Source organism: Phyllobates terribilis, unplaced genomic scaffold, assembly GCF_046119375.1.
Source record: "Phyllobates terribilis strain yellow unplaced genomic scaffold, ASM4611937v1 Scaffold_5__5_contigs__length_657084704, whole genome shotgun sequence".
Lineage (NCBI taxonomy): Eukaryota > Metazoa > Chordata > Amphibia > Anura > Dendrobatidae > Phyllobates > Phyllobates terribilis.
The window spans coordinates 567,290,854-567,534,646 of NW_027362765.1; the positions used below are offsets into that span (position 1 = coordinate 567,290,854).

The window sequence follows — 243,793 nt, forward strand, 5'->3', positions numbered from 1 at the left end:
TTACATCAGTTCCTATCAGTTTTTGCCAGGCAGGTCTGTGCCAGTGCTGTGCAAGTTTTTTTCACAGCATTTGGCTGAATCTAGCAAAGCTAATCCTTTTTGGCCTATTGCAGAGTGTGTTAGTCAGTGGAGTAGCCTATCTGTGTTGCAAGATATACCACCTGTGTATAGAATACCAATTTTTTTACTGCACCTAGTGAAGTAAAATCTTTTGGGCATAGCATCATTCTATTAGTCCATCTATACTGACCTCCATCAGGTTGCAAATTGAATATGATTTTTTTCTGCATCTAGCTCTGAAAAAATATTTGGCCTTCTAGCAGTGTGTGGGACTTGTTCTATTAGTCCATCTATACTGACCTCCATCAGGTTGCAAACTGAATATAATTTTTTTCTGCATCTAGCTCTGAAAAAATATTTGGCCTTCTAGCAGTGTGTGGGACTTTCTCTATTAGTCCATCTATACTGACCTCCATCAGGTTGCAAATTAAAAATAATTTTTATCTGCATCTAGATCTGAAAAAATATTTGGCCTTCTAGCAGTGTGTGGGACTTTCTCTATTAGTCCATCTATACTGACCTCCATCAGGTTGCAAATTAAAAATAATTTTTATCTGCATCTACCTCTGAAAAAATATTTGGGCTTCTAGCTGTGTGTGGGACTTGTTCTATTAGTCCATCTATACTGACCTCCATCAGGTTGCAAACTGAATATAATTTTTTTCTGCATCTAGCTCTGAAAAAATATTTGGCCTTCTAGCAGTGTGTGGGACTTTCTCTATTAGTCCATCTATACTGACCTCCATCAGGTTGCAAACTGAATATATTTTTTTCTGCATCTACCTCTGAAAAAATATTGGGCTTCTAGCTGTGTGTGGGACTTGTTCTATTAATCCATCTATACAGACCTCCATCAAGTTGCAAACTGAATATATTTTTTTTCTGCATCTACCTCTGAAAAAATATTGGGCTTCTAGCTGTGTGTGGGACTTGTTCTATTAATCCATCTATACAGACCTCCATCAGGTTGCAAACTGAATATAATTTTTTTCTGCATCTAGCTCTGAAAAAATAGTTGGCCTTCTAGCAGTGTGTGGGACTTTCTCTATTAGTCCATCTATACTGACCTCCATCAGGTTGCAAATTAAAAATAATTTTTATCTGCATCTAGCTCTGAAAAAATATTTGGCCTTCTAGCAGTGTGTGGGACTTTCTCTATTAGTCCATCTATACTGACCTCCATCAGGTTGCAAATTAAAAATAATTTTTATCTGCATCTACCTCTGAAAAAATATTTGGGCTTCTAGCTGTGTGTGGGACTTGTTCTATTTGTCCATCTATACTGACCTCCATCAGGTTGCAAACTGAATATAATTTTTTTCTGCATGCAGCTCTGAAAAAATATTTGGCCTTCTAGTAGTGTGTGGGACTTTCTCTATTAGTCCATCTATACTGACCTCCATCAGGTTGCAAATTAAAAATAATTTTTATCTGCATCTAGCTCTGAAAAAATATTTGGCCTTCTAGCAGTGTGTGGGACTTTCTCTATTAGTCCATCTATACTGACCTCCATCAGGTTGCAAATTAAAAATAATTTTTATCTGCATCTACCTCTGAAAAAATATTTGGGCTTCTAGCTGTGTGTGGGACTTGTTCTATTAGTCCATCTATACTGACCTCCATCAGGTTGCAAACTGAATATAATTTTTTTCTGCATCTAGCTCTGAAAAAATATTTGGCCTTCTAGCAGTGTGTGGGACTTTCTCTATTAGTCCATCTATACTGACCTCCATCAGGTTGCAAATTAAAAATAATTTTTATCTGCATCTAGCTCTGAAAAAATATTTGGCCTTCTAGCAGTGTGTGGGACTTTCTCTATTAGTCCATCTATACTGACCTCCATCAGGTTGCAAATTAAAAATAATTTTTATCTGCATCTAGCTCTGAAAAAATATTTGGCCTTCTAGCAGTGTGTGGGACTTTCTCTATTAGTCCATCTATACTGACCTCCATCAGGTTGCAAATTAAAAATAATATTTATCTGCATCTACCTCTGAAAAAATATTTGGGCTTCTAGCTGTGTGTGGGACTTGTTCTATTAGTCCATCTATACTGACCTCCATCAGGTTGCAAACTGAATATAATTTTTTTCTGCATCTAGCTCTGAAAAAATATTTGGCCTTCTAGCAGTGTGTGGGACTTTCTCTATTAGTCCATCTATACTGACCTCCATCAGGTTGCAAATTAAAAATAATTTTTTTTCTGCATCTACCTCTGAAAAAATATTGGGCTTCTAGCTGTGTGTGGGACTTGTTCTATTAATCCATCTATACAGACCTCCATCAGGTTGCAAACTGAATATAATTTTTTTATGCATCTACCTCTGAAAAAATATTTTGGCTTCTAGCTGTGTGTGGGACTTGTTCTATTAGTCCATCTATACTGACCTCCATCAGGTTGCAAACTGAATATAATTTTTTTCTGCATCTAGCTCTGAAAAAATATTTGGCCTTCTAGCAGTGTGTGGGACTTGTTCTATTAGTCCACCTATACTGACCTCCATCAGGTTGCAAATTCAAAATAATTTTTTGTCTGCATCTAGCTCTGAAAAAATATTTGGCCTTCTAGCAGTGTGTGGGACTTTCTCTATTAGTCCATCTATACTGACCTCCATCAGGTTGCAAATTAAAAATAATTTTTTTTCTGCATCTACCTCTGAAAAAATATTGAGCTTCTAGCTGTGTGTGGGACTTGTTCTATTAATCCATCTATACAGACCTCCATCAGGTTGCAAACTGAATATAATTTTTTTCTGCATCTACCTCTGAAAAAATATTTGGGCTTCTAGCTGTGTGTGGGACTTGTTCTATTAGTCCATCTATACTGACCTCCATCAGGTTGCAAACTGAATATAATTTTTTTCTGCATCTAGCTCTGAAAAAATATTTGGCCTTCTAGCAGTGTGTGGGACCTGTTCTATTAGTCCACCTATACTGACCTCCATCAGGTTGCAAATTCAAAACAATTGTTTGTCTGCATCTAGCTCTGAAAAAATATTTGGCCTTCTAGTAGTGTGTGGGACTTTCTCTATTAGTCCATCTATACTGACCTCCATCAGGTTGCAAACTGAATATATTTTTTTTCTGCATCTACCTCTGAAAAAATATTTGGGCTTCTAGCTGTGTGTGGGACTTGTTCTATTAGTCCAACTATACTGACCTCCATCAGGTTGCAAATCGAATATAATTTTTTTCTCCATCTAACACAGCCAATAGTTTTGGCCTAATACCACAGTTTGGCCACTCAGCTCTGCTCGGTTCCCATCCATTGTTTTTTTGTGCAAACAACTCCAGAGTTGTGAATTAGTTAACCACCAAAATGAGTGGAAAAAGGCCTGCTGCTGGTGGAAAGGGTAATAGGCGTGTTGGGAAGGGGAAAAAAGGTTGTGTCCGTGGGGTAGGTGTTATAGCAACAGTAACATCTGCAGAATAAAGACCATCTTCCAGCCAAACTAAAATGTCTACTTCTTTTAGCGGACAATGTGATAAGATCCCTTTCTTACGGCCACGCCAATCGCTACAAATTCCAGATGAGGCACAAAAACAGCAGGTGCTTCAACGGATATCAAGTGCTCCTTTAAGTGGGCTCTCCTCCACATCAACTTCAACATCACAAATACTCCACTCCTCAAAGGTGTCACCCCAATCGCACTTGCTTCCTCACAGCTCCCAAATCTCCAGCTGCCCGTCTGAGTATGAGGTAGAACAGATGGTTGAGTCTGCAGAGCTGTTTACTCATACTATAGCCTGGGAATCAGAGGTCGACTCCAGCGCTTCTGTGAATCCAGACGAGGAAATGATCTGCACTGATGCCCAGAATCTTTATGAGTCGGATCCAGGACCAGACGCAGAAGGTTCTGACCATAATGTAGACCCTCATTCCCAAACTGTAACTCCTGTTGGTGGAGACAATGAGGAAGACGATGATGAGACTCAAATACCTGATTGGAGCGACAACTTTAGTTTTTTGTCAGGGCAGGAACAGGTTGGCTCTGAGGAAGACGGGTGTGATAACGCACAGGGTGATGATGATGAGGTTGGAGATCCCACTTACTGTCAACCCACAGTCAGCCAAGAGATGAGGTCAGCAGAGGAGGTGGAGGAAGATGCTAGTGACGACGAGGTCAGGTTGCGCCTTCCTGGACAGAGACGTAGTACTGGAAGCACGTCAACAACTGCATCCTCAAACACAACTCTGCCTCTCACCACAAGTCGTGGTGGCTCTTCAGGTCGCATGGGTGCTAAGCCTTGCATAGCCTGGGCATTTTTTCAGATCGATAAAGATGACCCAACTCGTGTTATCTGTAACATTTGTCAGCAAAAGCTAAGTAGAGGCCAAAAAATACATAGTTTGAGTACTTCATGCATGAACCGGCACATGGACATGAAGCATAAGTTGCAGTGGGAAGCTCAGTGTGCTACAATGCGGCCTAGCCGGCCGGGCCAACCACCGTCTGCCATATCTTGTGCATCCGCGGCCTCTTCATCCTCTGTGACTGGGGGGACAGCAGTCACACCTGTTTTGGGGCGCAGACCTGCCACCTCTTTACCCGCAACAGCCAGCGTGATTGGCAGGTCATCATTTTCTTTGGAGGTGGTAACACCAGCTGGTGTTGAGCGCTGTCCGACATCGATAGCACCACCTTTGGATCAAGGCAACCTAACATGTCCGCCTGTATCTTCCTCACAGACCGGCAGTTTGCCGGGGACACCCTTATCAACCCCGTCTAAGCACAATAGCCAGCCCTCGGTCCCTCAGATGTGGACAAGTAAAAGACCATTTCCTCCTAGGCATGAGAAAACTAAGAGGTTGAATTTCACCATCTGCAAGCTCTTGGCTACAGAAATGCTGCCTTTCCGCCTGGTGGACACAGAGGATTTTCGAGACCTTATGTCCGTCGCAGTGCTCCAGTACCAGATGCCCAGTCGGCACTACTTCTCAAAGAAAGGTGTGCCTGCGCTCCACCAGCATGTCGCACACAACATCACCGCTTCTTTGAGAAACTCTGTGTGTGACAGGGTGCATTTCACCACAGACACTTGGACGAGTAGGCATGGACAGGGGCGTTACATGTCGCTGACTGGGCACTGGGTAACTATGGTGACAGCAGGACAAGGGGCTGCTGTCCAAGTCTTGCCGTCCCCACGAGTTGTGTGTCAATCCTCTTTATGTCAAAGTTCCTCCACTGCTTCTGCCTCCTCAACCTCCTCTCGGTCTTCCACCTGCACCCAAAGCCTGTCTGGTCATGCCACAAGCTTTCTAACTGCGCAGAAGGGATCCTGCACACCTCCTTACTATGCTGGCAGTAGGGCTCAACGTCATCAGGCGGTTTTTACTTTGAAATGTCTGGGAAATGTGAGTCACACAGCTGAGGAGTTGTGGTCAGCTCTGGAGAACCAATTTCATGAATGGTTGTCTCCACTGGACCTGAAACCAGGGAAGGCCGTGTGCAACAATGCTGCAAACCTGGGTGCGGCCCTTCGCCGGGGCAATGTCACACACGTGCCTTGTATGGCTCACGTGTTGAACCTGGTTGTCCAGCAATTTTTAGCCCACTATCCCAGACTAGATGGCCTTCTGCAGAGGGCACGGTCGCTGTGTGCTCACTTCCTCCGTTCGCATCCCGCAGCTCAGCGACTTACATCTCACAGAAGTCGTTGGGCCTGCCACTTCACCGGCTAAAATGGGATGTGCCTACCCGGTGGAATTCAACTCTGCACATGTTGCAGCGACTGTGGCAGCACCGACAAGCCCTGGTGCAATACGTTCTGACGTATAGCCTGGGCCAACGAGATCCAGAGGTGGGGCAAATCACGCTGGAGGAGTGGTCTCAGATCAGGGACCTATGCACCCTTCTGCACAGTTTTGAAATGGCGACGAAGATGTTTAGTGCTGACGATGCCATTATCAGCATGACTATTCCGGTGATTTACATGCTGGAGCACATGTTAAACAGAATTCGGAGTCAGGTGGTGGCACAAGAGGAGGTGGAGGAAGTAGAGGAGGAGGAGTTGTATGCGGAAGGGCTAACATCTGCAAGGTCCAGACGGTCGGCAGCACCAAGGCGGCAGGCATGTGAGGGTGGGGGAGATGGTTTTACCAGGGCGCATGGTAGCAGCCAAACTAGTGAGGAAGGTGCAGGAGCCCAGGAAGAAGTGGAGGACGAACTGATGGAAGACTCATCAGATGAGGGAGACCTTGATCACATTTCTGTTGTGCGAGGTTGGGGGGAGAGGACAGAGGAAGGAAGCATGATTGTTACCTCGCCACCAACACAACAGGGACTTGGTGCTCCTGGATGCGCAACACACATGAGTGCCTTCTTGCTGCACTACTTGCAACATGACCCTCGAATTGTGAGAATTAGAAATAATCCTGACTACTGGGTTGCCACACTGTTAGATCCCCGGTACAAAAGTAAATTTGCAGAAATTATTCCTGCCATAGAAAGGGATGCACGCATGCAGGAGTATCAGCAGAGACTGTTGCAGAATCTTACATGTGCTTTTCCACAAAACACCAGTGGTGCACGTAGTGAATCTCACAGTTCCAACTTGCCAACCGTGGGACCGTCAAGTGTTCAGCACTCAAACCGTAACAGAACCACAGTATCTGCTGGTAACATCAATTTTGCGGAATCATTTCACCACTTTTTTAGCCCATCCTTTGCAAGGCCACAGGAGACAAGAAGTCTGACACATAGTCAACGCCTAGAGACGATGGTACAGGAGTATCTCCAAGTAAACATTGAAGCCATGACTGTGTCACTGGACCCTTGCTCTTTTTGGGCTTCCAATCTGGATAAATGGCCGGAGCTAGCCACTTACGCCTTGGAGATCTTGTCATGCCCCGCAGCCAGCGTTCTGTCTGAACGTGTGTTCAGCGCTGCTGGTGGTGTGCTGACAGATAAGCGCACGCGGCTCTCCACTGATAATGTAGACAGACTCACGTTCATAAAGATGAACAAATCATGGATCCGAAACGACTTTTCTACCCCTGTGTCATCCTGGGGAGAGTAAAAGCTTGATGATTGGTTAATATCACCCTACCAACCGTTTTAAGCTTTCAAATTACTAATCATGTTTATCTGTATCTTGGCTGGAAAATAATTTGGGCTTTGTAGCAGTGTGCAGCACTGATTCTATTAGGTCATCTATAATATGCTCCACCAGATTTAAAATTACTAATCATGTTTATCTGTATCTTGACTGGAAAATAATTTGGGCTTTGTAGCAGTGTGCAGCACTGATCCTATTAGGCCATCTATACTAAGCTCCACCAGATTTAAAATTAATAATAATTTTTAGCTGCATCTAGCCCGGAAAATAATTTTGGGGCTCCGAGATGCGCAAGACACATAAGTGCCTTCTTGCTGCACTACCTGCAACATGACCCTCATATTGTCAGAATTCGAAGTAATCATGACTACTGGGTTGCCACACTCTTAGATCCCCCAAACTTTTCGATCAACCTTTTCATTTTAATAAAGACCAAAAAAATGGTCATTTTTGAAATTATAAGCATTAGCAGGTTATTAGAAACTGAAATCAAACAGTTTTCAACTCAAAACTTTATTCTAGGTGATGTTACATTTTCACATAGGACCCCTTGTTCGAAAGGAGCTTCTGAACTCTCTCGTCCATTGAATTTGTCAGGTTTTGGATGGTTTCTGCTTCAATTGTTTTGCATGAGGACAGAATACCGTCCCAGAGCTGTTGCTTAGATGTGAACTGCCTCCCGCCATCATAGACACTCCTTTTGATGATGCTCCAGAGGTTCTGAATGGGGTAGAGGTCAGGGGAGCATGGGGGTCACACCATAAGTTTGTCCCCTTTTATGCCCATATCAGCCAGAGATGCAGATGTTTTATGTGCAGCATGAGATGGTGCATTATCATGCAAAAAAATGATCTTGCTGTGAAATACACGGTTCTTCTTCTTGAACCATGGCAGGAAGTGCTGTTTGAGAAAATCCACATACATTATGGAGTTCATCTTTAGCACCTTCAGGGATCCTAAAGGGGCCGACAATCTCTCTCCCCATGATTCCAGCCCAAAACATTACTCCACCTCCTCCTTGTTGGCGCTGTAGCCGTGTTTGCGTGGGGTGTCCATCAACCAGCCATCCTCCACTCCATCCATCTGGACCATCGAGCGCTGCACGGCACTCATCCGTGAACAAAACAGTTTTGAAATCAGTCTTCATGTAATGTTTGGCCCACTGGAGCCGTTTCTGCTTGTGTGAAGTGGATAGAGGAGGTCGACAGGATGGCGTATGCACAGCTGCAAACCTCTGAAGGACCCTGCATCTTGTTGTTCGGGGGACGTTGGAGGCACCAGCAGCTTCAAAAACTTGTCTGCTGCTATGACAAGGCTTTCTTGCCGCTGCTCTTTTAACCTCACGTAATTGCCTGTAGGAAAGAGTCCTCAATTTGCCCTTATCAGCACGCACACGTGTGTACTGTGAATCAGCTACATACTTCTTGATTGCCAAGACACTTCATCCTGATCATCGCACAATGTTGATTGTAGTCATGCCTTGACCTAAACACTCCACAATTTGTTGCTTCTCAGCAGCCGACACATCCTTTTTCTTTCCCATTTTGGCAGAAAATGTAGGCTGCTTAATAATGTGAGACAGCCTTCTTAAGTAGTCTTGCCTTTCATTGGACACACCTGCCAAACTAATTAGCACAGGTGTCTACAATTGCTTACAGTGATATAAAGAGCCCTGACACACATCACCATCAATGAGTTTAACTGACAAACAAACAAATTCTTCCCTTATCACTCCTAAACACATTTTGCATAATAATTTGGAACACAGTGTACATGTGCTTTTCCACAAAACACCAGTGGTTCACGTAGTGAATCTTACAGTTCTAACTTGCCAACCGTGGTCTGTATGGAGTTGTTCAATAAAGGGCCCAAAATTAAGATAACATAGATGGGAGAGGTCTCTATGAATAGGAATTCCTAAGTATTTGATACCCTGTGAGGGCCAGGCAAAGGGAAAGTTGGACTGGATGGAATCCTATATGGATTTGGGGAGGGAGACATCGAGGGCCTCAGACTTCGCTGCATTGATTTTAAAATTTGACCATGTAACAAAGTGATCTATTTCAGCCATAACAGCATGGATGGATATATGTGATTGAGTGATATATACTAGGACATCATCAGCAAATAGAGAGCACTTGTACTCGATGCCTCCCACCTCAATCCACCTAATATTGGGGTTATGGCGAATTGATGAGAGCAGGTGCTCCGTCACTAGGATGTATAAGAGAGGGGACAGAGGACATCCCTGCCTTGTCCCATTGGTGATTGTGAAAGGTGATGAAAATGTTCTGATGCACCCCCTGGGCCTTGGGACACCTGGAGCCGGACCCTTTTTGGTGGATGTTGGTGGTTGTAGTCTTCGTGGCGGCGACCCGGTTCCGTGGCTCAGGGTGGTCAAACCAGTGGCGGAACTATTTATGTTGTTTTGATGTTTAAATGTCCGACTACGCCACCCGTGGATTGCGGTCAGAGTGAACCGCCGCTGCAGGGCAGACCGCTGAGGCTGGTGTTGTGGGTGCAGCAGAGCGTAGCATAACTCCCCACGGGAGGAGTATAGCCTCAGGGCAGTGTATGCGGAGGATGGGGGTGATGGTGCAGGGCAGCAGCAGTAACGACACGGAGTCAATGATGCAGTCCAGGGCCTTTACTCACAGTTCTTATTATCCAGACCACGTCTGCAGGTAACGGCTGCCCACGTCGTACTGTGCTCACCAGGTGAGGGGCTCAGACAACTCCCAGATAACTTTGGAGCGCTTCACAGGACCCCCTTTGTGTGTCCTTTGTCTGGCCTTTCTTACCAACCCTCCTGTCCGGCTGCCTCGGGCCTCCTCTTGGTAAACTTGGCGCCAGTTTCCCTGACCCTATGTGGTGCCTTCCTAGCGGGTGTAGCGAGGGGCTGCGCCACATAAAATGTCAGAGCCTCCGGTTTCTAGCTGAGGGTCATTTCCTGCCTCCACTAGTTTCGAGGACCGGTCTCCCCCTTTGGCCTGACCCCTCCACGCAGGTGGATTCGGGCGTGCGGTGGCGACTCGCCCGTCCGCACCCCTGGGATCCCTTCATTCCTCGTTCCTGGAGCCTTCTCCGCTCCTCTTCCTTCCTTCTCCCTCTTCCAGGCCTGGGCCTCTGTTACTAGGCCCGCCTCCGGAGCAGAGCTCATGCAGAGCCCCTGCTCCCTGCCACTTCTGCTCAGACTTCTCTGCACTGAACTAAGATGGTGCCCACCTTTTATACTCCCTTCTCAATGCACCCAGGAACTGCTTCCTCCCTGCTCCTGCACTACAGGGTTCCCCTTCCTCAGTGTTCCCTCCCCCCCACTCCAGCCAGGGACAGGGACTGTCGTGCCCATCTCAGAGGCATATTGGTCGCCCTGCCCCACGGCAATGTGGTGTAATGCATGCAGGTGTCGGGTCCTGATCCACACTCCATCCTTACCTGAGAGTGAGATATCACACCTCTGGGTGAGGTGCAATACCTCTGTAGCAACCGAGCCCTCAGGGTGCTACAGTTCCATTTATCTTCAGCCTAGGTGACGTATTGTGATACAGGGCCGTGATTTTGGCTATAAAAGGGTCCCCTAGACCCCTACCCCAAGCTTTTTAAGAGAATCATATATGGCGTGCCAGGAGACTCTATGGAATGCTTTCTCAGCATCCAACGAGAGTATCTAATTACAAATTTTTAACTGCATCTAGCCCAGGAAATACTTTGTGCCTAGTAGCAGTGTCTGCTAGTCAGCGGATTATCCCGGCTGTTAAGCAAGCTATACCACCTGTAGTTTGGACACTTAATTTTTTCAAAGGAAATGCTTCGGGACCACGGGATACTCAGTGAAGAGCATCAGGAGGCACCCCAAGGCATAGGGGCTGGGACTGGCAGTAGGATGCCTTGCGGTGGACAGCCGAGCTCGATCCTTATAAAAGCTTTTTAACTGCAGCAGCTTTAGTGGACGCTACTGGAGCTGGAATTACGCGGCTGCTGGCATGAGACTTGCCCTCCAATAGATCCTTGTAAATGGATTTAAAGTGTATTCATTCAAATTAGAGAGACAATTTAAATTAAAAAGCTTAGAGCTGCCTCCACCACAGGGGGGCTCGCTCGACCCACCAGCGGACAGGCACCAGTATTGGGAGAGGGGGGCTGGCCGTCAGGGTTCACCGCGGCTCTGGCACAAACCCGGCGACACGGAGGTGGCACGGGCAGGAGCGGACTGAACGTGTCGGCTTCTCACTTTTTGGATTTTAGAAGGGCATGACATGCCTATATTTGTGTCTCCCCCTCCTTTTACTCCTCCACCTCTTTTCTTTTCGCATGACTATATGTACTTGTCACTTTTCCATGTGTTAGTTGTGTCTTCTGAGCAGTTTGTCAGCTTTTGGACACCTTTGAAGGTGTTTTCTATGTTTTTCTATGTGTTTTTGTTTGCCTGCCATTGGTTTTAACGGTATTCGAAGGTGTTCGACGAACAGTTCGACGAACAGTTCGGCGAACACACGGGTGTTCAACGAACCGAACCGAACTCGAACACTACGGGGGTGGCTCAACACTACTTGTAACCTTGAGATTGTTGATATTCAACAATTTTGGTTCTCAAGCCTTCAGACAGTTCTACATGCTTGGTGTGGCACACACTGACACACAATGCAAAGATTGAATCAACTTTTCCCCTTTTTATCTGGTTTCAGGTGTGATTTTCATATTGTCTTGACACAGGTGAGTTTGTACGAGCATCACATGCTTGAAACAAATTTGTTTACCCACATTTTTGGAAAGATGCCTACAATTTTGTCCATCGCATTTTTGGTTTGCCAAATGCCAGAATAATGAGAGGGAGAATGGTTTAAGGCATTTGTATTACTTACTGCAAAGTCAAAAGTTTACATACACTAAGATTACTATGCCTTTCAACAATTCTGGACTGCCCATATGATGCCATGTGTTTGGAAGCTTCTGACAGGTTTTTTGGCAACATCTGGGTTAATTAGAGACACAACTGTGGATGTATTTTGCACACCAGAAACACACTGCTTCTTTGTGTAGCATCATGGGAAAGTCTAAAGAAATCAGCCAAGATATTAGGAAGAGAATTATGGACTTGCACAAGTCTGGCTCATCCTTGGGTACAAATTCAAGATACCTAAAGGTGCCTCTTTCATCTGTACAAACAATTATGCGCAAGTACTAACAAGATGGGAATGTCCAGCCATCATACCGCTCAGGAAGGAGATGGGTTCTGTGTCCCAGAGAGGAACATGCTTTGGTCTGACATGTGCATATCAACCCAAGGACAAAAGCAAAAGACCTTGTGAAGATGATGGTGGAAGCTGGTAAGATTGTGTCAATATCCATAGTGAAACGAGTACTGTATCAACATGGGCTGAAAGGCCACTCTTCCAGGAAGAATCCATTACTCCAAAAGAAACATAAAAAAGCCAGATTAATGTTTGGATATGCACACAGGAACAATGACCTTAATTTTTGGAGACATGTCCTGTGGTCTGATGAAACTAAAATTGAACTTTTTGGGCATAATGACCATTGTTATGTTTGGAGGAAAAAGGGAGAAGCTTGGAAGCCAACTGTGAAACACGAGGGTGGCAGCATCATGTTGTGGGGTTGTTTTGCTGCAGGAGGGACTGGTGACTTCCCAAAATAGATGGCATCATGAGAAAAGAAGTTTATGTGGCAATACTGAAGCAACATCTCAAGACATCAGCCGGGAAGTTAAAGTTAGGGCGGAAATGGGTCTTCCAAATTGACAATGACCCGAAGCATACTGCCAAAATGGTAACAAAGTGACTTAAGGATAACAAAGTCAATGTATTGGAGTGGCCATCACAAAGCCCTGATCTCAATCCTATTGAAAATGTATGGGCAAAGCTGAAAAGGCAGGTTTGAGCAAGACGACCTACAAACCTGGATCCGTTACACCAGTTTTGCCTTAAAACTGCCTTAAAACATTTTCTCTCTCTCATTATTCTGTCATTTGGCAAATATTTAAAATTGTGTTAATCCTAATTGACCTAAAACGGGAAAGGTTTATTCTGATTTCATGTCAGCTATTGAGAAAAACATGCATATGTGTATTTTTATATAGTGTATGTAAACTTCTGGTTTCAACTGTATATATATAGAGAGATAGCTATATATTGCAGGCTATCAACTCCCGACATCTGACTTTAAACCATTTTGATGCTAATACTCAGCATTGGTAATCTTAATTTGCTGAGATGAAGAAGAACGTATACCTGTAGTATCTGTGAGTGGGTGAATACAACTAAAGTACTGTATGAATGAGTCCAGGCATGGAGTGAGCATGTGCGGACAGTACATGCTCTTATATTTAAAGGGAGGATGAATCTCTGCCTTCCAGCAGCACATGAAAACAGCTATCTGCAGCTGCACAGATAAGCACTTCACATCTAAGCTTCGGACAAAGCTAAAAATAATTTAGACTTGTAAACTCAGTGGAGCCCAGCAGACCCCAGCAATTATCTTGATCCAAGTATGAATTATTTGCCAATTCAAAAGGGCATCACTTGCTCACCTCAAGATTCCAACTGCACCAAGATTATGGAGTCTATGAGCATCTGGAATGATTCCGAAGCCAGTTCTTACAAACTGGTAGAAATGACACGAATAGTGACCACGGTAAGTTTCTTCATACTTGTAACTGATTATTTTAAAGTCTTTATTACTTAATCACTTTTTTGTCTTTTGGGGTTTAACATACTTTTACTTCAGCTTCCTACACGTCAAACTCATTTAAAAATCCAATTTTAATAATTTTTTGTTAATGGAAAAAAATATAGCATTTAAAAAATACTTAATTGATACATAATTTCATAAGAATTTACTTCACTGTCCGCTAAAACAAAAGAATAGAGTGTATACGTATATACTATCAGAATGTTACACTTCTGTTTGTACAAATATAGCTATAGGGAAATATTAAAATGAAACAACACTACAGCAATAAAGCAGATAGTTGCAGAGGGACTAAGGTTTTGTAGCTGTAAATGTGATTTGCTTCAAGCTAATATGTGTAGATTGAAACCTGGGAATACCAGAATTTGTGCTAAGTGGTCAAAGCTGCAAATCCTAAGGGAGAGGGATGTAGGTCAGTGATACACTGGAGCATCCTACACCAGCTCGTCAGGTTTCTATACATTATGTGTATGTAGTGTACTATAAGTGTTAATGGAATCAGGGGCTTCACTGGTGCAGAAATGATAGCATATCTTGTAAGTTATATTCTAACTGGTCACCAGATCTAGCCTACAAGTCACCAATAAATCATTTTATTTATTTTAAATAACAGTTTTAGGGAACAAGTAGCGGCACCTGTATATTATTACTTCTACATATTTTTTCATTTTGAATGATATTAATTCTTTATTGGGATTATCATATATGTTAAAAAGATTAAGTGAAGTGAAAAAAAAAATCCTTTTGGTGAACATATTATAAAAGTTTGTATATAGACAATTGTAGTTTACAACAAAATAGTTACATTTGGTTTGTCAGAAAACACAAAGAGAATGAATTATTTTGGTGGCAAGGTGTTACAGAGATCACAGGGATCTAACTGAATGGAAGGAAAGCTAAAACAGTGAATGACCAAAAATCCCAATAAAATGAAATTAAAATAGAGGGCTGTAGTAAGAAATCACTCCCTTGGCAAAATTTGAAAACATTGTGCTCATGGTGATACATTCTGCGTTTAGAAGACTGAATTCATGGCATAGAGTGTTTCTGGCTGTTATATTGAATGGATCACTTTCATGAACTAAAGAGGAATACAACTTTTCCAGGAGTTAGGAATTACCCTATTTGGTTATAAACATACAGTAACTATTTAGACTTTTTTTTACCATGCAAACTAGATTGTTGGTCAAAAATAATGACTATGGTTGAAACTGAGGATTTTGACTGTCTTGTCCTGTTTTCTGACATAAATTGGTCACAATATATCATCAACAGACAAATTATTGCTCAAAATACTATTAATATTGTGATCCTCATTGTGATTTCTTAGATGGTGTGCTGTTTACAAGCTGGCAAAAAACTTTAGATAGTAGTTTCTGTAGCAGTATTGGGCAATCCGACAAAAAAACTACGAAGAAACATGATGATTATGTGGAAGATTTCTTAGTACTGCCAAAGTGTGCAACGGTGGACAAATGCATGTCTCCCATCCAAGTAGAAAAGCAACAAGGATGATCAAATATATGTCGCACTTAGTAAGACTGAAGCAATCTCCTTATTAAAGTGATGCTAAGCTAGTTGCCAAGGACTGTGCAAATAGCCTGATAACTGGTTCTGGGGTTTATCTGGATGAGAATGGATTTATATATCAGCACAGTAAAATAAATTGTAATAAACTTCTAACTTTATCCTGTCTTTTGGTCCATTTGATAGCATGGAGTGAGGTTTACTGTGTTTTTTAATAAGTAGATATGGTGTAGGGGAGACCTATATTGGATACATGCCACTCTTCATATATTGGACAGCTTCTGTAGGATTATTGTTAGTCATCAAAGGTCTGGTACGTCTCCAGCTACTTGTAGGACAAGACAATATTGTTTTCTCTCTCCCTTGTTCTTTTCCATTGAAATTGAGCCTTTGCTATTTTTACTAGGGAAAGACCACTGGCGGACACAGACAGAAAAGGGCCCCTGTAAAAGAGCTAGTAAAAATGCAAAATTGCATCTACTTTTGAGGTAGAAATGGGCCCCCTTACCTCTTGTGCCACTGTGCGGCCGCACAGGTTGCACCAATGATATGTCCATTCCTGGGAAAGACCCTGTGCTTTGGGAGTATGGAGGAGAGAGGACAACTTAATAATATGTTGTTATTGACTGAATACTCAAGTCAATAATTTGGGGTATGTAATGTCAAAAATTCAGGAATTTTTTTCAGGGCTATCAGTACACGGGTTAAATTTACTTTCTTTTACAAATCGGTGAGGGTTAAACAAAAGTATTTATGTCTCCCAAAAAAAAAAGTGAAATAGGTTTCCCAGATCTGAGAATGTATTTTCAGGCTTCACAATTGTAGTACCCTGTTGGTTAGCAAAAGGGGGGATTTCATCACTATTTAGTAAAACTGCCAATTCCTAAAACTGTTTAAGAGGGGTTGACCACTACTTTAATACTGATGATCTATCTTTAAGATAAATCCTCAATATCAGACTGGTGGAGGTCCAATATCAGACACCCCCACTTGTCAGCCGACAATAGAGTACAAAGATAAACAGAATGCTCTGTACATTGTTTATCAGCAGTTACTGAGAATCCCAACTGATCTGAAATTGATGCCCTATCCTAAGGATGTTATACAGAAATGGGTAGGAAGGGGGTCATCCATTAGCCAAACTATGGATCACTCTAATACATTTTTTCTAGATCAGAATCTAGAAGAGAGGGGATTAGAAAAATTGTGTGTGTTATAGAGATTGAAGAGATGAAAGAACAAAGTGAACTTAATTAGAATATGATCCTGGAGATATTCATGAACTTGCATACTATCAACTGAAAAATGCAAATCAAAAGACTTACTCAAAATATATATTCAAGATGTCCCCTAAAGTTATGTGCAAACTGGTTAATGAGAGAAAAAATGAATGAGAAAGATCTTCCATGCTTGTATGGTGAGTTAGTAAATTAAAACTGTGACAAATTGAAATGTAAAAGTCACTAAAATTGAGAAAAGGATTTAGAGAAGATGTAGAAAGCTAGGTGGGGAAAGATATACGTAAGAAATTAACCAAAAAATTCTGGGATAGGTTTTTAACAAACCTTTATCCAATTCATGAACTATCTCTTATTTAATATCCCTTTATTAACATCCATTTTCTCTAAAATTAGTAATCCTGGGGGATGATTTAGCGAGGAATGAAACGTCGTCTAAATTTTAGTTTTGATAAATTTATTTTCGTTTCCTGCCAAATCAATGGAAGAAGGATAGAAGGGTGTTTAGGATGTACAGAACCATTATTGTGATGAAAAGCTTTTAAATCTTAATAGATATAAGCTGTTTTATAAAGAAGAAAAACTATGGAAAAAAACGAGGCATATGGGTTCAGGTCTCCACTGTTCTTTACATTTGTCAAAATATCTGCCTTATTCTCATTAGTGTTATGGAAAAGTTGATTAGTTTGTCAGTCATTATCATGATTCTTCAATTTTTCTCTATCACCAGCATGGCTTTTCTTTCTTCACCTCTCAACATAGTCTCCCTTCTTATAATGCCTGAAATAGCTAACATAGCTTCTCATCTTATTATACACATCATAGCCATCTTATTGTCTCCATGTGATGGCTATTTCCTCAAAAAGTAGTGACAGGATAAGCTGTCTGTAGGATCAACTTTCCTAAAATGTCTACATGTGCATGCAGGTCATTCAAAGTTGAGTAAAATGATACCTTGATATTTGTGATCCAATGTCTTATTCAAGAGAAATCTATATTTTTCTTAATATGTAAATGATCTGTTAAGATCTATGGGCTGGGTGTTGATCTGCATGAGAATTTGCCTCTAGAACTTATTTTAAATTAAAGAGGGCTCTGCGGTGAGATCAGGAGAGCAGACTGTCAGTCATTATATGTCTTACAGAGCTTCACCACCAATCAGGACCTAAGACAGCATGAACTACACAGACAAGCAAGCTGTCACACTTCTGTTGTCAAGTATCCCGGGGCTCCTACCCTGTTCCTAACACTAGAGGTGCCATAGCTGGTCCTGTTCCCAGGATTACTTCTGAAGGTGAAGATGCCGGCGCCACGTACATTGTCTGAGCTCCTCAATCCGCCCTCACTCTGTTCCCTTCCCCCACCTAGGGAAGATGGGAATAGTAGTGTATGACAGTACACCAACCAGACTAACAAGTTAATACAAACAGGGCTAATGGAAAATACCAATCATACAAATATATGCACACAAACAACAGAGGTTAACACCGGGGAGTGGAGGATGGGGAACATACCAAAATAGGAGACGAATCGGATTAACACACAACTAAACCACACAACAGTCTTAGCTTAAATCCACCAAATGCCTTCTCAAACAACAATTCTCTGCCACACTCCTAAAACCATGCAGCATGAAACTAGCTCTGGCAATAACAGCTTGCAAAAGCCCGTAATATATAGGAGTGGGGAGTGGCTAACAGTGAACAGTTGAGAGCCTAAATGAAGATAAGCTTCCATGAGCTCACAATTGAGCAGATTAACCCCTGCACTGATAAAAGAAACCTGCACCATTTAATATGAAGGTGAAAGGCTTCTAATGAGCGCAGGAGTGGGGGGAATCAGACGCTGTGGTCTTCTGGCTCCTCTCTGGTGCAGTAAACGTGTTACACTAACACTTTCTGCATGGAGTTAAAGATAGAAAGGAGCAAAATAATGTAATGGAGTATACTACAAAGATTCATAACTTTAAAATGGCTCATCAATAATTATACAGAAAAGGAGGGAGGTAAATCCAGCATCCGAATCTTCGTATGAAATCGGTATTTTAGTCAAAATCATTTAAAAGCACACAAATGTGTCAGATAATATCCAAAAAATATAGTCACAAAAAAAGTGTTGCAATGATTAAAAACTTCCGTTAGAAACGTGTTTGCCAATGAATAACTCCCCTTTTGCATGTTTTTTGTGACTGGATTTTCCTCCCTCCTTTTCTGCATTTACCTGTCCTGCGGCACTGCAGGTTTCCGTGCATCGGACTCCGTTATCATGGGTGAGCTGACTCTTTTTTCTATTATCAGTAATTATATGTATAAAAAAGTTCAATTGCTCTTTAAGTCACATAGATGCTGTAGTTTAGATATAGAAATATTGTAGTCCAATATATGATTTTGATCTGTTTACCTTAAAGTTACATTACACTTTATTACTATTGTATCTAACAGTTACCATGCAGCACACCAGTATCAGTTCTTCACTGCTGGAGCTAAAATATAATAGGAAAGAAAAGTAAATCAAGTTAATGCAAAGCTCAAAGAGTTGTCTGCAAATTAAATGCCAGACTCAAAATGACTTTATCATATTATATCCACCTGGAGCTCCACCAAGTAGCTAAAACCTCTTTTGCTTTCAGTTGATTTGTCTACAATAGAAAATTACAAGAAATGTCAATGTCACAAGTGTTGGTGGCTTCCTGATAAAAACAATAACCTGTTTAGGTGGAATATGTAAAAATATCCCCTTTTAGTTTCTGTGGTCAATAAATAATAACAGAAAAAAAGTTGATTCCTGACTGTATTAAAAGGAACCTGACAGCTGATACATGCTGACTGATCCATGAGAAGTGACGCGCCCCCTGGGCCTGTGTTGTGCAGGGAATACCCGGAGCCGGATCGCTGGGGGTTGTAGTCTCCGTGGCGCTGACCCGGTCCGTGCCCAGGGGTGGTCAACTCAGTGGCAGTTTTAGTATTGTGATAATTGTCCGACTACGCCACCCGTGGATTGCGGTCAGTGGGGACCGCCGCTGCAAGGCAGACCGCTGAGGCCGGTGTTATGTGTGCAGCTAAGAATGGGATGACTCCCCACGGGAGGAGTACAGCCTCAGGGCAGTTAGCGTGGATGATGGGAGTGATGGTGGAGATAGTCCCAATATCAATAGTGCCGGAGGAGCAAGAAGTCACAGACAACGTGTTGCAATCCAATGTCCTTTACTCACAGTTTGTATTCTCCAGGTCACTCTCGCGAAGCAGTGACCACCCAAGCCGTGCTGCGTCCACCAGGCAAGGGACTCGGTCAACTCCCAGGTCTTTCTGGAGTATGTCTCAAAGCTCCCTTCCGTCCTTTCTCTGGCTCGTGCCCCACCAGTGACCAAGCTTATGTCCAGCTTCCGCGGGCCTTGTCTTGGGAGGGCTACGTGCCCACGTCCCTGACCCTCTATGGTATGCCTTCCTAGCAAGGTGTAGCGAGGGGTCGCACCAAGGGCTGGTCACAACCTCCGGTTCTTGGCTGAAGATGATTTGCTTCCACCAATTTGGGATCCGGTACCCTGTTCTGCCAACCCGTCACCCGCAATCTCCTGGGTCCTTAGGGTTCTCTCTTCCTTCTCGTTCCTGAGCCTTTCTGTTTCACTTGTTACTTCTGTTCTGGTCTTGTTCCCTTTTCCTTTCCACTGTTCCTTCTCCTCTCTCTCTCTCTCTCTCTCTCTGGCCCCGGCCTCTGTGCGAGGCCTGCCCAGGGAGCAGAGCCCATGCAGCAGCCCTGCTCCCTGCCTTCTCCACTTCTCCTCACAGACTGAACTTCTTCTTCTTTCTCCTTCAGTTCTGGCTGGGCCTCACAGGCTAGGCCTGCCTCCGGAGCAGAGCTCCACGGAGGCCCTGCTCTGTCACTTCCTCTCCCAGACTGAACACTGTTCTAAGATGGTGTCCACCTTTTATACCTCCCTCTGACCATGAGCCCAGGTAACTAGCAACCAATGGGCTCCTTCCTATGCTCAGGACCCAACCCCTATCTGCCCCTACAGCACTGGGTATTCCACCCCCCTCCCCACTCCAGCCAGGGACAGATGCTGTCGTGCCTGCACTTCTGTCTAGTGGGAGCACCGTTGAGCTGTCCCTCGGAAATGGGGTGTATGTGCTGTATGCAGCTAACTGAGCCTTGATCCATACTCCATCCTTACCCGGGAGTGGGATATCACACCTCTGGTTGGAGGTGCAATACCCCTGTAGCAGCCGAGCCCTCGGGGTGCTACAGAATCAAGTAGCAGATAGTAATTGAACAATTCCAGCCATATTTGTTTAACTCTAAAACACTTCAGTGTTTCAAAGAAAAGCAGACTTTACAAGCCGTGTGTGTGTATAGGCAGAGACCTGTCAATCATGGGTAGTTGGGCAAGGGGAAGCTGCCAGTGAGCTGCCTGTCTGACTAGTCTCCAGCTACACTCAGTCCCTGGCAGCTCTTAAAGTATGTTTTTCTCTGAAATGTTGCTGTTATGATCTGCAACATGTACTAAGGAAAGAAAGGGGAAAGCTGTCCCTACAGTAAGACTAAGCTGAATCCCTACGATGTAGCGGGCTGCCTGTTCCTTGCGAACGGACCCACCTAAGTCCTCGGCTTGTCTGAACGAAGACCTATAGAATAAAAGTAGGAGTCCCTAAAAGAACTAAGGACTGGAACAAAAATGGGACACCTCCTGACAGAGAAAGTTGTTGCAGAACACAAAAAGACAAATAGACAAAAAGGTACTAGAGGTTCCAGAAGGACCAAGTGAATTGACAGAGATAGGCACCGAAGCACCTGGCTAGCAAAACAGTCAAACAACACTGAAGTCCAGCACAGCCAAAAGGGCAGAGCTGGAATATAAAGGCAGATGGTCACGTGACCGCAAAACACAAGATGGAAAAAACAAACAGGAGGGTTCTAACAGTACCCCCTCTTTTATGAGGATCCTCCGGATCCTCCAGGCCCAGGCCTACCCGGAAACCTCTTGTGGGAAGCTCTAACAAGCCTAGGAGCAGAGACATCATCCGCCCTTACCCAGGAGTTATCTTCGGGACTGAAACCCTTCCAGGAGACAAGATACTGTAATCTCCCTTTATGCCATCTAGAATTCAAGATACGAGAAATTTCATATTCGCCGTCTTCCACCACAGTAGGAACTGTGACAGTGGCATCCCTATCTGATACATCAGCCTTTTTCAACAAGGAAGCATGAAACACAGGATTAATCTTCCAGGAAGTAGGGACATCCAACCTAACCGCAGATGGGTTAACAACCTGAAGCACTTTAAATGGACCCACAAACTTAGGACCCAGTTTATTAGAGGGAATCCTGAACGGCAGGTTCTTTGAGGACAACCAAACCATGTCACCCACAGTAAACAAAACCTCCTTACGTTTCCTGTCAAAATACTTCTTGGACTTCTTGTTGGCCTCTTGAAGGTTGCAACGTACATTAGTCCAAACTCTCTCCAAATCACCGGAAAAATTCTCCTCCTCCGGCACCGCCGACCCCAATTTGGAGAACAAACCAAAATAGGGATGTCTCCCAGTACAACAAAAAAAGGAGAACACCCAGCAGAGGAGGATGTATGATTGTTAAGAGCAGAAACTCAGACCACACCTCTTGATTGTCCGCCACAAAACAACGCAAAAACTGTTCTACATCCTGGTTCTTTCTTTCAGTCTGTCCATTAGACTCAGGATGATACCCAGACGAAAATGACAAATGGACTCCCAACCTGTCACAAAAAGCACGCCAAAAGCGAGCCACAAACTGAGGTCCTCTATCAGAAACAATATCCGTGGGAACGCCACGAAGCTTGACAATTTCCTTAACAAATGCCTTAGCGAGTGTCTTGGCGCAGGGCAACTTAATGAATGGAACCAAATGACACATCTTATTAAAACGGTCCACGACCACCCAGATGACAGTAAAACCCTCGGACACAGGCAGATCAGTAATAAAATCCATTGTGAGATGCGTCCAAGGCGCACTATGAACCTCCAGAGGGCAAAGCAAACCCGCAGCAGGGGTATGTGAAGCCTTTGACCTAGCACACACCGTACATTGACGCACCCACTTGATGACTTCTTTCTGCCATCCAGGCCACCAAAACTGCGACTGATAAGTCTCTTGGTCTCAGAAATTCCTGGATGACCTGCCAACCGAGACTCATGACACTCCACAAACAAATCTCTCCTAAAGGTTCTAGGCACGAACAACCTCCCAAGGGGAGTGTTAGATGGAGCATCATCTTGAGCTTTCAGAATTCCATTCTCCAAAACGGAGTCCAATGCTGCCACCACAACTACTTTCTGTAAAATGCTCTCCTCCTCCTCGGCACCGACCGCAGGAGAGAAGCTGCGAGATAAAGCATCGGCTTTAACATTCTTAGTACCAGGGATATAGGTAACAAAAAAATGAAACCGAGAAAAAAAAAGTGCCCACCTAGCTTGACGAGCATTCAAGTGCTTGGCAGCATCCAGATAGATCAAATTCTTATGATCTGTGAAAACCTGAATAGGAAATCTAGCGCCTTCCAAAAAATGACGCCAATGTTCAAACGCGAGTTTAATAACCAGCAACTCTCGATTTCCAACATCATAATTCAGTTCGGTTTCTGAAATTTTTCTTTCGAAAAGAAGGCACAAGGATGTACTCCATCCCTGCCCTCCTGAGACAAAACTGCTCCGACCCCCACTGACCAAGCATCGACCTCGACCAAAAAAGACTTGGTCTCATCAGGCTGCATAAGGATAGGGGCAGAACTGAACATCTCTTTGAGATACTTAAACGCTTCAATGGCCTCAGTAGTCCACTAGACCGTATTCGCACCTTTCCTGGTGATATCAGTTAGAGGCTTAACAATTACAGAAAAATTATTAATGAATTTCCTGTAATAATTGGCAAAACCCAAAAATCTCTGTATAGATTTCAAATCAATAGGCCTAGGCCATTCCTGCACAGCCTGAACCTTCACCGGGTCCATCTCAAAGCCCTCGCTGGAGACAATGTAGCCCAAAAAACTAATTTTCTGCCCAGCGAACTCATATTTCTCCAGCTTAGCAAAGAGTGAATTATCACTCAATAACTGCAAAACTTCACGTACACTCTGCCAATGGGACTCTAGATCTGGTGAATAAATCAAAATGTCATCCAAATACACAACCACATTCTTACCAATCAGAGGTCTCAGGATGTCATTAATAAGGTTCTGAAAAAATGCAGGTGCATTGGTAAGACCAAAAGGCATCACCAGATTCTCAAAATGACCTACCGGAGTATTAAAAGCAGTTTTCCATTCATCACCCTCCTTCACTGGTAACAAATTGTATGCCCCCCGGAGATCAATTTTAGAGAACCACTTGACCCCCACTAACTGGTTAAACAAGTCAGGAATTAACGACAATGGGCAGGAATTGCGTACGGTAAACCCCCGTCCTTTTTTTTAACAAAAAAAAATCCAACTGCCACAGGCGACTTAGAAGGTTTAATGTGACCAGCAGCCAGGCTAATCTGTATGTACTCCTCCAAGGCCTTTCTTTCAGGGATAGTGAGATTAAACAAACGACTCTTGGGAAGAGTAGCTCAATGGCGCAATCATAATCCCTATGAGAAGGTAAAACTTGCGACTCCTCCTCCGAAAAAACCCTCCAAAAATCTTGAATAGGTACAAGTAATTCCCCTTTTTTCCACAGCCGCAATGCAACCATTACAACATTTATCATAGCACTTCGGACTCCAAGACTTAATCATATTAGTAGACCAGTCCAGCAAAGGATTGTGCAGTTTTAACTAATGCAATCCTAGAACGACCGGAGAGGATAAATTATCTAATACAACCAAGTCCAAAATTTCTTGGTGAAGTCCATTGATAGTGAGGGGAAATGCAGCAACCTTGTGAGTAATACATTTCAAGGGAGTGTTATCAATTGCAATCACAGAAATAGGTGATGACAAAGGTTTGGATTTCAATTTAAGGTTTTCCATTAACCCTTTGTCAATCACAGTAAGTGTTGAACCACAATCCACAAATACCTGAATTTCAATAAAATTTTCCTGCAAAGTAGTACACCCTAAAAGAAATACTCCTGCAGAGCGTAAACAAGCAATACTGGTGTACCTGACCTCTTTTTTTTTCTTTAAACGACGCTCACAATACTTAATCAAATGGTCAGCTTTACCACAACAAAGACACAATCTCTCGGTGAACCTCCGGTTTCTTTCCTGAGAGCGGAGTGACATCGCCCCAACCTCCATCTGTTCTCCGCCGTCTGAGCAGATTTTCTGGGGACTAGGACCTGGCATTACAGGAGTCATTACCTCATTCTGCCTGGACCTCAGCCTCCTATCCACACGAACAGCTAATTGCATGGCATCCTGCAGAGTCTCAGGTGTGGGGAATGCAATTAGCAAATCCTTAACTCTTTCACTCATGCCAGCAAGAAATAGACATTTCAGAGCAGGATCATTCCATTTTACTTCAGAAGCCCATCTTCTAAAGTGTGAGCAATAATTTTCAACATCACCTGACTCCTGAATCAAACGCCTGAGTTCTGCCTCAGCAGATGAGATTCGATCAGGATCGTCATATAATAGCCCCATAGCAGAAAAAAATTCTTCTACCGACCTTAAGCATGAATCATTAGGTTGGAGAGAAAAGGCCCACCCCTGTGGTTCTTTGCGCAAAAGTGACATAATAAAACCAATGCGCTGTGATTCATTCCCAGAGGACATGGTTCTCAAACGAAAATATAACAAACAAGCATTTTTAAAGGAAAAAAAATCTTGCTGTTTACCATAAAAAACATCAGGCAGTCCTACCTTGGGTTCCACAAAATGCGCTCCAGAACAGCTACCCACGTGTTGCTGGAGCTCGGCCACCTCCAGAGACAATCCCTGCAAGCGTTGAGCCAAATCCTGGACGGAAACCATACTGATCCCCAAATTTCTTTCCTTTTAGTTTTTTGGGCTGGACTTACCATTTTGATCTGCAACATGTAGGAAAGAAAGGGGGAAGCTGTCCCTACAGTAAGGCTAAGCTGAATCCCTACGATGTAGCGGGCTGCCTGTTCCTTGCGAACGGACCCGCCTAAGTCCTCGGCTAGTCTGAACGAAGACCTAAAGAATAAAGGAAAGAGTCCCTAAAAGAACTAAGGACTGGTACAAAAATGGGACACCTCCTGAGCAGAGAAAGTTGTTGCAGAACACAAAAAGACAAACAGACAAAAAGGTACTAGACGTCCCAGAAGGACCAAGCGAACTGACAGAGATAGGCACCGAAGCACCTGGCTAGCAAAACAGTCAAACAACACTGAAGTCCAGCACAGCCAAAAGGGCAGAGTTGGAATATAAAGGCAGATGGTCATGTGACCGCAAAACACAAGATGGAAAAAACAAACAGGAGGGTTCTAACAGTTGCAGTGTTTCAGTGTCAAACATACCTGGATGAGATCATACAACTAGTGCCTTTTACATGCTGCCAGTGGATCGGGCAGCATGTATCAGTTGTCAGGTTCCCTTTAAGCAGCACTAGGTAGATAGTGCTACTTCAAAGCTGGCCATACTCATTAGATAGTAGTCCATTGAACTGACTTAAAGAAGTTGTCCGACCACAAAATCTAAATTTATTTTAAGCTAATCTGTGCTGTATTGTAATATACAACACCCCTATAATACACCCCTATAAAAAAAATTTCTGCCTTTCGTTCTTCCTGAATTTCACTTAATTCCCTGCACCCACTTTCCTTAGCTGTGGCTCTACCAAACTTGACAGCTCCCTGTGCTGTATTATCGAACCTTACAGCCAGAGCTGGCACCGCCTGGCCTCAGTGTCCAGCATCACCCTCTGCCCACCCACTGCACACTCATTGGCTGGCAGCATCCATGCAGCATTGCCCTCTGCCCGCCTAATGCACACTCACTCCAGTATTTGAAAGAACAGAACAGTGTCCTGTGTCCTCATGTGTATAAAGCAGCACAATCACTGCACTCCACATATATACATATATACCACATAATACATTTCAGCTGCTGCAGAACCTCAGTCTATAGTGATGTGTATACTTACAGTACAGACCAAAAGTTTGGACACACCTTCTCATTTAAAGATTTTTCTGTATTTTCATAACAACTGAAAATATATCTTATATTCTAGGTTCTTCAAAGTAGCCACCCTTTGCTTTGATGACTGCTTTGCACACTCTTGGCATTCTCGTGATGAGCTTCAAGAGGTAGTCACCGGAAATGGTTTTCACTTCACAGGTGTGCCCTGTCAGGTTTAATAAGTGGGATTTCTTGCCTTAAAAATGGGGTTGGGACCATCAGTTGTGTTGTACAGAAGTCTGGTGGATACACAGCTGATAGTTCTACTGAATAGACTGTTAGAATTTGCATTATGGCAAGAAAAAAGCAGCTAAGTAAAGAAAAACGAGTGGCCATCATTACTTTAAGAAATGAAGGTCAGTCAGTGCGAAAAATTGGGAAAACTTTGAAAGTGTCCCCAAGTGCAGTTGCAAAAACCATCAAGCGCTACAAAGAAACTGGCTCACATGAGGCCCGCCCCAGGAAAGGAAGACCAAGAGTCACCTCTGCTTCTGAGGATAAGTTTATCCGAGTCACCAGCCTCAGAAATCGCAGGTTAACAGCAGCTCAGATTAGAGACCAGGTCAATGCCACACAGAGTTCTAGCAACAGACACATCTCTTCAACAACTGTTAAGAGGAGACTTTGTGCAGCAGGCCTTCATGGTAAAATAGCTGCTAGGAAACCACTGCTAAGGACAGGCAACAAGCAAAAGACACTTGTTTGGGCTAAAGAACACAAGGAATGGACATTAGACCAGTGGAAATCTGTGCTTTGGTCTGATGAGTCTAAATTTGAGATCTTTGGTTCCAACCACCGTGTCTTTGTGCAACGCAGAAAAGGTGAACGGATGGACTCTACATGCCTGATTCCCACCGTGAAGCATGGAGGAGGAGGTGTGATGGTGTGGGGGTGCTTTGCTGGTGACACTGTTGGGGATTTATTCAAAATTGAAGGCATACTGAACCAGCATGGCTACCACAGCATCTTGCAGCAGCATGCTATTCCATCCGGTTTGCGTTTAGTTGGACCATCATTTATTTTTCAACAGGACAATGACCCCAAACACACCTCCAGGCTGTGTAAGGTGTAATGCACACGCCCGGGCTGAGCGGCGTGTGCGTGTGATTCCACTGGACCATGCCGCAGAGTGAATGCCTGGAGGGGCGTAACTAGGTATTCACCCGATCCGACCAGGGTCGCACGACGGCATACGACGCCAGTGCACCAAGGAGGAACCGAGCAGAGGGACCAGGTGCTACTCCAGGACAGACCCTGGACACGGCTGTTGACCCACACAGGGGAATACAGGAACAGACAGGTTAGGCTGGCACACAGACTGGTGGGTATAGGCAGGCACGACTGGTATGCAGGCAGGCGGGTATGCAGGCAGGGGGGTACAGGCAAGCACGGCTAGAGTGCAGACAGGGAGGCACTAGCAGGTTGGAACACAGATGGGATAGGACCCAGTACACACTGGGACTCAGGAACAGAATCACAGATGTGGTGGACAAACACAGCAGAGTGAGGACGCCCAGAGAGGTGAGCGAGAGCAGGGCAAGATGAGACCGCCTAGAGCGGTGAGTGAGAGTAGAGCAGGGCGAGGCCGCCAGGAGCGGTGAGCAAGAGTAGAGCAGGACGAGGCCGTCTGGAGCGGTGAGCAAGAGTAGAGCAGGACGAGGCCGCCTGGAGCGGTGAACAAGAGTAGAGCAGGACGAGGCCGCCTGGAGCGGTGAGCAAGAGTAGAGCAGGACGAGGCTGCCAGGAGCGGTGAGCAAGAGTAGAGCAGGACGAGGCCGCCTGGAGTGGTGAGCAACAGTAGAGCAGGACGAGGCCGCCTGGAGCTGTGAGCAAAAGTAGAGCAGGACGAGGCCGCCTGGAGCGGTGAGCAAGAGTAGAGCAGGACGAGGCCGCCTGGAGTGGTGAGCAAGAGTAGAGCAGGACCAGGCCGCCTGGAGCGGTGAGCAAGAGTAGAGCAGGACGGGGCTGCCTGGAGCGGTGAGCCAAGGGTCAGAGCGGAGCGAGACTGCCGGAGCAGTGAGCAAAGGGTCAGAGCGGAGCGAGACTGCCGGAGCAGTGAGCAAAGGGTCAGAGCGGAGCGAGACTGCCGGAGCAGTGAGCAAAGGGTCAGAGCAGAGCGAGACTGCCGGAGCAGTGAGCAAAGGGTCAGAGCGGAGCGAGACTGCCGGAGCAGTGAGCAAAGGGTCAGAGCGGAGCGAGACTGCCGGAGCAGTGAGCAAGGCAGAGCAGGCTAGAACCGCCAGAGCGGTGAGCAAGGCAGAGCAGGCTAGAACCGCCGGAGCGGTGAGCAAGGCAGAGCAGGCTAGAACCGCCGGAGTGGTGAGCAAGGCAGAGCAGGCTAGAACCGCCGGAGCGATGAGCAAGGCAGAGCGGGGGGGACAGGGCTCTGTACACACGGAACAGGCAGGAAGGGAAAGGCAGAACCAGATACCCACAGGGTACTTGCAGTGAAGTGGCGAATGGACCACAAACTCACAAACGGAAGTACAGGGACAACGAGCAGGAGTTAGGTACGAGTTCAGACTCTGCAGAAAAAGGAAAGGTACGGACATAGAGAAACACAGGAAACAGGCTAGAAGAGTATACAGACAAGAACAGACACAGTAGCAAGATACAGGAGCGGGTCTAGGTATGCAGCCCCTAGAAGGCGGGAGGAACAGGCTAGGAGCGTGTTCAGACAGGACAGACAAGATACAGGAGCGGGTCTAGGTATGCGGCCCCTAGAAGGCGGAACGAACAGGCTAGGAGCATGTTCAGACAGGCCTGGAAATACAGCCTCCAGGAAAGGCAGGCAAGCAAACACAGAAAGGGACCTGGCACATTCAGAGTGAAAGAGCACACTGAATGAAACACAATGCTCAGGCAGGGATTCATTGGAGCAGCTGGGTTAAATACCAGGTGACAGACAGCAATAGGCTGAGGACGCACAAGGGGTGTGCCCGCAGCAGGTGCAAGAAACAGGAAGTGATCGGGCGCCGCCCTTAAGCAGCAGACACAGAGGCAAGCAGACAGCATGGAGGGAAGCCAGGCTAGCAGACTGGACTGGAGATCAAGTGCGCGCTCTTGCACAGTGGGAGATGGACCACTATGCAAGGACGCCGCCAGGTATGTTACATAAGGGCTATTTGACCAAGAAGGAGAGTGATGGGGTGCTACGCCAGATGACCTGGCCTCCACAGTCACCAGACCTGAACCCAATCGAGATGGTTTGGGGTGAGCTGGACCGCAGAGTGAAGGCAAAAGGGCCAACAAGTGCTAAGTATCTCTGGGAACTCCTTCAAGATTGTTGGAAGACCATTTCCGGTGACTACCTCTTGAAGCTCATCAAGAGTATGCCAAGAGTGTGCAAAGCAGTCATTAAAGCAAAAGGTGGCTACTTTGAAGAACCTAGAATATAAGACATATTTTCAGTTGTTTCACACTTTTTTGTTAACTATATAATTCCACGTGTTAATTCATAGTTTTGATGCCTTCAGTGTGAATGTACAATTTTCATAGTCATGAAAATACCGAAAAATCTTTAAATGAGAAGGTGTGTCCAGACTTTTGGTCTGTACTGTATATGCCACATAACACACATCAGCTGCTCAGATTCTCAGTCTATGGTGATGTATATACATATATACCACATAATACTTTTCAGCTGCTGCAGAACCTCAGTCTATAGTGATGTGTATATGGATGGATGGATGAAGAAGGGATGGATGGATGAGGAAGGGACAGATGGATGAGGGATGGATGAGGGAGGGGTGGATAGATGAGGGAGGGACTGATGGATGAGAGAGGGTTGGATGAGTAAGGGAGGGATGGATGGATGAGAGAGAGATGGATGAGGGAGGGATGGATGAGGGATGGATTGATGAGGGAGGGAGGGATGGATGGATGGATGAGAGAGGGATAGATGAGGGATGGATGGATAGATGAGGGGGGGAGGGATGGACGGATGAGAGAGGGATGGATGCACACAGCACATTATAATCACCTATGTAGAAGCCTTTTCCTTCCTGGTTCGTATGATCAACTGAGTCATTCCCTTGCTGTGAGCTGCAGCGGAGGCTGGAGCAGGAGAAAGGGGGAGGGTCTGGCAGAGACTGGGGGTGGTGTCTGTTGTGACATCACTGACCAGTCTCTGCCAGACAGGAAAACTCTAGTCAGGGAGTGAGTAGCTCCTCCAGAATCAGGAGAGAGTTGCTCACATGATCTATCTAGGACACCATGCAGAATGCTGACAGTGAGTATATTACAAATTGTCAGCATTCTGCAGCCTAGATACACACACAAATTATACAGAAAGCCCAGACAACTCCTTTAAGGTCCTTATTTTAATAAGACCCATTTACTAATAATATCCATTTTTATTGTTTTTTTTTCAAATGGTTTACATTTTGAATATAACAAAGCAATAAAAAAAACACATGAAACAAAACAATATTCAACCCTCTCCCCTGTAGAAACAAGACTGAATAAGTATTCATAAAATAGAAGCAAACTTGAATCCATGAACGTCCAGAGTAGAGATGAGCGTTGTTCTACTCGAACTGTTCGCCAATCTCAAATTCGAGCTGTTTTGGGCGGTGTTCGAGCCGGTCGGCGAACACGAACAATTTGAGAAAAATTCGGCTGTTCGAGGTTATGTTCGATAACTGTTCGTGCACCAAAATCATAACTGGATTTTTTCTCAGTAATGATGAAAATTAATGTTAATACGCAGTTTGAGTGTACAGCGGGGCGGGGGGAGGGGCAGGGGATGGATCTCTGCAGGAACAATGAAGATCTCCATTTTTTTTTCTCTTTCCCGCATTTGCAGTGGGGAGGTGCAATCTGTCAGCCTATCAGCAGCGCACACACGGAGCGAAGTGCTTTTTTTCACACAAGCAAGGGCATGTGTGATTGGCAGTGTATGTCACATGTCCTTGCCCTATAAGACCAAGCCATTTTCCCCGTCGCCACCATTTTCTCACTGCTGCAGCTGCGTGTTAGACGGCACCGCTGTTGCTGTGTGCGCTATACCTTGTTAATTTCAAGCCAATTTTCGCACAAATATACAGATAGCTTGGGAGTAGGGAATAGTTGTGATTGCAGTCCTTTTAAGGACTAGGTTACAGCATTTCCTACGACTTTTATCAGGCAGGTCTGTGCTCTTAAATAGATAGATTGTGGGAGTAAAGACTAATTGTAATTGGAGTCCTTTTCAGGACTAGGTTACATCAGTTCCTATCAGTTTTTGCCAGGCAGGTCTGTGCCAGTGCTGTGCAAGTTTTTTTCACAGCATTTGGCTGAATCTAGCAAAGCTAATCCTTTTTGGCCTATTGCAGAGTGTGTTAGTCAGTGGAGTAGCCTATCTGTGTTGCAAGATATACCACCTGTGTATAGAATACCAATTTTTTTACTGCACCTAGTGAAGTAAAATCTTTTGGGCATAGCATCATTCTATTAGTCCATCTATACTGACCTCCATCAGGTTGCAAACTGAATATAATTTTTTTCTGCATCTAGCTCTGAAAAAATATTTGGGCTTCTAGCAGTGTGTGGGACTTGGTCTATTAGTCCATCTATACTGACCTCCATCAGGTTGCAAATTAAAAATAATTTTTTTCTTCATTTAGCTCTGAAAAAATATTTGGGCTTCTAGCAGTGTGTGGGACTTGTTCTATTAGTCCTTCTATACTGACCTCCAGCAGGTTGCAAATTGAATATAATTTTTTTCTGCATCTAGCTCTGAAAAAATAGTTGGGCTTCTAGCGGTGTGTGGGACTTGGTCTATTAGTCCATCTATACTGACCTCCATCAGGTTGCAAATTAAAAATAATTTTTTTCTGCATCTAGCTCTGAAAAAATATTTGGGCTTCTAGCAGTGTGTGTGACTTGGTCTATTAGTCCATCTATACTGACCTCCATCAGGTTGCAAATTAAAAATAATTTTTTTCTGCATCTAGCTCTGAAAAAATATTTGGGCTTCTAGCAGTGTGTGGGACTTGGTCTATTAGTCCATCTATACTGACCTCCATCAGGTTGCAAATTAAAAATAATTTTTTTCTGCATCTAGCTCTGAAAAAATATTTGGGCTTCTAGCAGTGTGTGGGACTTGGTCTATTAGTCCATCTATACTGACCTCCATCAGGTTGCAAATTGAATAAAAAAATTTTCTGCATCTAGCTCTGAAAAAATATTTGGGCTTCTAGCGGTGTGTGGGACTTGGTCTATTAGTCCATCTATACTGACCTCCATCAGGTTGCAAATTAAAAATAATTTTTTTCTGCATCTAACCCAGCCAATAGTTTTGGCCTAATATCACAGTTTGGCCACTCAGCTCTGCTCGGTTACCATCCATTGTTTTTTTGTGCAAACAACTCCAGAGTTGTGAATTAGTTAACCACCAAAATGAGTGGAAAAAGGCCTGCTGCTGGTGGAAAGGGGAATAGGCGTGTTGGGAAGGGGAAAAAAGGTTGTGTCCGTGGGGTAGGTGCAGAAGAAAGACCATCTTCCAGCCAAACTAAAATGTCTACTTCTTTTAGCGGACAATGTGATAAGATCCCTTTCTTACGGCCACGCCAATCGCTACAAATTCCAGATGAGGCACAAAAACAGCAGGTGCTTCAACGGATATCAAGTGCTCCTTTAAGTGGGCTCTCCTCCACATCAACTTCAACATCACAAATACTCCAGTCCTCAAAGGTGTCACCCAAATCGCACTTGCTTCCTCACAGCTCCCAAATCTCCAGCTGCCCGTCTTAGTATGAGATAGAACAGATGGTTGAGTCTGCAGAGCTGTTTACTCATACTATAGCCTGGGAATCAGAGGTCGACTCCAGCGCTTCTGTGAATCCAGACGAGGAAATGATCTGCACTGATGCCCAGAATCTTTATGAGTCGGATCCAGGACCAGACGCAGAAGGTTCTGACCATAATGTAGACCCTCATTCCCAAACTGTAACTCCTGTTGGTGGAGACAATGAGGAAGACGATGATAAGACTCAAATACCTGATTGGAGCGACAACTTTAGTTTTTTGTCAGGGCAGGAACAGGTTGGCTCTGAGGACGACGGGTGTGATAACGCACAGGGTGATGATGATGAGGTCGGAGATCCCACTTACTGTCAACCCACAGTCAGCCAAGAGATGAGGTCAGCAGAGGAGGTGGAGGAAGATGCTAGTGACGACGAGGTCAGGTTGCGCCTTCCTGGACAGAGACATAGTACTGGAAGCACGTCAACAACTGCATCCTCAAACACAACTCTGCCTCTCCCCACAAGTCGTGGTGGCTCTTCAGGTCACATGGGTGCTAAGCCTTGCATAGCCTGGGCATTTTTTCAGATCGATAAAGATGACCCAACTCGTGTTATCTGTAACATTTGTCAGCAAAAGCTAAGTAGAGGCCAAAAAATACATAGTTTGAGTACTTCATGCATGAACCGGCACATGGACATGAAGCATAAGTTGCAGTGGGAAGCTCAGTGTGCTACAATGCGGTCTAGCCGGCCGGGCCAACCACCGTCTGCCATATCTTGTGCATCCGCGGCCTCTTCATCCTCTGTGACTGGGGGGACAGCAGTCACACCTGTTTTGGGGCGCAGACCTGCCACCTCTTTACCCGCAACAGCCAGCGTGATTGGCAGGTCATCATTTTCTTTGGAGGTGGTAACACCAGCTGGTGTTGAGCGCTGTCCGACATCGATAGCACCACCTTTGGATCAAGGCAACCTAACATGTCCGCCTGCATCTTCCTCACAGACCGGCAGTTTGCCGGGGACACCCTTATCAACCCCGTCTAAGCACAATAGCCAGCCCTCGGTCCCTCAGATGTGGACAAGTAAAAGACCATTTCCTCCTAGCCATGAGAAAGCTAAGAGGTTGAATTTCACCATCTGCAAGCTCTTGGCTACAGAAATGCTGCCTTTCCGCCTGGTGGACACAGAGGATTTTCGAGACCTTATGTCCGTCGCAGTGCCCCAGTACCAGATGCCCAGTCGGCACTACTTCTCAAAGAAAGGTGTGCCTGCGCTCCACCAGCATGTCGCACACAACATCACCGCTTCTTTGAGAAACTCTGTGTGTGACAGGGTGCATTTCACCACAGACACTTGAACGAGTAGGCATGGACAGGGGCGTTACATGTCGCTGACTGGGCACTGGGTAACTATGGTGACAGCAGGACAAGGGGCTGCTGTCCAAGTCTTGCCGTCCCCACGAGTTGTGCGTCAATCCTCTTTATGTCATTTTTCCTCCACTGCTTCTGCCTCCTCAACCTCCTCTCGGTCTTCCACCTGCACCCAAAGCCTGTCTGGTCATGCCACAAGCTTTCTAACTGCGCAGAAGGGATCCTGCACACCTCCTTACTATGCTGGCAGTAGGGCTCAACGTCATCAGGCGGTTTTTACATTGAAATGTCTGGGAAATGTGAGTCACACAGCTGAGGAGTTGTGATCAGCTCTGGAGAACCAATTTCATGAATGGTTGTCTCCACTGGACCTGAAACCAGGGAAGGCCGTGTGCGACAATGCTGCAAACCTGGGTGCGGCCCTTCGCCGGGGCAATGTCACACACGTGCCTTGTATGGCTCACGTGTTGAACCTGGTTGTCCAGCAATTTTTAGCCCACTATCCCAGACTAGATGGCCTTCTGCAGAGGGCACGGTCGCTGTGTGCTCACTTCCGCCGTTCGCATCCCGCAGCTCAGCGACTTACATCTCTACAGAAGTCGTTGGGCCTGCCACTTCACCGGCTAAAATGCGATGTGCCTACCCGGTGGAATTCAACTCTGCACATGTTGCAGCGACTGTGGCAGCACCGACAAGCCCTGGTGCAATACGTTCTGACGTATAGCCTGGGCCAACGAGATTCAGAGGTGGGGCAAATCACGCTGGAGGAGTGGTCTCAGATCAGGGACCTATGCACCCTTCTGCACAGTTTTGAAATGGCGACGAAGATGTTTAGTGCTGACGATGCCATTATCAGCATGACTATTCCGGTGATTTACATGCTGGAGCACATGTTAAACAGAATTCGGAGTCAGGTGGTGGCACAAGAGGAGGTGGAGGAAGTAGAGGAGGAGGAGTTGTATGCGGAAGGGCTAACATCTGCAAGGTCCAGACGGTCGGCAGCACCAAGGCGGCAGGCATGTGAGGGTGGGGGAGATGATTTTACCAGGGCGCATGGTAGCAGCCAAACTAGTGAGGAAGGTGCAGGAGCCCAGGAAGAAGTGGAGGACGAACTGATGGAAGACTCATCAGATGAGGGAGACCTTGATCACATTTCTGTTGTGCGAGGTTGGGGGGAGAGGACAGAGGAAGGAAGCATGATTGCTACCTCACCACCAACACAACAGGGACTTGGTGCTCCTGGATGCGCAACACACATGAGTGCCTTCTTGCTGCACTACCTGCAACATGACCCTCGAATTGTGAGAATTAGAAATAATCCTGACTACTGGGTTGCCACACTGTTAGATCCCCGGTACAAAAGTAAATTTGCAGAAATTATTCCTGCCATAGAAAGGGATGCACGCATGCAGGAGTATCAGCAGAGACTGTTGCAGAATCTTACATGTGCTTTTCCACAAAATACCAGTGGTGCACGTAGTGAATCTCACAGTTCCAACTTGCCAACCGTGGGACCGTCAAGTGTTCAGCACTCAAACCGTAACAGAACCACAGTATCTGCTGGTAACATCAATTTTGCGGAATCATTTCACCACTTTTTTAGCCCATCCTTTGCAAGGCCACAGGAGACAAGAAGTCTGACACATAGTCAACGCCTAGAGACGATGGTACAGGAGTATCTCCAAGTAAACATTGAAGCCACGACTGTGTCACTGGACCCTTGCTCTTTTTGGGCTTCCAATCTGGATAAATGGCCGGAGCTAGCCACTTACGCCTTGGAGATCTTGTCATGCCCCGCAGCCAGCGTTCTGTCTGAACGTGTGTTCAGCGCTGCTGGTGGTGTGCTGACAGATAAGCGCACGCGGCTCTCCACTGATAATGTAGACAGACTCACGTTCATAAAGATGAACAAATCATGGATCCGAAACGACTTTTCTACCCCTGTGTCATCCTGGGGAGAGTAAAAGCTTGATGATTGGTTAAAATCACCCTACCAACCGTTTTAAGCTTTCAAATTACTAATCATGTTTATCTGTATCTTGACTGGAAAATAATTTGGGCTTTGTAGCAGTGTGCAGCACTGATCCTATTAGGCCATCTATAATAAGCTTCACCAGATTTAAAATTAAAAATAATTTTTAGCTGCATCTAGCCCGGAAAATAATTTTGGGGCTCCGAGATGCGCAAGACACATAAGTGCCTTCTTGCTGCACTACCTGCAGCATGACCCTCATATTGTCAGAATTCGAAGTAATCATGACTACTGGGTTGCCACACTCTTAGATCCCCCAAACTTTTCGATCAACCTTTTCATTTTAATAAAGACCAAAAAAATGGTAATTTTTGAAATTATAAGCATTAGCAGGTTGTTAGAAACTGAAATCAAACAGTTTTCAACTCAAAACTTTATTCTAGGTGATGTTACATTTTCACATAGGACCCCTTGTTCGAAAGGAGCTTCTGAACTCTCTCGTCCATTGAATTTGTCAGGTTTTGGATGGTTTCTGCTTCAATTGTTTTGCATGAGGACAGAATACCCTCCCAGAGCTGTTGCTTAGATGTGAACTGCCTCCCGCCATCATAGACACTCCTTTTAATGATGCTCCAAAGGTTCTGAATGGGGTAGAGGTCAGGGGAGCATGGGGGTCACACCATAAGTTTGTCCCCTTTTATGCCCATATCAGCCAGAGATGCAGATGTTTTATGTGCAGCATGAGATGGTGCATTATCATGCAGAAAAATGATCTTGCTGTGAAATACACGGTTCTTCTTCTTGAACCATGGCAGGAAGTGCTGTTTGAGAAAATCCACATACATTATGGAGTTCATCTTTAGCGCCTTCAGGGATCCTAAAGGGGCCGACAATCTCTCTCCCCATGATTCCAGCCCAAAACATTACTCCACCTCCTCCTTGTTGGCGCTGTAGCCGTGTTTGCGTGGGGTGTCCATCAACCAGCCATCCTCCACTCCATTCATCTGGACCATCGAGCGCTGCACGGCACTCATCCGTGAACAAAACAGTTTTGAAATCAGTCTTCATGTAATGTTTGGCCCACTGGAGCCGTTTCTGCTTGTGTGAAGTGGATAGAGGAGGTCGACAGGATGGCATATGCACAGCTGCAAACCTCTGAAGGACCCTGCATCTTGTTGTTCGGGGGACGTTGGAGGCACAAGCAGCTTCAAAAACTTGTCTGCTGCTATGACAAGGCTTTTTTGCCGCTGCTGTTTCAACCTGACGTAATTGCCTGTAGGAAAGAGTCCTCAATTTGCCCTTATCAGCACGCACACATGTGTACTGTGAATCAGCTACATACTTCTTGATTGCCAAGACACTTCATCCTGATCATCGCACAATGTTGATTGTAGTCATGCCTTGACCGAAACACTCCACAATTTGTTGCTTCTCAGCAGCCGACACATCCTTTTTCTTTCCCATTTTGGCAGAAAATGTAGGCTGCTTAATAATGTGAGAGAGCCTTCTTAAGTAGTCTTGCCTTTCATTGGACACACCTGCCAAACTAATTAGCACAGGTGTCTGCAATTGCTTACAGTGATATAAAGAGCCCTGACACACATCACCATCAATGAGTTTAACTGACAAACAAACAAATTCTTCCCTTATCACTCCTAAACACTTTTTGCATAATAATTTGGAACGCGGTGTACATGTGCTTTTCCACAAAACACCAGTGGTTCACGTAGTGAATCTTACAGTTCTAACTTGCCAACCGTGGTCTGTATGGAATTGTTCAATAAAGGGCCCAAAATTAAGATAACATAGATGGGAGAGGTCTCTATGAATAGGAATTCCTAAGTATTTGATACCCTGTGAGGGCCAGGCAAAGGGAAAGTTGGACTGGATGGAATCCTATATGGATTTAGGGAGGGAGACATCGAGGGCCTCAGACTTCGCTGCATTGATTTTAAAATTTTACCATGTAACAAAGTGATCTATTTCAGCCATAACAGCAGGGATGGATATATGTGATTGAGTGATATATACTAGGACATCATCAGCAAATAGAGAGCACTTGTACTCGGTGCCTCCCACCTCAATCCACCTAATATTGGGGTTATGGCGAATTGATGAGAGCAGGTGCTCCGTCACTAGGATGTATAAGAGAGGGGACAGAGGACATCCCTGCCTTGTCCCATTGATGATTGTGAAAGGTGATGAAAATGTTCTGACGCACCCCCTGGGCCTTGGGACACCCGGAGCCGGACCCTTTTTGGTGGATGCTGGTGGTTGTAGTCTTCGTGGCGGCGATCCGGTTCCGTGGCTCAGGGCGGTCAAACCAGTGGCGGAACTATTTATGTGGTTTTGATGTTTAAATGTCCGACTACGCCACCCGTGGATTGCGGTCAGAGTGAACCGCCGCTACAGGGCAGACCGCTAAGGCTGGTGTTGTGGGTGCAGCAGAGCGTAGCATAACTCCCCACGGGAGGAGTATAGCCTCAGGGCAGTGTATGCGGAGGATGGGGGTGATGGTGCAGGGCAGCAGCAGTAACGACACGGAGTCAGTGATGCAGTTCAGGGCCTTTACTCACAGTTCTTATTATCCAGACCACGTCTGCAGGTAACGGCTGCCCACGTCGTACTGTGCTTACCAGGTGAGGGGCTCAGACAACTCCCAGATAACTTTGGAGTGCTTCACAGGACCCCCTTTGTGTGTCCTTTGTCTGGCCTTTCTTACCAACACTTCTGTCCGGCTGCCTCGGGCCTCCTCTTGGTAAACTTGGCGCCAGTTTCCCTGACCCTATGTGGTGCCTTCCTAGCGGGTGGAGCAAGGGGCTGCGCCACATAAAATGTCAGAGCCTCCGGTTTCTAGCTGAGGGTCGTTTCCTGCCTCCACTAGTTCGGGGACCGGTCTCCCCCTTTGGCCTGACCCCTCCACGCAGGTGGATTCGGGCGTGCGGTGGCGACTCGCCCGTCCGCACCCCTGGGATCCCTTCATTCCTCGTTCCTGGAGCCTTCTCCGCTCCTCTTCCTTCCTTCTCCCTCTTGCAGGCCTGGGCCTCTGTTACTAGGCCCGCCTCCGGAGCAGAGCTCATGCAGAGCCCCTGCTCCCTGCCACTTCTGCTCAGACTTCTCTGCACTGAACTAAGATGGTGCCCACCTTTTATACTCCCTTCTCAATGCACCCAGGAACTGCTTCCTCCCTGCTCCTGCACTGCAGGGTTCCCCTTCCTCAGTGTTCCCTCCCCCCACTCCAGCCAGGGTCAGGGACTGTCGTGCCCATCTCAGGGGCATATTGGTCGCCCTGCCCCACGGCAATGTGGTGTAATGCATGCAGGTGTCGGGTCCTGATCCACACTCCATCCTTATCTGAGAGTGAGATATCACACCTCTGGGTGAGGTGCAATACGTCTGTAGCAACCGAGCCCTCGGTGCTACAGTTCCATTTATCTTCAGCCTAGGTGACGTATTGTGATACAGGGCCGTGATTTTGGCTATAAAAGGGTCCCCTAGACCCCTACCCCAAGCTTTTTAAGAGAATCATATATGGCGTGCCAGGAGACTCTATGGAATGCTTTCTCAGCATCCAACGAGAGTATCTACTTAGAAATTTTTAACTGCATCTAGCCCAGGAAATACTTTGTGCCTAGTAGCAGTGTCTGCTAGTCAGCGGATTATCCCGGCTGTTAAGCAAGCTACACCACCTGTAGTTTGGACACTTAATTTTTTCAAAGGAAATGCTTCGGGACCACGGGATACTTAGTGAAGAGCATCAGGAGGCACCCCAAGGCATAGGGGCTGGGACTGGCACTAGGATGCCTTGCGGTGGACAGCCGAGCTCGATCCTTATAAAAGCTTTTTAACTGCAGCAGCTTTAGTGGACGCTACTGGAGCTGGAATTACGCGGCTGCTGGCATGAGACTTGCCCTCCAATAGATCCTTGTAAATGGATTTAAAGTGTATTCATTCAAATTAGAGGGACAATTTAAATTAAAAAGCTTAGAGCTGCCTCCACCACAGGGGGGCTCTCTCGACCCACCAGCGGACAGGCACCAGTATTGGGAGAGGGGGGCTGGCCGTCAGGGTTCACCGCGGCTCTGGCACAAACCCGGCGACACGGAGGTGGCACGGGCAGGAGCGGACTGGCCGTCTCGGCTTCTCACTTTTTGGATTTTAGAAGGGCATGACATGCCTATATCTGTGTCTCCCCCTCCTTTTACTCCTCCACCTCTTTTCTTTTCGCATGACTATATGTACTTGTCACTTTTCCATGTGTTAGTTGTGTCTTCTGAGCAGTTTGTCAGCTTTTGGACACCTTTGAAGGTGTTTTCTATGTGTTTCTATGTGTTTTTGTTTGCCTGCCATTGGTTTTAACGGTGTTCGAAGGTGTTCGACGAACAGTTCGGCGAACACACGGGTGTTCGACGAACCGAACCGAACTCGAACACTACGGGGGTGGCTCAACACTAGTCCAGAGGCTCCTTCATTCTACACACTGACGGCAATCACTCCTTAGTCTGATGGGCATCAATGTTTTATCCCACAGCAAGAACTAACATGCCAAAATAAGCATAAAACATATTGTCTCTTAGCATACTATTTGGAGGCAAACGAGGTGTGTTTATCCCCTGGCTCCAGACTTTTTAGAACTTTATTGATACATTTTTATTGTTAAAAACATTATTTTTATACTTGCATTATTATATTAACTAAATATTACAAATTCAGTTATAGTTAACTGAATCCAGTGGGAGGCTATACATTTTTAGCAGTATAGAGAATACAGGATTTTCCTACTGTATATTGATTAAGTCCTCCTCCAGTAAGTCACCTAATGATCCCAATAGACAACATTTGGGATTTCATATGAAATGACATATACAGTGCCTACAAGTAGTATTCAACCCCCTGCAGATTTAGCTGGTTGACACATGCGGAATTAACTTGGCATTGTGACATTTGTACTGTAGATCAGCCTGGAAGTGGGAAATGCACTGCAGCAATTTTTTTTTTTTTTATTTTTTTTTAAAAACGTTAAAAGTTAATTCAGAGTGTCATTTATTATTCAACCCCTCAAACCACAAGAATTCTGTTTGGTCCCCCAAAAGTATTAAGAAGTAGTTCAGGCACCAAGAATAATGAGCTTCACATGTGTGGATTAAAGATCTCTTTTGCCAGCCTTTTCTGACTATTTAAGACCCTCCCCAAACTTGTGAACAGCACTCAGACATGGTCAACATGGGAAAGACAAAGGAGCATTCCAAGGCCATCAGAGACAAGATCGTGGAGGGTCACAAGGCTGGCAAGGGGTACAAAACCCTTTCCAAGGAGTTGGGCCTACCTGTCTCCACTGTTGGGAGCATCATCCGTAAGTGGAAGGCTTATGGAACTACTGTTAGCCTTCCACGGCCAGGACAGCCTTTGAAGTGTCCTCCCGTGCCGAGGCCAGGCTTGTCCGAAGAGTCAAGGCTAACCCAAGGACAACAAGGAAGGAGCTCCGGGAAGATCTCATGGCAGTGGGGACATTGGTTTCAGTCAATACCATAAGTAACGTACTCCACCGCAATGGTCTCCGTTCCAGACGAGCCCGTAAGGTACCTTTACTTTCAAAGCGTCATGTCAAGGCTCGTCTACAGTTTGCTCATGATCACTTGGAGGACTCTGAGACAGACTGGTTCAAGGTTCTATGGTCTGATGAGACCAAGATCGAGATCTTTGGTGCCAACCACACACGTGACGTTTGGAGACTGGATGGCACTACATACGACCCCAAGAATACCATCCCTACAGTCAAGCATGGTGGTGGCAGCATCATGCTGTGGGGCTGTTTCTCTGCCAAGGGGCCTGGCCATCTGGTCCGCATCCATGGGAAGATGGATAGCACGGCCTACCTGGAGATTTTGGCCAAGAACCTCTGCTCCTCCATCAAGGATCTTAAGATGGGTCGTAATTTCATCTTCCAACAAGACAACGACCCAAAGCACACAGCCAAGAAAACCAAGGCCTGGTTCAAGAGGGAAAAAGTTAAGGTGTTGGAGTGGCCTAGTCAGTCTCCTGACCTTAACCCAATTGAAAACTTGTGGAAGGAGCTCAAGAATAAAGTCCACATGAGACACCCAAAGAACCTAGATAACTTGGAGAAGATCTGATCAGGTCTTATAAAAGACGATTATTAGCTGTAATTGCAAACAAGGGTTATTCCACAAAATATTAAACATAGGGGTTGTATAATAATTGACCCACACTTTTATGTTTAAAATTTAATAAAATTCAACTGAGCAACATAACTTTTTGGTTTGTAAGATTTATGCTTCTGTTCATAAAACCTTCTCTCGTTTGCAGTTTGAAGGCTCTAACTTATTTGCATCTTATCAAACCAGCTAAATCTGCAGGGGGTTGAATACTACTTGTAGGCACTGTACCTTAGTAATGATGGTGTAAAAATAGTCCTTCTGTGTTACACTAGTCTTGTCCTTGAAAATATAAAGTGGTTGCAAGTAGAGAGAACAACACTCACACACAGGAGTCATATGTGAGTATAAAGGGCTCTTCCAACTTTATTGAGTTGCACTATCTTATATAGCAAAGAAGTCTTGTAGATAATTTCATAACACACAAACACAAAAAAATCAACTTTAATTGGTGAATCTACAATTTTAGCTACACTATTTAGGTAGTGCTACACAAGCATATCTCTACAGAGATTTGAATTAGTTCCTGGAATTATGATTATGAATATAGCCTTGAAGTTTCAGCAGTTTCTCAGAAGATATCAGTCTGGGCCATAGGGCCCGCTCACACGACCGTATAACATGGCTGAGTGCTATCCGATGTTTTATTGGATTGCACTCGGTCCAATGTTATACTACGGGGAAGTGCATATACTGTATGTTATTTTTTTGCTCATGCCAATTTTTTTGCTCATGCAGCATTCTGCGAGTGCATTCAATATTCGGACCATGGAAAGAGACCCAGCAAGACTGGCATCAAACCAGCAAAGGCGCAGCCGCAGACACACTTGACACAAGCTGCCAAGCTAGGCGAGCCCGTGCCTTTAAATCAGAGAGATATGTCACATAAAATAGTTAATAAATAACATTTCCCACATGTCTAGTTTACATCAGCACATTTTGGAACCAACATTTTTTTTTGTTAGGAAGTTATAAGGTTTAAAAGTTGACCAGCGATTTCTCATTTTTCCAAAAAAAGTTTACAAAACCATTTTTTAGGGACCACATCACATTTGAAGTGACTTTGAGGGGGACAGAAAGTATATGACAGAAAATACCCAAAAGTGACACCATTCTAAAAACTGCACCCCTCAAGGTGCTCAAAACCACATTCAAGAACTTTATTAGAAGTGCTTCACTAGAAAAGTAGAAGAAAACAATGAACATTTAACTTTTTTCACAAAAATGTTACTTTAAACCCAATTTTTTTTATTTTCGCAACTGTAACAGGAAAAAATGGACCATAAAATTAGTTTTACAATTTCTCCTGAGCATGCCAATACCCCATATGTGGGGGATAACCACTGTTTGGGCACATGGCAGGGTTCGGAAGGAAAGAAGCGCCATTTGACTTTTTGAATATAAAATTTGCTTGAATAATTAGCAGACGCCATGTTGCTTTTGGGATGCCCCTGATGTGCCTAAACAGTGGAAACTTCCTACAAGTGACACCATTTTGGAAACTAAACCCCTCAGAGAACTTATCTAGATGTGTGGTGAGCACCTTGAAACCCCAGGTGCTTCACAGAAATTTATAACATTGAGCCGTAAAAATTTGCACATTTTTCCCACAAAAATGTTTTTCAGCCCCCAACTTTGCATTTTCATAAGGGTAACAGGAGAAATTGCACCATGCAATTTGTTGTACAATTTCTCCTGAGTAAGCCGATACCCCATATGTGTAAGAAAAACACTGTTTGGGCACACATCAGGGTTTGGAAGGGAAGGAGCGCCATTTGACTTTTTGAATGTAAAATTTACTTGAGTAATTAGCGGACGCCATGTTGCTTTTGGAGAGCCCCTGATGTGCCTAAACAGTGGCAACCCCCACAAGGGACACCATTTTTGAAACTAGACCCCTCAAGGAACTTATCTAGATTTGTGGTGAGCACCCTGAACCCCCAGGTGCTTCACAGAAGTTTATTACGTAGAGGCATGAAAATAAAAAAATCGAACTTTTTCTACAAAAATGATCTTTTAGCCCCAAATTTTTTATTTTCACAACGGTAAGAGGAGAAAATGGACCTCAAAAACTGTTGTGCAATTTCTCCTGAGGACACAGATGCCCCATATGTGGGGAAAAAACACTGATTGGGCGTATGGCAGTGTTCAGAAGGGAATGAGCACTGTGTGACTTTTTGAACGCAAAATTGGCTGGAATCGAGATCGGACACCATGTTGTGTTTGGAGAGCCCCTGATGCGCCTAAACAGTGTAAACTGTCACAAGTGAACCCATTTTGGAAACTAGACCCTTCAAGGATTTTATCAAGTGGTATAGTGAACATTTTGAACCCAGAGGTACGACATACAATTTGATAATATTAGGTCATCATATTGAATATGTTGTCATTAGTCTTGTGCGCAAGTGCTCGCTACTTGAGTTTGCATTGGGTACTCGCGTATGCACCGTATTGTGGGTGCTTGAGTGACATACTCGAGTCCCCGCCCCGCATGTTTCACGGTTGTTAGACACCCAAAAAAAACATGCGTGGATTGCCCGTGCATGGCGGGCAATTCCCGCATGTTTTTATTGGCTGTATAACAGCCGCAAAACATATGGGGCGGAGACTCGAGTATATCACTCGAGCACCTGCGATACTCGGTGCATACCCGAGCACCCGACACAAACTCAAGTAGCGAGCACTTGCGCTCAACACTAGTTGCCATATCGTCATCATTTTTTTTTCTTTACTTTTGAAAAAATCCTAACACAACCCTAACCCCAAACCTAATACAACCTAACCCTAACACTAACCCTAACCGTAATCCTAGCACAACCATAACCCTAGCACAACCCTAACCCTAACACAACCATAAACCTAGAGTCTATTTTTTACGCCGTTCCTCATGTGGTATAAGTTATTAGAAGACTTTGTTCTTTGGGTCGGTGCGATTACAGCGATACCAGATTCATATCGGGTTTTTTTGTTTGCCAGCTGTCACATACTAAAAGATAGGTTTTTTTGCAAAGACTAGATTTTGCAATCATTTTTCCATATTTCGGCCGACAGAGTCATGTAAGGACAAGTTGACGCTTTTATTAGTACCATTTTCGGGCATATGACTTTTTTTATCGCTTTCTATTCCGATATTTGGGAGGTGTGTGGTAAAATTGATAAGGCAGCTTTATTTTTCTGGTCAGTATATTTACAGTAATACTATATTGATATCTTTTTTATGTTTTGGCGCTTTTACACAATAAAAACTATTTTATAGAAAAAATAATTTTTTTTGCATCGTTTTATTCTGAGAGCTATAACTTTTTTGGCTGATGGAGCTGTATGGTGAAGTTTTTTTTGCGGGACAAGATGACATTTTCAGTGGTACCATTTTTATTTACCTTTGTCTTTTTGATCGCGTTTTATTCTATTTTTTGTTTGGCGGTATGATGATGAAGCATCGTTTTTTACTTTTTTTTTTTTTTTTTTTTTTTACTGTGTTCACTAAAGGGGTTAACTAGTGAGACAGATTTATAAGTATGGTCGTTCTGGACATGGCGATACCAAATATTTGTACTTTTATTGCTGTTGTTTTTTTTCATAATAATATTTATTTATGGGTACAGTATATATATTTTTGGGGGGATTATTTTTCATATTTTTTTTTATATTTGTACAATTTTTTTTTCACTTTCTGACACTTTTTTTCACTTTTACACTTTGTCCCACTATGGAACTTTCATTTTCTGCAGGTTGAATGCTTGCATAGCACAGAGATGCATGCAGGCTGTCAGCTCTGCACAAGTTACATAGATCGTGCACTGAGCATGATCTATCTAACTTCCTGATGCCTGGTGACCAGGATGTCGTCATGACGACATCGGGTCACCATAGCAACGCTCGTGACCCCACACACATAGCGCGGGGTCTCCAATCCAAGGTAAGAGGGGCGCTCTTACCTCTGCTTGCCCCAGAAATGCTGTGATCGACTTCGATTGCAGCATTTTGGGGTTAATGTGCTGGGAGCAGTGCGAAACAGCTCCTGGCACATAGTACCGGATGTCAGCGGTTAGAATCAGCTGACGCCAGGCAGCGATTGAGCCCGCACAGCCTCTGTGCGGGCGCGATAGTCCAGGCGTAATAATACGTACCTGGTCCATAAGGCCCAGGGTGCAGGTACGTATTATTATGCCCTGTGTAAGAAAGGGGTTAAGAGTTGAAATCAAAACCAAAATATGAAACTTATGCATACCATACATATGCTGGGGGAGGGTTATACAGACTCAACATTCATAGAATTGATAGATCTGCAGCAGATAAAACAGTGATTTTATCAAATTGGCACGTAGCCCAGTAAGTGACACATCTCTGTAATCAGGGTCTCTGAACCTATGTCAAGCTGCTACCATATGTGGTATCAGAGCCCTGGTGACACTCAGATTCCCTTTAAGAAGTGTATCATGGCGCCTATGTTTTTCAGTGAAATTAGTTACAATATGTGAACTATTTAGCCAATTAAAATGATGCTCGTGAAGTATTGTTGGTTAGATCTGGAGTCCTATGACCAACCAGATTAAAATCTAATCTCCTCTGAGCTGCCCATTTTAACTTTTTTCATAATATAATTTACTTTAACTTGGAATAGTTACCATAAAGTCACATGGAAATGAAATCAACAATCTTTTGTATTACAACCCTATGCATGATACATATTTCATGTATTATATCGACAGTCTGTGTCTAAATGTGAAATTTTCAGGAAAAGAGAATAGGAGTCCCCCCACTCTTAATGTTACACTCACCTCTTCTTCAAAAACCTATGGTAGAAATTACTCTCAGAACATTACTAAGAAGAAAACTATTTAAAGATTTCATGTCGTTTCCACTCATTATCTGAATAGGTAGCTGTGGTTGAGAACTCATTTGGTCCCTGCCATTTGGAAGATCTGTGGTGGTCTTCATACAAATAAGTATAACTTTGGGGGTGGGGGAATGACTTCTCTCTATGCAGAAATATAATTTTCTTAATTTTTCTTGGAATGTCAAGTGTTAAAAACGTAACTCTATATTTAATTTTATGCAGTTTTTTTCAAACTATATCTGCCAATATTTTGTGCATAGAAATGGAACAAAATGATCACATTTATCTTTCTCAAAGCTTAACTGTATTGTATTTCCTTCCAGAGATTTAAGATGCCAAACAAGTATATTTTGTTACAAATTAACTGTGACTGCTCTGTACTTGTATGCTCTTTACACATGTGCATGTGTTTTTTGTAAAAACAAATACTCACATGTTTATTTTAGTTAGACTCAGTTCACATTTATACTTTGTAGTGATGGGTGAGCACTAACATGCTCGGGTGCTCGATGCTCGAGTCGAGCAAATTGGAATGCTCGAGTGCTCGACCAGAGCAACGAGCCCAATGTAAGGCTATGTGCGCACGATGCAGAAATGCTCCGGATTTTTCCTGAGCATTTCTGCATCTCCCCTTGCAGAAAAAATGCATGCGGATTGTACATGCGTTTTTCCTGCCAGGGACATGCGGATGTGAAGCGTTTGTAGCACCCTGAGGATTCGGTTGCTACAGGGGTATTGCACCTCAACCCAGAGGTGTGGTATTCCACTCCCGGGTAAGGATGGAGTATGGAACTGAGCTAGTAGGCTGCATGCACTACATACATCCCATTTCCGGGGGACAGATCAACGGTACTCCCACCAAGTAAATGTGCAGGTACGACAGCGTCTGTCCCTGGCTGGAGTGGGAGGGGGGTGGAACATCCCAGTAGTGTAGGGGCAGATAGGGGGAGCAGCCTGGGTAAAGCTAGGAGCTCATTGGGTGCTGGTCACCTGAGCTCACACATAGAGGGAGTATATAAGGTGGGCACCATCTTAGATCAGGGTCAGTCAGTCAGTCAGCCTGTGAGTCAGTCAGACAGTCTGTCTGAGAGCCTGAGAAGCAGAGCAGAGGAGAAGGAAGAGAGACCCAAAGGCGCAGGACGAGAGGGGACCCCAAGATCCCAGAATAAGGACAAAAGGGTGAAGGGTCGGCAGAGGGGTACCGGATCCCAAGCTGGCGGAGGCTACAGCACACCTTAGCCAGGAACCGGAGGTCGTGGGCAGGATCTGCCACGACCCTCACCAAATCCACTAGAAAGGCATACCAAGCATAGGGTCAGGGAGCCCAGAGGAGGCTTGACCACCAAGAGACCCCAGGGAGCCGGCCAAAAGTGGATCCCTGGTGGGAACGGCTAGAAGAAGGGAGAGTCAGAAAGGAGCTCAGGACCATACTCAGGAATTGCCCGGGAGTTGACCGAGTCCAGGACCTGGTGGACGCAGCACGGCTTGGGTGGTCACTGCTGTACACAGTGACCCGAGCAACACCAGTAAGTAAAACCCTGGAACTGCATTTTATGCCTCTGAGTCTCCTTGCTGCACCTTCACAACCACCATCCTCCACGTCTGACCCCCTGAGGCTATACCCCTCCCGTTGGGGGTTATACTACCACAGCTGCACACACACCACCAGCCTCAGCGGACCATCCTGCAGCGGCGGCCTTTTGACCGCAAATCAACGGGTGGCGTAGTCGACACTAAAACATCTACAAGGACTGCCGCACACTGAGTTTGACACCCTGGGCACGGACCGGGTCACAGCCACTCGGAGACTACAACCCCCATCTGATCCGGCTCCGGGTATCCCTAACAACATGGCCCAGGGGGCGCGTCAACTTTGGCGTAGTCGGCAGGATCTCGTGCCCGCAACCACCGGGTACTGCGTGCCTGAAGAAAAGTTCGCATTTACCTCAAAAAGAAGTCTCCCGCCGATTCCGGAGGGTCCCCGCCATCGGACGCCATCTCGGATCAGTTCCCGCCATTTGCCCGTCATCTGCAGTCTTTTCCCGCCATCCACAGAGTTTCCCGCCACTGGGAAGCGATTCCCGCCATCAGAGAAGATTTCCCGCCTTGGCAGAGCGGACGCCATTATGGGCGTGCCAAAGGATGGCAAGAGGCCACCTCCCATCGTGGGCCAGGACCGAAAATGGCGCCAAAAGTGGAAACCGCCCCCACCAGCAGAGACTGTGATGATTGATATGTCCATCAGCGTGAGAGAACTGCCCCTGGGACTGGCAATCACAAAGTTGCCCGAGGACCGCCCTCAGGATGGGCGTAGACAGAACAAAAGAAAGAAGATGGGAGCAGCTTGGGGGAGTCTGGAGGAGAGTCCAGAGAGAACACACCCAGAGATGGAGGGAGAGGCAGGCAGCACCGACCCTGTGGTCAGGAGCCTGTTGCAGGTCGCCACTCCAGAAGGCCTGCTGGAGATCCTGGCGCAGCTCCCCGGAGATCGGGAGCGTGCACAGACCGCGCTGGAGGGCCTAGCACGAAGGATGGCCCGGGTGCAGCAAGAAACACTGGCGGAGTGGAGCAGAGAGATGGCCCAGCAGGCTGGAGCCCGCCAGCGAAGCATGCCACCCGCAGCGAGGAGCAAGTCCACCTCTGAGGACGGCGAAGGAAGGACGACGGCCGGAGACGACGCCGCGGAGGGAGCCGAAGAGATGAAGGCAGGTAATGGGGACGACCGCATCCCGTGCCCAGAAGCCGTAAACCTGCCCCAGCTCCCCGTCGCAGAGCCCGAAGCCCCACTCACCGTTCCCGTAACCGCTGCGTCATCGCTCCAAGCTAGGCCTCAAGCGGCCGGAGCCGCGTCCGCGCTCCCTGTGACGTCATGCGCCTCGACTCAGAGCGTGGCCAAGCAAGAAGCGCCACCGGCCTGGTCGCAAGGCCGAGTGCCCCCGGGCGCCGCAGTACCAACAGCGCCCTCTACCTCTGCCGAGCCACCGGCCTGGTCGCAAGGCCAGGAACACCCGGGCGCCGCCGTCTTCACGGTGCCCTTCACCTTCAGGGTGCCCCAAGCCTGGTCGCAAGGCCTGGTAAACCTGGGCGCCGCTACCACCTCCGCGCCCTCAACGTCCACAGCGCCACACCTGGGTGAAGACCTATTTGCCCAGCACACTTGCCCGGATGGGCAGCCCTTTGTGTGGCCACCGGAGTACCACCATCCCCGACTCCGGAAAGAAAGACCCCTGGATGAGCCCCTGATACCGCCTCCGGCGCCTGTCAAGATGACCCCGCTCTCGTTGGAGGAGGCGCAGTTTGAGTGGGACCCCACTGGAGGAGACCTCATGGGGTTCACCCAAGAAACACGGGCGGCCGCAGCTGAGCGTGCAGAGTGCTGCCGGCAGCAGCTGGAGGTCTTTGACAGGGAAAGGAGAGAGAGGCGGGTCCGTGAGCAGCGGCTGCAAATACAGAGCGCTGAACAGAAGAGCCGGACCCGGAGGAACCCCCGTGCAGCTCATTGTCCCCGTGCCACTGGGACTGTGATTAAATTCCAACTGCAGCACGGTTGGGGTTTCATCAGGGATCATCAGACCCCCGGCGACGTCTTTGTCACCCGCAGAGACGTTGAAAGTCATCTGCCGGAGGGACACAGAGGACGTGACCTATATGTAGGGGACGAGGTCACATTCACCCGGCACAAATGTGCCAAAGGACCGTACGCCCTTCATGTACACCGGCTGACGGAGGAGGAGCTGCGGTGTGAGGAGGAGCAAGAGGACCCGGACGGGTCTGAAGTTTGCCCGCGAGAAGGAACAGGAGGACGCCGTCATTAGAGTACGGTATCGTGAAACTGTAAAATAGTTACCCATCAGGGTACAAGAACAGTTAATAGTTTAAAATATAGTCCCCGTTGGGACCAGTGAACTGTACCCGTGTGTCCCTATCCCCCAACAGGCTGAGGACTGTGAACAGCCATTCCTCTTCCCCATTGGCCGAGGACTGAGAGCGGCCATATTCCCCTTGTACATAGTTGCGCTTTCTAAGGCGCCCCCTACCGGTTTTATAGGAAACTGTTTTTCTTCCAGAAGAGACTGTGGCACTTACCCGGTCACAATTTGCACAGTGGCCGGAGGAACAAGAATGTTTAAATATGAAAAGTTTTATATGAAAAGTTTTATGATATATATAATGTTCTATATGTTTATGTTTTGAAAAAAAAAAAAATTGTATGTTTTTGGATGTTTATTCTTTTACAGCCCGAGGACGTGCTGTGATTTACCAGGGGGGAATGTAGCACCCTGAGGATTCGGTTGCTACAGGGGTATTGCACCTCAACCCAGAGGTGTGGTATTCCACTCCCGGGTAAGGATGGAGTATGGAACTGAGCTAGTAGGCTGCATGCACTACATACATCCCATTTCCGGGGGACAGATCAACGGTACTCCCACCAAGTAAATGTGCAGGTACGACAGCGTCTGTCCCTGGCTGGAGTGGGAGGGGGGTGGAACATCCCAGTAGTGTAGGGGCAGATAGGGGGAGCAGCCTGGGTAAAGCTAGGAGCTCATTGGGTGCTGGTCACCTGAGCTCACACATAGAGGGAGTATATAAGGTGGGCACCATCTTAGATCAGGGTCAGTCAGTCAGTCAGCCTGTGAGTCAGTCAGACAGTCTGTCTGAGAGCCTGAGAAGCAGAGCAGAGGAGAAGGAAGAGAGACCCAGAGGCGCAGGACGAGAGGGGACCCCAAGATCCCAGAATAAGGACAAAAGGGTGAAGGGTCGGCAGAGGGGTACCGGATCCCAAGCTGGCGGAGGCTACAGCACACCTTAGCCAGGAACCGGAGGTCGTGGGCAGGATCTGCCACGACCCTCACCAAATCCACTAGAAAGGCATACCAAGCATAGGGTCAGGGAGCCCAGAGGAGGCTTGACCACCAAGAGACCCGAGGGAGCCGGCCAAAAGTGGATCCCTGGTGGGAACGGCTAGAAGAAGGGAGAGTCAGATAGGAGCTCAGGACCATACTCAGGAATTGCCCGGGAGTTGACCGAGTCCAGGACCTGGTGGACGCAGCACGGCTTGGGTGGTCACTGCTGTACACAGTGACCCGAGCAACACCAGTAAGTAAAACCCTGGAACTGCATTTTTTGCCTCTGAGTCTCCTTGCTGCACCTTCACAACCACCATCCTCCACGTCTGACCCCCTGAGGCTATACCCCTCCCGTTGGGGGTTATACTACCACAGCTGCACACACACCACCAGCCTCAGCGGACCATCCTGCAGCGGCGGCCTTTTGACCGCAAATCAACGGGTGGCGTAGTCGACACTAAAACATCTACAAGGACTGCCGCACACTGAGTTTGACACCCTGGGCACGGACCGGGTCACAGCCACTCGGAGACTACAACCCCCATCTGATCCGGCTCCGGGTATCCCTAACAACATGGCCCAGGGGGCGCGTCACGTTCTTCACATGCATTTCCGCTTGCGGGTTGACAAGCGCTTTCCAAGCGATTTTAGCATCACTTGGAAAGTGCTTGTCAACTTGGTCACACTATATAAATCCATGCAAACGGCATGGATTTATATAATATGACCTTAAAGAATGTTTAAAAATAAAAAAATAAATCTATACTTACCTTCCGATGGCCCCCGGTGTCTTGCTTCCCTCCGTTCTCCCTTGCCGGCAGATCGCGGTACACTGAAGGACCTGCCGACGTCAGTGTCGCGTGACCCGTCACATGACTATGACGTCAGCGCAGGTCCTTCAGTCCATCGCGAGCTGCCGGCAAGTGAAGACAAGGAGAGCGGGGGGCCGTCAGAAGGTAAATAGAACATTTCTTTTTTATTTTATTCTTTTTTTCACAGTTCTATAGTATCTGGGTCCGAAGGAGAGTCTCCTGTCCTCCACACCCGGGTACCATCCGCACATTGGAACGCATGGAATGCGCATATACATATACAGTGATGCGGAATCCATGCGTTCCAATGCAAGTCAATGGCGGCAAAAACGAGGCACTTCCGCAAAATAATTGGTAGTGCTGCGTTTTTTTCCGCAATGATAATCCGCAGCGGAAATTTCTGCAGCATGTGCACAGCACATGCGGATTAGCATTGGGGACCATGGCAGGCCTTCTACCATGCATTTTTTAAGCGGAAACGCTTAAAAAACGCATCGTGGGCACATAGCCTAAGTCTATGGGAAACTCGAGCATTTTTCAGGCGGCCTCCCCCGGCTTTCTGCAGAGGGCCTAAAAATTGCCCAAATCGATGGGAACTGTGCTCAAATGATATAGGAACAGCATGGGGAAGACCCCTGGAAGCATTTCTGACTCTCAGGTCACTGCTGTCAACAACGTGGTCAGAGTATTACGCCACTTTTACAGACTCACAATAAAACATACAAAAACGAAACCAAAATGGATTTTCCTGGGAAATATGTTAAGGAACATCCTTTCCAGGGTAATGACTTGTATATAGGGCAAAATAAATAACCAAAAACAAAAATGCTCCTCCACACCTTGGGCTATGTTCACATGTAGCGTTTATGATGCATTTTTGCACTTTTGCATTGCTTTCAATAAAGACAAATGCATTCACCAGGAAATGTGGCCATGTGGTGTGTGACACATCATCAGACACATTCTGTTTCATTTATGATGGAGGGACTCTGAAAGTCACAAAGCCTATTTTTATAGGGCCATCAGGCGGCCCTTACTATTCTTAAAGGGCCAGCAGTCGGCCCTCGCTATTGTTAGAGAGCCATCAGCCGGGTATGCTTTGTTGTTCCCATTATTAACAAGTGGATCTCCCATACTGTTATTGCCTATGCAGTGACTCCCATGGCTGCCAAAAATTCGGACGCAACCCAATACCCATTTAAAGAAACATAGAGGAGGGTCTCAGTAAAAAAAAAAATTCTCATTATAAAGGAGCGAGTCTCCTATAGTGGTAATGCCCATACTGTGACTGCAAGGGCTGCCAAAATTTGGGAAAAACCCCACTAACAATTTAAAGACACACAGAGCAGGGCCACAGTAATGACATGTTTCTGCTACAAAGGAGCAGGTGTGCTATAGAATTATAGGGTATACAGTGAGTCCAATGGCTGACAAAATTTAGGAAAAACCCACTAACAATTTAAAGACACACAGAGCAGGGCCACAGTAACGACAAATTCCCATTAGAAAGGAGAGGGTCTTCCATACTGTGTGCCTATGCAGTGAAGCAATGGCTGCCAAAAATTTGGAGGAACTCCAATGCCCCTTGCAAGAGATGTAGAGGTCAGAGAGCCTCCTAAAAACAAAGTTCCCATTATTAGGAAGTGGGTCTCCCATAGTGTTGGCCTATGCAGTGAATGCAAGGGCTGCCAAAAATTGAGAGGCACTCCAATGTCCCTTGGAAGAGACGTGGAGGAGGGCCTCATAAATAAATGTTCCCATTAGAAAGGGGCAGGTCTCCTATACTTGTAATGCTTATGCACTAAGTGTATGGGCTGACAAACATTTACCCCCTGGGGGGTATACATGAACATACTGAATAAATTTTTTTTTACAGGCATAATAAACACCCTATAAAAAAATTATGTGGGTGTTGCATCACGGACCACGGTCACCCTGGTTATATGGTGATGGAGGATGAGGATGAGGAAAAGGAGGAGGACAAGAGCAAATAGCCAAAATCAGGAAGCGTATACCCATGTGTGGGTGTGAAAAGGTGCATGGGAATACACCTCCCCAAAAAAGACACTGGATTTGAGTTTATGTTACGCTGCTATCATTCGGTGGTGTTGAGAAGTCTGGCCCAATCCAGCCCTTCATTTTTATAAGAGTCAGCCTGTCAGCATTTTCAGTTAACAGGCGGATGCGCTTATCATTATTAATTATAATTCCACCAGCGGCACTAAAAACCTACTCTGATAAAACGCTAGCGGCAGGGCAGGCCAGGACCTCCAAGGCGTAGAGAGCCAGTTCATTCCACGTATCCAGCTTGGATACCCAATAATTACAAGCCACAGAGGAATCGCGGAGGACGTTGGTACGGTCGGCAAGGTACTCCCTCAGCATCTTACCAAACTTTGCACTCCTTGTGAGAGTACCCCGCACCTCAGGGCCTGTGTGATGGGAGGGGTTGAGAAAATTCTCCCATAACTTTGACAGTGTTCCCCTGCCTCTGCTGGATTGGAGTTGTGTCTCTCTCACCTGTAGTCCTTGGTTTTCCAACGAACTGTGACCTCAGCCGCCAGCGTTTTCAGATGGGAATTTTTTTAATTGTTCCGCATCAAGGGCCTTCTAGTACTGCCCCATTTTTGTAGACCTGTCCACCTCAGGAATAAGAGATATAAAGTGCTCCGTGTAGCATGGTCTAGAAGTGTCACGAATCAGTAATTCCTGTCACCCAAAATTTTGAGAATGCGAGGGTCATGGGAAAGGCAGCGTAACATAAACTCAGCCATGTGTGCCAGACTGCTAATAGGCAACACTTCCGTATCCTCACCAAGAGGACGAGTGACCATGCTCTCCTCCTCCTCCTCTCTGTCCTCAGGCCATCCACGCTGAACAGACGGTATGACAGTTGTGCAGGTAGTACCGTCTATAGCGCATAAAACTAGCTCCTGTTCTTCCTCCTTCTCCTCTTCCTCATTGTCACCCAATCCACATTGGGATGAGATAAGGCTGGGCTGTGTGTAATCACCCTGCATGGTTCCTTGCTCCATCTCATTGTGCTCCGCCTGCAATGTATCCTCTTTGATTGTGAGCAGAGAGCATTTCAGAAGACAGAGAAGCGGGATGGTGAAGCTAATTATGGCATCATCGCCGCTCACCATCTTGGTGGAGTCTTCAACGTTTTGGAGGATGGTACATATGTCTGACATCCATGTCCACTCCTGAGGTCTTATGTGTGGAGTCTGAACTGAATACCTACGGCCTTGTTGATGCTGGTACTCAGCAACTGCCCTCTTCTGCTCACAAATCCTTCCCAACATCTGCAGTGAAGAGTTACAATGCGTGGGGACATCACACACCAGTCTGCGAGCCGGAAGCTGCAAACGCTGCTGAAACACGGCAAGGGCAACGGAAGCTTTAGGTGACTTTCTAAAATGGGCACACAGGCAGCGTACTTTAACAAGCAGATCCGGCAGCTCCGGGTAGGATTTGAGAAACCACTGAACCATGAGGATAAGCACATTGGCCAAGCAGGGTACGTGTGTGAGCTCACCTCGCCTCAGAGCCGCCACCAGGTTCCGGCCATTGTCACACACGACCATGCCTGACTGTAGGTTCAGCGGTGTGAGCCACAGATCTGCCTGCTCTTTTAGAGCTGTCCACAACTCTTCAGCATTGTGCGGTTTGTCACCTAAGCATATTAGCTTCAGCACAGCCTGTTGCCGCTCGGCTGAGGCAGTGCTACAGTGCTTCCAGTTTGTGACTGATGTGGTTATTTCGGAAATGGAGGCTGAAGTGGAGGAAGAGGCTGAGGAGGATGAGGTGCAGGAGCTGTAGACTGTGGGGCTACCCTGATTGACCTAGGGCCCGCAATCCTTGGCGTCGGGAGGAGTTGCTCCGTCCCAAGGTCCGACTGAGTCCCAGCTTCCACTATGTTAACCCATTGTCCCATCAGCGAGATGTACCGTTCCTGCCCGCAAGCACGTGTCCGTGGTTAGGTGGACTTTCCCGGTAACTGTGTTGTTGAGGGCACGGCTAATGTTTTGGGACACGTGCTTGTGTAATGCGGGGAGAAATAGTGGCGGCTGGGTACAGAGGGACGGTAGCCGCCATCAGGTTGCGGAATGCTTCCGTCTCCACGAGCCTAAAAGGCAACATTTCGCGTGCAAGCAGTCGCAAAATGTGGGAATTTAGTAGTGTGGCCTGTGGGGCATTGGCTGCATATTTGCGCTTGCGTTCACAGGACTGGGGTATGGACAACTGAACGCGGCGCTGGGACAAGGACATGGACGTGCTTCCTGATGCTGCTACTTGAGAGTGTGCAATGACAGGTGCAGGGCAGGAGGCATCTTCACATGCACCATGGACAGGGGATTGGCTTCCATGCACAACAGCGGAAGAAGCAATGGTGCCACCCGCAGACACTGTTCCTGGACCCTGGGGTTCGGCCCACAAAGTCGGGTGCTTTGCTGCCATGTGCTTGATCATGCTGGTGGTGGTCAGGCTGGTAGTTTTGCCACCCCTGCTTTAAAAAACAACCAAACTCGGAAAGACCTAACAGTTGTACAGGCAACTTCCTTCGTGTTGGTGTTACGGGGAATGGTTGCCTGCCTTCTGTCTGCGGCCACCACACTGCTTCTTCAAGCCTGTTGGGGTGCTCTGCTTCCCTCCCCCTGTGTGCTGCTGTCCACGCTCTGCATTTCCTCCTGCCAGGTTGGTTCAGTTACTATATCATCCACCACCTCTTCTTCCACTTTCGCACCCTTGTCCTCCTCCTGACTTTCAGGCAATTGTGTCTCATCATCGTCCACCTCTTGTGACACTTTCCCACCGTCGCCTTCGTGTGACCGTGGCTGCTCAAATATTTGGGCATCGTTACATGCGATCTCCTCTTGCCCCGTTTCAAGTGGACCGGGCCAGAGGCCTGAATCTATAAATGGAAAAGTGAACAGCTCTTCGGAGTGTCCAGTTGTGGGATCAGTTATCTCTGGGCACTCGGCATGGTGGGAGGAAGGAGGATTAGGGTGAGGAATACGCGGTCCAGACTCAAAGCTGACCGTGTGGAAGACAGAGTGGTGGTGGCTATGTGACTGGAAGCCTTATCTGCTATACAACCAATAACCTTTTCACACTGCTCTGTGTTGAATAGTGGTGTTCTGCCGTTCCCTATTAATTGGGAAAGGAAGGTCGAGCGAGAAGATGTGGATGTTTGTTTTGGCATAATTTCAGCTTGCCCTCGGCCTCGGCCTCTGCATTCTCCATCACCATCACCATCACGTCCAGTTCCCCATACCTTGCCACTTGCCTTGCCCATTTTAAATGGAAGACAATATCTTCTATGCTCACTACAAATGGGTGAATTTGGAGCGAACTTATATGTGATCCGTGTGATGGACAAACCACAGTTTTAAACACCTGGCCTGTAGGTAACTATTTTGAACAGCAAACCGGTGTCAAAAAATTTGTCGACACACTGAAACAAATTTTTAATGGAGGCCAGAAATGGCAGTATTTTCTGAAAACCTATGTGTGATCCGTGTGACGGAGAAAACACAGTTTTAAATAGCCGGCCTGTAAGTAACTATTTTGAACAGCAAACTGGTGTCAATGGCTTCACTGACACACTGAAACAAATTTTTAATGGAGGCCAGAAATGGCAGTATTTTCTGAAAACGTATATGTGATCCGTGTGACGGACAAAACACAGTTTTAAACACCTGGCCTGAAGGTAACTGTTTTGAACAGCAAACTGGTGTCAATAGCTTCACTGACACACTGAAACAAATTTTTAATGGAGTCCAGAAATGGCAGTATTTTCTGAAAACGTATATGTGATCCGTGTGAAGGAGAAAACACAGTTTTAAACAGCTGGCCTGTAGGTAACTATTTTGAACAGCAAACTGGTGTCAATTGCTTCACTGACACACTGAAACAAATTTTTAATGGAGGCCAGAAATGGCAGTATTTTCTGAAAACGTATATGTGATCCGTGTGATGAAGAAAACACAGTTTTAAATAGCTGGCCTGAAGGTAACTATTTTGAACAGCAAACTGTTGTCAATAGCTTCACTGACACACTGAAACAAATTTTTAATGGAGGCCTGAAATGGCAATATTTTCAGCACAATTATATGTGATCCGTGTGACAGACAAACCACAGTTTTAAATAGCTGGATTTTTAGCGCTGTAATATGAAAAGGTCCTGGCTGTATTCTGCAGTGCCAACAAGCAAATGGAGCACAAAAACTGTTCTCTCGATTGCTTTTTAAGCAAATAATGAGGATTAAGAACCGAAAAAAAATTATTCCTGGTCCCTGAGATCTGGGCCTATATCTAGAAATATCTAACAGCAGCAGCAGCTGCAGACACAACTCGAATGGAGCCTCTTGTGCTATATGCACTGCAGTCTGCTATATACACTGCCTGCCTATATACACTGCCTGCCTGATATCTCTGCAGATTGATCAGTCCTCAGAAGGACTGTTTGTAGAGATGGATATGTGTAATATACATCTGTTCTACCTACACTACCTAATAAACAAGCAAATCTCTCCCTAGCTCAGCAGCACCTCTCCCTACACTGTCTGATTCTGGAGTGACTGTGACGAGCACGGCGGCGCCAGGTCTGATATAGACCTGATGTCGCTGTGCAGCCAGCCAGTCACTTTAATGCCACAACTAACATAGCTGCGGCATTACAGTGAGTGGCAGACAATCCCTGCATGTTCATTGGCTCTGTAAAGAGCGCCAAACATGCAGGGAGGGGACCCGAGCTCCCGCCGAGCAACCCTGGAAATACTTGCCGAGCTTGTCGAGCAAAGTGATGTTCGGGCGAGTATCGAGTAGTGGCGAGCACGTTCGCTCATCACTACTGAGGATTAGAAAGCTTACTCCATGTTTAAGTTGAGGGACTGTTTGCTTTCTTCCTCTAAATGTATCTGGATCCTTTGACTGCGGTGCCCAGTAGATCTCACTATAAGGACTCATACTCATCTGCATGAAACATTGATGAGTGCAATCCAATAAAAAATCAGAAAGCACTCTGACTAATGTTATTCAATAATTCCCCGCTAGTCTGCGATTTTTTTCTCAGATCAGATTGGACTGCATATATCGGACGAGAGTTGCCAGTGCAAGTCAATGGGTGCGAGAAAAAAATTGCATGGCACATGGACCATGCGTGTACTGTCCGATTTTTACACACTCATATCCTAGAAAACCTGACATTTCATCAGCCGCGTACAGTAATATCACAGCATGACAAGTCAGAATAAAATAGATAGAATAGATATATACATAGGATAGATACTGTAGATAGAATTATGTCAGTGATATATATAATTAGTGCAGTGCATGTGTAGTTTAATGTTCATGTATTTAGATAATAATTCAATAAATTAAAGAAAAAAATGGCATGGGGTCCCCCGAAATTTTAGTAACCAGCTGAGGGAAAGCTGACAGCGGGGCTGATGTTTATAACCTGGGAAGGGGGTAATAAGCATGGAGGTTCCCAGGCTATTGATACTGTATCATTTCCCGGCTGTATACTTAGCCTTTATTGGTTATTAAAATGAGGGCCCCCCCCCAAATAAAACTAACATGGGGTCCCCCCTATAATTAATAAACAGCAAAGGCTAGGCAGACAGCTGCTCATGGCGCTAGCGCTGACGTCAGTGAGGTGAATGGAGTTTATCAGCTATGAACTCCGCTCACCTTGTTTACGTCACCATGAGGCACTGATGCTGCACTTTCACGTACAGCTCAGTGTCTCTTCTAGATGCCAAGCTGAACCGTCGCATCATGCCACTGTTCAGCAAGACATCTACATGTAGCAGAGTCGGACTCGTCGATTGACAAATGGATTATCTTCTTGTCGGACAGGTGAGGAATATGGTGGTTTATTATTTTTTATTTTTCAATAATACATGGGTAAAAGAGGGGGGAGTGTTTATTTCAAATAAAGTTGCCAGTTTCTTTCTTTAAATAAAGGGACTTTATTCTGGCTGTGTATTTTTTACAATTTGACTATGGGGTTAGTAATGGGGGCGTCTTATAGATGCCTCTCCATTACTAACCCCTGGGCTTGATGTCAGCTGCCAATACAAAGCTGATATCAACCCCAATAGTATTACCTCATTTGCCACCACACCTGGACAAGAGGGAAGAGTGGAGGCTAAGCGCCAGAATTGGTTCATCTTATGGATGCACCATTTCTGGAGTGGCTGAGAGTTAATGTTCATAATCTGGGGAGGGGGGGCTAACCTTTCCTAGCCTATTAATATCAGCCTGCAGCTTTCTGCCTAGCCTTTTCTGGTTATTAATTATAGGAGGACCACATGTCATTTTATTAGTCCCTCATTTTAAGAACCAGTAAAGGCTAAGTATACAGCTGGGAGCTGATATTAATAGCCTGGGAAGCTCTATGTTTATTACCCCCTTCCCAGGCTATAAACAACAGCCCCCAGCTGTCGGCTTTCCCTCAGCTGGTTAATAAAAATTATGGAGGCACCACACCATTTTTTTCATTAATTTATTTATTTATGACTTAAATACATGTACAGTAAGCTACACGCGCAAAACATTGATTATATATTTCACTCACATATTTCTAACTATCTATCGTATCTATATGTATTGAAGAATATTTACTTAGAAAACTATCTTTAAATGACAGAGAATTACTCTATGTAAAAGCTAATGTTAAAATCGCATTGCACACAGATTGTGTACGCATGTCATATGGATGCTAGGTGAGAAAAATCGCATGACACTCGCATGACACTCAACTGACTTTTCAGGAACAACATCAGACCGATTTTATTAATGCAGATGGGTGGGTATGAGCCCTTAGGCCGGAGTCACACTACCATATAACACGTTCGAGTGCTATGGGATAAAACATTGCATAGAACTCAGCCCAGTGTTATTCTATGGCCCAGCTCAGATCACCGTTTAATTTCTTCGGCGTATTCGGCATGCTTGCAAAATCCTAACATGCTGCGATTGTATGTGTATATCAAGCAAGACTCGCCAATGCAAGCCTATGGGTGCGAGGAAAAATCGGACGACACACGGAGCATACGTATAGCGTGCGACAAATACGCACACAACTCCCTGAAGCCAGGAAATTGCATCAGCTAAGAACAGGAAGCTTGTCATCAAATTGACCTGGCAACCTATAAAAAACCCTGAACACGCCTCCACGGATACCAGCAACATGGCCAGACATATCAATGTGGAAATGTTGATTGTCCTGGTGCAGGAGAGGCCAGAAATCTGGGACCCTTGCTGACCGCAATAAAAAGGATGCAGCTTGGAGACGCATATGCTGCCAGATGTATCCCAATTTTGAGGAAAGTACACGAGAGGTCTAGCAGGAAATTAATAAGTGCAAAACATTTAGATACTGCATTTGTGTCTGTAGATGTACCGGGTGGGCCATTTATATGGATACACCTAAATAAAATGGGAATGGTTGGTGATATCAACTTCCTGTTTGTGGCACATTAGTATATGGGAGGGGAAAAACTTTTCCAGATGGGTGGTGACCATGGCGGCCAATTTGAAGTCGGCAATTTTGGATCCAACTTTATTTTTTTCAATGGGAAGAGGGTCATGTGACACATCAAACTTATTGAGAATTTCATAAGAAAAACAATGGTGTGCTTGGTTTTAACATAACATTATTCTTTCATAAGTTATTTACAAGTTTTTCTTTGTTTTCAGCCATTGACATGTCGCAGAGGTTAACACGTGAGGAGCGGATAGAAATTGTGTTGATGTTTGGTGAACACAGTACCTGGGTCATTGCAGCAGATTTCAATGCAAGACACCCTACGAGACCACCCATCTCCCATGCTACAGTTAGCAAACTGCTTGCCAAATTTCGTGAAACAGGTTCAGTGTTGGATTTGCCAAAATGTGGACGCAAGAAAACTGTCACTAATGAAGAAACATCAGTGGCTGTCCTAGCTTCGTTCAGCAAGAGCCCACACCGTAGCACTCACCGCATGTCACTGGAGAGTGGCATCAGTCGAACATCCCTTCAGTGGATATTAGCTACTCACAAAAGGCACCCTTACAAAATCCAGCTGCTGCAGCATCTCAACGAGGATGACCCAGATCGGCGCACTGAATTTGCAGAATGGGCAAAACAAAAATTGGAACAGGACCCTCAGTTTACACAGAACATTATGTTCAGTGATGAGGCAAACTTTTTTGTGAATAGTGAAGTTAACAAACAAAACCACTGCTATTGGTCTGACACTAACCCACAGTGGATAGATCCCTCCAAGACTGTTGGAACACAAAAATTGATGGTATGGTGTGGTATATGGGGTACAAAGATAGTGGGACCATTCTTCATCAATGGAAACCTCAATGCCACTAGATATCTGAAATTGCTACATGATGATGTGTTACCCTCTTTATGCACTGAAGATGGCACGTTCCCTGAGTTTTTCCAACAAGATGGTGCACCACCACATTATGGGTGTCAGATCCGAGCATTCCTACATTAACAGTTTCTTGGAAAGTGGATTGGTCATCGTGGCCAGTTGAATGGCCACCAAGGTCTCCCGATCTGACCCCCTTAGACTTTTATCTTTGGGGGTCATCTGAAGGCAATTGTCTATGCTGTGAAGATATGAGATGTGCAGAATCTGAAACAACGGATACTGGAAGCCTGTGCTAGCATTTCTTCTGCGGTATTGCTATCAGTGTGTCAAGAATGGGAGAAGAGGGTTGCATTGACAATGCAACACAATGGGCAGCACTTTGAACACATTTTATAACTGGTCATAAACTTGTAAATAACTCATGAAAGAATAAAATTACTTTAAAACCGAGCACACCATTGTTATTCTTATGAAATTCTCAAAAAGTTTGATGTGTCACATGACCTTCTTCCCATTGAAAAAATAAAGTTTGATCCAAAATGGCCGACTTCAAAATGGCCACCATGGTCACCATTCATCTGGAAAAGTTTTTCCCGTCCCATATACTAATGTGCCACAAACAGGAAGTTGATATCACCAACCATTCCCATTTTATTTAGGTGTATCCATATAAATGGCCCATCCTGTACATAAATCATTTGTGAACAGGATGTTTGCTAATCCACTTGCCAAACTGTGCACATGTTGACAATGTAATCTAGCAATCAACACCCAAGCAAGGTTTTCAAATTTTTGGGGGTTTTCAGTGGCAGATGTGACAAGAAGGTGGCGCAGCTGCCGTGATCAATTCCACCATTAGTGGCAGCATTGTGCCAGGAGTGGTGCAGCAGCATCGTGCCAGGAGTGGTGCAGCAGCCTCAAGAAAGCGTAAATACATTTATTTCGACCCCTTGAATTTCCTAGCTCCCATTCTGGAACTCCGACAGTAAGTGCATGATTGTCTTGGCTCTTTAAATGTGTAGATAATAATGTATTATTTTTTTTAAACAACAACAGAACTGAATCCAACCTACGAGAAAGGGAGACAGCATCGGATTCTGAGGCGATATTGGACCCTGTTGGAGAAGTCAGTGAGAAGGCCGGACCTTCTTCTGCCCCGTCAGCGCCAGGAAGACCACCACCACCACCTTCGGCAGGACATGAGGCCAACCCAGATGATAATGACCCTGAACGTAGCAGTAGTCCTACGTTTGCCCTGGATACCTCACTACAGGATGCAGCCATCCCACGTAGTGGCCGGTGCAGGAAGGAGCTCCCCACCACCGGTAACAGGCGCCAAGTGGACATTGGTGTTTTGCAATACCTAGCATGCACTGTTAATAATGATGAATATGGAGGAGGCCTATGCACGGAGCCTTGCATTGTATTTGTGCCCAATTTCCTGAGAGGTGAGGCTGCGTGCCAGATGTGCATTGCAGATTGTAATTGATTCCTGCACAGCACCTAACAATCCAAGACTCGTTTTCAACTACTTCGAGAGATGGCAGATGTCCATTAACAATCACCTACACATGCCTGAAAGTGTGGATGAAGAGCCTATAGTCCTTCCAGAATCACCTCCACCACGGATCCGATCCCCTCAACCATAACAAAGACCTTACCAACAGTTCCAAACCCAACCACCACAACCTTATGTTCAAAATCCAGCTGCACCTTCCCAATATGGCCATTTGAACATACCCACTGTAGGAGAGTGGTCTCAACTTGGGTATGGTCGACATGGCCATTCTGGGGGGTTTAGCCAAATGGCAAACCAAAATCAGCATGATTTTGGCTACCATTATCCAAGTGGCCAATACCATGTCCCACAACAGGGCCCACAAATAATTCCTCCCTTGACCTGTAATCCTGCCTCATCCACCTCCCAGGGGCAAAATAATCCACCAGCCCAAACTCAACAAACAAGTCATGCTATCCCTCCGCCATCATCACCACCTTCATACCAAAATTTGTAAGAAATAGTGTATTCAGGACTATTATCCTTTTTTGTCTTTATATTAATTTTTGTTTAGGCAAATTTGGCATATGATTGAAATATGACTCTTAGGAGAAAAATAAATCTTGTTTGTAATAAAGTTATTTGCTTTACTTATATGAGTTTTGTCATTTTTAATACAGTATATACTGTATGCCTCAGATATAGAAGGTATACTTTGTGACATATACAGACATCATACATTTTTGACAAAAACATTTTATTTTAATACAAAAAAAACCCCAGGATATTATAACATAGCCACAGCATAGTCTTGCCAAGGATTAGATCCCTGTGGTGAGACAAAATAATTTGTAAATATGTACCAAACTTTGAGAGCAGAGGGCTGATGACGTGAATTGGCAACATGTCTTGTAGGCCTGCCAATATTGCGCAACTCACCAGCGTCATCATCATTAGGTGAACATTCATGGATCATTGTGAAATTATGAAAGATGACACAGGCCTTAATCACTGTAATCACATTAGCTTCACTTAATTGGATGGCCGACATCATGACCCTCCCAAAGGCGTACTCCACCAATCGTCTTGCGCGTGATATAAGATAATTAACAATTCGCCGACGGTGGTCCAGGGCTCTTCGTGGATATGGCCTCATTACATTGCGTGTCAATTGAAATGCTTCATCACCAACCATGACATAACTGCTTCCAAACGTGAACCGAGTAGAACCCATGGGGGTGGGATAGACAAATCATTAGTTCGCAGCCGCCGACCCATGATGGAAGAATTGAAGACTTTGGAGTCTCCAGTTCTTCCATAGGCCCCAATATCGACAATTATTAACCTGTATGTGCTGTCAACCAAGGCCAGCAGAACAACAGAAAAAAATTGCTTATAATTGTAATATTGGGACCCTAAGTTTGGCGTCTTACAAATGCGGATGTGCTTGCCATCCAGGGATTCAATGCAGTTGGGGAACTGATATGTTTCCTCAAAGCCTTGGGCTATCCGCAGCCAGTCTTCTTATTTGGTATGATGTTAAATTTCCCAATAAGAAACTCCAGATGAAGTGCGGCTTAGGAGATACCGGTAGATAGAAACCTAAAATAGAATAACAACCTATAAGTGGAAAATTAAAGTATAATAAAAAAGACTTTCAACACATTTGTAAGTAAGAGTTGTAAAACATTTAACGTATCTTTTTTTAAAAAACATTGCTAACAAACATATAAATAACATCTGCACACATAACATTAACAGTGTAGTCCAACATAAAAATAATCAACGATATGTCTGAACCATGAAAATAATGTAAAGTTGGGTGGCATGAAATAAACACACATACACAACATTATGTCATTCACATATACAGTTAGGTCCATATATATTTGGACAGAGACAACATTTTTCTAATTTTGGTTCTAGACATTACCACAATGAATTTTAATCGAAACAATTCAGATGCAGTTGAAGTTCAGACTTTCGGCTTTCATTTGAAGGTATCCACATTAAAATTGGATGAAGGGTTTAGGAGTTTCAGCTCCTTAACATGTGCCACCCTGTTTTTAAAGGGACCAAAAGTAATTGGACAATTGACTCCAAGGCTAATTCATGGACAGGTGTGGGCAAAGAATATCAAAAGTTGAGCTGTTCATCCGACAGTAGCCATAAAACTTGTCAGGATGGCTGCATAGAGCCCCAAATAGACGGTGGAAATGTCCTTTAGTCACCCGTCGCATCAAAAGTGGATGGACCCACATTCGTCTCCGCCTCCTAGGATCAACAATAACTGGGTAAGGCTATCCAAACCGTTGAGACAAGACCCAATGAACAAGACCCAAAGAACCCGCTCAGTTGTGTTTAAGGTTAACCTGTCAGACATGTTTTAAGCAAACCAGGACAACACCAGCAGGCAGGGTTGGATTAAGAGTAGCAAGGGCCCTGGGCAGTTTAGAAGGCGCGGGCCCCCCACACACACACACCTGATTTATCACGTGACATGTCACATGATCCCCTGTGATAGAACATGTGATAGTTCACGTGAAATTAATTTGGCACAATATTAATTATAATATTTTTTTTTAGGCTGTGTGCCCACTATGCGTTTTTTAAACGTTTCCGCAACGGCAATTCCGCTGCAGAAGCGCTTAAACGCTTGGTAGAAGGTCTGCCATGTTCCCCAATGATAATCTGCATGTGCTATGCACATGCTGCTGAAATTTCCGCTGCGGATTATCATTGCGGAAAAATCCGCAGCATTACCAATTATTTTGCGGAAGCGCAGCGTTTTCGCCGCCATTGACTTGCATTGGAACGCATGCAATCCACATCCCTGCATCTGTAGATGCGGAATCCATGCGTTTCAATGTGCGGATGGTACCTGGGTGTGGAGGATAGGAGACTCTCCTCCGGACCCGGGTACCATAGAACCTGTAAAAAAAGAATAAAATAAAAAATAAATATTATACTTACCTTCTGATGGCCCCCGGTATCTTTATCCGATGCGTCCTGGCTTGCCGGCAGCTCGCGATGGTCTGAAAAGGACCTGCCGTGACGTCATTTAGTCATGTGATGGGTCACGCGACCGCTGACGTCGGCAGGCCATCAGAAGGTAAGTATATAATTTTTATTTTTTACCATTCTTTTACTGTCACACTATATAAATCCATGCTGGTTGCATGGATTTATATAGTGTGACCAAGTTGTCAAGCACTTTCCAAGTGATGCTAAAATCGCTTGGAAAGCGCTTGTCAACCCGCATTCAATAATGCATGTAAAGAACGCTTCACATCCGCATGTCCCTGGCAGGAAAAACGAATGTACAATCCGCATGTAAAATCCGCATGCGTTTTTTCTGCCAGGGAGATGCAGAAACGCTCAAAAAAAATCCGGAACATTTCTGTATCGTGGGCACAGAGCCTTACATTAATTGTATGACTCAATATTGAGCACACGTAGCCATCTATACACAGCGGGAGGCAGCACGGTGCCATCTATACACAGCGGGAGGCCGCATGTAGCCATCTATACACAACAGGAGGCCGCACGGCGCCATCTATACACAGCGGGAGGCCGCACGGCGCCATGTATACCCAGCGGGAGGCCGCACGGCGCCATGTATACACAGCGGGAGGCCGCACGGCGCCATGTATACACAGCGGGAGGCCGCACGGCGCCATCTATACACAGCGGGAGGCCGCACGGCGCCATGTATACACAGCGGGAGGCCGCACGGCGCCATCTATACACAGCGGGATGCCGCACGGCGCCATCTATACACAGCAGGAGGCCGCACGGCGCCATCTATACACAGCAGGGGGCCGCAAGGCGCCATCTATACACAGCAGGAGGCCGTACGGTGCCATCTATACCCAGCGGGAGGCCGCACGGCGCCATGTATACACAGCGGGAGGCCGCACGGCGCCATGTATACACAGCGGGAGGCCGCACGGCACCATCTATACACAGCGGGAGGCCGCACGGCGCCATGTATACACAGCGGGAGGCCGCACGGCGCCATCTATACACAGCGGGAGGCCGCACGGCGCCATCTATACACAGCGGGAGGCCGCACGGCGCCATCTATACACAGCAGGAGGCCGCACGGCGCCATCTATACACAGCAGGAGGCCGCACGGCGCCATCTATACACAGCAGGAGGCCGCACGGCGCCATCTATGTACAGCAGGAGGCCACACGCGCCATCTATACACAGCAGGAGGCCGCACGGCTCCATCTATACACAGCAGGGGGCCGCACGGCGCCATCTATACACAGCAGGGGGCCGCAAGGCGCTATCTATACACAGCAGGAGGCCGCACGGTGCCATCTATACTCAGCAGGGGGCCGCACGGCGCCATCTATACACAGCGGGAGGCCGCTCTGCGCCATCTATACATAGTGGGAGGCCACACGGCGCCCCCCCACAGAGACAGCAAGAGGCCACACGGCGCCAACTATACTCAGCAGGGAGCCGCACGCAGTCACGCACACACACAAACATATACAGACATATACAGTACAGACCAAAAGTTTGGACACACCTTCTCATTTAAAGATTTTTCTGTATTTTCATGACTATGAAAATTGTACATTCACACTGAAGGCATCAAAACTATGAATTAACACAAGTGGAATTATATACTTAACAAAAAAGTGTGAAACAATTGAAAATATGTCTTATATTCTGATTTCTTCAAAGTAGCCACCTTTTGCTTTGATGACTGCTTTGCACACTCTTGGCATTCTCTTGATAGACACCGGAAATGATTTTCACTTCACAGGTGTGCCCTGACAGGTTTAATAAGTGGGATTCCTTGCCTTATAAATGGGGTTGGGACCATCAGTTGTGTTGTGCAGAAGTCTGATGGATACACAGCTGATAGTCCTACTGAATAGACTGTTAGAATTTTTATTATGGCAAAAAAAAAGCAGCTAAGTAAAGAAAAACGAGTGGCCATCATTACTTTAAGAAATGAAGCGCAGTCAGTCCGAAAAATTGGGAAAACTTTGAAAGTGTCCCAAAGTGCAGTTGCAAAAACCATCAAGCGCTACAAAGAAACTGGCTCACATGAGGACTGCCCCAGGAAAGGAAGACCAAGAGTCATCTCTGCTTCTGAGGATAAGTTTATCTGAGTCACCAGCGTCAAAAATCGCAGGTTAACAGCAGCTCAGATTAGAGACCAGGTCAATGCCACACACATCTCTACAACAACTGTTAAGAGGAGACTTTGTGCAGCAGGCCTTCATGGTAAATTAGCTTATAGGAAACAACTGCTAAGAACAGGCAACAAGCAGAAGAGACTTTTTTGGGCTAAAGAACACAAGGAATGGACATTAGACCAGTGGAAATCTGTGCTTTGGTCTGATGAGTCCAAATTTGAGATCTTTGGTTCCAACCAAAGTGTCTTTGTGCAACGCAGAAAATGTGAACAGATGGACTCTACATGCCTGGTTCCCACCGTGAAGCATGGAGGAGGAGGTGTGATGGTGTGGGTGTGCTTTGCTGGTGACACTGTTGGGGATTTATTCAAAAATGAAGGCATACTGAACCAGCATGGCTACCACAGCATCTTGCAGCGGCATGCTATTCCATTGCTTTTAGTTGGACCATCATTTATTTTTCCACAGGACAATGACCCCAAACACACCTCCAGGCTGTGTAAGGGCTATTTGACCAAGAGGGAGGGTGATGGGGTGCTACGCCAGATGACCTGGCCTCCACAGTCACCAGACCTGAACCCAATCGAGATGGTTTGGGGTGAGCTGGACCGCAGAGTCAAGGCAAAAGGGCCAACAAGTGCTTAGCATCTCTGGGAACTCCTTCAACATTGTTGGAAGACCATTTCCGGTGACTACCTATTGAAGCTCATCAAGAGAATGTCAAGAGTGTGCAAAGCAGTCATCAAAGCAAAAGGTGGCTACTTTGAAGAACCTTGAATATAAGACATATTTTCAGTTGTTTCACACTTTTTTGTTAAGTATATAATTCCACATGTGTTAATTCATAGTTTTGATGCCTTCAGTGTGAATGTACAATTTTCATAGTCAAGAAAATGCAGAAAAATCTTTAAATGAGAAGGTGTGTCCAAACTTTTGGTCTGTATTGTACATACACGCATAAACACATTTGAAACACAAAAATACATATAAACAGACATCACACAATGATATCTGCCTGCACAGATACACACACACACACACGCAGACTCAGTCACACACACGCACACACACACACACACACACACACACACTCACCATCCCCCGGCTCCATTCCTCCTGCCTGCTCTGACTTCACCGTTGCAGCAGTGCAGGACGCGCACTGCGTGACGTCACAGCTAGGAGACACGGCCGCGCACAGGGCCGTGTCTCCTAGCAGTCACGCGACCGGGCCAGCACAGGGAAGTTAACTGCTGCAGTGCTGGCCCAGCCGATGAGGAAGTAGCGGCCGTGTGCCGCTGCTGGGGGAGCGGTCCGTGGCCCCCCTCCCGCCACTGCTACCGGTATGTGCCGTGGCGGCCCGCACATATAATGAGGGCAATCCGGCATTAGACACCCCGCCTGGAGCCGCGGGCCCCCTGCAGGCTCGGGGCCCCGGGCGTTCGCCCGGATTGCCCTCATTATAATCCGCCTATGCCAGCAGGGGTATATGTCAAAGATTTGAAGACAAATCTTCTTATGGACCCAGTGTATGGCCTTACGTTTTTTATACGTTTTTATAAGTTTCAGACCATTGAGCCTGTTAAATTTAATTTTACGTTACATTGGAAAAATCTGTGGGAAATGTGTGGCCATATGGATGTCATACGGATGCATAGGCAAGAAAATATCGCATTGCAATTGCATTACACACGGATTACCATACGAACAACACTCGTGCGACTCTCAGCACTGAGCATCGGAACGATTTTTTATACGTTTAGTGTGACTCTAGCCTTAGACGTACTCTGGTAAAAGCGCAATCTCTTTCCAGTCCTTTTTACTTACTGATCATTCATGATGAGACCAGGGAAACATTGTTCCACTGGGATCATGCACTTTGTTTTATCCTGTAGCCAGCACTTTGCATACTTAAATTAGGCTTGATTTATGAATCACTTTATTAATTGTTGTATATGCTATGTTACTCTTGGCAGACTTCTGTGAATTTTGTAGTGTCAAGGGTTCTGCACTGTACTGTTCAGGTTATCAATCCTGTGTCACATGATCTGTATTTGTGTTTGTCAATGAATAATTAATTAATAGATTATTGATATTAATTGTATTGTAACAAAATGTTCCCTTATAAAGGAAAAGTTCTGCTATACAGTTATTGCATTGAGTACAACGGCTGCCTAAATTTAAGAGGACAAGGACGTGGATGTAGCTGCTGATGGTGGTAGTTGCGAGTGTGCAATGACAGGTGCAGGGCAGGAGGCATCTTTGCATGCGCCATGGACAGGGGATTGGCATGCATGCACAATAGCAAAACAAGCAGTGGTGTCACCCGCAGAAACTGTTTCTGGACCCTGGCGTTCGGCCCACCTAGTCGGGTGCTTTGCTGTCATGTGCCTGAGCATGCTGGTGGTGGTCAGGCTGCTAGTTTTACTACCCCTGCTGATGCTGGCATGGCAGATGTTGAAAATGGACTTTTTGGGGTTATCTGCAGAGTCTTTAGAAAAGAACCAGACTCGGGAAGACCTAACAGTTGTACTGGCAACTTCCGTTGTGTTGGTGTCCCGGGGAGCGGTTGCCCGCCTTGTGTCTGTAGCTACCACACTGCATGTTGCTGCCTGTTGTGGTGCTGCGCCTCCCTCCCCCTGTGTGTTGCTGTCCTTGCTCTGCATGCCACCTTACCAGGTTGGGTCAGTGACTTCATCGTCCACCACCTCGTCTTACACTTCCGCACCCTGGTCATCCTCCTGACTTTCTGGCAATTGTGTCTCATCATGATCCACCTCTTGCGACAGTAATTGCACTTTCCCACAATTGCCTTCATGTGACCGTGGCTGCTCAAATATTTGAGTATCGCTACACGCGTTCTCCTCTTGCTCCGCTTGAAGCTGGCCAGGCGAGAGGTCGAATCTATAAATGGAAAAGTGAACAGCTCTTTGGAGTGTCCAAGTGTGAGATCAGTTGTCTCCGGGCATGCGGCATGGTGGAAGGAAGGAGGATCAGGGTGAGGAATATGTGGTCAAGACTCACGGATACTGAGACTGGACCATGTGGAAGACAGGGTGGTGGTGGCAAAGTGACTGGAAGCATTATCAGCTATCCAACCAATAACCTTTTGACACTGCTCTGGGTTCAATAGTGGTGTGCTGCGGTCCCCTAGAAAATTGTGACAGGAAGATTGGCGACAAGATGTGGGTGTTTGTCGTGGCACAATTTCAGCTAGCCCACAGCTTTGACCTCTGCATGCACCATTACCATGACGTCCACTTCCCCGTCCCTTGCCAAGCGCCTTGCCCATTTTAAATGAAGGATAATATTTTGCACGGTCGCTACAAATGGCTGGATTTGTACCGCAGTTATATGTGATATGTCTGACGGACGCCTACGGTCTTAAATAGCGGGCTTGTAGTTTCCTATTATAGCCAGCGACCACATGTGAATAGCTTCACTGACACACTGCTACAAACTGTAAATGGAGGACAATATTTTCCACGGTCGCTACAAATGGCTGGATTTGTACCGCAGTTATATGTGATACGTCTGACGGGCTTGTAGTTTCCCATTATTGCCAGCGACCACGTGTGAATAGCTTCACTGACACACTGCTGCCAAACTGTAAATGAAGGATAATATTTTCCACGTTCACTACAAATTTCTGGATTTTTATCGCTGTAATATGGGATCACGTCTGATGATGGAAAAGATCTGGCTGTATTCTGCTGTGCTAAAAAGCAAATGGAGCAGTAAAATGTTGGACTCTATTACTTTTTTAGAAAATAATCAGGATTATGATAAAAAAAATTAATTAGACTTGGCCCCTGATATCTGGGGCTCTGTCTACAGATATCTGTAACAGCAGAAGCAGACAGAACGTGCAATGGACACTATTGTGCTGTATAGTGTTCTCTGCATGCCTAACTCCTGCTGTCACCACTGAATATATGCAGCTGGATTAGTCCTAAGAAGGACTGTTAGTTCAGATGAATATATATACTCCCGGAGTACCTATATCTAACTATTACACTGCGAATTCTGTCCCTCACACAGCAGCACCTCTCCCTACTCTGTCAGTCTGAAGGTTAGACTGTGACGAGCCTAGCGTCACCAGGTCTTATATAGACCTGATGATTCTATGCGGCCAGCCAGTCACTGTAATGGCACAACCAACATGGCTACGGCATTACAGTGCGTGGCAAGCAATGTTCATTGGCTTTCTAAAGAGCACCACACATGCAGGGCAGGGATCCGAGCTCCCGCTTGAACATCCCGGAAATACTCGCCAAGCGCCGAGCATGTCGAGCAGTGAGATGCTTGGGTGAGTACCAAGCAGTAGTGAGCACGCTCGCTCATCACTAGTTGTTATGTGAAATAGGAAATTTTGAAGCTCACCACACCTGTCAATCGTCTGTATAGTTGGGAAGAACTGCAGCTGGTGGGTGCCTGAACCCGCTGGTAAAGCACAGCAACAATTGGAACGAAGGAAAAAGGTCTGACACATCCATCCAGGTAACATAAAATAACTCTATCTTTATTTATAATCCATTAAAAACAGAGAGGAGAGGGAAGGTTAAAACACTGACATGTTTCCAGAATTTTAAGCGCCCTTAATCACAGCATATGATATGATTAAGTGTGCTTAAGGAGCCTGAAACGCGTCAGTGTTTAAACTTTCCCCGATGTCTCTGTTTTTCATGGATTATCTAAAGATATATAGTTATTTTATGTTACCTGGAAGGATGTGCTAAACCTTTTTTCCTCATTCCTATAGGTTAATATATAAGCATCTAATAGATGGTCACTTGGTAACTGTTATAATCCATTTCTGAAAGAATGAGAATGACAAATTTCTAATTGTAAAAACATGCCCCCTTTGAACGGCCAGGCTCTGTTCTGCCTCCTGAATGTCAGTCTGTATCCTCAGAGTGATGACTAGAGATGAGCGGTGTTCGACTCGAACTGTTCGTCAATCTCAAATTCGAGCTGTTTTGGGCGGCGTTTGAGCCGTTCGGCGAACACGAACGATTTGAAAAAAATTTGGCTGTTCGAGGTTATGTTCGATAACTGTTCGTGCACCAAAATCATAACTGGGTTTTTTCACAGTAATGCTGATAATCAATGTTAATACGCAGTTTGAGTGTACAGCGGGGAGGGGGGAGGGGCAGGGGATGGATCTCTGCATAAATAATGAAGATCTCCATTTTTTTTCTCTTTCCCGCATTTACAGTGGGAAGGTGCAATCTGTCAGCCTATCAGCAGCGCACACACGGAGCAAACTGCTTTTTTTCACACAAGCAAGGGCATGTGTCATTGGCTGTGTATGTCACATGTTCTTGCCCTATAAGACCCAGCCATTTTCCCCGTCGCCACCATTTTCTCACTGCTGCAGCTGCGTGTTAGATGGCACCGCTGTTGCTGTGTGCGCTATACTTTCAGTGTTAATTTCAAGCCAATTTTCTCAGAAATATACAGATGCTATACTTTCAGTGTTAATTTCAAGCCAATTTTCTCAGAAATATACAGATAGCTTGGGAGTAGGGAATAGTTGTGATTGCAGTCCTTTTGAGGACTAGGTTACAGCATTTCCTACGACTTTTAGCAGGCAGGTCTGTGCCCTTAAATAGACAGCTTGGGAGTAGGGACTAGTAGTAATTGCAGTCCTTTTGAGGACTAGGTTACAGCATTTCCTAGGACTTTTTGCCAGGCAGGTCTGTGCCAGTGCTGTGCAAGTGTTTTTCACAGCATTTGGCTAAATCTAGCTAAGCAAATCCTTTTTGGCCTCTTGCAGTGTGTGTTAGTCAGTGGAGTAGCGTATCTGTGTTGCAAGCTACACCACCTGTGTATAGAATACAATTTTTTTTACTGCACCTAGCCAAGTAAAACCTTTTGGGCATAGCATCATTCTATTAGGCCATCTTTACTAAGCTCCACCAGCTTGCAAATTACTAATAATTTTTATCTGCATCTAGCTCGGAAAATAATTTGGGGCTTGTAGCAGTGTATGGGACTTATTCTATTAGTCCATCTATACTAAGCTCCACCAGCTTGCAAATTACAAATAATTTTTATCTGCATCTAGCTCGGAAAATAATTTTGGGCTTGTAGCAGTGTGTGGGACTTATTCTATTAGTCCATCTATACTAAGCTCCACCAGCTTGCAAATTACAAATAATTTTTAGCTGCATCGAGCTCGGAAAATAATTTTGGGCATAGTAGCAGTGTGTGGTACGCATTCTATTAGGCCATCTATACTAAGCTCCACCAGCTTTGAAAATAATAATAATTTTTAGCTGCATCTTGCCTGTAAAATAATTTTGGGCATATTAGCAGTGTGTGGTACTCATTCTATTAGGCCATCTATACTAAGCTCCACCAGCTTTCAAATTACTAATAATTATTAGCTGCATCTTGCCTGGAAAATAATTTTGGGCATAGTAGCAATGTGTGGTACTCATTGTATTAGGCCGTCTATACCAAGCTCCACCAGCTTTGAAATTAATAATAATTTTTATCTGCATCTTGCCTGTAAAATAATTTTGGGCATATTAGCAGTGTGTGGTACTCATTCTATTAGGCCATCTATACTAAGCTCCACCAGCTTTCAAATTACTAATAATTATTAGCTGCATCTTGCCTGGAAAATAATTTTGGGCATAGTAGCAATGTGTGGTACTCATTGTATTAGGCCATCTATACCAAGCTCCACCAGCTTTGAAATTAATAATAATTTTTATCTGCATCTTGCCTGTAAAATAATTTTGGGCATATTAGCAGTGTGTGGTACTCATTCTATTAGGCCATCTATACTAAGCTCCACCAGCTTTCAAATTACTAATAATTTTTAGCTGCATCTTGCCTGGAAAATAATTTTGGGCATAGTAGCAGTGTGTGGTACTCATTGTATTAGGCCATCTACACCAAGCTCCACCAGCTTTGAAATTAATAATAATTTTTAGCTGCATCTTGCCTGGAAAATAATTTTGGGCATAGTAGCAGTGTGTGGTACTCATTGTATTAGGCCATCTATACCAAGCTCCACCAGCTTTGAAATTAATAATAATTTTTAGCTGCATCTAGCCCAGAAAATAATTTTTCTTCCCAATAGTGGTAGCAATAGAAATATGAGACGCGCGCCTGGCTAACAAAAATATACGCTTCATAACAAAAAACACCAGCCTAGCGCACTGCATTAATAAGATGGCATCATCGTCTCTCCCAGTGCTAGGCCTACTACGCTGGATAGCATTCCTGTGCCTAAAACACAATGTATGGGTCCGCGCTAGCCACGATGCTGAGGGGTCTAAAGCTGCTGCTAACGCTTTATCACAATTCAATTGGCAGATTTTCACAGAGCTCCTCCCCAACGCCCACCCATCGGGCAACAGTTGCCCACCCTCCCTATGGGATCTAGTGGCGAATAGTTGATGCCATTAATGAGAGCGTCAGTTGCCCCGTCGACGTGGCAAGCATACGGTAAGGCATGGGAACAGTGGACATGACTAGTAGCAGGCAGATGGGTTGACCAATGTGAACAAGCCAGATTACAAGTCACCATAGAATTTCTCCACCAGCTAATGATGAGGGGCATATCAGAGGCGTCAGCGCAGCGGTGTCTGACCGGAGTAGCATTTCACTTCCAACTACTAAATTGGGGAGATGTGACAAAGAGATTCATCATCAGACAATCCATAAAAGGGTGGAAAAGGGGTCAGCCAAGTCAGGAGTGTAGACGTCCCGTCCCGTGTCACTAAAACTGATTTCTCACATCATATCCCTAACACCATTAACATGACACTCACAATTTGAAGCAACACTACTGTGTACTGCATTTGTGATCGCCTTCTTCGGGCCGCTATGCATAAGCGAATTAGTCCCTCAATCCAAAATTAACACCAGTGGAGGCTTATTACACCAGGACGTAGTCATAGCCAATAATGCAATACGTCTACGCATATGCCAATCGAAAACGGTTCCAGCGGGCAGGGGCACTTGGGTACTTCTACAACCCACAAACGGTACACTGAGTCGGGTAACAATAGAAAAACATATATAACCATCAGATCACAACGTAATTTCTTCCTATCACACATTGATGGAATGCCATTATCAAGATACCAGTTCCAAGCTATATTTAATAAATGCATAACATCGGCAGGGAACCACCCCAAAGATTATGGGACACACTCATTCCGCATAGGCGCGGCCATGGAAGCAGCAAGAGCAGGACTGTCAGAAACGGAAGTTCAGAGGATAGGGAGATGGCGATCCACGTGTTTGGAGAGATACATAAGACCGGACTTGTTTTCCTAACGTGGTTTGTTTCTTTTACAGGTGACGCTAAGCCAACAGTGTGGGTGATAGGCCACTCGTATATATATTGGGCAGAAAAAAGGGCAAAAGTCCACCCAGGCGGGAGGAAATTAGAGTTTCATAACACATATTTCAACTGGAGAGGTATTAGAGGTCTGCTATGGCCACAGGTTCTAATGGAGGTAATCAAGGTAGGGAGAGAGGCAAGAGGTCCGGTCATCTTAGTTATACAGGCCGGGGGAAATGACCTAGGTCATCACAAGAGCACATAACTAATGGCAATAATGAAACTAGACACTGAGCGCTTCAGAGAATTTTTCACAAAACTAACTATAGTATGGTCAGAGATTGTGCCGATAGTGGTATGGCAAGGTGCGCGAGACATCACGGCCATTGAACGGACAAGGCGGGTAATAAATATTCGGATGGCAAAATTTAGAAGAGACAGAGGCAGTGTAGTGATACAACACCGACAACTGGAAGGAGATAAAGCAGGCCTCATACGGCCCGACGGTGTTCACTTAATGGATATTGGACTGGACATATTCCTGTCAGGACTCCAGGACGGAGTGGAACAAGCATTAAGAGTGATGGATGGGGGTCAGAGTCCTGCATATGAGTACGCAGGATCCTCCGTGGCCTGGAAATAGAAAGGACATGCTGGAGAGTTACACTTGTTGGCCAACTTGCCGGTGTGGAGACCCAGGGCATGCTGCAACAAGCTGAATTATTTTAGAAATAAAATGCCTTTCTAATGGAATGAGTATAAAGAGTTAATAAAGCTGTGACCGATCCTCACCCATCCAGTTGTAAGAGTTACATTATTGTATTGTCAAGGAAAGGGGGACAGTAGGGGGGCTGAGTGTTTGGGTTTGGTTGGGGGTCCCCACAGTCTGCCTAGGCTAGATGCATTTAAAAATTCTTATTAGATACACAGGCACCACTGGTGTTTTGTGGAAAAGCACATGTAAGATTCTGCAACAGCCTCTGCTGATACTCCTGCATGCGTGAATCCCTTTCTATGGCAGGAATTATTTCGGCAAATTTACTTTTGTACCAGGGATCTAAGAGTGTGGCAACCCAGTAGTCGGGATCACTTCGAATTCTGACAATCCAAGGGTCATGTTGCAGGTAGTGCAGCAAGAAGGCACTCATATGTCTTTCGCATCCAGGAGGACCAAGTCCTTGTTGTGTTGGTAGCGAGGTAAGAATCATGCTTCCTTCCTCTGCCCTCTCCCCCCAACCTCACACAACAGAAATGTGATCAAGGTCTCCCTCATCTGATGAGTCTTACATGCCCATCGCCAGTTCGTCCTCCACTTCTTCCTCGGCTCCTGCACCTTCCTCAACAGTTTGGCTGCTACCATGCGCCCTGGTTAATCCCTCTCCCCCACCCTCCCATGCCTGCCGCCTTGGTGCTGCCGACCGTCTGGACCTTGGAGATGTTATCCCTTCCGCATACGACTCCTCCTCTACTTCCTCCACCTCCTCTTGTCCCACCACCTGACTCTGAATTCTGTTTAACGTGTGCTCCAGCATGTAAATCACCGGAATAGTCATGCTGATAATGGCATCGTCAGCATTAAACATCTTCGTCGCCATTTCAAAACTGTGCAGAAGGGTGTGTGGCGCCTCTCAGGGTTCAGTCACCACAGAGGTACTGCATCTCACCCAGAGGTGTGGTATCTCACCCTCAGGTAAAGAAGGAGTATGGCTCGGGACCCTAACACCTGCATCCAACACATACCCGCAGTGGGGGTAGGACGAGATTGCTCCTAAGGGAGAGCACAGTCCCAGGTCCCTAGCTGGCGGGAGGGTCCTATGTAGTGGGTGTGGGTGGAGAAAGCAGCTTAGGGGAGGACATAACAGGGAGAGTATAAATAGGAAGCCATCTTAGAAAGAGCAAGCCAGTCAGAGGAGGAGAAGTGACAGGAGCAGAGGCTCTGCATGAGCTCTGCTCCGGAGGCGGGCCTAGCCTGGGAGGCCCAGGACTGAAGGAGAGAAGAGAGGAGTGGGAGCAGGAAGGCTCCAGGAACCGAAGGCACCCTAGGGGTACGGGCCGTGCAGAAGGCCACCCGTACGCCCGCTGCTACAAGGAGGTAGAGGGGTCAGGCCAGATAAGGGGAACCGGTCCCTCAACTAGGGGAGAAACAGCAAGGCTCAACTAGAAACTGGAGGCTGCAGCATTTCATGTACTGCAGGCCAAAGTCCACACCAGTCTCACTAAGAAGGTAGCCACATAGGACCCAGGGGACGGAACACACGTCGCCTGCCAAGGCCCGAGGATACCGGATAGAAGTGTCACTGGGTGTGAGGTGCAGGGAGAAGGCCAGAGAAAGGACACACAGAAGGGGGTCCTGCTAAGTACTCCGGAGCTATCTGCGGATGGACTGAGCCCCTCACTGAGTATACACAGCGCGACGGGGGAGATTGCTCTGGTACCTGTAATCTGGACTGCAACAACTGTGAGTAAAGATCTTGGAACTGCATCACACGGACTCTGTGTTCATTACTGACTCCCTGCACTACAACCACCATCATCCACCCACACTGCCCTGAAGCTACACTCTTCCTGTGGGGAGTAATAATACCATTGCTGCAAAACCACCAGCTTCAGAGGACTGTTCTGCAGCGGCGGCCCCTTTGGCCGCACTCCACAGGTGGTGTAGTCGGACATTATAAAACCCATATATACAAATTACCCTTGGATTGACCGCCCTGGGTCACGGACCGGGTCACCGCCACAGTGACTACCACCCACAGCGTCTACCGGCCCGGCTCCGGTTACCCCACGGCCCACGGGGCGTGTCAACTTCATAGGTCCCTGATCTGAGACCACTCCTGCAGCGTGATTTGCCCCACCTCTGGATCTCGTTGGCCCAGGCTATACGTCGGAACGTATTGCACCAGGGCTTGTCGGTGCTGCCACAGTCACTGCAACATGTGCAGAGTTGAATTCCACCATGTCGGCACATCGCATTTCAGCCGGTGAACTGGCAGGCCCAATGACTTCTGTAGAGATGTAAGTCATTGAGCAACGGGATGCGAGTGGCGGAAGTGAGAACACAGCGACCGTGCCCTCTGCAGAAGGCCATGTAGTCCGGGATAGTTGGCTAAAAATTGCTGGACAACCAGGCTCAACACGTGAGCCATACAAGGCACGATTGTGACATTGCCCGGGCGAAGGGCCGCACCCAGGTTTGCAGCATTGTCGCACACGGCCTTCCCTGGTTGCAGGTCCAGTGGAGACAAACATTCATGAAACTGGGTCTCCAGAGCTGACCACAACTCCTCAGCTGTGTGACTCACATTTCCCAGACATTTCAAAGTAAACACCGCCTGATGCCATTGAGCCCTGCTGCCAGCATAGTAAGGAGGTGTGCGGGATTCCTTCTGCACAGTTAGAAAGCGGGTGGCATTACCAGACAGGCTTAGGGTGCAGGTGGAGGACCGAGAGGAGGTTGAGGAGGCAGAAGCAGTGGAGGAACTTCTTGATAAAGAGGATTGACGTACAACTCGTGGGGACGGCAAGACTTGGACAGCAGCCCCATGTCCTGCTGTCACCATATTTACCCAGTGCCCAGTCAGCGACCTGTAACGCCCCTGTCCATGCCTACTCGTCCAAGTGTCTGTGGTGAAATGCACCCTGTTACACACAGAGTTTCTCAAAGAAGCTGTGATGTTGTGTGCGACATGCTGGTGGAGCGCAGGCACACCTTTCTTTGAGAAGTAGTGCCGACTGGGCATCTGGTACTGGGGCACTGCGACGGACATAAGGTCTCGAAAATCCTCTGTGTCCACCAGGCGGAAAGGCAGCATTTCTGTAGCCAAGAGCTTGCAGATGGTGAAATTCAACCTCTTAGCTTTGTCATGGCTAGGAGGAAATGGTCTTTTACTTGTCCACATCTGAGGGACCGAGGGCTGGCTGTTGTGCTTAGACGGGGTTGAGTAGGGTGTCCCCAGAAAACTGCCGGTCTGTGAGGAAGATGCAGGCGGAAAAGTTAGGTTGCCTTGATCCAAAGGTGGTGCTCTCTATGTCGGAGAGCGCTCAACACCAGCTGGTGTTTCCACTTCCAAATGAAATGATGACCTGCCAATCACACTGGCTGTTGCGGGTAAACAGGTGGCAGGTCTGCGTCCAAAAACATGTGTGACTGCTGTCCCCCCAGTCACAGAGGATGAAGAGGCCGCGGATGCACAAAATGGGGCAGACGGTGGTTGGCCCGGCTCGCTAGGCCGCATTGTAGCACAGTGAGCTTCCCACTGCAACTTATGCTTCATATCCATGTGACGGTTCATGCATGACGTACTCAAACTATGGATTTTTTGGCCTCTACTTAGCTTTTGGTGACAAATATTACAGATAACACAAGCTGGGTCATCCTTATCGATCTGAAAAAATGCCCAGGCTATGCAAGGCTTAGAACCCATGCGACCTGAAGAGCCACTACGACTTGTGGTCAGAGGTAGAGTTGTGGTTGAGGATGCAGTTGTTGACGTGCTTCCAGTACTCCATCTCTGTCCAGGAAGGCGCAACCTAACCTCGTCGTCAATAGCATCTGTGACGCCCAGCTGCGCTTGGTATCACAGATCCTAGAAGAATGCATTGATGGAATCCTCCACAAGAGGCCCCCATAAACATTCACACATCTCCACCTTCCACCTCAGACCAGCAGAGGGAGCCCGTTAGGGATATAAATAGGGAAGGTGGAGCTAGGCAGTTCAGTTCCTCTGAAGAGTTCCTGCAGTAGAGAAGCCTAAGAGAGGTCAGTCTGCAGTGGAGCTCAGTCTAGTCTAGAGAACTCAGTTAATAGATCAGCAGTGGAGCACGAGGCTCCTGCTAGCTAGATTCAGGGAGCCCAGTTAGAGCTGAAGGTGTGCCGGCGCCATAAGATCGGTGAAGCGCGGCAAGCTGCCGTTAGTGTGTATAGCCTAGTGAGGGCCCGAGTAGGCCGAAGGCGAGTGGAGAGTTAGTACATAGGGGGCAGAGGAGTTAAACCAGCTCACCCCGAAGCATTTACCGGACACCGGATCCGAGCTTACTGGGATCTCTATGACCCAGTAAGGCATAACCGGAATCCCTGGAGAACTACAAGTCCCAGGATCGCTAAGGTGCTGATACGTAACAGAGCCAGGAGACGCTTAGGCCTCGCATACTGGGAGCGTGAACTCCAAGAAAAGGCCCTACCACAAGGTCTGCCAGCGCAGGACAGAGACAAAGTCTAGCTCCAGGCAGGTCAGAAACTTACTACGCAGAGGCAAAAAACAGGAGGCCCTACACCCGCTCATTGGGGAGGATCCTGATATGCACCCTTCACCCTACAGTGCTCCGGGATGTGCCTGAATTTCCACCAGTAAAAGGTACTGAAGTGACTACCGTGTCCATTCCCGTTCTTGCTCTGACCCAGCTGGGTCTTGCCTGTCCTGAATTCCCCCTGCATACGCTTTTCTGAGGCCTAGCTCCACCTGTGGGGAGCTATATCATCAAGCTGCCTTATCACCGGCCTCAGTGGACTGCTGCAGCACTGGTGCTTCTCACCAGATACCACAGGTGGCGTCACGAACTCTTATAAAATTAACAATTATCCACCCTTTTAAAGAGTGAACCCAGGGTACGGGCCCGGGAGCCGACCACTGCGACATCCCCAAGGCCAGGCAAAGCCCCGGGTACCGAGTCATCCCCATTCCCTGGGCTAGTCACATCCTCCTCCACCTCCTCTGCTGACCTCATCGACTGGCTGACTGTGGGTTGACAGTAAGTGAGATCTCCAACCTCATCATCATCACCCTGTGTGTTCTCACACCCGTCGTCCTCAGAGCCAATCTCTTCCTGCCCTGACCGAAAAGTCAAGTTGTCGCTCCACTCATGTATTTGAGTCTCATCATCGTCTTCATCATTTTCTCCACCAACAGGAGTTACAGTTTGGGAACGAGGGTCTACATTATGCTCTGAACCTTCTTCATCTGGTCCTGGATCCGACTCATAAAGATTCTGGGCATCAGTGCAGATCATTTCCTCGTCTGGATTAACAGAAGCTTTGGAGCAGACCTCCATTTCCCAGGCTATAGTATGAGTAAACAGCTGTGCAGACTCAACCATCTGTGTTACTCCATACTCAGACGGGTAACTGGAGACTTGGGAGCTGTGAGGAAGCAAGTGCGATTGGGGTGACACCTCTGAGGACTGGAGTATTTGTGATGTTGAAGTTGAGGTGGAGGAGAGCCCACTTGAAGGAGCACTTGATATCCGTTGAAGCACCTGCTGTTTTTGTGCCTCATCTGGAACTTATAGCTATGGGCGTGTCCGTAAGAAAGGGATCGTATCACATTGTCCACGAAAAGAAGTAGACATCTTAGTTTGGCTGGAAGATGGTCTTTCTTCTGCAGATGTTACCCACCAGCGGACAGGCACCAGTATTGGGAGAGGGGGGCTGGCCATCAGGGTCCACCGCGGCTCTGGCACAAACCCGGCGACATGGAGGTCGCACGGGCAGGAACGGACTGGCCGTGTCGGCTTCGCACTCCAGCGTAGTCCCTCTGCCCGCTCGCGCCCGTAACCTCAAAGGGATGCGCAAGCGGCTTTTCTTCCCAGGGCTGTTCCCCGCCCAGCAGGAATGTGGGGGAGCTCAGGTCGGCCTTCCACTGTACTCCCTTACCTCCCTCGCCCTCTTTCCTTCTTCCGTTCTCCATCTAACCCTTCGGCTCTGTGGTGTCCGCTTTCCCTCCAGCTCTCTCCTTCTCACAGGTGGACTACCGCATGTATTCACACTGTGGCGAATCTTTTGGGCCCAGGCATAAGAAGTTGTCGAGGTAATGGATAATATGTGCCCCCTTAGAAATGTCCATTACAACCCATTCGAGGAAGCAACTAAACGCCTCAAATAGTGACCAGGATCTGGACCACCCCATGGGCAAACAGCAATCTATATAGTATGCTCCTTCCCAGAAGCAGCCCAATAGGTGGACACTATTCGGAGGCACAGATAGTAAGTAACCGGAACGCCGCATCAATATCTGTTTTGGCCATTAGGGTGACCCTTCCCAACTTCTTGATCCGCCTGATTGCCTTGTCAAAGGATGTACAGTATATACTACTGTACTTGGTTCTGCGTCGATGTTGTCGCTTACGGACCTGCCCCTTGGATATGACAAATGGTGGATTAGTCCGAATGTATTGGGTTCCGTTTTTGGCACAACTCACAACGGTGATACCACTACGTCTAGTAAGGAAAGTGTTCTGAATGGAACCGCCATTCTACCTAAAGATATTTCTTTTTTTAATTTTCTTGTCACGACTTCTGGGTGTTGGTAGGCTGATTTTAGATTTTTACTCCAGCCTTTCTAGATTTTAGAAGGGCATGACATGCCTATATCTGTGTCTCCCCCTCCTTTTACTCCTCCACCTCTTTTCTTTTCGCATGACTATATGTATTTGTCACTTTTCCATGTGTTAGTTGTGTCTTCTGAGCAGTTTTTCAGCTTTTGGACACCTTTGAAGTGTTTTCTATGTGTTTTCTATGTGTTTCTATGTGTTTTTGTTTGCCTGCCATTGGTTTTAACGGTGTTTGAAGGTGTTCGACGAACAGTTCAGCGAACATACAGGTGTTTGACGAACCGAACTCGAACACTACTGGGGTGGCTCAACACTAGTGATGACTCACACTCTCTGCATCATGGCAAAAGAGATGCTGGTAGAGCACTGCTAGCGGCACCAGTAAGACTTGCCAAGGATTTTGGGAGTCCGTAAGGTCTCCCGTTATTCCAAGAGCTTGCTTTATGTTCTGTGAAAGTTAGCAAATATAAGGGTTATGTAACTGTATACACTGTGCCATAGTAGTAACATTTAAAAATGTAATGCCCCATCTTACCATAGACAAGAAATAGTTTGGTAAGTATTGCATCTTAGTCAAGTTTAACCTATTGAAATGGTTAAATAGTTGTAGAGTAAGAGTTTTATAGATCGGATATTTTTATTTTATGAACGAAAACTTAAGAATTAAAAAAATTATATCCCTCACAGCTAGAGGAACGCTGCAGCGCATGGAATTATAAACAAAACAAACTGAATGTAGCACTCAAGGTTGTTTTTCTTTTTTTTAAGTAACATGTCACTAGTGCTCCTATACATAATTCAGCTAATTTTTCGTTATTTAGTAGTCCTTTCTAGCTGAAAATACATGGTATAATTATCTTCAATTAGGTGATATGGCCATACGGTTAACCCCGGGGAAATACATGCATTATGTTTTCTTTAGGAGTTCACCATTTCAGATACCAGAACATCTTATATGATGCAATTGCATGGACTGTACCACACACTTTCTCCATTGAGAGAAACTAATATCACAGCTGATTATGCAGATTACACAGCGAGTGTCACAGAGTTATAATGTAGGAGATCACAGAAATCACAGTCTAACCTTCCTTTCTGTTTATTGATAATCAATTAAAGTGGTTGTACAATTATGGAAAACTCCTAATAGTCACATCAGGGTGCCACAGAAAATAAAATTAGTCTATACTCATCTCCTGCAGCCGTAGTGTTGGTCCAATGTTGACACGCTCTTTCCATCAGGTCACATGACATTGTTGTTGTCACTTGACCATTTCAGCCAGGTAGCTACTGCTGATCAGATACAGCTCATTAATATTCCATCAGTGCAGATGTCTGCTGGGATGAAATAGTAAAGGCTGCAGCCGATCAGCAATTACGAGACAGAACAATGTCATGTGATCCACTGGGAATAACAGAGACGCCGACATCAGAGGAACAGGACAGGTGTGGAAAGTGAGTATAAATTGTTTTTATTTTCTATAGGGCCTGAAGTGATTATGTTGGGGCTGTCCAGTAGTGGAAAACTCCTTTAACTTATTTAGCTGAATATAGAAGAAAGATAGAGCATCTACTGGCTCCATCTGGTGATGTGACCCTGGGCTGATGGATCAGGGATTGATGGAAGAGCATAAATACACGATGAAGGCTAAGCTTTGAGATGGAGATTGAAGCAAAGAAAGCGGGAAGCTGAACAACATTAAAATTAGTACACCATCTACAGTTGTAAGCAGAAGTTTACATACACTATATAAAAAGACACGTATGCATGCTTTTCTCAATATCTGACATGAAATCAGAATAAACCTTTCCCGTTTTAGGTCAATTAGGATTGCCATAATTTTTAATATTTGCCAAATGCCAGAATAATTTTTATTATTTTATTACTTACTGCAAAGTCAAAAGTTTGCATACATTTCATTAGTATTTGGTACCATTGCCCTCAAACTGAATTACTTCGGTCAAACGTTTGAGATATTCTTCCACAAGCTTCTCACAATAGTTGGTCAGAAATTGGGCCCATCCCTCCTGACAAAACTGGTTTAACTGATACAGGTTTGTAGGTCGCCTTGTTCGCACCTGCTTTTTCAGCTTTGCCCATAAATTTTCAATAGGATGAAGATCAGGGCTTTGTGATGGCCACTCCAAAACACTGACTTTGTTATCCTTAAGCCACTTTGTTACCATTTTGGCTGTATGCTTCGGGTCATTGTTCATTTGGAAGACCCATTTCCGCCCAAGCTTTAACTTCCTGGCTGATGTCTTGAGATTTGCTTCAGTATTGCCACTGTGGTAAAGCGACTTGCTTGGCTCTCCAGAGGCAGACACAGGACACAGTTCAGGTAAACTTCCCAGCATAAAACATGCTGGCAGAAATTTAGTAGGTTTCAGTTCACACAGGAGAGAAACCTGAGTGACACATACTATACCTCCCCTCGCATATCACACCAGTGACTGTCACATATTCCCCCCCTCTGCCGAAAGACAGGGGTTTGGGCACCTTTCCATACAAGGCAGGGAATTCTAGAGAGGGCATCCGCGTTCCTGTGTAACTTCCTATGCTCCACGTGTAAGTTAAAGTCCTGAAGACCTAGGAACCATCTAGTTACCCTGGCATTTTTACTCCTCTTTTCCCTCAACCATCTCAAAGGGGCATGGTCTGACACCAACTTAAACTTCCGGCCTAGTAGGTAGTATCTCAGTGTATCTACAGCCCACTTTATGGCTAAACACTCCTTTTCTACTATTGCGTAGTTCTTCTCACAGGACGAAAGCTTCCGGCTCAGATAGAGAATAAGATGTTCTTCTCCATTTATCTCTTGAGAGAGTACGGCTCCTAGACCAACCTAGCTTCAACTGTTGAATCGCGGTCTCTGTTTCCTCTGTCCACTTCACCATAGTTGATCTGGTGCCTTTTAGGAGATCCATCAGTGGTGCAGCCATTGACTCGCCCCTTGGGCCGCGGGGCACTCGGAGCCGGGCAATAGGGAGACGATGGGGGTAGTAGTGGCAACCCGGTCCGTGGCTCAGGGTGGTCAGACCAGTGGTAGTCCCTTTATAAGTTTTAAGTGATGTCCGACTACGCCACCCGTGGATTGCGGTGATTATGAACTGCCACTGCAAGGTAATCCCCTGAGGCTGGTGGTGTGTGCAGCTGAGATTGTATGACTCCCCACGGGAAGAGTGTAGCCCCAGGGCAGTGCAGGGGATGGTGAGGATGATGGTGAGGAGAGTCCCGGTACCGTTAGTGCTGGAGGAGCAAGGAACACACAAACAACGTACTGCAGTCCGATGCCTTTTACTCACAGTTCATATGCTCCGGGTCACTTCTGTACAGGCAATGACCGCCCAAGCCATGCTGCGTCCACCAGGTGAGGGGCTCGGTCAACCCCCAGGCAATTCCAGAGTAGGGCACAGGACTACCTTCTATCCTTTCTCTGGCCTGCCTCACCAGTGACCCACTTTTGTCCTGCTGCCGCGGATCTGCGCGGGTAAACGTGGGCCCCGTTTCCCGCTGTCCTATATGGTGCCTTCCTAGCAGGTTTGTTGAGGTGTCGCACCAATAAATGGTCACAACCTCCGGTCTTTGGCTGAGGGTAGTTTCTCCTCCACCAACTTGGGATCCGGTACCCTTAATCTGCCTGACCCTTCACCCGGTATTCTCATGGGTTCTTAGGGTCCCTTCCACCTTCTTGTTCCTGAGCCCTTCTGTTTCTCTCTCTCTCTTCTCCTTCTTTCCTGTTCCTTCTCTTCCTCCTTTCTCGGCCTCTTCTCTAGGCCCACTCCTGAGCAGAGCTCCTACAGAGCCTCTGCTCCCTGTCTTCTTCTCTGACTGAACAGACTGACCGAACGACTGACCCTGATCTAAGATGGTGCCCACCTTTTATACTTCCCTTAGTGTGTGAGCTCAGGTGACCAGCAACCAATGAGCTCCTATCTACGCTCAGGAACCGTCCCCTCTTGCTCCTACATCACCGGGTTTTCCTCCCCCCCACACTCCAGCCAGGGACATGGTCTGTCGTGCCTGCATTACTGTCTAATGGGAGCACCGTTGAACTGTCCCCCGGAAATGGGGTGTGTGTGATGTATGCAGCTACCCGAGCCCTGGTCCACACTCCATCCTTACCCGGGAGTGGAATATCACACCTCTGGCAGAGGTGCAATACCCCTGTAGCGGCCGAGCCCTTGGGGCGCTACACCATCATCGCAAAATCCGAGATAAACCACCAGTAATATCCCACCATTCCCAGGAATGCTCTTACTTGATTCTGGGAGAGCGGTTGTGGCCAGGTCTGTATTACCTCCACTTTGTTGATCTGCAGCTTTATTTCGCTTCTCCCGATGACATAGCCCAAGTACTTGGCCTCCTCTTTCCCAACGGCACATTTTCTCGGATTTATAGTAAATCCAGCCTTCCTCAGTTCATCCAGAATGGCTTGTAGTTTAGGTAGATGACTAGCCCCGTCTGGGCTAAAGACTACAATGTCGTCAAGTTAGGCTGTGGCATACTTCTTATGTGGTGCTAGGATCCGATCCATAGCCCTCTGGAAGGTGGCTGGGGCCCCCTGTAGTCCAAACGGCATCTGAGTGTATTGAAAGCACCCATCATCTGTCAAGAAAGCCGTTTTCTCCTTGGCCGTCTGGGACATGGGGATCTGCCAATAGCCATTCGTCAGGTCAAGAGTGGTGATGTACTCTGCTGGTCCAAGCCTCTCGATGAGTTCATCGACATGGGGCATCGGGTACGCGTCACACTTGGACACCTCATTTAGCCGGCAGTAGTCATAAGAAAACCTCCACTCTCCGTTGGGTTTTGGCACGAGGACGATTGGGCTCGACCACCCACTCTTTGACTCCTCTATCACACTGAGGTCCAACATCCTCTTCACCTCGGCTGAGATCACCTCCCAACATGCTTCCGGAATCCAGATTCACTCTTACATGTGGCTCTGTTAGCACGTCATGCTCTACCACCGGAGTATGCCCCGGCAACTCTGAGAACAGCTCCCGATTCCGCTGTAGTAGTTCTCGACACTGTTGCTTCTGGGCCGGCAATAGAGTCTCTGCTATAGTGACCTACTCCCCCTTGCCTTCGGGAGTGGCTCCAAGGCAAGGAGTTTCCACAGGTTTCCGGTCCCGCCACAGCTTGAGCAAGTTCACATGGTATATTTGGTGTAGCTTTCTTTGGCCAGGATAATGGACTTTATAATTAACCTCGCTCACTTTCTCCACCACCTCATATGGACCTTGCCATTTGGCCATGAACTTGCTCTCGACTGTAGGGATTAGCACCAAAACACGGTGCCCGGGATGGAACTGCCTCAGCCTCGCCGATCGGTTATAGACATTTGCCTGAGCTTCCTGCGCCTGGAGGAGATGCGTTTGGCATCACTTTTACTATTCTTTCCTGCATCTGGAGGCGTAACCTCGGCTTCCCAGGTTTCCTTAGAGATGTCCAGGAGCCCTCGCGGATGGCGTCCATACGGGGGCTCAAACAGAGAAAAACCGGTAGAGGCTTGTGGAACCTCCCTTACCGAGAAGAACAGGAAAGGCAGCAGGTAGTCCCAGTCACGTCCATCCTTCTCTACGACTTTCTTGAGCATCGCTTTCAGGGTCTTGTTAAAGCGCTCTACTAAGCCGTCTGTCTGCGGATGGTAAACAGAGATTCGCAGCTGGGTAATCTGGAGGACCTTGCACAGCTCCTTCATTACCTTGCTCATGAACAGGGTCCCTTGGCCCTTGAGGATTTCCTTCGGCAGATTGATCCTGGCGAATATATGGACAAGTTCCCTGGCTATGCATTTACTCGATGAGTTTCTTAGCGGTACCTCTTCTGGATATCAGGTCGCATAGTCCATAATCACCAGAATGTATTGGTGGCCTCGGGCTGATTTGACTAAGGGCCCTATTAGGTCCATAGCAATCCTCTCAAAGGGGATCTCTATCACCGGTAGTGGAACTAATGGACTACGGAAGTGGGAAGAGGGAGCGCTTATTTTGCAGGTGTGGCTGGACCTACAATAGTTCAGAATTTCTCAATAACACCCTGGCCAATAAAACCTTCTTAATATCCTCTCCTGAGTTTTCTTGACCCCTAGGTGTCCCTCCAGAACATGTGAATGGGCCATATCTAGTACCCTCCTTCTGTATGGCCCCGACACTAACAGCTGTTCCACTATCTCACCGCCCCTTAGTTTGGCCACCCGATATAACAACTTCCCCTGCACTGCAAAGTGGTATAACCTGGTGTCGGCCCCTTGCTCTTGGGCAAACCCATTACAAACAGTAACCTGGTCAAACACCCCCTTTAAGGTCAGGTCCCGAACTTGAGCAGTCCCAAAGTTCTTTCCGGACACATCTAACTCAGAGAGGTTGGCCTCCTTGGTCACGGTCTTGCCCTCATTGCCGGCAAGGACGCACAGTGGGAACTCATCCACTTGAGACTTCGTTCGGGGTTCTTCTCCAGGGACATGGCTTTTGTCAACGCTACTTAGACCGGTTCCCTTTCCCCACAAGTCCCAAAACAAAGAAAAATCATGGCCCAGTATGACGGGATGTATCATGTCCTTAACCACCCCAACCTTGTGGGACTGAGCACCACAGTCTGTTCCCACTTTCACTGTGGCCACGGGATAGTCGTGGCGTCCCCATGGATGCACCGAATACCCACAGTTCTGGAAGGGACCAACTGGTGGGGAAGGGTAACTCTGATTAAGGTCACCAGACTCCCAGAGTCCAACAGTCCAAGCACCTTTATTCCATTAATGGCACACGCCTGTGGCCCCTTACTGGGTCGACAGTCTGCACTGCAGGCTGGATAAGCATAATAGGAGATCCGTCTGCCTAGGCTGCAATCCATGGGCTCAGGTGATATATGACATGGGGCGGCTACATGTCCAGGGTTGTGACACTGCCAACAGACTATATCCTTAACAATCGTCCTTGCGGCACCTTCAGTGGAAGTGGGACAGTCCCCAGTGGTGACTCTAAACCCCTTCCATGGTGAACCCACCCCCTTTTGGGTATCCCAGTACAGGGAAGTGACTGTATCCGGTTTCCCGAGGGATTTCTCAACCATCTGGTACCTCTCTACCAGGCCGATGAAGCCATCTGCGTTCTGGGGATCATCCTGGGCAACCCAAATCTGTACCAACTTGAGAAGGGAGGCCACAAATCTATCGATCACCACCCGCTCGACCATTTGGGCAGGAGTGGAGGACTCTGGCTGCAACCACTTCTGGACGAGATGCAGTAGGTCAAACATCTGCGAGTGAGGGGGTTTGTCGCTGACGTATGCCCAGTGGTGGACTCATTGGGCTCTCACTGCCATATTCACTCCCACTGCCATATTCACTGCCAAGATCTCTGTCTTTAGCTTGGCATATTCCTTGGCATCCATCAGTGCTAACCTCTGCCCACTGTTCTGGTGGAAGTCTCTCCCGATCAGCCACCCTCTCAAACACTGTCAGAAAGGCTTTTACATCATTCCCAGGGGTCATCTTCTGCATGGCCCGTCTTACCGCCTTCGAGTTAAACCAGCTCACCCCGAAGCATTTACCGGACACCGGATCCGAGCTTACTGGGATCTCTATGACCCAGTAAGGCATAACCGGAATCCCTGGAGAACTACAAGTCCCAGGATCGCTAAGGTGCTGATACGTAACAGAGCCAGGAGACGCTTAGGCCTCGCATACTGGGAGCGTGAACTCCAAGAAAAGGCCCTACCACAAGGTCTGCCAGCGCAGGACAGAGACAAAGTCTAGCTCCAGGCAGGTCAGAAACTTACTACGCAGAGGCAAAAAACAGGAGGCCCTACACCCGCTCATTGGGGAGGATCCTGATATGCACCCTTCACCCTACAGTGCTCCGGGATGTGCCTGAATTTCCACCAGTAAAAGGTACTGAAGTGACTACCGTGTCCATTCCCGTTCTTGCTCTGACCCAGCTGGGTCTTGCCTGTCCTGAATTCCCCCTGCATACGCTTTTCTGAGGCCTAGCTCCACCTGTGGGGAGCTATATCATCAAGCTGCCTTATCACCGGCCTCAGTGGACTGCTGCAGCACTGGTGCTTCTCACCAGATACCACAGGTGGCGTCACGAACTCTTATAAAATTAACAATTATCCACCCTTTTAAAGAGTGAACCCAGGGTACGGGCCCGGGAGCCGACCACTGCGACATCCCCAAGGCCAGGCAAAGCCCCGGGTACCGAGTCATCCCCATTCCCTGGGCTAGTCACATCCTCCTCCACCTCCTCTGCTGACCTCATCGACTGGCTGACTGTGGGTTGACAGTAAGTGAGATCTCCAACCTCATCATCATCACCCTGTGTGTTCTCACACCCGTCGTCCTCAGAGCCAATCTCTTCCTGCCCTGACCGAAAAGTCAAGTTGTCGCTCCACTCATGTATTTGAGTCTCATCATCGTCTTCATCATTTTCTCCACCAACAGGAGTTACAGTTTGGGAACGAGGGTCTACATTATGCTCTGAACCTTCTTCATCTGGTCCTGGATCCGACTCATAAAGATTCTGGGCATCAGTGCAGATCATTTCCTCGTCTGGATTAACAGAAGCTTTGGAGCAGACCTCCATTTCCCAGGCTATAGTATGAGTAAACAGCTGTGCAGACTCAACCATCTGTGTTACTCCATACTCAGACGGGTAACTGGAGACTTGGGAGCTGTGAGGAAGCAAGTGCGATTGGGGTGACACCTCTGAGGACTGGAGTATTTGTGATGTTGAAGTTGAGGTGGAGGAGAGCCCACTTGAAGGAGCACTTGATATCCGTTGAAGCACCTGCTGTTTTTGTGCCTCATCTGGAACTTATAGCTATGGGCGTGTCCGTAAGAAAGGGATCGTATCACATTGTCCACGAAAAGAAGTAGACATCTTAGTTTGGCTGGAAGATGGTCTTTCTTCTGCAGATGTTACCCACCAGCGGACAGGCACCAGTATTGGGAGAGGGGGGCTGGCCATCAGGGTCCACCGCGGCTCTGGCACAAACCCGGCGACATGGAGGTCGCACGGGCAGGAACGGACTGGCCGTGTCGGCTTCGCACTCCAGCGTAGTCCCTCTGCCCGCTCGCGCCCGTAACCTCAAAGGGATGCGCAAGCGGCTTTTCTTCCCAGGGCTGTTCCCCGCCCAGCAGGAATGTGGGGGAGCTCAGGTCGGCCTTCCACTGTACTCCCTTACCTCCCTCGCCCTCTTTCCTTCTTCCGTTCTCCATCTAACCCTTCGGCTCTGTGGTGTCCGCTTTCCCTCCAGCTCTCTCCTTCTCACAGGTGGACTACCGCATGTATTCACACTGTGGCGAATCTTTTGGGCCCAGGCATAAGAAGTTGTCGAGGTAATGGATAATATGTGCCCCCTTAGAAATGTCCATTACAACCCATTCGAGGAAGCAACTAAACGCCTCAAATAGTGACCAGGATCTGGACCACCCCATGGGCAAACAGCGATCTATATAGTATGCTCCTTCCCAGAAGCAGCCCAATAGGTGGACACTATTCGGAGGCACAGATAGTAAGTAACCGGAACGCCGCATCAATATCTGTTTTGGCCATTAGGGTGACCCTTCCCAACTTCTTGATCCGCCTGATTGCCTTGTCAAAGGATGTACAGTATATACTACTGTACTTGGTTCTGCGTCGATGTTGTCGCTTACGGACCTGCCCCTTGGATATGACAAATGGTGGATTAGTCCGAATGTATTGGGTTCCGTTTTTGGCACAACTCACAACGGTGATACCACTACGTCTAGTAAGGAAAGTGTTCTGAATGGAACCGCCATTCTACCTAAAGATATTTCTTTTTTTAATTTTCTTGTCACGACTTCTGGGTGTTGGTAGGCTGATTTTAGATTTTTACTCCAGCCTTTCTAGATTTTAGAAGGGCATGACATGCCTATATCTGTGTCTCCCCCTCCTTTTACTCCTCCACCTCTTTTCTTTTCGCATGACTATATGTATTTGTCACTTTTCCATGTGTTAGTTGTGTCTTCTGAGCAGTTTTTCAGCTTTTGGACACCTTTGAAGTGTTTTCTATGTGTTTTCTATGTGTTTCTATGTGTTTTTGTTTGCCTGCCATTGGTTTTAACGGTGTTTGAAGGTGTTCGACGAACAGTTCAGCGAACATACAGGTGTTTGACGAACCGAACTCGAACACTACTGGGGTGGCTCAACACTAGTGATGACTCACACTCTCTGCATCATGGCAAAAGAGATGCTGGTAGAGCACTGCTAGCGGCACCAGTAAGACTTGCCAAGGATTTTGGGAGTCCGTAAGGTCTCCCGTTATTCCAAGAGCTTGCTTTATGTTCTGTGAAAGTTAGCAAATATAAGGGTTATGTAACTGTATACACTGTGCCATAGTAGTAACATTTAAAAATGTAATGCCCCATCTTACCATAGACAAGAAATAGTTTGGTAAGTATTGCATCTTAGTCAAGTTTAACCTATTGAAATGGTTAAATAGTTGTAGAGTAAGAGTTTTATAGATCGGATATTTTTATTTTATGAACGAAAACTTAAGAATTAAAAAAATTATATCCCTCACAGCTAGAGGAACGCTGCAGCGCATGGAATTATAAACAAAACAAACTGAATGTAGCACTCAAGGTTGTTTTTCTTTTTTTTAAGTAACATGTCACTAGTGCTCCTATACATAATTCAGCTAATTTTTCGTTATTTAGTAGTCCTTTCTAGCTGAAAATACATGGTATAATTATCTTCAATTAGGTGATATGGCCATACGGTTAACCCCGGGGAAATACATGCATTATGTTTTCTTTAGGAGTTCACCATTTCAGATACCAGAACATCTTATATGATGCAATTGCATGGACTGTACCACACACTTTCTCCATTGAGAGAAACTAATATCACAGCTGATTATGCAGATTACACAGCGAGTGTCACAGAGTTATAATGTAGGAGATCACAGAAATCACAGTCTAACCTTCCTTTCTGTTTATTGATAATCAATTAAAGTGGTTGTACAATTATGGAAAACTCCTAATAGTCACATCAGGGTGCCACAGAAAATAAAATTAGTCTATACTCATCTCCTGCAGCCGTAGTGTTGGTCCAATGTTGACACGCTCTTTCCATCAGGTCACATGACATTGTTGTTGTCACTTGACCATTTCAGCCAGGTAGCTACTGCTGATCAGATACAGCTCATTAATATTCCATCAGTGCAGATGTCTGCTGGGATGAAATAGTAAAGGCTGCAGCCGATCAGCAATTACGAGACAGAACAATGTCATGTGATCCACTGGGAATAACAGAGACGCCGACATCAGAGGAACAGGACAGGTGTGGAAAGTGAGTATAAATTGTTTTTATTTTCTATAGGGCCTGAAGTGATTATGTTGGGGCTGTCCAGTAGTGGAAAACTCCTTTAACTTATTTAGCTGAATATAGAAGAAAGATAGAGCATCTACTGGCTCCATCTGGTGATGTGACCCTGGGCTGATGGATCAGGGATTGATGGAAGAGCATAAATACACGATGAAGGCTAAGCTTTGAGATGGAGATTGAAGCAAAGAAAGCGGGAAGCTGAACAACATTAAAATTAGTACACCATCTACAGTTGTAAGCAGAAGTTTACATACACTATATAAAAAGACACGTATGCATGCTTTTCTCAATATCTGACATGAAATCAGAATAAACCTTTCCCGTTTTAGGTCAATTAGGATTGCCATAATTTTTAATATTTGCCAAATGCCAGAATAATTTTTATTATTTTATTACTTACTGCAAAGTCAAAAGTTTGCATACATTTCATTAGTATTTGGTACCATTGCCCTCAAACTGAATTACTTCGGTCAAACGTTTGAGATATTCTTCCACAAGCTTCTCACAATAGTTGGTCAGAAATTGGGCCCATCCCTCCTGACAAAACTGGTTTAACTGATACAGGTTTGTAGGTCGCCTTGTTCGCACCTGCTTTTTCAGCTTTGCCCATAAATTTTCAATAGGATGAAGATCAGGGCTTTGTGATGGCCACTCCAAAACACTGACTTTGTTATCCTTAAGCCACTTTGTTACCATTTTGGCTGTATGCTTCGGGTCATTGTTCATTTGGAAGACCCATTTCCGCCCAAGCTTTAACTTCCTGGCTGATGTCTTGAGATTTGCTTCAGTATTGCCACTGTGGTAAAGCGACTTGCTTGGCTCTCCAGAGGCAGACACAGGACACAGTTCAGGTAAACTTCCCAGCATAAAACATGCTGGCAGAAATTTAGTAGGTTTCAGTTCACACAGGAGAGAAACCTGAGTGACACATACTATACCTCCCCTCGCATATCACACCAGTGACTGTCACATATTCCCCCCCTCTGCCGAAAGACAGGGGTTTGGGCACCTTTCCATACAAGGCAGGGAATTCTAGAGAGGGCATCCGCGTTCCTGTGTAACTTCCTATGCTCCACGTGTAAGTTAAAGTCCTGAAGACCTAGGAACCATCTAGTTACCCTGGCATTTTTACTCCTCTTTTCCCTCAACCATCTCAAAGGGGCATGGTCTGACACCAACTTAAACTTCCGGCCTAGTAGGTAGTATCTCAGTGTATCTACAGCCCACTTTATGGCTAAACACTCCTTTTCTACTATTGCGTAGTTCTTCTCACAGGACGAAAGCTTCCGGCTCAGATAGAGAATAAGATGTTCTTCTCCATTTATCTCTTGAGAGAGTACGGCTCCTAGACCAACCTAGCTTCAACTGTTGAATCGCGGTCTCTGTTTCCTCTGTCCACTTCACCATAGTTGATCTGGTGCCTTTTAGGAGATCCATCAGTGGTGCAGCCATTGACTCGCCCCTTGGGCCGCGGGGCACTCGGAGCCGGGCAATAGGGAGACGATGGGGGTAGTAGTGGCAACCCGGTCCGTGGCTCAGGGTGGTCAGACCAGTGGTAGTCCCTTTATAAGTTTTAAGTGATGTCCGACTACGCCACCCGTGGATTGCGGTGATTATGAACTGCCACTGCAAGGTAATCCCCTGAGGCTGGTGGTGTGTGCAGCTGAGATTGTATGACTCCCCACGGGAAGAGTGTAGCCCCAGGGCAGTGCAGGGGATGGTGAGGATGATGGTGAGGAGAGTCCCGGTACCGTTAGTGCTGGAGGAGCAAGGAACACACAAACAACGTACTGCAGTCCGATGCCTTTTACTCACAGTTCATATGCTCCGGGTCACTTCTGTACAGGCAATGACCGCCCAAGCCATGCTGCGTCCACCAGGTGAGGGGCTCGGTCAACCCCCAGGCAATTCCAGAGTAGGGCACAGGACTACCTTCTATCCTTTCTCTGGCCTGCCTCACCAGTGACCCACTTTTGTCCTGCTGCCGCGGATCTGCGCGGGTAAACGTGGGCCCCGTTTCCCGCTGTCCTATATGGTGCCTTCCTAGCAGGTTTGTTGAGGTGTCGCACCAATAAATGGTCACAACCTCCGGTCTTTGGCTGAGGGTAGTTTCTCCTCCACCAACTTGGGATCCGGTACCCTTAATCTGCCTGACCCTTCACCCGGTATTCTCATGGGTTCTTAGGGTCCCTTCCACCTTCTTGTTCCTGAGCCCTTCTGTTTCTCTCTCTCTCTTCTCCTTCTTTCCTGTTCCTTCTCTTCCTCCTTTCTCGGCCTCTTCTCTAGGCCCACTCCTGAGCAGAGCTCCTACAGAGCCTCTGCTCCCTGTCTTCTTCTCTGACTGAACAGACTGACCGAACGACTGACCCTGATCTAAGATGGTGCCCACCTTTTATACTTCCCTTAGTGTGTGAGCTCAGGTGACCAGCAACCAATGAGCTCCTATCTACGCTCAGGAACCGTCCCCTCTTGCTCCTACATCACCGGGTTTTCCTCCCCCCCACACTCCAGCCAGGGACATGGTCTGTCGTGCCTGCATTACTGTCTAATGGGAGCACCGTTGAACTGTCCCCCGGAAATGGGGTGTGTGTGATGTATGCAGCTACCCGAGCCCTGGTCCACACTCCATCCTTACCCGGGAGTGGAATATCACACCTCTGGCAGAGGTGCAATACCCCTGTAGCGGCCGAGCCCTTGGGGCGCTACACCATCATCGCAAAATCCGAGATAAACCACCAGTAATATCCCACCATTCCCAGGAATGCTCTTACTTGATTCTGGGAGAGCGGTTGTGGCCAGGTCTGTATTACCTCCACTTTGTTGATCTGCAGCTTTATTTCGCTTCTCCCGATGACATAGCCCAAGTACTTGGCCTCCTCTTTCCCAACGGCACATTTTCTCGGATTTATAGTAAATCCAGCCTTCCTCAGTGCATCCAGAATGGCTTGTAGTTTAGGTAGATGACTAGCCCCGTCTGGGCTAAAGACTACAATGTCGTCAAGTTAGGCTGTGGCATACTTCTTATGTGGTGCTAGGATCCGATCCATAGCCCTCTGGAAGGTGGCTGGGGCCCCCTGTAGTCCAAACGGCATCTGAGTGTATTGAAAGCACCCATCATCTGTCAAGAAAGCCGTTTTCTCCTTGGCCGTCTGGGACATGGGGATCTGCCAATAGCCATTCGTCAGGTCAAGAGTGGTGATGTACTCTGCTGGTCCAAGCCTCTCGATGAGTTCATCGACATGGGGCATCGGGTACGCGTCACACTTGGACACCTCATTTAGCCGGCAGTAGTCATAAGAAAACCTCCACTCTCCGTTGGGTTTTGGCACGAGGACGATTGGGCTCGACCACCCACTCTTTGACTCCTCTATCACACTGAGGTCCAACATCCTCTTCACCTCGGCTGAGATCACCTCCCAACATGCTTCCGGAATCCAGATTCACTCTTACATGTGGCTCTGTTAGCACGTCATGCTCTACCACCGGAGTATGCCCCGGCAACTCTGAGAACAGCTCCCGATTCCGCTGTAGTAGTTCTCGACACTGTTGCTTCTGGGCCGGCAATAGAGTCTCTGCTATAGTGACCTACTCCCCCTTGCCTTCGGGAGTGGCTCCAAGGCAAGGAGTTTCCACAGGTTTCCGGTCCCGCCACAGCTTGAGCAAGTTCACATGGTATATTTGGTGTAGCTTTCTTTGGCCAGGCTAATGGACTTTATAATTAACCTCGCTCACTTTCTCCACCACCTCATATGGACCTTGCCATTTGGCCATGAACTTGCTCTCGACTGTAGGGATTAGCACCAAAACACGGTGCCCGGGATGGAACTGCCTCAGCCTCGCCGATCGGTTATAGACATTTGCCTGAGCTTCCTGCGCCTGGAGGAGATGCGTTTGGCATCACTTTTACTATTCTTTCCTGCATCTGGAGGCGTAACCTCGGCTTCCCAGGTTTCCTTAGAGATGTCCAGGAGCCCTCGCGGATGGCGTCCATACGGGGGCTCAAACAGAGAAAAACCGGTAGAGGCTTGTGGAACCTCCCTTACCGAGAAGAACAGGAAAGGCAGCAGGTAGTCCCAGTCACGTCCATCCTTCTCTACGACTTTCTTGAGCATCGCTTTCAGGGTCTTGTTAAAGCGCTCTACTAAGCCGTCTGTCTGCGGATGGTAAACAGAGATTCGCAGCTGGGTAATCTGGAGGACCTTGCACAGCTCCTTCATTACCTTGCTCATGAACAGGGTCCCTTGGCCCTTGAGGATTTCCTTCGGCAGATTGATCCTGGCGAATATATGGACAAGTTCCCTGGCTATGCATTTACTCGATGAGTTTCTTAGCGGTACCTCTTCTGGATATCAGGTCGCATAGTCCATAATCACCAGAATGTATTGGTGGCCTCGGGCTGATTTGACTAAGGGCCCTATTAGGTCCATAGCAATCCTCTCAAAGGGGATCTCTATCACCGGTAGTGGAACTAATGGACTACGGAAGTGGGAAGAGGGAGCGCTTATTTTGCAGGTGTGGCTGGACCTACAATAGTTCAGAATTTCTCAATAACACCCTGGCCAATAAAACCTTCTTAATATCCTCTCCTGAGTTTTCTTGACCCCTAGGTGTCCCTCCAGAACATGTGAATGGGCCATATCTAGTACCCTCCTTCTGTATGGCCCCGACACTAACAGCTGTTCCACTATCTCACCGCCCCTTAGTTTGGCCACCCGATATAACAACTTCCCCTGCACTGCAAAGTGGTATAACCTGGTGTCGGCCCCTTGCTCTTGGGCAAACCCATTACAAACAGTAACCTGGTCAAACACCCCCTTTAAGGTCAGGTCCCGAACTTGAGCAGTCCCAAAGTTCTTTCCGGACACATCTAACTCAGAGAGGTTGGCCTCCTTGGTCACGGTCTTGCCCTCATTGCCGGCAAGGACGCACAGTGGGAACTCATCCACTTGAGACTTCGTTCGGGGTTCTTCTCCAGGGACATGGCTTTTGTCAACGCTACTTAGACCGGTTCCCTTTCCCCACAAGTCCCAAAACAAAGAAAAATCATGGCCCAGTATGACGGGATGTATCATGTCCTTAACCACCCCAACCTTGTGGGACTGAGCACCACAGTCTGTTCCCACTTTCACTGTGGCCACGGGATAGTCGTGGCGTCCCCATGGATGCACCGAATACCCACAGTTCTGGAAGGGACCAACTGGTGGGGAAGGGTAACTCTGATTAAGGTCACCAGACTCCCAGAGTCCAACAGTCCAAGCACCTTTATTCCATTAATGGCACACGCCTGTGGCCCCTTACTGGGTCAACAGTCTGCACTGCAGGCTGGGTAAGCATAATAGGAGATCCGTCTGCCTAGGCTGCAATCCATGGGCTCAGGTGATATATGACATGGGGCGGCTACATGTCCAGGGTTGTGACACTGCCAACAGACTATATCCTTAACAATCGTCCTTGCGGCACCTTCAGTGGAAGTGGGACAGTCCCCAGTGGTGACTCTAAACCCCTTCCATGGTGAACCCACCCCCTTTTGGGTATCCCAGTACAGGGAAGTGACTGTATCCGGTTTCCCGAGGGATTTCTCAACCATCTGGTACCTCTCTACCAGGCCGATGAAGCCATCTGCGTTCTGGGGATCATCCTGGGCAACCCAAATCTGTACCAACTTGAGAAGGGAGGCCACAAATCTATCGATCACCACCGGCTCGACCATTTGGGCAGGAGTGGAGGACTCTGGCTGCAACCACTTCTGGACGAGATGCAGTAGGTCAAACATCTGCGAGTGAGGGGGTTTGTCGCTGACGTATGCCCAGTGGTGGACTCATTGGGCTCTCACTGCCATATTCACTCCCACTGCCATATTCACTGCCAAGATCTCTGTCTTTAGCTTGGCATATTCCTTGGCATCCATCAGTGCTAACCTCTGCCCACTGTTCTGGTGGAAGTCTCTCCCGATCAGCCACCCTCTCAAACACTGTCAGAAAGGCTTTTACATCATCCCCAGGGGTCATCTTCTGCATGGCCCGTCTTACCGCCTTCGTGACGTGTGAGTCATCAGTCAGCCCTGGGGGTGGAGCGGTCATTCTGCCCTGGATGGCGTCCGCCAGAGTCTGTATCTGCTGCTGCTGCACCTTTTGCTGCAACTGGATCTGTTGCAGTAACAGTTTGGTCGTCTCCTGTTGGGCTTGCTGCTGTTGCAGGATCTGCTGCTGCTGTAGATCCCGGTGTTGCTGTAATTGTTGCAGGTGCTGCTGATGTTGCTGCTGCTGACTCTGGACTAAATGCTTGATAAGCTCTTCCATGCTGCTGGACATCTCTGGCTGGCTGACGGCCTTCACCCAGGACATCCACCGTTCTCTGTGGCAGGTACACGTGTTCCTATATCTTTGCCAGCACTCTCACACCAACTGTGGTAAAGCGAATTGCTCAGCTCTAAAGAGACAGACACAGGACACACAGTTCGGGTAAACTTCCTGCGGGTTTATTGTGCGGCATAAATTCCAACAACTTTCCATAAAAATAAACAGTCACTCTCGGGGTTAACGGGAAAACAAAAGATAATGTATAACAGAGTCCTTTAGCCAGCAAGGCTCTGCCCGCTGCAGGTAGCAGAGTGAAGTCTCAGCAACACCAGTCCTCTGGTGTTGCTCTCTGGCTTCAGCCCAACACAGCCTGGAGACTTCCCTGTCCAGACCACATGCTACAGCCAGGAAACAAAAATGACTGAGCATTTAAAGCTTGCTCCACTATACCCTGAGGAGAGTTATGGGGAATGGCTTCCCACCCTCTTTGCCATTCCCATAAAACCACACCTTTTAAGAGAGTTAACCCCCAGCATATAACATGCTGGAAGAAATTTAGTAGGTTTCAGTTCACACAGGAGAGCAACCTGATTGACACATACCTCCCCTTGTATATCACACCAGTGACTCAATCACACCACATAATCTTCTTTTCTCATGATGCCATGTATCTTGTGAAGTGCACCAGTCCCTCCCAAAGCAAAACAACCCCACAACATGATGCTTCCACCCCCGTGATTCATAGTTGGGATGGTGTTGTTAGTCTTACAAGCTTCTCCCTTTTTCCTCCAAACGTAAAGATGGTCATCATGCTCAAAAGGTTCAATTTTAGTTTCATCAGACCACAGGACATGTCTCCAAAAAATAAGGTCTGTGTTCCTGTGTGCATTTGCAAACATTAATCTTTTATTTTATGTTTCTTTTGGAGTAATGACTTCTTCCTGGCAGAGTGGCCTTTTAGCCCATGTTGATACAGTACTCATTTCACTGTGGTTATTGACACAATCTTACCAGTTTCTACCATCATCTTCCCATCATGTTTGTACTTGAGTATAATATTTTGTACAGGTGAACAAGACATCTTCAGGTATCTTGAAATTGTACCCAAGGATGAGCCAGACATGTGTAAGTCCACAATTCTCTTCCTGATATCTTGGCTGATTTCTTTAGACTTTCCCATGATGCTACACAAAGAAGCAGTGTGTTTCAGTTGTGAATTAAAATACATCCACAGGTGTGTCTCTAGTTAACTCAGATGCTGCCAAAACACCTATCAGAAGCTTCCAAACACATGACATCATCATATGGGCAGTCCAGAATTGTTTAAAGGCATAATAATCTTAGTGTATGTAAACTTTTGACTTTGCAGTAAGTAATAAAAATGCCTTAAAACAATCTCTCTCTCTCTCTCATTATTCTGGCATTTGGTAAAAATTATGGTAATCCTAATTGACCTAAAATGGGAAAGGTTTATTCTGATTTCATGTCAGATATTGAAAAAAACATGCATATGTGTCTTTCTATATAGTGTATGTAAACTTCTGGTTTCAACTTTATAAGAGAAGTGCACAGTTTGAAAGACAATTAGGTAGAGAATCTAATTATAGAAGGAGTGATAAAAGTAAATCTAGGAGCACTTCTTTAAATAATAAGTGAGTGAGTAATAGTAAATATCAAGAAAAAAATAATTTGTGTGAATATGGTGTGTGGACAATGCTAAATCTGTACCTGGAATTTGTTTACAGATCTCTACATTCTTTAAGAGCTAAGTTTTTAGTGCAAAGAAGATGCCAACAAGCCCCGCTGCCTAGTCCCAGGGTATTCAAATACAGGATTTAGGCAATAGTTTTAATCGTTGCACTGGGTGGAGGAAAACCTAGCAATTATTCTGTTTTATGCTCATAGAAATCCAGCATGATGCCAAAGAAAATAAAATACGAAACGTTCAGACTATAATTTTTTGCAAACAGTTTATTTTTATTATTTTATTTGCTTTGTCCCATAATGCAAAATTTCTTGTCAGAATTTAAAATTCTTTGAATTTCCATCTGTGCTCTCCAAAGTGATCACACTGAGGGTAATACAAGAAGAAAAAGAAACGTTAATGAATGGCCATTAATACATCAGATCATGGCGATGTTCAGTATCCTGCGAATGTTTTTGTCATTTTCGGCAGTAACAGAAGCGCAGAATGCAGCACTATTCTTATTGGCAAAATGACCTAATGAAGCTGTCAGATCCAAGACATTGCTATGGCTTCAGGTATGACTAAATCCATCTCACAAATGTTGCAGATGCAAAAATATAAGAAATAATCATTTTATAAGTGGAAACTGCAGTGGGAAAGTATAGACTAATCACACTGCTAGGCTGATATTCAATTAGAAAATATATTTACCTAATTTTTAAATAATATTAGTAGAATTTCATGGGCATTTAGCACAATGCAAGAATCAAATTAACTATGAAAGAAAGAAACCCTTAAATATAAATATGATTGAATTAGTGTTCATGTAATGAAAGCTATCGCCATGATTACAGTGCGCTGATCTCATTGCATTTGATGAGTCAAAGACTTCTAATTTTTCAGGGCATAAATCTTCTTATGAGATCAGAGGTTTATTTGCAGTGTCAAAAGTGTAAGGCGATCTGAGTTGCTAACATTAATATGTTTTTTTTTTGGCAGTGTTATTTAACTCTATGAAACATGCATATTAGATACATGTATTTTCATGAGTTTTGTGATCATTACATTATAGTAAAAACAATATAACTGCAGATATGATGCAAATTTTACCTCTTGATTTTATAAGTGGAAAATCTATTGTGTACCACATTTCATCCACACTCTATGGACAAAATCTGGGTAGAACCTGCATGGAAATTGACCATATGTGTGGATTTCCATGGCCCCTTTAAACCTAGTCCAATACCATTTTCTGTACATCCAGTCTCCTGTGATGTCTAACATCATGTAACCACTGTGGACAATCACAAGCGGCAGCGGTCACATGGGAAGAAATAATATAATGGGAGGACAGGTTAGACAGAGAAAAGGCAGAAGACTAGGCTTGCATTACCTGGTAAGGTGAGGCTAAGTTATTTTTATTTATTTATTTTTGTGCCCAATGTGCAGTAGATTTGCACAATTTAAGTAGGACTTGCCACTCAACATATCCCTATATTTTGTTTTATCGACCAAAAATTAAAATAAGACAGTAGAGTCAAAAATGTGGATTTGTATTCCTGCATTTTATCTTCTATTGCTTTATGTTTAGCAGTCCAGCACCATCATGGGAAATTCACTTAGCAGTAAAATGAAAATAAGGCAAATCTCCTGCCATGAATGGCATGAAATGGGCCACTAATGTGCCAAGCCTTGGTTGCCTGAATCCCTGATTACTATGGTTGCAGGGAGCATGTGCAGGATTTCCATCTCTACAAATTTTACAATGTTAATAGTACTCTGCGGTAATAATACCCACGGTTAACCATTATTGGTTAAAGAACAACAATGATGTGAAAATTAAAAAAAAAAAAAGAGTGTCTTTAAAACGGAAAACAAGAATAGTTAGTATGGCTGAATTTGTAAATTGGTAAATGCTACAGTGGTTACATTCCAGGATAGGTGTTAACTCCTAAAATCCCAATCAACTCTCCAGCATATTGATTTATATACAATAGTTAGCTGCTCACCTGCTCAGCTCCTGACTGAGCTGCACTTATCAGTCCTAATAAATAACACACTTCATGAGCGGATAGTATAAACGGTACCGTATATCATACATAACTATTCCAAAGGTAATTATACTATCCTATATTGGACCAATAGTACTCCATCGTCAAACCATAAAATACACACAGAAAAAAGAACGAAAAATGGAGCCTGAAGTATTGCAAAACATATATAATATTTATTAGAATAAATAGTTAATCAGACATATATAGGAGCACAAAAAGAGGTATGAGGCAGAAAAACCACAACAACCCTCACCGCCTGGCTACCACCAAGGAAGGACTAGCAATAAAAACGGTAGCAGCTAGATATCAAAAACATAATATGCATACACCAACATTATCAAAATCATCCTAGTATCCCCATATAAATATGATAGATACATATTAATAAATAGTATATCTAATAATATTATTACTGATGTACATTATCCCAACCATACTGTGTATATCATGGGGAATGAATCCCCATTCATATATAGTATATAAAAACTGATCACCACTGTATACATACCAGGGATGTGAATAGGAGATACACGCGTGTGCTGCCCCCTGGACGGACTTCTGCCCTCCTATTACCTCTGTCTGTATTTCCTATTCACATCCCTGGTATGTATATGACGCGCCCCTGGGCCTTCTGTGTCGTGCGGCATCGCGTGCACGGGGGCTTACCCGGAGCCGGATCAGATGGGGGTAGTAGTCTCGTGGCGGTGACCCGGTCCGTGCCCAGGGAGTCAGACTAAGTGGCGCTGTATTAGCGGTAGATGTAGGACGACTACGCCACCCGTTGAATGCAGCTATGGAGCTGCCGCTGCAGGACAGTCCGCTGAGGCCGGTGGATGGATGGTGCAGCGTAGATGGTATAACCCCCAACGGGAGGGGTATGGCCTCAGGGCAGCAGGTGTGGATGATGGGGGTAGCAGGAACCACTCAGAGACGGTGCGGTGTAATTCAGGGTCTTTACTGGTAACAACGATAGACCCTCCCGGAGTACTTGCTAGTGAACGGGGCCTGGTCAGTCCTTGAGCAGATGGGATCTCCCCTGGCCAGGCGGAGTTGTAGGCCTCCCAAACTGACTGTACTCTTCTGGCTACCTTGCTAGAAGCGGATATAAGTAGCCCACGTCCCGGTGACTCGGGGCCTTCTAATGGCTTCCGCTCCACGATGGCGGTGCTGGTCCCACGCGTGTGACCGTGCCTTCGGGTTTCTGGGCCTGAGGACCTGAAATCCCCTGCTTCTGCTGCTGGGTAAGAGTTAGTCCCCACAGCCTCGGACACCGGGTCCGATAAGAAAGCTTCTCAGTCAGGGCGAGCTCTGCAGCTGCCAGCCCCTGACTCGTAGTAGTATTGCTTCTGCTGTTTCTTGTCTCTACTCTCCTTGACTGCTCACCCTGCTTCAGCCCCGGGTTTATATAGGGGAAGTTCTTCCCCTCCCAAGACTGGGCAGGAGGTGTGGCATGCACAGGATCCCTGACCAAAGGACCTCCCACCTGCTCTCAGACATAATATCTCTATCACTGTGGCAACCAGACCCCTGGGGTGTCACATTCCCCCCTAGTGAAATTTAGTACTCCGGGACTAAACATATTTTAGAAAAACATAACAAGATATAACAATAACAATACAATAAAGAAACACATAAAGGTGGTCACGGCATGTCCGTAACCGGGTGCAGTCTTTGAAGAAAGCAAGGTGTCCATTTCACCAAAACAGGGAGACGTAACCAGGTAGGGGTCTGTCCTACCCCGAGTCCTTAACAGTCTCTAGTCCATCCTGGGTTACGCTCCAACTATGTACAAGGATTCCCGGTAAATCCACCAAGGACTCCTACAAATAACTAGAAACACAAAATTATACACAAGCAACAATACACAGGTAAACATAAATAAAACAATTTGTACACTTCAAATCCTCCAACGTGCGGGTAACTGGCCTCTAGTGGCCCTAGTGGACCTACGGAGCTGACTGTCTAGCCCTGAACTACAGGGTGTAGGAGCTGTCAAGGGTAAACTGGGCAGCTGTCTACCGGCTCTTTGGCTCACTAGGGATATGGCAGGCTCACTGCAAGCAGAGGGTTGATCCTCCTGGTCTGCGGGTGTGGGGTCTTCTGCCTCCTGGACCGGCTGTTCTTCCAGCTCTACCTGTTGCTCCGTAGGTGCTTGGGATGCTGGTTGGAGGAAGGTGAGTACGGGTACCACAACTGCACCATTGACTTGAGTCCAAGACCGAGGGAAGTCCCCGAGCACAGTACTAACCATATCTTCCCTTTCCTCTACGGGTCGATGGTCTTCTTGTTCCTCTTCAGGGTTCCTCAGTTGTTCGGGACACTTCTTCAGGTGGTCCCGGGATACAATGGCTGTGGTTTCCCCTCCGTCTTTACTGATGGTACAAACCTTCGGGTTCTCGTGGCTTGAGGGCAGTACGGTGTACGGGTCCTTCTCCCACTGGTCGTCCAACTTGTGGAGCCGTCTCTTCCTCTTCAAGACCTGCTCTCCGGGTACCAGGGGAACAGCGGGAGCATACTGGTTGTAAGTTTTCTCTTGTCTTTCCCTAGCCTGACAGAGACTTCGCTCCACACTCTCCTGTACTCTCCGGTACTGCTGCTGCCTCTCTGTGTCCCAGTCTGCTTCTGGTGAAGTGTCCTCGGGTGTCAGGACTCCCATTTCCAGGTCAACAGGTAACTTACCAGGTCTTGCCCTCATTAGGTAAGCCGGGGTACAGTTGGTGGAACCTACCGGGATGTGGTTGTATAGGTCCACCAGATCGGGCAGCTTCTCAGGCCACAGACTGCGTTCTTCCAGGGGCAACGTTTTCAGAAGATCCATTACCACCTGGTTCATTTTCTCACAAAGTCCATTAGTTTGCGGATGATAGGGTGTCGTCCTTATCTTCCGGCAGCCATATAGAGTGCAGAATTCTTGGAAGACCTCCGCTTCAAAGGCAGGTCCCTGGTCTGTCAACACTTGGTCCGGGTACCCGTGTGGATGGCAGAAATGCTGCTGGAATGCTCTCGCTGCTGTTCGAGCTGTTAAGTCCTTGACGGGGACGACAACCAAGAACCGGGAGTAGTGATCTACGATGGTTAGTGCGTAGACGTAGCCACTTCTGCTTGGGGTCAGTTTTACATGATCCAAGGCTACCAGTTCCAACGGCTGCCGGGTGACGATGGACTGCAGGGGAGTCTTCTGGCTGGCACGATCCTTCCTTCTTAGGTTGCACGGGCCACAGTCTCTGCACCACTTCTCAATGGTTCCCCTCATGCCTACCCAGTGGAATCGCTCGCGCAGCAGGAACTCCAGCTTCTTCCACCCGAAGTGTCCAGCTCCGTCGTGGTATGCCTCCATCACCATGGCTGCGTCTCTTCGTGGCACCACTACTTGCCAGAGTAGTTCATGCGTCCGGGAGTTAACCATTCTGCGGCACAACTTCCCCTTGTAAAGGAACAGTCGACTCCTCTCTGCCCATAGTTGTTTGGCTTCCTCCGGAGCGTCTGGTTCAAGGCAAGCCTCCGGGCGAGTCAGCATCTCCTTCACCAGTCGGACGGCAGGGTCGCTGTCTTGCGTTTCCGCCCAGTTGTAGTGAGGTAAGGGGTTCAACGTAGCAGCCTGCTTACTCCTTACCCGGTGAGAGTACTGGATAGTCCCATGACGGTAGAACGCAGGGAGTTCAACTTCTTCCAGTCCCTCCGGATCTTCTCCTTCGTCCGGCAGGTTGGGCATCCTGGACAGGGCGTCCGCGTTGGTATTGGAGCGTCCGGCCCGGTACTTGATTGTGAACTCGTAGTTGGACAGACGGGCCATCCACCTCTGCTCCAGGGCACCGAGTCTTGCCGTGTCCAGGTGTGTCAACGGGTTGTTATCCGTGTACACGGTGAACCGGGAAGAAGCGAGGTAATGCTTAAAGCGCTCGGTGACTGCCCATACTACGGCCAGGAACTCTAGCTTAAATGAGCTGTAATTCTCGGGATTCCTTTCGGTGGGTCGCAGCTTTCGGCTGGCGTAGGCGATTACTCGTTCCTTCCCCTGCTGGATCTGGGACAGTACGGCTCCTAGCCCGATGTTACTGGCGTCGGTGTAGAGGATAAAGGGCTGGCTATAATCCGGGTACGCCAGGATCTCGTCCCCCGTGAGGGCCATCTTCAGCTGGCGGAAGGACTCTTCTTCCAGCTCCTCCCATTTGAAGGGCGGCTTCTGGTTCTTGGCCTTCCGGGACTGGCCTATCAGGAGGTCCTGCATAGGTGCTGCCTTTTTGGTGAAACCGGGAATAAACCTTCGGTAGTAGCCTACCAACCCGAGGAACTGCCGCACTTCTTTTACGCTGGAGGGGCTTGGCCATTCCTTAATTGCGGTGATCTTATCAGGGTCGGGAGCCACTCCGTCAGCGCTCACCACGTGTCCCAGGTACTGCACCTTTGGTTTCAGGAGGTGACACTTGGAGGGTTTCACCTTTAGGCCGTAACTCGCCAGAGCTTCGAACACTTCCGCCAGGTGTTTCAGGTGGTCCTCATACGTCTTGGAATATACGATGACATCGTCCAGGTACAACAGGACCGTCTCGAAGTTTCTGTGGCCCAGACAACACTCCATTAGTCGTTGGAAGGTTCCTGGTGCGTTGCAGAGTCCGAACGGCATGCAGGTGAACTCGCTAAGTCCCATCGGGGTGGTGAATGCGGTCTTCTCCCGGTCCGCCTCTGCTACAGGAACCTGCCAGTACCCGCTAGTGAGATCCAAGGTAGAGAAGAAGTTAGCAGATCTTAAAGTAGCCAATGACTCCTCTATCCTTGGTAAGGGGTACGCATCCTTGTGTGTGATACGGTTGATTTTCCGGTAATCTACACACATCCTCATGGTGTTGTCTTTTTTTCTGACTAAGACTAGTGGAGCTGCCCAGGGGCTACAGCTATCCCTGATCACCCCAGCCTCCTTCATGTCTCTAAGCATCCCCTTGGCGTGTTGGTAGTGTGCAGGGGGTACGGGTCGATACCTCTCTTTTATGGGAGGATGGTCTCCCGTGGGGATGTGGTGTTCTACCCCCTTGACTCGCCCGAAGTCTAACGGGTGTTTACTAAACACTCTCTCGTACTCTTGAACCACCCGATAGACTCCCTGTTTCTGATGTGAGGGAGTGGAGTCAGTACCCAAATGTAGTTGCTGACACCAGTCCTCCTTTGTTTTCTTAGAGCCGTTACCTTCCTCCGGGTGAGATGGAGGCAAGGGTTCCACAGATTGTATAGCATTTTGGTTAATGGTATATAATTTGGCTAGCGTGGCATACCGGGGCAGGTACACTTCCCTCTTCCCGATATTGATTATGCGAACGGGCACCCTCCCATGGCGTACATTAACCACCCCCCGTGCTGTCAAGATGGTGGGCCTACTGTCTGAGTAAACTGGTTCTACCATTGCCTGGTAATCTCTACCTCTCAGACCAATAGCTGCCCGGCACCAAATCATCATTTCACTTTTTGGGGGCATGGCAATAGGAAAAGGGTCACACATTCTTACGCTACCAATCTCACCGCCGGAGAGTTCCACCTGTTGCCGTCGCATCAGTGCCCGGATCTCTTTCTGGAGCACCCGCTGCTCGCCGGAGCTGGCGTTCTTGGCAACCTGCTGTAAAAGGAAAATCACCTCTGCAAGACAATTTTCAATTACATTAGTTCCTAGAGTTATTTTTGGGTGACTCTCATGTTTGTCAATATCTACAATGATCAGTCCCTGTGCTGCCAGTTCGACTCTACCGATTTTGATGGTCACCTCTTTAAATCCGATCTGTGGCACGGGCTGGCCATTGCTGGCGATGATACTCAAGTCGTCGTCAGGGTAGCGGGTAATATCCGAGTCATTCCAGTACTGCTTAAAGAGCACGTACGGGATGGTGGTGACCTGTGACCCGGTGTCCAGTAGGGCACTCATGGGAATGCCATCCAGTACCACAGGCAAGACTGGACGTCCTCCCACATATCTGTCGCGCCAGTTCGATGATCTTTTTCCTGGGGGTTGGCCCTCTACCCCAGGTTGTGCCCGTTTAAAGAACAGTACCTTGCCATATGTCCGGGTTGATTGCAGCGGCGGCAGATGGGTCGTCCGTCTTCGCTGTATCGGTCACTGGGTCTTCCTCTGGCCGGTGGGGTCCTCCTTGGTCGACACCACGGGATGTCCTCCGGTCCGGATGCCAGCTGGATCTTCCCTGGGGTGGAAACCTGTAAAGACTGCACAGTTCGGGTTAGCGCAGCAACGCTCTTAGCTAGCTCTTGGACCTGATGGTGTAGGTCTGGAGCCGGGTCATTGTCCAAAGCCAGCGCATCAGCTCCCACAGGCCCTGCCGACAAGGGCACCGCCTCCTGGTGGTAAGTGTTAGCTGGGTGCCTGTGGGTCACAACGCCACCCGGTGCCGGTTCTCGGAGCACCCGGATGGCTCTGTCCTTGAACTGTGCAAAGCCCAGATGGGGATCCTGTAAGGCCATCGCCCGCAACTAGGTTCGGTGGGCATTACAATATAGTCCCTCTATAAATTGTTCGGTCAACAGCCTGTCCTCGTTTCCCACTCCATCAGGGTCGGTCTGCTTAATGGCCCTCAGGGCCTCTTGTAGATTTAGTGCATAGTCCCTTATACTCTCATGCGCTCGCTGCTTGCACCCGTAGAATCTAAGCTTAATCTCGGCTGAGGTGCGGGTATCAAAGGTATCCTTCAGCCGGGTTAGTATCCCTGCGACAGTCTTCCTCCCAGGTGGCCAGGATTTTACTTCCCTTTTGGCTGCCCCGGTTAGTTGGGCCACCAGGATGCTCACTTTTTGCTCTTCTGTGAGGGGGTACACCTGGAAGAGGCTATCCAGCTTTTCTCTAAAGTCATGCAGGGTATGTGACTCCCCTGAGTACTGGGGTAGCCAAGCTGCTCCCGGGATATAGGGCATGGTGAAGGGCATAACTGCAGCAGCGGTGGCGCTGGCGGGGGTTGAGGCAATGAAGCTCTCCTCCGCATCCGACATCTTCCTCCCCCCTAGTGGACCGTGGCCTACCTTGCGATGATCCTGTTCCGTAGGCCGCGGCTCCGCAGTAGATCGTCAGGGTTGAGGACCTTCCGTCGCGCTCCGGTGACGTCGGCGTCTGCTGGGCTCCTTCCAGGACCTTACGCAACGTCCGGACGTGAGGCGGGGCTTCAGTTCTCGCGCGCTTTCGGAGTCCACGCCCCTCTTCTTCCCGCGCGGCGTCCTCAAGATGGCGTCCAACGGCGGGAAAACTCCACGGATGGCGGGAAGAAGGCTGAAAATGGCGCCGGATGGCGGGAATCTTCACCGATGGCGGGAAAACTTCACGGATGGTAAGTTTTAAAAGTCTCTTTTTCAGGCACGCAGTACCCGGTGGTTGCGGGCACGAAATCCTGCCGACTACGCCAAAGTTGACGCGCCCCCTGGGCCAGTGCTGTTAGGGATACCCGGAGCCGGATCAGATGGGGGTTGTAGTCTCCGAGTGGCTGTGACCCGGTCCGTGCCCAGGGTGTCAAGCTCAGTGTGTGGCAGTCCTTATGATGTTACTAGATGTTCTTTTGTGTCGACTACGCCACCCGTTGATTTGCGGTCAATACGGCCGCCGCTGCAGCAGGGTCCGCTGAGGCCGGTGGATGGATGGTGCAGCGTAGATGGTATAACCCCCAACGGGAGGGGTATGGCCTCAGGGCAGCAGGTGTGGATGATGGGGGTAGCAGGAACCACTCAGAGACGGTGCGGTGTAATTCAGGGTCTTTACTGGTAACAACGATAGACCCTCCCGGAGTACTTGCTAGTGAACGGGGCCTGGTCAGTCCTTGAGCAGATGGGATCTCCCCTGGCCAGGCGGAGTTGTAGGCCTCCCAAACTGACTGTACTCTTCTGGCTACCTTGCTAGAAGCGGATATAAGTAGCCCACGTCCCTGAGTGTACCGTGTGGTGCTCACCCGTATGGCCGGTGACTCGGGGCCTTCTAATGGCTTCCGCTCCACGATGGCGGTGCTGGTCCCACGCGTGTGACCGTGCCTTCGGGTTTCTGGGCCTGAGGACCTGAAATCCCCTGCTGGTCGGCTTCTGCTGCTGGGTAAGAGTTAGTCCCCACAGCCTCGGACGCCGGGTCCGGTAAGAAAGCTTCTCAGTCAGGGCGAGCTCTGCAGCTGCCAGCCCCTGACTCGTAGTAGTATTGCTTCTGCTGTTTCTTGTCTCTACTCTCCTTGACTGCTCACCCTGCTTCAGCCCCGGGTTTATATAGGGGAAGTTCTTCCCCTCCCAAGACTGGGCAGGAGGTGTGGCATGCACAGGATCCCTGACCAAAGGACCTCCCACCTGCTCTCAGACATAATATCTCTATCACTGTGGCAACCAGACCCCTGGGGTGTCACATATACAGTGGTGATCAGTTTTTATATACTATATATGAATGGGGATTCATTCCCCATGATATACACAGTATGGTTGGGATAATGTACATCAGTAATAATATTATTAGATATACTATTTATTAATATGTATCTATCATATTTATATGGGGATACTAGGATGATTTTGATAATGTTGGTGTATGCATATTATGTTTTTGATATCTAGCTGCTACCGTTTTTATTGCTAGTCCTTCCTTGGTGGTAGCCAGGTGGTTAGGGTTGTTGTGGTTTTTCTGCCTCATACCTCTTTTTGTGCTCCTATATATGTCTGATTAACTATTTATTCTAATAAATATTATATATGTTTTGCAATACTTCAGGCTCCGTTTTTTGTTCTTTTTTCTGTGTGTAACTTATCAGTCCTGTGTAATCACAATGCCGCAGCCCCTGGCATCACGGCTTTCATTGTCCTGAGCTGTGTGCTTTTTTAAATGCCCTGTTATCTCTACATGTAAAAACAGTGATACTAATAGTTCTAGTCATACAAATAATACAGCTTTGTTGCTCGCCACAACTATCACTCAAAGAGTGCCCACCCTGCCAGAAACCAGGAAGTAAGCAGACTACAGAGTTGTAAACTGCTCAAGAAACAAGTTGAGAATAACCCTTTAAGTAGCTTGATCCATAGAAAAATAAAAAAAATCTCTGTTAGACATGGTTCAATTTGTTCTACGAATTCCCCCACCCTTCTTCTCACGCCTGGATAAGTGGTCAATTAATTAATTTACATATTTAGAAATCCTTTCATATTATTTAAAGGACACATCATCAACTACTTCAATGTTTTTACATTATATACCTCCTGCAGATTAGTACACCACTTTTTGCATGGGTCTTTTTTTCTCTCTTAGACTCTAGCCCCCAACTGTACCCTTTGCATGCCTATATGGTGACGTTTCCAAAGTTGGGCCTTCACAAAACACATTTATTTATTTTATTTTACTCACTTACAGTGCCTACAAGTAGTATTCAACCCCCTGCAGATTTAGCTGGTTTGATAAGATGCAAATAAGTTAGAGCCTTCAAACTGCAAACGAGAGTAGGTTTTATGAACAGAAGCATAAATCTTACAAACCAAAAAGTTATGTTGCTCAGTTGAATTTTATTAAATTTTAAACATAAAAGTGTGGGTCAATTATTATTCAACCCCTATGTTTAATATTTTGTGGAATAACCCTTGTTTGCAATTACAGCTAATAATCGTCTTTTATAAGACCTGATCAGGCCGGCACAGGTCTGTGGAGTTATCTTGGCCCACTCCTCCATGCAGATCTTCTCCAAGTTATCTAGGTTCTTTGGGTGTCTCATGTGGACTTTATTCTTGAGCTCCCTCCACAAGTTTTCAATTGGGTTAAGGTCAGGAGACTGACTAGGCCACTCCAACACCTTGACTTTTTCCCTCTTGAACCAGGCCTTGGTTTTCTTGACTGTGTGCTTTGGGTCGTTGTCTTGTTGGAAGATGAAATTACGACCCATCTTAAGATCCTTGATGGAGGAGCGGAGGTTCTTGGCCAAAATCTCCAGGTAGGCCGTGCTATCCATCTTCCCATGGATGCGGACCAGATGGCCAGGCCCCTTGGCTGAGAAACAGCCCCACAGCATGATGCTGCCACCACCATGCTTGACTGTAGGGATGGTATTCTTGGGGTCGTATGCAGTGCCATCCAGTCTCCAAACGTCACGTGTGTGGTTGGCACCAAAGATCTCGATCTTGGTCTCATCAGACCATAGAACCTTGAACCAGTCTGTCTCAGAGTCCTCCAAGTGATCATGAGCAAACTGTAGACGAGCCTTGACATGACGCTTTGAAAGTAAAGGTACCTTACGGGCTCGTCTGGAATGGAGACCATTGCGGTGGAGTACGTTACTTATGGTATTGACTGAAACCAATGTCCCCACTGCCATGAGATCTTCCCGGAGCTCCTTCCTTGTTGTCCTTGGGTTAGCCTTGACTCTTCGGACAAGCCTGGCCTCGGCACGGGAGGACACTTTCAAAGGCTGTCCAGGCCGTGGAAGGCTAACAGTAGTTCCATAAGCCTTCCACTTACGGATGATGCTCCCAACAGTGGTGACAGGTATGCCCAACTCCTTGGAAAGGGTTTTGTACCCCTTGCCAGCCTTGTGACCCTCCACGATCTTGTCTCTGATGGCCTTGGAATGCTCCTTTGTCTTTCCCATGTTGACCATGTCTGAGTGCTGTTCACAAGTTTGGGGAGGGTCTTAAATAGTCAGAAAAGGCTGGCAAAAGAGATCTTTAATCCACACATGTGAAGCTCATTATTCTTGGTGCCTGAACTACTTCTTAATACTTTAGGGGGACCAAACAGAATTCTTGTGGTTTGAGGGGTTGAATAATAAATGACACTCTGAATTAACTTTTAACGTTTTTAAAAAAAAACAAAAAAAAAAACAAAAACAAAATTTGCTGCAGAGCATTTCCCACTTCCAGGCTGATCTACAGTACAAATGTCACAATGCCAAGTTAATTCCGCATGTGTCAACCAGCTAAATCTGCAGGGGGTTGAATACTACTTGTAGGCACTGTATATAGTGTCATTAATTCCACAGTGCTTTACAGACATTATGGGCACTGTCCCCATTGGGGCTCACAATCTAGATTCCCTATCAGTGTGTCTTTGGAGTGTGGGAGGAAATCGGAGAACCCAGAGGAAACCCACGCAAACACGGGGAGAACATACAAACTCCTTGCAGATGTTGTCCTTGGTGGGATTTGAACCCAGGACCCCAGCGCTGCAAGGCTGCAGTGCTAACCACTGAGTTTAAGGAAATTCAATAAAAATGATAAAAAAACACCTCACTGCTATATAGTGCTATGGTGTTTTTTTGTGGATCTTCTGTAGAGTGCATATGAACATTTTTTTTATTTAGTCTCAGGCTTTTTCCTTCTGCATCAGCATATTTTTCATTGAGAACAAACAAGAAGATACAGTTGGATCCATTCATTTTAAACTTGGACAATACTCCAACATGTATGTTGTCTAAAACATTAAGCATTGATTTTCTCTTTGAGGGGCTTCTCAATAGGCATATACAGTAGTTCTGAGTTATGTTAACTGGAAATTGAGCTTATCATTCAGCCTTATCATTCAGTAAATATCAGACAAAGTGCTTATTCATTCAAGTTCTTCAGTGCACATTAGCCTTGGGAAATATGGACTACCACCAAGTCATGCCAAAAATGATACAATGGTGCTTTAGTGAAACTTTAGAGTACAGGCAAATGCTAAATCTTTAACTGTACTAAATTAAAAAAATCTAAACACTGGTGCACGCAATGCCAGTCTTACCATATTTCCAGATAAAGCACCATAGCCATTTGTTCTGTATTAAATTTTAAATTAAGGCTGTGATTAGGTACCAATTTAACAGGGTCTTTCAAAAGGTTTCCTACATATTCCAAATTCTATGAGCTGCATCTACTATATGTGATAATTATACTGTATATATGTTTTTGACCTCCACCATTGATGGTAACTAGAAATTAAAATAACACCATTAGAAGAAATCTGTGACTCGATTCATGCTGCCCGAACCACAGGCAGCATGAATCAGAGCCTGGATGCACTACTACAGCCAGGTATATTTAGTTCAAGTGAGGGAAGGAGCTGAATCTTCTAAGTATATTTATGCAGCCAAGTTTCTAATTCAGACTGCCTTTGCTTTGGGCAGCAAGAATCAATGTAATCCGTCAGCAGTTTTTTTTCTATTTAGTCTGAGAGCAACGTAATATAGAAAATGAGAGACTAATCCACTGATGTGTCACTTAGTAGGCTGCGTGTTGCTGTTTCAATACAATTAGTGTTTTATCAGCAGGAGATTATCACTATAGGACTAGGTCTCATGTGCAAGGTAGTCAAGCTAATCTGTGCAACCCAATCCCAACCACTGATTGGCAGCTTACTTTAAATGCACAGTGTAACAGGAAGCTGACAATCATGGGTGTGGGCGGCATTATACAGGGCTCAGCATTCTGACCACTGTTACATCTTCAGCATAGAAAACAGGGATTCTATCAAAACTGCACCAGCCAGCCCAGTAAATGACACATCGCTGGAATCATAATCCCTACATCATGCTGCTCTCAGATTACATAACAAATTCTTCAGATAAATTCCCTTTAAAGTTACTTTTTTGCTTACCTACAGAACTTGGTAAATTATGGGTTCCTGAAAAGAACATTCCCCTGCAATTTAACTTTTTTGACATCAAAGGAGCGGTATGCAGATGTACTTTTAACTGTTTTTTATTTTCTTGATAGAAAATATTGCATAGTTCATATTCCTTTTTAGGTGGTTATACATGTTTTTTTTTTATTTTCCTAAAGGATCCATAGACTGATTTATTGAGTTTATCACTGATTATTCTATTCTTCATTTGTGTATATCTTTATTGCATATTTAGAGGGAATCTCTCATCAGGTTTTTGCTATGTAATCTAAGGACAGCGTGAGAGATAGACACAGATTTCAAGCGATGTGTCACTTATTAGGCTGTGTACTGTTGCTCATATGCAATGAATGTTTTACAACCAGGAGATTATCACTACCTGGACTAGAGCTCAAGTGATCCCTGGTCTCATCAAGTCCCCTGCTCTGATAAGCAGCTCACTGTCAATAGACAATGTACACACAGAGCCTGGTGTGGGAGGGGTTAACTTCCTGAGCTCTGCTACATGCTACATCTAAAAATTCTGCATCACAACTGCAGCACCCAGTAAAGTAAGTGATTCATCATTGGAATCAGGGTCTCTGCCACTATATTATGCTGCTCAGATGAGGTAGCAAAAACCTGGTGACAGATTCCCTTTAACAATAAACATGTCACTTCATGATTTTATTGATAACATTTTCTTTTCTGGCTTCATTAGGAAACACCTAGAGAAGTTATCCATCATGTCTATCCTACAGCTGATGTTCCAGATCACGTACATTATGTAATTGGGGCTGTGATTCTGGCAGTAGGAATAACAGGGACGTTGGGTAACTTTCTGGTCATCTACGCTTTCTGCAGGTACTACATTTATTTATTCGTTTTCAAATATTTTACTTATTAATGAACTGTGTATGACTTTTTACATACAGTAAGTCCTATTTAACCCCTTTCAGGTGATTTTCTGTTTTTGAGCTTTTTTGTTTTTTTCCTCCCCTTGTTCCAGAAGACATAACTTTTTTATTTAACCGTCGACATTGCCACATGAGGACATGATTATTGCTGGTTGAGCTGAATTTTTGAATAGCTTTATTCATTTTACCATTCAATGTAGTGAAAAAAGTGCCGTGAAGTTGCATAAAAAAACACGATTCATCAATTGTTTTTGGGTTTTATCTTTATTATGTGCATTGTATTGTAAAAATGGCTTGTCATCATGATTCTCTATGTCAGTATGATTACAGCAATACCAAGCTTGGAAAGATTTTTTTTTATTTTTTTCACATGGGGAAAAAAAAAGGAAATTTGTAAAAAAAAAAAAATAGAATTTGCTTGTGTCACCATTTTCGAAGACCGGTAACATTTTCACTTTTTGGTCAAATGAACTGAGGACATACTTTTTACAGAGGCGAGCTGATGTTTTTTTTTTATACAATTTTAGATTTTGCAATTTTTGCAGAGTTGCATCAACCAAAAAAAAAATGCAATTTTGGCATTTGGATTATTATCTCATTATATAACTTACCAGTCATATTAAAGGGGCCACAACTAGGACAACCCCTTCTTGATTTCAATGTTTTCCACCCTGAAAATAAAAACACTTATACTCACTTAACGTTTCGGCGCCGTTCCAGCGGTGTCGTCACTTGCGTTCCCGGGGGCTCACATGTGGTTTTTATGATACATGAGGATCCCTGCACCCAATCAGCGATGGAGTCACTGTCCCCAGCTTCGGACACATAAGTAATCAAAAGAAAGTGAGCAGGAAGGGCGCAAGGCTCATATGTCATAGCAACCACATGTGAGCCCCGGGAACGGAAGTTACGACAATGCTGGAACAGTTAGGTGAGTATAAGTGTTTTTATTTTCACTGGGGAAAACATTCAGATCGAGAAGGAGTTTTCCTAGTAGTGAACAACCCCTTTAAATAATTTTATATCTTGATAGATCAGATTTCTACCAAATATGTTAATTTTTAAATATATATCATTTTTTTATTTTAATAAGGGTAAAGTGCCGTGATTCAAAATTTTATATTTTTTTTATAGTTGTAAATACTTTTTTTCACTCTTTACATTATTTTGCAGTGCCCTAAGGAAACTTGAACATACAACAGTCTGATTGCTTGTACTATATACTGAAATACCGCAGTAAAAAAAAGTAAAAAGTAAAAATCACAGTCACCTGTGAATGCTAGCCACGGGCTGGTCTTCTTTGGATCATCGTCATGGCAGACATGGCACATTCAGCAGGCCCTCAGTTACTCTGGCAACCACCGGCACCCTGCAATCACATTGTGCACTACCGCGTTCTCCACACTGTATGCTTTAAATGCTGCTGTCAGAGATTGACAACGACTTATAAGTGGGGAGTAACAGAGGGAGGCGCTCAGCTCCATTTGCTGCTGTTAGAGGCATATGATGGCTGTATAGGACTGCCAGCATCTGCCTACAGTGATGCATGATAAGCTCTCGAACTTGCTCCAAAGAAGGGAACCCAACATATGATGAAATAGTATGTCATATGTCAGGAAGAGGTTTACATAAAATGAATAGCTAAAGAGTCTAGTCTTAAATTTACTTGCGGCAGATTGGTTGCCAAAATTTCAGTGACTGAAAATTTATTATAATATATCATGCAAATTGCCTCTTCAGAGAAAAAGAGGACTTGAACTCTGTAGCGCCACCTATTGGAAGCAGCAATCCTGCTGCTTCCAATAGGTGGCGCTATAAAGTTAAAGTCCTCTTTTTCTCTGAAGAGGCAATTTGCATATTAAATTTCCCAGAGGACCATTGCTTTTGAATAAGCCTCCTTACCTTGACATGCCAGAGCCGGTGTGTCATTCTCCACAAGGAGAAACGTTACCCCTTGGGCCTTAAAATATATCAAAATACAACATATTATACCAGTATTATATTAATATATACACACCATATACATCTAAATAGAGCTAAGACCCATAGAGTTTTATTGATCCATACACATATCAGTTTTAAAAATGGATCTGTGTTTTTGGTCACTGATGGCTGTCATCCTATCATTCGACTGACAGCCATCTCAGCTGCCTCACCCATACACAGGAGTGCATGCTCCTAAGTTCTCTATTAGGCTGTGTGCCCACGATGCGTATTTCATGCGTTTTTGGTGCGGAAATTTCCGCAGCGTAAACGCATGATAAACGCATGGTAAGCCTTCTGCCATCGTCCCCTATGCAATTCCGCACTTTCAATGCCCATGCTGCGGATTTTTCCCCAGCGTTTATGCTGCGCTCAAAAAATCCGCAGCATGTCCATTAATTTTGCGGAAGCGCTGCGTTTTCGCCGCCATTGACTTGCATTAGAACGCGCCAATTCCGTAAGACTGCATTTGTACTTGCGTTATTGGCGCGTTCTAATGTGCGGATGGTACCCGGGTGTGGAGGAGAGGAGACTCTCCTCCACACCCAGGTACCATAAAAAGCTGTAAAAACAAGAATAAAATAAAAAATAAGATTATATTCACCTTCTGACGGCCCCCGGTCTCCTTCCCTGTGCTTGCGTGCAAGACTGAAGGACCTGAGGTGACGTCACAGTCATGTGACTGCAGGCCCTTCAGTGCAGTGTCTCGCGATATCCCGGAAGCCAGGAACGAGCCAGGAACAAACGCGGCAGCACACGCCGGGCCATCGGAGGGTAAGTATAGCTTTATTTTTTTATTTTTAAACATTCTACGGTAACACTATATAAATCCATGCCGGTTGCATGGATTTATATAGTATGACCTAGTTGTCAAGCACTTTCAAGGTGATGCTAAAATCGCCTGGAAAGCGCTTGTCAATCCGCATGCGGAAACGCATGTGAATCCGCATGTATTATGCAGGAAAAAACGCATGTAGAATCCGCATGCGTTTTTTCTGCCAGGGAGATGCAGAAATGATGCAGAAATTTTCTGCTTCATTTCTGCATCGTGGGCACATAGCCTTAGAAAGCCGCTCTCAGACATTTCTGCTGGTGGCTTATCTCCCGAAGAACAAAGCAATCGGAAGACATGCCTGATCTACATCTCCACCAATGATCAGGTACAGAGCCGGGACGAGGGATAGGTAGGGTAGGTACTAGTGTTGAGCCACCCCCGTAGTGTTCGAGTTCGGTTCGTCGAACACCCGTGTGTTCGCCAAACTGTTCGTCGAACTGTTCGCCGAACACCGTCGAACACCGTTAAAACCAATGGCAGGCAAACAAAAACACATAAAAACACATAGAAAACACCTTCAAAGGTGTCCAAAAGCTGACAAACTGCTCAGAAGACATAACTAACACATGGAAAAGTGACAAGTACATATAGTCGTGCGAAAAGAAAAGAGGTGGAGGAGTAAAAGGAGGGGGAGACACAGATATAGGCATGTCATGCCCTTCTAAAACCCAAAAAGTGAGAAGCCGACACGGCCAGTTCGTTCCTGCCCGTGCGACCTCAGTGTCACCGGGTTTGTGCCAGATCCGCGGTGGACTCTGACGGCCAGCCCCCCTCTCCCAATACTGGTGCCTGTCCGCTGGTGGGTCGAGCGAGCCCCCCTGTGGTGGAGGCAGGTCTAAGCTTTTTAATTTAAATTGTCTCTCTAATTTGAATGAATACACTTTAAATCCTTTTACAAGGATCTATTGGAGGGCAAGTCTCATGACAGCAGCCGCGTAATTCCAGCTCCAGTACCGTCCACTAAAGCTGCTGCAGTTAAAAAGCTTTTATAAGGATCGAGCTCGGCGGTCCACCGCAAGGCGTCCTACCGCCAGTCCCAGCCCTTATGCCTTGGGGTGCCTCCTGATGCTTTTCACTGAGTATCCCGGGGTCCCGAAGCATTTCCTTTGAAAAAATTAAGTGTCCAAACTACAGGTGGTGTAGCTTGCTTAACAGCTGGGATAATCCGCTGACTAGCAGACACTGCTACTAGGCACAATGTATTTCCTGGGCTAGATGCAGTTAAAAATTTGTAATTAGATACTCTTGTTGGATGCTGAGAAAGCATTCCATAGAGTCTCCTGGCACGCCATATATTATTCTCTTAAAAAGCTTGGGGTAGGGGTTTAGGGGACCCTTTTATAGCCAAAATCATGGCCCTGTATCGCAATACGTCACCTAGGCTGAAGATAAATGGAACTGTAGCACCCCGAGGACTCGGTTGCTACAGAGGTATTGCACCTCACCCAGAGGTGTGATATCTCACTCTCAGGTAAGGATGGAGTGTGGATCAGGACCCCGACACCTGCATGCATTACACCACATTGCCATGGGGCAGGGCGACCAATATGCCCCTGAGATGGGCACGACAGTCCCTGTCCCTGGCTGGAGTGGGGGGAGGGAACACTGAGGAAGGGGAACCCTGTAGTGCAGGAGCAGGAAGGAAGCAGTTCCTGGGTGCATTGAGAAGGGGGTATAAAAGGTGGGCACCATCTTAGTTCAGTGCAGAGAAGTCTGAGCAGAAGTGACAGGGAGCAGGGGCTCTGCATGGGCTCTGCTCCTGAGGCGGGCCTAGTAACAGAGGCCCAGGCCTGGAAGAGGGAGAAGGAATGAAGAGGAGCGGAGAAGGCTCCAGGAACGAGGAATGAAGGGATCCCAGGGGTGCGGACGGGCGAGTCGCCATCGCACGCCCGAATCCACCTGCGTGGAGGGGTCAGGCCAAAGGGGGAGACCGGTCCCCGAAACTAGTGGAGGCGGGAAATGACCCTCAGCTAGAAACCGGAGGCTGTGACATTTTATGTGGCGCAGCCCCTCGCTACACCCGCTAGGAAGGCACCACATAGGGTCAGGGAAACTGGCGCCAAGTTTACCAAGAGGAGGCCTGAGGCAGCCGGACAGAAGCGTTGGTAAGAAAGGCCAGACAAAGGACACACAAAGGGGGTCCTGTGAAGCGCTCCAAAGTTATCTGGGAGTTGTCTGAGCCCCTCACCTGGTGAGCACAGTATGACGTGGGCAGCTGTTACATGCAGAAGTGGTCTGGATAATAAGAACTGTGAGTAAAGGCCCTGGACTGCATCACTGACTCCGTGTCATTACTGCTGCTGCCCTGCACCATCACCCCCATCCTCCGCACACACTGCCCTGAGGCTATACTCCTCCCGTGGGGAGTTATGCTATGCTCTGCTGCACCCACAACAACAGCCTCAGCGGTCTGCCCTGCAGCGGCGGTTCATTCTGACCGCAATCTACGGGTGGCGTAGTCGGACATTTAAACATCAAAACCACATAAATAGTTCCGCCACTGGTTTGACCGCCCTGAGCCACGGAACCGGGTCACCGCCACGGGGACTACAACCACCAGCATCCACCAAAAAGGGTTCGGCTCCGGGTGTCCCAAGGCCCAGGGGGCGCGTCAGAACATTTTCATCACCTTTCATAATCACCAATGAGACAAGGCAGGGATGTCCTCTGTCCCCTCTCTTATACATCCTAGTGACGGAGCACCTGCTCTCATCAATTCGTCATAACCCCAATATTAGGTGAATTGAGATGGGAGGCACCGAGTACAAGTGCTCTCTATTTGCTGAAGATGTCCTAGTATATATCACTCAATCACATATATCCATCCCTGCTGTTATGGTTGAAATAGATCACTTTGTTACATGGTCAAATTTTAAAATCAATGCAGCGAAGTCTGAGGCCCTCGAAGTCTCCCTCCCCAAATCCATACAGGATTCCATCCAGTCCAACTTTCCCTTTGCCTGGCCCTCACAGGGTATCAAATACTTAGGAATTCCTATTCATAGAGACCTCTCCCGTCTATGTTATCTTAATTTTGGGCCCTTTATTGAACAACTCCATACAGACCATGGTTGGCAAGTTAGAACTGTAAGATTCACTACGTGAACCACTGGTGTTTTGTGGAAAAGCACATGTACACTGTGTTCCAAATTATTATGCAAAAAGTGATTAGGAGTGATAAGGTAAGAATTTTTTTGTTTGTCAGTTAAACTCATTGATGGTGATGTGTGTCAGGGCTCTTTATATCACTGTAAGCTATTGCAGACACCTGTGCTAATTAGTTTGGCAGGTGTGTCCAATGAAAGGCAAGACTACTTAAGAAGGCTGTCCCACATCATTAAGCAGCCTACATTTTTTGCCAAAATGGGAAAGAAAAAGGATGTGTCGGCTGCTGAGAAGCAACAAATTGTGGAGTGTTTAGGTCAAGGCATGACTAAAATCAACATTGTGCGATGATCAGGATGAAGTGTCTTGGCAATCAAGAATTATGTAGCTGATTCACAGTACACACGTGTGTGTGCTGATAAGGGAAAATTGAGGACTCTTTCCTACAGGCAAGTTTTTGAAGCTGCTGGTGCCTCCAACGTCCCCCAAACAACAAGATGCAGGGTCCTTCAGAGGTTTGCAGCTGTGCGTAAGCCATCCTGCCGACCTCCTCTATCCACTGCACACAAGCAGAAACGGCTCCAGTGGGCCAAACAATACATCAAGACTGACTTCAAAACTGTTTTGTTCACTGATGAGTGCCGTGCAACGCTCGATGGTCCAGATGGATGGAGTGGAGGATGGCTGGTTGATGGACACCCCACGCAAACACGGCTGCCGTGCCAATAAGGAGGAGGTGGAGTAATATTTTGGGCTGGAATCATGGGGAGAGAGATTGTCGGCCCCTTTAGGATCCCTGAAGGGGTAAAGATGAACTCCACAATGTATGTGGAGTTTCTCAAACAGCACTTCCTGACATGGTTCAAGAAGAAGAACCGTGTATTTCACAGCAAGATCATTTTCATGCATGATAATGCACCGTCTCATGCTGCACATAACACATCTGCATCTCTGGCTGATATGGGCATAAAAGGGGACAAACTTATGGTGTGACCCCCATGCTCCCCTGACCTCTACCCCATTCAGAACCTCTGGAGCATCATCAAAAGGAGTGTCTATGATGGCGGGAGGCAGTTCACATCTAAGCAACAGCTCTGGGAGGGTATTCTGTCCTCATGCAAAACAATTGAAGCAGAAACCATCCAAAACCTGACAAATTCAATGGGCGAGACAGTTCAGAAGCTCCTTTCGAACAAGGGGTCCTATGTGCAAATGTAACATCACCTAGAATAAAGTTTTGAGTTTAAAACTGTTTGATTTCAGTTTCTAATAACCTGCTAATGCTTATAATTTCAAAAATGACCATTTTTTTGTTCTTTATTAAAATGAAAAGGTTGATCGAAGAGTGTGGGGGATCTAAGAGTTTGGCAACCCAGTAGTCAGGATTACTTCGAATTCTGAGAATCTGAGGGTCATGTTGCAGGTAGTGCAGCAAGAAGGCACTCATGTGTCTTGCGCATCTAGGAGCCCCAAAATTATTTTCCGGGCTAGATGCAGCTAAAAATTATTATTAATTTTAAATCTGGTGGAGCTTAGTATAGATGGCCTAATAGAATCAGTACTGCACACTGCTACAAAGCCCAAATTATTTTCCAGCCAAGATACAGATAAACATGATTAATAATTTTAAATCTGGTGGAGCTTAGTATAGATGGCCTAATAGAATCAGTACTGCACACTGCTACAAAGCCCAAATTATTTTCCAGCCAAGATATAGATAAACATGATTAGTAATTTGAAAGCTTAAAACGGTTGGTGAGGTGATTTTAATAAATCATCAAGCTTTTACTCTCCCCAGGATGACACAGGGGTAGAAAAGTTGTTTCGGATCCATGATTTGTTCATCTTTATGAACGTGAGTCTGTCTACATTATCAGTGGAGAGCCGCGTGCGCTTATCTGTCAGCACACCACCAGCAGCGCTGAACACACGTTCAGACAGAACGCTGGCTGCAGGGCATGACAAGATCTCCAAGGTGTAAGTGGGTACTAGTGTTGAGCCACCCCCGTAGTGTTCGAGTTCGGTTCGGTTCGTCGAACACCCGTGTGTTCGCCGAACTGTTCGTCGAACACCTTCGAACACCGTTAAAACCAATGGCAGGCAAACAAAAACACATAGAAACACATAGAAAACACCTTCAAAGGTGTCCAAAAGCTGACAAACTGCTCAGAAGACACAACTAACACATGGAAAAGTGACAAGTACATATAGTCATTCGAAAAGAAAAGAGGTGGAGGAGTAAAAGGAGGGGGAGACACAGATATAGGCATGTCATGCCCTTCTAAAATCCAAAAAGTGAGAAGCCGAGACGGCCAGTCCGCTCCTGCCCGTGCCACCTCCGTGTCGCCGGGTTTGTGCCAGAGCCGCGGTGAACCCTGACGGCCAGCCCCCCTCTCCCAATACTAGTGCCTGTCCGCTGGTGGGTCGAGAGAGCCCCCCTGTGGTGGAGGCAGCTCTAAGCTTTTTAATTTAAATTGTCCCTCTAATTTGAATGAATACACTTTAAATCCATTTACAAGGATCTATTGGAGGGCAAGTCTCATGCCAGCAGCCGCGTAATTCCAGCTCCAGTAGCGTCCACTAAAGCTGCTGCAGTTAAAAAGCTTTTATAAGGATCGAGCTCGGCTGTCCACCGCAAGGCATCCTAGTGCCAGTCCCAGCCCCTATGCCTTGGGGTGCCTCCTGATGCTCTTCACTGAGTATCCCGTGGTCCCGAAGCATTTCCTTTGAAAAAATTAAGTGTCCAAACTACAGGTGGTGTAGCTTGCTTAACAGCCGGGATAATCCGCTGACTAGCAGACACTGCTACTAGGCACAAAGTATTTCCTGGGCTAGATGCAGTTAAAAATTTGTAAGTAGATACTCTCGTTGGATGCTGAGAAAAAATTCCAGAGAGTCTCCTGGCACGCCATATATGATTCTCTTAAAAAGCTTGGGGTAGGGGTCTAGGGGACCCTTTTATAGCCAAAATCACGGCCCTGTATCACAATACGTCACCTAGGCTGAAGATAAATGGAACTGTAGCACCGAGGGCTCGGTTGCTACAGACGTATTGCACCTCACCCAGAGGTGTGATATCTCACTCTCAGATAAGGATGGAGTGTAGATCAGGACCCGACACCTGCATGCATTACACCACATTGCCGTGGGGCAGGGCGACCAATATGCCCTTGAGATGGGCACGACAGTCCCTGTCCCTGGCTGGAGTGGGGGGAGGGAACACTGAGGAAGGGGAACCCTGCAGTGCAGGAGCAGGGAGGAAGCAGTTCCTGGGTGCATTGAGAAGGGAGTATAAAAGGTGGGCACCATCTTAGTTCAGTGCAGAGAAGTCTGAGCAGAAGTGGCAGGGAGCAGGGGCTCTGCATGAGCTCTGCTCCGGAGGCGGGTCTAGTAACAGAGGCCCAGGCCTGCAAGAGGGAGAAGGAAGGAAGAGGAGCGGAGAAGGCTCCAGGAACGAGGAATGAAGGGATCCCAGGGGTGCGGACGGGCGAGTCGCCACCGCACGCCCGAATCCACCTGCGTGGAGGGGTCAGGCCAAAGGGGGAGACCGGTCCCCGAACTAGTGGAGGCAGGAAACGACCCTCAGCTAGAAACCGGAGGCTCTGACATTTTATGTGGCGCAGCCCCTTGCTCCACCCGCTAGGAAGGCACCACATAGGGTCAGGGAAACTGGCGCCAAGTTTACCAAGAGGAGGCCCGAGGCAGCCGGACAGAAGTGTTGGTAAGAAAGGCCAGACAAAGGACACACAAAGGGGGTCCTGTGAAGCGCTCCAAAGTTATCTGGGAGTTGTCTGAGCCCCTCACCTGGTGAGCAAAGTACGACGTGGGCAGCCGTTACCTGCAGACGTGGTCTGGATAATAAGAACTGTGTGTAAAGGCCCTGAACTGCATCACTGACTCCGTGTCGTTACTGCTGCTGCCCTGCACCATCACCCCCATCCTCCGCATACACTGCCCTGAGGCTATACTCCTCCCGTGGGGAGTTATGCTACGCTCTGCTGCACCCACAACACCAGCCTTAGCGGTCTGCCCTGTAGCGGCGGTTCACTCTGACCGCAATCCACGGGTGGCGTAGTCGGACATTTAAACATCAAAACCACATAAATAGTTCCGCCACTGGTTTGACCGCCCTGAGCCACGGAACCGGATCGCCGTCACGAAGACTACAACCACCAGCATCCACCAAAAAGGGTCCGGCTCCGGGTGTCCCAAGGCCCAGGGGGTGCGTCAGAACATTTTCATCACCTTTCACAATCATCAATGGGACAAGGCAGGGATGTCCTCTGTCCCCTCTCTTATACATCCTAGTGACGGAGCACCTGCTCTCATCAATTCGCCATAACCCCAATATTAGGTGGATTGAGGTGGGAGGCACCGAGTACAAGTGCTCTCTATTTGCTGATGATGTCCTAGTATATATCACTCAATCACATATATCCATCCCTGCTGTTATGGCTGAAATAGATCACTTTGTTACATGGTAAAATTTTAAAATCAATGCAGCGAAGTCTGAGGCCCTCGATGTCTCCCTCCCTAAATCCATATAGGATTCCATCCAGTCCAACTTTCCCTTTGCCTGGCCCTCACAGAGTATCAAATACTTAGGAATTCCTATTCATAGAGACCTCTCCCATCTATGTTATCTTAATTTTGGGCCCTTTATTGAACAATTCCATACAGACCACGGTTGGCAAGTTAGAACTGTAAGATTCACTACGTGAACCACTGGTGTTTTGTGGAAAAGCACATGTACACCGCGTTCCAAATTATTATGCAAAAAGTGTTTAGGAGTGATAAGGGAAGAATTTGTTTGTTTGTCAGTTAAACTCATTGATGGTGATGTGTGTCAGGGCTCTTTATATCACTGTAAGAAATTGCAGACACCTGTGCTAATTAGTTTGGCAGGTGTGTCCAATGAAAGGCAAGACTACTTAAGAAGGCTCTCTCACATTATTAAGCAGCCTACATTTTCTGCCAAAATGGGAAAGAAAAAGGATGTGTCGGCTGCTGAGAAGCAACAAATTGTGGAGTGTTTAGGTCAAGGCATGACTACAATCAACATTGTGCGATGATCAGGATGAAGTGTCTTGGCAATCAAGAAGTATGTAGCTGATTCACAGTACACACGTGTGCGTGCTGATAAGGGCAAATTGAGGACTCTTTCCTACAGGCAATTACGTCAGGTTGAAAGAGCAGCGGCAAAAAAGCCTTGTCATAGCAGCAGACAAGTTTTTGAAGCTGCTTGTGCCTCCAACGTCCCCCGAACAACAAGATGCAGGGTCCTTCAGAGGTTTGCAGCTGTGCATACGCCATCCTGTCGACCTCCTCTATCCACTTCACACAAGCAGAAACGGCTCCAGTGGGCCAAACATTACATGAAGACTGATTTCAAAACTGTTTTGTTCACGGATGAGTGCCGTGCAGCGCTCGATGGTCCAGATGAATGGAGTGGAGGATGGCTGGTTGATGGACACCCCACGCAAACACGGCTACAGCGCCAACAAGGAGGAGGTGGAGTAATGTTTTGGGCTGGAATCATGGGGAGAGAGATTGTCGGCCCCTTTAGGATCCCTGAAGGCGCTAAAGATGAACTTCATAATGTATGTGGATTTTCTCAAACAGCACTTCCTGCCATGGTTCAAGAAGAAGAACCGTGTATTTCACAGCAAGATCATTTTTCTGCATGAGAATGCACCATCTCATGCTGCACATAAAACATCTGCATCTCTGGCTGATATGGGCATAAAAGGGGACAAACTTATGGTGTGACCCCCATGCTCCCCTGACCTCTACCCCATTCAGAACCTTTGGAGCATCATTAAAAGGAGTGTCTATGATGGCGGGAGGCAGTTCACATCTAAGCAACAGCTCTGGGAGGGTATTCTGTCCTCATGCAAAACAATTGAAGCAGAAACCATCCAAAACCTGACAAATTCAATGGACGAGAGAGTTCAGAAGCTCCTTTCGAACAAGGGGTCCTATGTGAAAATGTAACATCACCTAGAATAAAGTTTTGAGTTTAAAACTGTTTGATTTCAGTTTCTAACAACCTGCTAATGCTTATAATTTCAAAAATGACCATTTTTTTGGTCTTTATTAAAATGAAAAGGTTGATCGAAAAGTTTGGGGGATCTAAGAGTGTGGCAACCCAGTAGTCATGATTACTTCGAATTCTGACAATATGAGGGTCATGCTGCAGGTAGTGCAGCAAGAAGGCACTTATGTGTCTTGCGCATCTCGGAGCCCCAAAATTATTTTCCGGGCTAGATGCAGCTAAAAATTATTTTTAATTTTAAATCTGGTGAAGCTTATTATAGATGGCCTAATAGGATCAGTGCTGCACACTGCTACAAAGCCCAAATTATTTTCCAGTCAAGATACAGATAAACATGATTAGTAATTTGAAAGCTTAAAACGGTTGGTAGGGTGATTTTAACCAATCATCAAGCTTTTACTCTCCCCAGGATGACACAGGGGTAGAAAAGTCGTTTCGGATCCATGATTTGTTCATCTTTATGAACGTGAGTCTGTCTACATTATCAGTGGAGAGCCGCGTGCGCTTATCTGTCAGCACACCACCAGCAGCGCTGAACACACGTTCAGACAGAACGCTGGCTGCGGGGCATGACAAGATCTCCAAGGCGTAAGTGGCTAGCTCCGGCCATTTATCCAGATTGGAAGCCCAAAAAGAGCAAGGGTCCAGTGACACAGTCGTGGCTTCAATGTTTACTTGGAGATACTCCTGTACCATCGTCTCTAGGCGTTGACTATGTGTCAGACTTCTTGTCTCCTGTGGCCTTGCAAAGGATGGGCTAAAAAAGTGGTGAAATGATTCCGCAAAATTGATGTTACCAGCAGATACTGTGGTTCTGTTACGGTTTGAGTGCTGAACACTTGACGGTCCCACGGTTGGCAAGTTGGAACTGTAAGATTCACTACGTGCACCACTGGTATTTTGTGGAAAAGCACATGTAAGATTCTGCAACAGTCTCTGCTGATACTCCTGCATGCGTGCATCCCTTTCTATGGCAGGAATAATTTCTGCAAATTTACTTTTGTACCGGGGATCTAACAGTGTGGCAACCCAGTAGTCAGGATTATTTCTAATTCTCACAATTCGAGGGTCATGTTGCAGGTAGTGCAGCAAGAAGGCACTCATGTGTGTTACGCATCCAGGAGCACCAAGTCCCTGTTGTGTTGGTGGCGAGGTAACAATCATGCTTCCTTCCTCTGTCCTCTCCCCCCAACCTCGCACAACAGAAATGTGATCAAGGTCTCCCTCATCTGATGAGTCTTCCATCAGTTCGTCCTCCACTTCTTCCTGGGCTCCTGCACCTTCCTCACTAGTTTGGCTGCTACCATGCGCCCTGGTAAAATCATCTCCCCCACCCTCACATGCCTGCCGCCTTGGTGCTGCCGACCGTCTGGACCTTGCAGATGTTAGCCCTTCCGCATACAACTCCTCCTCCTCTACTTCCTCCACCTCCTCTTGTGCCACCACCTGACTCCGAATTCTGTTTAACATGTGCTCCAGCATGTAAATCACCGGAATATTCATGCTGATAATGGCATCGTCAGCACTAAACATCTTCGTCGCCATTTCAAAACTGTGCAGAAGGGTGCATAGGTCCCTGATCTGAGACCACTCCTCCAGCGTGATTTGCCCCACCTCTGAATCTCGTTGGCCCAGGCTATACGTCAGAACGTATTGCACCAGGGCTTGTCGGTGCTGCCACAGTCGCTGCAACATGTGCAGAGTTGAATTCCACCGGGTAGGCACATCGCATTTTAGCCGGTGAAGTGGCAGGCCCAACGACTTCTGTAGAGATGTAAGTCGCTGAGCTGCGGGATGCGAACGGCGGAAGTGAGCACACAGCGACCGTGCCCTCTGCAGAAGGCCATCTAGTCTGGGATAGTGGGCTAAAAATTGCTGGACAACCAGGTTCAACACATGAGCCATACAAGGCACGTGTGTGACATTGCCCCGGCGAAGGGCCGCACCCAGGTTTGCAGCATTGTCGCACACGGCCTTCCCTGGTTTCAGGTCCAGTGGAGACAACCATTCATGAAATTGGTTCTCCAGAGCTGACCACAACTCCTCAGCTGTGTGACTCACATTTCCCAGACATTTCAATGTAAAAACCGCCTGATGACGTTGAGCCCTACTGCCAGCATAGTAAGGAGGTGTGCAGGATCCCTTCTGCGCAGTTAGAAAGCTTGTGGCATGACCAGACAGGCTTTGGGTGCAGGTGGAAGACCGAGAGGAGGTTGAGGAGGCAGAAGCAGTGGAGGAACTTTGACATAAAGAGGATTGACGCACAACTCGTGGGGACGGCAAGACTTGGACAGCAGCCCCTTGTCCTGCTGTCACCATAGTTACCCAGTGCCCAGTCAGCGACATGTAACGCCCCTGTCCATGCCTACTCGTCCAAGTGTCTGTGGTGAAATGCACCCTGTCACACACAGAGTTTCTCAAAGAAGCGCTGATGTTGTGTGCGACATGCTGGTGGAGCGCAGGCACACCTTTCTTTGAGAAGTAGTGCCGACTGGGCATCTGGTACTGGGGCACTGCGACGGACATAAGGTCTCGAAAATCCTCTGTGTCCACCAGGCGGAAAGGCAGCATTTCTGTAGCCAAGAGCTTGCAGATGGTGAAATTCAACCTCTTAGCTTTCTCATGGCTAGGAGGAAATGGTCTTTTACTTGTCCACATCTGAGGGACCGAGGGCTGGCTATTGTGCTTAGACGGGGTTGATAAGGGTGTCCCCGGCAAATTGCCGGTCTGTGAGGAAGATGCAGGCGGACATGTTAGGTTGCCTTGATCCAAAGGTGGTGCTATCGATGTCGGACAGCGCTCAAGACCAGCTGGTGTTACCACCTCCAAAGAAAATGATGACCTGCCAATCACGCTGGCTGTTGCGGGTAAAGAGGTGGCAGGTCTGCGCCCCAAAACAGGTGTGACTGCTGTCCCCCCAGTCACAGAGGATGAAGAGGCCGCGGATGCACAAGATATGGCAGACGGTGGTTGGCCCGGCCGGCTAGGCCGCATTGTAGCACACTGAGCATCCCACTGCAACTTATGCTTCATGTCCATGTGCCGGTTCATGCATGAAGTACTCAAACTATGTATTTTTTGGCCTCTACTTAGCTTTTGCTGACAAATGTTACAGATAACACGAGTTGGGTCATCTTTATCGATCTGAAAAAATGCCCAGGCTATGCAAGGCTTAGCACCCATGCGACCTGAAGAGCCACCACGACTTGTGGTGAGAGGCAGAGTTGTGTTTGAGGATGCAGTTGTTGACGTGCTTCCAGTACTACGTCTCTGTCCAGGAAGGCGCAACCTGACCTCGTCGTCACTAGCATCTTCCTCCACCTCCTCTGCTGACCTCATATCTTGGCTGACTGTGGGTTGACAGTAAGTGGGATCTCCGACCTCATCATCATCACCCTGTGCGTTATCACACCCGTCGTCCTCAGAGCCAACCTGTTCCTGCCCTGACAAAAAACTAAAGTTGTCGCTCCAATCAGGTATTTGAGTCTTATCATTGTCTTCCTCATTGTCTCCACCAACAGGAGTTACAGTTTGGGAATGAGGGTCTACATTATGGTCAGAACCTTCTGCGTCTGGTCCTGGATCCGACTCATAAAGATTCTGGGCATCAGTGCAGATCATTTCCTCGTCTGGATTCACAGAAGCGCTGGAGTCGACCTCTGATTCCCAGGCTATAGTATGAGTAAACAGCTCTGCAGACTCAACCATCTGTTCTACCTCATACTCAGACGGGCAGCTGGAGATTTGGGAGCTGTGAGGAAGCAAGTGCGATTTGGGTGACACCTTTGAGGACTGGAGTATTTGTGATGTTGAAGTTGATGTGGAGGAGAGCCCACTTAAAGGAGCACTTGATATCCGTTGAAGCACCTGCTGTTTTTGTGCCTCATCTGGAATTTGTAGCGATTGGCGTGGCCGTAAGAAAGGGATCTTATCACATTGTCCGCTAAAAGAAGTAGACATTTTAGTTTGGCTGGAAGATGGTCTTTCTTCTGCACCTACCCCACGGACACAACCTTTTTTCCCCTTCCCAACACGCCTATTCCCCTTTCCACCAGCAGCAGGCCTTTTTCCACTCATTTTGGTGGTTAACTAATTCACAACTCTGGAGTTGTTTGCACAAAAAAACAATGGATGGTAACCGAGCAGAGCTGAGTGGCCAAACTGTGGTATTAGGCCAAAACTATTGGCTGGGTTAGATGCAGAAAAAAATTATTTTTAATTTGCAACCTGATGGAGGTCAGTATAGATGGACTAATAGACCAAGTCCCACACACCGCTAGAAGCCCAAATATTTTTTCAGAGCTAGATGCAGAAAATTTTTTTATTCAATTTGCAACCTGATGGAGGTCAGTATAGATGGACTAATAGACCAAGTCCCACACACTGCTAGAAGCCCAAATATTTTTTCAGAGCTAGATGCAGAAAAAAATTATTTTTAATTTGCAACCTGATGGAGGTCAGTATAGATGGACTAATAGACCAAGTCCCACACACCGCTAGAAGCCCAAATATTTTTTCAGAGCTAGATGCAGAAAAAAATTATATTCAATTTGCAACCTGCTGGAGGTCAGTATAGAAGGACTAATAGAACAAGTCCCACACACTGCTAGAAGCCCAAATATTTTTTCAGAGCTAAATGAAGAAAAAAATTATTTTTAATTTGCAACCTGATGGAGGTCAGTATAGATGGACTAATAGACCAAGTCCCACACACTGCTAGAAGCCCAAATATTTTTTCAGAGCTAGATGCAGAAAAAAAATATTTTTAATTTGCAACCTGATGGAGGTCAGTATAGATGGACTAATAGAACAAGTCCCACACGCTGCTAGAAGCCCAAATATTTTTTCAGAGATAAATGAAGAAAAAAATTATTTTTAATTTGCAACCTGATGGAGGTCAGTATAGATGGACTAATAGACCAAGTCCCACACACTGCTAGAAGCCCAAATATTTTTTCAGAGCTAGATGCAGAAAAAAATTATTTTTAATTTGCAACCTGATGGAGGTCAGTATAGATGTATAGATGGACTAATAGAACAAGTCCCACACGCTGCTAGAAGCCCAAATATTTTTTCAGAGATAAATGAAGAAAAAAATTATTTTTAATTTGCAACCTGATGGAGGTCAGTATAGATGGACAAATAGACCAAGTCCCACACACTGCTAGAAGCCCAAATATTTTTTCAGAGCTAGATGCAGAAAAAAATTATTTTTAATTTGCAACCTGATGGAGGTCAGTATAGATGGACTAATAGACCAAGTCCCACACACTGCTAGAAGCCCAAATATTTTTTCAGAGCTAGATGCAGAAAAAAAATATTTTTAATTTGCAACCTGATGGAGGTCAGTATAGATGGACTAATAGACCAAGTCCCACACACTGCTAGAAGCCCAAATATTTTTTCAGAGCTAGATGCAGAAAAAAATTATTTTTAATTTGCAACCTGATGGAGGTCAGTATAGATGTATAGATGGACTAATAGAACAAATCCCACACGCTGCTAGAAGCCCAAATATTTTTTCAGAGATAAATGAAGAAAAAAATTATTTTTAATTTGCAACCTGATGGAGGTCAGTATAGATGGACTAATAGACCAAGTCCCACACACTGCTAGAAGCCCAAATATTTTTTCAGAGCTAGATGCAGAAAAAAATTATTTTTAATTTGCAACCTGATGGAGGTCAGTATAGATGGACTAATAGACCAAGTCCCACACACCGCTAGAAGCCCAAATATTTTTTCAGAGCTAGATGCAGAAATTTTTTTTATTCAATTTGCAACCTGATGGAGGTCAGTATAGATGGACTAATAGACCAAGTCCCACACACTGCTAGAAGCCCAAATATTTTTTCAGAGCTAGATGCAGAAAAAAAATATTTTTAATTTGCAACCTGATGGAGGTCAGTATAGATGGACTAATAGACCAAGTCCCACACACTGCTAGAAGCCCAAATATTTTTTCAGAGCTAGATGCAGAAAAAAATTATTTTTAATTTGCAACCTGATGGAGGTCAGTATAGATGGACTAATAGAACAAGTCCCACACGCTGCTAGAAGCCCAAATATTTTTTCAGAGATAAATGAAGAAAAAAATTATTTTTAATTTGCAACCTGATGGAGGTCAGTATAGATGGACTAATAGACCAAGTCCCACACACTGCTAGAAGCCCAAATATTTTTTCAGAGCTAGATGCAGAAAAAAATTATTTTTAATTTGCAACCTGATGGAGGTCAGTATAGATGGACTAATAGAATGATGCTATGCCCAAAAGATTTTACTTCACTAGGTGCAGTAAAAAAATTGGTATTCTATACACAGGTGGTATATCTTGCAACACAGATAGGCTACTCCACTGACTAACACACTCTGCAATAGGCCAAAAAGGATTAGCTTTGCTAGATTCAGCCAAATGCTGTGAAAAAAAACTTGCACAGCACTGGCACAGACCTGCCTGGCAAAAACTGATAGGAACTGTTGTAACCTAGTCCTGAAAAGGACTCCAATTACAATTAGTCTTTACTCCCACAATCTATCTATTTAAGAGCACAGACCTGCTTGATAAAAGTCGTAGGAAATGCTGTAACCTAGTCCTTAAAAGGACTGCAATCACAACTATTCCCTACTCCCAAGCTATCTGTATATTTGTGCGAAAATTGGCTTGAAATTAACAAGGTATAGCACACACAGCAACAGCGGTGCCGTCTAACACGCAGCTGCAGCAGTGAGAAAATGGTGGCGACGGGGAAAATGGCTTGGTCTTATAGGGCAAGGACATGTGACATACACTGCCAATCACACATGCCCTTGCTTGTGTGAAAAAAAGCACTTCGCTCCGTGTGTGCGCTGCTGATAGGCTGACAGATTGCACCTCCCCACTGCAAATGCGGGAAAGAGAAAAAAAAATGGAGATCTTCATTGTTCCTGCAGAGATCCATCCCCTGCCCCTCCCCCCGCCCCGCTGTACACTCAAACTGCGTATTAACATTAATTTTCATCATTACTGAGAAAAAATCCAGTTATGATTTTGGTGCACGAACAGTTATCGAACATAACCTCGAACAGCCGAATTTTTCTCAAATTGTTCGTGTTCGCCGACCGGCTCGAACACCGCCCAAAACAGCTCGAATTTGAGATTGGCGAACAGTTCGAGTAGAACAACGCTCATCTCTAGTGGCTACCTCCGGCCATTTATCTAGATTGGAAGCCCAAAAAGAGCAAGGGTCCAGTGACACAGTCATGGCTTTTATGTTTACTTGGAGATACTCCTGTACCATCGTCTCTAGGCGTTGACTATGTGTCAGACTTCTTGTCTCCTGTGGCCTTGCAAAGGATGGGCTAAAAAAGTGGTGAAATGATTCCGCAAAATTGATGTTACCAGCAGATACTGTGTTTCTGTTACAGTTTGAGTGCTGAACACTCGACGGTCCCACGGTTGGCAAGTTGGAACTGTGAGATTCACTACGTGCACCACTGGTGTTTTGTGGAAAAGCACATTTAAGATTCTGCAACAGTCTCTGCTGATACTCCTGCATGCGTGCATCCCTTTCTATGGCAGGAATAATTTCTGCAAATTTACTTTTGTACCGGGGATCTAATAGTGTGGCAACCCAGTAGTCAGGATTATTTCTAATTCTCACAATTCGAGGGTCATGTTGCAGGTAGTGCAGCAAGAAGGCACTCATGTGTCTTGCGCATCCAGGAGCACCAAGTCCCTGTTGTGTTGGTGGCGAGGTAACAATCATGCTTCCTTCCTCTGTCCTCTCCCCCCAACCTCGCACAACAGAAATGTGATCAAGGTCTCCCTCATCTGATGAATCTTCCATCAGTTCGTCCTCCACTTCTTCCTTGGCTCCTGCACCTTCCTCACTAGTTTGGCTGCTACCATGCGCCCTGGTAAAACCATCTCCCCCACCCTCACATGCCTGCCGCCTTGGTGCTGCCGACCGTCTGGACCTTGCAGATGTTAGCCCTTCTGCATACAAATCCTCCTCCTGTACTTCCTCCACCTCCTCTTGTGCCACCACCTGACTCCGAATTCTGTTTAACATGTGCTCCAGCATGTAAATCACCGGAATAGTCATGCTGATAATGGCATCGTCAGCACTAAACATCTTCGTTGCCATTTCAAAACTGTGCAGAAGGGTGCATAGGTCCCTGATCTGAGACCATTCCTCCAGCGTTATTTGCCCCACTTCTGGATCTCGTTGGCCCAGGCTATACGTCAGAACATATTGCACCAGGGCTTGTCGGTGCTGCCACAGTCGCTGCAACATGTGCAGAGTTGAATTCCACCGGGTAGGCACATCGCATTTTAGCCGGTGAAGTGGCAGGCCCAACGACTTCTGTAGAGATGTAAGTCGCTGAGCTGCGGGATGCGAACGGCGGAAGTGAGCACACAGCCACCGTGCCCTCTGCAGAAGGCCATCTAGTCCGGGATAGTGGGCTAAAAAGTGCTGGACAACCAGGTTCAACATGTGAGCCATACAAGGCACGTGTGTGACATTGCCCCGGCGAAGGGCCGTACCCAGGTTTGCAGCATTGTCGCACACGGCCTTCCCTGGTTTCAGGTCCAGTGGAGAGAACCATTCATGAAATTGGTTCTCCAGAGCTGACCACAACTCCTCCGCTGTGTGACTCACATTTCCCAGACATTTCAAAGTAAAAACCGCCTGATGACGTTGAGCCCTGCTGCCAGCATAGTAAGGAGGTGTGCAGGATCCCTTCTGCGCAGTTAGAAAGCTTGTGGCATGACCAGACAGGCTTTGGGTGCAGGTGGAGGACCGAGAGGAGGTTGAGGAGGCAGAAGCAGTGGAGGAATTTTGAGATAAAGAGGATTGACACACAACACGTGGAGACAGCAAGACTTGGACAGCAGCCCCTCGTCCTGCTGTCACCATAGTTACCCAGTGCCCAGTTAGCGACATGTAACGCCCCTGTCCATGCCTACTCGTCCAAGTGTCTGTGGTGAAATGCACCCTGGCACACACAGAGTTTCTCAAAGAAGCGGTGATGTTGTGTGCGACATGCTGGTGGAGCGCAGGCACACCTTTTTTTGAGAAGTAGTGCCGACTGGGCATCTGGTACTGGGGCACTGCGACGGACATAAGGTCTCGAAAATCCTCTGTGTCCACCAGGCGGAAAGGAAGCATTTCTGTAGCCAAGAGCTTGCAGATGGTGAAATTCAACCTCTTAGCTTTCTCATGGCTAGGAGGAAATGGTCTTTTACTTGTCCACATCTGAGGGACCGAGGGCTGGCTGTTGTGCTTAGACGGGGTTGAGAAGGGTGTCCCCGGCAAACTGCCGGTCTGTGAGGAAGATGCAGGCGGACATGTTAGGTTGCCTTGATCCAAAGGTGGTGCTATCGATGTCGGACAGTGCTCAACACCAGATGGTGTTTCCACCTCCAAAGAAAATGATGACCTGCCAATCACGCTGGCTGTTTCGAGTAAAGAGGTGGCAGGTCTGCGTCCCAAAACAGGTGTGACTGCTGTCCCCCCAGTCACAGAGGATGAAGAGGCCGCGGATGCACAAGATGCGGCAGACGGTGGTTGGCCCGGCCGGCTAGGCCGCATTGTAGCACACTGAGCTTCCCACTGCAATTTATGCTTCATGTCCATGTGCCGGTTCATGCATGAAGTACTCAAACTATGTGTTTTTTGGCCTCTACTTAGCTTATGCTGACAAATGTTACAGATAACACGAGTTGGGTCATCTTTATCGATCTGAAAAAATGTCCAGGCTATGCAAGGCTTAGCACCCATGCGACCTGAAGAGCCACCACGACTTTGGTCAGAGGCAGAGTTGTGTTTGAGGATGCAGTTGTTGACGTGCTTCCAGTACTACGTCTCTGTCCAGGAAGGCGCAACCTGACCTCGTCGTCACTAGCATCCTCCTCCACCTCCTCTGCTGACCTCATCTCTTGACTGACTGTGGGTTGACAGTAAGTGGGATCTCCAACCTCATCATTATCACCCTGTATGTTATCACACCCGTCGTCCTCAGAGCCAACCTGTTCCTGCCCTGACAAAAAACTAAAGTTGTCGCTCCAATCAAGTATTTGAGTCTCATCATCGTCTTCCTCATTGTCTCCACCAGCAGGAGTTACAGTTTGGGAATGAGGGTCTACATTATGGTCAGAACCTTCTGCGTCTGGTCCTGGATCTGACTCATAAAGATTCTGGGCATCAGTGCAGATCATTTCCTCGTCTGGATTCACAGAAGCTCTGGAACCGACCTCTGAATCCCAGGCTATAGTATGAGTAAACAGCTCTGCAAACTCAACCATCTGTTCTACCCCATACTCAGACAGGCAGCTGGAGATTTGCGAGCTGTGAGGAAGCAAGTGCGATTGGGGTGACACCTCTGAGGACTGGAGTATTTGTGATGTTGAAGTTGAGGTGGAGGAGAGCCCACTTAAAGGAGCACTTGATATCCGTTGAAGCACCTGCTGTTTTTGTGCCTCATCTGGAATTTGTAGCGATTGGCATGGCCGTAAGAAAGGGATCTTATCACATTGTCCGCTAAAAGAAGTACACATTTTAGTTTGGCTGGAAGATGGTCTTTCTTCTGCAGATGTTACTGTTGCTTTAACACCTACCCCATGGACACAACCATTTTTCCCCTTCCCAACACGCCTATTCTCCTTTCCACCAGCAGCAGGCCTTTTTCCACTCATTTTTGTGGTTAACTAATTCACAACTCTGGAGTCGTTTGCACAAAATAACAATGGATGGGAACCGAGCAGAGCTGAGTGGCCAAACTGTGGTATAAGGCCAAAAGTATTGGCTGGGTTAGATGCAGATAAAACTGATATTGAATTTGCAACCTAGTGGAGGTTAGTATAGATGGACTGATAGAACAAGTCCCACACATTGCTAGAAGCCCAAATATTTTTTCAGAGCTAGATGCAGAAAAAAATTATATTAAATTTGCAACCTGATGGAGGTCAGTATAGATGGACTAATAGACCAAGTCCCACACACTGCTAGAAGCCGAAATATTTTTTCAGAGCTAGATGCAGAAAAAAATGATATTGAATTTGCAACCTGATGGAGGTTAGTATAGATGGACTAATAGAATAAGTCCCACACACTGCTAGAAGCCCAAATATTTTTTCAGAGATAGATGCAGATAAAAATTATTTTTAATTTGCAACCTGGTGGAAGTTAGTATAGATGGACTAATAGACCAAGTCCCACACACTGCTAGAAGCCGAAATATTTTTTCAGACCTAGATGCAGAAAAAAATTATATTGAATTTACAACCTGATGGAGGTCAGTATAATGGACTAATAGACCAAGTCCCACACACTGCTAGAAGCCCAAATATTTTTTCAGAGCTAGATGCAGAAAAACATTATATTGAATTTGCAACCTGTTGGAGGTCAGTATAGATGGACTAATAGACCAAGTCCCACACACTGCTAGAAGCCCAAATATTTTTTCAGAGCTAGATGCAGATAAAAATTATTTTTAATTTGCAACCTGGTGGAGGTTAGTATAGATGGACTAATAGACCAAGTCCCACACACTGCTAGAAGCCGAAATATTTTTTCAGAGCTAGATGCAGAAAAAAATTATATTGAATTTGCAACCTGATGTAGGTTAGTATAGATGGACTAATAGACAAGTCCCACACACTGCTAGAAGCCGAAATATTTTTTCAGAGCTAGATGCAGATAAAAATTATTTTTAATTTGCAACCTGGTGGAGGTTAGTATAGATGGACTAATAGACCAAGTCCCACACACTGCTAGAAGCCGAAATATTTTTTCAGAGCTAGATGCAGAAAAAAATTATATTGAATTTGCAACCTGATGGAGGTCAGTATAGATGGACTAATAGAACAAGTCCCACACACTGCTAGAAGCCGAAATATTTTTTCAGAGCTAGATGCAGAAAAAAATTATATTGAATTTGCAACCTGATGGAGGTCAGTATAGATGGACTAATAGAACAAGTCCCACACACTGCTAGAAGCCGAAATATTTTTTCAGAGCTCGATGCAGAAAAATATTATATTGAATTTGCATCCTGGTGGCGGTTAGTATAGATGGACTAATAGAATGATGCTATGCCCAAAAGGTTTTACTTCACTAGGTGCAGTAAAAAAATTGGTGGTGTAGCTTGCAACACAGATAGGCTACTCCACTGACTAGCACACTCTGCAATAGGCCAAAAAGGATTAGCTTTGCTAGATTTAGCCAAATGCTGTGAAAAAAACTTGCACAGCACTGGCACAGACCTGCCTGGCAAAAACTGATAGGAACTGATGTAACTTAGTCCTGAAAAGGACTGCAATTACAATTAGTCTTTACTCCCAACCTATCTATTTAAGAGCACAGACCTGCCTGATAAAAGTCGTAGAATATGATGTAACCTAGTCCTTAAAAGGACTGCAATCACAACTCTTCCCACTCCCAAGCTATCTGTAGATTTGTGCGAAAATTGGCTTGAAATTAACAAGGTATAGTGCACACAGCAACAGCGGTGCCGTCTAACACGCAGCTGCAGCAGTGAGAAAATGGTGGCGACGGGGAAAATGGCTGGGTCTTATAAGGCAAGGACATGTGACATACACTGCCAATGACACATGCCCTTGCTTGTGTGAAAAAAAGCACTTCGCTCCGTGTGTGCGCTGCTGATAGGCTGACAGATTGCACCTCCCCACTGTAAATGCGGGAAAGAGAAAAAAAAATGGAGATCTTCATTATTCCTGCAGAGATCCATCCCCTGCTCCTCCCCCCGCCCCGCTGTACACTCAAACTGCGTATTAACATTAATTTTCAGCATTACTGAGAAAAAATCCAGTTATGATTTTGGTGCACGAACAGTTATCGAACATAACCTTGAATAGCCGAATTTTTTTCAAATCGTTCGTGTTCGCCGAACGGCTCGAACACCACCCAAAACAGCTTGAATTTGAGATTGGCGAACAGTTCGAGTCGAACACCGCTCATCTCTAGTAGGTACTAGTGATGAGCGAGCACTAAAATGCTCGGGTGCTCGTTGCTCGGGTCAAGCAAATCGTAATGCTCGGGTGCTCGAGCCCAATGTAAGTCAATGGGAAACTCGAGCATTTTTCCGGTGGTCCTCCCAGAGGTCTGCAGAGGGCCTAAAAATGGCCCAAATCGATGAGAACAGTGCTGAAATTACATGGGGACAGCATGGGGAAGACCCCTGGAAGCATCTCTGACTCCCAGGTCAATGCTGTGAATAATGTTGTCAGAGTATTACGCCACTTTTACGGACTCACAATAAATCATACAAAAACAAAGCCAAAATGGATTTTCCTGGAAAAAAAACATTAAGGGACATTTTTTCCATGGTTAAAAAAAAAAAATACTCAAAAAAAAATGCTCCTCCACACCTTGGGCTATGTTCACAAGTAGCGTTTTTGATGCGTTTTTGCACTTTTGCATAGCTTTCAACGATGAAAATACATTCACCAGTAAATGTCATTTAAAAGAGGTTGTCCACTACTATTGAAAATAGGCCAATGTATTTTTATGATGGAAATAAGTGTCTTTGTAAATACCTTGCGCTGGTGTTACTGCCTGTGAGTGGCGCTATAGCTGGCCTCTCACAGGCATCACGTGACCCCACGCTGATGTAACGTCAAGTGTGGCATGACATCAGTGACGGTGGTCACCGCACACTTTCCCAATGAATCAGGAGAGGGAGAGAGCACGGTGGATGCCGAGTGAGACGTGCGGGGTAACCCCACACACAGCCCAGCATCCACCGTGGAACGCATCATTGAGTCACGCCCGGCTGCAGCCGGAACTTGACATGACATCAGCGGATGTCAGAGCCGGCTGCAGCAGGGGGTCACGTGATGCCTGTGAGCAGCCAGCGATAGCGCCGCTCACAGGCAGTAACACCAGCGGAAGGTATTTACAAAGAAACTTATTTTCATCATAAAAATACACTGGCCTATTTTCAATAGTAGTGGTCAACCCCCTGTAACATTTTACAACCTTATCTGGCCATGTGGGGTGTGAGACATGATCAGACACATACTGTTTCATTTATGAAGGAGGGATTCTGAAAGTCACAAAGCCTATTTTTAAAGAGCCATCAGGTGGCCCTTACAATTGTTAAAGGGCTTGCAGTCAGCCCTTACTATTGTTAGAGGGCCATCAGCCGGCTGTGCTTTGTTGTTTCCATTATAAAGGAGCCTGGGCACTGAGAGGGTCTGAAAAAACTGTCCCAGACCTTTGACAGTGTTCCCCTGCCTCTGCTGCATCTATTTGTGTCTCCCTCGCCTGTACTCCTTGGTTTTCCAAGTAACTGTGACCTCTGCCGCCAGCGTTGCCAGATGGGAATTTTCTGCCATGGGAAGGAGAGATAGAAAGTTCTCCTTGTAGCATGAGTCTAGAAGTGTGACCAAATGGTAATTACTGTCGACCAAAATGTGTACAACATGAGGGTCATGGGAAAGGCAGCGGAACATAAAGTCAGCTATGTGTGCCAGACGGCCAACAGCCAAAGGATCCCTGTCCTGACCAAGAGAATGACTGTCCATGCTCTCCTTCTCCTCCTCCTGGTCCTCCTCCTCGTTCTCCCTCTCCTCAGGCCATCCACGCTGAACAGACGGTTTGACTCTTTTGTGGGTAGTACTGTCTGTAGCGCAGGAAAACTCCTCTTCCTCCTCTTCTACTTCCTCCTCTTCCTCCTCCTCATTATCACCCAATCCGCGATGAGTTTGGGCTTTGTGGCATTACCCTGTATGGTTCATTGCTCCATCTCATCGTGCTCCCCCTGCAATGCCTCCTCTTCTATTTTGAGCAGCAAGCGTTTCAGTAGACAGAGAAATGGGACGGTGATGCTAAGTATGGCATCATCGCCGCTCATCATCTTGGTGGAGTCATCAAAGTTTTGGAGAACGGCACAGATGTCAGACATCCATGCCCACTCATCAGCTCTTGACCTAAATACCAACGGGTGTCAACAACTGCCCTCAGCTGCTCACAAATCCTTCCCAACATATGCAATGTTGAGTTCCAATGCGTGGTGACCTCGCACACCAGTCGGTGAGCTGGAAGCTGCAAACGCTGCTGAAGCACAGCAAGAGCGGCGGAAGCTGCAGATGACTTTCGGAAAGGGCGTACTTTCACAAGCAGATCAGGCAGAACTGGGTAGGTTTAGAGAAACCGCTGATCCACTAGTTTGAGCACTTGGGCCAGGTATGGTACATGTGCAAGCTTGCCTAGCTTCAGAGCAACCACCAGGTTCCGACCATTGTCATACATGACCATGCCTGGCTGTAGGTTAAGTAGTGACAGCCACAGATCTGCTTGCTCTGTTACAGCTTTAAAAACCTCTGCAGCAGTGTGCGGTTTGTTCCCTAAGCATATTAGCTTCAGCAAAGCCTGTTGCCCCTTGGCCGAGGCAGTGCTGCAGTGCTTCCAGCTTCCGACTGATGTGGTCATTTCGGAGATGGAGGCTGAAGAGGAGTAGGAGGTGCAGGACCTGTAGAATTTGGGGGCAACCCTGATTGACCCAGGGCCCGCAATCTTCTGTGTCAGGAGAACGTGTTCTGTCCCAGGGTCCGACTGGGTCCTTGCTTCCACTATATTAACTCAGTGAGATGTACTGTCTCTGGCCACAATCACTTGTCCATGTGTCCGTGGTTAGGTGGACCTTCCCAGTAACTGCATTGTTGAGGGCACAGATAATGTTCTAGAAGACGTGCTTGCGTAAGGCGGGGACGGCACCCTGGGGGAAATACTGGCGGCTGGGGACCGAGTACCAAGGGACGGCCTCCGTCATGAGGTTGCAGAAAGATTCTGTCTCCACAAGCCTAAAAGGCAAAATTTCAAGTGCAAGCAATTGAGAAATTTGGCAGTTTAGTGCTGTGGCCTGTGGGGCGTTGGCTGCGTATTTGCACTTGCGTTCCAAGGACTGGGGTAGGGACAACTGAACGCTGCGCTGGGGCAAGGATGTGGACATGGTTGCTGATGGTGGTGGTTGCAAGTGTGCAAGGACAGATGCAGGCAGGAGGCATCTTCGCCTGCGCCATAGACAGGGGATTGGCGTGCACGCATAACAGCGGAACAGGCAGTGGTGTCACTCGCAGACACTGTTTCTGGACCCTGGCATTCGGCCCAACTAGTCGGGTGCTTTGCAGTCATGTGCCTGAGCATGCTGGTGGTGGTCAGGCTGGTAGTTTTGCTGCCCCTGCTGATGCTGGCATGGCAGATGTTGCAAATGGCCTTTTTGGAGTTATATGGACAGTCTTTAAAGAAGAGCCACCCTTTGGAATACCTAACAGTAGGACTGGCAACTTCCCTTATGTTGGTGTCTTGGGAACAGTTGCCCGCCTTTTGTCTGTGGCCACCCTACTGCTTGTTTCTACCTGTTGTGGTGCTACACCTCCCTCCCCCTCTGTGCTGCTGTCTTCGCTATGCATTTCACTTTGCAAGGTTGGGTCAGTGACTTCATCGTCCAGCACCTCGTCTTTCACGTGCGCACCCTGGGCCTAAGCCTGACTTGTTGACTCTAATATTAATTTAGCTAATCAGGATCTACAAAAAGGAAAAAAGATCTCCACAGTGGCAGCACATTTCCTTAATACCCATGGTGGCACACCCCGTGGACTACGGGTGGTTGGCCTCCAGAAGATACAGCCTAATCCACGGTGTAGTGACTATTCCAATCGACTTTTAAAAATAGAGTCGAGGTGGATTTATACCTTAGACTCCGTGGCACCAATGGTATCAATGGAGACCACTCTTTTACAGGTTTTCTAATAAAATAATTACATTGAGGCCAAAGTATGAGGGTGATCTTGTATCACCTCTCTTTATTATCCTTTTTGTCTGATGGTTCCCTTGTGCAATCTCTCTCTTTTTTGACCATGTTATGGACCTTAAACTCTGGGCCCCATCCACCTCCATGGATGATCATCCTCCTGCACATTGGTAGTAGGTCCATGGGTGTTAGTACGCTCCCCTTTCTCCTTTTGGAGATTCTATGTTAATAATTTGTGTTTTTATGATTTTTTTTTTCTCTTGTATTTTTGTGTATATGTGTCTCACCTGTCATATGGTTACTCTATTCACTCTTTTTTCTTTTCCCCACCTTTTCTTCCCTCTTTCATCCCCTCTTTCCTTCCCCCTTTCTTTCCTTTGCGCAGCGTATTCATATATACTGACTTGGATCCTTTAACAAAGTGTGAGCTTGCGTTCCATATTATTGGAACGCATACCATTCTGTCCGTGCTTCATGTCACTTCCGACTGGAAGTGACATTGTTTGCGTTCCTCCATTACTTTAGGTGGAGCGCATGTTACCAAGTCGGACAGGAAGTGACGTTTTTGTAACGTCACATGAGAGCGCTCGGCCGGAAATGAAGCGCCTTGCGCTCCACAACTATTGCGGTGAGACGCACGCTATGTATCTTCAGGACACATGCATCGGCTGCCAACACACCATGACGGCCTATGCATGTGTCCATCTGGGATTACAACTTTAGTATACTAATTAATTTGCCTCAGCTGATATTTCCTCCCTGAGCCTCCTATATCTAGACCAGGTATCACATTATGGGATTACCCCTGACGAAGCTGCTAGTGGGCAGCGAGACTCATTGGGTGACCACAGCAGGTATGCTGACTCTGACCTCTTAATAGCCCTTATATATATCATATTGCATTTTGCTCATTTCTTATATACTATTGTATTTCATAATTACAAGTGTTTGCATATTGGGTTATTGATGATCAACTCTATAATCAGGATGACTAGGCGTTATTAGTAAACATCCCCTACTTTGACTCCTTAACAATATTTATGCATTTTGCTTTTTATCTATATCCTATATACTATTGCACTTTATAGTTATATACTATTGCACTTTACAATCATGTATATTTGCACATTGGGCTATTAATGATTTACTTTATGGTCAGCATTATATACCTTTTGAATTTATAATTCCAAATGATTATTAACACCATAAATTACTAAGAACCTGTTGGTGCATGTTTGGGATACTATACCCTTGCATGTATTCTCTCCTTTCTTTTTAAAGGTTTTTAATGTTTTTTGTGTTATTTAATGGTCTCTTGTCAAACTCTTGTTCAATAAAATATTATATTTTTTTGCAATACAAGCATCTTGGTGTGCCTGGCTTTTTGCACCTGTGGCTTTCTCTTCCTCTTCACACTATATATATTACACGGGCTGCCTGTAGCACCCCTCTTATATTTGGCTGTGCGTCCTATTGCTTTGCTTCATAAGCCTGACTTGTTGGCAATTGTGTCTCATCATCCACCTCTTGCGACAGTAATTGCACTTTCCCACCGTCGCCTTCATGTGATCGGGGCTACTCAAATATTTGGACATACATGCGATGTCCTCTTTCCACACTTCAAGCAGGCCGGGCGAGAGGCCCGAATATATAAATGGAAAAGTGAACAGCTCTTTGGAGTGTCCAAGTGTGGGATCTCTTGTCTTCAGGCACTCGGCATGGTGGGAGGAAGGAGGATCAGGTTGAGGAATATGTGGTCCAGACTCAGAGACTTGACTATGTGGAAGACAGGTTGGTGGTGGTGGCAAACTGACTGGAAGCATTATCTGCTATCCAACCAACAGCCTTTTCACACTGCTCTGGCTTCAAGAGTGGTGTTCCTAGAAATTTGGACAGGAAGGTTGCTCGACATGATGGGGGTGTTTGTTGTGCTTCCTCAGCAGGCATAGTGTCATCTTGCCCATGGCCGCGGCCTCTGCGTGCACCATCACCATCACATCAACTTCCACGTCCCTTGCCGTGCGCCTTGCCCATTTTAAATGGAGTGTAATATTTTGCACACTCCCCAAAATATCACGATTGTTACCACAGTAATATTGGATCAAGTCTGATGACCACGGTTTTAGGCAGTGGCCTTGTAGTATAGTATTGGTCAGCAACCAAGTGTGAATAGGTTGAACAACACTCAACTAGCAGACTTTACATGGAGTGTAATATTTTGCATGTTCCCCAAAATGTCAAGATTATTACGGCAGTAATATCGGATCACGTCTGATTGCCACAGTTTTAGGCAGTGGCCTTGTAGTATGGTATTGGTCCGTGACCAAGTGTGAATAGGTTGAACAACACACAACTGACAGACTTTAAATGGAGTGTAACATTTTGCACGCTTCCCAAAATATCATGGCCACGTCTGATGATGGGCAAGTTTCTCTGCTTCCACAATACAGCAATGCGAATGAAATCAACCACATCTGGTTATATTCTGCTAACAAGCAAATAGAGCAGTTAAAATGGTGTATTATATTGCTTTTTAAGCAAATAATCAGATTTAAGAGGAAAAAGAATATTAGCCCTGATATCTAGGGCTATGGATATCTGTAACAGCAGCAGAGAGCACATGCAATGGACCCTATTCTGCTGTATACACTTTCCACAAACTCTGCCTGCCTAACTCCTGCTGTCTCCAGGATTAATATATGCAGCTGGATTAGTCCTTATAAGGACTGATAGTTCAGATGTATGTAAAAATTTGCTGTGGAATACCTATACCTAACTAATAAGCCGCCAATTCTCTCCCTAGCTCATCAGCATCTCTCCCTACTCTGCCTGTCTGAAGGGTAGACTGTGATGAGCATAGGGTCACCGGGTCTGATATAGACCCGATGACGCTATGATGCCAGCCAATCACTATAATGCCACAACCAACATGGCTGCGGCATTTCCGTGAGTGACAAGCAAGGACTTGAGCTCCCGCCCGAGTAGTTGCCAATCATCTCGAACAGTGAGATGCTCGGGCGAGTACTGAGAAGTAGCGAGCATGCTCGCTCATCACTAATCATTATATTTCTGATTTTGTCATCCCAAAATGGATTCAAGAATGGAAATAACTACTGGACATGTGAACATAAACTAACAGGAAAAATCTAAATGCAGATAGTGATTTATTTGTTTGCCAACTAGTGCAATGTCTAATAAAAAAAAAACTGGCTATATCTATTACGTATACTTTTCAGTTAAGTAATAAAGAATGCAGCTGGTCTAATTTGTAATCTTCATATTTGGTAATGAATGTTAATCTTATCAGACATAGAAAATTCTGCTTATCCTGAAGCTCAGCATACTTCAGCCCAAATCCTGAAAATCAATTATTAAGGTCAGTGTTAATTTCCTCTTGGACACAGAAGCAAGCTTACTGTAGGTTAATAGCTGAACTCAGGCTGGATAATTAAAAACTGCTGAGTCGAAAACACTAAACTGTAAGACCAAAAAAGGTCCTTATATCACTTTGCTATCAGTATATTTTGGTCATCATAGATTTTATATTTTTTATTTTACAGAAGTCGCAGTCTGCGATCACCAGCCAACATGTTCATCATCAACCTCGCCATCAGCGATTTCTGCATGTCCACCACTCAGGCACCAGTGTTTTTTGCAACAAGTTTACATAAAAGATGGATTTTTGGAGAGAAAGGTGATGGGACTATCTTTTATTCACAGAATATTGATGAGTTATTAATGGACCCTGAGAAGCTAAAAAAAAAAAAAACAATACCTCCTGGGCCTCCTCTGTACTCTGCGTTCCCTGTTGCTCCACTGGCATCGGCATCTGGTGGGTGCATCACATGAATGCTGCAGTCAATGATCAGTGCCAAGTACAGATGAACCGCGCCAGTCCATAATGGACAACACCTTTTAAAGGGCTGTCCATAATTAGAAAAAATAATCTTCCATAGCATTAGTCTTTTTCGTTTGAATAATCTTTATTGAAGGTTTTTTACAATATAAGGGAGAGGGGTTAACAAAACTTCCAATCTTTATAGAGTGATAAAATGTAATATATATAGATACATATGGATTGAGTAAATACACTTTAAAGAACTGAACAAAATATTACATACGTAAGATTCATTGACAAGGAAATTAAATAAATTTGAATCACACAAAATATATGAATGTGGACAAGGAAGTGGGAAAAAAAGAAAGAGAGGAAGGAAAAAGAGGGGCCTAAAACCAAAGGAGGGGGTAAAATATTAAAGGAAAAAGGGAGAGGGAAGATGCTGGGAAAACCGGAAAGGAAAACTAAAGGGGTATAAAAGAAAGTCTTCTGAGAATATTTTTCCAGAGATGTTATACATTATGATTTATGAACAACTAGATAATTAGATCAAGATGTGTAAACATTTAAACGTGCTGGTAATATCAAGGTTTATCTTGAATGACTAGCTCTACTTTGGAGGGGAAATAAAAGTTCCATAATGACCATTTAGAATGGTATTTTGAAATAGAATTGTTTTTGAGGGCAAATGCAAGCTCAAATGTGTTATGTTGAGAGTCCTTTTTCAAAATGTTATTTATAGAGGGTATGTACTCTGCTTTCCATTTAGCAGCAATAAGTAGTCTGACGACTGCAAAAATATGTAGAGTAATATGCTTAATTTCTCTGGGGAGGGTATCTGACTCTAGTGAAAAAAGAGAGAGTTGAGGACTCGGAGTCATTTGTATTCTATGTTTCCCCAGATCGTAGATAAAGTCATATATCTTTTTCCATAACAAACAAATTTTTGGATAGGTCCAGAAGACGTGAAAAACATTACATTTGAGCCCACATTTCCTCCAGCACAAATCAGAAAGAGTTGAGAAGGCTATTTTAAGTCTCACATTTCTCAAATGCCACCGAGAAATGATCTTGAAAAAATTTTCTTGTATATTTGAATTTACAAAAAGTTTATAAGTGGATTTCAAAGCTTTCCTCCATTCTTTACCAGAGAATTTTTTATTTAGGTCAGCTTCCCATTTCAGAATAGGTTTTGATTTGGTAAATTACAGATCTTCATGAAATAAGGTGTAGATATTTTTCATATTCCAAATGTTTTCAGAGAAAGGGTGGTCTAGTAATGTAATAATGAAGCGTGGTAAAGCCAGAGGTAAGGATATCTTATTCCTTATAAATTTTCTTAACTCTAGTAAATTGAAGAGTTCCTTTTCTGGGAGGCCATATAAGACTTTTAGAGAATGGAAGTTTAGAAGAGCATCTTTACTTGGGCCTGTAAGGATAGAGGAACAGTTTTTGATTCCTAGATTCAACAATTTTCTGAAAGGAAATTTTTCGAGTATTGTGTTAAAAATGGATAGAGGAATTTTATCGGTAGAATAAGGACAGGTCTTATCCGACGTGAGCTTGAAAAGTTTTTTCCACTGGATTATTGTGGCTTTTAATAAGGGGTGTGAAGGTAGAGGGAGATTTGTAGTTAATAAGTGGATTAGAATTAAGGATGGTAAAGGATAGCCTCTGTTTGAGTCTTCTTCTAATGAAACTCAATTATATGGGTTGTTCTTTAGAAACCATTTTTTGCTTTGTAGGACAATATTGGCTTCATAATACGCCTATACATTGGGTAGGACCATTCCTCCTTTATCCCTCCCTTCTTTTGAATAAGAGATTTCTGTTAATTCTTGGGGGTTTCTTACTCGAAATATACGCTGATATCTGTTTTTGAAATTTTAGGATCCAAGGGGGTGCTATAAAGAGAGGGACAGATCTAAAGATATATAAAAGTCTGGGGAGAACCATCATCTTATACATTATTATCCTACCTAACCAGGAAGTTTCAATTTTTCCGTAATTGTCCAGAGATTTCTTTATCTCCTTAAATATCTCTGAGAGATTTGTTTCTATCATACGATTCAATGTATTCGTGACTTTAATACCTAAAAATTCTATTTTGAAATCCTCCCATGAAAAGGGAAATTCACCTTTAATAATATTTTTAAGATTTAGTTCTATATTAAAACTGAGACTTTTCGATTTTTTCCCGTTTATTTTGTAGTATGAAATAAATGAGAAAATTTAAATTAATTTTAATATTTCTCGAAGGGAATTAAGTGAATCTGTGATAGTTAGTAAGATGTCATCCGCATATAGGCTCAGCTTGTGTTGCCTCATTCCCGAAGGAATACCTCTAATATTATTATTTAACCAAATTAGTTCGGCAAATGGTTCTATTGATAGAATAAATAATAAAGGGGAAAGGGGACAGCCTTGACGGGTACCATTTGTAAGGGGAAAATTTTAGAGTTGTGGTTATTAACAATGGTTTTGGCAGATGGAGTGGAGTAAAGAGCTAAGATTGAGTTTAAAATATTGCCTGTAAATCCAAATCTCTTAAGAGTTGTTATCATATAGTCCCAATTTAATCGATCAAATGCTATTTCGGCATCTATTGATAAAAGAATTGAAGGGATTTTTTTTATTTTCAATTAAGGATATTAAATTGATGATTTTTCTGGTACCGTCAAAGGCTTGCCTATATTTAACAAATCCGACCTGATCAGAATGAATTAAATCTGGTATAATATTTTTTAATCTTTCAGCTATGATTTTGGCGTATAATTTCACATCTACATTGAGAAGAGAGATGGGACGATAGTTTTGTAATAATTCTGGGTCGCTGTTGGGTTTGGGGATAACTGAAATGTTTGCGAGAAGAGATTCTTTTGGGAAGGAGCCAGAGCTAGATACGGATTTGAAAAAGGAAAGGAGGGGTTGGCTTAGATGATGTTAAAATGTCTTATAGCATTCACAGGTATAACCATCAGGGCCTGGGGCTTTATTGTCTTTCAGTTTAGAGATTGCTGAGATAATTTCTTCTTTAGTAAAGGGGCCGTTTAGATAGTTGAGATGGTTTAAATTTAATTTGGGCAGGGGGACTTCAAATAAAAACTTATGGATGTCTTCTAATTTGGGTTGTGGATTGTTAAAATCATCTTTAAGGTTGTATAGATTAGAATAATATTTCCCAAATTGATCTGCAATAGATTGAGTAGTAGAAAAACAAGAGTCCTCTATTTTTATTGATTTTACTCTGGTTTTAAAACGCTGTTTTTTTACTCTATTTGCAGTGAGTTTGGACATCTTATTATAAGAAAAATATAAGTTTTGTCTAGAGAATTTGATCATCTTATCGTAATCCTTTAAAAGTAATGCTTTGAATTCTGCTCTAAATTTTAGTAAATTTTTGTGTGTTAACGTAGATGGGTTTTTCTGTTGAATTTTTTCTTCATTAATAATTTTTTGGGTGATTTCTTTGATTTGTTCTTTCGTCTTTTTCTGGTGAATAGTATTTAATTGTATGAGTGTTCCCCGAATGACAGCCTTATGGGCGTTCCAAAGGCTCGTCGGGGAAGTGTCAGTTGTATTATTTTCTTTAAAATAGTGAGACAGAGCATCATCTATATTTTTTTTTGTATAGAGGGTAATTAGAGAAGAAAGAGTTCCCCTTCCATTCACTAGTTGGGTGTTTAGTAGTGTTGAGCAATACCTTCCGATATCGAAAAATATCGGATTGGATTGGACCGATACCCAAAAAATATCAGATATCGCCGATTCCGATACCGGAAACCAATGCAAGTCAATGGGACACAAATATCGGAATGAAAATAAACAATTTCTTTCCTTTTAGGTTAATTCTACATGAAGGAAAACAACTAAGAATAATGTAGAATGTATTACATGAAAAGCTGGCAATTCAGCAGCGGCATACACCGGTACCCGACAATTTAGAACAGAAAGAATAAAGCATCACACATAAATTAGATAGATAGAAACATGTCAGTCACATATATAAGAAGTACAGTGACAGTGTTGCTTACTGTACTTGTCATTTAGTGTTAAAGGATTTATTTAAAAAAATAATAGTGTTTTCATGCACCATCTCTTTAAAAAAGCCGGCCGGCAATTCAGCATCGGTACCCGACAATTTATAACAGAAAGAATAGAGCATCACACATAGATTAGATACATAGAAACATTTCAGTCACATATATAAGAAGTACAGTGCTAGTGTTGGTTACTGTACTTGTCATTTAGTGTTAAAATAAAGGATTTATTAAAAAAAAAATTGGCGTGGTGTTCCCCGTAATTTTAGTCTCTAGCGGAGGTTAAGCAGACGGCTGGGGCAGATGTTTGAAGCCTGGGAAGGGGGTAATACCCACGGAGCTTCCCAGGCTACTAATATCAGCCCCCAGCTGAATACCTAGCCTTTACTAGCTATTAAAATGGGGGACCCCCCAAAAAAATCACGTGGGGTCCCACCTATTTTAATAGCTGGCAAAGGCTAGGCAGACAGCTGGGGGCTGATATTAATAGCCCATGAAAGGTGCCATGAATATTGGCCCCCTCCCAGGCTAGAAACACCAGCCGTCAGCCGCCCCAGAAATGGCGCATCCATAGGATGCGCCAATTCTGGCACTTAGCCTCGCTCTTCCCATTGCCCTGTAGCGGTGGCAGTGGGGTAATAGGGCTGGGGTTGATGTCAGCTTATAATGCCAGCTGACATCAAGCCCAGGTTAGTAATGGAGAGGCGTCTATAAGACACCCCCATTACTAACCCCATAGTCAAAGTTAAAAAAACACAAACACCCAGAATAAAGTCCTTTAATTGAAATAAACACACAATTCTTTATTGTTCTAAATTAAACCATACTTACCATCACGCCCATTCCAGCTGAAGCCAATGTCTTCTGCAATAAAAGTAAAATAATAAAGCAACATCATCCTTACCTTTCCATGGTTCCCACGACAGCTTCAGCTCTGCTACATTCACATGATAGGCTGGATCGCAGCCGAAAGCTGCCATCCAGCTTGCCATGCCGCAGACACTGAGAAGCGCAGGCATGCTTGCGCTCCTCAGTGTCTCGCTGTGACGGCATAAAGATGAGCCGAGGTCATGTCCAATGAACTCAGCTCACCTCATGCACGTCACTGACAGCGTGGGAAAATTATCCTGTCATGTCAATGTAGCAGAGCTGAAGCTGTTGTGGGAACCATGGAAATGTAATTCTGAGGTTGCTTTATTATTTTACTTTTATTGCAGGAGATCGTTGGCTTCAGCTGGAATGGGCATGATGGTAAGCATGGTTTAATTTAGAACATTAAAAAATTGTGTGTTTATTTCAATTAAAGGACTTTATTCTGGGTGTTTGTGTTTTTTTAAATACTTTACTAGAAATTCATGGCGGTCATGTCTAATATTGGTGTGACCCCATTAATTTCGGGCTTAGGGCCAGCTGATAATGCCAAGCTGGCCCTAACCCCTTTTTTATTACCCAGTGAGCCACAGCACCAGGGCCCTGGATGAGTTGGGTACAGCGCCAGATGATGGCACTTCAATGAACGCGCCATTTTCTGGGGTGGCTGCGGACTGCAATTTGCAGCAGGGGAGGGCCAGAAAGCTTGGTCCTCCCTGCGCTGCAGATTCCAGCCCCCAGCTGCCTACATGTACCTGGCTGGACACAAAAATAGGGCGAAGCCCCACTTTTTTTTTTTTTTTAATTATTTCATGAAATTCATAAAATAATTAAAAAATGGGCTTCCCTGTATTTTTGTTTCCAGCCAGGTACAAATAGGCATCTGGGGGTTGGGGGCATCCCGTTCCTGCCTGCTGTACCTGGCTGGACACAAAAATATGGCGAAGGCCACGTCAAAGTTTTGGTGAAAAATTCAATAATTTTTTTTTAAAAAAACACATTAGGGACTGCATCTTTATTAACCCCTCCATGTGAGGGGTTAAAAAAGATGCAGTGCCTAAATTATTATTTTTTTAAATTATTTTTTAATTAATTTTTCCCAAAAATTTTGACGTGGGCTTTGCCATATTTTTGTATGCCAGCCAGGTACAGCATCCAGGAACGGGCTGCCCCCAACCACTAGACGCCTATTTGTACCTTGCCGGACACAACAATATACTGTAGGTAACCCTTTTTTTTATTATTATTTCATGAATTTCATGAAATAATTAAAAAAAAATACGTGGGGCTTCGCCCTATTTTTGTGTCCAGCCAGGTACATCTAGGCAGCTGGGGACTGGAATCTACAGCGCAGGGAGGCCCAAGCTTTCTGCCCCCCCCCCCCCCGCTGCAAATTTCAGCCCGCAGCCACCCCAGAAAATGGCGCGTTCATAGAAGCGCCATCTTCTGGCGCTGTACCCAACTCATCCAGGGCCCTGGTGCGGTGGCTCACTGGGTAATAAAGGGGTTAGGGCCAGCTAGGCATTATCAGCTGGCCCTAAGCCCAAAATTCATGGGTCACACCAATATTAGACATGACCGCCATGAATTTCTAGTAAAGTATTTAAAAAAACACAGCACCCAGAATAAAGTCCTTTAATTGAAATAAACACACAATTTTTTAATGTTCTAAATTAAACCATACTTACCATCACGCCCATTCCAGCTGAAGCCCATGTCTTCTGCAATAAAAGTAAAATAATAAAGCAACATCATCCTTACCTTTCCATGGTTCCCACGAAAGCTTCAGCTCTGCTACATTGACATGACAGGCTGGATCGCAGCCGAAAGCTGCCATCCAGCTTGCCATGCCGCAGACACTGAGAAGCGCAGGCATGCTGGCGCTCCTCAGTGTCTCGCTGTCACGGCATCCAGATGAGCCGAGGTCATGTCCAATGAACTCGGCTCACCTCTTGCACGTCACTGACAGCGTGGGAAAATTCTCCTGTGCTCAGCGCTTCAGCTGGAGAATTCCCCCACGCTGAGATGGCGTTGAGATGACAGGCTAGATGGCAGCTGAGCGCTGCCATCCAGCATGCCATCCTTCATAGACACTGCAGAGCGCAGGCATGCTTGCACTCTGCAGTGTCTCTGAAGGATGACAAGCTGGATGGCAGCGCTCAGCTGTGATCCAGCCTGTCAGCTCAATGCCATCCCAGTGTGGGAGAACTCTCCTGCTCAAGCGCTGAGCGCAGGAGAATTCTCCCATGCTGTCAGTGACGTGCATGAAGTGAGCTGAGTTCATTGGACATGAGCTCACCTCATGCATGTCACTGACAGCGTTGGAAAATTCTGTCGTGGGAACCATGGAAAGGTAAAGATGATGTTGCTTTATTATTTTACTTTTATTGCAGAAGACATTGGCTTCAGCTGGAATGGGCGTGATGGTAAGTATGGTTTAATTTAGAACAATAAAGAATTGTGTGTTTATTTCAATTAAAGGACTTTATTCTGGGTGTTGTGTTTTTTTTTAACTTTGACTATGGGGTTAGTAATGGGGGTGTCTTATAGACGCCTCTCCATTACTAACCTGGGCTTGATGTCAGCTGGCATTATAAGCTGACATCGACCCCAGCCCTATTACCCCACTGCCACCGCTACAGGGCAGTGGGAAGAGCGAGGCTAAGTGCCAGAATTGGCACATCCTATGGATGTGCCAATTCTGGGGCGGCTGACGGCTGGTGTTTCTAGCATGGGAGGGGGCCAATATTCATGGCACCCTTCCTGGGCTATTAATATCAGCCCCCAGCTGTCTGCCTAGCCTTTGCTAGCTATTAAAATAGGGGGAACCCCACATCATTTTTTGGGGGGTCCCCCATTTTAATAGCTAGTAAAGGCTAGGTATTCAGCTGGGGGCTGATATTAGTAGCCTGGGAAGCTCCGTGGGTATTACCCCCTTCCCAGGCTTCAAACATCTGCCCCAGCCATCTGCTTAGCCTCCACTAGAGACTAAAATTACGTGGAACACTACGCCAATTTTTTTTAAAATAAATCCTTTATTTTAACACTAAATGACAAGTACAGTAACCAACACTAGCACTGTACTTCTTATATATGTGACTGACATGTTTCTATGTATCTAATCTATGTGTGATGCTCTATTCTTTCTGTTATAAATTGTCGGGTACCGATGCTGAATTGCCGGCCGGCTTTTTTAAAGAGATGGTGCATGAAAACACTATTATTTTTTTTAATAAATCCTTTAACACTAAATGACAAGTACAGTAAGCAACACTGTCACTGTACTTCTTATACAGTATATGTGACTGACATGTTTCTATCTATCTAATCTATGTGTGATGCATTCTTTCTGTTCTAAATTGTCGGGTACCGGTGTATGCCGCTGCTGAATTGCCGGCCGGCTTTTTTAAAGAGACGGTGCATGAAAGCACTATTATTTTTTTTAATAAATCCTTTAACACTAAATGACAAGTACAGTAAGCTAAGCGCTGCCATCCAGCTTGTCATTCTTCAGAGACACTGCAGAGCGCAGGCATTATGGGAACTTCCGATTCCGGTATTCGATATTCTAAAAGTATTGGAACTCAGTATCGGAACTCCGATACCGCGAATATCGGTCGATACCCGATATTTCAGTATCGGAATGCTCAACACTAGTGTTTAGATGATTTCATTTTTAGTTTGGCTGATATAGGGGCATGGTCAGACCAAGTAATTTGTCCTATAGAGGCCTCTATGAACTTCTGGATAGAAGAGATGTCAGTAAGGATTAAATCAATTCGTGAGTAGGATTTGTGTAGATTTGAATAAAAAGTAAATTCCCTTGGGGAGGAGCTCAAACATCGGAAAACATCGAAGAGTTGTTCCTTTATTAGCCAGTTTTCTAACGAAGGCATATTAATCCTGGCTGAAGCCGTAGAGTCTAGATTTTTGTTTGGGATGATATTGAAATTTCCCAAGATGACAAGGGTTCCCTTTTGTACTTTATTTACTTTCTTCATCAGTTTGTTAAGGAAGGTTATTTGGTCTACTTTGGGAGCATAAATATTGACTATTGTATGCATTACTGATTCTAGTTTACATATTAATATGTGAAACCTGCCCTTCGGATCTATTGTTTCTTCAACAAATTTAAATGTAATGGTGTCTCTTATGGCCGTGAGTACTCCGGCTTTCTTTACTGGAGATGAAGATCTGAAGGAAAATGGAAATAGTTTGTGGCTAAATTTGGGGGGGGGGTTATTTTTCAATTTGGATTCCTGAAAAGAGACTATGTCTGCTCTTGACTGTACGGCTTCTCTCCAAGCAGAGTGTCTTTTTATGGGAGTCCCTTTACATTCAAAGACAGACATTTTAAAGCCATGATACATAAAATAAAATAGTAGGCTTATTACCAGCAAAACCTTATTAAAACATAATGTTACAGGAACTTTAACAACATCCATGTGTAACGGGTCAGGGTGGTGGAACCTCTGTGCTTCGGTGCAAGGAGGGACCAGAGGGGCGTGACTAAGTGCCTACTCGGCCCGACCAAGGTCACATGGCGGCTTAGTCGACTCCGTGAACTAGGGAGGAACCGAGCAGGTGGACCAGGTGCCACTCTGGGACCGATCTTGTGTGAGAGCAGGTGACTCCCATGGGTCAGATGGCAGGAACTGACCGGTACAGCAGATGAGCATGGCAGGAAGGCTGACGGGTGGACAGGGTCGATAAGCATGCTGGTTCAGCAGATAGCCACACGGGTGCTCCGGGTAGGCGAGAAGGCGAGCACGGCAGGTAACTGGCAGGTGCTCCGGGTAGACTGGCTGGCGGGCATGACAGGTAACAGGCAGGTGCTCCAGGTAGGCAGACTGGAGGGCACGGCAGGTTACAGACAGGTGATCCAGGTAAGCAGGCTGGCGGGCACAACTGTAGACGGTTTGAGAACAGAACTGTTAGACAGGCTGGCGGGCTGGACTAACAGACAGACTGGCAGGAAGGACGGACAGGCAGTGGGACCTGAGGGCTGGAGCAAGTGTTAAGCACACGGAACAACAACCTTGCACAGCCACCTCTATTTTGGAGGAAGTGCCTTATATAGGGGAAGTCCTCCGGCCATTGGCCGGGGACTCAATAGGATGGCGCGCGGCCCCTTTAAGAGAGAGGGAGCGCGCACGCCCTAAGCACAGTGCCCGGGAAGCGCCACAGCAGCAGGGGGGCGGGAAGACGCCGGACCTGGATTGCGGCGGTGAGGGGAACGGCGTCTCTGAAACAAAGAACCAAGAAAAAACAGCAAAAAAAATTACAAAAAACAAGTACTCAGACATTTGATGAATTCTCAGAATGACTGAGAGGTTAGAGTGGGAAGAAAAATATAATATCCCAACTACCAAACCTAACAAAAGGGAGAAATAAAGTTCAGCATTGCTCTGCAACAGAGACCTGGATTACAAATAAATGAAAGAAGTCCTAGAGAAAAAAAGCCAAATTTGAGTACATAACACAAATGTTATTTAGAAATATGTACGGACTGAACAAGTTACATTAGAATCCTCTTTATGATATAGAAAGAGCCGATAGAGATTTTCTGAAGAGTCAGGTTAGGTCATCCTCTTCCTTTGTGAGGTTTTTGTCTTTTATAAAAGTCCATCCTTCTTCTGCGTTCGTGATGATGTAAATTTTTCCACTGAAGAAAACCAGCAATTTCACGGTGAAGCCCCATTTATATGGAATACTATTTTGTCTCAAAATTAGAGTTATTTCTCCGAGAGCCTTCCTAAAGTTTAGGGTTTCCCTAGAAAAGTCAGGAAAGATCGTAATTGTTTCGTATGGAGAGGGGAGGATTTTATGGTCTCTCAGGTATTTGAGAATATTTTCTTTAGTTTCGTAAAAGTGGAATCTGGTTATAGTGTCTCTGGGTAGATCTTTGGGAATGAACTTCGGTTTTTGCAATCTATGGGCTCGATCTAGAACAAGTTCGAGACTGGACATAGATGGGAACACTTTTTGGAGAATGTCCTTTATGTAAGGAGCGAGATCAGATGATGGAACCTGCTCTGGAATCCCACTAAATTTAAGATTATTACGCCTATTTCTGTCTTCCTGTTCTATAATTTTTGTTTGAAGGATTTTAATCTCAGTTTTTAGGGCTATATTGGACTCTTCTAGATTGTCCTGTCTAGATGAAATGGCATCCACTTTTTTATCTGTTGCTTCAGCATTCAATTTGATTTCTGTTATTGAGCTTTGCAGCATGTCAAACCTCTTAAGATTGGCGTCCATCAAGGATATAGTTGACTTGAAACAGTTACATATGTAAAGTTCAGATGGGGATAGGTTAATAAGTGGATTATCTGGCTGAGAGGACTGATCGTCTATAGGATTGTAATGGGGGGGGGACTGATGATTGTTTAAATGGTGTGGGATTAGGAGAGGAATCCTCGGACTCGTCATCACAATCAGACATAGACAGGGGGCGTACTTATTATTTTTATTACTTTCAGACCAGTATTTCCTTTTTTGTCCATGAGCTCCTTTATTCAGTAAAGAAAGATTTATTTAAATCTTTAGCGACAGTTTTATCTTTGTGTAAACCCTCAGTTGGGGGATTCTTAATAATTGGTAACCCTTTTTTTGTTTGTTGCATAGGGGTATAGGGAACAGTTTTAATTTGAGATGAGGATTCCTGTTTTTTATTAGAATCTGACCCTTTATTGGTTTTATTACTTTGAGGGAATTCTTTCTGTTTTGGGGATAAAAACCCCTTAAGAGAAAATGAAATGCCAGTTCCATTAGTCTTATGCAGCTGACTGTGTGCCGCGGTTGGCTTAGCAGAGCCAGAATTGTTCAGGGGCTGTGACCGCTCTTCTGCGCTATTTGTGTGGTTCATGAGTGTTATAGGAGTGCTCTCTATGTCCCTTGGGAATATCCCCTTGAAGTTTGGGGTCAATAGGAGTAGTTTTTGGGGTGGCACAGGCACCTGGAAGCCGGCAGGGGCGCAAAGCTGAGCGCTGCGGCTGGAGAATTGTACTCACCGCCGAAGCTCCGGCTCCAGTGATTGACACCTTGGTTCTTGCCTCAATGTGGGGGTTCTTCTTCTTCTTGAACTCTTCTGGTCTACCTTTGGTAAGAGGGGTCTTCTCTTTTAGGTCCTAGCTGGAGAGGGAGGAGGAAGAAGACATCCTTGGATCCAGAGGAGGCAGGAGACTTGCAGTGAGGTCCCTGGAAATGGCGGTTGCAACTGTTGCCAGGCTTCTTCTGTCTTCTTAGTGACAGCTCCGGGGGGGTCACTTACTTGTAAAGTGGGGTCTTCTTCCAGGTCCTCGGGGACCACTGGTGATGTGCAGGTGTTTTCTGGGGCAGTATATAGCTTCCCAGGATCCGGAGAGGAGATAGTACAGACACTATAAGTCCCCATAGGCTGTGCAGGCTTGCGCTGTGGCCTACGCTGCTGTGAGTCAGTAGTTTTTTTTTTCTCCTCAGGATAAGGCATATTTTATGGCTGAAATACCTTGAAAATTTCCTGAGGTATTCTAGATGGTATCAGGAAGGATTCTTGCGGCTTTCCCAACTAGCTGAAGTCCATTAAATAGGCATAAAAGAGGATACCAGGTCTCCATTCTGCAAAGCCGAGATAAAAACGTCCTACTCCATGCTCATCTCCGCTGGTCTCCAGAATTAGTCTTTTTGATGGGGTGCAGTAAATCTTCATGTCAAACAGAAAATTGAAATATAAAACTTTAATCTTAAAAAAAATGAACAAATAATGTGGATGATCTTGGCAAGGTCATGTTGCAATTACCATTAGGGTCCATTCTGCAAGGTTTCTATTTGCCTTTTACAGAACAGCATAATCAGTCTTAATACTCTTTTTAGTAAAAAAAATGGAAACTTAACATGTTTTGTTAAATGACCATGATATCCATCATAATTGTCTGTAAATTGATTAATTTTATTGCCAGAGAGCCTCTCATTGGAATGGGGGTCCCATTTTCCTGCTATTCCTATTGCTTCAGAGAATTAATGGAGCGGCATTGATATGTGATACATGTGAATATAAATAGGTTTTGCTAACTACTGAGTGTTTACAAGGAGGTTAGGAAGGTGATAGTAATGAATGAGGAGGTACTGTGAGTGATTTCTACCACCCCATGCGGTATAAGTGTGGCTGCACATTAATAAAAATTAAATATTAGGATGTTCACTATAGGTAGTCACTTTGGAAAAGTCACAATGATTAAAAGAAATTAACTTAGAATAATATTGACTTAAGGGCATCTAGTACTATACAATGCATACCATATATAGTGACACCAAAGGATGTAGATGACCTACTCGCGATAAGAAAACAGGGCAGCTCTAATACAAGTGATGGCCCAGTTGACAAACTCTCTTTACAGCAGGAGGCGGCTCTTGAATCCAAGGTGGTGACTTATGTCCATAGGCAGTGCACGATGTGCCTGTGTGGATCTTGCTTGAGCCGGCGATGTGGAGCGGGAGAATCCTCCCGTGAATGTCCCTTCTTACAGCTGTGCGTAGATGTTTTAAAAAGCGGCGCGCTCCGGCCAGAAGCGCTGTCGCGTACTCGCAGGGCTGATGGGGGAGTGTGGCAATGTGACATCACGGCCGAAGTACGGAGTCTGATGGAGCCACAAACAGCCAACGCGTTTCAAAGGACGCAGTCCTTCTTCCTCAGGGTCCTCAGGGTCCTGTTGAGTGCTTCTTTGTTCTATATCAGAGAGCTGATGCCAGACATGTCTGGTGGCTTATCTCTGGGAGAACAAAAGGATCGGCAGTCCGAAATCAGTAATGCCACAACCTTAGCTCTCCAACAATTAATTGTCCTGGGCTCCCAAACACATTAGACTTATTGTTGGATTTGGCCGACATTAGTCTAATGTGTATGGGGAGCTTAAGAGCAGTGAGACTGCAAAACTCTGTGCCCCCGAACACCATGATGCCTGCGAACTGCGATAAACGAACTGTTGCCATGTCTTAAAGGGAATCTGTCAGTAGCAGTAAGCAATCTATATGGGCATGAAGGCCATAGAAAGTTGAGTAAAATGATACCTTGAATTTGGGAGAGAAAAATGTGGATATTCCCGCGCTGCTGATGAGTAGATTGAAGCCAGGAGTTAGTGTAAATGCATTTTTTAATCTACGCGTTTCGAAGTACACATACTTCTTCTTCTTCACTATACAGTCATATGAAAAAGTTTGGGCACCCCTATTAATCTTAAGCTTAATGTTTTAAAAAAATTGGTGTTTTTGCAGCAGCTATTTCAGTTTGATATATGTAATAACTGTTGGACACAGTAATGTTTCTGCCTTGAAATGAGGTTTATTGTACCAACAGAAAATGTGCAATCTGCATTCAAACAAAATTTGACAGGTGCATAAGTATGGGCACCTCACCAGAAAAGTGACATTAATATTTAGTAGATCCTCCTTTTGCAAAAATAACAGCCTCTAGTCGCTTCCTGTAGCTTTTAATGAGTTCCTGGATCCTGGATGAAGGTATTTTTGACCATTCCTCTTTACGAAACAATTCCAGTTCTGTTAAGTTTGATGGTCGCCGAGCATGGACAGCCCTCTTCAAATGATCCCACAGATGTTCAATGATATTCAGGTCTGGGGACTGGGATGGCCATTCCAGAACATTGTAATTGTTCCTCTGCATGAATGCCTGAGTAGATTTGGAGCGGTGTTTTGGATCATTGTCTTGCTGAAAGATCCATCCCCTGTGTAAATTCAACTTTATCACTGATTCTTGAACATTATTGCCAAGAATCTGCTGATACTGAGTGGAATCCATTCGTCCCTCAACTTTAACAAGATTCCCAGTGCCGGCATTGGCCACACAGCCTCAAAGCATGATGGAACCTCCACCAAATTTTACTGTGGGTAGCAAGTGTTTTTCTTGGAATGCTGTGTTTTTTTGCCGCCATGCATAACGCCTTTTTGTATGACCAAACAACTCAAACTTGGTTTCATCAGTCCACAGGACCTTCTTCCAAAATGAAATTGGCTTCTCCAAATGTGCTTTTGCATACCTCAGCCGACTCTGTTTATGGCGTGCTTGCAGAAACGGCTTCTTTCGCATCACTCTCTCATACAGCTTCTCCTTGTGCAAAGTGCGTTGTATAGTTGACCGATGCACAGTGACACCATCTGCAGCAAGTTGATGCTGCAGCTCTCTGGAGGTGGTCTGAGGATTGTCCTTGACTGATCTCACCATTCTTCTTCTCTGCCTTTCTGATGTTTTTCTTGGCCTGCCACTTCTGGCCTTAACAAGAACTGTCCCTGTGTTCTTCCATTTCCTTACTATGTTCCTCACAGTGGAAACTGACAGGTTAAATCGCTGAGACAGCTTTTTGTATCCTTCCCCTGAACAACTATGTTTAATAATCTTTGATTACAGATCATTTGACAGTTGTTTTGAGGAGCCCATGATGCCACTCTTCAGAGGAGATTCAAACAGGAGAACAACTTGCAAGAGGCCACTTTAAGTAGCTTTTCTCATGATTGCATACACCTGGCTATGAAGTTCAAAGCTCAATGAGGTTACAAAACCAAAAAAAGCGCTTTAGTAAGTCAGTAAAAAGTAGGTAGGAGTATTTAAAACAAGAAAATGATAAGGGTGCCCATACTTATGCACCTGTCAAATTTTGTTTGAATGCAGATTGCACATTTTCTGTTAGTACAATAAACCTCATTTCAAGGCAGAAACATTACTGTGTCCAACAGTTATTACATATATCAAACTGAAATAGCTGTTGCAAAAACACCAATTTTTATAAAACATTAAGCTTAAGATTAATAGGGGTGCCCAAACTTTTTCATATGACTGTATAACCTCATACTACTCATTAGCAGCGCGGAAATATCCACGCTTTTCTCTCTTCCATTGCATCAGTCGGATGACCTGTGGATCTGCTGGAGTATACTTTTACATTGTTATGTGATCACAACTCCATCAGGATAGCATAATCTCTTAATTAATTTCTGTTTTATTCCGGGTAAGACCCTATTGTGCTTTTTTGCTCCCCAGCGCTTGTATATTTAAGATACCTTGATATCTGCCATCGGATGTCGTATTCTAGAGAAATCCACATTTTTCTTAATATGTAAATGAGCTGTTATGATCTATGGCTCGGACACTGATTCCTATGAGAATCTGCCTCCAGAGAGGATTTTAAAAGAAAGGGAGAGTTTCTAGTTTGTAACATGTAGATCAGGAGAGCAGACTGTCAGTCATTACGTGTCTCTCACTGGTAACGCCTCCTTTCATTTAAAATAGAAGTTGGTGGCAGATTCTCAGGGAGATGTGTGTCGGGACCACAGATCTTAGCAGCTCATTTACATATTAGGAAAAACATGGATTTCTCTGGAATAAGCATCAGATCACAGATATGAAGGTATCATTTTATTAAACTTTCTATGACCTAAATGTCCATATTGTTGACTTTGGAGGGTTGGTCCTACTGACAGATTCCCTTTTAATATTCTAAAGAGATTGTGTTTTCGTGTTGGCAATTTGAAAAAAATATCTCTATATTCTAACACCTCTGATACTGAACTCCATACAGATCATTATGTGAGTTTAAAAGAATTCTAGATGTCTTGTGTGTGGCATGACATTATTAGTAATTGCTTGAGTTCAATTATTAATTTAGAGATTGTCTAGAGATGAGAACAACTGGCAGCTGCCTTAGAGATGTTGTTTTATATTCGGTATTAAGTCTGCTGAAGAATAGTTATGCTGAATGGACTTTTATTAACATTAGTAGGTAAATACAGTATGTGACTATAACTATAAATATGACACATCCATCATAAAGATCTTGTAGACTAAAAATATTACAATTATCATTCAATTTATAATTTTACTTTTCTCTCTACTTTAGGTTGCGAATTATATGCATTCTGCGGAGCTCTATTTGGGATCACGTCCATGATCACATTGATGGTGATTGCTGTGGATAGGTATTTCGTAATCACTCGGCCACTCGCTTCCATAGGAGTGCTGTCCAAGAAAAGAGCAGTGCTAATCCTTTTAGGTGTCTGGCTGTATGCTTTGGCGTGGAGCCTCCCTCCCTTCTTTGGTTGGAGTAAGTTTGGATGACTGGTCTGACAAATAATATTAACTGGGCATCTCATTGGTCTCTAAAAATCAGACAGGATATGTACGACAGGTTAGAGAAGGAGATTATTTGCCTGTAATTAATTTCTCAAATATTAAATCAAGGATTAGGCTTCTTGGAAAAAAAATGCAGTGTTATTATTAGGTTTTTTTTATTCTTAGATTTTCTTGTAAAAGAAAAAAATAGAAAAGTGGATTGCACAAAGGGCATGTCAAAATATGCAACAAATGCAAGACTGAAAATCTACTGACACTAGTGCAATAAAGGAGAGTAAAAATCATTTTACATATGTAAAATTCACAAAAGTCAGCTGTCAAAATAGGACAAAGTACAGTGTGAATGCAATCATTAGGCAATTTGTGTTTTAGTAATAATGTGCAGAATTATTATACAACTAAATGAAAAATGTACATTTTCCATCTCAAGTGGGAATAATAACTAAACAACTGAAAATGTACAAAACCACATGTTTGACATTTCACATATCAGTGACCAATATAGTCACCCTTCTTTCAATTTTGCTAACAAAGCAACAATTGATAGAAGGATATAACAGTATCTTACATACCCCCCAGTACAAATTAATCTTTATTAGTAATAATTAAAAGAAAACCTCTAAATAAGTCCCAGACAAAATATGGTAAGTGGCCCAAAGGGTCACAATATGATACTACAACTCAGCATAGGAAAAGAAGGGAAAAGGGATAAGAGGAAAGAGGATGCTTTCCCATAAATACTATGCCCTATAGGTAGCCCTTCCTGACTGCAGACGGTGGCACCCTATAAAAGCACGCAAGAAATGGCACCCACGTTCACCATCGTCTTACCCTGGGAAACCCTAGAGAGCCCTGTATAGGTGCTTCTCACAAAATTAGAAAATCATCAAAAAGTTAATTTATTTCAGTTATTCAATACAAAAAGTGAAACTCATAAATTATATAGAGTCATTACAAACAGAGTGATCTATTTCAAGTGTTATTTCTGTTAATGTTGATGATTATGGCTTACAGCCAATGAGAACACAAAAGTCATTATCTCAGTAAATTAGAATACTTTATAACAACAGCTTCAAAAATGTTTTTAAAATCCAAAATCTTGGCCTACTGAAATGTATGTTCAGTAAATGCACTCAATGCTTGGTCGGGGCTCCTTTTGCATCAATTACTGCATCAATGCGGCATGGCATGGAGGCGATCAGCCTGTGGCACTGCTAAGGTGTTATGGAAGCCCAGGTTGCTTTGATAGCAGCCTTCAGCTAGTCTGCATTGTCGGGTCTGGTGTCTCTCATCTTCCTCTTGACAGTACCCCATAGATTCTCTATAGGCTTAAGGTCAGACGAGTTTGCTAGCCAATCAAGCACAGTGATACTGTTGTTTTTAAACCAGGTATTGTTACTTTTGGCAGTGTGGACAGGTGCCAATCCTGATGGAGAATGAAATTTCCATCTCCAAAAAGCTTGACGGCAGAGGGAAGCATGAAGTGCTCTAAAATTTCCTGCTTGTCAGCAGAGGGAAGCAGCTGTGCTGACTACAGTCTTGATAAAACTCAGTGGACCTACACCAGCAGATGACTTGGCTCCCCAAACCATCATTGATTGTGGAAACTTCACATTAGACCTCAAGCAGCTTGGATTGTGTGCCTCTCCACTCTTCCTCCAGACTCTGGGACCTTGACTTCCAAATGAAATGCAAAATTTACTTTCATCTGAAAACAACACCTTGGACCACTGAGCAACAGTCCAGGTCTTTTTCTCCTTGGTCCAGGTAAGACGCTTCTGGCGTTATCTAATGGTCATCAGTGACTTGACACAAGGAATGCAACACTTGTAGCCCATGTCCTGGATACGTCGGTGTGTGGTGGCTCTTGAAGCAATGACTCCAGCAGCAGTCCACTCCTTGTGAAGCTCCCCCAAAATTTTTAATGGCCTTTTCTTAACAATCCTTTCAAGGCTGCGGTTATCCCGGTTGCTTGTGCACCTTATTCTACCACACTTTTTCCTTCCACTCAACTTTCCATTAATATGCTTCGATACAGCACTATGTGAACAGCCATCTTCTTTATCAATGACCTTTTGTGGCTTACCCACCTTGCGAAGTGTGTCAATGACTGCCTTCTGGACATCTGTCAAGTCAGCAGTCTTCCCCATGATTGTGGAGCCTACTGAAAAAGACTAAAGGACTTTTTTAAGTGCTTCAGAAGCCTTTGAAGGTGTTTTTTGTTAATTATTCTAATTTACTGAGATAATGACTTTTGTGCTTTCATTGGCGGTAAGCCATAATCATCAACATTAACAGAAATAAACACGTGAAATAGATCACTCTGTTTGTAATGACTCTATATAATATATGAGTTTCACTTTTTGAATTGAAAAACTAAAATAAATTAACTTTTTGATGATATTCTAATTTTGTAAGAAGCACCTGTATATGAGTTGGTAAGCCTTTTATATGAAAAAAGGGGCAAAACAGGGATATGATTCAAACAAAAACCCCACATAGCTACCAGTTCACTGTGACCTCGATGCGTTTCCCCATTGTGGTACTGGTTGATCAGCAGTTATAGGGTAGGTAATCCATCATGTGAAGCTTGATGGTGGTTGTATCACTTTTGGTAACTAATGGGGTCATTTGTATTTGTGATACCTCTATTCTGCTTTCTACTTTGCATGGACTAGCATCCTCTGTCCTGCACTATAGTGGGGCTATTGCACAAGCACTATTAGTTCCTTTCATGTGCCTATAGTCAGGACATATTGATTTTAGGGCTTTATTTGTGCTGCCTCAGGGATAATCACTTCCTGCTTTATTGTTTATATACAGTCATGGTCGAAATTGTTGGCATCCTTGAAATTGTTCCAGAAAATGAAGTATTTCTCCCAGAAAATTATTGCAATTACACATGTTTTGCTATACACGTTTACTTCCTTTGTGTGTGTTGGAACAACACAAAAAATAGAGAAAAAAAATCAAATTGGAAATAATTTCACACAAAACCCCAAAAATGGTCCGGACAAAATTATTGGCACCTTTCCAAAATTGTAGGTGAACAACTTTGTTTCAAGCATGTGATGCTTTTTCAAACTCATATGTTGCAAGTAACAGGTGTAGGCAATATGGAAATCACACATGAAACCAGATAAAAAGGGGAGAAGTTTAATCAGTCTTTGCATTGTGTGTGCCACACTAAGCATGGAGAACAGAAAGCGGAGAAGAGAACTGTCTGAGGACTTGGGAACCAAAATTGTTGAAAAATATCAACAATCTCAAGGTTAAAAGTACATCTCCAGAGATATTGATGTTCCTTTGTCCACAGTGCACACATAATCAAGACGTTTACAACCCATGGCACTGTAGCTAATCTCCATGGACGTGGATGGCCAAAAAAAATTGATGAAAGGTTGCCATACAGGATACTCCAGATGGTGGATAAGCAGCCCCAATGAAGTTACAAAGAAATTCAAGCTGTCCTGCAGGCTCAGGGTGCATCTGTGTCAACGCAAACTATCCATCGACATTTGAATGAAATGAAACGCTGACACAGAGACATAAAAAAGCTAGACTGCAGTTTGCAAAAATGTATGTAAGTAAGCCAAAATCTTTCTGGAAAAGCATTTTGTGAACAGATGAGACTAAGATAGAACTTTTTTGTAAAGCGCATCATTCTACTGTTTACCGAAAACGGAATGAGGCTTACAAAGAAAAGAACACAGTCAAATATGGTGGAGGTTCAAAGATGTTTTGAGGTTGTTTTGATTCCTCTGGCATTGGGGGCCTTGACAGTGTGCAAGTCATTATGAAAGCTAAAAATTAACAAAGGATTTTGGGTCGCAATGTAGTGCCCAGTGTCAGAAAGCTGGGTTTGCGTCCTAAGTCATGTGTCTTCCAGCAGGACAATGACCCAAAATATACTTCAAGAAGCACCCAGAAATGGATGGAAACAAAGTGCTGGAGAATTCTGAAATGGCCAGCAATGAGGCCGGATCTAAATCCCATTGAACACCCATGGAGAGATCTTAAAGTTTCTGTTGAGAGAGACCTGAAGCAGTTTGCAAAAGAGGAGTGGTCCAAAATTCCAGTTGAGAGGTGTAAGAAGCTTGTCCGGCCCATTTTGGGGGTTTTGTGTGAAATTATGTTCAATTTGCCTTTTTTTCCTCTGTTGTTTTTGGGTTGTTACAATACACACAAAGGAAATAAACATGTGAATAACAAAATGTGTATTTGCTATAATTTTCTGTGAGCAATGCTTCATTTTCTGGAACAATTTCAAGGGTGTCAACACTTTTGGCCATGAATGCATAGATAATTTCGGTCCTCCTTATAACAAAAGGTTTAAGGGGCTTCCAAACTCATGTATAGGGCTCCCTATGGTTTCCCAGGGTAAGACGAGGGTGAGCGGGGTTGCCATTTCTTGCGTGCTTTTATAGGGTGCCAACAAGTATTTATGGTAAAGCTTCCTCTTTCACCTTATCTCTTTTGCCCTTCTTTTCCTATACTGAGTAGTGGTATTGTATTGTGAATCTTTGTGCCACTCACCATATTTTCTCTGGGATGGATTTAGAGATTTTCTTTTAATTATTACTAATAAAGATAAATTTTTACTTGGGGGGGGTATGTAAAACACCCTTTCAATTTCCTTATAAATTGTAAGGTTGCAAGCATGGTCCTTACTCATTCTGTAACTGTAATTAAGTGTTACTCATTAATGTCTTTATTGTTTATACATGTCACATTTGCAAAAAAAAAAAGATGTGGGGGATTCATGAAATACTTAAAGCCAGTTTTTTGGTGCTAAACTATCCATTTGTACAGTAACTAAATTTGACAAATAGAATTAACTTAATGAACATACTTCATGGTGTGCCAGTGCACTATATCATGAATTATGTGAACAACAAAGAACTAATGTAGTTTATATAGTCACTCTAACAAAAAATTAACACCATCCAAGTATAGCTAAAGAAATACTTTGCTTTCCAATAGATTTGCATTTGAAGAATAGCCTGAATTATGTACGGTAATGGTATGTAATAGTATCATGCAGATGATAAATATCTGAACTGCACATTAATACTTCAAGTTTCCCATCCAACTGTTTTGTAAAGGTACGCTACTGAGTAATTGATTACTCAATTGATAAATGCAATTTGGTGTTAGGAGGCCCTGTGTCACATTTGCAGAAAAGTATATGTGTCTGATTCATACAGTTTGATAACAGACATCCCAAATCTTAAATATGAATGAAGCTGTGGTCCAGCAATTGCTTTACAGCTTCATTCAAACTTTATGGCTCTGCACGAAAAAGCCACAATCTAGTCTTCCATGGAAGTTACACAGAGTTTCATTGGAGCTGCAGGTTGCGTGCTTGACTGCCATTTCATTTTACACGGGGAATTTGGAATCCCCATTCTCATGATGGTGGTGGTCTCGTAAAGACACTTATCGCCTATCCTGTGAATGGGTTATAATAATAAATTCTTTAGGAGACTGTTGAGCATGAAAAGGGAATAAGAAGTTTTTGAGATTATAAAGAGGCCGTTTAGTATAATTCACAATGACTTAACCGTATAAATACAAATGGCCACATTAAAGGATATTAAATAAAAGTTCGAGCATATTTAGGTATGTGTGATGCTGAGTCACTTCTCACGAACAAGCCATGATGCAAGGTAGTCAAGGAGTCTGAGGTGAAAACCAAGAGAGTGCGTCAGAGACAAAGGGATAAGACAAAGTTAAGAGAAAGTCCAAGGTCAGGCACCGAGAGTTAGAAGCGTCAAGGCAAAGGGGAAATCCGAGCAAATGGTCAAAGAGGCTAAATTTGAAGTCTGGCAACAAAGATCAGTCAGAGAAAACTGAACAAAGCACACACACACCACTGTGCAAAAACTATGACTGGTAATAGTCCAAGCATAGCCAGCCAGCTAAATAGCCAGGCAATCACCCTGAAAGGGCAACACCATCATGCCCTGCCTAATAGGGCTGCAGGGAAATACCATACACAAAAATGACAGCCTAGCATGCCACTACATACAATAGTATGGCCGGGATGCCACTAACAATGCTGACAGCCCAACACACCCCTGCAATATATAGGACAGCTGAGCTGTCACTCACTGCGTCCCTAGGACACAGCGAATGATGTGATTGTGAAAGTATCAGTGCAGTCATAACCTGTATATTTTTCAGAATAATATCTAGAAAGATTTGGAAAAGATCCAAAGAAATTGAGTTTAGCAATTTTTGAGAGGCAGAAGCTTTTTCATCTTAGAAAATAGTGTATATAAGGCCAAGAGTTCATGTGACAACCATTAGTATTACAATGAGTTGCAATTTTCTTTTGTTACTTCTATGACATATACAGTTGAAACCAGAAGTTTACATGCACTATATAAAAAAACACATATGCATGTTTTTCTTAATATCTGACATGAAATGAGAATAAGCCTTTCCCATTTTAGGTCATTTAGGATTACCATAATTTTTAATATTTGCCAAATGCCAGAATAATGAGAGAGAGAATGTTTTAAGGCATTTTTATTACTTACTGCAAAGTCAAAAGTTTTTAGTATTTGCTACCAATGCCCTTAAACTGAATGACTTGGGTCAAACGTTTGGGATATCCTTCCACAAGCTTCTCACAATAGTTGGTCGGAATTTAGGCCAATTTCTCCTGACAAGACTGGTGTAACTGATCCAGGTTTGTAGGTCACCTTGCTCGCACCTGCCTTTTCAGTTTTGCCCTTAAATTTTCAATAGGATTGAGATCAGGGCTTTGTGATGGCCAGTCCAAAACATTGACTTTGTTATCCTTAAGCCACTTTGCTACCATTTTGGCAGTATGCTTTGAGTCATTGTCCATTTGGAAGACCCATTTCCGCCCAAGCTTTAACTTCGTGGCTGATGTCTTGAGATGTTGCTTCAGTATTGCACACATAATCTTTTCTCATGATGACATCTATTTTGTGAAGTGCACCAGTCCCTCTTGCAGCAAAACAACCCCACAACATGATGCTGCCACCCCCATGTTTCACAGTTGGGATGGTGTTCTTAGGTGTCCAAGCTTCTCCCTTTTTCCTCCAAATGTAACGATGGTCATTATGCCCAAAAGGTTCAATTTTAGTTTCATCAGACCACAGGTCATGTCTCCAAAAATTAAGGTCTTTGTTCCTGTGTTCATTTGCAAACATTAATCTGGCATTTTTATGTTTCTTTTGGAGTAATGGCTTCTTCCTGGCAGAGTGGCCTTTCAGCCCATGTTGATACAGTACTCGTTTCATTGTGCCTATTGACACAATCTTACCAGCTTCCGCCATCATTTTCACAAGGTCTTTTACTTTCGTACTTGGGTTGATATGCACATGTCAGACCAAAGCACATTCATCTCTGAGACACAGAACTCATCTCCTTCCTGAGCGGTATGATGGCTGGACATTCCCATCTTGTTTGTACTTGCGTATATTTGTTTTGTACAGATGCAAGGCACCTTCAGGTATCTTGAAATTGTACCCAAGGATGAACCAGACTTGTGCAAGTCCACAATTCTCTTCCTGATATCTTTTCTGATTTCTTTAGACTTTCCCATGATACTACACAAAGAAGCAGTGTGTTTCAGGTGTGCATTTAAATACATCCACAGGTGTGTCTCTAACTCAGATATTGCCAAAAACCCTATCAGAAGCTTCCAAACACATGACATCATTATATGGGGAGTCCCGAATCGTTTAAAGGCATAGTAATCTTAGTGTATGTAAACTTTTGACTTTGCAGTAAGTAATAATAATGCCTTAAAACATTCTCTCTCTCTCATTATTCTGGCATTTGGCAAATATTAAAAATTATAGTAGTCCTAATTGACCTAAAATGGGAAAGGTTTATTCTGATTTCATGTCAGATATTGAGAAAAATATGCATGTGTCTTTTTATATAGTGTATATAAACTTCTGGGTTCAATTGTATGTCATATATATACAATGACGAGCAAAAGGGTAACAATGTTTTGAACTTTTGACTTTCAGGCTCCACATCTCACCATCCACTACAGCTTCAAACATGAGACTACCATCATTTTATAGATAATCATCTTGGCTATCTCATACATAATATTGACTTGCAACTACTTAGCATATGATTAGTTATGCAGATTTTTGTCATGTAACTGCATTGTTACTATTTTGCTCCTGGCGGTGGAAAAATCTTTATTTTCCTGTATACTGCAAATTACAACTTGTTCTCACATTCGCTAATAGCTCAGTGTATTATTAGATTGATTCCCAAGACAAAGGTCAATGGTTTGAATTGAGGAGCAGCCATGAAGAAAATTTCCCAAGAAAAGAGAAACAGCATCATCCATCTCATAAATAGCGATCACTCAGCCCAGAAAATTGCCAAACTGCATCATGTGAGTGCCATGACAGTAGGAAGAATATGAAATGAAGTCAATTCATCCATTCAAAAGCCAAGAAGTCGACATTCAGGCAAAATATCGGAGTCAACAAGATGGCTCATCACAAGGTCTATCACTTCTGTCGCGACATCGCGACAAACACGGTAGTGGATGTGGCTCGTATGCTTCCTAATAGTGAGATCGCAGACATCTATGTAAGCACCGTGTGACGCACATTACACAAGTATTGAATAGTGGCCCGATAATAGGTGAAGAAGCCTCGACTTCAAAGTCGTCATAACAAGTGTCAGCTTGAGTTTGCAAAAAAGTACAAATAGTGGACAGTAGAAGATTGACAACAGGTGATTTGGAGCGATGAAACGAAAGTCAATAGACTAGGCTCTGATGGGTGCAAATGGGTCTGGAAGAAACAAGGGAAAAAGGGACTAGCAGATCGAGAAAGTGAAGGTACTGTCACGTTCGCTGAACGAAGCCTGATGACATGGGGTTGTTTCACAGCCAAAGGCATTGGATGATTGAGCAGGATCATATGTGAATATCCTACAAGATGAGTTACTTCGTATGGTTGAGTTCTATGGGTATGTAAAGGACGACATAGTGTTCCAGCAGGACAACGACCCGAAGCATACTTTGAGATTGGCGAAGAAATTGTTCGATGACAATGAAGTAGAGGTGCTGGATAGGCCCCCGCAGTCCCCAGACCTCAACCCAATCGAACACTTGTGGGTAGAGTTGAGGAAAAAGCTGTATAAATACATAAGAGAGTCGACCAGTATGCACCAACTTTGGGAACGTGTAGAAGAGACCAAGGGTCAGATCAGAAACATGCTTAAAATTAATTAAAATTTAGATTTTTATGAGCAAAACAGTAACAATGCAGTGACATGACAAGAATCTGAATAGCTAATCATATGCTAAATCGTTTCAAGTCAAATTTATGTATGAAATAGCCAAGATGATTGTCTTTAAAGTGTTGGTAGTCTCACATTCGAAGAAGCAGTGGATGGTGAGATATGGAGCCTGAAAGTCAAAAGTTCATTGTTACCCTTTTGCTCGTTAGTGTATACAGTATATAATATATATCTTTAGTAGTGTAATTTTCTGTGGTACTAAGCTTCATGGTACCCTTCTAATAAAATCAATTAACATAAACTCTTTCTTTCCTTTTTAAAAGGTGCCTATGTCCCTGAGGGACTCTTCACTTCTTGCACATGGGACTATATGACCTTCACACCATCTGTTAGAGCATACACAATGCTCCTCTTCTGCTTTGTCTTCTTCATACCCCTTTTTGTCATTATATATTGCTACATTTTTATTTTTAAGGCAATCAAGAATACTAACAGGTGATTCATTTGCATCTACCTGTGGCTATGTAGTTGACTGATGATATATTTGCACATATCTGTGTAGTTCTGAGTTTTTCAGTAGAGCACATTGACCATCAACCACATTATATTTTGTGTTAGATATAAAAGCAGCTTTGTCCGATGTGAAGGTGACCATATATATTAGTTTAAAATTAATGAAAATGGATAATTTCAACCAAAACGATTGTTTTATCTGACAGACTGTCATTGTCTAGATTTTCATGTGATAGTGACTACTCTGTGAACTTTCTGTGAAAGAATCTTCCCAGAAAGCTCACTTCTAATTGGATGGCCAAGGTTGGCCAGTTTGCAAGACCAATATAGACAAAAACATTTATGCTTATCTCGTCAGAATGATCATTCACTCTTTGATCATTCCTTCAGAGTTTGTTCAACCATCAATGTGCTTCTATATAATGTATATGGCCCCCATGATTTGTGAAAATAGCAACATAGACATAAAAGTGTAAGTGTATTGACTAGGGCTCAAACAGATGTCAGTTTCTCACGAACGAGTTCTATCCATATTTTTCCTTCACACCTATATGGTCTATTGGGCTGTTCACATGTCTTTTTGCAGGCTGAATTGTCCATACAAGAACACAGACAAATGGCCAATTTTGATCTGAGTCATGGATCAAACTCATCAATGCAAGTCTATGGGTCCATGAAAGCAACAGACAGCACTTGGATGCCATCAGTTTACTTTCCGCTTGTCACTTAGTGATAATAGAAGCATGAGAAATCTTCAGGCTTCTTTTTTAGCATATGAGAAAAACTGATGAAATGCTGATGGTAAAAACTGACACACTGACCAAACTCCTAGGAAAGTCTGATCCAGCACACTAATAAAACTAGGACAAAACCTAAGATAGAAACAAAATGAACATGTACCCTGCTGTAAATAAGTAGAAGCAATAGTGCATATAAATAACATAGGGTACTTATTAAACACTGTTTTTGCTAAAAAAGAAACGGAAAAGCTTTGCTTGATCAAAAACTTTGACTCAGTGCATGCAATGGCGTGTTCTCCCTTTCTTGGACATTACATTTATATAGCTTTCCATTGCTGGATATCCATAGTTGGGCCCTGGTCCTGCTCAACTCTTATTCCCATTGAGGACATTTTTGACACACTGTAAGGTTTTAATAGTACAGTTTAGGACCGTCCCAATTGCATACACCTTGGCGCTGGTGGGATTGGTTTTGCTTTTTTAATGATCAAAAACAGTGTTTACTAAGTACCCTATGTTATTTATATGCATTTTATCTTACTTACAGCAGGGTATTTGTTCATTTTGTTTCTATCTTAGGTCTTTCCTGTTTAATGGCTGGTGTGAACATGCTCCTTCATATTGCATCTATGCCAACTTACACTCCAGTTATTTTCTTTCGGTTTTGCTAATGAAACTCGGATCATTATTTGGGTACAAAAAAAATTGCTGACGTCTGAATGAGCCCTGAGTCAGACAAATGATCTTAGGAAAGGAATGTGACTCAGCTTACGTTTGCCTGTTTTTTTTCATTGTCACTTTATCTATTAAAGGGCTGTTCACAAAATTGGTTCAGATGATAACAAGGAATCTCAGAAGCAATATCAGAAAATGAAAAATGAGTGGAAAATGGCAAAGATTGCTCTAATTGTCATCCTCCTGTATGTGATTTCATGGTCTCCTTATTCGACTGTGGCACTGGTGGCATTTGCTGGGTAATACTGTCATTTTAATACTTCCGAATTGTGTCTATTGACTTTACAGTATGGTAAAACATGTAAGAGGGAGTTAGGCTTGTTACCTATAATAACCTACCTTCAGACCACCAATGTCACATGTAAGCTTGCCTCACTCATTCTTTGACTTTTATATTTGCTACATCTTACCTGCAGATGAGATCATAATAAATCCATATCATGTAAATCATAGTGTTAGTCAGCCAAAACCGTTACTGCTTCCAAGATCTATCCTTGATGGGGTAATGGAAGAAGAATATTGAACTTCAGCCTAATTCACACCATGTTTTCAATACAGTTGGAAGTATACAGCTGAATAAAAGGAATTCAGCTGTATACTCTCCTTCAGTATCAATAAATGTCTTTAGGGCAGACATCTGCTTTTTCTGTATTTCAGTCAATTTTACACCTAGGTACATATTTTATAACCATAAGATGAGCGAGGTAACTTTTAAAGCAACAGGATACCTTGACAGTATATACATTAAGGTATATCTGTATTTTTTATAGTAATATCAGCCAATTGCAGACATATTCACTACTGTGGGTACTGGTTTGCATAGTATACAAATGTCTCCATCTGAAGAAAAGTTGAAAATTAAGAATTTTTTTCGACAGGATACATACTTTTTTATTATGTAAATGCTTTATTATGCAAATGGTATTTGACCAATCATGGTGAAAATTCAGATGTCTTGTGGAATGCTTAGAGATTTCTATGAGTCAAACATATGCCAAAGAGTCTAGTTATATCATATATGAATGCTTTATACTGTGAAAAGTGTAGTTTATCACAATATTCAATACCCCCATAAGCATTAAAAAAATTACTAATTCTGTATTTAGACAGTATAAACAAACTTAAAATGTGCTAAATTTATCTTAATGGCTCCTGCTGGATGATGGATTTGGTGTATCTTTAGACAATTTTGTCTAAATTTACAAAATCTACTGTTTGGCTTAGTTTGCACCAATGTTTTACTCTAAAATTTTGACACAATTTTGGCCCTTGTTACCAAAAACCGAAAGAGTTTAGAGTTTTTCAGGGTGGTAAAATATTACACAAGCTAAAAACAACTGGTGTAAAGTTTTAACCATTCAATTTTATATAGATTCATTCTAGATGTAAACCAAAAAAATGATGTTCAAATGTGAGCTTCTCCACATTACTTTCTATTCTGTACATCTACAACAATGATATATATTTGCAAGTTTGTGATCATTTATTAAAAATCTTTATACATTTTTATGTTTCACCAGATATTCAAATTTCTTAACTCCATATATGAATTCAGTACCTGCTGTGATAGCAAAGGCATCTGCCATCCACAATCCTATTATCTATGCCATCACTCATCCTAAATATAGGTATGCCTGATCCCTACTACGTCATGTATGACCGGTTTGATTTGATGTGTTTATACTATTCTGCTACAATGAGATTAGTTTTTGTTGATAGCGTGTTTAGCAAAACTGTGAAATCTTTATACGAGGTAGGAAACTAGCATTTCTAATATGGAATTGACCAAGTAGGAGATATCTTTAAATAGAAATTATACTTAATAGAGTTATTTGGCCTTATAGAGGCCTTTTAGAGTTTTGAGTTCTCATAAAAAAAGCTTATTGAGCGGGTTCCTGTTCTCATCTTGTACTGACGTGGACATTTTAAGTAAATTCTTGTATTATTACACAGTGCGTATCGTTGCTGATATTTTAGTATCTATCTACTAAATGTTTTTGATCAAGGCCAATTGAAAAAGTGGGGTTTAATATTAACATTCACTTAGACATTGATAATGTGCATTCAGTGTAATTCTATAAGGCGGGCACTAGACTTAAAGCGGTTTCCAGTTAAATAAATAAATAAATATGTTATATACCTGTCAGGTCTGATAATGCTATTAACCCGCAGATATGGGGTTAATCTGCAGGTAACCAGCGTTATGAAGGTGCCATTTTACTGAAAATGACTGTTGCTGGGCTGGCACGCCTGCATGACTGAAAGCCGAAAAGTTAATTTTCTCCCAGGTACCACACTTTTAGTACAGCAGCCAGGCATGGCCATAGCACTATTAATCTACAGATTAACCCCATATCTGCAGGTTAATAGCATTATTCAACATGTCCCCAACACTTTTAAACAAATGTGTTGGGGACATGATTTTGTAACTCATAGTAGTATTTTAGTAGTACAGGTTCCCTATTGGCTATGCGTACTGTCGTTGTGACATCACCATTGCCTCCAAAATACTGAGACCCAAGCAGTGCAGGCCCGGCATTAGGGGTACACTTTTCTAAAAGTAGAAAACCTCTAATTCTGAGGTACCTTTGAGACCTCAAGTATATTAAGAAATTGCATAATTTACTAATTTAAGTAGCATTTTTTGTAGCTGGACAATCCCATCATAAACATTAGGCAATAATATTGAGTGATAACGCCAGGAAACAGACCATGAAATACATCAGATCATTGCTCATTTCTCAATGATGAAACTTCATTTAAGAAGGAAAGCACTCACGCGATATATGCCAAGCACAAGACCAACTAATATGATGTTAGGGCTACTTTTACAATGCATTGTAGTAACTTTAGGGGGATGTCATTTTAGGAAAAGACTTGAATCAGGTAAATCCCGTGAGTGCAATGTGGAAAGATATATTTAATAGAATTCATTCCACTAATACTCTATAAAGATTATATGTTCATATGCTTAATTTTAGACTCCTGTTAGCAATGAGCGTTGCTGAAATGGCCAAATAATAGCGTTCACTTACTTTAGGACATATTCTAAAAAATATTACAGTATAGTTTCAAGTGACTTTAATGCACTTTAACAATTTATTGCTAATATTTGTAGAGAAATGTATTTATACCACTAATGACAATGAAACATTGGTAACATATTGGATAATATATCATAAGCTATTACATTGTCCCAAACATATATCTAGCTCAAGGAATCTCCGTCCTCCGATTTTGAAGAATGTACTTTGTTTACAAGGCTGCCTTGCACAGCAGGTATCCACCTTATTGTCTGCCTGGAGTTCTGAACATCTTACTTGGCATTGCACCCAGAACAAAGACAATTGCTCATGTCTAACAGAATAAGAGTTGAAACACCAAAAATCATGCTCATATTATTTGAATCTATTTGTTACCTTCTTAGGATAAAAGATTGTATCTTATGCTGTAAAAATATTAATCTTACTATGGGAAATAAATACGAGCTGTACGCTAAATTGCAGTTATTGAGGCAAGATCTTTCTGCCTTTTGCTTAATCATGAAAGTAAATAAAATGAATTGCATAACTATTGGTAGAACATCAAATGAGTAATTTAGATGTAGATAATCTTTAGATTTAATATTTGAGTTGGGGCCCCAGGAGAGAACACATAACATTATCATTTTTGGGGTTCTGAATAAAATTATGAACTGGAAAGCCCAGGGCATTACACAAATATAAGTTTTAACTCCATAATTCTCAGTAGACTGTTCATGTTCTCAAAAATTATAAAGGGGTTTCCCAGACTTAAAGGGGTTATTCTCGTTCAATTAATTTTTTCCCCTGGCTGCAGTTTACTATAAAAAAAAAAAAACACACTGTATTAATTTTTCTGGGTCTACCGGCGAGTTTTTGCTACAGTTCCTGTTATCTAGCATTGACTGCGACACTGACATCATGTCAGGGAACAACCCATTTAAGATATTGATGAACCATGCTTAGCATTAGTCATTAATATCAAATCAGTGGGACTCGACATCCGTCACCTGTACTGGTCAGCTCTTTATTTCTCTCGTGGCTGCTAGATGTACATTGTGAACGCAAATCGAGTAGCACAGATCCATTCACTGTGTAGTGGCTGTTGCTGAGAACAGCAGTTCAGCTCCTATTCACTTTAATAGGAACTGAGCCCCTGAGAACAGCCATTACACAAATGGACAAATGGCTACCAAGTCATTTTTTTTCTATGGTTCATTTGGGGTTTCTATGTATCAAACATTGACAATTAATCTAGTATTATTTTTCTAGCAAATACAGTCATGGCCAAAAGTTTTGAGAATGACACCAAAATTATATTTTCACATGATCTGCTGGCCTCTGGTTTTTATTAGTGTTTGTCTGATGTTTATATCACATACAGAAATATAATTGCAATCATATTATGAGTACCAATAGGTTATATTGACAGTTAGAATGAGTTAATGCAGCAAGTCAATATTTGCAGTGTTGCCCCTTCTTCTTCAAGACCTCTGTAATTCTCCCTGGCATGCTCTCAATCAACTTTTGGACCAAATTCTGACTGACAGCAGTCCATTCTTGCATAATCAATGCTTGCATTTTGCCAGAATTTGTTGGTTTTTGTTTGTCCACCCGTCTCTTGATGATTGACCACAAGTTCTCAATGGGATTAAGATCTGGGGAGTTTCCAGGCCATGGACCCAAAATCTCTATGTTTTGTTCCATGAGCCATTTAGTTATCACCTTTGCTTTATGGCAAGGTGCTCCATCATGCTGGAAAAGGCATTGTTGGGCGCCAAACTGCTCTTGGACGGTTGGGAGAAGTTGCTCTTGGAGGACATTCTGGTACCATTCTTTATTCATGGCTGTGTTTTTAGGCAAGACTGTGAGTGAGCCGATTCCCTTGGCTGAGAAGCAACCCCACACATGAATGGTTTCAGGATGCTTTACAGTTGGCATGAGACAAGACTGGTGGTAGCGCTCACCTCTTCTTCTCCGAATAAGCTGTTTTCCAGATGTCCCAAACAATCGAAAAGGGGATTCATCAGAGAAAATGACTTTGCCCCAGTCCTCAGCAGTCCACTCCCTGTACCTTTTGCAGAATATCAGTCGGTGCCTGATGTTTTTTCTGGAGATAAGTGGCTTCTTTGCTGCCCTCCTTGAAACCAGCCCTTGCTCAAAGAGTCTCCTCCTCACAGTGCGTGCAGAAGCACTCACACCAGCCTGCTGCCATTCCTGAGCAAGCTCGGCACTGCTGGTAGTCCGATCCCGCAGCTGAAACAGTTTTAAGATACGGTCCTGGCGCTTGCTGGTCTTTCTTGGGCGCCCTGGAGCCTTTTTGACAACAATGGAAGCTCTCTCCTTGAAGTTCTTGATGATGCGATAGATTGTTGACTGAGGTGCAATCTTTGTAGCTGCGATACTCTTCCCTGTTAGGCCATTTTTGTGCAGTGCAATGATGGCTGCACGTGTTTCTTTAGAGATAACCATGGTTAACTGAAGAGAAACAATGATACCAAGAACCAGCCTCCTTTTAAAGTGTCCAGTGATGTCATTCTTACTTAATCATGACTGATTGATCGCCAGCCCTGTCCTCATCAACACCCACACCTGTGTTATTGGATCAATCACTAAAACGATGTTAGCTGCTCCTTTTAAGGCAGGACTGCAATGATGTTGAAATGTGTTTTGGGGGTTAAAGTTCATTTTCTGGGCAAATATTGACTTTGCAAGTACAGTAATTGCTGTTAAGCTGATCACTCTTTGACATTCAGGAGTATATGCAAATTGCCATTACAAAAAATGAAGCAGTAAACTTTGGAAAAATTACTATTTGTCTCATTCTCAATACTTTTGGCCATGACTGTACATTTGAAATATTATATGAGTTCAAAAATATTTGAAATATTGATAGAATTTGAATTTTTTACTGATATTGAACTTTTTGTGTCTTAGAATGGCAATTGCAAAGTATATTCCTTGTCTGAGGTCAATACTTAGAGTAACTCGCAAAGACTCCAAGTCCTACAGCAGCTATCCATCCACTAGACGTTCCACTGTTACCAGCCACTGTAGTCAATCTTCTGATTTTGGTGGGCATCTAAAACTGAAGAGTCGTTTACCCTCCGTCTCAGACAGTGAATCAGTAAGAACATTTATACATACTATTTCTGCAGTTTACCATGTCATTGATTTGCATCGTACAGTAGGGGTTTTACGTGTAAGAAGCCTTTACTGGCCGAACTCAGTTGCAAAGATCGCAAGTCAGTAGATGTTTTCTACTCTTCCAGGTTAGTATTAATAATGTGTGTAAGAGAACAGGGCTAATATCAGATTTGAATTTCTGAAAGAAAATCAAAACCCTGTTTGGACTAAGTTGGCCATCACTAAAGGCAGACAATGCTTGCCACCTTATGCCGTGCTCCTCATTCCTTAAACTTCTTTCATTTTTATTTAGCACACATGTTGCTGTCTGTATAAAACAGCTGTACAGGTTGCAGACATTGCAAACAGATTTATAATAATCATTTTACATGTTACTTGCAGCTTCCTTTCCCCAAAAAGCGGAGCCATGTCTCCTTTTAGCATAGAAATCGCAGTCACAATATTAGGGGGCAATCAGAAGGCCGTATAACACGGACGACGATCGCATCGCAATGCTTGGACTATCTGGCGGCTCTCATGACCAGGGCGTAACAGCTGCATAGAAATACATCCTATCACACTCGGATCAGGAGAGCCACCAGCCAGTCCGAGCATTGTGATGTGACCGTCGTCTATGTTACATGGCTGTCTTGATTGAGCCCTTAATCTAGCAGTCACAATTGTGTTCCTTCTCTCACTTCCATTAGTCATAGATAGAGATGACTGTTTCTGACAAAATTCAAATTCGCCAAATCCCGCAGATTTTAATGGGAATGTTGATTTGCATTGAATTTATTCTCCATGAACAGAGTGTCCCCTAGTAGGCTCTGGGGTCCTCAGGAAATAAAAAACAAAACATGTAAAAAATAAAAAAAGCTTAATACTCACCTCACCGCCCCCTGTCCAGACTTTTGGGCCTCTTTTTTCTGCAGTTGCATGCCAGAAAAAGACTTCTTAAAGTCCTGTTCTACAGTGAAGACCCCAAACCAGGCCTTGGAGATCACAGCATATTGTAACATGACAATGTGCGCAGCAACATTACGATGTGTCGAGACTTCCAGGGCTTGCTTGTAGCTGGAAGTCATGTTCTACAGTGAAGACGTCAACACGTGACTGCGTAAAGGAGAAGCCCTGAGAACTGGGCATGAGGCAGCGTTTTTTTAAGCTTTTGCCAGCCCGGTCATTTACAGTTCAGCAAAATGGCACCCCAGCTAGACACCATTTTACTGAATTCACATGAAGTGAAAAACAAAAAAATCTGTGTTTTGGAGAATACAGAGTCTTGTAAAATTAAAGTCCACTTGAATAAGTTTGCCCATCTCTAATCACAAAGACTTTGAAAAGAACAGTCAACAAATTACCCTCAAAGCAGAAATTACTGAATTGTTCTCATGTCTTATGTTGAGGAGGCTGATGGACAGATCTGGTCATATGCTTTATGTCAGCAATCATTTTGTAGCCAGGAGAGCTGTGCAGTCTGTGAGGAAAGCTGGAAAGTTGTAGGAGGAATTATCTGTAATACTAGTACATTACTTTGGGCAACAAAATCATGTCCCCAACACATTTGGTAAAATAAAAAAAGTGGCACACCTTTTAACTGTCCTGCCCATAATATTTGTGGATTATAGTAGTAGGTAATGGCATGAAATCAAATATGGAAAAAAATAACGAAGTGCAAAGGTTGTCAAATAAGTTAGCTAATATATTCAAGATGAGAAAATTGATGTTAAGCAAATCTAATTTGTTTACAATTTCCCCAAATTTCCAGATTCTAGTGAATCCAAAAGTTTGGGAATTCTATTCTTGTGAATCCAGCAAAACAGTGGCTAGTCAGATTCCATTTTGCTCCACTCTTATCCGCTACTGAGCTAGCTTCATACCTGTCCCTGCCACCGCATCTCTCCACTGGTACTCCACTGATTTTCTAGGCCACAACTCCACTGTGGTGCAGTCTCCTCCTTAATCCTCTCCAATTAGGCTTCAACGCATGTTCTGATGTCATAATTTCATGATGTGCATCGTCCCATGTGACCCAATGAGACAATGTAAGTTCTGACTTTGTGAGCTCAGAACTTGTGTTGAGGTCTAGCTCATGCTATAAGTAGTGTTGAGCCTCCCCCGTAGTGTTCGAGTTCGGTTCGGTTCGTCAAACACCCGTATGTTCGTCGAACTGTTCGTCGAACTGTTCGTCGAACACCTTCGAACACCGTTAAAACCAATGGCAGGCAAACAAAAACACATAGAAACACATAGAAAACACCTTCAAAGGTGTCCAAAAGCTGACAAACTGCTCAGAAGACATAACTAACACATGGAAAAGTGACAAGTACATATAGTCATGCAAAAAGAAAAGAGGTGGAGGAGTAAAAGGAGGGGGAGACACAGATATAGGCATGTCATGCCCTTCTAAAACCAAAAAGTGAGAAGCCGACACGGCCAGTCCGTTTCTGCCCGTGCGACCTCCGTGTCGCCGGGTTTGTGCCAGAGCCGCGGTGGACCCTGACGGCCAGCCCCCTCTCCCAATACTGGTGCCTGTCCGCTGGTGGGTCGAGCGAGCCCCCCTGCGGTGGAGGCAGGTCTAATCTTTTTAATTTAAATTGTCTCTCTAATTTGAATGAGTACACTTTAAATCCTTTTACAAGGATCTATTGGAGGGCAAGTCTCATGCCAGCAGCCATGGTAATTCCAGCTCCAGTAGCGTCCACTAAAGCTGCTGCAGTTAAAAAGCATTTATAAGGATCGAGCTTGGCAGTCCACCGCAAGGCGTCCTACCGCCAGTCCCAGCCCCTGTGCCTTGGGGTGCCTCCCCGATGCTCTTCACTGAGTGTCCCGGGGGCCTGAACCATTTCTTTTGAAAAAATTAAGTGTCCAAACTACAGGTGGTGTAGCTTGCTTAACAGCTGGGATAATCCGCTGACTAGCAGACACTGCTACTAGGCACAAAGTATTTCCTGGGCTAGATGCAGTTAAAAATTTGTAATTAGATATTCTCGTTGGATGCTGAGAAAGCATTCCATAGAGTCTCCTGGCACGCCATATATTATTCTCTTAAAAAGCTTGGGGTAGGGGTCTAGGGGACTGTTTTATAGGCAAAATCACGGCCCTGTATCGCAATAAGTCACCTAGGCTCAAGATAAATGGAACATTTTCATCACCTTTCATAATCACCAATGGGACAAGGCAGGGATGTCCTCTGTCCCCTCTCTTATACATCCTAGCGACAGAGCACCTGCTCTCATCAATTCGCCATAACCCCAATGTTAGGTGGATTGTGGTGGGAGGCACCGAGTACAAGTGCTCTGCATTTGCTGATGATGTCCTAGTATATATCACTCAATCACATATATCCATGTCTGCTGTTATGGCTGAAATAGATCACTTTGTTACATGGTCATATTTTAAAATCAATGCAGCGAAGTCTGAGGCCCTCGATGTCTCCCTCCCCAAATCCATATAGGATTCCATCCAGTCCAACTTTCCCTTTGCCTGGCCCTCACAGGGTATCAAATACTTAGGAATTCCTATTCATAGAGACCTCTCCCATCTATGTTATCTTAATTTTGGGCCCTTTATTGAACAACTCCATACAGACCACGGTTGGCAAGTTAGAACTGTAAGATTCACTACGTGAACCACTGGTGTTTTGTGGAAAAGCACATGTACACTGCGTTCCAAATTATTATACAAAAAGTGTTTAGGAGTGATAAGGGAAGAATTTGTTTGTTTGTCAGTTAAACTCATTGATGGTGATGTGTGTCAGGGCTCTTTATATCACTGTAAGCAATTGCAGACACCTGTGCTAATTAGTTTGGCAGGTGTGTCCAATGAAAGGCAAGACTACTTAAGAATGCTCTCTCACATTATTAAGCAGCCTACATTTTCTGCCAAAATGGGAAAGAAAAAGGATGTGTCGGCTGCTGAGAAGCAACAAATTGTGGAGTGTTTAGGTCAAGGCATGACTACAATCAACATTGTGCGATGATCAGGATGAAGTGTCTTGGCAATCAAGAAGTATGTAGCTGATTCACAGTACACACGTGTGCGTGCTGATAAGGGCAAATTGAGGACTCTTTCCTACAGGCAATTACGTCAGGTTGAAAGAGCAGCGGCAAAAAAGCCTTGTCATAGCAGCAGACAAGTTTTTGAAGCTGCTTGTGCCTCCAACGTCCCCCGAACAACAAGATGCAGGGTCCTTCAGAGGTTTGCAGCTGTGCATGCGCCATCCTGTCGACCTCCTCTATCCACTTCACACAAGCAGAAACGGCTCCAGTGGGCCAAACATTACATGAAGACTGATTTCAAAACTGTTTTGTTCACGGATGAGTGCCGTGCAGCGCTCGATGGTCCAGATGGATGGAGTGGAGGATGGCTGGTTGATGGACACCCCACGCAAACACGGCTACAGCGCCAACAAGGAGGAGGTGGAGTAATGTTTTGGGCTGGAATCATGGGGAGAGAGATTGTCGGCCCCTTTAGGATCCCTGAAGGCGCTAAAGATGAACTCCATAATGTATGTGGATTTTCTCAAACAGCACTTCCTGCCATGGTTCAAGAATAAGAACCGTGTATTTCACAGCAAGATCATTTTTCTGCATGATAATGCACCATCTCATGCTGCACATAAAACATCTGCATCTCTGGCTGATATGGGCATAAAAGGGGACAAACTTATGGTGTGACCCCCATGCTCCCCTGACCTCTACCCCATTCAGAACCTTTGGAGCATCATTAAAAGGAGTGTCTATGATGGCGGGAGGCAGTTCACATCTAAGCAACAGCTCTGGGAGGGTATTCTGTCCTCATGCAAAACAATTGAAGCAGAAACCATCCAAAACCTGACAAATTCAATGGACGAGAGAGTTCAGAAGCTCCTTTCGAACAAGGGGTCCTATGTGAAAATGTAACATCACCTAGAATAAAGTTTTGAGTTGAAAACTGTTTGATTTCAGTTTCTAACAACCTGCTAATGCTTATAATTTCAAAAATGACCATTTTTTTGGTCTTTATTAAAATGAAAAGGTTGATCGAAAAGTTTGGGGGATCTAAGAGTGTGGCAACCCAGTAGTCATGATTACTTCGAATTCTGACAATATGAGGGTCATGCTGCAGGTAGTGCAGCAAGAAGGCACTTATGTGCCTTGCGCATCTCGGAGCCCCAAAATTATTTTCCGGGCTAGATGCAGCTAAAAATTATTTTTAATTTTAAATCTGGTGAAGCTTTAGTATAGATGGCCTAATAGGATCAGTGCTGCACACTGCTACAAAGCCCAAATTATTTTCCAGTCAAGATACAGATAAACATGATTAGTAATTTGAAAGCTTAAAACGGTTGGTAGGGTGATTTTAACCAATCATCAAGCTTTTACTCTCCCCAGGATGACACAGGGGTAGAAAAGTCGTTTCGGATCCATGATTTGTTCATCTTTATGAACGTGAGTCTGTCTACATTATCAGTGGAGAGCCGCGTGCGCTTATCTGTCAGCACACCACCAGCAGCGCTGAACACACGTTCAGACAGAACGCTGGCTGCGGGGCATGACAAGATCTCCAAGGCGTAAGTGGCTAGCTCCGGCCATTTATCCAGATTGGAAGCCCAAAAAGAGCAAGGGTCCAGTGACACAGTCGTGGCTTCAATGTTTACTTGGAGATACTCCTGTACCATCGTCTCTAGGCGTTGACTATGTGTCAGACTTCTTGTCTCCTGTGGCCTTGCAAAGGATGGGCTAAAAAAGTGGTGAAATGATTCCGCAAAATTGATGTTACCAGCAGATACTGTGGTTCTGTTACGGTTTGAGTGCTGAACACTTGACGGTCCCACGGTTGGCAAGTTGGAACTGTGAGATTCACTACGTGCACCACTGGTATTTTGTGGAAAAGCACATGTAAGATTCTGCAACAGTCTCTGCTGATACTCCTGCATGCGTGCATCCCTTTCTATGGCAGGAAAAATTTCTGCAAATTTACTTTTGTACTGGGGATCTAACAGTGTGGCAACCCAGTAGTCCGGATTATTTCTAATTCTCACAATTCGAGTGTCATGTTGCAGGTAGTGCAGCAAGAAGGCACTCATGTGTGTTGCGCATCCAGGAGCACCAAGTCCCTGTTGTGTTGGTGGCGAGGTAACAATCATGCTTCCTTCCTCTGTCCTCTCCCCCCAACCTCGCACAACAGAAATGTGATCAAGGTCTCCCTCATCTGATGAGTCTTCCATCAGTTCGTCCTCCACTTCTTCCTGGGCTCCTGCACCTTCCTCACTAGTTTGGCTGCTACCATGCGCCCTGGTAAAACCATCTCCCCCACCCTCACATGCCTGCCGCCTTGGTGCTGCCGACCGTCTGGACCTTGCAGATGTTAGCCCTTCCGCATACAACTCCTCCTCCTCTACTTCCTCCACCTCCTCTTGTGCCACCACCTGACTCCGAATTCTGTTTAACATGTGCTCCAGCATGTAAATCACCGGAATAGTCATGCTGATAATGGCATCGTCAGCACTAAACATCTTCGTCGCCATTTCAAAACTGTGCAGAAGGGTGCATAGGTCCCTGATCTGAGAACACTCCTCCAGCGTGATTTGCCCCACCTCTGAATCTCGTTGGCCCAGGCTATACGTCAGAACGTATTGCACCAGGGCTTGTCGGTGCTGCCACAGTCGCTGCAACATGTGCAGAGTTGAATTCCACCGGGTAGGCACATCGCATTTTAGCCGGTGAAGTGGCAGGCCCAACGACTTCTGTAGAGATGTAAGTCGCTGAGCTGCGGGATGCGAACGGCGGAAGTGAGCACACAGCGACCGTGCCCTCTGCAGAAGGCCATCTAGTCTGGGATAGTGGGCTAAAAATTGCTGGACAACCAGGTTCAACACGTGAGCCATACAAGGCACGTGTGTGACATTGCCCCGGCGAAGGGCCGCAACCAGGTTTGCAGCATTGTCGCACACGGCCTTCCCTGGTTTCAGGTCCAGTGGAGACAACCATTCATGAAATTGGTTCTCCAGAGCTGACCACAACTCCTCAGCTGTGTGACTCACATTTCCCAGACATTTCAATGTAAAAACCGCCTGATGACGTTGAGCCCTACTGCCAGCATAGTAAGGAGGTGTGCAGGATCCCTTCTGCGCAGTTAGAAAGCTTGTGGCATGACCACACAGGCTTTGGGTGCAGGTGGAAGACCGAGAGGAGGTTGAGGAGGCAGAAGCAGTGGAGGAACTTTGACATAAAGAGGATTGACGCACAACTCGTGGGGACGGCAAGACTTGGACAGCAGCCCCTTGTCCTGCTGTCACCATAGTTACCCAGTGCCCAGTCAGCGACATGTAACGCCCCTGTCCATGCCTACTCGTCCAAGTGTCTGTGGTGAAATGCACCCTGTCACACACAGAGTTTCTCAAAGAAGCGGTGATGTTGTGTGCGACATGCTGGTGGAGCGCAGGCACACCTTTCTTTGAGAAGTAGTGCCGACTGGGCATCTGGTACTGGGGCACTGCGACGGACATAAGGTCTCGAAAATCCTCTGTGTCCACCAGGCGGAAAGGCAGCATTTCTGTAGCCAAGAGCTTGCAGATGGTGAAATTCAACCTCTTAGCTTTCTCATGGCTAGGAGGAAATGGTCTTTTACTTGTCCACATCTGAGGGACCGAGGGCTGGCTATTGTGCTTAGACAGGGTTGATAAGGGTGTCCCCGGCAAACTGCCGGTCTGTGAGGAAGATGCAGGCGGACATGTTAGGTTGCCTTGATCCAAAGGTGGTGCTATCGATGTCGGACAGCGCTCAACACCAGCTGGTGTTACCACCTCCAAAGAAAATGATGACCTGCCAATCACGCTGGCTGTTGCGGGTAAAGAGGTGGCAGGTCTGCGCCCCAAAACAGGTGTGACTGCTGTCCCCCCAGTCACAGAGGATGAAGAGGCCGCGGATGCACAAGATATGGCAGACGGTGATTGGCCCGGCCGGCTAGGCCGCATTGTAGCACACTGAGCTTCCCACTGCAACTTATGCTTCATGTCCATGTGCCGGTTCATGCATGAAGTACTCAAACTATGTATTTTTTGGCCTCTACTTAGCTTTTGCTGACAAATGTTACAGATAACACGAGTTGGGTCATCTTTATCGATCTGAAAAAATGCCCAGGCTATGCAAGGCTTAGCACCCATGCGACCTGAAGAGCCACCACGATTTGTGGTGAGAGGCAGAGTTGTGTTTGAGGATGCAGTTGTTGACGTGCTTCCAGTACTACGTCTCTGTCCAGGAAGGCGCAACCTGACCTCGTCGTCACTAGCATCTTCCTCCACCTCCTCTGCTGACCTCATCTCTTGGCTGACTGTGGGTTGACAGTAAGTGGGATCTCCGACCTCATCATCATCACCCTGTGCGTTATCACACCCGTCGTCCTCAGAGCCAACCTGTTCCTGCCCTGACAAAAAACTCAAGTTGTCGCTCCAATCAGGTATTTGAGTCTTATCATCGTCTTCCTCATTGTCTCCACCAACAGGAGTTACAGTTTGGGAATGAGGGTCTACATTATGGTCAGAACCTTCTGCGTCTGGTCCTGGATCCGACTCATAAAGATTCTGGGCATCAGTGCAGATCATTTCCTCGTCTGGATTCACAGAAGCGCTGGAGTCGACCTCTGATTCCCAGGCTATAGTATGAGTAAACAGCTCTGCAGACTCAACCATCTGTTCTACCTCATACTCAGACGGGCAGCTGGAAATTTGGGAGCTGTGAGGAAGCAAGTGCGATTTGGGTGACACCTTTGAGGACTGGAGTATTTGTGATGTTGAAGTTGATGTGGAGGAGAGCCCACTTAAAGGAGCACTTGATATCCGTTGAAGCACCTGCTGTTTTTGTGCCTCATCTGGAATTTGTAGCGATTGGCGTGGCCGTAAGAAAGGGATCTTATCACATTGTCCGCTAAAATAAGTAGACATTTTAGTTTGGCTGGAAGATGGTCTTTCTTCTGCAGATGTTACTGTTGCTTTAACACCTACCCCACGGACACAACCTTTTTTCCCCTTCCCAACACGCCTATTCCCCTTTCCACCAGCAGCAGGCCTTTTTCCACTCATTTTGGTGGTTAACTAATTCACAACTCTGGAGTTGTTTGCACAAAAAAACAATGGATGGTAACCGAGCAGAGCTGAGTGGCCAAACTGTGGTATTAGGCCAAAACTATTGGCTGGGTTAGATGCAGAAAAAAATTATTTTGAATTTGCAACCTGATGGAGGTCAGTATAGATGGACTAATACAAATAGTCCCACACACTGCTAGAAGCCCAAATAATTTTTCAGAGGTACTGTAGATGCAGATAAAAATTATTTTTAATTTGCAACCTGATGGAGGTCAGTATAGATGGACTAATAGACCAAGTCCCACACACTGCTAGAAGCCCAAATATTTTTTCAGAGCTAGATGCAGAAAAAAATTATTTTTAATTTGCAACCTGATGGAGGTCAGTATAGATGGACTAATAGACCAAGTCCCACACACCGCTAGAAGCCCAACTATTTTTTCAGAGCTAGATGCAGAAAAAAATTATATTCAATTTGCAACCTGCTGGAGGTCAGTATAGAAGGACTAATAGAACAAGTCCCACACACTGCTAGAAGCCCAAATATTTTTTCAGAGCTAAATGAAGAAAAAAATTATTTTTAATTTGCAACCTGATGGAGGTCAGTATAGATGGACTAATAGACCAAGTCCCACACACTGCTAGAAGCCCAAATATTTTTTCAGAGCTAGATGCAGAAAAAAATTATTTTTAATTTGCAACCTGATGGAGGTCAGTATAGATGGACTAGTAGACCAAGTCCCACACACCGCTAGAAGCCCAAATATTTTTTCAGAGCTAGATGCAGAAAAAAAATTATTTTTAATTTGCAACCTGATGGAGGTCAGTATAGATGGACTAATAGACCAAGTCCCACACACTGCTAGAAGCCCAAATATTTTTTCAGAGCTAGATGCAGAAAAAAATTATTTTTAATTTGCAACCTGATGGAGGTCAGTATAGATGGACTAATAGACCAAGTCCCACACACCGCTAGAAGCCCAAATATTTTTTCAGAGCTAGATGCAGAAAAAAATTATTTTTAATTTGCAACCTGATGGAGGTCAGTATAGATGGACTAATAGACCAAGTCCCACACACTGCTAGAAGCCCAAATATTTTTTCAGAGCTAGATGCAGAAAAAAATTATTTTTAATTTGCAACCTGATGGAGGTCAGTATAGATGGACTAATAGACCAAGTCCCACACACCGCTAGAAGCCCAACTATTTTTTCAGAGCTAGATGCAGAAAAAAATTATATTCAATTTGCAACCTGCTGGAGGTCAGTATAGAAGGACTAATAGAACAAGTCCCACACACTGCTAGAAGCCCAAATATTTTTTCAGAGCTAAATGAAGAAAAAAATTATTTTTAATTTGCAACCTGATGGAGGTCAGTATAGATGGACTAATAGACCAAGTCCCACACACTGCTAGAAGCCCAAATATTTTTTCAGAGCTAGATGCAGAAAAAAATTATTTTTAATTTGCAACCTGATGGAGGTCAGTATAGATGGACTAATAGACCAAGTCCCACACACTGCTAGAAGCCCAAATATTTTTTCAGAGCTAGATGCAGAAAAAAATTATTTTTAATTTGCAACCTGATGGAGGTCAGTATAGATGGACTAATAGACCAAGTCCCACACACTGCTAGAAGCCCAAATATTTTTTCAGAGCTAGATGCAGAAAAAAATTATTTTTAATTTGCAACCTGATGGAGGTCAGTATAGATGGACTAATAGACCAAGTCCCACACACCGCTAGAAGCCCAACTATTTTTTCAGAGCTAGATGCAGAAAAAAATTATATTCAATTTGCAACCTGCTGGAGGTCAGTATAGAAGGACTAATAGAACAAGTCCCACACACTGCTAGAAGCCCAAATATTTTTTCAGAGCTAAATGAAGAAAAAAATTATTTTTAATTTGCAACCTGATGGAGGTCAGTATAGATGGACTAATAGACCAAGTCCCACACACCGCTAGAAGCCCAACTATTTTTTCAGAGCTAGATGCAGAAAAAAATTATATTCAATTTGCAACCTGCTGGAGGTCAGTATAGAAGGACTAATAGAACAAGTTCCACACACTGCTAGAAGCCCAAATATTTTTTCAGAGCTAAATGAAGAAAAAAAATATTTTTAATTTGCAACCTGATGGAGGTCAGTATAGATGGACTAATAGACCAAGTCCCACACACCGATAGAAGCCCAACTATTTTTTCAGAGCTAGATGCAGAAAAAAATTATATTCAATTTGCAACCTGCTGGAGGTCAGTATAGAAGGACTAATAGAACAAGTCCCACACACTGCTAGAAGCCCAAATATTTTTTCAGAGCTAAATGAAGAAAAAAATTATTTTTAATTTGCAACCTGATGGAGGTCAGTATAGATGGACTAATAGACCAAGTCCCACACACCGCTAGAAGCCCAACTATTTTTTCAGAGCTAGATGCAGAAAAAAATTATATTCAATTTGCAACCTGCTGGAGGTCAGTATAGAAGGACTAATAGAACAAGTCCCACACACTGCTAGAAGCCCAAATATTTTTTCAGAGCTAAATGAAGAAAAAAATTATTTTTAATTTGCAACCTGATGGAGGTCAGTATAGATGGACTAATAGACCAAGTCCCACACACCGCTAGAAGCCCAACTATTTTTTCAGAGCTAGATGCAGAAAAAAATTATATTCAATTTGCAACCTGCTGGAGGTCAGTATAGAAGGACTAATAGAACAAGTCCCACACACTGCTAGAAGCCCAAATATTTTTTCAGAGCTAAATGAAGAAAAAAAATATTTTTAATTTGCAACCTGATGGAGGTCAGTATAGATGGACTAATAGACCAAGTCCCACACACTGCTAGAAGCCCAAATATTTTTTCAGAGCTAGATGCAGAAAAAAATTATTTTTAATTTGCAACCTGATGGAGGTCAGTATAGATGGACTAATAGACCAAGTCCCACACACTGCTAGAAGCCCAAATATTTTTTCAGAGCTATATGCAGAAAAAAATTATTTTTAATTTGCAACCTGTTGGAGGTCAGTATAGATGGACTAATAGACCAAGTCCCACACACTGCTAGAAGCCCAAATATTTTTTCAGAGCTAGATGCAGAAAAAAATTATATTCAGTTTGCAACCTGATGGAGGTCAGTATAGATGGACTAATAGAATGATGCTATGCCCAAAAGATTTTACTTCACTAGGTGCAGTAAAAAAATTCGTATTCTATACACAGGTGTTATATCTTGCAACACAGATAGGCTACTCCACTGACTAACACACTCTGCAATAGGCCAAAAAGGATTAGCTTTGCTAGATTCAGCCAAATGCTGTGAAAAAAACTTGCACAGCACTGGCACAGACCTGCCTGGCAAAAACTGATAGGAACTCATGTAACCTAGTCCTGAAAAGGACTCCAATTACAATTAGTCTTTACTCCCACAACCTATCTATTTAAGAGCACAGACCTCCCTGATAAAAGTCGTAGGAAATGCTGTAACCTAGTCCTTAAAAGGACTGCAATCACAACTATTCCCTACTCCCAAGCTATCTGTATATTTGTGCGAAAATTGGCTTGAAATTAACAAGGTATAGCGCACACAGCAACAGCGGTGCCGTCTAACACGCAGCTGCAGCAGTGAGAAAATGGTGGCGACGGGGAAAATGGCTTGGTCTTATAGGGCAAGGACATGTGACATACACTGCCAATGACACATGCCCTTGCTTGTGTGAAAAAAAGCACTTCGCTCCGTGTGTGCGCTGCTGATAGGCTGACAGATTGCACCTCCCCACTGCAAATGCGGGAAAGAGAAAAAAAAATGGAGATCTTCATTGTTCCTGCAGAGATCCATCCCCTGCCCCTCCCCCCACCCCGCTGTACACTCAAACTGCGTATTAACATTAATTTTCATCATTACTGAGAAAAAATCCAGTTATGATTTTGGTGCACGAACAGTTATCGAACATAACCTCGAACAGCCGAATTTTTCTCAAATTGTTCGTGTTCGCCGAACGGCTCGAACACCGCCCAAAACAGCTCGAATTTGAGATTGGCGAACAGTTCGAGTAGAACAACGCTCATCTCTAGTTACCAGCAGATACTGTGTTTCTGTTACGTTTTGAGTGCTGAACACTGGACGCTCCCACGGTTGGCAAGTTGGAAATGAGAGATTCACTACGTGCACCACTAGTGTTTTGTGGAAAAGTACATGTAAGATTCTGCAACAGTCTCTGCTGATACTCCTGCATGCGTGCATCTCTTTCTATGACAGGAATAATTTCTGCAAATTTACTTTTGTACTGGGGATCTAACAGTGTGGAAACCCAGTTGTCAGGATTATTTCTAATTCTCATAATTCGAGGGTCATGTTGCAGGTAGTGCAGCAAGAAGGTACTCATGTGTCTTGCGCATCCAGGAGCACCAAGTCCCTGTTGTGTTGGTGGCGAGGTAACAATCATGCTTCCTTCTTCTGCCCTCTCCCCCCAACCTCGCACAACAGAAATGTGATCAAGGTCTCCCTCATCTGATGAGTCTTCCATCAGCTCGTCCTCCACTTCTTCCTGGGCTCCTGCACCTTCCTCACTAGTTTGGCTGCTACCATGCGCCCTGGTAAAACCATCTCCGCCACCCTCACATGCCTGCCGCTTTGGTGCTGCCGACCATCTGGACCATGCAGATGTTAGCCCTTTCGCATACAACTCCTCCTCCTCTACTTCCTCCACCTCCTCTTGTGCCACCACCTGACTCCGAATTCTGTTTAACATGTGCTCCAGCATGTAAATCACTGGAATAGTCATGCTGATAATGGCATCGTCAGCACTAAACATCTTCGTAGCCATTTCAAAACTGTGCAGAAGGGTGCATAGGTCCCTGATCTGAGACCACTCCTCCAGCGTGATTAGCCCCACCTCTGGATCTCGTTGGCCCAGGCTATACGTCAGAACGTATTGCACCAGGGCTTGTCGATGCTGCAACAGTCGCTGCAACATGTGCAGAGTTGAATTCCACCGGGTAGGCACATCGCATTTTAGTCGGTGAAGTGGCAGGCCCAACGACTTCTGTAGAGATGTAAGTCGCTGAGCTGCGGGATGTGAACGGCGGAAGTGAGCACACAGTGACCGTGTCCTCTGCAGAAGGCCATCTAGTCCGGGATAGTGGGCTAAAAATTGCTGGACAACCAGGTTCAACACGTGAGCCATACAAGGCATGTGTGTGACATTGCCCCGGCGAAGGGCCGCACCCAGGTTTGCAGCATTGTCGCACACGGCCTTCCCTGGTTTCAGGTCGAGTGGAGACAACAATTCATGAAACTGGTTCTCCAGAGCTGACCACAACTCCTCAGCTGTGTGACTCACATTTCCCAGACATTTCAAAGTAAAAACCGCCTGATGACATTGAGCCCTGCTGCCAGCATAGTAAGGAGGTGTGCAAGATCCCTTCTGCGCAATTAGAAAGCTTGTGGCATGATCAGACAGGCTTTGGGTGCAGGTGGAGGATCGAGAGGAGGTTGAGGAGGCAGAAGCAGTGGTGGAACTTCGAGATTAATAGGATTGACGCACAACTTGTGGGGACGGCAAGACTTGGACAGCAGCCCCTTGTCCTGCTGTCACCATAGTTACTCAGTGCCCAGTCAGCGACATGTAACACCCCTGTCCATGCCTACTCGTCCAAGTGTCTGTGGTGAAATGCACCCTGTCACACACAGAGTTTCTCAAAGAAGCGGTGATGTTGTGTGCGACATGCTGGTGGAGCGCAGGCACACCTTTCTTTGAGAAGTAGTGCCGACTGGGCATCTGGTACTGGGGCACTGCGACGGACATAAGGTTTCGGAAAACCTCTGTGTCCACCAGGCGGAAAGGCAGCATTTCTGTAGCAAAGAGCTTACAGATGGTGAAATTCAACCTCTTAGCTTTCTCATGGTTAGGAGGAAATGGTCTTTTACTTGTCCACATCTGAGGGACCGAGGGCTGGCTGTTGTGCTTAGACGGGGTTGAGAGGGGTATCCCGGCAAACTGGCGGTCTGTGAGGAAGATGCAGGCGGACATGTTAGGTTGCCTTGATCCAAAGGTGGTGCTATCGATGTCGGACAGCGCTCAAGACCAGCTGGTGTTACCACCTCCAAAGAAAATGATGACCTGCCAATCACGCTGGCTGTTGCGGGTAAAGAGGTGGCAGGTTTGCATCCCAAAACAGGTGTGACTGCAGTCCCCCCAGTCATAGAGGATGAAGAGGCCGCGGATGCACAAGATGTGGCAGACGGGGTTTGGCCCAGCCGGCTAGGCCGCATTGTAGCACAGTGAGCTTCCCACTGCAACTTATGCTTCATATCCATGTGCCGGTTCATGCATGAATACTCAAACTATGGATTTTTTTGGCCTCTACTTAGCTTTTGCTGACAAATGATACAGATAACACGAGTTGGGTCATCCTTATCGATCTGAAAAAATGCCCAGGCTATGCAAGGCTTAGCACCCATGCGACCTGAAGAGCCACCACGACTTGTGGTCAGAGGCAGAGTTGTGTTTGAGGATGCGGTTGTTGACGTGCTTCCAGTACTACGTCTCTGTCCAGGAAGGCGCAACCTGACCTCGTCGTCACTAGCATCCTCCTCCACCTCCTCTGCTGACCTCATCGACTGGCTGACTGTGGGTTGACAGTAAGTGGGATCTCCAACCTCGTCATCATCACGCTGTGTGTTATCACACCCGTCGTCCTCAGAGCCAACCTCTTCCTGCCCTGACAAAAAACTCAAGTTGTCGCTCCAATCAGGTATTTGAGTCTCATCATCGTCTTCCTCATTGTCTCCACTAACAGGACTTACAGTTTGGAAACAAGGGTCTACATTATGGTCAGAACCTTCTGCGTCTGGTCCTGGATCCGACTCATAAAGATTCTGGGCATAAGTGCAGATCATTTTCTCGTCTGGATTCACAGAAGCTCTGGAGCCGACCTCTGATTTCCAGGCTATAGTATGAGTAAACAGCTCTGCAGACTCAACCATCTGTTCTACCCCATACTCAGACGGGCAGCTGGAGACTTGGGAGCTGTGAGGAAGCAAGTGCGATTGGGGTGACACCTCTGAGAACTGGAGTATTTATGATGTTGAAGTTGAGGTGGAGGAGAGCCCACTTAAAGGAGCACTTGATATCCGTTGAAGCACCTGCTGTTTTTGTGCCTCATCTGGAATTTGTAGCGATTGTCGTGGCCGTAAGAAAGGGATCTTATCACATTTTCCGCTAAAAGAAGTAGACTTCTTAGTTTGGCTGGAAGATGGTCTTTCTTCTGCAGATGTTACTGTTGCTTTAACACCTACCCCACGGACACAACCTTTTTTTCCCTTCCCAACACGCCTATTCCCCTTTCTACCAGCAGCAGGCCTTTTTCCACTCATTTTGGTGGTTAACTAATTGACAACTCTGGAGTTGTTTGCACAAAAAACAATGGATGGGAAACGAGCAGAGCTGAGTGTCCAAATTGTGGTATTAGCCCAAAAGTATTGGCTGGGTTAGATGCAGTAAAACAATTTTATTACATGCACAGGTGGTGGAGGTTAGTATAGATGGACTAATAGAACAAGTCCCACACACTGCTACAAGTTCAAGCCCAAATATTTTTTCAGAGCTAGATCCAAATAAAAATTATTTTGAATTTGCAACCTGGTGGAGGTTAGTATAGATGGATTAATAGAACAAGTCCCACACACTGCTACAAGCCCAAGCCCAAATATTTTTTCAGAGATAGATGCAGATAAAAATTATTTTGAATTTGCAACCTGGTGGAGGTTAGTATAGATGGACTAATAGAACAAGTCCCACAAACTGCTGCAAGCCCAAGCTCAAATATTTTTTCAGAGCTAGATGCAGATAAAAATTATTTTGAATTTTCAACCTGGTGGAATTTAGTATAGATGGACTAATAGAACAAGTCCCACACACTGCTACAAGCCCAAGCCCAAATATTTTTTCAGAGCCAGATGCAGATAAAAATTATTTTGAATTTGCAACCTGGTGGAGGTTAGTATAGATGGACTAATAGAACAAGTCCCACACACTGCAACAAGCCCAAGCCCAAATATTTTTTCAGAGCTAGATGCAGATAAAAATTATTTTGAATTTGCAACCTGGTGGAGGTTAGTATAGATGGACTAATAGAACAAGTCCCACACACTGCAACAAGCCCAAGCCCAAATATTTTTTCAGAGCTAGATGCAGATAAAAATTATTTTGAATTTGAAACCTGGTGGAGTTTAGTATAGATGGACTAATAGAATGATGCTATGCCCAAAAGGTTTTACTTGGCTAGGTGCAGTAAAAAAAATTGTATTCTAATACACAGGTGGTGTAGATTGCAACACAGATAGGCTACTCCACTGACTAACACACACTGCAAGAGGCCAAAAAGGATTTGCTTAGCTAGATTTAGCCAAATGCTGTGAAAAAAACTTGCACAGCACTGGCACAGACCTGCCTGGCAAAAAGTGATAGGATCTGATGTAACCTAGCCCTCAAAAGGACTGCAATTACAATTAATCTTTACTCCCAACCTATCTATTTAAGAGCACAGACCTGCCTGATAAAAGTGATAGGAACTGATGTAACCTAGCCCTCAAAAGGACTGCAATTACAATTAGTCTTTACTCCCAACCTATTTAAGAGCACAGACCTGCCTGATAAAAGTGATAGGAACGGATGTAACCTAGCCCTCAAAAGGACAGCAATTACAATTAGTCTTTACTCCCAACCTATCTATTTAAGAGCACAGACCTGCCTGATAAAAGTCGTAGGAAATTATGTAACCTAGTCCTCAAAAGGACTGCAATCACAACTATTCCCTACTCCCAAGCTATCTGTAGATTTGTGCGAAAATTGGCTTGAAATTAACACTCAAAGTATAGCGCACAGAGCAACAGCGGTGCCGTCTAACACGCAGCTGCAGCAGTGAGAAAATGGTGGCTACGTGGAAAATGGCTGGGTCTTATAGGGCAAGGACATGTGACATACACTGCCAATGACACATGCCCTTGCTTGTGTGAAAAAAAGCAGTTCGCTCCTTGTGTGCACTGCTGATAGGCTGACAGATTGTACCTCCCCACTGTAAATGCGGGAAAGAGAAAAAAAAATGGAGATCTTCATTATTTCTGCAGAGATCCATCCCCTGCCCCTCCCCCCACCCCGCTGTACACTCAAACTGCGTATTAACATTAATTTTCAGCATTACTGAGAAAAAATCCAGCTATGATTTTGGTGCACGAACAGTTATCGAACATAACCTCGAACAGCTGAATTTTTTTCAAATTGTTCGTGTTTGCCAAATGGCTCGAACATCGATCGTCTCTAGCTATAAGCGAAGAATAAGTGAAGAAGAAAGAGGAGAACAGTGCTGGAGTGGTAGCCTAAAAACTCTGCAAATGACCATCAGGGAGTTGCTGCCAAAAAGATAGGTGAGCAGTTAGCTGAGTGTTTTTTTTTTATTGTTCTTTAACCTCTTATTGGCTCTTCCATTTATTATGGTTTGAGGTTGAAAGACCTCAAATCATAATGAGCTGATTTTTTTAAGGACAATTTAGGCCCATTCGGTTTGCATTGTCAATTAAATTTGAATTTTGACAGATTCTCTCATCTCTATAATATATCTCTGTAGACTGCACACAACCTCAGTAAATTCATAATCATTAAAAATCTTTTTTGCAATCAGCTTCTTGAATAATCATGTATTCAGTGTCTTTGATGTATTCATTACAGGGCTGGACTGATACTGAAGCAGACAGTATGAACTCCAGGCAAGCTAGTCGGCAAGTTTCCTATGAGATGAGCAAAGACACAACTGACAGCAATGACTTGAAATCCAAAGCCAAGCTGAAAAGTCATGATTCTGGGATTTTTGAAAAGGTAAAGCCACATTTTAAATTCCTGTAGGCAATTCCTATCATCCTTCTGTAGACTATTTCAACCATGTGTGTTTTATTTTCTCTTTTATCTTTCATATTTAAAATTGAACAGTCTGTTCCAGTTTGTGTTCTATTGATGATAAAATAATTTTTTTCATTAAGCCTTAGATTTTTCTGAAACTTAAAATGTTTTAGTGTTGTTCTTACCTATGGAATGAGGGGCATATGTGGCTTTTTTTTATTTTAGATCATGCGACTGCAGTGGGACTACAAGTAGGGGCCCTGATTCAGGTTGGCATCCTCCCTTCCTTAAGAGTTAGAGCCTGTGCAGGTATCCCCACTAGGTTCTAGGACAGAATCAACCCAAGGATTAAGAAAGGATGGTAAACAAGCACCAAGTCCCCACGGAGAAGAGGATCTGCTCATTTTAATATTTTCTATGGGGTTCCTTACTTCTATGTAATCTTTTACACAATGAATATTTCCAATATATGAATGGAATTAAATTTCAGCAATAGGGATGAGCAAACTTTAGTCAAAAGTTTGGCTGGGGTGCCAGAACTGTACCCGAACTTGAAGCAGAACCCGAACCTCACTGAAAACAATGTAGATCCGAACTTTGGAGCAGGAAAATTCTCTCTCTCGTCCTCGGACTTCCCCCAGAACTCTGAACTTTAAAACGGACTTCCGGGATGTCCGTGTTCGGCGTGGACACTCAGTGTTCGGTACGAACACCAAACTTTTAAGTTCGGGTTCGCCCATCTCTACTCAGCAACTTCACTAAATCTAGTCATCCCTTTGAATACAAATTATCATCCCTCACCAAGTATTGTTTCATATTATATAATATAGTCATTATTACCGTAATAGTAGATAATTTATAAGGTTTTAATATTAATCATCAAAACTTTTATTTGTAGAATTCAGTGGATGCAGAGGACATTTCATTGGTTGAAATTGGCCCATCAGATCGTAGTTCTCCACTCTTTGTAAGTATTTTATAGTACATTAAACATTGAATAAAAATGAATACAAAAAAGGTTTGACAACACCAGAGGGGAATTAGTTATGAAAATACTAAGACAGATTCATTTGTTGGTGTGCACTATGATTGAAAGCACTCGCCTGAGATGGAAATTGTATGCTGGACGTGTACGTCAGCCAAAGAATCTGTACTCTTTAGTTTCATAAACATTGCAGATTTTTACAGACTTGGGTTTAAGCAGAGATGTCAAACTCAAATACACAGAGGGACAAAATTAAAAACTTGGACAAAGTCGCGGGCCAGCCATTATATTTATTTAAAAAAGTCTACAATTGAGGAAGTTTTTCCTTATCATCACATATAACAAACCTTTTTATATGGAAACAAACTTAAAGGGGTTGTTCCACGAACAAAGTACATTTTAATTAATAGATCTTAGAATAAAAGGAACACATAATCACTAATGGGGCATACTGGAATATTTATAATATGTTATATAGCAGCAATAAAAAGTATATGGCCCAATGTGATAAAAACCCTTGAATTAAGAAATAATACAGATAATAAAGTATTATGCCAACAAAAGTGTCCTCCAAACACAGTATGATACACCCCACAGTGAATTACTCCACAGTATCCTACACAAGCACGGTATGATGATCCTACTATACCCGCGGAGCAAAGTATGGTGACCCCAGCACAGTATGATGCCCCAACTGTGATCCCCACACAGCCCTTCACACAGTATAATGGACCCCACATAGTCCTCCATACAGAATAATAGCCCCACATAGTTCTCTATACAGTGTAATGCGCCCCAGATAGTCCTCCATACAGTATAATGGGTACCACTTAGTCTTTCATAGAGTATAATGGCCCCACATAGTCCTCCATATAGTATAATGGGCCCACATAGTCTTCTTTACAGTAAAATAGGCCCCACGTAGTCCTCCATACAGTATAATGACCCCACATAGTCCTCCATACAGTATAATGGGCCCACATAGTCCTCCATACAGAATAATGGTCCCCACATAATCCGCTATACAGAATAATGGGCCCCACATATTATTCCATACAGTGTAATGGCCTCACATAGTCCTCCATACAGTATAATGGCCTAAAATAGTCATCCATACAGTATAATGGGCCCACATAGCCCTCCATACAGTATAATGGGCCTCACATAATCCTCCATACAGTATAATGGCCCCACATAGTCCTCCATACAGTATAATGGTCTAACATAATCATCCATACAATATAATGGGCCCACATAGTCCTCCATACAGAATAATTGGCCCCACATAATCCTCTATACAGAATAGTGGGCCCCACATATTCCTCCATACAGTGTAATGGCCCCACATAGTCCTCCATACAGTATAATGGCCTAACATAGTCATCCATACAGTGTAATGGGCCCACATAGTCCTCCATCCAGTATAATGGGCCTCACATAGTCCTCCATACAGTATAATGGGCCACAAAGTCCTCCATACAGAATAATGTCCCCATATTAAAAAAAAATACTCACCTCTCCCCAGTCCCCCGCTGTTTCGGTCTCCTCAGCATGTCTTCTGCAACTCTGCACTGCTCAGCGCAAGGGACGCAAAATGGTGACGTCATCACATCTGCTCTGCTGTGACGTCAGACGCAGAGGGAGTATGATGGAGGAGGGAATGTCAGCTGATGCTTCCTCCTCCATAATTGCTTTCAACTGTATCGATACATTTGAAAGTGCGATGCCGGGCAGAGGGGGGAATGGTGTCGGCATCACGACCCAAATATAATCACCCTGGAGGCCACATTTGGCCCATGGGCCAGAATTTAACATGTGTGGGTTTAGGTATCTAGGCTGACTTCTAAGTTACACAATAAATCTACAGAAAATAATAATTTCCTCAAATGAAATGGAAAATAAAGATGTAAAGATTATGCACCTAATGTCCTCAGAGAAATTCATGGTCCATAACATTAACACCTGACATATGGCAGTCATTTGCACATTTTTGTCATTTTGCACACTTCTGGCCACAATCTGACTAGAAATGCTCAGCCTCGCTCAATTCACATGTATTGAGCGAGGTTGAGCACGTCTAGATAGCACATGATTGTATGTATGCAAATCACATACTTGCAATCATGTGACTGCCTGCCCTTGCCAGCAACATCAGAAAATCCTGGAAGTGTGTGGTGTGTGGTACATGGGCTATAAAGATTCAGAAGGCTGCAGTCACATAGAATGATTGCAGACTTTTATCATAAGACTGGAAAACCCCTTTAATGAACAGGCCAGCTAATGTAAGATGTGCCTAATTCAGTAAGAAACAAAGAGAAAAAGAAACATGCTATGTCTACAGGGATCACCATATAAATATAAAGATCATTAATACATGCTTCAGGTTGATCCGTAATACATGGTGGTGCCCTCTTCACTGCATTTGTTTAATCAGTAAGAGGCGTACACCACAAAATGAATTAGGTGCATCTAGGCCCGGACTGCTAATCTGCCTCATCGGGCAGATGTCCGGTGGGCTGGTCTGTAAGGTCATAAAATGGGCTGCCTGGCTACTGTTGTCAGTGTGCCATTGTGTATCAGTGAGTCATGCATTCTGTGTGGAGTCTGAGCTTATCTGCTTATCTACTTATCTTTATGGTAGGTAAATAAACAAATGACTTGACAACTTGACAGTTTAGGATGGGCAATTCAGACACAGATTTGACTTTGAAAAGCTGGTCTTTTTTATTGTGCACTAATTAATAGCTTCTAATGCCTCTAACGGCAGAGTTACATAGTTATATATACACTTTTATATATACACAGAGTTATATATACACTGCACAATACCACTTCTCCTGTCCTGTATATATACATTGCTAGATAGCTGTGATTGTAGTGCAGAATAAAAGTAAGTTTGAACTTGGTCAAACTAGTTGTCCAAGGCAGATTTGGTAAAACCCGACATGGGCTTTTATTCTTGGAGTGGACTACAGGAATGGCAGTGGGGCGGTCCACTCCCTCCAGCCCGGGTTGGTACTCACTAGTGTTGAGCCACCCCTGTAGTGTTCGAGTTCGGTTCGGTTCGTCGAACACCCGTGTGTTCGCCGAACTGTTCGTCGAACTGTTCGTCGAACACCTTCGAACACCGTTAAAACCAATGGCAGGCAAACAAAAACACATAGAAACACATAGAAAACACCTTCAAAGGTGTCCAAAAGCTGACAAACTGCTCAGAAGACATAACTAACACATGGAAAAGTGACAAGTACATATAGTTATGCGAAAAGAAAAGAGGTGGAGGAGTAAAAGGAGGGGGAGACACAGATATAGGCATGTCATGCCCTTCTAAAATCCAAAAAGTGAGAAGCCGACACGGCCAGTCCGCTCCTGCCCGTGCCACCTCCGTGTCGCCGGGTTTGTGCCAGATCCGCGGTGAACCCTGACGGCCAGCCCCCTTCTCCCAATACTGGTGCCTGTCCGCTGGTGGGTCGAGCGAGCCCCCCTGTGGTGGAGGCAGCTCTAAGCTTTTTAATTTAAATTGTCTCTCTAATTTGAATGAATACACTTTAAATCCATTTACAAGGATCTATTGGAGGGCAAGTCTCATGCCAGCAGCCGCGTAATTCCAGCTCCAGTAGCGTCCACTAAAGCTGCTGCAGTTAAAAAGCTTTTATAAGGATTGAGCTCGGCTGTCCACCGCAAGGCATCCTACTGCCAGTCCCAGCCCCTATGCCTTGGGGTGCCTCCTGATGCTCTTCACTGAGTATCCCGTGGTCCCGAAGCATTTCCTTTGAAAAAATTAAGTGTCCAAACTACAGGTGGTGTAGCTTGCTTAACAGCCGGGATAATCCGCTGACTAGCAGACACTGCTACTAGGCACAAAGTATTTCCTGGGCTAGATGAAGTTAAAAATTTGTAATTAGATACTCTCATTGGATGCTGAGAAAGCATTCCATAGAGTCTCCTGGCACGCCATATATTATTCTCTTAAAAAGTTTGGGGTAGGGGTCTAGGGGACCCTTTTATAGCCAAAATCACGGCCCTGTATCGCAATACGACACCTAGGCTGAAGATAAATGGAACTGTAGCACCCTGAGGGCTCGGTTGCTACAGAGGTATTGCACCTCACCCAGAGGTGTGATATCTCACTCTCAGGTAAGGATGGAGTGTGGATCAGGACCCGACACCTGCATGCATTACACCACATTGCCGTGGGGCAGGGCGACCAATATGCCCCTGAGATGGGCACGACAGTCCCTGTCCCTGGCTGGAGTGGGGGGAGGGAACACTGAGGAAGGGGAACCCTGTAGTGCAGGAGCAGGGAGGAAGCAGTTCCTGGGTGCATTGAGAAGGGAGTATTAAAAGTGGGCACCATCTTAGTTCAGTGCAGAGAAGTATGAGCAGAAGTGACAGGGAGCAGGGGCTCTGCATGAGCTCTGCTCCGGAGGCGGGCCTAGTAACAGAGGCCCAGGCCTGGAAGAGGGAGAAGGAATGAAGAGGAGCGGAGAAGGCTCCAGGAACGAGGAACGAAGGGATCCCAGGGGTGCGGACGGGCGAGTCGCCACCGCACGCCCGAATCCACCTGCGTGGAGGGGTCAGGCCAAAGGGGGAGAAGGGTCCCCGAAACTAGTGGAGGCGGGAAACGACCCTCAGCTAGAAACCGGAGGCTGTGACATTTTATGTGGCGCAGCCCCTCGCTACACCCGCTAGGAAGGCACCACATAGGGTCAGGGAAACTGGTGCCAAGTTTACCAAGAGGAGGCCCGAGGCAGCCGGACAGAAGGGTTGGTAAGAAAGGCCAGACAAAGGACACACAAAGGGGGTCCTGTGAAGCGCTCCAAAGTTATCTGGGAGTTGTCTGAGCCCCTCACCTGGTGAGCACAGTATGACGTGGGCAGCCGTTACCTGCTGACGTGGTCTGGATAATAAGAACTGTGAGTAAAGGCCCTGGACTGCATCACTGACTCCGTGTCGTTACTGCTGCTGCCCTGCACCATCACCTGCATCCTCCGCATACACTGCCCTGAGGCTATACTCCTCCCGTGGGGAGTTATGCTACGCTCTGCTGCACCCACAACACCAGCCCCAGCGGTCTGCCCTGCAGCGGCGGTTCACTCTGACCGCAATCCACGGGTGGCGAAGTCGGACATTTAGACATCAAAACCACATAAATAGTTGCGCCACTGGTTTGACCGCCCTGAGCCACGGAACCGGGTCGCCACCACGGAGACTACAACCACCAGCATCCACAAAAAAGGGTCCGGCTCCGGGTGTCCCAAGGCCCAGGGGGCGCGTCAGAACATTTTCATCACCTTTCATAATCACCAATGGGACAAGGCAGGGATGTCCTCTGTCCCCTCTCTTATACATCCTAGTGACGGAGCACCTGCTCTCATCAATTCGCCATAACCCCAATATTAGTTGGATTGAGGTGGGAGGCACCGAGTACAAGTGCTCTCTATTTGCTGATGATGTCCTAGTATATATCACTCAATCGCATATATCCATCCCTGCTGTTATGGCTGAAATAGATCACTTTGTTACATGGTCAAATTTTAAAATCAATGCAGCGAAGTCTGAGGCCCTCGATGTCTCCCTCCCCAAATCCATACAGGATTCCATCCAGTCCAACTTTCCCTTTGCCTGGCCCTCACAGGGTATCAAATACTTAGGAATTCCTATTCATAGAGACCTCTCCCATCTATGTTATCTTAATTTTGGGCCCTTTATTGAACAACTCCATACAGACCACGGTTGGCAAGTTAGAACTGTAAGATTCACTACGTGAACCACTGGTGTTTTGTGGAAAAGCACATGTACACTGTGTTCCAAATTATTATGCAAAAAGTGTTTAGGAGTGATAAGGGAAGAATTTGTTTGTTTGTCAGTTAAACTCATTGATGGTGATGTGTGTCAGGGCTCTTTATATCACTGTAAGAAATTGCAGACACCTGTGCTAATTAGTTTGGCAGGTGTGTCCAATGAAAGGCAAGACTACTTAAGAAGGCTGTCCCACATTATTAAGCAGCCTACATTTTCTGCCAAAGTGGGAAAGAAAAAGGATGTGTCGGCTGCTGAGAAGCAACAAATTGTGGAGTGTTTAGGTCAAGGCATGACTACAATCAACATTGTGCGATGATCAGGATGAAGTGTCTTGGCAATCAAGAAGTATGTAGCTGATTCACAGTACACACATGTGCGTGCAGATAAGGGCAAATTGAGGACTCTTTCCTACAGGCAATTACGTCAGGTTAAAAGAGCAGCGTCAAAAAAGCCTTGTCATAGCAGCAGACAAGTTTTTGAAGCTGCTGTTGCCTCCAACGTCCCCCGAACAACAAGATGCAGGGTCCTTCAGAGGTTTGCTGCTGTGCATACGCCATCCTGTCGACCTCCTCTATCCACTTCACACAAGCAGAAACGGCTCCAGTGGGCCAAACATTACATGAAGACTGATTTCAAAACTGTTTTGTTCACGGATGAGTGCCGTGCAACGCTCGATGGTCCAGATGGATGGAGTGGAGGATGGCTGGTTGATGGACACCCCACGCAAACACGGCTACAGCGCCAACAAGGAGGAGGTGAAGTAATGTTTTGGGCTGGAATCATGGGGAGAGAGATTGTCGGCCCCTTTAGGATCCCTGAAGGGGTAAAGATGAACTCCATAATGTATGTGGAGTTTCTCAAACAGCACTTCCTGCCATGGTTCAAGAAGAAGAACCGTGTATTCCACAGCAAGATCATTTTTATGCATGATAATGCACCGTCTCATGCTGCACATAACACATCTGCATCTCTGGCTGATATGGGCATAAAAGGGGACAAACTTATGGTGTGACCCCCATGCTCACCTGACCTCTACCCCATTCAGAACCTCTGGAGCATCATCAAAAGGAGTGTCTATGATGGCGGGAGGCAGTTCACATCTAAGCAACTGCTCTGGGAGGGTATTCTGTCCTCATGCAAAACAATTGAAGCAGAAACCATCCAAAACCTGACAAATTCAATGGACGAGAGAGTTCAGAAGCTCCTTTCGAACAAGGGGTCCTATGTGCAAATGTAACATCACCTAGAATAAAGTTTTGAGTTGAAAACTGTTTGATTTCAGTTTCTAATAACCTGCTAATGCTTACAATTTCAAAAATGACCATTTTTTTGGTCTTTATTAAAATGAAAAGGTTGATCGAAGAGTGTGGGGGATCTAAGAGTGTGGCAACCCAGTAGTCAGGATTACTGTGAATTCTGACAATCTGAGGGTCATGTTGCAGGTAGTGCAGCAAGAAGGCACTTATGTGTCTTGCGCATCTCGGAGCCCCAAAATTATTTTCCGAGCTAGATGCAGCTAAAAATTATTATTAATTTTACATCTGGTGGAGCTTAGTATAGATGGCCTAATAGAATCAGTACTGCACACTGCTACAAAGCCCAAATTATTTTCCAGCCAAGATACAGATAAACATGATTAGTAATTTTAAATCTGGTGGAGCTTAGTATAGATGGCCTAATAGAATCAGTACTGCACACTGCTACAAAGCCCAAATAATTTTCCAGCCAAGATACAGATAAACATGATTAGTAATTTGAAAGCTTAAAATGGTTGGTAGGGTGATTTTAACCAATCATCAAGCTTTTACTCTCCCCAGGATGACACAGGGGTAGAAAAGTTGTTTCGGATCCATGATTTGTTCATCTTTTTAAACGTGAGTCTGTCTACATTATCAGTGGAGAGCCGCGTGCGCTTATCTGTCAGCACACCACCAGCAGCGCTGAACACACGTTCAGACAGAACGCTGGCTGCGGGGCATGACAAGATCTCCAAGGCGTAAGTGGCTAGCTCCGGCCATTTATCCAGATTGGAAGCCCAAAAAGAGCAAGGGTCCAGTGACACAGTCATGGCTTCAATGTTTACTTGGAGATACTCCAGTACCATCGTCTCTAGGTGTTGACTATGTGTCAGACTTCTTGTCTCCTGTGGCCTTGCAAAGGATGGGCTAAAAAAGTGGTGAAATGATTCCGCAAAATTGATGTTACCAGCAGATACTGTGTTTCTGTTACGGTTTGAGTGCTGAACACTCGACTGTCGCACGCTTGGCAAGTTGGAACTGCGAGATTCAGTACGTGCACCACTGGTGTTTTGTGGAAAAGCACATGTAAGATTCTGCAACAGTCTCTGCTGATACTCCTGCTTGCGTGCATCCCTTTCTATGGCAGGAATAATTTCTGCAAATTTACTTTTGTACCGGGGATCTAACAGTGTGGCAACCCAGTAGTCAGGATTATTTCTAATTCTCACAATTCGAGGGTCATGTTGCAGGTAGTGCAGCAAGAAGGCACTCATGTGTGTTGAGCATCCAGGAGCACCAAGTCCCTGTTGTGTTGGTGGCGAGGTAACAATCATGCTTCCTTCCTCTGTCCTCTCCCCCCAACCTCGCACAACAGAAATGTGATCAAGGTCTCCCTCATCTGATGAGTCTTCCATCAGTTCGTCCTCCACTTCTTCCTGGGCTCCTGCACCTTCCTCACTAGTTTGGCTGCTACCATGCGCCCTGGTAAAATCATCTCCCCCACCCTCACATGCCTGCCGCCTTGGTGCTGCCGACCGTCTGGACCTTGCAGATGTTAGCCCTTCCGCATACAACTCCTCCTCCTCTACTTCCTCCACCTCCTCTTGTGCCACCACCTGACTCCGAATTCTGTTTAACATGTGCTCCAGCATGTAAATCACCGGAATAGTCATGCTGATAATGGCATCGTCAGCACTAAACATCTTCGTCGCCATTTCAAAACTGTGCAGAAGGGTGCATAGGTCCCTGATCTGAGACCATTCCTCCAGCGTGATTTGCCCCACCTCTGGATCTCGTTGGCCCAGGCTATACATCAGAACGTATTGCACCAGGGCTTGCCGGTGCTGCCACAGTCGCTGCAACATGTGCAGAGTTGAATTCCACTGGGTAGGCACATCGCATTTTAGCTGGTGAAGTGGCAGGCCCAACGACTTCTGTAGAGATATAAGTCGCTGAGCTGCGGGATGCAAACGGCGGAAGTGAGCACACAGCGACCGTGCCCTCTGCAGAAGGCCATCTAGTCCGGGATAGTGGGCTAAAAATTGCTGGACAACCAGGTTCAACACGTGAGCCATACAAGGCACGTGTGTGACATTGCCCCGGCGAAGGGCCGCACCCAGGTTTGCAGCATTGTCGCACACGGCCTTCCCTGGTTTCAGGTCCAGTGGAGACAACCATTCATGAAATTGGTTCTCCAGAGCTGACCACAACTCCTCAGCTGTGTGACTCACATTTCCCAGACATTTCAAAGTAAAAACCGCCTGATGACGTTGAGCCCTACTGCCAGCATAGTAAGGAGGTGTGCAGGATCCCTTCTGCGCAGTTTGAAAGCTTGTGGCATGACCAGACAGGCTTTGGGTGCAGGTGGAGGAACGAGAGGAGGTTGAGGAGGCAGAAGCAGTGGAGGAACTTTGAGATAAAGAGGATTGACGCACAACTCATGGGGACGGCAAGACTTGGACAGCAGCCCCTTGTCCTGCTGTCACCATAGTTACCCAGTGCCCAGTCAACGACATGTAACGCCCCTGTCCATGCCTACTCGTCCAAGTGTCTGTGGTGAAATTCACCCTGTCACACACAGAGTTTCTCAAAGAAGCGGTGATGTTGTGTGCGACATGCTGGTGGAGCGCAGGCACACCTTTCTTTGAGAAGTAGTGCCGACTGGGCATCTGGTACTGGGGCACTGCGACGGACATAAGGTCTCAAAAATCCTCTGTGTCCACCAGGCGGAAAGGCAGCATTTCTGTAGCCAAGAGCTTGCAGATGGTGAAATTCAACCTCTTAGCTTTCTCATGGTTAGGAGGAAATGGTTTTTTACTTGTCCACATCTGAGGGACCGAGGGCTGGCTATTGTGCTTAGACGGGGTTGATAAGGGTGTCCCCGGCAAACTGCCGGTCTGTGAGGAAGATGCAGGAGGACATGTTAGGTGGTGCTATCGATGTCGGACAGCGCTCAACACCAGCTGGTGTTACCACCTCCAAAGAAAATGATGACCTGCCAATCACGCTGGCTGTTGCGGGTAAAGAGGTGGCAGGTCTGAGCCCCAAAACAGGTGTGACTGCTGTCCCCCCAGTCACAGAGGATGAAGAGGCCGCGGATGCACAAGATATGGCAGACGGTGGTTGGTCCAGCCGGCTAGGCCGAATTGTAGCCCAGTGAGCTTCCCACTGCATCTTATGCTTCATGTCCATGTGCCGGTACATGCATGAAGTACTCAAACTATGTATTTTTTGGCCTCTACTTAGCTTTTGCTGACAAATGTTACAGATAACACGAGTTGGGTCATCTTTATCGATCTGAAAAAATGCCCAGGCTATGCAAGGCTTAGCACCCATGCGACCTGAAGAGCCACCACGACTTGAGGTGAGAGGCAGAGTTGTGTTTGAGGATGCAGTTGTTGACGTGCTTCCAGTACTATGTCTCTGTCCAGGCGCAACCTGACCTCGTCTTCACTAGCATTCTCCTCCACCTCCTCTGCTGACCTCATCTCTTGGCTGACTGTGGGTTGACAGTAAGTGGGATCTCCAACCTCATCATCATCACCCTGTGCGTTATCACACCCGTCGTCCTCAGAGCCAACCTCTTCCTGCCCTGTCAAAAAACTAAAGTTGTCACTCCAATCAGGTATTTGAGTCTCATCATCGTCTTCCTCATTGTCTCCACCAACAGGAGATACAGTTTGGGAATGAGGGTCTACATTATGGTCAGAACCTTCAGCGTCTGGTCCTGGATCCGACTCATAAAGATTCTGGGCATCAGTGCTGATCATTTCCTCGTCTGGATTCACAGAAGCGCTGGAGCCGACCTCTGATTCCCAGGCTATAGTATGAGCAAACAGCTCTGCAGACTCAACCATCTGTTCTACCTCATACTCAGGCGGGCAGCTGGAGATTTGGAAGCTGTAAGGAAGCAAGTGCGATTGGGGTGACACCTTTGAGGACTGGAGTATTTGTGATGTTGAAGTTGATGTGGAGGAGAGCCCACTTAAAGGAGCACTTGATATCCGTTGAAGCACCTGCTGTTTTTGTGCCTCATCTGGAATTTGTAGCGATTGGCATGGCCGTAAGAAAGGGATCTTATCACATTGTCCGCTAAAAGAAGTAGACATTTTAGTTTCGCTGGAAGATGGTCTTTCTTCTGCAGATGTTACTGTTGCTTTAACACCTACCCCACGGACACAACCTTTTTTCCCCTTCCCAACACGCCTATTCCCCTTTCCACCAGCAGCAGGCCTTTTTCCACTCATTTTGGTGGTTAACTAATTCACAACTCTGGAGTTGTTTGCACAAAAAAACAATGGATGGGAACCGAGCAGAGCTGAGTGGCCAAACTGTGGTATTAGGCCAAAACTATTGGCTGGGTTAGATGCAGAAAAAAATTATATTCAGTTTGCAACCTGATGGAGGTCAGTATAGATGGACTAATAGAACAATTCCCACACACTGCTAGAAGGCCAAATATTTTTTCAGAGCTAGATGCAGAAAAATATTATATTCAATTTGCAACCTGATGGAGGTCAGTATAGATGGACTAGTAGAACAAGTCCCACACACTGCTAGAAGCCCAAATATTTTTTCAGAGCTAGATGCAGAAAAAAATTATATTCAATTTGCAACCTGATGGAGGTCAGTATTGATGGACTAATAGAACAAGTCCCACACACAGCTAGAAGCCCAAATATTTTTTCAGAGGTAGATGCAGACAAAAAAATATTTTTACTTTGCAACCTGATGGAGGTCAGTATAGATGGACTAATAGAACAAGTCCCACACACTGCTAGAAGCCCAAATATTTTTTCAGAGGTAAATGCAGAAAAAAATTATATTCAGTTTGCAACCTGATGGAGGTCAGTATAGATGGACTAGTAGAACAAGTCCCACACACTGCTAGAAGGACAAATATTTTTTCAGAGCTAGATGCAGATAAAAATTATTTTTAATTTGCAACCTGATGGAGGTCAGTATAGATGGACTAGTAGAACAAGTCCCACACACTGCTAGAAGGACAAATATTTTTTCAGAGCTAGATGCATAAAAAAATTATATTCAATTTGCAACCTGATGGAGGTCAGTATAGATGGACTAATAGAACAAGTCCCACATACTGCTAGAAGGCCAAATATTTTTTCATAGCTAGATGCAGACAAAAAATTATTTTGAATTTGCAACCTGATGGAGGTCAGTATAGATGGACTAGTAGAACAAGTCCCACACACTGCTAGAAGGACAAATATTTTTTTAGAGCTAGATGCAGAAAAAAATTATATTCAATTTGCAACCTTATGGAGGTCAGTATAGATGGACTAATAGAATGATGCTATGCCCAAAATGTTTTACTTCACTAGGTGCAGTAAAAAAATTGGTATTCTATACACAGGTGGTGTATCTTGCAACACAGATAGGCTACTCCACTGACTAACACACTCTGCAATAGGCCAAAAAGGATTAGCTTTGCTAGATTCAGCCAAATGCTGTGAAAAAAGCTTGCACAGCACTGGCACAGACCTGCCTGGCAAAAACTGATAGGAACTGATGTAACTTAGTCCTGAAAAGGACTGCAATTACAATTAGTCTTTACTCCCACAACCTATCTATTTAAGAGCACAGACCAGCCTGATAAAAGTCGTAGGAAATGCTGTAACCTAGTCCTTAAAAGGACTGCAATCACAACTATTCCCTACTCCCAAGCTATCTGTAGATTTGTGCGAAAATTGGCTTGAAATTAACAAGGTATAGCGCACACAGCAACAGCGGTGCCGTCTAACACGCAGCTGCAGCAGTGAGAAAATGGTGGCGACGGGGAAAATGGCTGGGTCTTATAGGGCAAGGACATGTGACATACACTGCCAATGACACATGCCCTTGCTTGTATGAAAAAAAGCACTTCGCTCCGTGTGTGCGCTGCTGATAGGCTGATAGATTGCACCTCCCCACTGTAAATGCGGGAAAGAGAAAAAAAAATGGAGATCTTCATTATTCCTGCAGAGATCCATCCCCTGCCCCTCCCCCCGCCCTGCTGTACACTCAAACTGCGTATTAACATTCATTCTCATCATTATTGAGAAAAAATCCAGTTATGATTTTGGTGCACGAACAGTTATCGAACATAACCTCGAACAGCCGAATTTTTCTCAAATCGTTCGTGTTCGCCGAATGGCTCGAACACCGCCCAAAACAGCTCGAATTTGAGATTGGCGAACAGTTCGAGTCGAACAACACTCATCTCTAGTACTCACCCAGCAGCAGCAGCTGCAGTCTCAGCGGCAACAGCAGGAGCAGCACCAGAATCTCCAGCAGCTACAGCAGGAGCGGGATCAGCAGGACAATCAGCAGCAGCAGCTACTCTACCAGCAGCAGCAAAAGACTAATGAACTGATTCTGCACCAGATTCCTGCCCTGCGAGAAACGGCTCCAACGCTGATCCCGATCCGACGTGAGGCCCGGGACAAAGTAAAAGCAAGATGGAGAGTTGAGGATGATGAGTCCTGAGGACGACATGGAAGCCTTCTTCACCACTTTTGAACGCACAGCGGAGCGGGAGTGCCTGCCAGCCGATTAGTTGGCTGAAGTGGTGGCTCCGTTTCTGATGGGCGACGCTCAGAAGGCCTATTTTGACCTCAGTCGGGAGGATGCCCAGTACTACGAGAAGCTGAAAGGTGAGATCCTTCCCCGACTGGGGGTTAATACTTATGTGCGAGCCCATCACGTGTACCAGTGGTCCCGACCCGCTAGGTCTCAGGCATATGACTTGTTACAGTTGGTCAAAAAGTGTCTCCAGCGTGAGACCTTGAGCCCAGCCCAAATGGTAGAGAGGGTGGTGGTGGATCGGCTGGTGTGAATTCTGCTAGCAGCCATACAGCGTTGGGTGGGGCAAGGGGACCCCGGTAATCTTGACCAAGTGGTTAGCCTGATTGAGCGGTATACAGCCACCCGGGACTTTGTACAGGACTCTGCCCCAATGCGAATGGCACGCCGACCCCTGCAAGCCCCAGAGCCTGGGAAAGGGTCATGTCGATCTGCTGGGGACAGTAAAAACCAAGCCCACACTGAGGGGGTACCCCGGAGTGAGGGTGGCAGGAGACCAGTTTCCCCTAAATCGGTCTCAAGTACTAGCGGTGCCACCGTTCTTAGGTGCTGGCGATGCCAAGGGCCAGGACATGTGGCTGCCAACTGCCCCCTGACTGATGAACCCATGGACTGTGGGTTTAACTGCAGGTTGTCTATGTATGCTCGGGCCGTCTACGCCGTGGACCCCGTCGGTACAATGGGTGAACCCCATCTGTGCCAGGTGCGCGTCAATGGACATTGAGCTGAGGCTCTTTTGAACTCAGGGAGCCCAGTGACCCTCATCCATGGGTCATTGTTCTCTGGGTTGGAACCCACTGGAGGGAAGGTGGGGGTCATATGCATTCATGGCGAACTCCGCGAGTATCCGACGGTGGAGGTTACCTTTTCCACTCCAAGCGGAGAGGTTAAACATGTGTTCGGAGTGGTAAAGACTCTTCCTTACGGGACTGTGCTGGGAAGAGATTTGCCTCTGTTTTGGTCCTTGTGGGAGAGTAAAATTAACCCTCCCAGAATAAAAGTGTGTCCGGGTGCGAAACACGAAGATCCTGAGTCAGGGATACCTGTCGTAGGGGTCGCCAACCTAGGGACAGAGTATAACCCTGATAGGTTTCCCCAAGAGGTATTGGCAGGAGAGGTCGAGTAGACCCCTTTGATCCCAGAGCTGGAAGTGTCCCGGGGAGCGTTTGAGACAGCTCAGCTACAGGATTCTACCCTGACCTGGGCACGGGAAAGGATAATAGAGGTAAATGGGGTGGCTCAGCAACCAGGTGCAGAAGCAGTTTTTCCGTGCATGACGGTTAACCAAAATTTACTCTATAGGGCTGACAAGCTCCAGGACGAGGTCGTGGAACAACTAGTAGTGCCTCAGTCATACCGTCGGGCAGTACTTGAGATGGCCCACACACACCTGCTGGGTGGGCATCTAGGGGTTAAAAAGACGCAAGAGCGCATCTTGCAGCAGTTCTTTTGGCCTGGGATTTATGCGGACGTACAGAGGTATTGAATGTCAGCTGACCACACGCACCACAAGCTTCCGTAGCCCATTGGTACCTCTGCCAGTTATAGAGGTACCTTTTGAACGGATTGCAATGGATTTGGTGGGGCCCATTGTAAAATTCGTCCGTGGCCACCAACACATACTGATGGTTGTTGATTATGCCACCTGTTACCCAGAGGCCATTCGACTACGCCACACCTCGGCTAAACTTATTGCACGGGAGCTGTTTGCCATGTTCTGTCCCCTTGGGCTGCCTAAGGAGATCCCTACTGATCAGGGGACTCCTTTTATGTCCAAGGTGACGAAGGAACTGTGTAACCTGCTGAAAATAAAACAGGTGTGCACGTCGGTCCACAGACCGACGGGCTAGTCGAGCGATTTAATAAAACCCTCAAGTCCATGCTAAAAAAAGTGGTTTCCAAGGATGGGAGGGATTGGGACATGTTACTGCCCTATTTAATGTTTGCCATCCATGAGGTACCACAAATATCCACGGGGTGCTCACCCTATGAGTTACTGTATGGCAGGCATCCTAAGGGGTTGCTGGACATTGTCAAAGAGACGTGGGAACAGGAGCCAACTTCACATAAGAGTGTAATTGAGCATGTCGCAAATATGCCCGATTGGATCGCTGAGGTCATGCCTATAGTAAAAGAGTATCTAATGGATGCCCACAGTCAGGTCCTTTAAAGAAGGGGATCGGGTGTTGGTATTAGTGCCCACTGCAGAGAGTAAGCTCTTGGCCAAATGGCAAGGGCCATATGAAGACCGGGAAAAGGTGGGGGAGGTAAATTATAGAGTATTCCAGCCCGGGAAGAGAAAACCCAGTTATACCACGTCAATTTGCTTAAAGCCTGGAAAGACCAGGAATGTATGGTTACGGAGGCGAGTCCGGTCGTATCATCTGTGGACCCTCCGACATAGGCCCAGGAGGAGGCCGGGGGAGAGGTAAAAATAAGTGACGCTCTCGCTAAACATCAGCGGTGGGAGGCTCGGAAATTAGTGCAGCAGAATGGGGACGTATTCTCCAAACTGCCAGGCCGTACTTCTGTCATCCAACATGACATTGTCACCGAGCCTCGGGTGAGGGTGCGAATGAAACTGTACCGTGTACCCGAAGCCAGGAGGCAAGCCATTGCAGCAGAAATAAAACAAATGCTCAAACTAGGGGTAATCGAGGAATCCAGGAGTGAGTGGGCCAGCCCCACTGTGCTGATTCCGAAGCCGGACGGATCGTTACGGTTTTGTAACGACTTCCGAAAATTGAATGAGGTGTCAAAATTTGACCTTTATCCAATGCCCCAGGTGGACGAGTTGATTGAGAGGCTGATGCAGGCCCAGTACTTCACCACGCTCGATCTGACCAAGGGTTACTGGCAGGTGCCTCTGACTGAATCGGTGAAGGAGAAGACCGCCTTTATAACACTGGAGGGCCTCTATCACTATGTCATCTTGCATTTTGGGTTACATGGGGCCCGACTACATTCCAGAGGCTGAGGGACATAGTTTTAGAGCCCCATCAGAATTACGCGTCCGCATATTTGGATGATATAATCATCTTTAGTACTGATTGGCAGAATCCAGTAGTGGATTCATTTAGAGTAGCGGGCCTGACAGCGAACTCAAAAAAATGTGCGATAGGCCTCGAGGAAGCCCGGTACTTGAGGTACGTGATTGGCCATGTGGTTATTAAACCCAAAACAAACAAGATCGAGACCATTCAAAACTGACCCAAACCTGTGAGTACTAAACAAGTGAGAGCATTCCTCGGCATCGTTGGGTACTACCGATGATTTATACCTAACTTTGCTGGGAGAATGGTGGCCCTGACCGATCTGTTGAAAGGTAAGAAGTCGGTAATGGTTCGGTGGAACCCTCAAGCAGAGGAAGCATTTCAGTCCATGAAGTTTGCGCTGTGTGGACAGCCGGTCCTCATCAGCCCCAACTTCAAGAAAACCTTCATCGTGCAAACTGATGCCTCAAAGGTAGGCCTAGGTGCGGTATTGTTGCAAGAGGTGAACAGAGAAGAACATCCGGTCACCTACTTGAGCAGGGAACTTACCCCGGCAGAGAAAAATTATAGAGTTGTGGAGGAGGAGTGCTTAGCTATTAAGTAGGCCTTGGAGTCCCTACGCTATTTTTTGCTCGGACGACAGTTTCGCTTAGTTGCGGACAATTCGCCCCTCGTCTGAATGAGAAACGCAAAGGAGAGGAATGCTCGGGTCACCAGATGGTACCTGTCCTTACAAAATTTTAGTTTTTCGGTTGAACATCAGCCTGGGAAGTCGCAGGGAAATGCAGATGCCCTGTCATGGGCACCCTGTATGGTGACAAGTGTTCAACCCCACAAGTTTGAACAGAGGGGGGGATATGTGAGGCAGTGACGGGAATCATATGCGAGGGACAGTATGTTTCTCCTACAATGTGCATAGAGGCATATTAAACCCGCTGGAGAGCATTGCAGTCACAGAGATAGCTGTGATTGCAGTGCAGAATAAAAGTAAGTATGAACTTGGTCAAACTAGTTGTCCAAGGCAGATTAGGTAAAACCCGGCATGGACTTTTATTCTTGGAGTGGACTACAGGAATGGCAGTGGGGTGGTCCAATCCCTCCAGCCTGGGTCTTACAGGTGGCTCATGGCCACAGATTCCTGTTTAAAACCTGCAGCAGAGGTTTCAGTGTGTCAGTGTTTTGTCTACAAGCTGCAGAGCAGGTGGCTCTGCAACACAGGGCTGTGTGAACCTCAACACAGATCCAAGGGAAGCAAAACTCTTGGCGCACCTCAGCTGTGCCATCGCCCTTGGTAACGGATTGGAAAAGGACTGTGTTTCATTACAGCTGCGATCTGGAGGATATCGTTTACCTTTACTTTGTGAGTTTTTGCTGAATAAAGCTGTTTAAGTTGGACTTTCCTTGGGTCACTGTCTCATAACTGCACAGTGTGAACACCGCCGCACTACAGTATATGCACTACACAGTACCACGTCTCCTGTCCTGTATATATACACTGCACAGTACCACTCCTCCTGTCCTGTATATATACACTGCACAGTACCACTCCTCCTGTCCTATATACAGTGGGTACGGAAAGTATTCAGAGCCCTTTAAATTTTTCACTCTTTGTTTCATTACAGCCATTTGGTAAATTCTAAAAAGTTAATTTTTTTCGCATTAATGTACACTCTGCACCCCATCTTGACTGAAAAAAAACAGAAACGTAGAAATTTTTGCAAATTTATTAAAAAAGAAAAACTGAAATATCACATGGTCATAAGTATTCAGACCCTTTGCTCAGACACTCATATTTAAGTAACATGCTGTCCATTTCCTTGTGATCCTCCTTGAGATGGTTCTACTCCTTCATTGGAATCCAGCTGTGTTTAATTAAACTGATATGACCATAGTGGACACTGACAACAATAGCCAGGCAGCCCATTTTATGACCTAACAGACTAGCCCACCGGGCATCTGCCCGTTAAGGCAGATTAGCAGTCCGAGCCTGTTTACACTGCACATTACCACTCCTCCTGTCCTGTATATACATTGCACAGTACCACTTCTCCAGTCCTGTATATATACACTGCACAGTACCACATCTCCTGTCCTGTATATATACACTGCACAGTACCACTTCTCCAGTCTTGTTGTCAGAGAGGCATCAGTATTGGTTTAGTATTTTCAATATTACTATGGCCAAACAAAAATAAATATTGGAAAACCTGTTTAAATTGATTATCCCACGTAATCCCCTCTCCTCTGGATAGGGAATAACTGTCCAATCGCTGGAGATCCGACTGTTGGGACCTTCATGATCCTGAGAATCGGAGCTCTGTAGAGCACCATGTAAATGGAGATGTGGCCGATCAAATCAACTGTGGCGCCATTCACATGCGGCTCTTCAAATAACTCCTTTTAGGAGAGTGAGGGACACGACAAAGTAAAGCAAAATTCACTGATTGAGGGTAATGAGTGTTAGGGTATGTGCACACGATCAGTAATCGCTGTGGATTGGACGCAGCACACTTGTGCTGTGTGTAATCCGCAGCGGCCAGATGTTACAGCATAGTGGATGGGATTTGTAGAAATCCCATGTCCACTATGCGTCTCCGTGCACCTGCGGATCACCTGCGGACACGGATATGTGGTGCGTCTTTCCAGACCGCAGCATGACTAGTGTCTATGCAAGAGAAATTCTATCAGTGCAATGTATAGGATGTGGTGAATCCGCATGGTTCAATGAACACATGCCGATTCACCTGCGTGCAGCGCTTTGGACGCAGCATAAAGTATGCCGTGTTTAAAGCGCTGCCAATACCGACCGTGTGCACATACCCTTATAGTATGTGGGCTGGTGGGGATTGTGTGGCAGGGCTGCTTTTTTGACCCAGTCCAGCCCTAGGTGCATCTTATAACTGGCGTGCACCTGCACCAGAATTGTTACTCCCATGTGAGACTGGAGTACATTTCTGGCATAATTTATGCCACTAAAGTAACGTAAATGTTCACAAATTAGGCAGGTGGGTTTAGCAACACCTTATAACTCCTATGCTCTGCCCATTTTGTTGAAGTTGGCTGGGACAGGCATGAAAATGCCCAAAGTTGCAACGTTTCTACACAATTTCCAAGTCGCTCAAAAAATAGGTTACATTTGTAGGTGTTTTACACCAGTAAGCCATCGAAAACACCTTCATGAATCGCGCCCAAAGTCTTAACATTTGTTCAACTATGAGTTACTCAAAAAATTGTTGACATTTCAGTTCTATGCATGTTTTATTACAGGTGCAAACAGTCTGATTACTGTAGTGGCATAACTCGGCTTTCCTGCACCAGGAGCAAAGATTCAGTTTGGCACCCACCTCCCTTCTAAGCTTAAGGCTTAGATCAGATGAGGCGGCCATGTTATAGTCCTAATATGGTCTGCATCTGATTTTTTTAAATTAACTGTTAACCAGTCCCTTGGTTTTACAGGAGAACAAATGTTTCACCAGCAAAATTGCACAGCAATTAAAATCAGTTTTATGGGTAACAGTGGTGTTCTGCACAATATAGTGTTTAATAATGAATTAGAAAACCTGAAGTAGCTGCTTGCTCATGTGATTTTTGGTGACACCTTGTGGCCTTAGCGTCACTCCATTTTCATTACTCTCTCCCCAAACAATTTGTCCGCCTTCATCCAACACACTCAGGCTATGTGCCCACGATGCAGAAATGCTGCATATTTTTTCCGCTTCTCCCTGGCAGGAAAAACATGCGGATTTTACATGCGTTTTTCCCGCCAGGTAGAAGCGTTTGTCAAGCGTTTTTGCATGCGGGTTATCAAGCGCTTTTCCAAGCGATTTTAGCATCACTTGGAAAAGTGCTTGACAACTTGGTCACACTATATAAATCCATGCAACTGGCATGGATTTATATAGTGTGACCAAGTAATAGTTAAAAAAAAAAGAATGAAAAATAAAAAATAAAGATTATACTCACCTTCCGATGGCCCCTAGTGTTTTCTCCGATGCGTCCGGTCTGTTGTATCCATTGCGGTGGTGTAAAGGACCTGCCATGACATCATTGAGTCATGTGACAGGTCACACGACCACTGACGTTGGTGGTCGCGTGACCTGTCACATGACTAAATGACGTCATGGGAGGTCCTCACACCACCGCAAGCCATACAAGAGACCGGACGCATCGCTGAGGAGGCCGAGGGACATCAGAAGGTAAGTATAATCTTTATTTTTTATTTTAAATTTTTTTTTTACAGGTTCTATGGTACCTGGGTCTGGAGGAGAGTCTCCTCTTCTCCAGACCCGGGTACCATCCGCACATAGAATCGCTTAATATCCGTGTGTGCAAATGTGCTGACACGGATATCAAGCGTTTCAATGCAAGTCAGTGGCGGCAATTACGCTGCGTGTCCGCAAAATTAATGGACATGCTGCGTATTTTTTCCGCAATGATAATCCGCAGCGGAAATTTCCGCAGCATGTGCACAGCACATGCGGATTATCATTGGGGACCATGGGGTACGTATTACCAAGCGTTTTTTAAGTGTTTTCGTTGCGGAAATTCCGCGGCAAAAAAACGCTTGAAAAATGCATAGTGTGCACACAGCCTCAGCTTCATCAGTTCATCCAATCAGTTTAACTCTAGCAGCTGCTCGTGACGGCTGCACCTAGGTGAACATTGCACCTAGCATATAGTATATGTCAAGAGCTATTCCTCATGTATACTGTAACGTTGACATAGTCAATCATCACCAGACAGAGGTCAAAAGTGTATTCTTTTGGCCTCCTTCTGGCCAGTATGTGCCTGCCCACTGTTTGTTTAACTACTAGTGTTGAGCGAGTATGTTCTGTTAACCCTTTCGCCGAGTATGCTCGGGCCGAGCTCCGAGTATTTATAGCTGCTCGGTGATATGGTTGAATCGCTCCCGTGTGCATGATTTGCGACTGTTTGACAGTTTTAATACATGTGAGGAATGTCTATTTCTTACACATTCCTCACATGTAATAAAGCTATCCAACAGTTGCAAATCATGCACACGGGAGTGATTCAAACATATCACCGAGCAGCTGTAAATACTCGGAGCTCGGCCCGAGCATCTTCGGACAGAACATACTCGCTCAACACTATTAACTATATTGGAAAGCACAGCAGACTGCACTTTCTGATATAGAGGACTACTGCAAAGCATGCTGTATATGGTTTTTAACAACAGATCCCAATGGTGGATAGATGCCTAGGCGTCCATAAGGGTTGTGGCCACTGTTGGGAACATACCTCCTGGGCGTATGCCCCATCCTGCAGAACATCACTCCTCTCAGACCCTCTATATACAGTCCTAGTCAGCAGTACATCGCTCCTCTCAAACCCCTATACACAGCCCCCTCCTACAGAATATCACTCATCTCAGCCCCTCTATTTACAGCCTCATCCTGGAGTGCATCATCAATCCTCTCAGCCTCTCAATTTACAGCCTCATCCTGAAGTATATCACTCCACTCAGTCCCTCTATATACAGTATCACACAGCAGTACATCACTATTTTTAGCCCCTGTATATACAACCCCATCCTACAGTACATTATTCCTCTAAGCCCCTAAGTAGAAAACATTCCTCTCAACCCCTCAATATACAGCCCCATACGGCAGAACATCACACTTCACAGCCCCACTATATATAAATCAATCCTGGAGAACATAATTCCTCTCTTCTCACTTATATGTGCTCCCCTGCTGCAGAACATCACTCCTCTCAGCCCCCTCTTCATATTGCTCCATCTTGCAGAACATCTTTCTTCTCAGCCCTTTTATATATAGCCCCATAATGCAGTACATCACTTTTTTTAGCCCCGTTAAATACAGCACCAACCTGCAGTACAGAACTCCTCTTAGTCCCTCTATATACAGTACTATCCTGCAGTACATCACTGATCTCAGCACATGTATATGCTGCCTCATCACTCAGTGCATCACTTCTCTTAGCCCAATATATACAGCCCCACCCTGCAGGGCTTAGTCACCTGTATAAACTAGCACTGCTGCTGCTTCCTGGAATAACCACCACATAAGGGTACGTGCACACGATCAGTAATCGCTGTGGATTGGACGCAGCACACTTGTGCTGTGTGTAATCCGCAGCGGCCAGATGTTACAGCATAGTGGATGGGATTTCAAGAAATCCTATGTCCACTATGCGTCTCCATGCTCCTGAAGCTCACCCATGGACACGGACATGCGGCTCGTCTTTACAGACCGCAGCGTGTCAATTTCTCTTGCGGAGTTGCTAGTCTCCGCAAGAGAAATTAGATCAATACAATGTATTGATTGCGGTGAATCCGCATGGTTCAATGAACACATGCGGATTCACCTGTGTGCAGCGCTTCAGACACAGCATAAAGTATACTGCATTCAAAGCGCTGCCAATACCGACCGTGTGCACATACCCTAACTGTAATGAGAAAGTTTCACTCCTTCTCATTGTATCATCCCTCTCAGGAGCAGCTCCATTCTAGATATGGTATGAGGAGCAGAGAAGGATGGCTTGCTGCTGCAAATCAGATGTTTACTGCTGCAGCCGCCAACAGAGAACGACACCAGCAGTTGATGGAAGCATCTTAGTACTGACAGAGGCAATCTGTGTGTCAAGCTGCTGCAAATTATATATTTTGTTGCAAACCAAACTTCTTCCCTCCCTCCTAAATGTGGCAGAGGCACCCCCCCATCTCACTCCAACCCCTCCCCCTCCCAACTTACTGAAAAAAAAACATCACAACTGTAGATTTAACACAGGTACAGAGCTATAAGGGTTGCAGATCTAGTAATGCAACCTTTTCTTTAAATTTGAGGTTGCATAGAGGACGCCATTCACCTAAAAAGACACAAGTATTATGAATGGCATATGAAAAGTTGGGTCCTACTTCATTAGGTCCCAGGAGCTTCCATTTACACCTCTGTCAGAAACTTTAACATCATCTACACAGGCAACATTACAGGTGTTGCTGGAAATGCTTTGCTTCTTATTGAAGCAAGCAATGCAGAATCTGTTAATAGAGGAATATCATGCTAGATAATTTATTTGATTTTGAAGCAGCATGTACTTGCAGCACATTGTTGCTGCTGCTTTAAAATAGAATCTGCAAGTCTAGAAAATAACAATATACCTGCACCACCCCCCAGGTGGGTAATATTGTTTCAAAGGTCATGTCAAACATAGAGCTCATTTTCCATTTCTTTCTACCCTGGCAGGAGGAGATGTCAGAGTGGCGGTGGTAGTGAGGGACATTCAGACCCCTGAGACTGCAGGGTGTGAACGTAAATCCAGCACAGTACACTGTATGTGGAACAGTTGGGACTAGAGATGAGCAGATTGATCCACGGATCTCTGGTCCACCGTCCAGGTCAGTGGTACCGGGCGGCTGGACAGGTTGCCCGCAAATCTCTGTTGCTGGTGCGATGCCACCTGTACTGCTCATCTCAAGTTGGGACCTGTGGATTTATTTTTTGTTCATTCATTCACAGTCGTAGCAGCCAGAACTTTCTGATCTGTATGTAGTTTCACTATACGACATCTGGCTTTTTGGTGTCTGTAATGCAGTGATCAGAAATAGCAGAAATACTGTGTTTTTGTTTTCTGTAGGTGTCCACATCAAACTACACAGTAACAAACTTCTCTGATTATTGCATTTCTGCTGCTTTTTTTATGCCTTTCCGCTTTTATTTGATGCGTTTTTAGTGCAGATGTAAAGCCGCATTTTTAAGTGCTCTTTAGAGTACAAAAAAATGCAGCATTTACGCTATGTGTAAACACGGCCTTAACGTTACATTTTTATTACATTTTTTATGGGTTTAATAGAGAAAAATATCAACCACACCATTTTTTTACGCCATTTACCGATTCCCGTAAATAATATGATTGATATATTGTTATATTGTTGCTATATTGTCTGTTGTTACGATTACAGAGACACCAAATATGTCCATGTTATTTGCTGATTTGTGATGGTTATTATTTCTAAAAAAGGCAAATTAAAACTGACATTATTGTAATTGTTTTTCATTATTTTTTAGTAATTTTATAGGAAGAAAAAAAATCTCTTTTATTCTCCCTCTAGAATACAAAGACGTAAAAATACACTGCCGTGTACAGATGTATCTCTATGTAATCTGCCTGTTGAGTCAGAGCCTGCAATACAGTCAAGTATACAAATTTCTCCTTGTGACATCATTAGTTTTAGCGCCTGCCTGTAATGTTGAAGGTTGTGGGTTTGAGACCTGGGGAGACTCACAAAAAATAGAAAATGACATTTTTTAATTGCTTTTTATTATTTTTAGTAGTTTTATCTGAACAAAAAAAGTCTGCCTTTTTCTTCACCTCAGTATACAAAGTACAAAGAAATACACTGCTGTATACAACGTACATGTAATCTGCTTCTGGGGTCACTGCCTACAATACATCTAAATATTATTAAATTCTCCTATGTTTGTCATTATGGGTTATGGCTCATAGCTAAAACTGCTGCCTGAGAACATAGAGACGTGAGTTTGAGTTCCAGGGATACCTGATCACAGGTATTGCAATACTTAGGACAAAACACACTTTCCTATAAAGTTAAGCTTTATATGCAAACCAAAATGGCAACAATGTGGGCTTGCAAAAACAAAGGCATAATGCTGCTAACATAAATGCATATGTAGTAATTCTTAAAGTGCACCTGTCAGCAGGATTGTGCTTGGTAAACCACATACACTGTCAGGTGGGCGCCTTTACACTGAGTAAAATGATGCCTTTGTTGATTAAATCCATCCAGTGATTATTTTATAATCTTTGTTTTCATTTCTGTCATAATGATATGCTTGTGCTTTGAGGCGGGCCTTTGAGGAGGGGCTTTAACGGGTGCTCTCATTATGTATTCCTATCTCTGCCTTCTGACAGGTCACTGTGCTTTCAGTGATCCGCCTACTATTTTAAATACTGCCTTTGTAATTTGTGTGGCAAACATAAAATTTACATACATCAAAATGGCCCCCGCCGCACGCTCATGAGCAGTAGCATCTCTTGGTTGCAGAACATGAATACAGCACCAGAACCACCATCAGCACACAAATACAGAACCAAAACCACCATTATTCTATGAATGCCAAACCAGAATCATTCTTAGTCCATGAATGTGACACTAGAACTGCCATCATTACAGGAATACAGCACCAGAACTACCATCAATACATGAATACAGCACTAAAACCATCATAAATACATGAATACATCATCAGAATTGTCATCAATACATGAATACAGAACCAGAATGACCAACGATACATGAATATATCACCACAATCATAATCAGTACAGTAATATATCACTAGAACCACCATCAGTACATGAATACAGCACCAGAACCATCATCAATACATGAATATATAATCAGAATCGTCATCAGTACATTAATACAGAACCAGACAGACCATCGATACATTAATACAGTAACAGTGATAATTAATACATGAATATATCACCAGAATCATCATCAGTATAATAATACATCACCAGAACCACCATCAGTACATAAATACATCACTGGAACCGTCATCAGTACATGATTACAGCACCAAGCTTATTACAGCAATAAGTTGCAATGTCAGAACCTCAATTAGAATCACAATAAATACATGAATAGATCATAGATCACCAGAACTATCATCAGTACACGAATGTAGCTCCAAAACCATCATAAGTACATGAATACAGAACCAAGCATATTACAGCAATCAACTGTAATGTCAGCGGAGCTTCTGCCATTTGTATGGCATGAACCTACAGCTCCCAGTATGTCTTTAAGAATGTTAAGGAGATACTGGAAAATGTTGTTGCCAGTCATCGTCAGACTGCGGACCATTCGTGAACCACAGTACTGATTAGATGCAATCAGTATGACATATAAACATTTAAACATTTAACTACATTATAGGTAACATATTCTCTGATTGGAGTCCTTCTTATTCATTTCATCTCCATCTGGTGTAGATGCCATGATGACTTTTCACATCCACAGTTCATCCCTGCAGACTTCCCTCTTCTCCAGTCTATTACAGCATATCCTGACATGGAGCCCTTAAAAACTGTGTCATTATCATTACTCCTGTATAAATCTATCTGCCTTTGCTGACCAGTTAATAAATAATTAACCCTCACTGTAGTCTCTCTGCATAAAATATGCCCCCCACACTATCCCTCTTATGATACATTGGTTCCACACTGCTTTCTCCAATAAAATATTGCCTCCACACCATTCCCCCTTATTATTATAGCATCATTTATTTCATGGCGCTTTACATGTGAAAAAGGGGTATACATAGCAGAAACACTTACAATGATCTTGAACAAAACGAGTCAGCGACTGGTACAGGAGGAGAGAGCGCCCTACCTGCAAGGGCTCACAATCTACAAGGGATGGACGAGGATACAGTAGGTGAGGATAGAGTTGGTCATGCAGCGGTATGGTGGAGTGGTGGTTACTGCAGGTTGTAGGCTTGCCGGAAGAGGTGGGTCTTCAGGTTCATTTTGAAGGTTTCCACAGTAGACGAGAGTCTGATATGTTGGGGTAGAGAGTTCCAGAGTAGGGGGATGCACGGGAGAGCTCTTGTACGCTATTATGGGAAGAGGAGATAAGAGGGGAGTAGAGAAGGAGATCTTGTGAAGATCAGAGGTTGTTTGTAGGTAGGTACTGGGAGACTAGGTTACAGATGTATGTGGGAGACAGGTTGTGGATGGCTTTGTATGCCAGGGTTAGGGTCTTGAATTTATGTCTCTGGGCAATGGGGAGCTAGTGAAGGGATTAACAGAAGGGAGAAGCCAGGGAGTAGGAAGAGGAAAGGTGGAGTAGTCGGGCAGCAGAGTTTAGGATAGATTGGAGGGGTGCAACAGTGTTAGAAGGGAGGCCACAGAGCAGGAGGTTTCAGTAGTCGAGGCGAGAGATGATGAGGGCATGCACTAGTGTTTTTGAGTCTTTGCTGAGGAATGTGTGGATCCGGGAGATATTTTTGAGTTGGAGTCGGCAGGAAGTGGAAAGGGTTTGGATATTAGGTCATAGTCCACGGTTACCCCGAGGCAGCGAGCTTGTGAAACTGGGGAGAGTGGGCAGCCATTAACTTTGATGGATAAGTCTGATGGGGGGCTTGAGTGAGGTGGGGGAAAGATGATGAATTCCGTTTTATCCATGTAAAGTTTTAGAAGATGAGAGGGCAGAAAATGTGAGTAGGTTGTGGTCAGAAAGAGGGAGAGGTGAGTTGGAGAGGTTAGATAGGGAACAGAGGCAGGTGAAGATGAGATCTAGTATGTGGCCATCTTTTGAGTGGCTGCAGCAGACCATTGAGCAAGGCCGAAGGAGGAAGTGAGGGATACTAGCTTAGAGACAGATGAGTGGGAAGTGTCAATGGGGATATTGAAGTTGCCCATGATGATAGTGGGGATGTCAGTGGAAAGGAAGTGAAGCAGCCAGGTGGTGAAGTGGTCGATGAAAGTGGTGTCTGGCCCTTGGGGGCGGTAAATGAAAGCCAGTTGGAGGTTGGAGGGGGGAGTAGATGCGCACACAGTGCACCTCAAAGAAGGGAGAGTAACAAAGGGCGATAGTGGGATTTGAGTAAAGGCGCAGGTTTCTGACAGGAGAAAACCTATGCCTCTACCATGTTTGCCGCTGAGGCAGGAGGTGTGGGAAGAGTGGAATCCGCCATACGAAAGTGCGGCTGGAGAGCCATGCAGAGGGGGTTAGCCAGGTTTCGGTGATGGCGAGGAAGGAAAGTTTGTTAGTAATGAAAAGATCATGAATGTAAAGTTTGTTGCAGACAGAGCAACCCTTATAAACTATAACTACTATAACTACCACACCATCTTCCCTTATGAACTATATACATGGTCAAAATTGTTGGTACCCCTCGTTTAAAAATCTATGAAAATGAACAAATGAAAGTCAGTCAATGCTTTTCAACACTGCTTTCACGGAATTTTTTTAAAAAATAAACTCATGAAATAGGCCTAGACAGAAATGATGGTACCCCTGAAAATAATGTGACAAAAGGGTCATGTTAAATCAAGTTGTGTCCACTAATTATCATCACAGGTGTCTACAATCTTGTAATCAGTCAGTGGGCCTGTATATAAGGCTACAGATACTCACTGTACTGTTTGGTGACATGGTGTATACCACACTCAACATGGACCAGAGGAAGCAAAGGAAAGAGTTGTCTCAGGAGATTAGAAAGAAAATTATAGACAAGCATGTTAAAGGTAATGGTTATGATACCATCTCCAAGCAGCTTGATGTTCCTGTGACTACATTTGCACATATTATTCAGAAATGTAAGATTCATGGGACTGTAGCCAACCTCCCTGGAAGTGACTGCAGTAGGAAAATTGATGACAAATCAAAGAGACGGATAATACGAATGGTAACAAAAGAGTCCAGGATAACTTCGAAAGAGATTAAAGGTGAATTTCAAGCTCAAGGAACATCAGTGTCAGATTGCACCATCCGTCGTTGTTTGATCGAAAGTGGACTTCATGGGAGACGGCCAAGGAGAACACCATTGTTGAAAAAAAAATCATCAAAAAGCCAGACTGGAATTTGCCAAACTACATGTTGACAAAGGGATTCTAGAGAGAAATGTGCTGCCCAGTGTCAGAAAGCTTGGTCTCAGATGCAGGTCATGGGTCTTGCAACAGGATAATGACCCAAAACACACAGCTAAAAACACCCAAGAATGACTAAGAGGAAAACATTGGACTATTCTGAAGTGGCCTTCTATGAACCCTGACCTAAATCCTATTGAGCATCTTTGGAAAGAGCTGAAACATGCCGTCTGGAAAAGGCAACCTTCAAACATGAGACAACTGGAGCAGTTTGCTCTTGAGGAATGGGCCAAAATACCTGTCGAGAGGTGCAGAAGTCTCATTGACAGTTACAGGAATCGTTTGATTGCAGTGATTGCCTCAAAAGGTGGTTCAACAAAATGTTAAGTTAAGAAGAACCATCATTTCTGTCCAGGCCTATTTCATGAGTTTAATTTTTAAAAATTCTGTGGAAGCAGATTTGAAAAGCAATGTCTGACTTTCATTTGTTCATTTTCATAAATTTTTAATTTATTACTTTTGTCAGATTCAAGTTATTTCTGTGACCATTATGGGTTTTTCTTTCATTAAACGAGGGGTGCCAACAATTTTGACCACGTGTGTATATCTGCCACAACATCCCCTCTTATGAGTTATAACTGGCACGCTGCCCCCCCTTATTATCTATGGCCACCGTTAAGTCCCTAATTTAGGCTGTCCCCTCTCCACTGTTTCCATTCACGCTGTTTCTATCTCCACCATCGTGACACCTCTGCCCATGCAGCTTCAATTGTATTCGCGTATGAGAGATTCTACTGGTTCTCCATACCTGCTGTCAGTTTAACTACTCGTTTGGAGAACTGCTGAGAACTGCCCATCAGGAGTGTCTGGCCATCCTTACCGGAGTAAGGATTTTAAATCAGCATCGTGGCAATTCTGTGAAAAAATCACAATGTAAAACATGCAGATCATCCCCTATAGTTTTACAACAGGAATTGTGCACTGTTGTTTCACCCAATTTTTTCATAGCACCTATGAGCAGTCCTCTGGAATCTGCTAATCATTTTATGACTTTTTTTTTGTCTTGGAAACATGGTATAATAGGCCTAACTTTTCTTCTAAATCTTTAATCCAGGTCTAGACATGACAGATTTACTGTGTATTTATGCTGCGGATTCTAAATGGTTGTGTTGCTTAGCTTTTGTATTGTGATATCATGCAGTCACAGTGTGGTAGTGTTATTCAAACACTGTATGGTGATATTATTCAGTAACTGTATGGTAATATAATTAATTTACAGAATGGTGCTATTATCCAGTCATGGCATGGAAGTATTATGCGGTCATTAAAGTAGTGAATTGTTAGGTTCTCACTAACGCAGTGCTATCCAACAAGCACTATGTTGGGGTTTCTGTAAGAATCCCAGAAAAATAGTATTCCGATAGGAACCCAGAAAGAGACCCAATGGAGCCATTCACTTCAATGAAACTGTTGGACAATGTCTGGCCTTTGTCCTAGCAGTATTCTTCTTATTAGACAAAAATATTGGAGGTCTGTATTAGTACAAGAGATGTGCACACAGCACACGAACAACACGTTCGTCTGAATGATGAATAATATTGTGAAACTGGAATTCCAAAAGTAATAATAAATACCGTACATACTTTTTATAACAAGGTATATCTACAGTATTTTATATTCATTGGTTAGTAGATGTAGAAGTAGCGCGTTTTGCTGGACTGGAAGGTTTGAATAACGGGTCACTTTTTAGTTGTTCTTTTCTTAAAAGTGGACAGATATTTTCCCCAGATAAAAATTCTGAATAAAGATTATTGTAAGTTTCCCTTATTATAAGTGCAGACAGGGCAGATATGTGTGAATGAGAAAAGCCATGCGCAAACTGTGTGCATTTTAAGTGGCCACCAGTCGGGGCTATATCCTAACAGTGATAAATATGAACCAAATAGATAAAATGCTATTTCATTAGTTCAGCTTTATGCCTTTATTATTATGAGCATATATAATGGTGAATTAATATGTGTAGATTTCACAATGTTACAAAATGCCCCCTTGAGTACATACGTTCTAGGACACAAGTATAATTTTGAAATGATTCCTTTTATCTGATTTTAACAATTCATTTTTTCACTCTTCAATCTTAAGACAGGAAAATATTTGAATGGCTATGGCCAAAGAAAAGGAGATCCTATCTCCCGTGTAGCCGCATCAAGAATACCCAGTATCATAGTGACTTACAGCAATCACCACCAGGGAGGTCAAGCTGCAGCTGAACATAATACAACCCTGCCATGTCATAGAACCAACAACCAAGATCGAGAGAAAGATCTCAGAAGACAAAACGATAAAATGAAACCGAATTCTACCACCATCATCACTGAGACCATACCAGAAAATAGTGCCGAGATGTTCGCAGATCACTCATCACCTAGTAAAACTTCATGAAACCTCCAGAAATTAATTTGATTTCTACGCTGTCAAATCACTGTGCTATCCTTTCTTTTGGTTACTAGAATCAGACCATAGTTATGGAGGTAGCTAGGTATATTATATGACTAATTTTTGATCCTATGTAGTCAGTTTAAAGGGCTTGTCCACTATTAATCTGATGATGCTAATGATGACCTATCTTGATGATTGATCATCAATCTCAGATTGATGGGCGTCCACCATCCTCACCGATCATCTGTTATAACCTTCAGCAGTGGACGAATGTAAACAGTGTGCACAGATCTGTACACTGTTTAGCACCAAAAACTGCAGTTCAGCTCCTATTCACTTGATGTAAGGATAGGTCATCCATATTGAAGTAGTGGACAATCCATTTAATTGAGTATTGGGCAATAGTGACTGCCATGACATAATGCATATTGGTTTGGAAGATTGTAAATCACTTTAGAACAAATTCCAGAATGCCTTTAATAGAGGAGAAACCGTATGTATATATGTGAACAAGCCATTGAATATGTTCTGGAAAATATTCATACTGTAGAAAGATTGTGGAACAGACATAGAATGTCAGATTGCTGCCTAAGCGAACACTCCTGCAAACACAGATTCTTGGTTTTTAACCATTTTTTGCCCTGTTATTTTAATCTCTTTATTATACATTACCCTCCAGAAGTTATTCAATGTAACAAAGCTTTTGTCCTAACTAGGATGTTATCTGTTTCCATAATCACATTGCTTCAAACTGTGAAAAAAAAAACCTTCCACAAAAATTATCTAAACTTTATTTTAACATTCCATGTTGGGAAAGCACAATTTTGAAGATGTTTGGGGAACATGAGATCTCTAAAGGGGTTGTCCATGTAGTAAAAAATATTTTTAAATAATAGAAGTTATACTCACTTTACCAATCCACTGCTAATCCGTTCTGTCAAGTTACAGGTCCCCTGCTAGTCTTTGCTCATTGATCCCGCAATGAAATCATGACATTGACATGTGACCACTGCAGTCAATCACTAGTTATAGTGAGTCACTGCCACAGACAGTCATTGGCTTAATACTATTGGAGTTCAATTATTCTTCATTAATGTAGTCTGTTACTGATAGATATGATTGCATCAATCAGCAGCAAATCAAATTTGAGTTGAATATACTGAAAATCATAGGTCAACGCGAATTTGAACAGTTTGATTCACGAGGATCAGCAAAGAAAGATGCCATGCGCTATTTCACACACTGCTGAAGAGTCACAGAGTGGGCCAATGCCGACAGGCGCGGCTTCCCCAAGATGCCCTGCAACTATCACATCACATGGTCTAGCACTGTTAATAATGGGGCAATCACAGCAAGTATAAAAGATGGGGGCCATACAAGCAGCGCTATTTTATGCTTTTCAGCATAGGGATATAGATCACAGTGTACAGCTCATTCACATAGGGACAAAACAAGACACTATAGTTGATGAACATTTAGCTGTCTTTCTCTCTCTTCTCCCCTAAAGCTACTTTGGGGAAAATAAGTATTTGATCCACTGCCTATTTTGCAAGTTTTCCCACCTACAAAGAATGTCAAATTTTTAAGAAACATTCTCCAAACCTGGCAAATTTGAATTTCAAAAGGTTCAATCATCTCTAGTAACTGTTACATGTATTCTGGAATGATAGCCAAAACCCTTAAAATTGCTACAGAACATAGTTGTAGTAAATGCAATCCAGGCCATTTGTAACTTCATCAGTGTGACTTATTTATTTTACATCAGTGTCCCTTAATTACTTTGAATAGTGAATACTAGATAAGATGAAACGGATATTATATGATTACATGTAGACGCATACAATTTAGTGCATATTTAAAGTAGAAATGTTTCCATGATAATCTTATATGCAACCAGAAACCAAAATAACTAACAAGGTCACAATGTAAGTTTTATGCTAATGGATATAACAAACGTATTAATGAACATATTTAATTCAAAATATTTAAATATTAATAGTAAGCTAGGAAAAAGTCTATATGACTGTGCAGATGAGGTTTTGCAGGATCAGAAAAACATGGCTGTTAGTTTTCAGAAAACTGTGCATGGTATTGCAGATCATCCCCATTCACCATAGACCCTGGTGCAAAAATCATCTTGGACCTCCTTCTTCCTTCACCACCTACAACAAATTCATATTTTCTCTATGTATGAAAAAAGGGTTTATGCACATATCACATAATACAGCGAGTTGTCTGAAAATATGCTATAGCTCCCATCGCTCTCGGTGGGACCCGCTGTACATCTACAGTATATACAGTACAGACCAAAAGTTTGGACACACCTTCTCATTTAAAGATTTTTCTGTATTTTCATGACTATGAAAATTGTACATTCACACTGAAGGCATCAAAACTATGAATTAACACATGTGGAATTATATACTTAACAAAAAAGTGTGAAACAACTGAAAATATGTCTTATATTCTAGGTTCTTCAAAGTAGCCACCTTTTGCTTTGATGACTGCTTTGCACACTCTTGGCATTCTCTTGATGAGCTTCAAGAGGTAGTCACCGGAAATGGTCTTCCAACAATCTTGAAGGAGTTCCCAGAGATGCTTAGCACTTATTGGCCCTTTTGCCTTCACTCTGCGGTCCAGCTCACCCCAAACCATCTCGATTGGGTTCAGGTCTGGTGACTGTGGAGGCCAGGTCATCTGGCGTAGCACCCCATCACTCTCCTTCTTGGTCAAATAGCCTTTACACAGCCTGGAGGTGTGTTTGGGGTCATTGTCCTGTTGAAAAATAAATGAAGGTCCAACTAAACGCAAACCGGATGGAATGGCATGCCGCTGCAAGATGCTGTGGTAGCCATGCTGGTTCAGTATTCCTTCAATTTTGAATAAATCCCTAACAGTGTCACCAGCAAAGCACCCCCACACCATCACACCTCCTCCTCCATGCTTCACGGTGGGAACCAAGCATGTAGAGTCCATCCATTCACCTTTTCTGCGTCGCACAAAGTCACGGTGGTTGGAGCCAAAGATCTCAAATTTGGGCTCATCAGACCAAAGCACAGATTTCCACTGGTCTAATGTCCATTCCTTGTGTTATTTAGCCTAAACAAGTCTCTTCTGCTTATTTCCTGTCCTTAGCAGTGGTTTCCTAGCAGCTATTTTACCATGAAGGCCTGCTGCACAAAGTCTCCTCTTAACAGTTGTTGAAGAGATGTGTCTGCTGCTAGAACTCTGTGTGGCATTGACCTGGTCTCTAATGTAAGCTGCTGTTAACCTGCGATTTCTGAGGCTGGTGACTCAGATAAACTTATCCTCAGAAGCAGAGGTGACTCTTGGTCTTCCTTTCCTGGGGCGGTCCTCATGTGAGCCAGTTTCTTTGTAGCGCTTGATGGTTTTTGCAAGTGCACTTGGGAACACTTTCAAAGTTTGTCCAATTTTTTGGACTGACTGACCTTAATTTCTTAAAGTAATGATGGCCACTCGTTTTTCTTAACTTAGCTGCTTTTTTCTTTCCATAATACAAATTCTAACAGTCTATTCAGTAGGACTATCAGCTGTGTATTCACCTGACTTCTGCACAACACAACTGATGGTCCCAATCCCATTTATAAGGCAAGAAATCCCACTTCTTAAACCTGACAGGGGACACCTGTGAAGTGAAAACCATTTCCGGTGACTACCTATTGAAGCTCATCAAGAGAATTCCAAGAGCGTGCAAAGCAGTCATCAAAGCAAAAGGTGGCTACTTTGAAGAACCTAGATTATAAGACATATTTTCAGTTGTTTCACACTTTTTTGTTAAGTATATAATTCCACATGTGTTAATTCATAGTTTTGATGCCTTCAGTGTGAATGTACAATTTTCATAGTCATGAAAATACAGAAAAATCTTTAAATGAGAAGGTGTGTCCAAACTTTTGGTCTGTACTGTACCTCTGAAAAAGATTTTACAAAACTTAGTAAAACTATTGAGGCTAAAAGACCTCATGTCATGTTACTAAATATAGTATACATACCATGTACAGTGACATGTAAAAGTTTGGGCACCCCTGGTCAAAATCACTGTTATTGTGAACAGTTAAGCTAGTTGAAGATGAAATGATCTCTAAAAGGCATATTGTTAAAGATGACATATTTCAGTTGTATTTTAGGCAAATAAGTATAGATGGTCTTTTTTTTCATTTTAAAAAATTACAATAAGGG

The 243,793-nt window shown here is 44.9% G+C and overlaps 1 protein-coding gene and 1 pseudogene across 1 annotated transcript; one reads left to right on the top strand and one right to left on the bottom strand.

The window, feature by feature from the left end:
- Window positions 1-13,469: 13,469 nt before the first annotated feature.
- Window positions 13,470-241,946, top strand: OPN4 (opsin 4). Its single transcript, XM_073685869.1, has 11 exons — window positions 13,470-13,769; window positions 120,797-120,939; window positions 153,289-153,422; window positions 170,362-170,565; window positions 180,173-180,344; window positions 181,915-182,076; window positions 183,358-183,465; window positions 187,795-187,984; window positions 206,778-206,924; window positions 207,844-207,912; window positions 239,297-241,946. The coding sequence occupies exons 1-11, from the start codon at window positions 13,626-13,628 to the stop codon at window positions 239,594-239,596; spliced, it is 1,773 nt and encodes a 590-aa protein (XP_073541970.1). The 5' UTR covers window positions 13,470-13,625; the 3' UTR covers window positions 239,597-241,946.
- LOC141270807 (uncharacterized) lies at window positions 66,137-67,698 on the bottom strand (annotated as a pseudogene).
- Window positions 241,947-243,793: the final 1,847 nt, after the last annotated feature.

Coding starts and splice junctions, on each gene's coding strand:
- OPN4 (XM_073685869.1), top strand. CDS start 13,626: ATGAATTATTTGCCAATTCAAAAGGGCATCACTTGCTCACCTCAAGAT. Junction 183,466..187,794: donor ATCACTCATCCTAAATATAG/GTATGCCTGATC, acceptor TTTGTGTCTTAG/AATGGCAATTGCAAAGTATA. Junction 206,925..207,843: donor ATTCTGGGATTTTTGAAAAG/GTAAAGCCACAT, acceptor TTTTATTTGTAG/AATTCAGTGGATGCAGAGGA.